The sequence below is a fragment of the Clavelina lepadiformis genome, chromosome 2 (assembly GCF_947623445.1).
Source record: "Clavelina lepadiformis chromosome 2, kaClaLepa1.1, whole genome shotgun sequence".
NCBI lineage: Eukaryota > Metazoa > Chordata > Ascidiacea > Aplousobranchia > Clavelinidae > Clavelina > Clavelina lepadiformis.
This window is the reverse complement of record NC_135241.1, coordinates 13,168,467-13,426,117: the sequence shown is the minus strand read 5'-3', so window position 1 is coordinate 13,426,117 and position 257,651 is coordinate 13,168,467. Positions and strand designations below refer to the sequence as shown.

Sequence of the window (257,651 nt, the reverse complement as noted above, 5' to 3'; positions counted from 1 at the left end):
AAAATCTACTAAAAAATGAATCAATCTTGGATTGTTTGCGGGAAGATTGACGTTTTTGGCTGGTCTAACTTCACACTACTTACGAAGGATATGCTGCTGGACCCATAGAGACATATTCTAGAATTAGTCGGTTAGTTTGTTACGTCATAATCGAATGTCTCGGCCGGATAATTGAATGCCGGTTAAACGAGGTACGGATAATCGAGGAAGTACTGTACCATGAAATGATGTCATTGTTATCTGAAGAAAATATATTCAACTTTTAATTTGATTAACTGTCGCTTCACCATTGGAAAATAAATATAGCTTCGATTGGACATCTATTCAACTTGATTGGCTGTGTGAAGCCTGGAGGATAGATCTACGGAGTCTGACTCAAGCAGTCAAAATCAGATAGCGCGACCATATTACATAAATAGCAACACTGCTCATGAGTACTTTCTTGTAGAAGCCCATTCAAGAAACAATGTTAGCAGACACAATTAAATGTATCGCCTGTCGGAACTAGTCCATGAGAAAGCAAAGACTAGGTCGGGCGGAAGAGGTGTGCGAGGTATACGCAAATTCTACATTTTACAAAACAACAATCTCAGCAAGTTTTTGACCGAATGAACGGCGGGTGTTGTACTTTTTCTTGTATTTTATCATGCAGTATTTTCGCTGCTATGTCTAAGGGGATTGCTTATCGCCCAATGCAGTTTACTATTTTGCGGTTAAAATTTTTTTCTTCAAGGCAAAAACTTAGCTATATATTTAACAAGTAGGCTACACACTATATGGCCATTCGATAATGTAACCTCTCAATTGCCTAACCTGATCTCATCGAGCTGTAGGCTATAGCCTGCGTGGTAACTTACTTTAAACGCACCTTGACCTTCACTTAACTTCCAAGTCAAGTTCCGCTTACCCAAGCTCATACTTGTGCCAGCAGCTACTATTATCAACCACCTTTTTATTCACGGTTTGCCAAATCAGCGCTCTATTCTACCTTCACGCATCTTCTACCAGATCCCTACTCCAGGACCGGACTCGTCGTTTGCCTCCCCCCAACTACGACCTACTACGGTTTGGCCCAGCGAATTACATTTTTATTGCCTTTGGAGTTATTTCCTCTACAGTTAGAAATTACTCCGTCATCGAGGCATTATACCGATCGTTCCTACAAACTTGCCTTCATCTGCTCGGCTCTAACTATCATCCTTATCAATTCGACCGTTGCCACAACTTCGTCCGATTTGTCCTCATGGTCACGAATTAAAGACACTTCATCTACAAACCTATATGCTCACTACATTAACATCGACCCGACTACTTGCACGACTACCTCTTAAATTCCTACCTCCGTGTAGGCTACTTACCTCATCCCGGATTTATCAAGACTTTAATTGGACATTGGTATTTTAAGCACTTTTCAAGACAATATTACACCAAGCTTGCATCTGTAATCAATGTTATTTATCTTCAATTACTTTATTGTTTTACCTGTGTTCACTTAGCAATCTTTCTACTACCCAGAGAATTTTCTCTTGAAAGGCGGAAAAGGATGTTACCAACTGTTTGTCGCTACTAACTTGTCACATGATTAACATCATAAATTCTCATTACATAATGCATCTGTCTTCCGTTATTATGAACCTCGGTAGAATCTTATTACCCAATTTTTGCAAACATATTGGGCAAAACTAGTTGCCTTCTTTTTTTCTCCGTACTGGGTATGTCATTATTTAATTTGCTCATCCTCTATCTTAATTATAAATCAATGCAACGCTTTCTGCTAATTGCAGAAGTAGTGTTAATTATAAGCAATGTTATCGTGAATAAACGCAAATCTTGCTAATAGCCTTTTTCCACCCTAGAATGTGAGGTTGATGAATTTTGCAAACAATTGTGTAATATCGTTTGACCTTCCCGCTATTAAGCTATAATTCCATCTATTATATCCTCTCGTGATTTCATAATCTTGTGACCAGATATTAATTACCTGTCCTACTTTGGATTACCTAACTTAAACGGTGTTACGTACTCGTTATTGCAACATGTTTCGCATCAAGGTACACCAGTTATCGCGTTTCCTTTATTTCTCATATTGGTCACGATTTACCTTCTTCTAACGACGCACTACGTTACGAGATTATTAATTTTTTGCTAGCAATTTATTCTGTATATGGTGCAATATAACATCATGTATTGCATTCTGAGTGGTATTAATTATTAATTAACTGGAACTTTAGAGGTTTTCTAAACTGGACACTCACTTAGAAATCTAGGAATCTGATATAACAGACAGGCAAGTTATCTCAGGAGTCAGAAAACTTATGCAAATATATGTTGAGACTAACAGTACGAAATTGCCAACAAACAGTCTCTAACAAAACCAAAATATTTAAAATCAATTTTTGTATGCCCATTTTCCTTACCTTAACCTTATTTTTGATAAAGGGTCCCGTGACCTATACTTATAGTGAAACAATCACTTTTTTTAAAATATTCATGATATACTCACTTTTGAAAGCGTAACTGCAAGGTCTGCAGAGGTTGTTGCACTTGTTTGTCAGTCTTAACTTATGTTATTCGGACTTAATTTACCTGCCGAATTAATGATCTGACTCCGTGGTTGCGTGCGGTCAGAATTCTCTAACCTAACGTGTACTAGCCGAAAGCTCTTACGATTAACAGATACAGTTTATCAGAAACAATCCTTTATTGTAGGAACTGTACAGGTTTCGATTATTACACAATCACAACTTAGCATTCACCATTTAAAACAAGTCTAGCAGATTACAATTAACACGACTAACGTAATACGTTCGTACGATTCAGTATCTCTGCGTCTGCGCGCTTATTCGCGCATCAGCTCGAGTTTATAAAGCGGAGCGATGTGAACGGAAACACAATATACACAAATATTTCAGAATGCGCGAACGATAAAATAAGCGTTGGGCAATGGGGATTATTTACAGTTAAAACTCGGATGTTATGAAATCACCTGGTAACGTACTAAACGGCGCTTTCACATAAAGTTATTTAGCGAAAGTTTCCAAATATTAAGCGACAACTGCAGTTTCATCAACAAACAACATTTCAATAAACAACTGGCGAATACTTTCCCACGAATGATATATTGGTATTGGAAGTGGCTCCCAGGCCACTACAGGTCAAACTTCAGGTATTCACAGCGTATCGCACAGTAGGTAAATGAGTTAACAGTAACAAAAGCAGGACAGTATGTAGCCCGATAAGTGTATAATGCTTGGATTTTACGACATGTGTAATTAGAATAACTGGAGAAATAATGGAAAATGGCAACCGTTCACAAAGCAGAAAAATTGCGAAGCCAGTGCTCGAGCTATGCATCCTCCGGGCCGACAACTTCAGGCCGAGCCCACCTTACTTGAAATTTTCCATACGACTCTACACGTGCAGCTTGAGTTTGAAAATCCTGCTGTATAAAAAGTAAAAGAAGAAGTTTTGCCAGCTGTATTACGTGTATTCGAAGATAATGAAGCCCAATCTGCAATTGCTTGAAAGTGCATGAAAAATGTTTTAATTCTAAAAAATACAAAGATGCATCACGGGAAGAAGCAACCAGCAATCGCGAGCTATAATTAAGGAGTCAAAAACAACATGGCAGGAGAGATCGGTAACGCAATACGCACCACTATACAGCTTGCTCAACGTAGGGTTGCATTTGAACGCATGCAAACATGTTTGTTTTAATGAATGGAAAAACGTTTTGTGTTTAAGTTCAGTTAATTTTAGAGTAAACAGATGTTCCCTTGTATAAACGGCCCTAAGTTATAATTACTAGCACGGAAACTCAGAAACAACAACAAACATTTGTGCTCAAAATTTGATAAAATATGAGGGATACAAGAAAATAAAACAAACAATAGCATCATGTAGAAGTCGCAAAAAAACATTGTTTCAAATTTGCAGAGAAGTGTTTGTACTCTCGTAGGCAATCATTGCATTCCTACAAATTCCATTTTCCACTCGATTGAAAACCGTTGTATGAGATAGACAGACATATACGAGTTTAACATTTAACCCCTAAACCTTGTTAAGTTTTTAAGATTTTTAAATCTTAATTTAGGGCTATTTTTGAGGTTTAGGTTTACATAGCTCTGGTAAGTCTGGGTCGTATCTCACCTGTTATTGTGCGCTTATTTCCGCGGCTAACTTAACTAGATAGAGCCGTTGACTCCGCGTAACTGCATGACTCTCCAAAACTGGCTGTTCCCCAGCATCACATGCGAGATAAAACATTTGCACGCCATAAAAAGTACGCCTTGCACAAAGCTTGATTGAACGCGAACAAATCTAGAACCCAAATTTACCATAAACATAAGGAACCAAACAAGTCTGCGAACCAGGTGCGGCACTGTAGCCTACGAATCACCGCAAATGAAAAGGTGACTTAACACGGTCAGACATGAAATCTTTTTTGTGATGTTAAATAAAAATCAAAAAAACACAAATAAAATACAAAATATGCGAAGCGCGGCCGTCACACCACTACCCGACCAGATGAGGCTTGCAGCGAAACGTAGGCTGAAATTGAAGAAGTGTTGATTTGGCGTGTATATATGATTCCTTGGAGGAGGGTTCTTAAGATGCGGTTTGTCGCTCACACGAAGGATAGTCTCTCTTGCAAGTCCATCGCCAAAGTACGCCTCATGGTACCAGTAGAGGAGCGTGGCTCATGCTTATATCCGATCTGCAGTTACAAGGAGTTAAAAACATCCGGAGCATGACATGAAACAAAAACAAAAGGCAGCGCTGGGTTTGCCGGTGTCTATGGAACGTCAACGCCGTAAAAATAGCAAAGTGTAAAATTGTATCGCAACTTTGCAAATTATCTTTTGTTTTCATAATTTGATTGGAGGGTTATCAAACGTAATTTGATAGATTCCAATCAGGAAACAACAAGCCAAACGTCAAAACCGGCATTCAAACGGGCTTTTCTGTGATTGCCGTTGCACGATTCATATGCCAATTTTTAAAATGGTTTTGCAACATTTGCAGTTACACCACAGTTTTATAAACTTGATTTTTTTAAATCAAACCACAACATTTTAGGTCTGATATAACAATTGCAAAGCAAACTGGCTGTTGGCAAGTTACAATGCCTAACGGCAAATGGTGTTTTCTTTAATCGGGTTGCAGTTTTGTTAATCAAATGTGCGTTTTTTTAATCATGTGACTTATGCCATGAATTATAAAATGGCCAAATGATTGGAAATTAGTCTTCGTAAATTAAAATTGGGCAAACCAATTTGCAAAATATATGCGTGATTAGACAAACATGTAACAATTGTTATATTTAACTTTAAATGTTGTGGTTTGATTATAAAAAATCAAGTTTATAAAACTGTGGTGTAATTGTAAATGTTGCAAAACCATTTTAAAAATTGGCATATGAATCGTGCAACGGCAATCACAGAAAAGCCCGTTTGAATGCCGGTTTTGACGTTTGGCTTGTTGTTTCTGATTGGAATCTATCAAATTACGTTTGATAACCCTCCAATCAAATTATGAAAACAAAAGATAATTTGCAAAGTTGCGATACAATTTAACACTTTGCTATTTTTGCGGCGTTGGCGTTCCATAGGTGTCCCCAGTGTAGCGTACCTCATGTGTGGTGTCATTCGCTTATTCCTGTAGCTAACTTGACCTGATTGAACCGTTAGCTCTGTATGACTGTTTTAACTCTTCAGAGGGGGCTGTTCTTTAGCATTATATGCGGGGTATTTACATTTGTAACTTCTTCAAGTAAAATGTACGCCTTGCACAAAACTTGAATAATAAACATGAGGAACCAAAAACGTCTACTCACCAGATGAAGCACAGTACGTAATGATCGCTATTGGAAAGATGGCTTAACACAGTCAAACACGAAACGCTTTGACGACGTTAAATGGAAATCCACGAAATAGAAAAAAAATACAAAGCATGTGACCTGCAGCGCCACAGGCTTCATTGCGAGCAATTGCTACGCCTACGAAGAAATGACCAAGATACTTAAGCTGACGATTTTCTGGCCAGATCATTAATCATCCGTTTCTTATACTAAAAAAACTAAATTTTTCACATAATACTTAAAAGTTTGAAAAAATATCGCTAATGAACAAAACCGCTAATCTAAAAAATAACATTCAATACCATTCTCTCATAATGAAATATCTTAGTCTTCAAGTTCCAGAATTACTGGATAAAAACAGCCAAAACTGCAACAATTTGTGTGAAGTTAGCTATGAAATCGAAAATCTGTTTGCTTTGAGTAACAAAGTATAAGAGGTGAATGTAACCAGCGACGAATTAAAGGGTTCGCTGACTGAGCTGCAGCCAGAGGCCCACTAATGCGTTGGAAAACAAAAAAGCAGCCTCTTATGACAACAGATGTAATTTTATTCCGGTGTTAAATTGTTGTTATTAAACAGTACGTTTTGCATTTTCTTTTATTTCTCCGCAAAGGGACCTCAGAATCAATTTAAGCCAGGGAACCATCCAGGTACCATCCAGGAACCATCCAAGTAATATTCTGCCCCTGGATGCAACTGCTGATATATTGCAATTGTAGAAGATGATTTCTTGCATCTTTGAAATATTAATATAAGTAGATACTTGGAGGTTGCTTGCAGTTAACAACATTGAAAGGGACTGCCGCTCTTTAAAGGGCAAAAATTTCTTTCGAGTAACACAACGTGTCACGGTTTGATAAGCTACTTCTAATGCTATCAGCTAATATTTTATAACATATAACATTAGCCGAAACCTTCGTCCGTGGGAGTTCAATTATCGGACCAACACACGGTAACTGATTTACAGTTACTCGCTTTATCAGAAGTAGCCCTGTAGTCTTATTAAGATAGAAAAAATAAAATTCTTGCGGCCTGGTTGCGATAATAAATTTTCCAAGCAAAGGAGTAAAGAAGGAACCTTTACAGTAAACATTACGACCTCAGAATGGGAGTTGGTTAAATTTAGAAATTTATGTATGAAGAAAATGATGAATACGCAATATTTGTATAGCGAAAGCAAATTAGATTTTAGCAAATTAGAGTATTCAAACAAAAGTAAGTTATTGCAGTTTCTATTCATTGTTGTTGTTACAATAGTCATTTCCGAAAATTCCTATAACCGCAACTTTTAACAGACTTGTGAATTGCTATAGCGTTAAGATGCCTCCTCCCACTTTAACTCTTCCTGGATTGGATTCTGAAGTATCAAACAGCTGCCCGCAAAACAGGAGTCTGAGTGACAAGACCGATACTGGTAACACTGGCGAAAAAGAGGCTACTAAGGAACTGAAGAGTAAGACAGCTTCTGTATCACACCAAAGGCAAGCTAGTTTCATTTCAGAAGATAAACCGAAGATTTTTGGCGCAACTGGAAGTGACGTCAACGAAGCTTGCAGTGAAAATACAGTTTTGTATAAATTCACAAACGGCAGCTGCGAAAACTTAAGTAAAGTGACTGGAGAGGAAAATATCCTAAAGTCTAATATATGGCCTTTAGAATGCTGTGAAGAACACTGTGATTTAGCTTGGTCAAGCCAAGCCGAATCTGTTGCCTATAGACAAGGCCAATCTAATTGTCCATCCAATTACAATACTCCGAACAGTAATTCACCAGAATATAACACGTTGGAAACGAGAAATGGATTATACTATGAGGAAGTCATAAAAGGAGAATCGGACATCTTGCCCAGTTACCCTCCACCTCTATCGAAAACTGACAGCAATGACAAACGCAAGTTATTTGATTGTGCCATTGCAACATCAAATGAAATAAATTACTCCCAAGGGTACCGATTTGCCTATCCCAGTACAGATAACGATATCAGCAGTTTTACCGAAGCGGATTCAGGTGCAATAGCGAAGCCAGATTATTCTGACGTTTCGCAACCAATTCTACAGACCAGTTGTGAATATTACCCGCTATCTAAAGTCAATAATAATCATAATTCAGCTGGCATCAAAAGTGAAGAGGAATTTCTCCTGCCTTCTTCGATGGCTTGTGCCTCAACTCTCACCGAAGGACGGATGCATAACACACCCCTTGTTGTATCGAAACCTCATTACATCACATCTACGGACAACGTACATTTAGCAACAAGACGTAAAGTATGTGACCATTTTCCTGATTCTGTTTCCGTTCCATTTCCACGTTTTGCATCAAGGGTTCAACCAAGCCTGCAGGATAAAACTCAAAATCTTCCAAACAATTTGAGAGAAAGTCAAAGCTTTAAGCTCTATATACAGACCTTTACGCAGTGTGAGCTAGAATGCCCAACACCGGGTGCCTTTAAATTTATGAACGCACCATCGTCGCATACTACATCCAGTTTACCAGACTTTTATACACAGGATCCTGAACAGAATAATTACTATGATCCCCATGGCTCAAACAATTCGTTTTCTAGAGTTGCACATCAAAATCAAGCCTATTTTGATGAGAATGATCATGCAAATAATTTTCGATGTAACGCTCGCGCTTGCGACAATAAGTTTTGCTCAACAGGAAACATGGAAGAAAAAACAACTGCAGAAAGCAGTATAAATCAGAACGAAAGCAAACTGGAAGGGATTGATTTGTACGAGGAAAACAATAGTAATACCACTATCGGTGATAATTTTGGCCAATCGAGTTCCCAATCGAACGTCATCAACCCCTCGCAGTGTTTTTCTGCACATTCTCCTGTCATAAATCCTTATCATACGGGTACAGTATATTTTTAATTGTGGTTTTGTTATGAAATAATTTCTGGTAATGTAATGTATATTTTAGTTTTGTTTGGTAATTTGTTTATATATAACGGTTGCACTTTAAAAGGTAGCACAGCAACATGAATGTATTTTATTTGAAACATTTCATAAAAGTGTATAACTTTTTTAGATGTAGCTTAACTTTTATTGCTAAAATTAAAACATGCTAATGTAAGGTATTATGGCGAACTAGTTATCACTGTTTCAAAGTGATACATTTATTTTTTGTCAAAACATAGGCCATACAGTTTTCAACTGATGAAAAAGCCAACAGATGTGAAATAACTAGTAGATTAACTCCATGATTCATGAAAATTCCCAAGACATGATTTATCATTCACTTTGTAATTGCTTTTCGTCATAATAAGTCGTCCATTTTGTGTCCGACTCAGCTATAGGCTGCGTTATCGTTTCTTGTTGAAACTCGATTGCACCAGAACAATTGTTTTACAAGTAACATCAAATTTTAAAGGAACCTTATTTAATTAAATGAATCGCCATTCTACCTACACTTGTATTTTATACTTTTTGCAGAGCATCGCCCATACTTTGTCCGGGAACAATCGCAAACTTCTATTTTTATTGACTGTCCATATAAATCTGGAGGTAAAGTTTGCAAGAAAGATTCAGTTTTCATGGCCATCATTTTTCTTTATGAGTTGTACAAAATAGTATAGTGTAGTCACAAACTAATAAACAAGCAAATATATATCTAAAGGGTATTGACAAAGACGACTGTATACACTTAAGATTCTAGTAATATATTTTAGCTGTAGCCTAACTGTAAATCAGCAATGTGCAGTACAAACAAATGCAATACAAAAATAAAACAACAAAACGAACTTTTTATCAGTCTTACATCACAACAGGTTTAGACGTTAACTCCAGGGGGTCTTTAAACAATGAGCATGATTGGAATTTCTCTTCTAAGTCTTGTACGTCAGATGTGCGACATGCGGATGAGATGAATTTACATCCAATGCAATTTACCAACAGCAGTATAGATCAGGTAAATAAAAATCTGTTGTATAACTAATATGTAAATATTCATGTTATGAATCTACTAGCTATATACTTTTCTAACATACCGTTCTAGCTAAAAGCAATATTTTGATGTTGTAGGCCGTATAGGTTAATTACTAAGCAAAATAAGAAACAAGATAAAGTTTCGCACTCTTAAGGTTAACTTTATATTTTTCGACACGAGCTTTCGCAAGCATACGCTTGCTTCTTCAGGTGTACTGTGAAATGGTAAAAAATATTTCAAAATTGGAAGGTAAAAGTCTTCTTGGAAACAACAATCGCAATTGTGACGTTACATGCATCTAAGCAATCAAAAAATACTTGATGGCGTAACAACATAACAGAAATAAATTGGTAAATGAAAGGAAAACAGGAATAAAGCCGTATTAAAGTCAAATAATGAATATTTATTTATGAAGTTCCATAAAACAGTCATCTCTGTTAACGCCGTCATTAATACAATTAAAGAAGTGAATTGTGCGCTGTTCCACAATTCTGCGATCAAGGCGGTTATTAGAAATTAATTTTCGTATGCCCACAAAATTGTCACTTTAAAACAATGCTTGACACATATTTCCAGGGGGGGCGCCCCCGTAGTTATGGACCTGGTAGCCTATCGTTGTTCTATGTTATAGATAATATAGAATATAGATGAAGCAATGCATAATATTTTTGATCGCGTTTTGGACGTGAAACGGTTTGAGTCTCTGTTAGTATACTCTACCGCACTGCTACCAAAAGTTAAACCTACACCAGATAGAAGCCAAATTATGTCTCATCATTCAGACCTCCTTTTCAAATTTGGCCATTTTAAAGCTTACCACCTTGCGACGAACTGGAATTATTTCGCGTGCCACTTTCGAAAGAGTCAAGCGGACAGAGCGTTAGAAAACATCGCTTTACACATACAGACCACTATTGGAGAGGCAGATTTTCATACTAGTCGATCACAAAATTATGAAGATTAATACGATATAATTCATAGACATACCTTATCTCATTGTAATTTTTCTGAAAAAAGGCCCTGAATTCCGGCGGAGTGCATCATGTTGTTTTATTTTACCTATATGTATCAAAAAGTGGCTTGTAACTTTTCCGCTATATCCAGTAGGATAAACGCATGTATTGTACAGTACAACGTGGCGTTTATACTCTCTCTATAAAAGAAATGGAATCATTGGTTACAGTCATTGTCCATTCATTTCCATTATTGTCGTCTTTCAGGGCAATTACTGTCGATGTCTATTATCGCCGTTAGGCATTACAGCCAATGACGTTACAGCCATTTCTTAGCGACTCTTGTCTATTCGGCAATGCAAATATCTTACGCGTGTATGTCGTCTTGTTGACGGATTGCTGAGCGTGTTTGGTTCGTAAATGCATTCGCTTCCCAGTAAATGGGTAAATTCCGAAAAGAAATGGATTCGATTTCCCGTCGTGCCTCCTATGTAACACCCTTGGACAAGGTATGAATTCTGTCCAGTGTTCCCAATAAGACGTTCCAAATTAAAAAGTTTTCAGCAATACTACAAAGAAAAAACATTTGTAGCCATTGGATAAGCACAATATAAACAAAATCGGTAACCGGGGCTCGAGCGGTGAGGAATCACTGCCGAGTTTAAGTTATGTATCAACTTTCTCAGTCCGAGGATAAAGGTTGCAATACCATACCATATATATACACGGAATTTAAGTGTATGACCGGTCTCAGGCCTGTTGGTTTGATTTTCATTACGCCAACAGTTTTCACAATAACAATATTGTTATTTCTAAGCAATTTTGTAAGCATATTTCCACTAGTTTGAAACTTAGAAATGTGCAGTATTTGCTTTTTTTTTTATCGAAAAATTTTTCCAAAAATAACATTTTTTCTAGCTGCAGTGTGTGAAAGGTTCTTCTGATATTACCGTGCTCTAAAAACACTTTGTATAATTGAGCAATTATAACAGTGATAATATTTTCGTAAAGTATTTTTTCCATATACAGTATATACAGCTGATTATTTAAAAAGTAATTGATTTTAACACTGGTGATGGTCTTATTCAGGTAATGTTTAGTTTGTTCACTTGTTGATTTTTTCCTTCGATGAAAATAATATTTGAACGCCCATTACAGTGACTATCCACAAAGCGGGATTTAAGTTTTCAATGAAAATGAATGGAAGAATACTTGCAGAAAACCATTGAAATTAAGATTGCACTGATTAAAATCTGACTAAAAACTTGACCCAAGATTAAAAGAGAAATTTCCATATACCATAGCACCAGAATGTTATCCTTTACTGACCCCCTCATGTAAGTATAATTAAGGTGTCACCACGCACCGATATAGCGCGCACACCGAAGTGATGACCTTCTTACATGTGCACGACAATAGGCTATTTACTGCAGTGCTTTGTAACCTAATACTACACACAGACCAGTGGAATATGGATACATGAACCTCCATGTTCATAGTGATAAGTGTTATGTTATAACAACCAATAAGTTTTAAGTATAGAAAAGTTTAGTTGTACATGATATTATGTATATTTGTTGTGAGTGCTTTCTGTGTTCATTTCTTATTTGGGTTGGACATGTAAATGTTAATTTATAAATAATAAGGCCTATTACTATAACAGCCTTTTTCTTTCAGAAGAGCACTGACATCATAAGACACGGTGAAATGAATAAGTTGCAGGCTGGAAATTATTTGGATGTCTGGTAAGTTAACACAGATTAGAATCTAATATTTCTTTATTATTGTAATCTGCCCTGACGTAATCTGCCTCAGTTTAACACCTTTTGTTGTTGACAGATTAGAATCTTTTTAGGTCTGTTTACTGTAGGCCTACGATATATATCTAATGATAAAAACCACATAACTTAAAAAAACTAACAAACTATATGTTTCCTATATATAAAATGGAAAAGTTCATCAATAAATGCATTCTGTGTATATTTTTTATTGTAAGTTATATTCCATTTTTTTATATCAACCTTTTACGTAGGGTATAGCAAATTTAGATGTTTCAAAGTAGGTCTAATATACGAGAACGTAATAATAATTATAAGTTAGGTAATAAAATAATGCATTACAGGATTAATGTCAATAAACAAAAAATATATCAATCATAGAATACAGCTGTTGCATTTTGATAAAATAGATCTTCGGCCGCATATCTATGTCTTACTTGTAATAAATGTTTTGGTTTTGCTAAACGCAAATTCCACTAGGTGAAGGCTGAGACTGTCGTTTATAGAGTGAACTGGTCATTCCACATAGATCTTAGCATGTAACGTTTTACAAAACATTGAGAAACTAAATACAATATTAGTCTACAAAACTCTTATTCTGCGGCACGTTATCGCACAATAACGAACAAATCGAAGAAAAATGGAGGTTAATAAAGCAAAAAGTTTAGGGAAATCATTAGCACAAAAACTATACCTTTTTGTTAAAGAAACCAAAGTGGTAAGGGTCATTTCAAACAAAGCTTTTTATATTTTATTACGTATCGAAATTGTATTGAAAAAGTTGGCGGGCCAACTACTAGTTATGGATCGAAATCAAAAATTTCGATACGTATTGTTTTAAGCACTATTATGGATCCCTCCTCATCTCAAGTGTTTCGTGCGAGAACTCGCGTTGATAACGTTGAACGTTCTTGGAATTTGGTATGTGGTTGGGGTTTAATAAAATTTCGGACAAGTTCGTATTTGGGCGTGATCAGATGACTGCTTTTTTGAGAAATCCCCGAAAACTTTCAAATTTTGCTACTTTTTGACGGTTAATATCTCCTTTATCTTTTGTTGCCTTGCTTTCAAACTTTACTGGTTTGAAGTTATTTGATCCGTTAACATACCACTTTTATGACGATTACGTCCGGTCACGTGATATAGAGATATAGGGCATCTTATGGTTCTCATCTTGGGTTAGGCCGAAAATTTCACGTTTTATAACTTTTTGTGTGGTCAAGATAATTTCTTAAACTTCGTAGAAGTATTTATCGTGGTCATAGAATGTGTTGAAAACGTGCTTCATCACGCGACCATAACTATAGGAAATCGTCTTTATATTCCAGGCTTTTACTTAAACGTTACCCGAGAAGCATTTGCTATACAAAAATGAATCTTTGTTCGATTGTCAATCTATTTACTCCCCATCCAAGAAAGGACAGATACTTACATTAGATCATGTCATCTGACCATAACAGCTCAAACTCTGGGTTAAACGTAAATTTTCAGATTTTGAATGTTTGAATTTTTGTTAATAATTTTGTAATTTGAAGCAAAGCTATACTACCAGCAGACGCAAATCCTTTAAATGTGTAAAATTTAACACGCTTACTTTTGCTTTTAGGTAAAGTTTAAACGGGATTTCCCGCTTTTTTAAACATTAATATTTTAGCAGTTTTTGCATCAATTTTCTTGAAATTAAATGGGTTTGTGGTATGTTTAAGGGCAAATCAGAAAATTGTGTTTGACTAAAAATTTTTAACCTAAAGCATTTGACAGAAATTACCACGAAATTTTTAAGACCATATAACAATTTTACTGCAGAGATTTATCAGTCTGGGCGTAGGAACATATTTATTTACTTTCAGATCAATCACTTGACTAATACTTCAACCGGAACTTGCCAAAATATTTTGAAAATAACCATTTTTCGGCATTCAGTAACTCCTTTATGCGTTGAGTTTTTCGTTAAGAACTTTCAACAATTGGTGGCAATAATCAAGGCCAGTATTCTTGTAAAAAATTATAAAAAAGTATACATTGAGAAACTTGCTAAGAAGTTATGACTAGGGTTAGTTCGGATATCAATAATTTTTACTATCCGGATAACGGATATATCCGTATATTTGGAATTTATCTAACCGGTTAACCGGTTAGATAACTGCTAAGTGAAACAATCGATTTCACGAGGTTTGCATGAAAAATGGATTGTAAAATCATTACACAGTTTTATTGCAGATCTACGCACACGCGCAGTACGAGCGAATACGAGAAAAATCACGCAAATTTAATGTTCACTGCTTCTGCAACGCCCTCCTTATAAAGCACAATGCATCATTCAATCATTCATTATGCTTTCTTTGTGACGTGATACTAAATTTCACTCGTGCATTTTACGAGTACCGTAGTTGAAAGTATAAGACAGGGGTGGACAAACTGCGGCTCTCCGGCATGTTTTTTGTGGCTCTTCTAGTCGAATCGTAAAATTTCAAAGAAATTGTATAGGCTACCAAGACTACCGTTTATGAACGTTTCTCTCTTTTTCTTTTCCTTATTTAGGCCAGCATTCATGACAAGTTGTTAATTATTCAAATTTAATGATATTTTTCGATTGAGGAATGCAGATATGGAAAAATTAAACGATATAACTATTTATGACGTCATAAGTTCTTATGACTTGGCTCGTCAGTAAAAATTTAACAACCAAAGCGGCTCTCGGGTTCAAAAAGGTTGCGCACCCCTGGTATAAGACAATAGAAGTGTGAAAAAAGGTTTAATTGCGCTCAGCGGGAGTCAGCCTCTACGTAACAAAGAATGTTCAAACTTATTAAAAAGTGTAAAACGCATTAGCAACGATACTCTTTTAACCGGTTAACCGGCAGATTTATATCCAGATATCAGATAGAAAAAAACCCTGCGGTTAACCGGTTAACCGGTTAACCGCTATCCGGATAATCCAACCCTAGTTATGACTCTAAATGCGATGGCTACTTTGACGATTTTCGGCATTTCGGCCCAAGCGCGTCATATGACGCTATTCAGTATTTACAGCCCTACACAATTCATTGGTATATGGAAAAAGTCTTCTTCAGTATTTAGCGAAATCGACAACTTCATTTAAGCCCGCACTACGGAGTTGTTAGCAGAAAAGTTAGGGTTACTTTCAAGATTTTTGGCATAGTGCTTAAAACGTATTTGGTGCGTAACTCTATACTCGCCATCAGAATATTAGCCAAAACGCATTACTCATCTCTACTGGCCATTACACGTTAAATATCAACACATATGATACCTCAGCCTTCATTTAATAGTAAATTTACTTTGAACGGCTTACCTTAAAAGGTAAAAAAAATAAACTTTTTAATTATGTTATTATGTTTCTATAAATGAATACCAAAACATTGTATTTTGCAACGTTTTTCTAAATGCTTTGAAAACCTTATAATGAAACAATGTTAACACATCTTTGGATGCGTAAATTTTTTTAAAGATGTTTTTAAGTCCTATTCTTTTCCTTGCTCTCACATCCACAGCAAAACGGATTTTTCAAAAATGCTATGATCGACGTAGGACTAGAACAATCTTGATTTTTGGGAATCTTTATTGAAATTTACTCATCTTCTAAGATTTAAACTTGCAACGTAATTACCTATTTACCTCTTTTTGTATCTCGTAATGAAGGAAGATTAACTAAATTCACGATTTGCGTTTTACGGTTTTAACAGCTTTTCAAGCTTTAAGTGATTGCTTTGAATTTCTGTCAATTCAAATGATTACAACTGCCGAATGACTTGTCTGGCGACTATTTGTGAATGTACGTTCTACTGCGTATTGCGGCTGGACCTGGGAAGGAAGATTTATCACCTCTACAACATCCGCTTTAATATTTCTATCCGTATTGAAATTGGCTGGCCAACTACTAGTTATGTTTTTGTTACATTACCAAAATTTGTTGAGGAGACGTGTGAATACAAATACATGGATCCGCACTAATGTCTTTATTTCCCTGCTTTTTTCAATCAATGGTTAATGTTTGGTGTTCAAAACAACGCTTGTCCCGCTTTTTATATGAAATTTACGATAATTGTTTTTTACTAAATGCTTGATTTTCCTTGGTTTCAACGTCGAATTTTTCTTAGATTCATGCTTGCAGTGAAACAAAAGAAACAAAAACCATGTTATTCACATTACATGGGCTAAACAGAAAATGTTCTTTGTTTTCTTTCTTTGTGATTCAAAGCTCCATTTTTATTAATGGTTTGGTATAGTAGGTCTAATTTTTATTCTCAAACTGAGGAAAGTCTTTGCACGACTTAAACTCGGCGATGATTCCTAATCGTTCGAACCTTGGTTACCAAGAAAAAGTCTTTGTGCAACTTTCAATAGACAAACACTTTTTAGGTATGGTTTTTGACTTCTATATCGTTTTTCTCGAATTTAGGACCGTTCACCGGGACCACTGAACAAGAACAAGTGTGGTTAATGCCCTGGCCAAAGACATTGCAATGGTAGTACCATTGGGTATCGAACACGGGCCGCATTATTACGTTCCCAACGTTCTAAATCTTACCTATCGGCTACTGAACCAACAAATTATGTGATGATGATGTCAGTTTGTATTTGCAACAGGAGGCAAAAAAAGCAGCAGATATGTTTTGAAAAAGAACAATGCGGAAGCTATTCAGCCACGAGAAAAGATAACTCAGATGAGATCATGGCAAAAAACTCAACTGCAAATGGGGTTCAAGTCACAAGTTCGAACATGTCGCTGTATTACGATCTGCACGGTACCATGCTATTCACATCCATTAAAACAAAAATAGTAGTTTAGATTTATATTTATTAGACCCAAGTTGTTAAATATGTAATGTATTTCACTTTCTGCTTTAGCTACTCACCCTGTAATTGGTGGACACAATCACACTTTATCTACTGTTCAACGAGTTGCAGACCCAAATCCTCAGAACTTACCAACTAATGCACCTTTATTTGATGGCATGGCATGTTCGGTGGCTGCAACATTGCGTAAGTAATAAACACGAGTCACAACATCGTAATACTTGAAAATAGTTTCCAATGTAAAACGGTTTTGTACTTGATATGGCATCAAACGTTTATCGTTGGACTAAACAGAGTATTTTCGTGGCTTACAATGCAAGCCTATAGAGTAAAATGATGTAACCAAATTACAAATTTATCTATTGCAAGCAGCCGAAAATACTGAAAAACCAACGCGAAAAAAGCAAAGGTACGTGAAAATGCATGGAAAAACGGTGGATTCTAAAAGGTTTAGTTGCCCAACTTCAGCATGTACCAAACGATTCAGCACCGAAAAGGAGCTTCAAATACATATCAACAAACACCATATAGGTGAGGCACGGCATTCGTTAGTAACGATCTAGATTTTACATCTTAAAACAGTGATTTTCAAGCTTTTTATGCTTGCTGATGGTAAAAAAATGCTTTACGGACTAGCAACCTAAAAATGTACTGTATGTAAAGTATCGTTTACAACGACAACGAATAAAACCAAATATTTATCCTACAACAAATATATAAAGGTGTGAGTTACAAAGTATAGTAGGTTACTGGTAGTTACAACCCACGATAAAGTGCGGGGCAAGTCCAAAACAAGTTAGCGATAAATCGATGAGTAGTTGTTCATAAATAGACTAGGGAAAGGATTTGTAAGTTACTAATATGTAGTCAGTAGTGTTTAAGCATGTACTGTATTGCTAGAAACAATAAAAAAATATGCAAATTCATCAGTTAATTGTGACCAGGATACCGGTTCTTATTACGTCAACATAACAGAAACGATAGGGACGACTCACGTTTTTGAAAAGAATGTTTCCTGCGATAGACAAGTAAAGAGTACTGTAATACGTATAATTAGAGCATACTTAAATGTATTACAGGGACATTTTGCGTTAAATAACTGAAATTAGCTTGCCGTTGGTGTATTTGCTCCGGTAAATGTAAATGTTAACCTACAGTACAGTTTAGTCTTGGTTGTTTGCTCTAGCCTCGTCTGACACCGGTAACTGCGGTAAAAACAAGATTTTTTTTTATTTGTTTTTTTTTCGCTATTTACTGTGGGGAGCGACAAAAGGTGCTAACCTTGTTGTTAAAAAAACAACAAGAAAATGTGCTCTCAGACAATCAATATACGGAAAATAATGGCAAAGCCCAGAAGCTTAAAATGTGTAAGTTGTTCATTGTACAGTGGTGCTATAACGATGGAAGGTTATCACGGCCAGCAAACATGTACTGTCATCTGTAACATTCCTATGCTGAAAGTAAACATTACCTGCTACCAATCACTTATACCTTTGGAAACCTGTTCCATCCAAAACGCGTTAGATACTATACGTAATACACACACCAGTCATATTGTTTTTACATCGTGACGTCATCACGACAGCACCTCCTCGTCATAAGAGGAGGCCAAATTTACAATACAATTTTAGCAATAACTGCTTAACCACTACATGTTAGTAAAAAATCCTTTCATCACTAGGTTTACCGACAACTACTCTTTGATTTAAGGCCACTTGTTTTAGAATTTGCCCCTCACTGTAATTCTCACACCTAAACAATACAAACCACGAAATAACTATCTCATAACTACAACAGGGGGAAGACAATTCTTGCATTTCGTCTAATATTTACAAACAAACCCACAAAGCTATGTAAAAGTGTCCGAATTATTGATGCCAAACTTGAATTTTGATTGCGATGCTATTTCTCTTGTACAAGTTCAATGTATGCGCTCGGGTGTCGAACACGAACCCAGCACTCACGATTATTGCGAGCCCAGCACTCACGACGACAATATTCCGTTGTTGGTATAATTACGTGTTTTCACCATTGCATTGCAAAGCTCTGTGCAAAAAATAGAATTTTAATACTCATGATAGTATTGCGTCATAACGTAACAGATGCGTAGAATAGTTAAAGTGAAGAAGTCCAAAAACAAGCTGGCTTCAAACTTTTTTAAGGTTGGTGGCCGTGCTAACCTTCCATCGTTGTACCACCACTGTACAATTAATACCTTGCACGTTTCCGGACTTTACCATTTTTACCCTTTCGTTGATTGTCTGTGAGCACATTTTCGTGTTGTTTTGCTATAAAAAGGGTAGCATTTTTTCGCTCCCCCTGTCAATGACGAAAAATAGAATAAATAGTTGCCAGTAGCAATACTGGAGACAGGATTTTTAATAATATGTAATGGTAAAGCAGTTATTGCCAAAATTGTATCACAAATTTTGGCTCTTTTAAGACGGAGTTTCAGTCATGAACGGCCATAATGACGTTGACGACTGAAATTTTAAGTAGGTATTATAGTAGCAGAAGTCTAGCTCAGGTCTCTTCAAACGTTTTTGTTCTGCGACCCCATTTTAGAAAAGAAGTTTTAATGCGACCCCTTGATGGGTAGCCCTAGCGGCCTAGCCTATACACGTTGACGATGTTAAAACAATAAACGTTCCGTCACAAATCTCAAGTGGTATCTTTGTCTGTGGCGAAATCATTCAAAAACACATAGTTGATTTAAGCAATTTAGGATTTAACTGAAGTTGGATTTAGACAAGAAGGAAGATTTACTTTAGGTTTTAGTTACTACGTTACATTTATTTTACATTTATACAAATAACCTTGAAAAATAGCTTTGAACGTAAAACTTTATTCGGTGACACCCACAAAAAAAAATTATCAAAAAAGGCAACTCAATTTATAAAAGTTGAATTAGTTTCACCGATCCATAGTTTGAAAAACCCTGGTCTAGCTAACGCGTTTTAGATGGAATACATCTCCATAGGTAGGTGACTAGAAGTAGGTAATACATATTTTAGCACAGAAATGTCACAAAAGATAGTAGGCTACATGAACTGGTAAAACACTCTTGTTTTTATGGCAGTTACCCATACTCAGAGCCCAGAGGTGGGCAGCACCGCGGTACTATTGTAGGCTATATATATAATAGCGCCGAATTACTGTGCCGTCGGTACTTTTGGACAAAAAGCATCACTTTTCAAGTGATTATTTCAAGGTTTTGAGATGTACATATTTCAAAAGTTCATTTTACTTATAAATTAATGCCAATTTTAGCGTTCGTTGTTGTTCGTTCGTTAAGCTGCAACCTTTATACAAAAAATACCGATACTGAGTACCGACAAAGTAGCCTACAGCAATACTTTTTTTTGAAACAGTACCAAATACGCTTGCCTTCGGTACATTTTTGCCAAGTACCGGTACCAATAGTGTACTCTCAAAGTACCGACTGCCCAGCTCTGCCGGTACCGGACTATAGGCTAGCGCCAACAGCCAAAAATGAGCTTGGTGAGCTGTAGCTTAGCCGCTACATTCACCAGTATAACTGCGCTAAAGGTTAGTTAGCTTAAGCTTATTTAACGCAAAATGTTTCTGTTGTACACTTAAGTACGCATTAATTGTACCTATCCCTTGTCGGCCATACGAAACATTCTATTTAAATTTGATCTAAATACTTCAATCATGCACACTGTTTTTATATGGTGACGTAATAAAGGTGGCGATCTCCGGCATAACTAACAATAAATTTGTGTTTTTTCCACTTATATGGCTATAAACGATTTATCACTACATATTAGTAAAAATCCTTTCTATAATATACTGCCTGACAACTACTCATTCATAGTCAACTCGTTTTTGGACCCTCAACTCACTTTTAAATTACCTCCTGCTGGCCAGCAATAAATAATTAACAGAACGTCGAAAAAATGGGAGTTATGGAACATCTGCTTTTTCAAGGTTTTATTTTAAGTTAATGATTTTGGGACAGTTCGCATAAATTTGTTTGCTTACAACTTTATCTCAAAACTTAAAAAGGTTTTATTCATTTTTTGAAAGACTTTTTTGTTTGGACATATTTTGGAAATAATTTTTTTGCCAATACAATCCTTTTCTCCACGAACACATAGGCTTTTTTTTCACTTCGGACTACCGTTTATATGTTGTTCTCTGATTTTTGATATGTTTCGGTATGGGTATCTCTTTGGAAAAAAAGTTTCCTCCAGCTTAGCTCTAAAGGTCATCGTGGCACTCAGATATGCTTGCCACGACAAAGTAGTGCAGTCCAGGAAAGAGTATATGGCATTGCCCCTTCTGGTAAACGTAATGCATTACATGAGCAGTTATGAAGTGCCTATATGATAAACTAGCGGCCTCTTCCAAAGGTACAGAGAAATATGTTGTCAAACCGAATTAGTTACAAAGAAAGGTGCAATTTTTTAATGCAACTCGACGGAAGACCGTCCAACAAATCTATGTTATCTTGGCTTCGGGTCATATTGATTTCAATCCCGTATAAGGTGTTTTAACTGGTATTCCTTTGCACCTGGGAAAATCAGTAAGAAAAGGTATTTCAGTTTTATTTTACAGTGTGTATCATTTTCCCCGCCTATTTAATGTAGATTGATTGAAACTTCATAAACAACGAACGACACTTACGTTTGTTTTCAATCCCCTCCATTTCGTTGGTTTGCACTTTCGTACATCAGAAATCAAAAACGTTGGATTCAATTGACAAAACTATTTTTTATAACAAAAAGATAAAAAATACTATTATGGCAGACTGGTCAAAAGGCCATGCGGCCGGCGGTTGTAAAACACTGATTATTTTTGTAAATCTGTGCTTCCAAACGTCTTTCCATGTGGTCATGAGTAAACCACTTAAAAAATTGTCGCCTTGGCTTAAGCAATGCACGAATCTATTTAATTTTTTAATTTAATATATATTTTCTGCAAATTGTAGGCAAAATCAAAGCAGTAAATTGAATCTTGCACTAATCCTTTATAAAATGATAATATGTCGCCTAATATCAATGCTACGTAAAGAGGCTTATGTTCACTACCTTCCCGTGGTGAGACCCAGTAACAGGCATCACACCTGGCTAAAGTTAACAACCTAAGAATCAACTATGTTTTTAGCAAACCAACAAAGATTTATGCCCTCTCAACCTCAACATACTGGCACCATTTTTTTGCTACACGACTATTCATTTTAAAAAATTTTCCCAGAATAAAACAGTTTGTGTACAATGTATAAATATATGTAATGTAGTTTCAACACTGTTTTCACAGAACATGTATAGCTCAGTCTCAGAGATTCCAAATGCAAAAAGCGCCAAATTTGTAGCTATTGCCTCAAGTTAAGTTTTATTTGAAAGAGCGAAGCTTTGTTTCCATCGTTGCGCAATATAATTCGTTCTAAAGTTGTTCGGGTTTGCAGCAACCCAGTTATTTTTTCCCCAGGTTTTCTGGATCTTGCTGATAGTTGTCACTTTTTTTTTCCGAAAATACTCGTAGCTAGTTTTTGTTGTTTTCCCTTTAAATGGAATGCATTCCTTTAGCGTTTGCAATGTGTTTATTATACCGTTATTTTGTGTGATACTACTTTCCAATTCAACCGGAATGGCGGATTTCAGTTCAACATAGTCTATGCAGAGCTGGTTATTAGCTTCAATGTTATTTTCGAACACAAGCTTATCAAAATCGATGATATCACCATTTGCGTCAATCAATTGATTGTATTCTGTGATGCCATTATTAGCTAAGAGGGAAATGTAGCAAAACTTTTTTATATCTGACGAGCTTATTAAAGTATAGTGGTTCAGTTCGATGTTTAAGCAGCTGAATCTCATTTGAAGCCAATGAATGCCATACATGTACCCCAGCTGCTCTTAAGGAGCACAGCAGCATAATAGATTTTTGTAACTTTGTTTCGAAATTGACTGTAGATCGTATAAGGCACGAAAGCGTTAGTTCATTAGGTTTGGATGTTTGTAGTTCTTTCCACGCGGATTAATAATGGATATCAATTAGCTTTTTAATCCTTTTAACTTTTAATACGAATATGTATCATTCTATTTCGATCATATTTGCTCCGCTTTCGCTATAGCCCAAACACAGAGTTTCACGTGTAATTCTTTCCCATTTAGATCCCCATACATATTATCAACATATATAAACCACCACAAGCAATGCTACATGAAGATTCTATTCCCATATTCCAAAGCCCAAACATGCAATATATGCTGGCCACTTTAATTGCACCAGCACCACATGGAGATATGGCACATCAAACCTAAACGGGCATACGTTGGAAGACTGGCTTCCGCTGCTGACGTCCACCTCCTCGTTGACCTCGAGCAACCTGATAGCTTTCGCTCCTGTAGATGTAAAACCACTTCCAACCCGGACCTGGAATTTGTTAGCCTGCCGGGTTCACGGTTCACATAGGCCATCGTCCATAGTACTGCTTAATTTACCCAATTGCGTCTATTCTATTCGATCAAAGCCCATGAAGAAGTGAAACTTTTGCAAAGGTAGCTGCGGTGAATTTACAAACCTGGTTGAACTTGGATGCGTTAATTTGCCAGCCCCCACCTTGCCTGACTCAAATAAGGCCTTCGGCTACCGGCTAAACACCTCAGCTACCTGCCAAACACCTCAGCTAAGAAAACCATCCCCTAAGACTGATAAAAAAAAACAAACAAGAAAACTGATTTTTGAAGGCTCAGGAAGGGGTTTATCGATATAGTTTTGGCTACATACAAAGCCAATGATTTAGTTTTGTAAACGTGTCTTACTTTCATTTGTATAATCGGTTGATATTTGCTTAACTGCACTACCGTTGGCCTATTAACAACAAACAAAATTTTACCCTACTCCCCTACTAATTCCAATACTTTAAAAACAATCAAGTACACCCAACCCAAATATTGCTATGTTAATACTTGGGTATTTTGGAGTGTCAAAAACCTTGAAATTCAAACCAAATACTTCACACGAGGAATGCAGCTTTGCCTAATCCTGCTTCACATCACCACTAAGGCTAATTAATTAGTCATGCTACAGCAATTTACAACAGGTGTAGTTATTTTGATTTTTGGTACTACTGTAAGTGATGTCGCAACTGAGGTTTCTGGTTATTTACTCAGCCCTTACCATTATGTGATCAAGACATTGTGATTATACAGACAAAAGTCTTACACGTATAGCTTACTATTGTAATATTAGAAAGTTACGATTACTGGTTGCTCATATACATCTTAGTTAATGACGCACAATGAATAACACTAACATTAGCGCAATCAATGTAATTTTAATTATGTTTTAATATTTTACGTTATATTTGTCACAATACGACACAAGTTGTAAATTATTTCAAACTTTAATAATCGATATTCACCGAATTGAAACATCAGAATAAGCAAGGAAAGGATCACGGAAAAGAACAAATAAGCACTAAACTTACTATATGTTATATTGTATGTTTATACTATTTACTTCGCCTACTAACGATTTAACACATTTATGTGAGCTTGTTTCTATAGATTTGCTCTAGGACATTTTATAATGTTGTCAGGTTTCGACTACGATGCGCTAAAATGTATGACTACAATTTCGTGGTCAAAGTACATCGCGCTGCAAGTCTACAGCAACAATATCACATCAGTGCAAATGTTGAACTGCAATTTACAACACAGTGTAGTCAACCACTTAACAAAGACAAAGATAAACAGAGATTTCATTCTACACTGAATGAATCAGGGCTATCGCCACAGTAGCTATTAATTTACCATGTCAAAACGTATAGTTTGTTTTGTTGAAACCTGGCGCGTTTCATTTTCTCTCTCCAGCAAGTAATAATTTTCACTTTTTTCTACTATAATGATCTTCCGTAACGGCCTATTATGTACCTATCCCTAACAATGCAATCTGTTGGTGAAACCACATTTAAGTTAAAGCTTTTTTCTTAGATGGAATATGTATCATAAACTATGACATTAATATGACTATCAACTAATTGAGTAGTCGGTTCACCATCTTTACTCATGACCTGGTATAGTTTTCGTGAAAATATGAAGTAATTCATACGCTTTTCAGTTATTTAAGAGGAGAAAACTCACCAACGCATTTGCAGAATCTTGGAAATATTTTCACGGCCCCTTCGTTTGGAAATCCTGATCTAGTATACAATATACGGTATATACCGATGAATCTTAATAAAGACTGTATGGACAGATTTACTACATACCTGGAGTACAGAAAAAAGCGATCCATAAAGTTTTTGCAAAAGGTGTTGCCATAATTTTTCTCGTCTTTCTTTCCACAGTTATTTTTTTCTGATACGCATTCTTACGAACGTAAGCCAGTAAGTAGTACCTTAGGCAACAATTTGTATACTGTATGCTACATGTATTGATTAATTTTTCACCTGTATACTTGGAAACCTTAAGTCGAGTAAGAAATAAACTGCTTTGCTTTTGCTAAAATGTGTTATCTTTTTATAGGCATGGCAAAGCCATATTTTTGTGGATATTGCAGCAAAAGTTTTAAAAGGCCAGATCAACTAAAACGGCATGAAAAGATCCATACTGGGGAAAAGCCACATAAGTGTACTATCTGTGGTCGACCATTTGCCCGCACAGATCATCGAAACACACACTACAAAAAACACAACAGCTTGGAGAAAAATAATGCAAAATTTTTGCAAGATACTTCTGCTAACAATATTCCGCAATCATACACAAATGGCGATACAGCAAGCAGTCAGTATGATGCATTTCAAAGGTGGGTTTGAATTGATCTGTGTATCTTGAGTTACTTGGGAAGGTCTAAGACCTTCCATGGTCCAAGCCTTCACGGGTAAGCCTAAGTGTATTGATTTCTTAAAATTTATGACAGTCACATATATCAACTCAATTACAAGCAGGCTCTAAAGACAAATGAGCAATAAAACCAGGGTCTACCTGAAATAAAACATCTTTTTACAAAGGAATAAACATTTGTGTTTTAGTAAACAATTACGAATCGTTAGATCTCAGGACTCAGATTGACCGCGCTTATAAAGTAATTTGATATAGTATACTGTATAAATGATGGATGTACTTGTTATGCTTGCCAGTTATTATTGATCAAATTGATTGTATAGTTGTGACAATAAAATGGAAACATTTTATACGTTAGCTAATTAACTTAACCACGATGAAGCAGAGCAAATTTAGTAAGACGTTTGAGGTAAAAAGTTTGAGCTTTTAAATAGTAAACTTGATGCGCGATAAACTACCCAATGTGACATTTGTAATCTTTCAACAAGGTTTCCAGTTATTAGATACAGGTTCATTACATACAAGAAAAATACAAAAGCAGAATATGTCAAACTGAAAGATATTTGCCGAAACGGAAAATACCAAAAAGAAATAACCAAAGTGAGATTTATTCATCGCGCATGCATGCATAGACACTTATTGGTGACTATAGTTTTTTTTTATAAAAATGAACGTCATTGAAGGTTACGTAAAGACTTGATGATTACATAACGTTATGGCTATTTCTATTTCTGTAAATTCCGTTTGGGTATTTCAATTTTAGTATGTTTATTATGATGATATTTTTCTCTTTGATGAAAAATTTAGCGAGCTTTTAAGTTTTATGTACGTTTTTGAATATCGCAATATTGCATATCGCCAATGCTGTAAAAACAATTTACTGCTAGTACGTTTTGACATGTTGAGCGTAATTACTTTGCGGGCCAGAAAGGGATATAGCCTCTAATTATCTGGTATATATTCAGGTTCACAAGTAGGTCCAATCATATTTGTATTTGATTTAAATCTTTGATGACCCAAGCAAATGGTTTGTATTCAACTGAAACCCAAAGCAAAATGACTAAGTTATATAGGTGAGATAAACAATAAAATTTTAAATCTGGTCAATCCATTACGTTATTTTTGTCAGAACATTTCGAGCCAGCTCCAAACATGATTCTGAATTAGTTTCTACGTTTGATGTGTTTAATTTATAGATTGAATACAAACTTTACCAAAAGGGGCCGTTGGAAAAGTCATAGCCAAAAGTCAAGCATCATCTTTAAGAAATACTATGTGAGAAAAAGTAAAGGCTCTTCGGGAATGCAATAAGCATACAGTCCAAGACGGCAAACCCCAAGTGCTTTATTTAGGAGTACATTGCTCGAGTTAGCTCTAAAGTCTAAGCGATACACAAATTGCTTTTATATACACCATATAGACAGCATAAACCACATGCGGTATAGCTATATAGGCAAAGCTATTTCCACCACAGCCTATATGCGCCTAAGTTCTGTACGCAAAAGATAGCCTCATAAACAGGGTTGCCATACCGTCCTTATTTCTAAGATTTGTCCTTATTTTACAGGTCCGTGTCTTAGAAAATATTTTTGTCCCTTTTTCTAAGAAATGTCCTTATTTTCGTCTTATTTTTAGGGCAGAGGTTCGTATTTTGGGCATTTTGACACCTTTATTAAACCATTTTGTACCAAAGCGATACAAAAATTGAGAACACGCAAATCGTATCTCGTTTTTTCATTTTTGGAACATTGATTGCCTTCTCCTGTTTTACACTGTTTAAGGTAGTATTCTTCTTTTACTTCCTGTTCGTCCTTATTTTTGAGTCCAGACCGATGGCAACCCTGCTCATAAACTTAAAATATGCCTACGAAGAAATGTAGCTGGTTTCCATTATTTCGACAATGGTATAATACAAGCCGAAATTTTATTTACTGCATTACCGTATGTAAAATGATTACAATTGCTGCATTTAGTGATCAGGTACATATGTTCTTTTATATGTTAGTTAGGTAGGTTATTTTGGTCATATTTTATGTTAATTATAACATATAGTGGTGATCATCTTTGTTACGTACGTAATTACAGTGCATTAGTTGTAACGTTGTATTAATTACATTAAATGCAGCTGTACAGTAGTGTGAGGAAATGTTTGTTTTGAGTTCTTGTACTTTTATATGTTTTATTATGTTAACGTTTTATATTAAACGTAACTTGTTTGCAAGCACACGTATGCTTGTTACGTATATGTTTGTCGCATTATCCACTCAACATATTGGATATAAGTTTATACAGACTTTTCACTTCTGTACTTTTTTGTATATACCGATTTAATTTGGACATCGCTTCCAAATTTGAAATTATATGATGATTGCTTATTTTTAATATAAATTAAAGTTCCAGCACACTACATGTTAAAACATAACCAAATACAAGGCCGAAACTATTGAAGCCCTCAGTTAAATTACAACATATTTTCTTTCCATCAAGAGTTTTATGCTTTAAATTTTGCGTACAAGCCGTCAAATAATTTTTGCCAGCTTGTTACTTCCAAAGGTATAACGACAAGCTGGCTGATCTTCAGAAAACAATAGGAATGAGGAACAAAAGTTTGTTCATTATTCTAAGTTCGTCATAAGGGAGTATTTTGATAACGAGTTATAGAACAGTGATTAAATCCACGTCGGTCAGATGTTAAAGCATAAAACCATTTTTGAATGAAGTAAATTAATGGTGTTTGTAATAATAGGATGAAAGCAAATGGTGTATCAAGTTTCTTTTCAAGGTTTTTGAGCCTTTGTTGGTCATTCAGTTGTACACATAGTTGACATGACAACAGACACATCAGATAATGTGAGCGTCTATTGAGGTATGTGATAAATAGCGTTTTGTAGGCTGACAACGTGCATCGTATTAGCTGTATAGTCTTTAAAAGACTAAATAATTTTTTAAACGTTTTCGTTTACCCGAGAAGAGTGAACTTAATTCTCAAAGTTAGCAAAGTGCCACTGAAATGCCTTCCATGAACTTTGATTACACCAACTTTCTAAAGAGGCAAAATGCTTTGTATCTGTTGAAGTACCAGAACGATCCGATTATAGTTGCCGAAAATCCGACTCCAATTCCTGGTTACAGCGGACATGTGCCAAATTACAGAAGTAGTCTACATGAGCATAGATTGGTGCGATCTTTAGTTAGATGCTTAGATAGTCCGATGAAACCAACTACAGCTGCAGGCTTCATAAAAAGGCAGCCCCTTCCTGAGTTAAGCAACTCACCCAATAAAGCCTGGGATAAAGAGGGAACGGAAAGTCACAAAAGAAGATCTAAATCTGCACCACCAACAACAGCGCATGCAAAAACAGATCAAAAAGAACAAGTTTTTCCTGAAAGTCAACAGGAAAGTGGATTCAAAGAAAGCAATCTCACTTTGTCACGCATTGCGCTAATGTCTGCTGGTAGCTCTGACAAAGTGCGATCTGGTCAAAATGAACTACCAACAAAAACTAACCAGGATTCTAGGCATTTAAACTCAAATTCTTTAAAAAATGCATCAAACAATTCTTGTGGCGCGGCCTTTAAAGTTTTTAAGCCCAACCGTCCTGCTGGATATTCAGAAACTGTGTACGGTTCAAGTTTTTGGTTCGCCTGGCCAGAAATGACTGAAAACAATAAATCCGAAAGATCGGAGCGCCATGTACGTGATCGTAAACTAAACCGCAACGATCATGTCATCTACCACAAACATGAAGGCGTTGTGCCAAAATACATGGGTTACGTTCCTGGATACAAGTTTCGGCATGGATCAACATATGGCGTCTTGACATGCCATGCAACAAGTCTCGGAAAGGTTCACAAACTTTGAACCGGAAGTCATTGTTTTTTTTGTCCAGTGAAAATGTTTATAGGCTTAAGTAAATCAATCAATTCGTGCAATAATTACTGTAACGTAGCACATATCTGCATTTATTCAACATAAATTGTCTCTACCTGGTTAGCTAAAATATGTTATTTCCATGTCGAATAAAACTTCAGTACATTTATAGGCATTTAATAAACTTGTATCATAAATGGTTTGCGATACATTTGTTTTAAATTATTGAATAAAATAATTTTTGGAGGTGGACATGGAGGTCCAGAAATGCTTTCGAGTCCATTTAAACTGAGTTAAAAATTTTCTAATAAGCTAGTGCCCTATTTACAACGCTTTTGGCAATCTTTATTTCTTTTTTGAATTTGTGGGGGAAAATGTTGAGGTTGTGAAAATATAGCAACCTCACTGCAAAAGAAATAATAGCATTTAACTCAATACTTTTGATACTTTAGGATAATATTAATGGTTTGGATTAGGTTACTATAGTTTGCTCAATGAAATTGAACTAAGTTGACGAAATTGTTTAAATTGTAAATTGTTGCTTCAACTGCATGTCGGTTAATGACTTTAGGAAAATACGGTAGACGTTACACTACCAAGATTACAACTTGTTGATTTTGCTGTATAAGTTACAAGATAATAGTTAGTCTCTAGCGACTAGTTTGCCGCAAACCAAATATTTTGCCGTCTTTTTCAATGATTTAAAGCCGTTCAACCAGCCAATAACTATTTCGACATCACGAAAGAGGGTGGTAGTTTATCTTTCTAAGGGCTGGAAGCAGTGGCACTGGCTTAAATTTTTGATGAATTGCTATTTTCGTTTCATCTTATTCATTATATTTTTCTTCTTCAAGGTGGGGGATGAAAAATTGTGCTGACGCAGGTGGTCGCAAACATATTAGCAGTTCTGATAATAATTTTCACAAATTAGACGGGCAAATTTGACAAGGGCTCAACCACAAAAACGTGTATTACGGACTGATATGAGAACGTAAAAAAGTTATTAGCCCCAGCACGGCCACAAACCCAAATTTCAAAACACATAATTTATACACATTAATATAAAACAAAGGTTAAGCTGATAATATGGCAGGACTGATCTTCTGCATTTTAACCGTTGTTATGAAAAATGTTAATTCTTAAACCTATCTTGCTTTGCTGCTTTCGAAGTGTTGTTTGCTGCTCCCTGCAACACACAGTTGCAGAACAAAATTACAGAGAGATGTGAGTGACGTTCAGCTGGTTGTCACACACATTCGGCTTTGCCTGTACACTGAATGTGTCAAGAAACGAATACGCAGGTGGCATCAACTACGTAATACTATAACTATAGCCTACGTTTAGCTGGTCGTGCGATTGAAATATTCAGGTCTACAAGTCTAAGTTATAACTTTGTCAACTTTTAAATTTTCCAATTAGGTTATATCTCAAACCTAGGCCAATGCAATTATTCTTCATCAAGCACCAGATCAACGTAGCCTTAACCCGGATTCGTTTAATTCGGTACAATTTTTCATTGTCTTCAGAACTATCATGCATGCGCACCATTTTTCAAATGTACACAAGGTACATAACCATAATCACACGACCATCTTGAAGATCGACAGGCGATGCAGAAAACAAAGATTCTTTTATTTATTTATTGTGAGAAAGGCGATAAACATTCATACAAAAATATTATAAACGTAAAAACAAAATATAATACATAGTTGAATACTTCTGAAAATTTACTACGATATTGGAATGTACATGTTTAAGTGATTGATACAAAATCTTCGCTGAGAACCGTTTCATATGGTGACGCCCATGGGTGAGGTCTGCAACCGCCAAGGTCAGAAGAGCAGAAAACATGACATGTTAGCTCTGCTCAAAAAGCGGTCATGAACAAAGGTTTAAACCACACACAGGCCTCCAGCAGCCACAAAGACTCTACAGAAAGCTTATTGCGAAGACCAAACTGCCTGGCTTTCAGTGTTGCCGAAATGGAAGGAAATAATGTGGATGTAACTTGTAAAACACACGTCGATGTGTTAGATGTCTACTACTTGCTGCTGAGCGACCTGGTGTAGATCAAAAGCTTATAAAAATATATGAATCTGCCAAGGCCAATGTCGCGCTCGGGTGAGTTCCAAATCCAAAAATGACTCATAGAAAATGCTAAATAAGCTTGTTTACAGGGATGAGAATAGTCACTATGAACAGGTGAGACTTAGTGGCCAATAGCAAACCCAGTTATAGCTTAAATTAACAGAGTGTGAAGAATTATGAAGTTGTAAAACTATAAAAATTATTTTAAGATGAAATATCTTATAATAGTAAAAGATGAATAAAATAAATCAATCAATTATTTTAGATACCCCAGTTCCAACATCTTATAATTAGTCTCCGTTACAAATAAAGATTATAAGACTTTTTGAGTAAAAAATATTTTCAATAGAAGATTCAAACTCTGTTATTGAATTATCAATTAAATTGCTTTCTTTAATTTTCAAATATTGACTTGCGTAAGTTTTTTCTTCCGATAACCAATTAAAACCACCTGCAGCTAAAACTTGACTCATTGACCAACTATATAAATTGTTTGCATCTAAGTATGTAATGTAATTTGATGATTTATTTCAATCATAGTCTTTTAAGTATTTGTTATTTGCTTTAACATATCTATTAGCGATATACGAAACACCACTTCTCATACTTTTTTTTCTATGAAATAATATTGGTCAATGTCAGACATTAATTCTAAACTGATATCAGTCATTTTAAGCATTGCTTCCCATGATAAACCAAGCGCTGTAAAATAATTACAAGGGTCTAATTCACAATATTGAAGAGGAGTTTTTCAAAATTTTTCAAACATATCTGCTAATAACAAAACGTCTGATTTAAGATACAAGTCATCATATTACCACATAGACTTTAAATTAAAAGTTTTACATGCATTGTTTGCGTGTTCATATTCTTCGTCTGATATATCTTCATTATCTATTTCACTGAAAAATTTTTGTTTTGGTTTTGGTAGGAGATTTGTGTCATTAAATTTATCAAAACTATCCATGTGTCTATCCATCCAATTTATCAAAACTATTTGTCACTATCATAGTGATAAATACCTTTTCTTTTCATTATTGTTATGTTATCACCAATTTTCTGTGATGTATACTTCATATAATCTTTTGTTATATTTTTAACTAAACTCTCTAATGAAGTATTCATAAACTGAAAGCTATCAATAAATTTCAAATGTTTCCCTAACAAAAAAGCCAGGTATTTTTCTAGATTTTGTTTGGAATTACACTGATATCCTCCCCAATTTTTCCTATTTCTTTCATGATAAAATGTGAACCATAACCTCTTAAATTATGGAAAAATACAGGTATTTTATCAGCCATTCTAAAATTCAGATTACATTTGTTATATGCTGCACCTCTGTATTTTCATGTAACAGTACAGTGGTCTATAACTTTTTCACCCGAAGGGTATTTCACATCATCAGTTTCTTTGAATTTTCTATTACAAATATGACAATTTATTGCTGCTTTAAAGTTTTCTTTATCATCATCTGTTACATTCATAGGTAGATTGAAATGCTCTTTTTTATTTTTTGACAGTATTTAACCTCTTTATATAGTTTCCAAAAATTTATTAACAGAATTTTAACCCGAAGAGCGCTCTGTGTTATCCCTATATATTTGAATTGGTTTACTAAATTAACCATCATAACAACAAACTGTAGTTTATAAGCGTATCCACAATCGATATGCTTTTGATATTTTTCTGTATAAGGTTTTTTATCATCTGGGTTACAATGAGTAATGTTTTTAGTTATTACTTCAAAATCAGCATGTATAACAAATGGAACTTGTAATTGTTCGTGAAAATTTTGAAATTTATACCTTTTTGGGCATAGCTTGCTTCCTGTTAATAGCAATGCTATTTGGTGAATGTTCTTGAAGAATATGGTCAGTGCTAAAACATTTCAAACAGGATTTGCAAAAGTGTTTTCTTTTTTTATACTTGCTTTGATTGTACCTAAATCGATCAAAGTCTTTTATCCAAACATAATTTTGCTTTTGAGCTTCATTTATCAATAATTAATCAAGGGTTGTTTCAACTACTTTTTTAAAAACATACAAAGGATAGGGTTCTTTATTTTCATAACCAAATACATTAATATTGATGTTATTTTGTTCTTTGTATGTTTCAAAGTTAAGATAATGCGCATCAACAGACTTAATTATCAACACTGAATCTTTACGAAGCCATTTACCAATTTCTTACATTAATTATTTGATATGCTGCTTTTTCTATCATGTCATCAATTTCATTCTCGTTATATATTTCAATAGCTTTACTATTAATAATGCTTCTTTGAATATCCAATGATCCACATCCTCATCATCTCCTTCTTCGTTTATTATTGCCATCAACAATTCTTTTAGTATTTTATTCTTCTTCTTCTTCTGGTTTTGTTCTTTTAAAAGTGATTTTGAAAGTGATTAATGATATCACACCTTTCATTTTCCTTGGGTTTAACCGTATTTCATTTCCTATAGCAGAACTTAACTAAGCTCGCTTAACTAAGAACAATAGAAAGCAAAACGCTTTGAAAGAATTACTACGGTTGATGCCAGTACTGAAACGCAGCATGTCAAAGACTTGACTTATAACGTCTTCCACAATATTTATGAAAGAAAGGTTATACGGGGACATGTTTTCGGCAAGACAAGACTTGTATGATTGAACTTATTGCACAATCTTTATAAATTAAACGTTATCCGGGGACATTGTTTGCGGGGTATATGATCGCTTGATTTGGAATCACGAACCATCGTATTAGTCTAAACGAAACAACTTTACAGCCAAGCCAAGGCCCCAGCATTCAATGACACGCCATAATAAACTAAGCTATTTAGAAGCCTATAAATCAAATTCATTCAAATCGGTTATAAACCATAACAAGATTCAAAAATCTGATTTTCGATGTTTCAATATAGATCAACGAATTTCACTAACCAATTAAACATGACATTTAAGGTAACCAATAAAGTGGCTTTCGCTTTGAACAAATCCAGTGGTGTATATTTGACTGTAATTGCATTGAAAGAGTTGGCTGAAATATGTGAAATTATACATTAGATTACAACGTAGAAACGGATGTGTCTTGGAAACGACACATTTGGCTTGTCTTGATTCATTGAAAATTTGGAAATGCTTTTACCTGTTTGTCTGCTTCTTTGGCACGTTCCCAAATCTCGTCAGTTAAATCCAATTTATTGATGCGGGCCAGAAGCTTTGAAACCTTTATTCCTTGTTTACCTTTTTTCTTGATAAAAGGCCTTTTCGGCGATTCTGGGATAATCAACGCGATTAAAAGGAAGAGAAGACCCAAAAGAGTAGAGACAAATTGAAACATAAAACAATGGAGTTATTATGAAAAGCATTTTAACAAAGTCCTTATTTTTAGCCTACGGTTATTTCATACCAATCTTTCCAGTTGTAAGCAACTCCACCGATAATCATGTATCCAAGTGCAAAGAACGTTTGATAAAACATGTCAAAAAATGTCTTCCATTTCTTTCCCACTATCTCCATGACTATATTATTAAAAAAAAGACAAATGTTCCTATGGTCCCATAGTCGAACGCTGCTATGGCCGTTCTCAAAACAATATAAAGTCCGACGTATCCGCTGAAAGCGAGCCCAGAAAACAGCACAGCAGCATCGAAAACCAACGCAAGTTAGCAAACTGCAAAATTTGCGTCCGAAACTATACAAGAAACAACAGGACAATATTTCATCAATATATGTTATGTTCATTTGTGGTACGACCGAAAAAATACCTCCAAACGGAGTACAAGCCTACATGCAAAATACGTTTATTTTTGTAATCAGAAAATAAAGAAAATACAACATAAAAGCTAGTCTAGGAGTTAGAAAATCTCCAGTAGTTGAGAAATAGATATTAGAAGTGAACTTACGCATCCGCAAAATTCCCGAAAACAATTGATCCGATTAAGAAGCCAACGTAGTATACATTTACGTTGAAACCGTGTTTAAATATTTATCGTCGCAAATTTAGTCAAACTGAAATAAAAAGCAAACATCCTGCATTTTTTTAGCCCTAAACAAATTAACCATTAACGCATATACAGTAGAGATTACCTCTGTTACTACAGTTTCCGTGAAGATTGATCTATAATAGTAGTATCCATTGTCACAGTTAATGGTCGAAGCTGATTGATTCACGCAACTTAGTGTCCTATCACACGTGTTAAGGTCGTAATTGTATCTTGAAGCAGAAGTCAAAGTTTTCTGCATACTGACAAACTGCTGTAAGCCGGCATTATAACACCGACTTCACACGAACGCCAGTGGACAAGCCCGGTGGCCATGGACAAAAAGGAAATTGGTTCATATAGAACGGCTTGCGACTACCGTAAAATTAATCTACAGCTTCCAAAGGACGCAGCATTTTGCCCTTGCCTCATCTGCAAGCATTCCCCTATGAACTCAACGGTAGTACTATATTTTCGGTTTGTGATCTAAAGGCTGCATTTCACCAGATTCCCTTGAACCCTGCGGATGTCTGTAAAACAACAATAGCGAAAAGTTTATGGAAATTATGTCAATCAATTTCTGTCTTTTGGAATTAAAAACGCTAGCCAAACATGTCAACGTTTAATGAATCATGTTTTTCATGGTGTTTCCAACGTGGCAACCATCATAGACGATATTTTGAATTACTCCAAGTCACCGGAGGAACATATGGCGATTGTAATATTTGTAAATTGCCGTTTTAACAAGCGATTGTGTGTTCTCCAGCTAGATAAAATGTATTATTACGAAAGCTGTAATGTCCTTGGTTAATCATGTCATTCAAACATTTAATTTCTAAACCGACATATTTGACCCAGTATATATTTCTTTTAAGGGAAGTCATATATTCAGAGTATACGAAGTTAGATGGTGCTTGTGGTAAAGAATCTCGGTGATTTAGAATATGTTAGATTTTTAGTCATTAGTCATTACTATGACATAGGCTACTTTGGACACGTAGCTTGACGTAAATAACTGCGTCTGTCGCTGATTGGCTAAGCATAGCGATATAAAAACTGAGCCTTGGTTCAAAGCGCCACCTTTTACCTTTTCTGTTTTATTCATCATTCAATTCAAGTCATCAGCTCTATTCGGATTTTAAAATGGGTATGAAATTCCTTCTGATGTAATTACGACTATATTGTGAAATGTAAGAATTTGGCTTTATGAATGTTGTGCTGACTTAAAGTTAAAAATAAAATAGACAAGGAGTTCTAAAAGAACGACTAAAGTCTTTGGCTTTTGGCCAACCTAAAACAATTAACCTCACCATCCCCATAATGACAGCCTCTTGGTGGACCGCTAACATGCTTTTATGATCAGCGCCAGAGGGATAAACAGGAACAATAGATGATTGCGTCCGTTTATAAGCATCAGGTTCCACCATCGGATGAAGTGTTTGTTCGAGTAGCAGCTAGGTTTATGTAAATTTTGTTTAAATTGCAAAGTTAATCGTTTTCTTTTTGTGTGGTAGGCCTACAGGCCTACCGGTTATATGTTGTATATTTTACTTTACTTTGCTGTAGTTCACGCTTTACCGCCTGGTATGGATGCTTAAATCACGCATGTTGCTTTGCTACAATATTTGTGTGCGGCTATGTCACGTCGCATTGCTCTTTTGTTGTTTTTCGTTTTATGATCTTGCTAGGATTCTGCCAGAATGACGGTGGTTTTGTAATGGAAGGTCGTAAAAAGCTTAATTTGATGCCAAGAGATGTGGAAATACAACGTTTCTATCTGTTTCAAGAGAACGTTTTGCTCACTAGACTGACAGAGGCCCACGTCGGTATCGTAGGCTATGTTATAGGCTAACACCGGCTTTTAATGTAAAGCTTTTTTACCTACTGTCTCCAAAGTACCGGTACTAACCTAACTAGGCTACCTATCGTAAACGCTTGTTCCGCTCAACTGCATTAATGTTTCAGTAGACGATTATATGTTTACTGGAATTTCTCAGCGGCAGTAGGTCAGCCGTTATCCTCTTTGTAAAGTCTGGTCTGTGCATGACGTTCTATGCTGGAAAAGCGCCAATCTTTGACGAATCGGGTGATATCCCCTGTTTTGTACCGTTGTATTGTCTACAGTTCTACACCAATGGCCTTTAACCTTTTTTGTGAAATCACCCCTTTTTCGAAGTTCTGGGACAAAATCGCCCTATGATTATTTTTCTAGGAATATATTTGCTTCTTGCTATGTACAATATGCTTTGAAATTATCCCAAAAAAGAAATAACAATCAGAAACAAAGCAAGTATGACCTAATGCAATAATAGCGCGGTAAATAACAGATACATAGTTATAAAATCACAACTTAAAAGGCAACGATTACAGCGTCTTCCACACCCTTAAAGACTAAAATCGCTCCCCAACTTCAAAAATTGTCACAATTGCCCTCTTGGTGGAAGATATTGCTCTCTGGGGGGCGATATCGCCCCTATTGAATAACACTGGTCTACGCTGTAAATCTTGTCCACCAGCAGACCTGTCAGGCGTGGTTGCACAAAATGACTGACGTAAGTGTGAAGTTTTTAAAGTTAAATGTAGGATGTCTATGGACCACACCCGTCCACCACTAAATCATAACAATAATCTCCTGCCCCATGCAGATAGTTAGGTAGTATCAAGTTATCAAGTAGGCTACCAGGAGCTTAGGATATGTGATTTCGATATGGAAAGCTTACATTTCAGTACATAGAGCTTTACGCCCAAAAGTGTGGTTCTACATTTTACGCCAATATTAAAGCTCTATAATTACTTTCCGTCTCAACTAGCCTAGACCTGACCTAATTCTTTGTTTATTGAAGAGAGTCGATTGGAAAGCAGTCGCATTGTTGTTGTATGCTTGATTTTTGTGACGCCATGCCAGAAAGACTAAAGCTAATGTTTGCGCCAGTAGCCTAACGTTATTTGATTATTACCACGTAACTTTCTATACAGCAGTATGAGACAGCAATCACCGCCCTCCAAGAGGTCGATGAATGTCAAATGTGCATTCTCGTGGAACTTTTAATCTTAACGTTGATTTATAATAATAAACAAAGAAAAACTGGTTGTTTAAACACCAATTTATTATAAATAAACAAAGAATTGAGGCTGACCAGTGCACGCCATCACACCAAAATTTGCGTCTTTGCACTCACGATTTCTCATTGAAAACTTCTTAACTTTTGAGTTGGAATAATGTATAGCCTAGATCTACATTAGATTTAGAAATTAAATTTAAGCTTATTATCGAAAGATAATCAATGGCCAGACTGCAGAGTATTGCAGTTTTTGCCAAGATTGCGGGTGTACAGAAGCAAAATTCCGATGTGCACTGCGACTCTTGCCCCAAGGCTGCCTGGCGTTTGTGCAGGCAAGTTACGCCCCTATACGAAAGAAACGCAAATGAAAATCATGGTTGTCCCGTTATTTTTTTCGAGACATTGTTTGTAAATACTAATTTTGCAGTACAAATTGGAGGAAAAGTTAGTGTCTGCTTTTTTTGGAAACTCTGGTTTGTTCTGTGTGCAATGCCGTTTTGGAAAAAATCTCAGTTGTGCTTTTGCCGTACCCAGTAATCAGGTCTAACAGTCAAGGCAGTTCTCTACTTATTTTTACAATGAGTTTGCAATGTGTTCTATTAATTTCTACTTTGCTGTTTTTGGGTAAGAAATCGCAATGAAGATGAAACAAATGCAATCGAATTCACAATTAACTTTTATCCCCAGCGCATTTAACAAACTTTCAACGTTTAAACTGAGAAAAAATAAACGATACATATAAAATAAGGTTCAAACTGCAAAGGCCTGGATTTGATTTAACCGTTTTTCTCTCAAAGTGCCTTTTGCAGAGAAAATAACGCTCATCAAGCAGTTGAAAGAGAAAAACGAGCTCGAGGAGAAAGAGACGAAGAGAACAAATTACTGGGGATGGGCCGATAAAAACCCGAATAGATTCGCCGAATATCGCCTTTATGGAAGATTCGGGCGAACACAAATACCAACAATGGCGAATCCTAATACAATATTGCTTATAACATTACTGACTTTTGTTAAAAAGGATGATCTAGTTTACCGACAAAGCTAATCTAGAGTCAATAGTACTTACAATGAAGGTCGTATTACTAACGATTTTGATTTTTCAATCGTTTTTAAACAAATTTTTCGAAACAAAGCGATTTGTTTATCGATTACAACATTTTAGAAGCAAGACTTGACAGCTTTTGGATTAAATTTTATTTTTTGGTTTTAAAACGAATAGATTCGAGATTCGTTCGTTTCGATCTTCATGATATTAGGGTTCGCACGAACCGAAATAATCTTTTTCGCGACACATCCCTACAATTTACGCTCCTCACACAGTATGTTGCAAAGCAGGCATACCATACCAAAGTGCGTTTAGATACAGTTGTAATATAGTCAAGTCGGTTATAATAAGCTCAATTGAGTTTGGGAGAAAACAAGGCTAATTATAACAGAAACAAAAAAAATTTAAATTTTGTCCACCCCAATTTTACGCGCTACCATTCTTGGTATTTTATACAGATAAGCTAACTGTGTGTACTCTCGCTGTATGAGATAACCTCATTTTTCCAGGTCACTGATTTTTGCTTAATAACATGTTTTGGGACAGCTGGGCTAACTTTGGTATCGTTCTCGATACGCTTGAACGACCATTTGAAGTGTGATGCCATTTTGTCAAGGTAAGCCTTACAGTCTATAGTCACTTGAAAAATTTCCCAAATTAGGAAGTGTGGGCCATGGGTCGTAAGGTGCACACTGGCAGCTTCCTTTCACACCTGCACCCAGTGGTGGATCTGGCCTAGGTGTTCAGCTGATAATAATTCATCTGCACACTATTGCTTCTTACAATGCACATTGCACAAGATTTATAAATTTTTTCCATGTGACCGAATACTAACTCCCTTATTGATTGACAGTTGGCCAGCATGGAATGTGCCACAACAAAGTTCAGAAGGTCAACACAACACATAGCCCCACAAAATACCTTCTGAGAACATGAGACTGCGTGCAATGAGCATATCTTTTTTGTGTGGTTAGGTGAAGTACAGGACAACAAAACGACATGGGAAGCAATTAATTCTTTTTTTGTTGGTTTTCTTAATGATGGTTGTGGATTTTTACAATCAAACTTGTGTGCAGGAAAAATATCCTGTTTGACTATAATTACAATCAGAATAATATTGCTTCCAAAAATAAGAACGAAATACGCATCGCTCATAATACAGTAGTCGTAGAGTGGTACTAATTTTGAAAAAAAAAGCAGCTAAACTTCCTCAAAATATATTTATTATTTAAGCTACATTTGTTATATTTCAAATGAGCTATATAAAACCAAAACATCAGTAAGGACAATTTAAAAATTACATTACACAAATACTCAAGCAATTAACGCAATTTCGCATATAATCTGTGGAATGTATACCTATTTTACTATCTTTTTTATCTTATTGGTTTTATTCAAAAAGTTCATGTGAAAATGCATTTAATTATTGGGACTCACACAAGTTTGGCCAAGATTGCCATGAAGAAATATTTTGTTTATTAATTAACATTTTCAATTCTGGGTTACAAAATTTGCCCACCACAGGTGTCATTCACTTGGGACGATGGAAAATAGCGGTACTGGAAAATGGTGCGGCAATCAGTATTTCCTTTCCAAACTATATAAATATAAAATATATGACTTTTGAGATTAAAGAATAGTTTGCTGGCTATAACCTTTATAACGCTGTCTGTTACTAATCTGTAAGTGTAGAAACAGGCTGAAAGCAGCAAATGTTATGACTCAACTAGGAGAATCGTGTAACGTCTATGTATAGCGTATGTGAAATGCGTTTTTGGTACAATTGAAAATCGCACAAGACTGATGTATATATTTGTATCACCACACTTATGCACATAATTCTTACAATTAGATTGTACATTTTTGTACGTAATTATGCATTTAAAATCTCACTGTGGATACCGCCTTAAATTGCTTTTAAATAAAGTTGCATGATAACCATTTTGACATCTGTTGCAAATGCACTATCTCTATTTAAAATTTACTGTCCAATTTGTGACATTGTACTTTACAAACAAAGCAAACCAGAACGCAAAAAACTTTGAACATAAAATAAAAGTAAGTGTCCGCTTAAAATATTTTGTTTAGGCTTGCAGTGATGCAATTTTGAATTTTTTAATTGTTGCTACTTGCTATCTGTCAGACATCACGTGTCAATAATAATGACTGTTTATGAAGAATAAACTAATCAGTTTCGAGAATCGATAACAACAGAAGCACAAAAAAAGAAACAGTTTGACTTTATGATAATATGTTGAAGAAGATTATTGAATTTATAATATATAATATCACATACATATATTGTAAATAATTAATTATGATTATTGTACATAGATTATAATTTTTCAAATACTACTTATGGCTATATATATTTCGCAATTTAAAAGGAAACATTGATTGCCGTCATTTTTCAGTACCGCCATTTTCTAGTACGACAGTACTAGTACTATCGATGATACTTTTCTAGTAGGATAGTACTTAGTTTCTAGTAGTATATTTTCCAGTACCGTCATTTTCTGCGTCTTCGTTCACTGGCCTTTACGACAAAGAAAATGTGATGATTTTGCAACCAACCATTCGATGCGCGGGTGTTTTTCATTTAGCCCTGCTGTTTTGCTCTTAGGCATGCCTTGAGTGCAAGTCGCTGTGAAGGTTATTTGCAGTCATTATGTCGATTATCCAAAAAGAAATGTTTAAATTATGTGCAGCAGATATTATTGCCAACGACAGTTATGTTAATATGCATTAGTGCATAAATGTGTGTTCGTTGGTTTGTCACGTTCAAATTTGGAAAAATTTAGTTTTGTTTCAATTTTTTCTGCCAAAAAAAACAGAGAGAGACCAATACACAGCTGTGTAATCTATTACCTACCAGTATACATGAAATTTTATGGCAAATTAAAGTCTATTGTTTACGAAATAGATAAGTAGGATTTTAACCTAGCAAAGTTCATATTTCGGGAAAAACTTGTTTACCAATGCTGACCTGTTTTTGAAGTATGTTCACTTAAATAACCATAAAAAAGGGCATGGTCATGCTCAGGTTGCACACCCTACAATTATAAGTGTTTGTTGCCTATGTTTGACTTGACCTATAATATGTAGGTAACAGTTAATAGTTTTTATGGTCTGGATTAAGTGGAATTTATGAAAACTTTTTGTGTACTTTTTTACCAGTTGTACCTTTGTGCGAGTGCAACAAGTAATATATTTTGATATTGTAGGGTTGGTTAGGAAAATATTTTGTATTAGTTGTACAAAAGTGTTTTCTATATTGTCTGTGTTACAAGAATCTTGAACGATTCAATTTTCTTCCGAAGATAATGTCAGGCAAGTATTGATATCACTTTATTTGGAATTGTCACTGCATTGCATGTTATTTACTGGTAATGTTGTTGTATTAGCGTTGTTTTTTGGCAAAACGTTTTCATACAACAACTAAACAGCAAGTATATACTTATGTTTAGTAATTGTTATTGCAAAGTTTTCGTTTTTTTTCAATAACGCTGACAAGAATTTAATAAGAAAAATTGTCCTTTTTAACAAATAATTTTTTTGATTGCGTTTATTTCTTGGGCTGTGACAATGCTCGTAGTCAGGTACGTGTCTTGTAACACTGTGGAGTAATACTGAGTAACTGTAACACTGAAGAGTAGACTATTTTAAATGCATCGGCATCGCGCTGTGTGCAAACTAGTTTGCTGTCTTTGGCTTGTTGCTATTTATTAGCAAAATTTAGATTTAGTCTCCATCTGAGATACCTGAGCTACCAAGGGACAAAGATTCTTGTTTTGGAGTGTCATAGTTAATAGTGTTGGTTTGCTCATTTGTTTCTGATGTTTGGCTATATTCTGGTGACGTCTTTTCGAACTAGCCAACAGCTGCCACTCTGCGACTGCCGCGATAACTTGAAGGAACACATTGGTTTCATGCCCACAAGAGAACTTGACTTGCGCTTAACTTGGTGTAGCGTGTACCAGATCCACTTTGTCCATGAGAGGTTTGTGTATACTTTCCCTAACATGGCATTTAAGCAGGTCCCGGATTATTAAGCCATGTGGAAATTGAACGGCCTGCAGACGACCGACGTTGGTAATTAAACAACTGTTTATGAGCAGTTATATTTGTAGATGAGCTGCTTGTGGACATTCCTCGGTTGTTTAAATATTTAAAAACACCTTAGACATAAATGACTTTCCACGATCAGAATGTACATAGCATGGCAATTCAAAAATTGCAAACAATTGACTTGGAGACCGGATAACTGTTTTGGATTCCATGTTTGCGCATTGAAATCTCTACACTGGAATGGCGTATTCCAGTCTTGTTTGGTGTTCTAGCATAAAAGGCTGCTGGTCAGTTGTTTTGATTGATTGGTGCTGACAACACCACTTCTGAGGCGTCGGTTTCAACTGTGAATGGTGCCTCTTGATTAATGGTTGCCAGTGATACCTTGGCAGTTCTTTAATATATTTCATCACTTTCTGGTTTATAGGAAACGACTTGGTATCAACCAAATGTCGTATTTGGTCCGAGTTCATGGAAATCCATTATGCATAGCATGGAAACTTATCTAGTACTCTTTGCAAGGCTTTCAGATAATCACGGCACGGATAAATTTGATAATAGTTTTATACAATCTGGATCTGGCATGACTATATCGTTAGATATACGATAGCCAAGTAATTCTATTGGGTTTGAAGAATAAACACACTTACTTTCGATAAACGTCAGGTTTCAATCTGCTGCCACTGCCAGGAATTCACTCAATTTCTCATCTTGTTCCTAGGTTTATCCTCCCGTGGTAATATTGTCAAGGTAAACCACCGTCCCTTTACAATCATTCTCTTCCATTATGTTGTTTATGATTCGCTGGAAACAGAGAACTACATTTTTCAGCCCAAATGGCATCCTTGTTAATTGGAATCAGTTTCAAAAGCAGTAAAAACTTTCTGGAATTTCGACTTGCTGATAGGTGCTTTTCAGGTTAAAAGTTGAATACTTGGTTACTTTAGATACCTTGTTGACCAAATCTTACATGTTTGGGAGAGAATAACCATCGAGTCGCGTAAACTGGTTTCCTATATTCAATACACATGCGCTTCCTGTGGTTTTCGTTCTTGGTCAATACCATCTAAGCGCGCCAAGGGGAATTGCTGGGCTCAGCGATGGTGCTGCCACAAGTAAAACAATAGGCTCACTCAATGTTGCTCCAATTCTGTCTAGAGAAAACTGTTGGTAAAGAAAGCATGACCACGTTGTTAAATTGCTGAAAAATTTTTATGATTTTCGTCATATGGTCCTATATGTTGGATGATTATTTGGCGAAGTTGTTCGTTTGTGTTCAAAGTTTGAGGTGCCAAAGATCTATCGATAGCAGCTCATTTCCATGAATTTTCTTCTGCAGTTCTGCTGTGTGTCTATTTCTCGCAAACATGCAAAACAACATTCAACAACGTTTTAAACGATAATTTAGCATCATTTTTGATTTTGTTTTTTAACCTGAAGGAGCAAGCTTAAAGCCTACAAAAGATCATGTTAATGAATTATAATTAACTTTTGAGATGGTATTGTATTCTGCTTTTTTATACCATTGAGGACAATTATTTTAACATTATTATATTATTATAATAACGCAATTCTGCCATCTCTAACTTTTCATATTGTGTTTAATGTGACTCAAAGACTGTGAGCACACGTGGCTATGAGAAATGGTTTTTATGCGTTGTTTATATTTTGTTAAACTTTACTGTTAACTTTCAGCGCACACTGTTCTTTTACTATGTTCAAATCACTAATGAAGTAAAACACAGATGTTTCAATAAAATAACTTTTACTGCAACCAACCAACCAACCAACTGGGACTGTTCCACCTCAGTTGCATATGCTTATGTCGCACCAATATAAAACGTTAGATATTAGCAATGTTATGACCTATCCCAGCGTAATTAAATTTAAATGCTTATGCAGCGGCAAAAGATGTATACTCATTACTTCACTGCCCATGTATGTAGCTACTACAATAGAAGAGTGTACTAAAAAGCAAAGACTATCTCTGAATTAATAAAAGCAAGGAAGCAATGGATCAGTTAAACGATTTACACTTACATTGTTTTGAGAACTTTACCTGATGGAGCAGATATAACGTGATATAATCATTCATAAATCATATCTGTGTACAAATAGTGCACATTATTTGTATAAGCACAAATATCACTAATTTTCTAATATTCACCGAATATATTCGGGTTCGTGGGGGTTCATCGCTAGATTTTTATTATTTTGCATTTAATACTGCCTTTTCTGCTTGGTGCAATGGTGTAAAAATGCAGATATCAATATCTGTATTTAAACAGGCAAGTTTCACTTGCTTGCGTTTCATTTTAATTGGAACGTAATCACTCATAGCTTGTCTGCCCATTGCTTTTTAGTTATTTATAAATTCCCATACAATGGAGAGCAACTATCTGACGAGGTTTATAATCAGTACAGTTGGAGATAGTAACCTGCAAAAACTATTTGAAAAAAGGTGGGACTGGTTGCAAAGGTTACAGCCTGCTGAACGGTTGAATATGCTTATCATTGTTGCAAGTAGAATGGATGCCATGTTATGTCAAGCTGGCATCGTCAAGCTCAAGTTTTTGTTCAGGCGTGAAGACGAGAAAAAAGACAAAAAGCTTCATATTGCAGAACAGGCAGTTGTCGCACCGACAAAAACGTCTATAGGTGGGATAAGATAAATTTCATTAACTCCAGGCCGCGCATACAAACAAAAAAGACATGGTCAGTGTCACTTCAAACAATTGATTGAGGATTTAGGTATTAATTTCCTTGAAAAGGGAAATATAGCAAAACGTTTATGCCATTATAAAAAAGGGTTATAGAACGATATATCTTAAATTCTTTAGGCATTAGTTCTGTTTTCACAAAAGGTGCCGTTCTTTTTGCTTTAAAAATTAAGAGCACTGCACAACCTCGCACCTTCACTGTGAGTGTTTACAAGCTAGATACCAACATTGGTTTATTTGGTGTTTTACATGTTGATGTTCAAATAATACATCAATAGTAAACAATCTGCCATTATTTTGTAATGATTGTTATCATTGCTAACTATTTGTATGACTATGCGTTTGTTCTGACACTTTGTTCACATTTTTTTTCATGTCATTCTCTGGTTTTTTCTCATGAACAGACATAAAGGTAAGACTAAATCTTTTACTGTTTTAATGTGAATTGTGTAGTGTTTTAAAAAGATCATATTTAAGTGTTCTAGCTTGTATTAATACAAGTGTTCACATAGATCATGATTAACATAGATTACTAACAAGTTTAATACTAACTATTTTTATAACTACATGGTGATAGACAGTGGTGGATACAGGTGTCGAGATACCCCATTTATCAGCTAATTGTATTTTTCCATTTGCACTATAATCAAACATATCATAAGATATACTGATATATGCAACTTGCAAAAGAAAGCATAGCAAGACATAAGCACTTTGTGTGCCAAAACAAGTATCTGAGAAACCTCATGCTTGTCTCCATTTTTACTGCCCAAATTATGTTTTTAAGATAACTGACATATAGGAGCCTTTAGATTTCACTCTTCCAAGTAATGAACCAAACGAGACAATCCAAAACATCAGTGGTTAAGTATAAAATTATAAATTAATCTTTTCGTAAAGAAATATTGATGTCAAATCATGGTGTAGTTGCAATGGCTTTTATCAGTATTCACAACAGAGTAAACATAACAATATGTTATGAATGCAACAATGTTATTAACAAAAGTGGATTTGTCAGCTAAAAAACATCTCGTTTGCCAGTGTCCTGATGGTCAGTGATTTTCAACAACATATCTAACAAACTTAAAGTTAAATTTGCGTGTAAATTTGCTCAATTTTGTTATTATGAAGATAATCTCATGTGCACTGTTTATCACATGAACAGAATTTCCGCCAATGGGACTTAAAATTTTTGGGAAGATTTTAGGTCAGGCATCCTCATCCTCGTGTTTTAGCCCAATATTTCTGTTTTTTTCACAAATCATCAACAAATGGCAAAAAACAGCAAAGCTCTGAAGGCTAAAATCCTGAAACCAGTAATGTGTTGACTATTGTGTGCCACTTCTCGGTAATTTGTGTTACCAAACAATCAAGGGCCTATTGCATTTTGGCCAAAATTGCTACTGCACAGCATGCAAAAAAATGTTTGACAGCAACTCTTCTTCCATGAAATTGTATAAAGAATACATCAAATATCAATTTCATATAAGACACCACAGACAATGCTGTTAAACCTAGCTCAAGAACTAATGCAAAGCTTAATTTGTTTCATGTAAAATGATTATTTCAACTGAAGTACAATGATTCAAGGACAAATTACAATATTATTAATTCTACCTCATTATAGTTCAAATAATGACAAGTACCAGTATCGTAGTCGACCAAAATAATCTTTTTGTTTAATGACACTAGGTGTTCACTGTGGTGTGTAAAAATTCATTACCTGTAAGTCAACTGTCAGTCATGTATGGGGACTAAATTGAGTTCAAGTTTGAATTCAAAAAGCTTTTAGAAGTCCGAGTTCCAGTTCTACATGTTGAATTGTTTGAGTTCGGCAAGTTTATTAAGTTCTTGTTCACCTAAATGTTAAAATTTTCTTATAAATATTGGTTCAATGCAAGCATGTTCCTGGCCTATTTGGCCAAATGGAAACAGTTTAGGCCCAAATCAGCTTGTTGCAATTCGCTTACAAACAATTTACTTTAAACCTAGTTACTAATTTGATATTTACACTCGCAAAGATATTTTAAATAAGTATGGGCCTTTGGTTTAATGTATTTTTATTTAAAACACAATTAAATTACGCTACATTTATGCTTATTAGAGTTGAGCATCTGTAAAAATATTCATCAACCACCTGTTTGTGATTCACGGTCACTTCACTATGCAACGTCATCATTGCAATTCTAGTTAGAAATGTTTTCAGTCTTTTTAAATTAGAAAAAGCTTCTCTCCACAGAAGCAGTTGGTCCAAAGTATAGAGAGAAAAAATCTGTAGTCAAAAAATGACTAATTTATATCCTTTTTTTACGGCGTTAGTTGTGCCAAGAAGATAAAGCAAACAGCAAATAACACAAAAAAGGAGCACACGCTTGTGCCCACATCTGCCAATGATTAAAAAAAGAACGTAATGCTTGCCAGTAACTTTTTACATAACAGACTTTCTTGTACTTTTTTTGAAAGCTAGGTTCTCTTATTTTGTTTCCTATTCTTTTTTGGTTTTTGCTATCTGTGATGCTGGTCACATTAGCATCCACGTTGTGCGATGGAGGACATGGAAAAAACAATAGATGCTTATTGGGCATCTAGTCAGCTCAACTTTTAATGCCAAATACAAAATTTGGTTGCAATGTCACTGAGAATCCGACCCTGATAAATCTTACTTTGATCTCTCCTACCACAAAAGATGTTACGCCGAGTGGAAAAGGTGTATTTCCAACATACAGCCTGCATATATTATATTTGCATCACATATTCCGTGAATTACTCTGTATCATTAAGTAATTATTGTAGTGTTAAAAAGGCTGAGCACTACAATTTTCTTTACATAGCCATACAAGGGTTACCATGACAACAATATAATACCATACTATTTCTCCATTTAGGATATCATGTAATATGTCAATAAAACTGAAACTACTTCTTAAAAATCAGTTAAGTAACAGCGATTTGAAAACAATGCAGTTGCAGTTATTCTCCACACTACCTTTTTGATTGTATGATGTTATTTATCTGCATTGCTTTTATTAAAATAAGTGTAGTGCATGGAAGTATTGAACATAAGTTGTTCATTTTTTTGCATGGTAAATCGGTGCAAATTTGTTTTGTGTAAGTGCGAATGTAACTATCCATTTATGCACTATCACATATCACAACTTCTCTCTTTGGAAAAAGAATAAGTTCAATGTAAATGAAGCATTTCCATTCAAGCCCAACATATTGACCCTTAAGCAATTTTGAATCAGCTCTGCAGATACATTTTTACATGCAATGCTCAGAAAATTTATAGCACCTAATATGAAGGTCACAAGCGCCAAGTCTTTCGCTGTAGCATTGACATCGGGATCGAAGGTAAGAACAACTTGCTGGAGCATTCTCAATCGATAACAATTTTTGAAATTTGTGATGATTCCTTAATCTAAGAATTAAACAGATGAAGTCTGTTTACATGCAAAAAGACAAGCTCAACACATTTCAGATAAGGTTTTTTCTCTCTTATGATCGGAGTAGTTGTATAGCAATAAGCAAACTTTTCCTGCTTTTGTTTGCATACATATATCAAAATCATTGACCCAATCTCGGAAATTTGCTGCTGCCATCCATGCATGCTTGTTAACCTGAACTGAAAATCAATCAATCAATTGTTAATCCTCAACTGAAACTCAACTATACTACCCCAAGCACCGAAAATTTGGCTGTTCCGACCTGATGCAATCAGAGTGAAAATTTTTAGGTGGCATTTTATACTCTGCAAATAAGCCCACTGCTAATTTTTCAGATGATTTGGACACGTTTAAAAGTGGACCTAAATGTTGGCATATAAAAAAAGTTTTCTATACTCTCTTCAGCTTTTAGATTTCATTATGTGAAAAATGTTTTCAAATGTATGTACAGTATTTCAAGATCTGAAGATTTTCGTTTAAAACCTTTGCAGTTGGCTGCATCACTACCTTTATCTTGCCAAAAACAACTCATTTTTTTTGTTGTAAACTTTGATTTCAAGCAACCATGATTTTAATAGAAGATATAACACTTGTAACAAAGCCCTAAAGAGGCTTAAACTGTGCAAAGTGTTGTAAAAGTAGTACACAGTGATTCAAAAAAATTCAGCCTATTTACCACATGTGGCACATCTAATTTATTTGTTATTTGTTTGTCTATTTCATCTGAAGGCAAACTGACATCTCTTAGATCGTTAAAACAGTTTTTACATCTGTATCAAAACTTGACGTCTTAAGTTTCTGTAGTTAAGGATATGCGTTTTAAAATATCAAATCCTCGAGAACCAAATCCAAAAATATTCGGCTCTTATTTTTGGAACCGATATTATTCTGATTACAATCATTGACCACAAAAGTTTTGATTTACTTCATTAATTATTTTGAATGCGAACATAACGGTCATTTGTTAAAAAAGGCAATGAAAGACAATACTTCTTGAATACTTCTAAATACTTTGAATACTTCTAAACGTTTTATTTTTAAAAAACCCATTTGTAGAGAATGGCGAGAAAGTCATTTTTCTATTTAACCTTGCTTTCATGAATTTTTTGTCATGTTAGGTTTATTCACATTTGCACAGTAATGCACGATTCACTGCAATGTTTTGATAAGAAGTCTGTGTAGCTCGGCTTTCATTTATGAAAGTACTCAAATTAATATCACAAACTTGTAAGAAATTCCGCCTTAGTAGACAAAACAAAACTAGTCACCAATACTACAAAGCTGTCTTTGTATCACATTGAGCGAAATTGGAATGCAGGCAGTTGAAATTTCTGGAATTTGCCTAAAAAGATTGTGGACAAAGACCCACGAGAAAAAATAAAAACGTACGATGTTGACCGGTCGTTACAAAGAAAGATTTAGTCTACAATGTTTATGCTCATGATTTTTTGTTTTTTAAATTATTGTTACTGTTAAAGATTGCATGTAGTTTTGAAAGATCCTGTGTAATAAGATGTAAATAAAAATATTGATTAAAAATGATAGATGGCATAAAAATATATTCCTTAACTCTTTCAAAACGTAAGTTTTGTCAAATTTCTTTAAGAAAAAGGCACTGGACCTTTAAAATGGAGATAGCGCAGATTTTTGAAAAGTTGAGTTGGGCAAATTGGCAGTCCTAAAATTCCTAAAAGAACACAGGTTAACATTTCTTAAATGAACTTCTCAAAATTAATTGTCGTTGTCCGTTAGCCTGTGATTGCATTGATCGCATTCCGTGATTGCATTGAAATTTTCTGCAGAAATGCTGTAAAACCTTCCAGTAATAGTACTGGAAGGTTTGCAAAAAACATTACATGGAAAGTGAGATAAATAACTAACTCTTTCGTCTCTGCCATTGATCGTATTTATAGTGCTCTCTTACACCTGACCCAGATTATGGGTCAGTTGTATAAGCCCTATCTCGTTTTTTGACCTGATATTTTTGTCAATAAAGGAGCTCCTATACACCATCATATACAGCATTTTCCTGTTTTATGTTTCAGATACATATATGTATTAGTGTTTCAGTTGCACTACAACATACTAATTGCACACTACACACATTGTGCTAATTGTGCATTGAACTTGTTTAGCATGTAGAATGCTAATATGTTGTAGATATCTTCTACTGTAGATATAAATATTGCTGGTGGAATTAACTACTCATTCACATCAAATCATAAGCATGTTTCAACAGCATGATTCTGATTTCAGTTGATTTCCGTTTTTGTACTGATTTTATAAACAGCCTTGCATGAAAGTTTCTTACTGTATGAATATACTTTTGGCCTACGTAACAAACTTTTGAGTTACAAAAGATTGATTTGTTTGAACATTTATACTGTATAATAAGTGATAGCAAACCACAAGAATATGATTAAGCACATTTATTAATATATTTTTTATTTATTGTGTATTTCTCGCTGTAGTGTCGTGTGTCATGAAACAAGGCTTAGCTTAGTTAGTTTAAGCAAGCTTAGTCAATTTACCATCCAGTAAACAGTTAAGATGTGTTTAATGGCAAAAATTTTGCAGTAGTCCTTTATACAGTACTACTGTAAGTTGGTCATTGATCATGCACTGTAAAATCTTTTGGAATGTATATTGTATGCACATGGTGTAATTGTGTTTTTTATTTCTATTTTGGAAATGCTAGGTTTTGTACATTTCCGGAAGATATGCTGCCTGCATTGACATGTGTAAAATATTTCTGTATGATGTTGTTCGATTTTCTTTAACTCACGTTTTATTTATCTGCATACATGTTACAAGGTACATCAGTGGTAATCAAGTGGGGTGTTTTGTTTGTTTTTTTGAAAAGGAGGATTCCTGAAGAAACGGAAATTTTGCTTTCATATTCTCATTCATAGTGCATTAGTGCTAAAAGTATCTGCGCTTTTTGTAGGAAAGACTTAAATCATATTTAGCCCAGCTCACTCTATTGCTTGCTTTCCCTGTGGTATCTGGGACGCAACTAGAGCGGTTGATTAGACGGTATGCCATCCCCCTTTTTGTAGGCTAGCCAGGCTGATTAGTAACCCAAGGTTTGCAGGTTATCTATCCAGTAAAGGTTAATAGACTCGCTAAAACTGGCGGCGCTCCTAAAAAAATTTAAGAACCACTAGCATAAAGTGAATATATTTTCATTTTTTAAAAATGTGAATGAATTTTTTTTTTAGAACGGCAGACCCCGTTACCACATACTGTGTGTATTTACTTTGAATCCTGCAACTCGCAATGCATTCTGCGTGAGAAGCGTGGTTTGCTCTCTTCGATTTTCGAGCTTGTTTTTCGATTCTTGTTAACCTAACATACATGTTATAACATGGTAACCTAAACCTAACTTAAATCTTCCTTCCAATCTAAATCTAACTCCAAAAATATCTTAAGTACTTAAAATCAAGTGGTATAATATGCTTATCTAAACCTAACCTAACTAAACTTTCTAATCTAAATCTAAATCCAATAAAACCCTAAATAGCTTAAATAACTCTGAGCTTTTTGCATACCCATTCTTCTAACCTAACCGCCTATCTTTAACCATACTTTAACTATGGGCTGCATGACCTACATCTGGTAAAATAGTCATTCTCCAAATTAAATGTGAGCACTTACGGTTTGCATCCTATTTCGTGTCTATCTTTTATTTCTTTTCATTTTTAACAAGGTACTGGTGTTTCAAAGTAATAAAAATTATTATTTTGTTCATAACCATTCTCCTTATATAATCGCCTATCTTTAACAACAGGATGCTTGATTTACTTACGAAGAAGTAGTCACTCCCTTCGATTACATAGAGCGATTTTAATCGTCAACAATTGGCATCCTAATAAGTGTTAATGCATAACCACTTTGATTTAACTAGACCTTTGTCTGGTCGTATTCATAATTAAAAAATATTGTTGTACTAATTCTCCAAACTAAAAACAGTACGACTTATATATCCTCGAAATTGTCTATCGTAGCAATAGTTTTGAGTGAAAACTTGACCCAAAAAATTCAACTTATACATGAATAAAAACGGTAGTATCTCTTAGTCCGTTGTCAACCCCCTTTGATTATTTCTGGTTGCGCCACTGGTAACACGTTTCGTTGGCCACATTAATACACAGTAAAAATGGAATGCATTCGTCAAAAATGCCTGGATACATTATCCGAAAAGCAATTGTTACATCAACACTGAAAGAGTGCAAGTGCGAAGCTATATTTGTATTGCACCATAGCATTTGATACAACATGTTCGATAAAACCAGGAAATCAGATCAAAAAGCAAAGAAGAAAGAGGTCTATATATATGAGGTATGTCAAAAAATTTCCAAGACTGCTGTCACAAAAGATCTTTTTCAAACTCAAACTACACCTTATCCCCTTAAAGTAATCCCCATGGAGTCTAGTGCCCTTTCCCATCCTTCTGTGCCACGTTTGCATGCACTCCTAGAAGGATTCAGTCGGGATTCCCCATAGTTCTGTCTTCAAAGCATTTGTGATGCCTTACACATCTTCAAAACGAGTTCCCTAGATCAGGGGTCCGCAAATAGTGGGTTGCGACCCAACTTTGAGTCACGAGGCCTTCCAGTCTGGGTCGCGAAATATTTCAAACATACTATAAATATAAGCATCGCATCCATGTAATAATGAACTTCAGCTTTTTTTAAACCTCTAATTAATTATTATTGCCTTTTTACTTAGTTACTACATAACATAATAGTCGAGCACACTTGTGCAACCAGTTATGCTTTTTTTGTTGCAATTATATGCTCACAAAATGCTTGGGTCATGGGAGTTTAGAACTATTTTTTAAGGGTGGCGCCAAAAAGTATTTGCAGACCCCTGCCCTAGATGACCCCTTGAACTTGGGGAATAGGAAAAAATTACATGGAGCTTGGTCGTTCGAGTGGCCAGGGACTCTTGGATCCTCAAGGCAGTGTGGGCAGGTGCGTTGTCATGGTGAAACACCCACGAGTTGTCCTGCCACAATTCTTAAGCACTGCACAAATGAAACGCCACAGTATCTCTTCGTAGACGTGCCTGTTGGTCATCTGACGTTAGAACTCGCAGTGTACAATGCCCCTCACATTGAAGAATGCGAAAAACATGAGAAGTGGATTTATTGCCCTGATAAAGTTAACCCAAATGGGTTAATGAAACGTCGACAGATAACAAAGTTATGTTTTCAATCAGTTGAGTCTTGTGTACTATGGAAGTTTCAATTTGCTTGCAACAGTCAAAATCATTGCACAACAAAAATAAAACAACATGTACACGCTCTCGCTCTTTATGGTTGCCTGTGAGTTCTTTTTCTACTTTTTATTTTTTTTACTCTTTCTTCAATTTTATTTCCCTGTAGTATCACTGTTTGTATGTATCACCGGGTCTTGCTGTATGAATATAACAATAACCAGACTAACATTAAAGTGTAATAACCTATTCTTTGAACAGTAAGAGTGGTGATATACAGGGTGATAATTTTGCTTCCTCCTGTTATGCAGTAATCCAGAAGTTAAGTGTGAGTACACTGAGGAAAGCAGTGAAACTATGCTGATTAATTATTCAAGAAATATGTTTATTAAAAAGCTTTATTTCCGAAAGTACACCACGGTACTACAATGCAGTGGCAATCTAAATACTCCATTTCAATGCTAATTGCTGATAATATAGTTTAATCTCTGTGTAAACACAACTACTTAGCTACTTAGATTAAGTATAGATTTCTATATTTTAATCTGCATGTTTTCAAGTTATATACGTATTGATTTTAATAAGCAGTACAACTCAGCTGAAATTCGAAAGAAATATGAGGGCTTTGCTAGCCCAGGTTCCAAAGAACGTGAAGAACGGGATGTAAAATTTAAGGTTGGTTTGTCATCCAGAATGTCAATGAATAGATAGTAAAGTATTTTTAAATTAATTGTTCACAATTCTATGCCCGTACTGTTGAACAGTTTACTCAACGAGTTAATGAAAAGCTTTTGTTATAGTAGGTATTTTGCTTGTATGCTCAAAGATATTATTTAAGGTTGCATCGATGTTAAAGTCGGTTTGTGAAACGCTTCATTCAAGGTGTATTCTGATAATGTATTTTGTGTACTTCTAGAAGCTTTTCCTTGTTTTAATTTTGCATGGTACTGTAGTACTGCTGAAGTTTGTACAATGCAACTTCAATGTGTGTGTGTGTGTTTTTATCTTGTGTGCTTGTTTAAAAGTTTGGCTTAAATTCTGTGCTTGTGATGTGAAATATTTTGCCAGTAGTGTAAACATTAGCTTCTAGTAATGTTATTCAAAGAGTGTTTAACTAACCGGCAGGTGTGGGCACATGCTAATGCTTCTAACAATTCATATGTAATTGTTGACACATTACTATGCTTAACTTTCATGAAATTTATAAATGCATTCATATAACATTTGCTCAATCATGTACACCTTTTGAAGTTTAATTGACTTATTTTATTTCATATAGTTTGCAAACCCTGAAACCCCAGGATATGTTGGCTTTGCTAACTTACCTAACCAAGTGCATCGAAAATCAGTAAAAAAAGGCTTTGAATTCACACTTATGGTGGCTGGTAAGCATTGTTTAAAGTTGTGAAATTTTTGAAGTTATAAGCACTGTCTTTTATTTTTGCACCTGATGGCGGTGGCATGGCAACCTATTTTCATTAATGCAAAAATTCTTTTAAGCCGAGTTTAAGCATGATTGTTCACATGCTCAAGTTAAAGTGTGTAATTGACATATTTTTTCAGGCCTGGTTGTTGGCCTGTTTTAAGCGGGCAATCACACAAACGCAACTCGTTGGTTTGAGAATTGCTCGAATTTAGGGTGCAACATAAACAGTATTTTTACACCTTGCAAATGTTGATGACCGAATATTCAGAAAACTTCAAGATGAATGCATTCTCATTTAGTTTTCAGTTCAGCCTATTTTCTGCGTTATGAGATCCTTTGACGGTCTTGAAGTTTAAGTATGTTTTTAAAGTTACCTGGCGTATTAGCTAGGTTACGAATTTCTCTTGCAACGAAGGTTTTGCATTTTATACGTTAAAAAAGATGTTTTTAACTACTTAAATGTCATCCAAATTTGTACTTCAAGTTATCGCTGATAAAACATTCCATGTAGTAGATATTTAATACGAAATAACAAAATAAAACGCACAAGATATGTCTAACTTTTCGAAAAAATTTTTCAGTTTCTTTAATACCTTATGAAACTAAAGAGACCGCAGCTTTAGGTTGCAGGTGATACTGGTAGACGTTAGCACTGACAACCTCGAGTGAAGTATGTGGTCAACGAAGGAAAATTAACTTGTTTCCACTGCCTGTCAATTAGCTGTAGGAAGTAAGCCAAAGTTGCAAGTAAACTAATTTCACTGTCGTTCGCAATACCATATCTGACCGCTTGATCGTATGGCGAAATACGACTTTTAGTATCACATATATTTACTTCACTTTTAGTGACGTATTAATTTGGGGCAGTTGCAAATTGCTATGCTGCACAGAGATCAAGTGATGTCACCCAAGTCTGATAGATTTCTACACGTATGGGTCACAAGTATTTGGTCTTTCATTACCTTTATGCATTGCTTTGTGTTTATCTTTTTTCGAAATTCTTTAACAAGAAGACAATACACCGCTTAGGAGTGTTGTGTGGGGAAATTCAACCGCATCTCGTTGAGACACTGTTTATATTAAAACGATTATTTATAGAGGTCCAAAACTCAGCCAAGGGAGACAATTCAAATCGTCATGATCAATAGAAACGATAACTTAACATTCTATTGTAATCTTTATAAATGATATTATTAAAACAGGGTAATGCAATGGCTTTCATTAGTATGAAAAATGTCCAAATCTAAACACGTATACACTACAAATGCTACGATGTAAATACCTGAATTTGAATGTTCACTTATAACATTTCAATCATGTCGATAGTCCATGACTTTCAATAACATGTTAAATAGACTTTAACATTGAATTCGCGTACAGATTTCTTTAATTTGTTGCATTAAAGATTTGACCAGAGCAGTGAGCATTGTATATCGTACGCATTGAATTTGGGTTACTTCTGGTCAAGCTCACATGAAACGTCATTTCAGACGACTCCGTATGCTTTACGGCTTGAAACTTTGCAGAAAGTGTCTTAGCAGTCTTTGGAAATCTATTCTTTAAAAGACAATAGTAACTATTTTTGTTTTGTGTTTTTGTATGTTGTAATTACTGCTGTTCTTTACTTTGTAGTGAATTTTAAACAGCAAATCATAAAATTTCTATATGAAATTTTTGTCATGAGCACAAAAACAGTATAAAAAAGCAATGTTGTATGTGAAACGGATTCCAGGAAACAGTGCATAATTGACTCAATCGCCCCCTTGATACAAAAGAAGAGTTCACACATTCACAGTTCACCTGCCAAAAATTATGTGGCCACGCTTGAATAAAATAAGGCCTCATGACAATCAGTTTATCTGATGGTAGGCGTGATGTGTTTGTTACAAATTGTTGCACCGTCATGACAAACTGGACACTTTATGTTGTCCTGTGGCAATGAGTATTTTTATTCCTTAAGCAACAAGTCGGCCACCACTGTGTAGCACTGCTCATGACGGTGGCCACCCAGTAACCTTGTGTCGGCATCTATGTGGCCTTGTGCTCAGAGGAAGAAAATTGATATTTTTGTCACAAGACAACTTAGAGCCAGAGAATAGGCTACAAGTTAAAAACTAAATAAAAATGCCATCATCATATGTTTTTTTGAAAGAAAAAAGCAAGCAGAAAGCAAGAAAATCACACTTAAACTGAGCTGAATATTGCTTAAACTGAGCTTGCATTGATGACAATAGGTTACCATGCCATTGCTACCCCAAGCAAAAAAAACTTGGCACCTATAATTAAAGTTCACGCTTATCATATATTTAATTTAACTTTATTGTAAAATTTTACCAACATTTTATTCAAAGTTTAATGGAAAAAATATTATAAGAAAAATTTTGTTCCAAGATTTACAATTTCTGAATGTTATTCATAAATATAAGCAGGTGCATGATTAATGACAACTTGTTTTATTTTGAAAAGTTATCGTAGTAGAAAAGATAAATACCTATCGGGCATTTTTTTAAATCTATATGAATCCACAGCAATAAAATACCTTTGAGGGACATTAAACTTCATTGTTTCTTGCGCATATTTACATATAAGTTTGTCATCAGGAATGAACCATTTAAAGGGTCATTCTATATGAACTCAACCAAAGTTGAGAGATCTTTGCAAGTAACCAATTCCGATTTTTATCAAATTTATTTTGGACATTCCTTTGTATGAATAACAAACACATGCAAAATCTTAGCCTTCTAATTCTAATAATTTTTGAGATATGGCCCTCTGAAAATTGGGCCCTTGCTTTTTTTTCATCCTTGTTAAGTATGAATATTAATTTTTCGGGTTTTTCAAGATAAATATTTCACTCACACATCGGCTATGTGCTGACAACATTTTTTCTGTAAATTACTAAGTTTGTATAGTATTTAGTTCCCCATTGCCGATATCTCGTTACTGGATCCCATGCATTCCCTGAAGATGAATGAATTAAATCACTTATTGTATTCATATGTCCTAATGAATTTCCACCATAATGCCCGATTGTACAACAAACTTATCTAAACAATTCCTCGTACTGCAGTTAACGTCTTGCCAAGGAATATATGGATGCAAACCCAAAAAGATATATATCGCTTGTGTAGATACGGTCAAACATGAATACTAATAATGGTGTACCCAAATATAAAAGTACTTATAAATTGATCGATTCTGATAAGAAATGATAATCTAAAGTGAGGTCAACATTCCTTGCAATAAAAGTCTTGTCTATGATTTTCTTTTTAAATGCTTCTTTGACAGCTTATATTTTGGAACATAACTGTTTTTAGCAGTTACATCATGTTATTAGTAAAATACGAGTAACCTTGGGATGAAATTTTATTGTTTAGTGCCGATACGAATAGATTTGGGATTTGTTTATGTCGAACCTCAATAATGATCTTTCTTGCAACGCATCCTTAATCTTTTCGTCTACTGCATTTTTTGTGGTGTCATCGTTCTATCCAAAGTTAATATCAAATGTTATTGTCTCTGACTGACTGGGTTCTTCTTCATTATAATCATTTTTTCTGTCTCAATTGAACACTTTTGTGATATCTGTCTGCTTAATGAGTTTTGATAAAATTGTTTAGTAGTTTTGTGAATATTTCATTGCATTTGTTACATTGTAGCAAAGCGGTGCACTTACTTACTATAATTAAAATTTAATGATGAAGCACAACTTCTTTCAGTGCCAGTCCTTCTAGTTCTTTAGCAATGTTTTTCCTTTCTACGTTTAATGTTTGTTTCAATTATATGCAGGTGAATCTGGACTTGGAAAGTCAACTTTGGTAAATAGTTTGTTTCTGACTGATCTTTATCCAGACAGACATGTTCCAAACGCGGCAGAAAAAATTGAACAAACAGTCAAGATTGATGCAAGTACTGTTGAAATAGAAGAAAGAGGTGTTAAGCTTCGCCTAACTGTTGTGGATACTCCTGGCTATGGAGATGCTATTAATTGCTCTGACTGGTATTTTACCGTTTGGGTTCTACTGTTTAATTTTTACAATTTTTTTTGTGGTAATTTTTGTGTGGCTAATTTTTAACTAAAAATCAAAATGGTTAACAGTAAAATCTTTAAAGGAAAATTTGAAGAAAAACAAAATATATCAGCAGCTGTGTCGGTTGTTAAACTTTTTCTTTTGATTTGAAGCTGGAATATTTCTTAAATTTATTAAGGTATTTTTTAGTTATTACCATTCATTCAGTGATTTAACTGATACTTTTGTATTTAGTTACAAACCCATTATTCAGTACATCGATGATCAGTTTGAAAGATATCTACATGATGAAAGTGGCCTTAACCGACGACATATTGTAGACAATCGTGTGCATTGCTGTTTCTATTTTATTTCTTCGTCAGGGCATGGGTAATGTTGCTATTTGTTATGTTTATGGTGATTCATTTAAACTTTTTTAGTCATAGCAAAGATAGCCTTGTAAAATTTGAACAGTTGAGTTAAAATGAATCTTTCTCTTGACTGTTAGATAATAATGATGCAGCAAAGTTGTTGCTTTGAGCAAACAAAGTTGTTGCTTTGAGCTGGTGTTGGTGCTGGTGACTTGCGTTTGTATGAGATATGGTAGTGATAGGCTGGCTAAAATGTTTTGGATGGAATACGTCTCCATAGGTAGGTGATTAATAGTAGGTAATTTTCAGCATAGGATAGATGACAATATATAAACTGGTAAAGCATTCTTCTTTTAACGGCAGTTACCGGTACCAGACTAGTCTAGAGCTAAGATTGAACTGTACTACAGGTTAGCATTATATTAACTAGTACAAATACACCAATGGCAAGCTAGTTTAGGCTTATTTAAAGCAAAATGTTACTGTTGTACACTTTAGTATGCTATTACTCTTTACTTGTCATTCACAAGCCGTATACTATTCATACTTGGTCCAAATACCTGAGTCATTTTTATTGTTTCTTTTATAGTGACCCAATAAGAACTGCCATCCTCGTCATAATTAAGCGATTAATTTGCTTTTTTGCCACTTATTTATGGCAATAACTGCTTAACCACTACATACTAGTACAAATCTTTTCTACCAGTGTATTTACTGACAATTACTCCTTGGTTTAATGCCAACTTGTTTATGGACTTGCCCCTCACTTAACGATAAGGTTTATAGACTTCAAAATTATTTGATTTAAATAGAGATCCCCATATTGCAGCCCATGAAAGCTTTTTCCATGCTATATTGACTTTATTTAACAATGCAGCCTGCGAAACAACTAATTTTGTCAGCTTTAACAATTAAGGCATTTTTTGATGTCTTTTTTATGACTTTGATTTCTGTTAGTATCACAAAAGTAACTCCTGTGTAACATCGCAATCAGGCCACCTTTTTATAAAAATTGTACATTTATTGTTGTGGTCTTAATTGACAATTGGTGCAGTGCAGTGATTCTTGGTAAAGTAGGCTAAGTTTTAATCAGGCTTGATTTTTAGATCTTCCAGGGATCATTTTAGTACCCTAACACGGAGTTTTTTTAAATTTTGCTGTGTCGATTTGGAAACTAGCAGAACTTGTTTATCTAAAATTGTACTCACTCCTTTTTAGTAACGTATTCTAGTTTAGAGAGAAGGTTAGCAAATAGCAAGGTGGCAGTACCACGGTACTATAGTACCGAATTACTGTGCAGCGATAATTTTTCAGTACTGAGACTGGTACCGTCGGTACTTTTGAAAAAATACTGAATCTCTGTACCGAATAACTTTTTTCTCGAAATTTCAGTCAGTCCCAGTACTCAGTGCTTTTCACATGATTATTTCAAAATTTTAAGAAGTGTGTTTTTAAAAATACATGTTAATTAATACACTGATTGAATGCAAATCCATCCTCTGTGTTTTAATAGAACATAAAAAATGCTCGATGTTCCCATGCTACTAAGTGTTTTAATGTTATGAATCAATGTTACCATATAGTTTTCTAACGTTTCAGTAAAGCTCAATGAAATTTGCAATTTTTGTTACATTCCATTTTCTAAGCTGATGTTCATGTCATAGACATACAATGTGAATATGCACAGAATGTCTTTATAGCGCGACTGTAATGTTTGCTAATTATGGCAATATTTTGGGGTAAAATCTTTTTAGTTTCCTTGATTTTCTTCCGGCTGTTTTTTGAATAATATGCCAGCAACCAAAACTTCTTGTACTACGACGTATATTGCAAAAATTTTTATGGTATCTTTTTCTTTTCAAACAATACACTGGTCAACAGCCAGTTTTAAACGGAGATGCGATTAGTTGGATCATGAAGGGTTTTTGACGCTGATTCCGAAAATTTGATGAAGAATTTTGTTAAAGCAATGGAAAGTGCAATTCTAATTGGTTCGCATTTCTCGCAAGTTTCCTAGCATAAGCCAAGCAAAACTAAAAGAAGGAATCTTCGTGAGCCCTCAAATTAGAGAAGTGCTAAAGGATCCACATTTTGAAAAACCATTGTCGAAGTTGGAATTGTGTGCTTGGCAGGCATTAAAGTGGTTGTGTGCTAACTCTTACGAAATACGAAATCGCCTTCTTTTTAGGCAGGAGTTGATGATTTGCTTGAGGATTACAGAAAAAAGGTTTGCCGCATGTCCCTCAAAATGCATTTTCTGCACTCCCACTTGAACTTCTTTCCAGAAAAGCTTGATGCAGTTAGCGACGAACAAGGTGGACGATTTCACTAGGACATTCAAGCAATGGAAGCTTGTTACCAATAAGGTTTTTGGAATGAGGGAATGATGGGACTACTGCTCGATGTTACATCGTGATGACCCCAGTCATGTGTTTAAAAGAAAGTGATATGCCAAATTTTTTAAGTGCCATGTATCATAGCTGTGTAATGTTTTTAACGCTTTTTTCTGAAAACACGGATTCAACCATATCTTGAAAATGTGATGAGCTAAAAAAAACTAAAGGCAGATTCGGAATAAAAGCAAAAAATACATCTCAAATAATATACTTGCGTTCTCGTTTAAAAAAAAGTGAAATTTTGTTGACCTGTGATGTAATTTCAATAACTTTTATTTTATAACACAGTGAACATTTTAATCTCATCTGACGATTGTTACTATCGATATGTAGCATTTTTCTCAATGTATCATACTTCATTAAAATTCAATCACTTCAATAATTTTTGCAAATGTATCATATACTATTTCAACATTTCAATAAAAAGTGTTCACAATAATTTAGCATTGCATGGGCAGCTGGTATTATTCCACACAGGTGCTGTAATTAAGCGGTAACATACATCGATTTTAGATGAAGTCTAGTAGCTCGGTACATACAGAACTGGCAAAGCATTAAAGACGCTTGCTCCTGTTCAGTGGACCTGATAAACAGTTCCAAGTTGGGTTAATACAATAAAGAAATCTGAATCAGTTCGAACTTGCGCCATGGCTAGTTCGGTAACCAGGGCTCGAGCGATGAGAAATCCTCGCCAAGTTTAGTTTGGCAAAGACTTTTCTCTGTTTGAGGGTAAATTTGTGATACCGTACCATCAATATTTCAATGCTTGTTATATGATCACTGTAACTTCTTCACGTTTGGATATATATAGATACATAGCAAGTTGCGTAACAGGTTAGGGAACGAAAAAGCAGAAAAACTAGCTAAAAAAGTTATTAACGTTTGCAATAACATCCTGAAGACAGTTGCGGAAAAACTTGCGATTTTTGTAGTAATCTATGAGTTTCATTCAAACACTAACATTTCTGAACCTCTGCAAAAGAGTCAAATTATACACGACTTTTATAAAAATATTTGCCCCAGAAGGCAAATTTTTCTTAGAATTTAAAAGTAATTAATAATGTAAAGCTTTTAACAAGTGTATTCTTTCATTAAAAATCATATTATAAGTATGACTTTTAGTTTGAGCTTATCGGTGAGTCAGTTTGTGAGGACATGTATTTTGTGTATACGTGCTGTCATTACAACTTACAAGCATTCAACTATGGTAATGTACATGCATGAACACGGCATATTGCCTCTCCATTTTTTTAATTTGTGGTTGTGGTTTTTTTGTTTTAAAGTTAAATAAAGCAATTATATCTAAAAATCCCAATGTTTTTCTATTAAAACTAGTTTTTTTGTTGAAAAAAAACGCTCCGGCTTGGTAAGTGGGTACATACCTGGGTAACTACCCACTACAACCCTGGTCAATGGTAAACCATAACATTCATCTTACTCTTTTCATATAAACATATTAATGTCAAATGGTGTAGTTGCAATGACTTTCATCCGAACTCACAAAGTAATAAAAGTAGGTTACAAAGGCTACAACGTTAATAACGGAAGTTAAATATCAGCAAAAAAGTATTTCAAATACTGGTACGTTGACCTCATGATTTTCAACGACAAGTCTACAGGCTTGAACAATTACTTCATATGTAAAATTACTTAATTTCATTTTGTTGTTTAAAGATGATCATGTGTGGTCTATTTATTTTTTCGAGCGTATTAGCCCCCTTTCATTTTTTGGCCGAATGTTTTCGTCAAATAAAGAGGGCTTATACACCAGTATATACCTTATTTACTTTTTGTATCGTAGTTTAAGCCTCAATCTTAAAACCATATTATTGGATCAAAAATGGGAGGGGCTCGACCTAAAATATTGCCTTAAGATTTTATGTTAACATTCACCATCTTTAATTTGATAAAATTGAGGTAATTGACACCCAAATTAGTACTCACTCAAACACTAATGTTGTTTTTAAATGCAATTTCAAGTAAAGACTTGAAAGTGTAAAACCGTATTACTTGAGCTACAAATATCTGGTTCCGGGTCCATTAAACTAGAACAATCCAAGCAACTGTGCTGGGTTTTTTACTCGTAATGGGTTGAAATGACCGACCACCCAAACATAGGTATGAATTTAATTCACAAACAAACAAAAAACACTTATACATACCGACTTATGTTTACAGTAGGTATATGATAAAAATATTGAATTTGGTTTTTCTGCTGCAAGTTAACTCCAAAGTAAATTTTACCTTCAGACCAATATGAAGGACGGCTTGTATATTTTGAAGTCAGGATCATCAGCTAATACTGTCTCTGCACTGATAGCAGTTTACATATTTTTGCAGAATCTTTTACATGTTGAAGGCTCCGTATATTAAATTTATGAAAGTGTTGCATGATTATTTCAGGTTAAAGCCACTTGATGTGGAATTTATGAAAGCATTACATAGCAAAGTGAATATCGTTCCTGTCATATCAAAAGCTGATACTTTAACAATCTCAGAAGTAAAGAGATTAAAGAAACGTATACTGGAAGAAATTGCTGGAAATGAGATACAGATTTATCATCTTCCAGATGCTGATGATGATGAAGATGAAGATTTTAAAGAACAAACTAGATCTTTGAAAGTAAGAAATGTTAACTGCTGTGTTCTATATGCATAGGCATTTAGTAATATTACTAAAGGATTTAAGCTTCTATTTGTGCCAGTACATTTTTAAAAGTACACCTTATTTATAATTTAGTTTCCTGTAGAACTATGTCTATTAACTTATTTTTTACTCATATAATTTTAAAAGATTTTTACCGAAGTGTCTGCTTTCGTGAAAGACCTTTGTCAATATAAGCTGTCCAATTTACCAAAATGCAAATAACTAAAACAGATACCGTGTTTATTGGGATATAGCCCACACTGTTGTCTAGCACACACCCATTGCTTTGCTAACAATTTTAGACAAAAAGTTTTGTTTCATGTATAGCCTGCAGCCGCTTTTTGACGTTCCCTCATGGTCTATTCTACATCTCTTTTTCTTTTCTGTTGCCTTTTCGTCTCACGTAGTTTTTCTTTTATGTTACTTTTATGTCTTGACCAAACACAGCATGTGATAATTAGTTGAAAATTGCAACAGATACTGATACAAAGTAACAATGTCGCTGCCAAAACCAAGTCTTCCTAGCACATATTTTTGTTAATAGCTTCATCTACTTGCCACAAAATAAGATAATACTGCCCACAAATGTGCTATTAAAACAATATACGTTAGCCCAAAAGTATAACATTATCACAACTTCATTCATCTGCATGGAAACACTTATCAGTTTATCACATAGAGCAGGGGCGGGCAACTTTTTTGGTCGGCGGGCCTGATATGAGAAAATAAACTACTTGGCGGGCCGGATTCCTGAATCGATACATTAATCGTGTATTCATCCACCTATGCAAGGAATAAATCGTATTTAATGTAAACTTTAAGTTTTAAGCATAGAGACCAAAAACAGTATTTAATGAATTTATTAACAAATAATGTACTTCAATAGCTGCTGAAGTCAAAACTGAACTGCTGAACTGTCTGCGGGCCGCTCAAAATCCCGTCGCGGGCCGTATGTTGCCCACCCCTGACATAGAGACTGCAAAAAAGCTAATGTCAATTTCTGGTAGTTTTATTAACTGTTCCTACAAATTTACATTGCATCATTTCATCAAAGAGAGTATTGTTTACTGCTGCAGAAAAGGGTTATGTTTGCTGAAAAGCATGGCAATAGTACTGTCGGTCATACTTTGGTATGTTTGACCCCAACATAAGAACGTGGCGAAAACACAAAGCTGACTCAGAAACATTACTGAAGTCGAAGAAGCAAGTGAGGTGCATCTGCAACTTTCCCACGATTAGAAACCAAACCTTGAAGGTGGGTCAAAGAATGAAGGAGTGCTGGATTTAGGATCGGATTGCAAATTGCGAGACAATTTGAAAGTGCTGTCAGCAACTTTGAAAGAAACGTTGGTTAGAGTCAGGGCTTTCTAAAACGCCATTCTCAATACGTCAACGCACCTATATAGCCCAGAAAGTACCATTCGATTTTAAACATAAGCTGAAACAATTCCAGTTCTTCATAAGGAAACGATATGCCGAGAAGAAATACAATATATGTCAAATTGAAAACACTGATAAGACTCCAGTGACCTTTGATATTCTGTTTCAGCTAACACTCGATTTGAAGGGTGGAAAATTTGTCGACATAAGAACGACTGGCAACTGAAATAATGATCATTTTGCTGTGATGCTTTCAAAAACTGGTAATGGCAAAAAACTGCCACCATATGTGGTTTTCAAGCAGAAAAATTTGCCAAAGGAGCTACTGGAGGAGTGGACAAAAAAGGTGGTTCAATGCCAATGTAGCGCGTGATTTTATTCAAACTGCTTGGGGCAAACGAGCAGGTGGGCTACTCAAGCAACAATCGTTGCTTGTTATTGTTATGGATGTTTTCTGATGCCACCGAAAAAGCAGGGTCAAAGATCAGTTATAGGGGACGAACATCAACCTTGGGATTATTCCTGGTGGAAGGAAAAGCATGCTACAACCAGTGGGTGTTAGTTCAAACATACTTTTTGAAGGCGAAAACTGTATTACTAAGACTGGTCGAATTCGTCGGCCTACAATCACAGAAGTGTGTCATTGGATTAATATACATGGCAATGCATACCAGAAGATATGGTGGCATGATCATATGAAAAATGTTGCATAATACGTGCTTTATATGACACCAAAGACCACTTAATCTATCAAAACAGTGACTGCATTGATAATTGCGCTGACATCGAAAATGAATCAGACATCACATTGTGCATGCGGACAATGCAAACAAACAGATTGTAGAATTTATTTTTAAAGCAAGCGATGACCATTGGCAAATTTGACGCTTTTTGAGTCTGAGTTATTTTTTTTTTTTCGTAATTGTAATTGTTTGTTGTTTGAATTGATGAAATAACCTACAGTTTCTGACTACAACTGCTACTGACATTATATGACATTGATAGAGCCCAGTGCCAAGTGAACCAACTTCAACTCAAGGAAAGTTTTTTTCTCTGCAACATGAATGAAGTCCTGTACCATCGTCCACGTCTACTTTCGGCTACTAAACTCTATTTAAGAAAATGTAGCTTACTTCTGTTTTATTGTGTAGTGAAATTACTAAAACAGCAATTACCCTACAATTTCCTCATAGGGTTTGTGTCATGCTTTGAAATGCCACAGAAGGACAATAAGCAATTTTACCATGTTGAACTTTTTGTACTACTACTTTTGAACTAACATTTTTACTGTTGCTTTCCTGAAGAGTGTAAACCAAATGAGCAGCGTAGCCAAAGTACGATTAAGACATGTATTCCTGGAATAGGTTGATGGACTCAAATCTTGTTCCTACATTGACTTTATTGCAAACCTGTGTCTTGATATTAGACAGTTTTTATCTTTTATGTTGGTGGTTGGAAATGTTTGCATCATGGCCCAAAGTATAATATTCTGTGTTTTTGAGAGAATATACTTTTTATTTATTATTATCACTTGCATATGTTTCATATAGGAAAGCATACCTTTTGCTGTTGTTGGATCTACTCAAATGATTGAGGTGAAGGGAAAAAAAGTGAGAGGTCGTTTGTATCCATGGGGTGTGGTTGAAGTCGAAAATCCAGATCACTGTGATTTTCTTAAACTGAGGACAATGCTGATGTGGGTTACACTAAAAAATTAATAGCTAATTAAAACAACAACTAGTAAGTTTTCATATTGAGTTATATTTTGTGTTTTCAGAACACATATGCAAGATCTGCAGGAGGTTACTCATGATCTTCATTATGAAAACTTCAGAGCCTGCAAATTGCAGTACAAAGATGGCAGTGACTCATCGTAAGTGGCAAAATTAATTGAAATGTTACTTACGCTTTTTGTGTTTACTTTATTGTTATAATATGAACAAAAGTAGCTCATGTATGATTAACTAAATGCAAAACATATATGTTTAGCGTTGAAGCTTCGATGTCTGGGGCGGACAGGGCTTTGCAAGAGAAAGAAGCGGAGGTATTATTATTGGTTTAACCATTTGTTTTCTAAAAATAAAGATATTAAGCCGTTTAATACAATAAAAATTTCTACATACAGCTTCGCCGTATGCAACAAATGGTGCAGCAAATGCAAGCACAAATGAAGGCTCAGAGCAAAGCTACTACAAGTTCGCAGCCTAAAGTCGTTTCTCATCAAATTTGATTTTACCCCAACTTATCACACTTATATGATGTATTAATGTTCATCTTGAGATCTTCATTTCGGTACCCTACTCTGTAGTTCGTACTCGACACTAAAATGTATTTTGTTTTCTTTTACAAGTACAGTACACATTGCATGTACGAGGTCTGCCCAAAAAGTATCCGACCTTTGGGCATTACAAACAGAACACAATAAATTTCACAAATTTTCATTTATCTCCCTCACAATACTCTCCTTGGAAACACACACTTTTCCCAGCGCTTCTTCCACTTTTAAAAACACTTCTGGAATATTCCTGAGCTCCCCCGTTGATTTTTCCATAATCTCTTCTCGTGTCTGAAATAGCGACCTATTTAGCGTGGTTTTGAACTTGGGGAAACGGGGAAACAGCTAAAAGTCGCATGATGTCAAATCAGGGGCGTAAGAACGCTGCCCCACAAGTGCTGTATTGATGTTTGTCAAAAACCGTTAGATCACATTGGCGGAAAGAACAGGAACATTGTTATGGTGTAGCTGCCACTTTTTCTTTGTTATTGTTTCCTCCTACGCATCTGGCTGCTTTCTTTTTGCAGCATCATGAAGGCGATGTAAAACTTACTTGTAAAACACTCTTTATTAAACACTCTTCATTCATTGTTTGACCTTCTTCTGCGTATTCGTGATGCACAATGCTGCGAAAATCGAAGAAACAGGTCAGCTTCACTTTCACCTCTCTGCGAACTACTCTTGCTTTTTTGGGCTTTGGTGATTCCAGATGCTTCCATTGTGAAGATTGAAACTTGGTTTGGTTTGGTTGATTTGAGTTTGGCTTACGGCCTCCTTTCCGAAATCTCGTTGAATCTTTTGATTATTCCAAACTTTGGGCAGAACTTGGTGCAATATCTTTGTACAAGACGCTCTGTGATTTTGCTGGCGAGTAAAAAGCGACGACCTTGCATTGTAAGACCTGAAGACCTGAATGCTTCATAAAAAGAAAACGACACCACTTATGGGCTTGACATTGTTTGAGTGCGCATTGATAATGATATTACCTCATGCCACAACAGTTTCCTTGGTGTAACATTATCTTTGGGGGGGGAGACTTTTTGGACAGACCATGTATTAATGGCAACATTGTTGGTCTTTATAATCGTTCACCATTCCCAGTATTCTTTTATTATATGAATGCTTAACATCTGTACATATTGCATTTACAATATAGTCATGTGTGTAATAAATTATCTGGAAAGACTACATTTCTGCATGTTATGTCTGAGTTAGCTGCTTCGTTTGTGAAACAAGATATTTCTAAACACATTTTTCTGCAATGTGTTTGTGCGTTTTTGCTTATCACGTCTCACAATTAATATGGTACTGTATAGTGTATAAAAAAAATAACGCTGGCAAGGCACCTTTAAGTGGCGATATGAATTCTGACGATAGTTTTAATCTAGTTAGTTTTGCGAATATTCCTGTGGTTTAGTTTATTTTTTGATTTTTCTACTAAAGACCAAGTGTTGGACCTTATGATTCATACACATATAAAACAGTGTAGCCAGGACAGTAGAAAACACTATTGTTTAGACATTTACGTCGATAATACTAAAGCCGGATTCAGACCATGATGGGCCTGGGACTGAGAGGTAAAACGATGGCCTACAATAAATTTTGCCGCTGCCATTTAAAATAAAACAACGCGTACACACAGTTCTCAATATCCTCTCAAATACATAATGAAACTGAATAAGTCAACATAATCTCGATAATTAAAAAAGTTACGATCGTTGATAATAGGTTTTAAATAACAGCGACTAGTTGGCGTTTTGTCAGAAAATTGCATTGCGGATTATTTGCTTAAAAATCAAGGTCAGCAAACTCGATTCATTTCCCAAAGCACGTGCATAATAAACAGCATACACAGTGCAGAAGTAAATACTTTTAAACAATCTCGGTTTAGATTTAGAAGTAGTTTGCGGTCGTAGTAGGTTAATAAAAACTGAAGCCATGTGAAGCAGCTATTTAGTTTTGCCCAAATGTTGAGTTGTCTGGCACAAATTTCTCGCTTGGGAGGTAAATAAGGCCTTAGATTAGTTTATATCATCTCCAATCAAGCTTCGAAGGACTTCCTTCATCTATGGGTCTACTTGAATATAAACCAGAAGAATGGAGGTTATTCATTGACAGCTCCAAAAAAAGTTTGAAATGTGTGCTACTTTACAACGAAAATAAGTTTGCCTGTGTTTCAATTGGCCACTCAGTCGTTTTAAACACTAAACTAAACATTACCAAAGTGTAAAGATGGTCCTGAAGAAACTTTCTTATATTGAGCATAACTGGGAGATATGCGTTGATTTGAAAATGGTCAACTTTCTCCAAGGATAACAAGGCGGCTACACCAAGTATCCCTGCTTCATTTGTTACTGGGATAGTCGGGCCACTAATCAACACTGGATTAAAAAGGAATGGCCCGTACGTGAACAGCTTGGGCACGGAGATAAAAACATTGTAAATGAACCTTCGGTCAGTCGTGATCGCATCATTTTACCCCCATTGCCCATCAGATTGGGTTTGATAAAACAATTTGTCAAGCCCTTAGATAAAGATGGTGCTTGTTTTGGTTACCTGTGCAAAGTATTTCCTTGTCTTAGTATTGAAAAGCTGAAAGCAGGAATTTTTGATGGGCCACAAATACGAAAATTAATTAAAGATCAAGTTTTTCCGTCACATATGACTGAAGTTGGGAAGGCAGCCTGGCACTCTTTCGTTGCAGTTGTAAAGGGATATCTTGGAAACACAAAAGCAAGCAACTATGTTCTATCTCGTAGAAGTGATGCTAATGAACGTTCAAGCTCTTGGATGAAGGATGAGCATAAAAGTTCACTATCTATTCAGTCACTAGGATCGCTTCCCTGAAAACCTCGGAAATAGGAGTGAGGAACAAGGTGAAAGGTTTCACCAAAATATCAAATTAATGGAAAAGAGATATCAAGGTAGATGGGATACTCACATGATGGCAGATTACTGCTGGTGCCTAATTCGAAGCTGTCCACAACAAGACTACAGGCGAAAGTCGTACAAGAGGACTTTCCTGCAGATGACTTCAAGCTAAATTGAGTAAATAACTAGTGTGCATCTAGGAACTTCATTAATGCACATCCTGATTCCTGAGATAGATATATTTCTTCGTAAAGTGTTTTGCTTTGAATACTCTGATGATGAAAATGAAAAAAATTGATTGCTTGTTCATTTTGTATGTTTTTAAAAATTGTCGTCTTTCTTGTGTAGGCTTAGGCATACTTGGTTTGTTATTACCAAATTACTGCTATTTATTGTTCACTTCAAGTTTTAATGTGGTATTGGCAGCTTAGTCTCACAATTTGCAATATGTTAGGAGAATCTGATGTAAATACGAATAAATGGGGCATTTTTTGTGTTGAATATATGGAAAAGAATAGATTTATGCAGCTCTTCTTCACTTAGCAAATCGCATTGTGTCTCAGCTTTTGCTCATTCTTGTGGTTTTAGTGCAGATAGACTTAGTAAAACATTTAATGTAGGCTGTTCCTTAAGATAAAATGCAACGTAGCTTCAAATTTAAAAGGTACCAAAAATATCGAAATTCGTTAATATCTTACAAACTAATGGCATTTTCGAGCTCAGCGCCCCTGATATACTCTAAAATCGTTCTTACCTTCCATGCCAAAATTTTTTTGTTGGCCAGTGTAATAACTTATAACCTTTTTCTTGTGAGCTATGTCTGTTGTAATATTAAAACCTTTCGGCCGACTAAAATTTAGAGTATTCTAACCGCACGCAAAAATAGAGTCAGATAATTCAATAAGTAAATTAATTTAAAATACCCTAATAAGTAAAAAGTAGTTGTTCATTTTGGTGAGAGATCCCGACGTGCTTCCCTCCATGTGGCTGTTATTGCCAGTTATTTATTTCTGGTGAAAGTACCCGACCTATTTCAATGTGGCTGATACTGCTAACTCTGTTCTTGTAAAGTTGTAAACAAGTCAATTTAACAACAACTACAGCAATGACTCCAGCTCAAAGTAGTTTAGTTTCTGACGGCGATGACGGCGATGACGACGATGACAACGCCGCAACCTCTTCTGTCGCTGTCAAGACTTCTTGTACTGGTCGCAAAAGCATTCCACCGAAACGGTTCTCTGATTAGAATTCAGCATGTTCTATTGTTCGCTACTTACGTGCTTCCTTGAGTTTAAATCAGCCGCTCCAGTGAATCTTTACCTGGACTCGCAACTGTTTCTATTTTGTCAACGTTGGCATTCTTTTGGATTATATACCTTTGATGACTACATTCATCGCTAAAAGAAAACACCCTTCTCTATACACAACTGCACTGCTACCGCGTTTGCTCCAGATCTTCATCTCCAGAATATTCCTGCAACAAGTTGCACCTCACAGATGACGCCCTGAAAAACTAATTTCTTTTTATTGGAAGTTATCAAAAATCGGCCGGTATCTTCTACGTACACTCACCTTACAAACAAGAATGTTCATCTTAGAATGAAACTAAAGTTACGTCACATGTCTAACCCTGTTGCGTACTCCACTCGCAATGCTGTCCATTATAAGTTCGTTTGGTTGACTTCAGCTTTTGGGAAAGTAAGCAACAACTTTCTGTTTCACACTACCATCTACTATAATTACGTCACCGACACAATGAGGCCTTCTCTTGGATCTTTTGCATCGTGCTCAATCAAGCGTGGTTACTGGTTAACGGGCAATCGTATGTTTATATGGCGACTACCTTCGCATGTTGACTGCCCTCCCACCAAGCCTCTTCGGTCGCATTAGATGCTACTCCATTACAACTTTACGTCTTTATATAGAGTTTCCTTACCTGACCAAGGGATCTCGGTGCTTCGTTGGAGGAAATATTCCACACGTACGAAAAACTGCTATGGCAATCATATTCACTTCAATAACAACTTCGTCTTTCGTTATCACCAATGTTCAAAGCTGGAAAAACTTTTTTTCGTTCCAGCCTGCCAAGGCCTGTATCTCCTCAAACGCCACACACTCAATTTTCGCGACTTCTTGCAACCTTTGACACGCAACAGGACGATCTTATTTCCAAAGTTCTCACTACTTTCAACGAAGAGAACAAGTTCTTACATTGCCAACTGGCAATGTACACTTTACACATCGGCACACTTTACAAAGCAGTTTGGAAGATCTTCACTACTGAGATATTCACTACCACTCTTGGACATCAAATCATGGATTTCAGCCTTGGAGATTTGGCATCCAGCACTACCCAAGAGCTGCATGCCATACTATCAACGGTACCGTCTTACCGTCACTTGCATACAAAAACGCATTTAGCCAACATCCTCTCATCAAGTATCGCGATGAAAATGGCCACAATCAAATTTGTCTTACCGGGAGTACATTTGCTGGAATCGTTTCGACCAGCAAGATGTTTTGTCTTCCGAGTTCTGGGATACACTGTTCTTTATCAGAACTATGCTTTATCGCACGGGGGCATGAGCAGGTGCATCAACCCAACTTACTTTTATCGCCTATACCCACCAACTACAACGTACCTGACTACGAGAAAATCCTCAACGAACTCCCTGACTATTGACTCTTTTATTGATCTTCAGTCGATGTTCAACTCTGTCTGATGCCAACTTTCTTAAGAAGCAAATGCGACAAGCCTCACTAAGACAAAGAAACTATGGTCAACAGCTCCTACGTCGCAGACACATTTGCGCACGCCAAAAAACGCACCTTACTCCTTGCACTGTCGCACATTACGAATCCATTCCTCTTAGCCCTTATATTCATCCTGCAACACCTTGTAGTGATTTTAATCTTGTTTTAATCTTGTGTTAATTAAAATGCAAGTTAGAATTACATAAGATTCATAAATCTTTCTGATTTAATAAAACAAATAAACTTACAATTGAATTATTTTAACATTATGCATGATAAGAAGTTGGTTTTTTTGTAAAATCTTTAAAACTTCATTCAATTTGCTTATGATATGAATTCATTTGACCACATATTGACCGCTATAACATTACTGACAGTAATAGGCTAATAATAATAAATGGAATACCAGTAGATGTTAACAATGATGATGGCCGTGGCCATTGCCTTCCCATTCCAAGCAGTATATATATATATATATATATATAGTGTGACCTTTTTCACCAATTGATCACCACCAGCAAGTGCCGTTTATTGCATGGCAATTTTAACCAATCGGTGTGCCAGTCTGCTTTTCCAGATGGAAAAGGTTTGCTGTTTTAGGTGAGAAACCTCCTCGCAACAAGACGAAACAATAGCCGTCTTGCGTACATTTAATTTTAACATCCGAACACTTGGCAAACTTTCCCATCTGGAAGCTGTTTTGCACCAAAACAAATTGTCCAATGCATAAATTCAAAAAATTTATAGGCTTACTCCACCATGACATTTTTGCAAATTGCCGGTAGTCTAGCAATCTTTCACGAACATTTAAAATTTCAAGCAAGTAGGTCAAACAAAAAATTACTTTCCACAATTTATCGCCAGAAACGTCCTACCATTCGCACAAACTGTTCGCTAATGATACCGGTACGGTACGGGCGATTCCAGTATCTAGGCTGTTCATTCATTCATTTTATTTTTCGTCTTCAATGAAGAGGACGAAAAAATTGTGCTGACGCATGTGGTCGCAAACTTATTAGTAGTTATCAACAATCATTTCCACAAATTGAACAGGAAAAATGTGACAAGGCATCGAGGGCAAAAACGTGCATTACGGACCACTCAGAGGATGTAAAAAAGATATTGGCGTCAGCAGGGCCACCAAACCGAAATTATAAACACATTATTAAAACATAATTTAACACAAAAAACACATAATTTAATCACATTTAATATAGAAACAAAAGTTACGCTGGTAGTTTGGCAGGACATAAGCGTTCTGTCACCGTCAAGATGGAACCGACCTGTGTGTCTGGATGGAAGAAGAAAAACCCCACTAAAATTAACTCCATCCATGGGAATAGTTTCCCGTTCAGGTGACCTGTTTACGCGGTAAGAATCTTTTAAACCTATATGTATTCAGCCTGTGTTTAAACGTCAAACACCGTTTGAACTACGCAATTGAGCTTCAGGAATAATGCTTAGCATCGTCTGCATCAAAAAACCATCTTTCAAATTTATAAATATTTGCCAATCTCACATAGTCCTTTCATATGTTGCATTCCACACATATGCGCCAAAGCGTTTCTGGACGCACATGTTGACAAAATGGCGGACCCATACTGGCTTCACTTCTTAAAGCACAAGTGCAAGGTAGTTGGATATCTCGTAGTTATATATAAGATATCTATGCTTTGTCCCGGCTTGTATCTTTCTATGACGTGCTGCATTCGTGTGGATTAGTACTAGGTTATGACACATATAAAGTATGTACTATTTATCGACTGAACAAGACAAAATAAACTTTTGGGTTAGGGAAAGGTTTCTGGTTTGGAAAACATTTGCAAATAAGTTGGAGTGAAATTCTTCTAATATGTAATTAATACGATTATATTTTTGGGAAGATAAGAATTGGAATTTTATCAATGTTTCCCTGGCTAGAAGAAGCATTGGAGCGATAGCATAAACAAAGAAGTTAAAAGTTCAAAGACAAAAAAGAGTTTTTAATGGACAATTAAAGTCTTTGGCTTTAGATAATTCCAGGACAGTAACATACCATTACCATTCCAACTTCTATAAACCCAAGGTCGAAAACTCAGACACGACAGATCTGTAATACACTATGGTTAATGTATTACAAAATATTTTATTATATTGCGATCTGACTCTTAAGAACAATCAGAATGCCGCGAATACTGTCTGGAATTCATACACTTCAGTCGAATAATTTATGCACCTTAAACACTGAGAATCTGATTAATGACACCTTTAATACTTTTCATTATTACTTTAGACAAATACAAGAAAGTACAACATTTTCACCGACTATAGGAAAAAGGGTTTTAAGTACCTAATTATCGACAAGTGCATCTCTTTACATTACTTAATCTCTCAAGGAGATTGATCTCAGAACAGATATGAACTTCCTCTTCAAAATTGTTATTACTGTCTCAAAATGATAGCATGCAATGGTACATACAGTATATACATTATACACTGAATGAAGCAATAAAGATACAAGTTCTATGTTGGGGCGCGATACTCTTAATAAACAGGAAATATTTTGGCCTGGAAGATTTATAGTAAGTGTTAACTCAAACAATGGAATCTTAAATGAAGGTAAAGGAGTTGTCAATCAACACTATCTATTTTTAAAACAACAATGCGATTATTTATTAATCGTGCAGAAGACATGTTAACTGATTAAGTCGTTAATCACACAGAGGGTATTTTGAAATCGCAAATCTCATAATGCAATGGAGAAACATGTGGACGAAACTAGTTGTCAATCAACTATTGTTCAGTTGGATAATAATTATGTTGTGAGCTGAGAATGATTTATAGGAAATATAACGTTGTGCAATAACAGAACGATAAATAACAGATACGTAATTACGACATCACAAGTTCCAAGACAATGGAAACAGCGTCTTCCAGATCCAGGAAACACACTGCTGGTCAGAACTAGATAGGCTTACCATACGTCCCGTTTTAGCCGGGACAGTCCCGCTTTTTAAGGCTTTGTCCCGGCGTCCCGGTTAGTCAACCAAAAGTCCCGCTTTGGCATTTAGTGAGCCAGCATTGCCCCACACTACACGAATATTAGCACACTGTGATAGGTCTGTTTAGCCAACTTGCTGAAGAACAATGCTCGATGCGTGTTCTTGTTTCTTTGTGTTAAATGTGAAAGTTATTGTTACGTCATTCTAGCGGGTAATTGGTCCAGTAGTGAGTTGATTGTTAGCGCATTTGCTAGTTCAGTAATAATAGGCTAGAAGGAGAAGGTGATCTTTTTACAGTTAGGTTATTGAAAGAACTTATTTCGTACCGGTACTTGTTTGCATTTCCTTCTGTAAAAAAACATTTGAATTTGTAAGCCCTTATCACCTGCGAAATTAACACGGACGTTTCCTGCTGTGATTTTTATGAGAAATTAAAGTCGAATAAAGACTTCTTGAAGAAAGTATTGTCTACAGAAAAGTATGATTGGACGATTATGTAAATTTACAAATGCTTGAACATTGTTTTGTTTCCAAGTAAAATGCATTATTTTAGTTATTCTTGGTGTCTTACTACTTTAGTTGTCCCTGACGATAGGAATCCAAAATAGTTTCATACTCCTAGTAAAATATGAACCACATTTGTCTGATAAGGCTCGTTGCTCTGAAGCTTCCCGTTCTTTAAGCACAAAAATATAGTATGCCTGACCAGAGGTCAAATCAGAGATGGCCCAAAAGCCTAGTGAATGACGACACTATGTTCAAAATCCACTCCGGTATACAATGGATAGGCAAAGCATTGCTAGTGTGACGTCATATTGACAGACAATGTGTTCATTTTAAAAACCGCTAGTGGGCACTAAAGAGTGTCCGGATTTTAGGCCACGAAAATATGGTAACCCTATCAACTAGAGCAGCGGTTCTTAAACTTTTTTGAGCGCGACCCAAATCTGAGTTTCATGATCACCTCACGACCCAAACCTATGTCGCGACCCATTTTAATGTCCTATAGACCTATATTATATTATATTAACCTATGTCGCGACCCACCTATGTCACTATGTCGCGACCCATTTTCTGACCCTCCGCGACCCATGTTTGGGTCGCGACCCATACTTTAAGAACCCCTGAACTAGAGCCTGTCTAACTTTAGGTAACAAGTGAATACGCGAGGTTCACTCTCCAGAATAACCTATTATTTGTAGCAATTACCCAAATAAATATCGCATACGCTTACTGAACGTTTTTCGCACCACCCACGATTAAAATTTAACAATGACCAATGTTCTTCGATGACTACATACACAAATGTGAAAATGAACACGTGTAGGATGAATACTGACCGTTAAGAAATTAACAAATACTCAAAAAAGGTGATAATCATCACCAAATATACAGTATATACAAAAGCTGACCAAAATACAATCTGATAACAGCATATAAATACAATAAATGTAAAACGTAATCTTCAATCCAATATTATCGTATAATAGCTAAACATTTTCTACATTGTTTGTATAAGATAAGATGTGCATATAAATGATAAAATGCACTAACTACCAGGTCGTTGTTAGTTAACGGATAAACTTAAAAAATCTGACAAAATACCGGCTTGGTATGATCTTTATATAGCTTAAATGAGCGCTCAATAAAGGATTTTCAACAGACCACAGTACGTTTCACAGCACGATTCTAACTACGAACGTAACCAAGCGATAACAAACCAGTCCAACCTGGTGAAATATAATGGCGATTTACGATGTAACACTAGGTCAACTACTAACCAGCAATTATATATTCACGTCCTCAGATGAGATTCGTCAGTATGGAAGTTTAGCCGCGAAACAACATCAAATTCACCATTCATGTCGCTCGACTAGGAAATGATAAAAGCTGCAAAGCTGGCATGTAACATTGACAGATGTTACTGTTATACGTCCAGTAGCGCAGTACACATTCAAAATTACTTACAGCACATATGCTTACAAAATTTATCAGCTTCATATTCTAGGAAGGAAAAAGGAAATTAGCAAAATTTGCATTTGCTAATGATAATATCGCTTATAATTAACACTACTTCTGCAATTAGCAGAAGGTGTGGTATTGATTTATATTTAAGATAAAACACAAGCAAATTCAGTAACGTCATACCTAATATAGAAAAAAAAGAACGCAACAAGTTTTTCGCAATATGTTTGCAAGAAGGTAATAAGATTCTACAGAGGTTCACTGTAGAGGTTGGCACAATGCAGGCTTTAACTTTAGGGCTTTGTTTTATAACCAACTTTATAATAATGGAATTTGAACGCGTTATCTTATTTAACACAGGCGATAACGTAGATTTGGAGAATGTGGAGATTTTAAGGATATTATTGTTTTGGAACGACATTCGTTATTAAGTTGTTGTCTGAAAAACATCTAAAATTATGTGAAGTAATTTCTTTTGAAGTTTGTATAAAATTGGACATTTGAAAGACTTGATTTTACATTGTTTCGAGCAAACATCCAAATATTATCTGGGAACAGGCTATGGGGAAATGATGGTGTGATGTTAGGATTTACTTATAGGCTGGCCCAAGGCCAAGCCAAGTCTTACTGTTAGACTCCGAGATAATTGTTTTTGACTCCGTTGCGTTTACTGTCTCTATATTGCTTCTTAAATCAACACCAACTTCATAAAGTCTAATTGTTATATTGTCCGAATAAGTTGTATCGAAATAGCAATATTTACACCATGCTTCCAATTCCCAATATCTTAGTAATAACTTCAATTCAAAGGAAATAACTCAGAAGGAAGAGAATGTCTAAAAGAGCGATTTAAACCAAACATTTGCTTTTATATTCAGTATTGACCAATGAGCGCTTGCCAATTAGCCATACAGTCAAAACGTATCTACTTGTCAAATGTTCCAATTTAAGCTTTTATCACAAAGAATTCAATCGATTTACATCGTGTACAGAAAACCACTTGACACACTTAACTACGTCACATGTCAATTTGGAACTACGCTTTGAATACAGATTACTAGGAAACAATACATTGCTACGTACAAGCTATGTTACATCTTCTATTATACCGAAACCCTGACCAAGTACCTTCAAACATTACACGGTAAAATACAATGCTACTTGAAATACTTCAATCTGCGTCCAATATGTCGGTTTAGAATTCCTTGTTTGAATAAGAGCTTAGCAAGACTACGCAGCTTTGCAAACATTGCATTATCTAAACTGGAGAAAATACAAAAACTCATGCAAATGCCAATTTGTATAAATTATTGCAATTATTAATTTATCACGAACGCCACAAGGCAATCTTCTGTAGACGCAAGTGTTGCGGACCATAAAATTGCGAGTCAGTAAACGATCGAGAAACAAATTGTAGTTGGCGGTCTATTGCTAAAGAAATTACGGCAGAGTTTTAAAAAGTCTCAAAGCACCCAGTTTGAAGAAATTCTCGAAGCAGAACAATGAATGAATAATTCACTATAATTCTACGGGCGCTATGGATTTTGGGTGTGGACAATACCGTTTAGGTCTGGCAAGCAACGCAAACAAGTCGCCGTTATAGCCCGAAAGGAAAATGAAAGAAAAACCACCAAAAAGAACGAAGCCTTAGGTCTCTTTGGACACCACTACATCGTTTTAGTCAGAGGTAGGCAGTACCGCGGTTCCATAGTACCGAATTACTGTACCAATATAGGTCGGTCCCAGTACATTTAAAATAATTACTTCAAAGTTTTGAAAGGTATGTTTTTAAAACTTCATTTTAATTAACACTTAGTGCCAGTGTAAAAATGTCCAATACAGCCGAAAAGAGTGAGTTTAGATATGTTTTGACTTACAGTATTAATTACCTTGGTCAAAATATCGGCAAAAAAAGCACTTGCAACACGATTCGCTGTACGAAACGTACCGGTACCGAACACAGGCAAAACTGTCTATTTTTAGAATGACAATCCGGTTACTGCGGGGTCAATCGTGCAGATAAACATGCTTAGCAATTAGGTTGTCAATGACATTGGGGTTATTACGAATTCGGCGAGTTCAAAATGCAATGTAGATAACATGTTTACAAAATAAAATGACACTTATGAGGTTATCTTAGTCACTTAGTGTAATGAGTGCAAGGTGGATAACATGTTTACGGAACAGGTTGTCCGAATGACAACCTGTTCCGCAAACATGAAATATGTTAAACCGTATACTGTACATGATGCGAAATGTGGTGTAACAAGTGATTATAAGTTATAACACTACACGAGACTATTGCATGGGCGGGAAACAAGTACTGTAATTATACTCGTTTTGCAAGTTTATGCACCACGGAAAGGCGGTATAAAAGTTAATATACAACGTCAATTAATGTTACGAATTCTTACATCAACGTTGCAACTTTTTGGTGTTTGTAAAAACGAGAAAAGATAACTTATCGAATAGAAAATTATGAACACTCCTTCTGGTTAGTTGCAGTGAATCTTATTAAGATAGACGAGCAGATTGGAGCAAATCCATACCTTATTTGAAAAAGGCAGTAAGTCTGCGCGGGTTACATAGCATAGTTCAAGGCTACTTCAAAATCCATAAGACTGTACAACGATGCACAAAAATGAAAGTGGGTTGCATTACGCAACCAGATGCTATGATCTTAATCACATGGCAAATTGGTAATAATTTACAGTTGCTAAACATTTTTTAAAGTAGTTAATTAGTTGTTCTCTGTTGGTTGATTTTCAATTCAAAATTGTTATGCAGTTCTTCAATTGTATGTAACTTGTTAAACTAATTTATTTGGTTGTACTTCAGTTATTCTAAAATGTAAATAAATTGTTTTTCAGTGGTTCTTCAATTGATCAATTGTTAGCCAGTTAGTAACTTGTTTGTTATATATGTATCTTCCATTCAATTGTTTTAAACTTTTTGGACATTGGTCAGTTGAATACAGATTACATTAAACGCAAGTCATCGTATCCCTGCAATCAATCCATGTAAAGTATTCGTCACTTTGGTAGTAAAGTTTGTAATAAAAATTATTTAGATGCCGAATTATTTGAATTTTGGGCGTTTAAGTTCAGAGGTATTATTGTGATAGAAAAAATTCTCTCCTGGAACATCTCACGTCTGATTGCGTATCACCACCAACTGGAACTTAAATGAACTACTCTGGAGCACTAGAGCATAAAACATGCACCCAACATTTTATTTCTACGATTACATCAACGAAAAATATGTACAATTTTACTACATTAATCGCTCACAATTATACTTAAATTACAGCTATAGCAGTTTGTCTGAATGGTGCCATGTTTAAATGAACCATCCGCAAACTTTCAGCAGAAATGATCCTATTCTCCACTCAGAAGTGCGACACCTCGTTCATAAAAACTCATTCTATCTCCAACCACGGCAAACTCGAGAGTAAAAAGAAGATCAGATCTCATACCATTGCGATAAACAGGAAGAGAGATCTAAAAACAAATTTATTTGATATCACTTCTACAAAGTAGTCATCAATATTGTAACGTTTCTTTAAAGTTATGAACAGAATACTGCAAATGAAAGCTATTGTCAAACACAGTGATATTATGATATTACAATAACCTTCTATAATTACAGGGACAATTGTTTTACCGAGATTTTTGTTTCAATTCATTTTTAGTCGATATTCAATTTTTCTCTAAAAATATGCATTGATAAATGGGTAATAGTCCATGCAAGCTGTTTGTGTTCACAAACGCATTAAAGCACCTGACAAAAATTTCAAAGTGACAATAAGGTGATTTCAAATAGTGTAAGCACCAATTGAACAAGTTGAACTCATACGGGTGCTCAGAGGGCAATGTCTTGCTACAGGGCTTCACAAGTGCAGTGAAGGTAAGTGAGGGGTAGGTAAGTGAAAGGTAAGTGCAAAAGCAAGCTGAATTTGAATCCAAGAAAAGTTGTCACTTAGTATACCCGAAAAAGATTTTTTCAATACAACACGTAGTGGTTAAACAGTAACTGTATTGCCAAAAACATTTCGGAAAAAAATGCAAATTGGGCGCTATAACAAGCCATTTGACAGAGTGTGACGTCACATTGTGCATGGTGCCGCTGCTTAGACTCAATATGAATAAATTGTCCGGGCAACCGGAAATAAATATGGTTAAAGCGTACTGCAGTGCGTAACAGGAATATACTGTGTTACTTAAGCCTAACTTAACAAGTTTAGATTAGTGATGCTAGCACTAGTATTTGCCTTAAAGACACGCAAGTATGACTGTCATTTTTGGTATATTATATCATCTTGTTTAAAACTACTTAAAACGAAAGTTATCGGTAATGACATATAGGAAAACATATAAAAGAGGATAATAGGGGATTGTATGGCGTTTAAAATTATGTACAAAAATTTTCAATTACATATAAATATGAAAATACATTTTATTTATTATTTCAAGGAGTTTAAAGCGGGTTTTAGCATAATAACATACAACGTCTGCACTCTGCGCATTCTGGGCGGTGAAAATTGGTGTATCATTTCATATGCCCGTTCAACACGGGCATTGCTTACATTGGTGAAACAACATGACTTTTTGAGACAATAACAACAGAGCACATGCATTTACGTTTAATGAGTACACCAAATTTGCCTTAAAAGATAACACTAAAAATTGCCCAAGATATAAAAAAACAACATTCACTACAGATAACTTTAAAGGACTGAAATTGTGCAAATATCATTATGAAAACAAAATTTATGAAGATTTTTTAATTGAGAAACTCTCCCATGCTCAATAAACAAGCATTTGAAAACGATTAATCTTTCTTGTTAAAGATTTTTGTAACAATTTAATGGGTATTGATCATTATTCGTTTTCCGCCATTATATCTTTGCCATTGCATTCACTGTTAAAAATCTTTGCATGAATTCAATGTTTGCTATTTACTCGTTTTCAGCCATTATGAATTGGTGTATTGTTTTATTTTCTGTATCGCAACTACATCCAACAACTCTCTTATTATCACTAGATCTTTGGATCGTCACTGGGTATCGAACACCAAACACAAACACTTATTGTGAGGCCACTCGAACCACTCAGTTATCAGCCGACTTATGATCCTTACTTATAATACTGCGTATGCCACATCAACTTACTTAACTTGTGAGTTTGACCCACTGCAAACAATTGATTTGCCAGTGGTGGACTCACGTAAAAAAAGTTCAATTGTCTTTGTCAACCACAAACTATGTGCCATGGTGTGCAATTTAAAGCTGTCGTTCGTCTCTTGGTAACAAAACAATTACAATTTGTATTGCAATTACTATTGAAATGAAATAGTTCTGATTAATGGCAGCAAAACAAAAAGCTCCAGAAAAAAATCAACTGAAATATGGATTAGTTAAAACCACTAATGATGCAAAATGAAAATGCACAAGAAAATCTTAAGATGATGATCTTAAGTTCATTCTAACTCTAAAATATGAGAAAAGGAATATTTATTCTCATGCTAACCTTGTCATTGGTTGCTCCTGATTTTTCCCAAGATAAGAGTGTTAGTGGAAGTTTTGTAGATATGTCAGAACAAAGATGCAAACGATTGTTCTGGCAATTTGCACCTTGTAAAATTAAACCTAGAAATCAAATAACAAAAAATACTGCTTATAACATGTTTTAACGAAAATGTATTTTACCAACAAGAGCGTTGCTCTACTTTTACACGGGAACTGTAACCAAGGTCGAAATGATGCATTATTTGAACCTTTATGATAAAGAAAAGCGTTTAACAGATAGTTTGTAACGATCAATTAATTTCTTTCATCATTCACTCATTCACCCATTTTATTAATTTTTTATTAATCACCTTGCATCTTATGATTATCTATCAGGATCAGTCTATTGATGATCTGTGCGACTATAGGCCGATATCGAAACTTCTGTTTGGAGCGAGTAGTTGCTGGCTGTGTTTGTTTACACCTCGAGGGCCACGTCATTCTGCAAACCTACCAATCTGCTTACAGCAGAGCTTACCTGGATAGGTGAGATCCTATCCAGGTCAATGACCAAACAAACTGACAACATTGTAAATCGTCTTATTTCCACATCAGAAACATCTAAAGAATTCGTCGGCACCTGTTGGCGAAATCCTGCTTAACTCTTGTTGCAACGCTCTACTCTATGGCTTAACGCATCAGATGCTGGCCCGTCTGCAATGTGTACAAAATATTGCTGCACAGCTGATTTTCCACTTGATAGAATCTGAGCACATTAATCCGGCCTCAAGTAACTGCATTGGGTACCTGTTGAATTCAGGCCGCGATTCAAGATACTATCCATTGCTTTTAAAGCTTTAAGCAGTGTGGCAGCCGACTGTATCAGCAGACATTTGCGACGCTATCGCCCAACGACAGTTTTGCAGTCCCAAGCTAAGAACGTCTGGCTAGTCCTTCCTTATCGGACCGTGATGTCCGGGGACAGAATGTTTTCCGCAGCTTCTTCCAGAGTGTGGAACAATCTATCGCAGGATGTGTGTAACGTGGACAGCCTCAACGCTTTCCAGAAATCAGTAAACCCTTTCGGTGTGCCCTAAGCTTTTTACTTATAACAACTATTATTGCTGTTTTTAATGAACTATACTTATATAATTATACTGATTTACTCTGAGAAATATTATCTAGAATTCTAGACCACATCTGCTAAGCGCCTTTGAGCAGCTATTTTTTATCGAAACATGGTGCTATACAGATATTATTATTATTTATTATTAATTAATTGCGTAGAGGGTGACATCCACGAGGGTGGAGGGTTGTGTAGTTTGATGATGTTACAATCTCAAAAAGTTATCATCTCTTCTGTGTGCCCCTTCAAAATCCAGATTCATGCCGTGTCAAACCCAGAATTGCTACCCGCAATAGGATTGGCTGATCTTTGATGGGAGCAGTGAACGGTAGATCAAAATACTCTCACAACCAAAGATATTGAGGACAGATTTGAGGAAAGAAAAAGGCCGACGGTATTTCTAAGATCATAAGCTGCCTACATTACAGTATGGCAAGGTTGTGTATTGCATGGCCTGCAATATCATGAGTTCGAAAGCATTGATGCCAAACTCTCAAAAAATAAAAGCGTTTTGGTTTCTGTTATAGACTCTTTTCTTAAAAACCCATTGCTCTTCAATACAGTTCTTGTTTGAAAGCCTTCTACACATATTGCAAAAATCGTAACTACACCTGAGTAAAACTGACTGTTGTTTTCGAAGAGTGATGTGGTAAATATCTCATTTTCAGTCTTTTAGCATTGCAAAAATTTTTTTCGCAACAAATCTCTCAAATTTGTTCATTATTACCTTGTTTTGTTGTATAAAATTTATCAAAATTCAAGCATTTGTTACGTCACATTGCCTAATATTTTTTCGATATGGAGGAGACAAATTGAACAACTGAGGCCTAGGCATGGTACACACAAAGATTCTGACCCAGAAAATGATGTAATCTTAAACGGTGATGCCAACAGTAATGGATAAATTCATGATGAAGTGATACCATTAAATCCACAGTATGGTACAGTTAAACCACAACAAAAGCATATAAATCCAAAATTGCCCACTGGAACTTAATATGGACCTCAAAACCCCAGGAGATCGGAAATATTGAGAAAACGATACGCGATGGACTGTGTCTAATGAATTTAAATTATCATTAAGTTATACTTAAGTGTATTTAAGGTTTATTATTAACTTAATACTGAGCGCTTTGAGCTTGTTGATCAGTATTACTCTTAGCTGAATATCATTTCTGTGAAATAATTTGTGGTTTTCCATGATCAATTACTAATTACTTATTGTCCGAAGCAGTTGGCGCTTCTCTGCTCAGTGCAGGACGTTCCTTAGTGCAGTGAGGCCTGCAGCACTGCAGTATGTTGTGCATTTGGTTGCCTTGCTTGTTGTGGCAGGGCCTTTTACTTGTTTATATATTTATTTCTTGGTTGATTCAGCATTTGCTTTATATGTGTAGATACTAGAATTGTAAGTTTAATAAAGCCTATATTAAGGTTAAAAGTGGTTGATGTGCTTGTTGTGGCGGGGCTTTTTACTTATTTACTTATCGCTTGGTTGGTTTGTTATTTGTTTTATATGTGTACATACTGGAATTCTAAGTTTAATAAAGCATATGTTGAGGTTAATGGTGATTTGGTTCATCACTATTACTAATATTTTTGAAAATAAATTGAAGCATAGACTGCAAGGGTTCACTTTTGATTTTTGTGGGTAGGTGTTGAGTGCATATTGTCTCTTAAATGATTGTGCGCTGGGTGTCATGGTCTTGATTCCTAAAAGTATGTGTTTGTGTCCACAAGCAGTCGCGAGTCCCACGCGTCCGAAGTTACAAGATGTACATTTCCTTACAATGGTTCTTTTTGATATAAATGCATTTCAATTCAGTCAGAATGTTCTTAATCACAAACTGGAGTTTATTTTTTTGTCAAGACTAAAATGCAAATTCATTTTGTTAATACCTTCTCTTTGAGTTAGTTGATGGTAAAATTAAAAATTGATTGCAGTGCACTGAGCTAATCTGTGAACCTAATGTTATATTTAATATAACATCATAAAACTAATCATAATAAACTAATATCACGATAGTTACTTGACTTATATATAAACTACTATATTACTATACTTAATTATTATTTAAATTCCTCAATATCTATCACAAATCAAGAGAGTTGGCATTTATTTAACAGAGAAATAGCTATATTAGATCAAACGAAACTTAACAAAACAAGCAAAAATTACCTGTAATGGCAAACGTTTTTTCATCGAAATCTGATATATTTTCATTGGTAACATTGACATGAAGCTGTAATTCTTCCAAAGAATAATTGTGAACTTGAGCAACATACTGCCTTGTGGCTGTTAAGAATGCCTCAGGGACAAAAAGTCCACCCATCCAAATTGAATGGCTCTATAAAAAAATCAACAATGTGCAATCTAAAATTCATCTGACAATGCCAAAGAGTTTACCAAACTGTAAACACTTGCATCATGTGGTGCTCACCAAATATAAATAACAAAATTATCTTGTTGACTGGCGAAGGTTTTTTTGCACATTGCATGGCCATCACAACACTGTCATTAGCACTGAGGCATTTTCCACTAACAATTTTGATTCAAATATTTTTGTTACACTATCTGTGATATGGTACAACATTATCATTTGCGGTGTCCGTTGGTGTGTCACACAGCCCCACATAAATGCAAAATTACTCAGGTGTTGAGTGAGCAGCCATCATGTCATGCAGTTTAACTGTATTTTTATCATAAGAATGTTATGCTTTATAATTTCCATTAGTAATGATTAAGCTATATATGATGTTGCTGTGCAATCATTAGTACAAATAGGCTTTGATGACAAATGAAAAAAATCTGTAAATTCTAGCAGAAATTCCGAGGATGACAAAAACAATTTAAATAAAATTTTTATTTTTGACCCCACAATATGCTTGAAATCATTTGCCAGAACTAAGATGACAAATAGTAGAGAACCAAGTCATGTCTGAAAACATAAAAGTGAGGGGCAAGGCAAGTTAAAAAACAAGTTGACCTTAAATCAAAGCACTTTTGTCAACAAATATACTGGTGAAAGGATTTGTACTAAGATATAGCAAAAAATGCATATTTCTCGCTTAACTATTTTGAGGATGGAACGTCGTATTACGTCACAACAAAAGAAACAATAGGGATGACAAAGCTATTCGATTCAAGTATGAATAGAAGGTTTCCGGTGACAGAAACGTAAAGAGTAATAGATATAATTATACGAGACCTACGAACGCTTGCGTTAAATAAGCCAAAACTAGCTTGCTGTTGGTGTATTTGTACTGGTTAATGTATATGCTAACCTACAATACAGTTCAGTTTTGGCTGTTGACTCTAACCTAGACCGGTACCGGTAACTGCAGTGAAGACAAGAATTGCTTTGGTAGATTATTATGTACTGTCATCTGTGACATTTCTATGCTGAAAATTACCACAACTAATCATCTACGTATGGAGAGTTATTCCATCCAAAACGTTTTAGCTAGTCTACTATACCTAATACAAACCCTAGTCATCAGAAATATTGTTTTTACATTGTGGTAATGGCCCTCCTTGTCATAATAGGAGGATAAATTTGCAATAAATTTTTGGCTATCACCGCTTAACCTCTACATATTCTTAAAAATCCTTTCACCAGTATCTTTACCGACAATCACTCTTTAATTTAAGACCAACTTGTTTTTGGACTTGCCCTTTACTTCAAACTCATAATTAAACAGTTGGAAACAAAATGCAGTGACTTGCAGCACCTAGCTAAAAATGCAGCATGACATGCCGCTGACACACCGGTATGTCATGTGGCAGTAAATGTATTAAATAGCAAAATCACAAACATTTGGATCATTCACATTAAACAAGGATCAGGTTTTTTTAAAAAATATAGAAATACTGGAAAGGGAGATGTTGTATCTGCCTTCAAAAAGGTACAATAAAGCTGGTACCTGAAGTAGATAAATTTTTGAACTTTCCCTGTGCTATACATTGAAAATTAAATTACATTCTGAAAAAAAATAAACATAAAATTACAAATAATGAGTAAAAATCGACTTGCATTATTCTGTATTTTGAATGTAATCTAATGCTATGATCACTTCTGTCATCTGGCACATAGCATAGAAAAGACATCGCTTGTGAGGCAATTTCACAAAACAAAGCATGATTTGTTTAAAATATAGCTACTGTACATAAGCTATTAGAATGAACCTGTTTAAAATTTGAATGACTAACGCAGCATTACTACGTAATCATACAAGCATAAATGACAACAACGACAATCATGGGCATAATGAGCAGTATTCGCTTTGCAATAAAATCCGCAAAGTTGTTTCACAGTGCTAGGCCTGCAAATAGTTATGTTTGAAGAGTTTTTTACAACCCGGTATCTTTAAGCGCTCTGATATACCTTTATTGGCATGCGTCTAATACCTTGTTTAATATTAGAAAAAAATATCACTAATAATAAAGTAACTGCTGCGTTTGTAATAGTTATAATTTGTAACTTCATTACCAAGAAACAGGATTGAGAAAAACTGGTTTCCTTTTTAACAAGATGCAATCTCTCAGAGAAAAATGTGTTTATACATTTTTACTACTATTATAATTATAATTCACTACTATTATTTATAATTTACTACTATTATTTTTACTACTTTTATAATTAAAATTTGTTGAAAAAATTTTTGTACCATTTTTTTGAGCCAGTGTTACTTATACAGATGCTGCACGCGAATTACACCTGGATAAATACAGATCTCCTACGATGGTTTGTCCAAAATAAAACATGTAAAAGGATAAAGTGTGACTACTGCAATCCTGTGCTTAGTAACACAGATGAACTAAAGTGATCAAGTTTTTGCAATCTAAGTAGGCCGAGTTGTGTGTTAATCAGATGAAGATTCATTGTACCTGGGGTACAATGCTTTAAGTAAGACCTTTGTCTAATAATTTTATATCCCAATTTTTTTTACCTGGTGTAGTTCTACAACATTTGAAGCTTGGTTGAACTTTGCCGGAACTAATAACCTAATGCAGCGGACTGCTGACTTTAATGCAAATCACATAATGTTTAAACAGATACATTGGGCTACTTACCTTTAGTGCCTTTGCATTTCTGGCTGTGGATATCTTGTGTAGTTGTTGAACTCTCTCTCCAAAATCAGAAATCCATTGCGTAACAGTCCAACCAGCTGGGACTTTGTATCTGGTAGTAATATTATAAATTTATACAATTGGTACATTTTGAAAAAGTACAAAAACACTGTCGTACTTGTTCCACAAATTAGGAAGTATGCCTTTGGTGAGCATTGATATGAGTGTTCGATGGTAGTTAGTTTGCTTTTTTCTTCCACTGCAGATTGCAATAATTTCATCCAAATCCAAACAAACAACTTTTAGAAGACCAATACCAAGATTAACCTCTCTTTCAAAAAATCTGCCAAAATAGTCAATATTAAACACAAAAAATTAGGAAAAAATGCCAACAATTTCAAGATAGTGCAATCATTTTTAAAACTACTAGTTTACTTGAACTCTAATAAGCAAGTAATATTTGAAGAGGTGAATTGGCAGCTTTATTGAAGACGTTTTTTAATTAAAACTTGGATATCAGTATTTTTAAACATTTAACCGTCTTTATAATCATTCCATCATAATAAACTGTGGAAAAGAAACATTAAATAGTAAATTATCCACAATATTAACTACACCATGAACTAAATACTTTGACAAAACTATACCTGTACAAAGGATTTTTGATATTTTCTGACGTCCTTTGCAAGGCATTTAAATGTGCAGGAATAAGTGATTTCCAGTTCTGTGCAGATAGCAACAATGTTTTCATCCACTGGGGAGTACCAGTAGTGGCAAACGTTTGAGTTTGGTCATTTGTTTGATCTTTAACCTAAAAAAAGTAAACAACCTTGAGTTTAGTGTAAATGCAAGGGATGTTCCGCGAGGAAGATTATTCGAGTTAACGCGAACCAGAATATCACTTAGGTCGGCATGAACTTATTCGTAATAGAACCAAACAATAAAATTTTATATAAAAGTTGCCAAGTCTTGTTTGTATCATGATTTAACCATTAAACATATTGCTTTGTTTCAAAAAATAATGTTTAAAAAACGATTGCAAAAGCAAAATCGTTAGGAAAATAACTTTCATTATAAGTACTGCTGACTCTATTTTAGCTTTGTCGGGAAACTACATCACCACTCTCTCCCAAAGTCAGTAAATTTATAAGTAATACTGTATTCGGTTTCGCCATTGTTATTATTCGTGTACGCCAAAATCTTTCACAAAGATGATATTCGGCAAATCTGTTTGGGTTTGTGTCAGCCCATCCCTAGTAAATTCGAGAATCTCCAAAGTCAGTAAAATTGAAAACTAACTAAAGCAAAGAAAGTATGTGCCAAACGAAAACAATAGGCATGAATATTATAATTTTGGACTGTTCTCACGTATAAAACACAGGTTTTACCTGGATATTTGCTTTTTTCTTAAAAGAAAGAGTATTAATCATTGCCATTAATCAAAGGCAATCAACACATTCATATTGCGTTATGAAATTAGTTATGAATAGCTCGGTTAAGCTTACTTATGCATAAAATTTACCCGCTTGTTTAGTTCCAACATTTAATCTTTACCTCGATATAGAAAAACTAGCATTATCGAAAGACGGACATTTCTGTTTAACTTTAAAGGTTATTGATGACTGGCAGCTATAATGTGGTAATAAAGATTTCTCTAGAAACTAAGAAAGTTTATTCTTTGGGCTTCATTTACAAAACTAAGCAGTTAACATTGCCTTATATAATTTTTATCAGAATGCTGCTTAATATTTTATCCTTACTGACATCAAACAATAACTAAATGCAAAACTAAAGTTCTATATTTTCAAGCCTATTCTATAACACATTTTTTAATGCTTTCATGTTGAAAGCCTTTTTTCTCTGTTAACAACAAAGAGGCTGTGGTGGCTAATGCCAACAAAAATATGTGATTATATTAAGCGATTTAGAGCAATTCTTCAGATCGGTCAAGGTCGCTATACAAATGTTATTATTATTATTAATAACTCTTTTCCCTAGCTTTTCATGCCTGACCAATTCCAAAATTGAACCTGGAAACGCAAGCCATACTAGGCTTCAATGTACATGTTAGGCTTGTTGAGCGCGTACTAAGCTATTTCTTGGATATGGAAATGGGTTACTGCTAGAAATAACTTTAAATTTAATATAACAATCACACAATTCCTCACATGCAACCTGAAAGGTGGCTGAAAACCAAAACAAAAATCAGTCAAACTAAGGAATATTCTAATGCATATGCATTCACAGTCTTTAATCATAATCCAGACTTTTGGTACAGGTAAAATAAAATTCAAACAACAGTATGGTTATGACACTGCAGACTAATAACTGCTTTTGTGCAACGTGTATCACATACTAGATCATCATGGTGTAAGTCATCATCTTCATCCAGTGCTTGAGTTTGTAGTAATTTTCTAATAATTTCTGATCCTGCAATAGTTTATGAAAGCAAATTCAACAAAAAAAAAGGTATATGATACAAATATTTGCACACACACAGCTCTATGCTTTACGTAAACTATATTGCAAAAACTTGTTGAATGAGCTAAAATGATGTAAACAATTTTCTTATGGCAACACAGTGAATATTTTAAGGGTTGCATGCATAATGTCATCATATACATAATGTAACAAAGTAGAAATCGTCTTAGTCAATGTTGCATGTGATCCTGTTAAGAGTTAAGTGATGTTTTGATTTCGTTATGGCACTTGCTAACTGTCGACTACAAAAAACACAAATACTAGAAACTTAGACAGCCCAAAGAAGAGGCTTGCAAGTAAATGCTAGTTGCAAAAACCCAGTCTCATATTGTCTTTCAGCCACTAAGAGGAAACTCCTAAGTAGAAAACTTTCGGTTACAATGCTTGTAGTGCAATATTAGATTTCTCTCTCTCTCTCTCTGCCTCTCTTGTATTTTCACACTTGGCTAACCACAATACAGAGAAAAATCTTAAACAAGGGTAAAAACCAACAATTGAGATATGAAAATGTGATGTTGCCATCTTTTACATGAATCTGTCAAATGCTTCTAGCTAAAATCTAGATTAAGCCTTGAAAAATTACAGCCTTTAAAGAAAAGTGGCATGATTTATGTTGGCTGATTTTTTATGCTTTTTAACCACCATTTATGGTTTACTTGTTCAATGTCAATTAATTACTTCGTCAAAACACAATTTTGTTACTAAGGAATCAGGAATGAAAAAAATATAACTGGAAAAAATTGGGTTGTTGGAAAATGACAGCAGTGCAAGAACTAAGCTTTCTTAAAAAACAAAACTTTTAGGTATTGCAGGAAAAGCTTTTTGTTAGAAAGGCTGTAAATTTAGTCAACATCATCTGAACTAGATGGTCTGTTGGTCACCCAGATTGTATGTCGAGACAGGAATCCAGCAACCTCTGCTGATGATGTCATCCAGATCATGCAGACTGCGTACTTAATATTGGGCAGATAGACCGGTCAGATGTGATATGGTTTAATCCACAGTGTGCTCTTTGGCGCAACAGGCTTAAAAAGTGCCACTTTTTATTTGTGATCAGTCGAGGGGAAATGGCTGAGCCAGTACGAAGACGACCAAGTCACAACTAAGCTTTTCTTGGCAGCAAAAGAAACAGGTCGTGAGTGGTTAAGCCCAGGCAACAATAGTCTGGCATTGAGAGTGGAGTTACAAAGTCCAATAATGCATTCTTAACACTCCGAGTTGTAGAGCTCTTGACAGGTTGGACAAATGCCTAAGTTCTTGGTATTATCTGAAAATGGCAGTGCGGGGACAAAAAATGGGTATCTCAATTACAATGAGTTAGCTTGTAGTTGGAATGGGGTAAAAGCTTGTAGTGGAGTATATGGCATGATCTCATAAACCAACAAGTGCGAGAAAGCACGGAGCAGAAAAAGAGTTCTTTGCAGTATAGTTCAGCAGGTTTGATGGAAGATAAGATGGGAGGTTATCCAGTGGCGTTAGATCCATAAATCCAATACGACTGTATCTATGCGGTGGATGGGTGTACTAAAACACCAGACAGGTGCACAGTACTCAGCAGTAGAGTAGACCCACGCCAGGGCTGCTGTACATAAAGTGGCAACCGCAATGCCTTAGTCTGAACCCCTTCATCAATCAATCATTTTATTTTATTTTTCATGAAAAGTGCGGTGGGGAAGAAAAATTAAGCCAGTTGTTACTAACATGTGCTAATGAAAAGGAAAAAGTGACAAAACTGAAAAGACTTAAAACGTGCTCAAGAGAAGTAACGTTAATATCAACTACCACAGCCACTAAACATATAATTAGTTAAATCAATAAGACATTAATAGAAAAAGCGAAAATTAAGTAGACGAGCAGGTGGTGTGTTCAAGCAATCGATGATGAAATTTGCTTCAATGCTGTACATTACTGGACGTACAGCATTGTCAGAGCAGTTTATCCATAATTTATGGTAAAACAATAGTCATGTCCTGGCAAAAGGTTTCCTCATCTTTTTTTTCTATCTTTGCTGGTTACGCAATGGTGAGGTCGTCCATATCAGCATAGTTGTATGACATGTGTATAGCACCGGTCATGGGTGTAAATATTGAAAAAGTGGGACCTAGGATCCATCCTTGGGCTTGCCGCTTTCAACGCTTTAGTCTGTTTCATGACAGATTTAATGGTCATGAAGCAGAAGTAGATTAAGCCTTTCAGGATTTTGAAAAGAACACACAGAATAGATATGGGAGCATAGCTATTGGGTACAGTACTGACTTAGAATTTGGAATTACAACTTCAAGGATTTTTCCCTAGCTTTTATAAATTTTGTGTTTTCCCAAGCAGGAAGACAGGACACTATACAGACAAAACTCATACCGCACCTAGGATATCCATGGGCAGAAGTTGACTAGGCCCAGAGCCTTAGTTGGTTTATGTTTGCTAGAAGGCTATGACAAACTGTTGTGGTTATTTTCAGTTGGCTGCAGGAAAAGCTAATCAGAAACTGTATAGTAATAGGACATACCATGACTGATAAGCAACAATTTTTCAGCATTATTTGGAAGTCCCAACCAAGCTGGTGTTTGCTTCTCAGGCAATCTTTCAGTCCATTCAACAAAATCTTGCTGACGTAAAGCTGATTCTGGCACATTGATGTTTAGAAGGCATTCTTGGTTATGGACTAGACCATATCCTTGTTCAAAACTAGTGCAAAAAAAAAACAGATAAATTTAGCATAAAAATCACACAAAAGTGGATTAAAATATCAAATTTACCACAACAAACCTGGATGAGGTAAATATCCGCTCGAGAAAGGAGTTTAACAATCTTTGATCAAAGTCATTATCTATGCGGCCGCCATACACAGCTTGTGAAAACAATGTGCATAGTGCTTTCCAAGGCATTTTTGCGGGAGGAATGTTGTCCCTTCCCATGCCAACAGCGTCAACCCAGGTGTCAATCGTGTCACAGGCGAAACGCAAGTCGGAATCATTGAATTCATATCTAAATTCAAAAAATAGCGTTTTGAGCATACTTGTAATGCAGTATGGTTATTGTACTGAATTTACAGTAATTAGTAATTACATATGGCAAGCACCTTCGCGGAGAAATCTACAAAAAACTTGGTTAAAGTCTCACCTACATGCAAGTGCTGTTATAACTTAATGATTGACATCTATTTTATTACTTTATTAACTTATTATTGGCTCTATTGCTTAACTACACTGTGTTGTATACACTGTGTTGTATACTAACGCAAGTCAAGCTTTTTGTTCAACAAAGCTTGTTCATTATTATTACGATTATGTATTCCCATAGCGGCCAGTACAACCCAGGCCCATTATTACCCAGTAAAAATACAACAAAAAATTAATTTATAAGAAGGCATTTGAGTCAAAAATTAATATTTCTCACAATAGGTCTTAGAAAAGCAGCATGTTTCTGTTGTTTTTTAATCAATCAATCATTTTACTTTTCGTCAAAAGTGCGGTGGGGTCGACAAATCAAGTCAGTTATTACTAACATGCACCAATGAACAGGAAAAAGCCAAAAAGGCTTAAGACGTGCACAAAAATAATTATGTCAATATTTGCTAGTAACAACTACCACGGCCACTAAACCCATAATTACTTGAATCCATAAAACATTAGTTGAAAAAAGGGAAATCAAGCAGGTGGTGTGTTCAAACAGCATGAATGAACAGATGATCGCTTCAATGCTGTACATATCATTACTATACCATAGCCTGAAACCCATCCCATAACCATAGCCTTAAAATCATCCTAGCAGTTGGCATGTTTCAAAGTTTTGGGTGGTATGCAGGATGTGGATTTTAGCAAAAAAATTCCACCTCCAACTTTGGGTTTATGCGTATGTATCCCAAGCTGCAATTGTGTCATTTTAGTCATGCGTAGTTTACATCCCAAATTTCAGTAAGACCAATGCAGTTTGTTTTTGAGTAACCTAATTGAATTTTGGTAAGTAAACTGCACATAAAAAAAATTTAAGTGATTGGCCCTACTATAAAACCCAGTTGTTTCCTTAAACAAATTGGTTTTCTCTTTACACTTTTTGCGGTTCAAACAACCTTATTGTTGCATGGTTATGGTGACCTACCAAAATCGATCTGTGATACACAATAATCTTGAGTTGAATCAACTTTGTAAACATAATTACAATAATAACTTACATCTTTGTCCAGCCAAGTGGTACATAACAAAGCCTTTCTTGTACGACAGCATGAAACCAAGCCAACAGAAAATATAAACGACTGCGTTCAGCAGGCATTCTCTGCATGCGTTCAGCAGTTGCTATTCTACTGAAAGTTGACAGCATATTTGCTTTTATGCCAGGTGGTGGCTCAAAAACAAAGACACGTCCTGATCGTAACAAATTGACCGGTATCTGCAATAAATCTAACTCTGTAGGGACATACAGTATGTAAAACACCACAAATCAAGAAGAAACAGGTGTATTAGACAAAAATAGCTATTCTTTATTCCATATGTAAGACAGTATCAAAAATCTGTGAAACAATACTTCACAAACAGTACCTTGGGGGAGATTTCCATTGTCAAAAAAAGTCGAAATGAGGGATGTGGCTGCAAATTGTGTAGCTTTTTTTCTAACTGTGTTAGCCATCTTGGTGCAAGATGTACATTCTTCAACATAACCCACCGCCCTGTACGTGAAGCGGTGTTGATGGCCTTTTCAGCCTAAAATAATATATTTGTGATAATATGCAAGAACAGCCACCATAACACAGTGTTTAGAATGATAAAAGTAAACAAAAAAAAGGCAATCCATTACTCTGTAGCCTACATAGTAAAGAAAAAAATACCAGAAGGATAACAAAATTATTCTATCTGCATTTATCAAAAATTCTTCATTTGTAAGATAACAGCAAAAAATAGAAAACCTGTTGGAATCCTTCCGAAGACCCTATAGCAATTGATGAAATTTGGGTGTTGCTATTTGTTGCCAAATCATCAACACGATTGCTGGCGTCATATCCGGGAAGAGAGCACATAAGAATTGGTTCCGATGCCTGTAAAATCATAAGTGTCAACTTTATAATAGTTGCTGTTAAAATCGTATTTCTATTGAGCAGAGTACGCGTCTGAACTGTTGTTATTTTTGTTGTTTGGGCTCACACTATCTGAAAAAACAATTAGCAAGAAAGACTGATGACTTGGCTTTATTGTGTAACAATCACATGTCATTTCAAATTACAATAGTGGTATTTCTAATTAAAGCAAACATTGGCACGCCTGTTTGTTTATTAAGTGTAACATAATTTAATACTGACTGGAACTTAGCTCATTACCTAACTTAGTTTAACGTTTAAACACATTGGGATTTGTTGTAAATTCCTGCAAAGCCTGCATGCTGTTTGGTCATAAGCATTTTCATTGTTAGCAAATTTTTTGTATGAATGCTTAATAACCTAACATTACAATCTACCTGGGTTGCGTAGTGCTGAGCTTGCAAAAAGTTGTACAGAAAATGCTTCTAACTACCACTGGCCAACAGAAAATATATCTATAAACAATCTTCACGTTGAAATTAAATGTACTATGCATACATTTCAGCTACTTTTAATGTTGCAGCTTTTATAATAAAAATATTCAATTACCTACTTGATTAGAATTGACAAAACTGCTTGTTTACTTTAAATTTTTTTGGTCACTGAGGCCTTCGTTTTGCATGAGCTCTATTGCCCACTGATTAAGAAACACAGTCATTAAAGATCTGAACATAAAATATATCACTCTTTTTAATATGTAAGGTTAATACTTTTTAAAAGTGAGGGGAATTGCTAAAACAAATTTGCCTGAATTGTACATATGTATAATTGTATACCCAACTAAAAACTTTTACAGTGAGATCCTGATTAAGTTTGGACCCATTTAACTTGATATAAATTATCACAAAATCTAGGTTCAACATTTTCAGAAATTAATTGGAATCTACAGTAAATCAAAAATTTCATTAAAAAAAACAAACAAAACAAGTAGCTTCACTAAAGTTCACGATGTAAACATATCATGAATCACCAGGTGATGCATATTTTGTACATATTATTTTCAAATTGAGATGTAAGTTGGCCGGTAACTATGACATAGGTAAAGATAATTGTGACGTTACAGTGTAATCCATGTGCGCGAACAGGGTTTTGGATGAACTTATCAATAAGATGCTTGATGTAGGTTATAATAAATAGGTGTAGACAATACATGCTAAAGCAAATAACAGTAACTTGTGGTAGTTAGGCCCAAGGTAACTAACATGTACAATCAGTGTCTATACTGTAGAGTTACAGCTTACGTGCTATGACTTAGCTGTTGGCAATTTTTAGGGACATGAAAGCTACTACAAGACATGTACTGTGACCTATCATCTTTCTGTGCCGAAAATATAGGTCAGCGCAGTCATATTCAACCAAAGCACCTTAGCTATATCCATACATGGTTTGAAAGCCAGGAATCACTTGTGTTGATTTCACATTCTGGCGTCACAACCACTTTCACCTCCATCATAATTAACCCCAAATTAGCTATGTATTTTTGGCAATAATTGCTCAACTATTAAATATTTTGCGAAAAATGTCTTCTTACTAACAACTCTTCTTTGGTTTAAGAATAACTTGCACCAGCATATGCCTATCACTTTAAGGATTACATGGCCCATTGTTTTTTTCATGGACGTTTAACATTTCAAATGCCATTTTTGGTGACGAAGAAAGTTACATGTTATTAGCCAAAACACTGCAATATCTGCACTGCACACTTATTAGCCAAAACACTGCAAATCTCTAATCTAACTTCACTAACTAAAATTAAAAATTTTGAATAAGTCAAAAAGCATTTTAAAAGGACTCTGTATAATGAAAAGCACACCTTGTTTCAAATTAGGTTCGAAAGCCACTCATCATGTTATAAAAACGATCTACACTCAAACAGTTGTCTGTTTTGTGCAGATGCAGTAAATACAGTGTGAAGCTTAATTGGTAATCTCCAATAACAGAAACTAGAAGCAAATTGATAGGCCCTTTAGCTTCAAGTCAATGAGTTTCTACTGCACTTTAAAAGTTGTCACGGTCTGTTGCTGTCTGTATTCGTGACTTTTAAAATAAACATCAAAAAATAGAAGTGCTTATGTTTTTACCAGTAAGGGTGGATAGTCAAGTGGTTTGAATGCTAATGTCGCAAAAAAGCAGCTTGTGTTGCATGTCCCATACCCAGTTGCGCTATACTGTTGTAAGGCCTTTAGGCAAAGCATTAATGACACTTGCTTCTGGTCACTGGACTTGGTGTACAATTATAGGGCAATGCTACAGTATGTAAAAAAAAAGTCAGACAATCAGAACTTGCAAAAAGGCTAGCTCAGTAACTGGGGTACGAGCGATGAGCAATCAACAACAGCTTTAAGTTGTACAAAGCTTTTATCAGTCCGAGGATAAAGATTACCATAGCACACAATATCAAGGTTGTAACAAAATACTTTCACAAAATAATACAAATTAAAGAAGATTTTGAATTTTTTCAACCAGCTTTGTAAGCTCTACCCAAGAATAAAAACAAAAAATTACCTTTATATGCTTTTCTACAATCACACCCAAATCCATCTCCTGTTCAGGTTCTGCCATAAACTTTTCGCCAAATACTGACTTAACATACTCAAAAACTGCTGATGTTATTCGATCAGGGCGAAAACATTGAACAATAAGTAATGTGTGAAGAGCGTTTCTGACCGAGTTTGATGCCTAAAAATATGTTAGTACATATTAATTCAAAGCAAACATACTAATTTTTCTCCAATGATCCATTTAAGAACACTATTTGCAAGATATCTTGGCATTTGGTGTAAAACAGCCATCAGTTTTTAACTGAAAAACATTATTTTGATTTAAATATAGCAGAAAAATGAGTTTGTTTTTTCTGGTTAAATAATATAGCCAGTAAATAAAACTTCATCTACTCAAGTTCCATTTATGCAAATTAATGATCATCACATGTAAAACTAATAGCGCAAAACCTCAAACAACCACAATTTTCATTCAATTCAAATGAATTTACTTGCTACTTTCAGATTTAGTTTATCTCGATCACTGCCTCATTTAAACAGAATCACCACATCTTTTATATATAATGGCTTTTGGTATAAATGAATCTATACTTGTTAACCCACCAGTAATGCCGGGGAACAGCCCTTTCTGAGGAGTCAGATGAACGGAGTTTTACAGCTCAACCGAGCTCTATAACGGCAGAAAACAGAATATCACAATGTGAGATACGTCACATACTTAAGGGTAAATATCAGGGGTGCCCAATGTTTTAAGAGTATGAGCCACATTTTACTTTTCTTGTGCCTTGGCAAACAAAATTACGCAAACAACTATGCTTAAATTTTTTATCCTAAAATTTCTGTGTAAAAGCTTTGAATTATCAAAACTTATTTCTTTCCATGCTTTTTGAAAGTTCAAATTTGGAAATCAGGTTAAACTAACCACCAACCAATTCCCACAAAATTAGGTTCAATCACATCAACCTTAATTGCGAGACTGGTGGAGGGTGGCAAACTACATTTTGTGTAATTTTAAAACAAAGGATTGTTGGGATTAAACTTAGATTGATCATGTTGACATCTTAGAAAGACCATAAAGCGAATGATTATACAAGAGACGAAATCACAACACTTGTGAGAACTCAAGAGTCCTTATTCGCTGTTGTCACACACCAAAAACTTATGTAGTTGGATCAAATCTAACATCACGAAGGTCTCAGACAAGCAGTCTGTCACTCAGAGGAAGCAAGCTGATCAAAGATTTGTGAATGGTGCTAAGGATAACAAAGGCAATGCTGTGCAGGCCAGAGTTAATCTTAGGTCTGCACCAAATGACGAGTAAAATGGTCATATCAGAAAGACAATTGTTAAGATATCAATACAAACTATGTAAGCACTTACATGTTCCACTTTTGAAACCACAGAAAATAATTAACTTTTTAAAAGAAATCAGCAAAGTTTTTAAATATTCCTGCAAATACACTGTGCTAACCATCAAAGTGAATCATCTGTGCAATTTATTCAACGAGTTACGCTATCCCAAAAATTGAGCTATTTTGGGCAAATTGTAATGCAAAATAAGGGCTGTAAAAATGGACTAATTTGTTTCAATAAATTGTTGATGAATTTTAACTTAAATTTTTGAAATCATGAAATCGGAATCTGGAAAGGAAATTTGAAAAACATTTCTATTTAGAAATCGAAGCAATAGGATTACAAAGATTATGACGACAGACTAGCTTATTTAATGTTATGTCCAATAAATGTATCTATAGACAAAATGTTATATCTTACATCCTTTGTTAGAGTTTTTTGTTTTTTCTTTTAAATCGATTTGTTGTGACAGGCATAATTAACAAAGAAAGGGCTTGAAAAACTGTTAACATAGATTTGCTGATTGATTGTGGATTGAAATGGTTGATTGGGCACTTTTTTCATTTGCTGCCTAAAAAGACGATCAAACATTTGCTGCTTTCTTTTTCATTTTCTGTACCAATAATTTAGGCCATTACGATTTTAACCATTGTTGGACCTTGATGATATTTCTCCAAACACACTGTCAACTCGTTAGTTGAGTGGTTCGAGCACTAGCCTTGCAAGAAATGCGGCTTGTGGTCTGTGTTTCAAACCACGTGGTCTTACATCGCTGTAATGGCCTTGGGTGAGGCAGCGACGTGCTATTGTTCTGTAGACCTGGTGGAAAGTTCTATTTTCGGGCAATACCATATAAAAATTTAAAAACCCAAAATAAAAACCTGTGAAAAGCAAAACTTGCACAAAAGCTAGCTCGGTAACTAGCGATCGAGCAATGAGGAATCATCGCCAGGTTTAAGTGGTGCAAAAACTTTCCTCAGTCCAAGAATAAAGATTTTCGTACCATACTAATATACCTATTGTACCCCATTCGGCAACATTGTGCTGTAAATGTCCTTTTTTAAATTGTTCAACTTTAATAAACTCTTTGGCGTTGTTTTATGTGGTTATATTTTTGATGTTGATTGAACTTCATTTAATGCGTCATGTTGATTAAATTTCATGTTTTGTTTGTATTTACATCCTTTTCTTTACAATAAAAAAATCAAAAGAAAAATTGTGTGTGTCAATCAGAACTTTCACAACGACTAGTTTGGTAAACAAGGCTCGAACCATTAGGAATCACAAAGTTTAAGTTTTGAAAAGACTTTCATTAGTCTGAGGATAAAGACTATGATACCATACCGTTTTGCTTTCCATTTGTCTCTTAATTTTGGCCTTTCATATAAAATCCACTAATATAACACACATCTAACGACACTTACTTTGCAGGACAGGTCACCACTCCCACTAGCATTCCAAATCATTGAAACCTGTGTCTCAGGTGCATCAGTTTTTATCCACATAGAAAATTCATGAAGTGATCCCTAAAAATGTAACAAACCCAGAATTTTAATTTATTTTATCTGACTTCAAAACTTTATTTAACTATAATTAATAAATAACACATACTATCAACTTGCTAGGCAGACTTTTAAATTCTTCCAAACAAACAAGTCTTTGAAGTCCATCTTTTTGCTCAATAGACAAGGACAGATTTCTTGTTATAGCACTATCCAAAGGTCTAAAAATAATTTGATCACCATTGACTAGTTTTATGTGTTGTAACATAACAAACTGTAAACATAAGAACTATTATTTCATTTAATGTGATTTTTTCTTGTACAATCTTTTAGCTTTCCATCTCTTACTTTGCTCTTGTTGCTAGTTCTTGTCCATGTAAAAAAAAGTTGTACTCAACAGCCATTTCATCAGAAGACTGAAATATCTTCAAATATATTTGACAAAGCAAAACCAAGAAAATGACACGATCACAGTGAAGAAGCGAGCGGGCAATCCGAATGTATGTGGTCTGGTAAAGTAAATATTGCCCATTTACATCAACACTAAATTTGAGGTATACATGAAAAAATTGCAGACATTTGTCCATAATTTTAGTATCTTAACACCTAAAATTTTCTTCGTTTCAACCTTTTCAGTGAGATCTAATTACTTTGAGCAGTATTTAGGGTAGAGACCCTTCTTAATACATAGCTAGAACTTGACATAAACAGCAAAACTCACTTGAAAAAGAGACATCACTATCACTTTTAATCTTTTCATGTGATCTCTGGTGTGTTCGAGCTCAGGATTTCCATAAAGCACATTGTGGTAAATAGCAAGAAAAAATTGCAGCGAATACTGGAATTACAACCAAAAAGTCCATTTAAACATCAAAGTAAACAGAAGCAATTACCTAAAACACTAATTGTGTATGTTCATACCGACAATTTAAATTCACTAAATTGCTAATTTGAAAGTTAGACAATTTGTACGACTGGTCATTAACGGTTAATGTCCTATATCATTACTAGTTCAGCTTTCATGATTATGAAACTTCTAAAGTCAAATGATGTTTTGCAACCACAGAACAATACTTTGTTTTAAACGTTATATGAAAACTATGCATATAAATACAGTGTTATAATACACACCCCTTTTATAATTAATTAATTAATTACGCAATTGCCAGAATGCATTCTACTGTAAAAAAATGGAAGGTAAAGTTAAGATTGAGAAAACAGAACACTGATAAAACATTTCCATAACTGTTTAATAATTACACGCTCACATGAATTTTAAGGGTGCTGTTAAAATATTGTTACTTGTGAAACCCCACCTATATGAAAAAGTGGTGATATTTCTAATAAGTCGTTGCGGTACTTACTCGCAAAGGTATGTATTTTCGAATCAATCATAGCAAGTAAGTACTGCAGCAAACTTATACGAGAATCTTTCATTAACATGGTGAGCTCTTTGTTCATACGACAACACCTGTTGAAGATAGACCTACAACGACCGGCCGATTTAGCCGACATCTTAAAGCAAGATCAATTGCAATTGTGTTTATTGGGCGTTAGTAGCAGTGGCCCTTATCTGGTGGCTTCGGCCCAATTAGCGATTCCCAAGTGACACCAAAAGGAACTACACTATAAACTGGAAGATTACTAGCTTCCGCTCCAAAAGTGTGTAAAATAATCACTCAGAAGACTTGTTTCTACACTCGGTTCTAATCAAAGGAAGATTTCGTTGCCATAAAAACCGAAATTAAAAAATTAATTTCTGAAGACATCATTGAGCCTTCAAAACCTTCTTGGGAGCTTAAGTACTACTGGTACGAAACCAACAAAAAAATTGTTTAATGGTTGACTACTTGCAAATTGCAATCGCTTCACTTGGCTCAATGCTTACCCACTTCTGCGCATCAAGGACATTATCAACAAGGATGGAAGGGGTAAAATAATAGTTCACTCGATCTACAAACGGCCTACCATCGGGTGCCGATTTGAGTGGAAGAACTCTTATTCACTGCGTTTGACACCTTGGGCTGCCTTTACCAACACAAAAGACTTCCCTTTGGTGTTACAAATGGTGTGGACACTTTTGCAAGTGTGATTAGGGATTTCATTTGAGGCCATAAGCTAAAAAACATATTTGCTTATTTGGACAACTCAACAATTACTGACATGACAATTGAAGAACACAACCCCCATTTAGAAGATTTATTTGATGCCATGAAACTTACCACACTAAATTTCAACAAAAAAAAGTTGGAACTGCGTCAGCAAACCATAAACAAGCTTGGGTACCAGATATTTCACATTGAAATGAAGTTGGAACCCGAAAGACTCTGCCCACTACTTGTCATGCCTTCATCGAATTTCTTTTGAGAACTTAAAAGAATTTGTGGCATGCTTGCATACTACTCTAAACGGTTTGAAAATTTTTAGAATAAGCTGGCCCATTTTTAAAGCTACCGATTTGAGTGTTGAGGTTTCAAATGCTTTTGTAGTTTTAAAAAAACTTGTTAAAGCAAGTCTCGGTAGTATCTGTGAGGATCTTCCACCAGTTGAGTGTGACAAATCCAACCATGCCATCGCGGCTTCTTTGTCACATGGAGGGCGCCCAGTGGTGTTCATGCCTCGGACATTCAGTAAAAGTGAGTGGCATTATCCCTCTATTAAGAAGGAAGCCACTGTCATCGTATAAGCAGTCCATAAATGGGGCCACTACCTCAAAGGGAGAACTTTCACATTAGTAACGGATCAACGATCAGTTTCCTTTATGCTCAGCAAAACCAAAGAAGACAAATCAAAATCAACAAAATACTGATCTGGTGTCTACAACTTAGTCCTTTCCACGACAAAATTTGCCACAAGCCTGGGAAGGAAAATGTTGTCTCTGATGCCCTTTTAAGAGTTAGTGGCACGGTGGAATGCCTGAAAGATTTGTCATCACTTCATGATCACCTTAGACATCCAGGCTATGCTCCACTCCACCATTTCATCCGTGTTCAATACCTTTTATACACCAGTCAAGAAACAAGAACTGCTTGTAAGTCCTGTTGTATTTTTTCCAAGATTAAACTTCACTTTTATAAAAAACAGTCTGAAACACTAGTGAAAGCTACTCAACCATGGGGAACGTTTGGCAATGGACTTCAAAGGACCAGCTGAGGGAACGAAACCTTTTCTACTCGTAAGTGTTGATGAATGTAGTTGCAGTTGTTATGTTATATGTTTGTCCCTGCAAGAAGATTTCTTTAGACACCATTATTGATTGCCTCTGAGACCTTTTTACTTGTTTGGTTTTCCAGCGTATATTCATAGTGACCGAGAATCCAGCTTCCTAAGTCTGGAATTTAAAGATTTCCTAACGGTTCAAGGAATTGTGACCAGTTATTCTACCCCCTATATTCCTCAAGAAAAGTAGCAATGTGAAGGAGGAAATCAAATAATATTAAGAACCGTAAAAATTGCTGTTATCTCCCTGCAACATCTCAGAAGAACATAGGGAATGTGTTCTTTCTCAAACCATGGAACTAGGTCATTGTTGTGCACGGCCACTAACGAAACTCCGTAGGAAAGAATGTTTTCTTTTCCAAGACGGGCAACTCTTGAAACCTCAATGCCTACACATTTACTAAATCAAAGATTTGAACTGCACTGCTACGTCGATTTGTGCGAAACAAAGGCAATCCAGTCTGCGATCCTGATGAGTTAGTGATAGTGAACCCTATTCTCGTTCAAGTTAAATATCCAAATGAAAGGGAGAGTACGGACGGTATCAACTTCCGAACATGCCCCTTACCGCAAGTAACTCCCGCTGACGATCAAAGTGAGCGAGGCGCAACTTCAGACGTCACTGCCCAACTTTGTCAACCAGGAAAAAGTTTGTCAAATTGCACTATTTACAACTCGCAAAGAGGGACTGACATTCAAAGGGATGAACATCAGCAAGTGTTTTCTGGGAGGCTGAAGCTGATTTTCAGGTTATAAGGTGCTCAACGTGGTTGAGGAAACCACCACAAAGATTAAGCAACTAGACTTAGTAGTTTCTATTTAAAAGTTATCTCTCTTAAATAATTATTTAACCGAGGGAGAATATGGTAACATTACTTAGTCTTTATTTTCCTAAGTTGTTAATTGCCACAATGTTAGTATTTAGTTTTACACCATCCTGACCCGTGCATAATCACGTTGCATTAATTGATTCTTGTGTTTTACGTTGGGTTTTGTAGGTGCTACGTAATTCAGACTTTAGGAAGCATAGTGTTGGCTGATCGCTTGGGAGTTTTCCGAATATACTTAATGGCACTAATTTGTTTATTTAAGTGTTATACACAGTAGTTTACAGTAATGTGTTACATTACTAATTATGTATTTCATTTTAGGATTAGTGCAATTCAGTTTAATCAAGCCTTAGTTGCTTTAGTTTAAAGGTTATGACAGCAAATATATTTTAGTTTTTAATAAAAAAAATTGACCTGGTACAGAAAATGCAGTTGTGTCAAAGATTCCAATGTAAAGTAAATAGATGAACAGGCCACAGATAATGGAACATACTGCTGAGACACTATATCCACTTCCTTCATCACTACATCTGTCTCTTCAACCTTTTTCTCAACCTGTACATAAATATGAATTTAGTAAACATTGGTTTTGTTAATTACAGGTAAAATGTTGCACAGTAAAATGTACTTCTTGAGCTTCATTCTTTAAGTCTTCCAAAGCAGTAATAATTCGATCATCATCAAGAATGCGCCCTTTTACATCATTTAGTGTTTGCAATAGTGACTTTTCAAGTTGTCGTAAGCGTAGCTGATATTCACCCTGAAATTATGGAATTTTAAATTCACTAAGAGTAAAACAAATATGAAATCTGCATTTAAATCATTAAGAATATATTTTACTAAACCAAGTAAATAAAAGGCATGGCAGTTTTATCACAGGTAGTGTAGGAAGATTTATACTGTTCTTGCAAAAGGTTTTGAAAAATTAATATCTTATGGTTACAAGAAAAATATTACTATAAATTGGCTATTATTTAAATCTTTGAAAGCAAATTCTAATGAGTAGAGTTAATAAAAGTTTTCCAGGGCTTCAGTTAAATACCTGGAGCTTGAGAAGATCAGATCTTTTAGAATCAACATCAGGGCGTTCAGCTCTAAGGGCTTCATTTAAGCTCTGTGACTGAAGGGAACCTCTGGTAACTGTGAAGTTGATCAATGTTACACGAGAGCTTAGATCTGGAGGAAAGCTGGTTGTGGGATCACGAGTGGTCAAGAAAATTGTGAAAGCAGGTGATAAGTCAATATCTTGGTCTCCTATTGTGATTAAAACTCGTCCACCAGTACGCCGAAGTTCCCTAAAAGATTAAATGGTGGTCATAGAAGAGGTTTGTCATATATTTCACTCTACGAATGAAGAAAGGGCTGATAAAAGCATTCTATCTTGATTATTTGATAGTTCAAACAGTACGTAATAACATTCTACAACTTAAAAATTAAGCCCTATTTACAAACAATACCAAATACCTATTTAATACTGGGTTAAGTATTGGGTCATAACTTTCAACATCTTGCACTAATAGTGGATTGCCAAATCTTAAAGAACTTTCCAAGTTTTTACGAAAAGAATCATCTAAAAATGATGTCTTGCTGATTTTTCGACTTCCATATTGTTTAAGAACATATTCTGTTGCTTGTCCAGAAGGATCAATAATCAAAGGATAACGATTAAATCTCTACAAATAAATGCAAAAGACAATTCTAAAATCAGCATTAAAACTCTTATCTACGTTTAGTTTTCATAAGGAAAAAAAACTTTAAGTTTTTTAATATTGCACATATGTGCTTGGCTGAAATCACCACTTTTAATCAGCACATTATTTTGATGCTTCATAGTCAAAGCAGAAAAAAAGAGTAAGTAACAACCACTAAAATAAGTTTAAATGTTGTAGCAAGTTGTTTCAAAAGCACTAGTATTTGATGACGAATTTGCAGTCAGACCACGTTCATTTTAACCCTGCAAAACTGGAATCTCTGCTATCTGTTATAAAACTGCTTGGAACGGAGTTCTTACCATGCTTTTCACAAATATAGACCTCACTGTTCGACCCAAACATAGAAATTTACAAACGGCTATGACAAATCAATAGAAAAATAACAGCTAATCCACATTACGAAAAGTGTAACATAGTTGTAGGACAAGTGCAACATAGTTATACACGAAGTTGTCATACTTGTCTCACTTTAGTGTTCGTCTTAGGTGCTGTTATTGACGAATTTTCCAAATTCTTCTACCTATACCATCATTTTAGACGCAACTCGTTCAAACTGTTTTTGTAACTTTACAGTGTAGTCTCAAATGCATGCACTGTAAGACTCTACCAATTATTGTTATCTGTATACCTAGCTAAACAAAATTTTTTTGATAAAACAATGTGGTCTGGAACGAAGTGATCTGACTGTATATGAAAAACTAACTTATTTAAATATAATTGTTCATTGCAAAGTGGAAAGTATAGAAAAGTTCCCCAATAATAGTCTTTGCAAGAATTGCAGGATAGTGATAACCTTCATAGCATTGTTGTGTTGTTCTTTCTTAATTAAAAGAAACTGAAATAATTTTCTGCCTATTTTCTAAATAAAGATAAAAATACACTGATCCTAGATATGCAAATGAAGTTTTTTTATATTTTTTCGTGATTGAGTTGATGGCATAGGTGTTATCAAAAACCTGTGCGGGAAGCAGGTTTGACGTCACCGGGGTTGTTGCTGTTCGAGCATGGTTTAAATGCATATCAGATCGATGGAAAGTTGCTGTTGCAAGACTCAATTCAGAAAATTTTGTGGGTTTGCTTTTCTTATATTTCATGTTTTTTTCTTATATTTTTTCAGTAATGCATGATTGACAAATTATAAGAGGCATTTTTAACTGAACAAGTGTTAACTGTATGTGCATTGTGTGACCTTAGCTCTAAGTGGTCTAAACCTAGTCCTCAGAAACTATATACAATTATATTAGGCCTATTTGGCTTTCAGCTTTTCAATAATGTGCATAAATGCAAACTTTTACATTCTACCAAAACAAAGTAATGCGCAAATTAATAATTCCCAGCGTAATTTGCAAACTTTCCAACCTTGGCCAAGAAATCTACTTAAAAAAAAAAATCTTTAGCCTACAATTCAAAACACATTCTCATTCAACTGTTGGGTCCAGAGCTGAACAACTTGACATCAAAACTTTAGAAGAGGTATGCTTATTAACTAGTACAACATATGGTTCCGCACTTGACCAAGATTAATTCTACCAGTCCGTTGTTATATCTAGTGGCTAGCTTCTTTTTTCTCGCGGTACTGCTACCTGGCAATCAACACTTTTATAATTAGTCAATCACTAATATGGAAAAAACACTGTCTAACATGACCACTAAATCCGGCAAAACGATTCTTGCAATAGAAACTTTCCATTGACCTGATATACACTTGGATCATGATCGAACAACAAACAACAATCAACTTATTTTTATCGTTTTTTTTTTCAGAAAATAGGTTCAGTTCATATGACTTCAGTTCCCCTTTAAACAAACTAAATGAATAAGACAAAAGCTGGGTTATTTACAATAAAACAAGCTGTAAGACACGATAATAGGTGCCTAATGTATTTGAACCAAGGTAATTTCGCTTTCCAAAAAACTTATTTTTAAAACAAATAACAGTTTGAAAACCTACATACTCACCTTAAGCATAATAGCATTTTCAGTGCATAAATCATCCACAGGCAAAGAGTTTTGCTGCCATAAAAGACGTTCATCAACTGCTGAAAGATATTCAATTCTCGCTAGATCTGGGCGAAATTCAATGCCTGCCTGCTGCAAGTGTGATTTCCATGTTAGGAAAAGACTCTGGCGCATAGCTTGATCAAAAAAACCAGCATAAGCAATAAATGCCGCCGAAAGAAGACAGTCCCCGGGCATTGTTAAAACCTACAATGTAATTATGTTTTACTGATTAAAGCTGAGTTTTCACCTAAACAATTATTTAAAACTTTAAATTATTGTTTTATCGTTATATTATTTAATTACTAATTAAAATCCACTAACCTGGCTTTTGAAAGATTCACTAGTATGATACCATCTGTCTTGCTCCTGACCAAGACTCTGTAAAAGGCTAGTACTTCGTGTTACTTTTGCTTCGACAGCAAGAAGTTCCTGTTTTATGCCTTGTGCCTCACTAATGAGCAAAGCATATTCTTCTGTGTACCTGGGAAATAAAAAATAAATCCTCTTTTCAATTTGCGTCAATATATGTAAGTTTACACGCCTCAAACAATAGCGAAAATAATCTTGTCAGAAAGAACAGTCATTGAGAACTTACCTAGCAATTGAGAGTTCAAGATTTTTTATCCGCATTTCAACCTCATCAGCTTCACCCTGGTTGCTTTTTGCTCTTTCTTCAAGGGTTTTTAATTCATTACGAAGTGGTTCCACTCTTTGAAGCATATCAGCATACTGCAACTGAGCAATTGACCATTTCACAAGTGGACCACAAGCTTGACTTGCACGATTGATAGTTTCATATGTGTATGCAGGATTTGAAACATACCTAGGTAATAACAGTATAAAAATATTGTTTCTCCGAAGCTCAAATCTCTAGCTTAATTTACGTAAAGATTTTTACAATTGTTTTACTTAATGATATTGCAAAACGTTATATAACTCATCTTTGAATGTTTTGTATACAAAAACGCTACAATATAAAAAGTTCTTTCTGAGTAAGTGTACGTGTGTATTTGCAAAAAAATGTCTTTGGAATACCGATCGTTGCCAGTTCCTCGATGAGAAAGGTTTCACATCCTGGTTTTTCGGTTATTAAATGCGATAGGAAATGCAGTTAAAAACGTCTGCTGATGTCATATTTACAAAAATTACAAACAAAAATTATTCTAAATCTCTCACAGTGCTATGAATCAAACTTTTTCACCATTTTCGGCTTAGGGAATCTTAAAATTTAGTAATGTTTAAGTGAAAAGTTTGGGGAGTTATGTGCACGAGCATGAGCAGGTTAAAATTTTCAAAAATTTTTCTTTGCAAATTCAGTTTTGGGTGATATAGAATGGTAACAGTTGATACAGTCGATTTAACTTTCACTTCTTAAACATGACCAAAATATGGTCACAGCTCTAACCTATTAACACAATTGTTACTCAAAGAATGTGTTGTTGTTGTTGTTAAACAGCAATATATTAGTCACCATTACCTCACAACTGAATTGATCAGCCAGTTTTTAGTACTATTGGTATCACTGATAAGTTTAGCATCAACTTATTATTTCATAAAACTCAGTACAATTACGTTAGGGCCTTGTGGCATATGTTTCAAAATGATATTTTCAGAACATAGCATAGGGCAGAGAAAACAGTTTATCACTATAAAGACAGAATTTTGCATATACAGGAATATAAGCCTTGTATAAACCAAAAATAGCCTAACCAGGTAAAACTTTTCTTAGTTTCTATATAAACTTTTCTGCTTTAGGTGGCAAAACTGTTTCTCTAGTTTAGTGTGGTGACATTCCAATGTATTAACATTCCTTTGTTTACGCCTTGCCTCACGCCTTAATTGTTTACGCCTTGCCTCACACCCTAATTGCTTCGCCGCCTTAAATAGAACTGTAGAACGTCATTTCAGTAGCAAGCGCAGTGTCGGTGGGTCGGCTGCTTAATAGTACGAGTTCACATATATAAATGTTATATAGCTGTCACGTTTCGCCTAACTGATTCTATTTGTTTTAGGTCTGTTCAATTCTGTTTTTAATAAAGCCTAAGTTACTCGAATTTAGTGTTTGAGTTTCAAGGTTATAACAATTTATTAAAAACAGTATAAGACGAACAGGTGATGGACAAGCTCTTACTTCGACCGAAAGATCTCACGGTTAGCCCGGATACCGTCGACGCTCCTAAAGTTTTCAAGTATTGGTTACAGACGGTCGAAGACAACATTGCTACACTGGAAGAGCTACGCCCTACGCAATCGCCCGATATAAACAAAACAGGAGTTGTTCGAAGCTGTCTTTCGCCCGAAGTTTTCTCCTACGTAGAAGAAGGTGATAGCTACGAGAGTATTGTAACTCTTCTGAAAGAGTTGTACATCCGACCAAGAAATAATGTCTACGCACGACATCTACTGGTCAGTCGGCAGCAAAACCACGGGGAAAATGTCCTGGAGTACCTTCGTGCCCTTAAGATACTTGCTAAGGATTGTACTTTTGAAGCAGTCACAGCGAGTAAGTACCGCGACGAACTTATACGGGACTCTTTCATTAATGGGGTGAGTTCTTCGCTCGTACGTCAACGCCTGTTGGAGATAGATGATATCAACCTACAGCGAGCGGCCGATTTAGCCGATAACTTAGAGCGAGCTCAATTGCAATCGAGAGCAATGGGCTCTGTCAGTACCGGCCCTCGCCTGGTGGCTTCGGCCCAATCAACGTTGCCCGCTTTGACACCGAGAGAAAGCACATTACAAACTGGAGGATCACTGGCTGTCGCTCCGAAAGTGCGTGAATTGAGGACTCAAAAGACTTGCTTCTATTGTGGTGGTGCGCTACATAGTCGTAATTATTGTCCCGCCCGTGATCGAGAATGTCGCAATTGCGGAAAAAGAGGCCATTTCTCAAATGTCTGCCGCAGTAATCGCTCTTTTCTACAAACTGCTAAGCTATCCAAGGGATCAAGTGAACTATCAGAATGGTATTCTGCCATCGCCGCTAAAACATCTGGGACCTCATTTCTGGCAGGTGCTCCCGGCTGCCTCCAGCGTACAGTCGTCAACGCTGTCATTGAAGGCCGACTCGTTAAAGCCTTGTTAGATTCCGGCGCTTCAGAAAATTTTATCGATAGCTCTTTAGCTGAAAACATCAATTTAAAACCGGAAGGAAAAGTGAGTGATATAACCTTGGCTTCCACTGAACTGCAGTTGGAAACACAAGGTCATGTTAAAACAGCCATTCAACTGCTCGGCCGGAGCTACTCTAACGTTGTGCTGGACGTAATGCATAACTCTTGTGCCGATATTATCTTGGGGCAAAAGTTTCTACAAAGACATGAGGCTGTTACTTTCGAATTTGGTGGAGCTGAAAATCCTCTTGTAGTGTCTGTTGCTTCGGAAAAGGTTTTCGCGGTAGCGGCAGCCGATGTTGACCCACCCAACTTGTTCGAATTTATGCAAAAGGATTACTACCCTGTCGCTTCTCGCACTCGTTCCTACTCAAGGGAAGACTCCGCCTTCATAAAAGCCGAAATTAAAAGATTAATTTCCGAAGACATCATTGAGCCGTCGAAATCGCCTTGGAGAGCTCAATTACTAGTGGTGCGAAACCGAGAAAAATGTCGTTTGGTGGTCGACTACTCGCAAACTGTCAATCGCTTCACTTTGCTCGATGCTTATCCGCTTCCACGCATCGAGGACATTGTCAACAAGGTTGGAAAGGACAGATACTATAGCTCACTCGATCTACGGTCGGCCTACCACCAGGTACCGATTCGAGCGGAGGAACGCCATTCACTGCGTTTGAAGCTTTGGGTCGCCTGTATCAGTACAAAAGACTTCCCTTTGGTGTTACAAACGGTGTGGCCGCCTTTCAAAGAGTGATTGACGATTTCATCCGACGTCATAAGCTAAAAAAGGTATTTGCATATTTGGACGACGTAACAGTTACTGGCGCGACGATAGAAGAACACGATCAAAATTTAGAAGCTTTACTAAATGCCGCGAAGCTTACTGGATTAACTTTCAACGAAGAGAAGTCAAAACTGCGTCAGCAAACCATAAACCTGCTTGGGTACCAGATATCCCACAATCAAGTGAAGCCGGACCCCGAAAGACTCCGCCCGCTACTTGACATGCCTCCACCGAAATCCCCCCGGGAACTTAAAAGAATTTGTGGCATGTTTGCATACTATTCCAAATGGATCGAGAATTTTTCCGGAAAAGCTGGCCCCCTTTTTAAGGCTACCGATTTCCCTTTGAATGCTAAGGCGTCAAATGCTTTTGCCGAGTTAAAAGAAGGAATTGTTAAAGCTAGTCTCAGTAGTATCTCTGAAGATCTGCCGTTCGAGGTTGAGTGCGATGCATCCGACTACGCCGTTGCAGCCACTTTGTCACAAGGAGGGCGCCCAGTGGCGTTTATGTCTCGGACGCTCAGTAAATGTGAACGACGTTATCCTTCTATTGAGAAAGAAGCTACTGCTATCATAGAAGCAGTCCGTAAATGGGCCCATTACCTAAATGGGAGAACTTTTACATTGGTAACGGACCAACGATCGGTTTCCTTTATGTTCAGTAAAACCAACAAAGGAAAAATCAAAAACAACAAAATACTGATGTGGCGTCTAGAACTGAGTCCTTTCCACTATGAAATTCGCCACAGGCCAGGGAAGGAAAATGTTGTCCCCGACGCCCTTTCAAGAGTTTGTGCCACGGTGGATTGCCTAAAAGACTTGTCATCGCTTCATGATTCCCTCGGACATCCAGGCTACGCTCGACTCTATCATTTCATCCGTGTTCGAAACCTTCCATACACTAGCGAGGAAGCAAGAACCGCTTGTAAGTCCTGTCATGTTTGCGCCGAGGTTAAACCCCGCTTTTTTAAAAGACCGCCTGAGACACTCATCAAAGCTACTCACCCGTGGGAACGTTTGAGTATGGACTTCAAAGGACCTGTTAAAGGGACAAAGCCATATCTATTAGTAATTCTTGATGAATACAGTCGTTATCCTTTTGCTTATCCTTGCAAGAATATGTCTTCAGACACAGTTATCGATTGTCTCTCCGACCTCTTCTGCTTGTTTGGTTTTCCGGCATACATACATAGTGATCGAGGATCCAGCTTCATGAGTCGGGAACTTAAAGATTTCTTAATGGCTCGAGGAATTGCGACAAGTTATTCTACTCCGTATCATCCTCAAGGGAACTCGCAATGCGAAAGAGCAAATCAAACGATTTGGAGAACTATAAAACTCTTCTTGTCCTCCTACAAAACCTCAGAAGAACATTGGGAACGTGTTCTCCCTCAAGCTCTACACGGAATTAGGTCGTTGTTGTGTACGGCCACTAATGAAACCCCACATGAAAGAATGTTTTCTTTTCCAAGACGGGCGACTCTGGGAAGCTCGATGCCTACGTGGTTGCTGAATCAAGGAACCGTGCTGCTGCATCGATTTGTGCGAAACAAAGGCGATCCCGTCTGCGATCCTGTCGAATTAATGATGGTGAACCCCACCTTCGCACGAGTTAAATATCCAAATGGAAGGGAGAGTACGGTGTCGACTTCCGACCTTGCACCTTGCCCACAAGCAAACCCGGCTGACGATGACATTGAGGAAGCCACAACGTCGGATGTCACTCCACCGTTACGTCAACCGGAATTACGTTTGCCTACAGGCACTGGTGACGGTGTGCGGACAGAAACTGACATTCGAAACGATGGAGACCAGGAAACGTCTTCCGTGGAGACTGATTCACAAACCCCGCGACGCTCCACGAGAGAGAGAAGACCTCCACAAGGATATGGCGAATGGACTTTGTAGTTTTTTCAAACATTATAATTACTTATTATTATTAATACTTAATAATTATTTAACCGGGGGAGAATGTGGTGACATTCCAATGTATTAACATTCCTTTGTTTACGCCTTGCCTCACGCCTTAATTGTTTACGCCTTGCCTCACACCTTAATTGCTTCGCCGCCTTAAATAGAACTGTAGAACGTCATTTCAGTAGCAAGCGCAGTGTCGGTGGGTCGGCTGCTTAATAGTACGAGTTCACATATATAAATGTTATATAGCTGTCACGTTTCGCCTAACTGATTCTATTTGTTTTAGGTCTGTTCAATTCTGTTTTTAATAAAGCCTAAGTTGCTTGAATTTAGTGTTTGAGTTTCAAGGTTATAACATTTAGCAATTTCATTTTGGTTCTTTATTATCAGTTAAACCGATTCAATTTAATAAGCAATACTAAGATAATATTTAAAATTAATAAAATTCACTTTTCTACCACATAAAAAGTTTCAATAGTAATAGGTGATTGGCAGAGTAAAATTACAAGGTTACCAAAAATACAGCAAAGCAAGTCCGAGAAAATAATGAAACTGTAGTCAATGGAACATATTTCGCCACTTCATTATGTAATTTTTCTTTTTATGATGATCTATGTGAGTGAGCACAAATATTTTAATTGATTGGCGAGGTTAGGCCTGTGAGTGACCGACAGGTGAAATTCCATGGTAAAATGCCTAGGTATAAAATGCTTGAAAACGTTCACAGCTGACAGTACAGTGTAGGGCAAAATTTGATCTGTTACTTGTCTGGCTTGAGATGTTATAAACTGGTGTTAGACCAACTTTTACTTGAAAAATAGTCCAAGTGTAGTTTCAAAAACAATAAGGTTAGTATTAATTTCAACTAATATGAACACACTACAAATACCATGGTATCAACCACCAAGTATTACACACAACAACATTAACAAGAGATCAAGAAAGGCTTAATTGTTAGAATATATCATACTTGTCCATCATGATCTTTCTTGTATTGTCACTGATATCGTCGGTTTGAAAATTGAGTATTGTTGATATAAAATTATCTCTGATAATGATTTGACGAATTGATTTCCAATCTGTTGCTTGTTCACCCAGTAAATAGCAAATAGATTCCAAACACAACTTTACACCTAAAAATGAAATTGAAAACAATCAATTTCGTTGCAAACATAAAACAATATATTGTTATAAAGATTTATTGCGATTTTCAGTTTTAGATTTGTTTCAAGTTGGCAGTTTGATTTATTGAAAAACATTAAACTCTATTTGACAGTCAATAAAATAGTTAGATAACGTTCTCACAAAGACAATAATTCTAATCTATGTTACAAGTAAATTCCTTAATCACAGAAATGTGGATAAAGGCAATCAAGCTGAGAAAGTAAAAAATGTGGTATACGGAATATGTATTGTAAATATGAGACACATAGATACTGGGACAAAAACCTATGTGTAAGTTGATAATTTCTCAGCGAATATAAACCAACTATCAAGCTTATCTCAATTATCTGCATGTGTTTTATGAATGACGCACTTTTTCTTTTTAAATTTATGACAACTCAGCAACGGCAATTGAATTGACAAATTGTTATTAAAAACTTGGTCCATAACAATTGCAGTGTATCATCACCATCATTAGGTCTTTGTGTAGTCTTTTTGGACACATAGGGCAGTAAAAGATTCCCATGCAGTTCAATTCAATGTGATATCTTTCACTTTTCACTAGGTGGTGTTGAGCTCCTGTAAACCGTTACAGAAAGTGATGTGCCAGGTCTTTTTCGTTTGTATTTTCCACCTGATGGGACCCAGTCTAGTGTAATTTTTGGGTGCCAGTAGTCTGGCATTCTGAGCACGTGACCCACAAAGGTTGGTCAAGGCAATTCGTTCGTTTTATTTTTCGTCTTCAGTGAAGAGGACGAAAAAATTGTGCTGACTCAGGTTGTCGCAAACATATTAGTAGTTATTAACAATAATTTCCAAAATTTGAACGGGAAAATGTGACAAGGCTTCGAGAGAAAAAAAGTGAATTATGAACCAATATGAGAATTTAAAAGACATTATTTATTGCCTTGTGCATTACAAAGTCTACTGATAGTAAGAATAAAAGTGGTGTAGAAGAAGAAGAGTATACATCTTTGACGAACACATGTGTTGACATGGAAAAAATCGAATTTTGGTAGATACTTTTAAAGATATTGATTTAGTGTTTTGGGATGCCATATGTTTGTACAATGTTCCACAGAGTGTCCCTGTTAATTACATAAAATGCTTTTTTGAAGTCGACAAAAATTACCAATACTTCCTTTTGGAATTCAGTACTTTCTTTTGGACTTTGTTGAATTATGTTATGCAAGACAAAGATCTGTTTGCTACATGAGAGGCCGATTGGGAATCTCGCTTGTTTTTGTCTAATGAGTTTGTCTATCTCATCTTCAATTTGATGAAGTAAAACAGCACAGTATGCATTCCAATGTATTGATAGAACTGTGATGCTCCTCCAGTTATTGCAATTTGTGATAATTCCTTTTGTGGGTATCGTGATAATTGCTGCATTTCTCCAATCTTGTGTGGTTTTTTTGATATTCCAACAGGTATTCAGTAGGTATGTTAGTTTTTTAACCATATCAATGCCCCAATGTTTCAGATGTTCTGCTGAAATATTATCTAGAGCGGCTTTGTTTTTTTTTTCATTCATTTTATTGTAGTTGCCGCTTCATCTATTGCTATATCATCCAGCCTAACATTTAGTCGTTTTCAAATTTGAAGGTGGATGTGGACATGGGTAGGTTGAGAGTTTCACTGAAATGTTCTACCCAATGTACATTATTTTTCTTCAGTCAGCAAGAGTGTTTCCAATGTTTCCATTATTTTCCTTGATTAGGATGCTTTTGTTGGATTTGGATCCGGTTAGTTGTTTGATAAATTTATATAACATTTTATTTTATAATAATATTTCTGTATTATTTCTATAAGATGTGTGCTTCAGCGTTTTTCTTCTGCAAGTATATTTTTATCTCTGCATTTTCGTTTGACTTGTTGATGGAGTGACATATATACAAATTCAGATTATTCCTTTTGTTGTACAGTTTATGCTTAATCACGTTGAAATTTTGCTTCTTTTCTTTCGTCAATAAATTTCCATGTTCTAGTTTGTAACCAACATTTCCTTTGAGTATTCCTTTGTTTCCCAATAGTGTTGGCTGCACAGTATGTTATTGCTTCCTTGAAGAGCGCCCACTGTTCTTCTGTGTCATCTGAGTGAGTTCAAACTGCAAAACTGTGCAAAGCAGACTAGATTTCCAGATTGGAAACTGTTAACTCATGTTAATCTGTTTAATAAATACACTTCTTATGCTGGTAAATTTTTAAAAGATTCATGAAAGGACCTGTTGTGTACATACTTTTCTGAATGAACAACAGCTAAGAAATACACCAGGGTTGTTTGAAACATTAAAATGTCTGTTAAGAATGCTTTTCTATTGACCCATTAAACTGTATTTCTGTAGTACGGTAAGTATTACAGTAGTGAGAGAAAAAAAAAAATTTATACCAGCAGGTGGGTTAGCCATGGCACGAATTTCTACCAGATGTTGCTTTTTAATGGAGCGAACAGCTGCTTTAGCATCTTGGACGGCTGGCTCAACTTTAGCAAGCTCCCCCATTACTTTTGTTGTCTCTTCTTGAATATGGACATTAAGCTCCTCCAGTTGAGACCTACATAAGCAAAAATTATTAAATAAAATTTCTAGTATTGCTGAATATTTGGAAATAGTAATGTTAAGTAATTACAAGTTAAGTACATAATTTTTTAAACAAAGTATATGATACTTAAACAACAGAAATGGCTTGACATATTTATTAAACACAATTATACTTAATTAATACACTATATATACCTAGACATAAACCTCTTTCCAGTTTGAAAACCTTAATTTATGTTTCCACATATACCCAGGATTCAAAACCCTTAAACAGTACTTTTTGTTTTTATGTGACAAAACATCTTACAGAAGGTTTTAACATTTCTAAGTAATTGCTACTTTTAGAAAAATTCCAAATAGTAGTTAAAAAATCAACCTCAACATATCTAAAGTTAGAAGTCGTAACTTACAGTGAAAAAAACTTAAAAATTAAAGAATCCTTTTTTGAAACCAAATCAGTTAATCATTAAGTTAGGGTAATTTAAAACTGCAGGAATCAAATTAAATGATTTTTAAACAAAAGCAATATTAAAAAAATTCCCTAAAACACAAATTACATGACCATAATCAACTTATTAGGTGTTGTCACACTACATTGCTGCAAATTCCAAAATGATTGAAATAAAATATGAAGAAATATAACTTAAAATGTCATTGTATCACATTTTTATCTTAGGAATTATTAGGTCGTCTTAGCCATGTATATTATGCAGAATTCCAAAAGGTGCAAAACAAGGTGTGTAACTTGATAACTTCAAAACCTTAAAATTTCAAAGACTGAAAAAAATTTTTCGTACCTAATTTTACGGGATGTTTTTTTCTTGTTTTCCGCTTCCTGCTGGTCATTTACAACCTGCTTCAGCTTTTCATTTGCAAGATTGTTCTTGTACTGTAATTCAGTATTTTTTTGTGACAATTCACGCCTTAGCTCTTCCACTTGCTCAACTGTTTCTGATATCTTCCGTAGACCAACATTGAGGTGAACCTTTGAAGAATGACAACTTGCAACAGCTACTTCATTTGTTTATGAATTTTTTATTGACATTGCTATTGTAGCAGATTAAATTTTGGTTACGGAATAAATTCTAAAACTATTGAGTAACAATCACACATACAGGTAAAATAGTATGTTTCGAAGAAAAATGTGAATGCAAGAAAAAATAATCAGCTTTTATACCAAAATTTAATAAACAACACTCCACAGCTTTCAAACAACAATACCTGCTGTTCTTCAAGGTCAGCTTTCTTTTCATTCATCAGCTTAGAATAATGATGAATAAAGTCCAAATATGAACGAGGAGAAATCAACATCATATGAGATCCCTTTTTACTGAGTTTCAAATTAGCTTGGTGGAGAGTTTGATGAATGAAAACACAAGCATTTACAATTGTATCCCTGCAAATATAAATACATTTGACCATAGCAGTAGTCATAATCTATAGCCCAAACAAAACATTAACACTAAAATGACCAAGTGTGTCAATGGGGTGTTTAAGGTTGATACTGAAACACAGAATGTCATTGTTCCACAATTACTGTTGGTGCACTGGTGTTGTACATGGGGTGCCGCACCCTTAATATTCAGATTAAATATGTGGCACCCCCTGTTAAAATGGAAGCAGTTCCAAAGATAAAACGAACATGACCTTTTTTATTATCATATACATGTCTTTCTATGTTTTCCCTTTTACGAAAATTAAGGCGCACGTCACAAAAATGTTGTGTGATGTATATTCATGTACACAACATTTTTTTGTTTGTATGCATGACTTAAAGTTTTGTGAATGACAACTGATTTTTTTTAAACAATGCATTGGCGGGAATGAAGTTAATCTTTTACTGCAAATGGATTATGGATTCGGTTGTCTGTACGACAACTACCGGTATCTATTCTCATACAGCGCATGAGTTTTTTCCTGTTGTCCTTGTGTCAGGACAAAACAAGATTGACACAAGATGTCACCCTAGCATTATTAGTTGTAACTGGTAAAGTTACTGAAATGTTTAAAGCAAAACCGGTGAGCCTGCCAAAAAAACATTAGACAAAGTTGATGATGCTGTGAACATTGTAGTGGGGTGCACTGAACATTTCTGTTGTGTAATTGTATTTCAAGTGATGTCAATGACCGCCCAACACAAGTCAAGCAGTGTTACCTTTTTGGCCATTCTAGACTTGAATGCCAGGTTGGCACAATTAAAGAAACAAGACAAACATTGTTCAATGGACAATCCTACTGTTAATTGGCAAAACATATTTGAATAATAATTAATTTTTGAAAATGTCGATTTCAAAATTATTTTTTTTAGTTGATTACTGTATCATATTATCATATTTTTATTTGTTAGACTGTCGCCAATATCTATACGGAAGTTGCTTTCAAATTTTTTTCTTTTTGGTTTCTCGAGCGCTTCCGTAGAGTCCCTATATAACGAGAAAAAAATACGTTGTTTTTTGCGCCCACTAGCGGCAAACAATTTTTTTGCGTTTCGATTGGAGATTCTGCTCTTTAGGATATCGATGACGGCAATCGCACTCATAATGCCTATTTACTGTCCTTAAAGCGAAAAAGAGTTGCACGTGATAGCCAAGTCAACTTGACAATTTTCCTTTGAAGGGCCTGTAATACCATTTTGAGCAGTTTTAAAACGGCAACACAGCGATTGTGACGAAGGTCGCATGCAAGACGTCACTATAGAAAAAGTATCAATGGTTCCGGTCCAGTGCGCACGTGACCTTAATTTGTGAAGGTTTGCTTATCAGTTGCCTTATCAGTGCGCTACAAAGGTTATGTTAGTGCTTGATGGGAGATGATATAAACTAATCTAATGCCTTACTTACCTCCCAAGCGAGAAATGTGTGCCAGACAACTCAACATTTGGGCGAAACTAAATAGCTGCTTAACATGGCTTCAGTTTTAATTAACCTATGTTACTCACTAGCATACATTTCTAACTTTTCGTGGAATAAGTAGGAAGAAGCAATATCTCAAAAACTAGAGCCAATTCAGGAAAAGTAATGGCATTTTCGGACTCAGCGCCCCTGATATACCCCTAAATTGATCTAACATATCACACTCGTGGAACAAATTTTTTTTGTTGGCCTGTGAATACTAGGACAGTAATTCTTTATAACAAGCAGCTAACGTCAGCATGACTATTTTACCTGAAGTTATCCATTTAGCAAGATGCTTTTTATTATATAATTGCAAGCATTAGGTGGGTGATTTACATCCTCGTTCTTTCCTGTTTTTTTCTTTATTTAGTATTATTTCTCTGTGTATAATCAATCTCGTAATCTGTTATATGATTATAAGCGTAGGGTAAAGGCAAGTAATCGAGAAAAAGTTGAAAAAAAGAGTTACGGTATCAATCTACTAACAGCAAAAAACAAAAATTTCTCCTTATTTTGAAAAATATACATACGGCAGCCAATTTTGCTCCTACATAAACAGCCTCTAAACAACAAAACAAAACTCTAAATTAGGGGTCCGCAAATACTTTTTGGCACAGCCCTTAAAAAATAGTTCTAAATTCCCGCGACCCAAGCATTTTGTGAGCATACAACTGTAACAAAAAAAACATACATGGTTGCACAAGTGTGCTCGACTATTATTGCATTGTTATGTAGTAACTACATAAAAATGCAACAATAATTAGAGGTTTAAAAAGCTGAAGTTCATTATTACACAGATGTGATGCTTATATTTTTGGTAAATCGAAAATATTTCGGGACCCAGACTGGAATGACAGGAAAATTTGGGTCGCAACCCACTATTTGCAGACCCCTGCTCTAAACAACCCTCTAGTTAATGCCCCTGTGCATAACAAACGTGTTTACCTGTGAGTTGGTTGGCTAGCAATGTTTTCAATTACCCATGGCATGTACTCTGGTATTGTATACTTTGAATTTTCCAAATCCATTTTAGCAGTAAACTCTTTGCCAACTTGAAATAGTGCCTTTATTGACCAATCTCCAAACCAATTTAAAACACACCTGAAATTTTCAAAATATGAAACAGTAAAATATGTCAACAGGTCTATCTGGTCCTAGATGGCAAGCAATGTTTGCCTCATTTGTAAGTTCTACATTTTCAATACATTTCTTCGAAAAAACGTTTGTTTCTGTTGTCAGTTTTTTTGTTCTTGTTCCAGATGCCACGCGCGGCTTCAGTGCGTGCAAAAGGATGAGAAAACATGTGTTTTCAACTTCTCTGCATATCTGTTTTGTGTGTCCAAACTCACATGTTGACTGCCAACAACGAGGTAACTGATGGTTGAAAGTTCCAACCACGAGTTATCTTGTGTCTATTGTTTTGCGACAAAACTGCTTAACCACTGCATCTTAACAAACCTTTCTCCAGTATACTTGCTGACACCTACTTTTATAATTTAAGGCCAACTTGCATTTGGAATTGCCCGTCACTTGAAGCCCTGGATGAATCAAAATATGCTCGCGCTGAACTCAAGTTGAGCTGACAAAGCTTATTTTTTTTCCACCCCAAGTGCTGGTCTGGACTAAGATTTTTATCACCACCAACCAGAACTTTGCTAAATCTAAGAAATCAACAAAATCCATCAGCAAAATCTTGCGAGATGTTTGTTCTAGAGTTGGTTACTCATGATTTGAGTACTTCAACGCTTAATGCACCACGTGTTGACACGATAACTGTCGCCAGGCTAATTTGCTACTTGCCACTTCATTGGCTACCTGTTATGTTATGTTTTAAGCTCGATTAAACATGTAACATCCTTTAAGCAAATGTATAGGTAAAGAATTAAAATTTCTACGATTACCCTAGCAGTTGTCATGTTTCAAAGTTACAGGTTGTGTTCTTAGGCAAATCTTAGGCATAACTAGTTTATGTAAATGAAAATGGATAGATCCCGGTGTAGTGTTTAGGGAATAATAGCATTTTTGGTAATTTTCCTAATCAAAGAAAGAAAATAATTAATTAGGTATTTTTTCAAACACACACACCTTCTTTAATCACAAGAAATTTTCAAATAGTGTTGAAACAATTGTCTGTTTTCCTTGTTAAGCACTGAGAAATGGCAACTGCTAACATAAAACTATCCAATCAAAATTTATTTTATTGAAAATTTATGTTGGAATGATTCAAAAGTTTTGAATTGTGAAAGAATGTTCAGCACTGATTTAAGCAAGTCCTATTTAATCCAAAGGTTTCCAGCAGAGTTGTAACTATGTCCACTTTCTAACTCAAATCAAGTCGGGTCAAATAGCTATTTGTTTTGCTATTATCTTATTTCTCGCTGCATGAAGACAGTCAGTTGGTAACTTGAATCAAGTCAGAAGTTGAAGTCTGAAGAAGTCAATGAATTGAGTCATCGCAACATTAAAAATAAAACAACCTTTGTAGCCAGTAAACAACGGAGGACGCAAAACTTTCTTTCAGTCACTGATGACATCATAGCTAGAATTAATTCTAACAAAAACAAGAGAATACACTCATTTCTTTTAAAGGAAACTTTGGATTGGAGCTGCTTCAAGGTTAGCCTTTAGTTCTTCAAGCTTGCGCACAGATTTAGGAGGCATATAGGTCAAAAAATAATATTTCTCTGATTCTGTCAGACTTTTACGTAGGGCATTGAAAAACCAGTTTAGACCAATCAGAAGGCAGCATGGTTGGTGTTGTTTTCTAGGCTGGTAATTCCCCTAGCAGTTGTCGCATTTTAAACTTCCAGGTTGTATGGAAAATTTGGAGAGAAACTGGCATGAAAAAGTGAGGAAATGTGAAAATCCACTTTTGACTTCACTTGTATGTAACGGGATACGGTAATATGTGAGTTTGGCCATATTTCAGTATGACATAGTATCAGGCAAGACTAGTTTACATGCAAAATTTCAAGGATCTCCATAGAGCGATTTCCGAGTAATTGCATTTTCATTAATTTTACTACATAATTGAATAAACCAAGAAATTGACCTTTTTTTTTGAAACCCTTACGTCGCCTTTATAGTGAAAGTAAATATGGCATAGACAAAATCTTGTTTTAAACTTCCGTGAACAAAGACGTAAGTGACTGTTTTCAGATAAACACTATGTTACGATCAAGTTGACTCTTGAGTGTGGGTTGGGGCACGCTCAGTCTTTCTGTAATACATTTTATTCAGCTTGCAGGTTTACACACCCCTAGGAGAAATGCAACTTTTATAAAATGACTTTATTTCCATTCAGCCTATGACATAAAGTGGTATTAAGCTTTGGCTGCACCCAGCTGAAATGATGAACAAAGTGAAGCAAAGCAACAGTGCGAGGTTTATAAATATTATACATAACGGAACGAAAAACATGTGAGTTGAGCAAAGAAGGGTGGGGGAGCAGAAATAAGGTAATTTTAAAGTGAATTTCCCAAAACCAGGTGAAATAAAATTCGAATTGATTTACCAAATACAATTGATAATTAATAATTAATAACGAAATTTTGTTTTAACCTTCATCTTTTATCACGAAGTAAGAACTTGAACACGGAACTACCATCTGGAGAATATATATCAGGAAAGGAAGCTAAAAGCAAGGGCTGACAGTTGCTGAGAACGTAAGCTGTGGAGAATGCACAGGAACAGAAACACAAAACGGACCATCCCCAGGACCATAAGCCAGTGCACAGCATAACCCAAGTGAAAGGAATAGGAACACAAAACCGACCGTCGCCGAGAACGTAATCTAGGTCACAGCATGTAATAAGGCACAGAAACAGAAAACTGAGCATCGTCGGAAAAATAAGCCAGGGAACAGAGTAAGCCTAGCTTTGGCTGAGCTCAGCCGTAATGATGAGCAGAATGCAGCAAAGCAAAAGGACGGGAAGCAGAAATAAGGTAATTTAAAATGGAATTTCCCAAGAAGAGGTGAAATAAAATTCTACCAACTACAACAACAAAACTGGAGTGTACTACGACTTTATAGATGGCAAATTCAAAACCAATGGTGTAATACCACTGTAATGCCCTAAGGTAAGGCATTAACCACACTTTATCCTGTTCAGTGGACTTGGTGGACAGTCCTAAGTTTGGGTAATACTATACAAAAAATTATCAAAGCTGGGTGTTTCTTTCTTGATACTTGATTAAACTGTTGTACCATCCAGATCTGCCGCCTTTTACATATCAAAGCTATTTCTTTAACATTATAGCTACAGTATACAACCATTCTTGCTCAACTACTTTAATGTAGTTTGTATATGGACTTAAAAACGTTCTGTTCTATCAGGTATCTATTGACCTATTCTAAGTTTGCTCTGTACCTATTCAGATTGATGTTGCCATTGACTGGTACAACATCATTATTATGAAAATGCATATTTAAAACAAACCTGTTAAAAAGTGCTGGGGATGTTGCTGCTCGATCTTGCAAGCCCTCCTGAGAAGGATTCATAGTAAAAACTACATGCAAGTTTCTCATTACTTCACCAGAAAACCAGCGATAAAGTTCTTCTTGACTGTCAAGCATTAATCCTTCTCTGTAAACAGGTAGAACCATTACATACTAGCTATAGTAGAAGTTTTACAGTCATTGAAATAATTAATAAAAAATTAAAATAAAAACACAGCATTGCATAATGAGTCAGCAAATTTAATTAAAATTAAAAATGCTTAGTGAGAAATCACAACAAAAACGACAAGTGCGGTAATTTCACCAGGAAAGTTTATTTCAGAAAAGCAGGAATACCCCTTTCACTATTTTCACTACCAAACCTTCACAAAAATACTCAGAATGCATAATACTTGAATTTATGTCACTAGTTTGTATTGACCCACTTTTTACCATTCATGACCCTTGTTTGGGTCTTGACACCTACTTGGGAACCACTGGCGTACACTTTGTGTTTGTAATACTTTTTAAAATAGTGGTGGTAACGGTTCGAGTGTTACATAGCATAAAGTAAAAAAATTTAGTGGTCTGCAAAGGCCAAAAAGTTGGAAACCGTTGATATAACACCGCACAGGTACAGCCTTAACCAAGGCTCATGTGTTGTGGTATGATGCCCAAGACAAAGAGGCAATAAGATAAACACCTGAAAAAACATATTAAAAGTTAGGAAGGATTCCTTTTAGATCAGGACCATGATTGCAAAACCGTGTGCGAGAGAGAAACCATGTTTTTCAAGGGGGAAAAAGTTATAAAGTTATAGTTATCCCTTAAAATTATTCATATTTTACCAAGCAAATACTTTAAATTGTCTTTTTAGGGTGACTTCCAAAAAAATTGACCGCTAGTATCGTAACTGCACTTTAATACCACCCGATGTGATACAAAGTAGAATTTGAGAGAGGGATTGCTTTTGTATGATCAGGCAACAGTTTGTGATATTAATTCAAATGTTTTGCAAATGAATGCGAAGCAATATGTTTTCTTGAATGACATCACAAATTGGCAGATAGCAAAATCTTTAAGAGTTACACTTTTTAAAAAGTTAGCAGTTTACACACTAGCCAAAACTGAAAGTCTGCTAGGAAATTATATAAATGTTAGTGACATGTAAACACTTGCGTTAGTGGATTACAAATATCTAGCACATGAGATGCTGTTTGCTGCAAAAAACAGTGTATAATAGATCAGTAATTACTCTGCTTTCATCTCTATTTCTGAAAGAAAGAAAATAGGATAATCATGTCCTGGTGCTCTGCCCTCTGTTTACCATTTGCATGCCTAATAAACAATCGTCAGTTGGTCCATACAGACATGTTCGGAAGGTCATGAAGAGGGGGCAATATTGATTTATTTGGGATGCCCAGCTTGAAGCGTAGTAACTTGCTGTTTGTGATTAGTGGTTAGTGGTACTGCCTAGTTTTGCCTAGGTCTACACTTGACTTCTAATGTCAAAGTTTAGTCAGTTCAGGTTGGTGGAGGGGATCTACTATCATTTTTTCATGAAAAATGGATCCATAATAATTCATGTACTTTGCGTTATAATAATGGACTAAAAAACGTATTTCTTGTATGCAATAACGGATCCATTATAATGCAAGAGCAAAAATGAAAGAGTAGAAAACAATTTGGACCAGACCTTTCACTAGTTTTATGCATTTATTCATTATATGCAATATGCATCCATCACATGTGAATTGCACGAAAAATGTCGGGACCAAGGTTATGCCGTCATGCCATTATTGGAATGCTATCATAGTGGAGTGCTACTACATTGGGCAAAATGCACTGATCCCACACCTAAAAAAACTAGGCCTTTTTGCTATATAGAATGTAGTGCTGAAATCAACATTAACAATTAAAGTTGAGTGAACTACCATATATACTCGAGTATAGGTCAAGCCCTACTTTTTCGCTGAAAATCGGAGATATTTTTATTCTCTCTTGTATAAGTCAACTAGCTTTTCCTTAGCCTAGCTTGTCACTACTTGTGTAGCAATTGCATAACTGTAAACTTCAACAGCACTTCTTTGAGACAAGCCTACAAATAACTTGTGTGAGGCAAGTTATATTCGTCTCGTGCAAGCGTGCTAGTTGTTGTAAAGTTATTCGTAAGAAATGGCCAGTAAGCGCAATAAATTCATGGCAAAGTTTAGCATTGCTGAATTTGCCGAAAAAACTAACAATTCTGACGCTGCCCGGGAGTTTAACACGTCAAAAAAAAACAACGATAACAGCGATAGCAATATGATGACAGCGTTAATAGTGAAGAAGAGTTTGATGGATTTTAAAACTGATTACCACAATAAATCTTATGGCTTTATTACGTATTGTTGGTTGCGTTTACTTTTTGGCATTTTTGTGATTAAACTTTTTCTTTTATCAGAGAGCTTTCCGTACTTTGTATGCCTCAGTCACCGTACTGTCAGCTGGACTTTGAGGTTTTGCTCTGGCTTGTCCTGTGTGTAGGTCGACCTCTGCTTTTTGAGGTGAAAATCAGTTGCGAAAATCTCGATCTATACTCGAGTATATACGCTAATACATATTTCATGAACATTTTATACAGAAATATACTTTGAACACATGGTACAACTTGCCAAATTAAACAAAAACTACAAAGTGCAAGTTATTTATTTGATATCAGATTCATTTTAACGGCCTAAACAAACTTGCGTATCAATATATTTGCTAGCAACAATAGGAAATTCTTACCTTTGGGCACCTTCTTTGCACTGCGTCATTAAAGCTGCATAATCGTCTCCTTCAAACAAGCCTGGAACTTCACCATTTGCTAAAAGTGTGTTCATTCTTTCAAGAAAAGATGAATCAAGGACATTGGACTCATCCATGATGAAAACAATTTTTTCACCTTTGCAACCTGATCTTCTGAGCACAGTACGTAAATCTTCATCAAAGTCAGTTGCTGTATATTTGCGATGAACCTTTCAAAAAATGCAAACGTAAAAAATCTGACACGAAATGTAAGTAAAAATGTTTCTTTTAAAAGTTTTATAAACGTGTCGTACATGCCTGACACGGTGTGTAAACGAAATAATTTGCAACCACTGGTAATGCCATGGGGAAAAGGGTTTTCGGATGAGTTGACCTCACCCTTTGTGTCTGCAGCTGCTAATTTAGGAGTATTCTATGTAGCAGGTGGTATCTTTTACATCCTTTGGTTTCAAACATGTAGTGCACCTGATTTTTGTTTTAATGCAAAATACCAGAACACGACAAAATAAAGACAATGACATGTCCTACTCAAAGCTTAATACAGTCAAGCTGAAATAATCAGGACGATTAAGCATAGCCTGTATAAAAACTGCTATAATTGGTGTTGAGAGATGGTTCCAACCAAGCAAGCAAGTTTCATTAGAAGCATTTTGCATTGACAAAACTGGAATCACTTATGGCATGGAAATCACTTAGCAATGTAAAAGCAATACCGATTTTTATTAGTTTGATTCTTGTGGTTTGCTGTGTCTTAATTATGCATCACCATGCCAAATAGTTAAACATCAATACTATCTAAGCAGCTGCATGTGAATGACAAAAAAAGGCTTCACTTCTACCACCTAAATAATCAATACTTTTCTGTTCGGTTTTTTTATTCTCTTATCTAAGACACAATGTACAGGTTCAAAATTTCAACAACAAAGATTTTAATACTATGTTTGCTACCTGGCATAATTTCAATAACAAAAGGTGCTCAGCTGGTGAAGTAATTTTTTATGAACCAATATTTCGTAAACCTATGCGAGTGGAGCTTCATCAGGGCAGATTACAAATTCTCTTATTGTTATCTGCCCTGAAAAAGCTCACCTGCATAGATAACCGGTAGCAGATGCTAGGATAGTAGATTTAAACTCGATCAGTCACAACAAATGAAAAAAGTAGGCTGAAACGAAAAAAAAATCTAGTAACAACAGCTGTTGAGCACTATCCATGTACCAGGGGTACTAGTGAACATTTCTGTGTTGGAGAAAGGTGTTAATAATGCTAATACTGCTGTTCCAACATAGCTGTAAAGTACACCTTTCATTCTTGTTAAGGTCTGCACCACCATGCTTTCAAATCACACCATTCGATGTACGCTCATCAGTTCCAACATATGCAATTGTACATTGAAGTCTCCCCATAGAAGCGTGGATTCGTTGGTTGCAACCCTCTACAACAGGGGTCAGCAAATCCTTTTTGGCGCAACCAATAGTTCTAAATTCCCGCGACCCAAGCATTTTGTGAGCATATAATTGTAACAAAAAAAGCATAACTGGTTGCACATGTGTGCTCGACTATTATTGCATTGTTACGTAGTAACAAAGTCAAAATTAGGGATGGGCCGATACAAACCCAAACCTGAATAGATTCGCCGAATATCGCCTTTATGAAAGATTCCGGCGAACATGAATACCAACAATGGCGAACCCGAATACAATATTACTCACAAATTTACTGACTTTTGTTAAAAATGATAATCTAGTTTCCCGACAAAGCTAAACTAGAATCAGCAGTACTTACAATGAAGGTCGTTTTTCTAACGAATTTGCTTTTTCAATCGTTTTTTAAGCACTATATTTCGAAAGAAAGCGACTTGTTTATCGATTACGTCATTTTACAAGCAAGACTTGACAACTTTTGGGTGAAATTTTATTGTTTGTTCTAATACGAATAGATTCGGGACTCGTTCGTGACGACCTTCCTGATATTCGGGTTCGCATGAACCCGAATAACCTTCCTTACGGCACATCCCTAGTCAAAATGCAATAATCTAATTAGAGGTTTAAAAAAGATGAAGTTCATTATTACACAGATGTGATGCTTATATTTATGGCAAGTTTGAAATATTTCGGGATCCAGACTGGAAGAAGAAACCCAAATTTGGGTCGCAACCCACTGTTTGCGGATCCCTGCTCTACAGGACAGCCTACACTTCATCAACACACTCAAGATGTAGTGGCGTTGAATTTGGGGCATTACCTGTATCTTAAACAGGCTTTGTCCCTCTAACTTTAGATTACACATGCACAATCAATCGTCTAAAATCTAAATGAATCCATTCACCCACATCTGCTAGCTGGGAACCTGTGAATATCTCATGGGCAGAAACTGTTGGATTTAAGCCAGAGTAGAAAAGTTTCCACGCATCAGCAAACCGAAGAGTTGCAGTGTCACGTCGCTTTGTTAAACAAATCCCTACAATACTTACACGGTACCGATTGGCTTCTTTAACTAGTTTCTAGCTACTTTAACTGACTCGGAGAAAGAACATTCCAGTTTTGAACTGTTAGCCTTCGACAAACTTTTGAGCAAATCTCCAAGGAAACAAGTACTCTGTAAAGCCCTGAGTCGCCTCCCTAAACGCTTAGACAGCAAGTTGATGGGTTTCCGTTTCCAGGCGGCTGGTGGGGGACAATGTCACTTACTTTTCAAACAAGTCCTCTCCCTAAAACTCTAACACATTCCTTGTTAACCCGATTGATGTGGTATGAATGACAGTTTCATGCGTTTTCATATTTTGAATCAGTTTTAGTCTGACTTCTTACTTTCAACTTCATTTAGTATGGGTTTGAAACAAAGTTTCCTACAGTATAACTAGAAAGTTCATTCGAGGCACTTAAGCTCACATGCACCGTAAGGCATTAGTCCAAAGGGGAGTTGTTCATCATACTTTATATGGAAATATCACTACATATTAAAATCATTGTACCTTAACTTGAAAAACAGTCAATCCATTCATCCAAGCAACGAATCGAGACAGAGTTGTTTTTCCAGATCCTGACACACCAATAAGTAAAAGATGCCCTTGAGGTTGCCGGAAGATCCGATCAATGCGCAAGGCATTGTCCAAAACTTCATTAAAAAGGACAAGTGGTACATCTAGCTCTTCCTCATAGAACACCTATTTGTATAAAATGAACACATTATTTACAACCTTTAAGATTGTTTTCTAAACTATAGATTCACAAAAAATTAATTAATTGAAACCACTTGTAAATATTACAACCACATGGAGATTTGCAATAAAAAAGAAAAGTAAAACAGATACATCAATGAAGAATCAATAAATTACACCTAAAACAGTTCAACGTAACATTAGCTGTTTCTATTAAATGCCTTTAATTAATTTCATAACATATTAAACATACACCGACAAATAGACATGAAAGTAGTGAAGCGATGATATTAACTAAATTGTGCGCCAATACATCAATCACAAATGGCAGGACAGTGAGATGGTATACAATACAAAATTGTTAGGATGTTAGCACATTATTAACATCAAAAATGATACATAACAGCTACTTTACTTGTAAGAAAAATCATTGAGAACTGCACAAAAACAACAATGTAGTTCCAGAAATATTCTTAGAACTAACAAGGCATTTGCTAACAACTGTGCAGTAAACGAGGACCAGCATTTGATTGGTTTAAAAGCTATTTATTTAATTGGAAACAAGTGGTTGAATTTGTTGAGCAATTATCATCAGAAAGGTGTGTTATAAATTTTGATGTCCAAAAAGTATTTCTAAGATACTTATTTATAGTACTGTTCTTTCGAGTATGTAATTCTAGCAAGATATTTCATTTTACTGGAAGTTTTAGATCGAGGTCAGATTTCAAACATTTGTTAGCATCAACTATGCGAGAGATCCAAAAACTGTTCATTATAATTACAGTATTTGTAATTCTGGTGCCTAATGACTTTATACAGATTTCTGTCCAAAATCTGTGCATGCTGTAGGATGTGGCTTTACGGACAAAAAAAAAAATTTTTGCAAGAAAATTTTTGCACGCTGAACAGTAAGCTGTTTCTCCAAATAGGTGCACAATTATATCTGTGTGCTTGATAGCTTGAGTGCTGACTCTGCTCAGTACTTTGCAAATTCAAGAATTGTTTATAGTAAGTGCTTGCTATCAGCAGTAATATGCTATTGTTAACATTTTTGGATGTTACCACTTCGGATAGGTCTTAATAGCACCATCTATTGGCTAACTCTTTTAGAGTTAACTGTTTCTTCAAAAAAAAAAAAAAATGCCTCACTCAAAAGGCAAATATTCTTTCACAAATACTACTCCAAACATTCGAAGTTTTACTGCAAAATGTGTTGTGTTCCACGTTATCAATCACCTTGTTTTGCAACAAACCACTCTTTAAAACAGATCTTGGAGTAATGTTAAATATATATGAAAAACATTTTTTTAAGTTTTATTGCTGTAATTTTTGGAGTTGTATAAAACTATAATTTTTACATTTTGCGTACAGGTACTTAGTTTATTAAAACATTAAAAAATGAGAGGTGGGAAGCTGCTATTTTAAAAAGACCGTTGCTCATGCTCTCGCTCATCAACGAAAAACATAACATATATTGTCTAGACACGCGTACGATTCAAACCTCTATAAAACAAAAACTAGGAAACATATTTTTTCTTTATCATGTAAAAAATTCATATGCCAATTACCTAAGTGAAATTGTTGTTGGCAATCGAAAAAATTTTTCCACCCAGACAGTAACTTGGAAAGGGCCTATATTCTTCACTTTCAAAGAATATTGGTAAAGTAATAAAAATAATCGTACTGTGATGCAAATTATGATAACAGATTAAAAAAACTAAGGGCAACAAAAAAGGAGTATGCTTGTGGTTTCGTTCCTCAGTTAAAAAGGGCGTTGTTTACGAGATCGTTCTAAACAAATGAGCCCAAACGCAGTTGTGCCCAGCTCTAGGGTATGAGAACAAGTACTAGGCCAGTTGACAAGTATCAAGTACTCACCATAGTTACTTGAGTACTTCATTGTAATATAGAAATTATGGAAATTTTTTTTAATTCCTCTGTAAACGTTTGCAGTTCTCCATGGTGACCATCACATTTCTACTTTTTCACTCGAGTACATTTGTACCACAAAAAAGATACTCAACAGTACTTGAGTCAAGTACTTCCCGCAAGTAAAGCAGTTCTGATATAATTTTTATGAAACAGAATTTTACTCTGTTGTATCATGGCTGATTCAGCCCTGCAGCACACTGCGCACGTCTTGCGGAAATTCTTCCGCTTGCCGCAACACATAATTCACCTAGATGAATTTGAAGACTGACCACAAAAAACATGTTACTACACCCAGTGAACAATCACATGATAAAGGTCAGCACCTAAAGCATCAAGCATCCCGAAAAGAAAATGAAGCAATATATTTCAGCTTATGCTTGAGTAAAAACCTAAACATGTTTAGAAACAATTATCTGGTGAAACATATTCGAGAAAATGAGAATTAACACTAGAACGGCCAGAAATCAAGTTTACCTCCAACAGCCGGTGGTGTCGAAAACGACACCATCCTAAAAACTGTACTTTTTGATTAAAGTTAGTGAAAAACTCAAAACTAAATACTTTCGTAATGAATTTACGATGTGTTTTGCTTGTTCAATTGAAACAAAAATTAATATAGCTACAGCAATTCGATCTTTTATGACGTTGCACAGAATTGTAAGGAACGAAAAAAAACTACATTTATGATTTGAAAAAAAAAAAAACAAACGCTATTCCGATAGTAGGTATCTTAACAAAGCGTTAACTATTGTAGATAAAGGTGGTTTAGTATGTGTTTTGCTTGTTCAGTTGAAACAAAAACTAACATAGCTACAGCAAGTCGATCTTTTATGACGTTGCACAGAATTGTAAGGAACGAAAAAAAACTACATTTATGATTTGAAAAAAAAAACAAACGCTATTCTGATGGTAGGTATCTTAACAAAACGTTAACTATTGTAGATAACGGTGATATGATTCCTACACACAATATGATAAGTCTTTTGAGTTTACAGCAGGACCCATGTTTATCAATTTACGTCGTGCAGTTTTTGCATTCTGTATGCTTCCAGTCGCCGTTACCACGCACTCCGCAAGTTGGCAGATTGCTGCAGTGATTGCAAACTGTAACTTTATTATTTTTGCAACCTTCTCCCGCACATTTCCTTCGCTTTCCAAATGGTCTTTTCTGTGCTGGATTAACTTCTCTCTGGACCACTTGCTTCCGCTTCACCACGTAAGCATCCCTCAAGCCCTCAATAAGCTGGAGTATGAAGCTTCGTCGGCTGATGATGCTAACGGAACTTTTTCTGTACAGAATCCAGGAGTTTAGTGCTGTTATGTCCAGTAGGTTTGTTCAAACAGCCAAAGGCCATCGTCTACTTGCTGCATGGGTTGTGTATTTTCTTACCATTTGGTCGAAAACGTCCACGCCTACCTTGTTTTGGTTGTAGAATTGTATAACAGTAGGTTTATTTTTTCTGTTGCATCAGTGCTTGGGCTGCTGTGCATTGTCGATAAAAAGTTAACATTTTTCTTTTGTTTGCACTGGTAATTCACAAGCATACAGTTTTTCGGTAAATTGTAGAAGAACTTGCTAGAAAACTTTTCTTCCTCTAATCTGGTTATCTCTTTTGGAAGCTCTTTGTTGTTAGGTCGAACCGTTCCTACAATTTTCATATTTCTTCGGCTTAGTCTTAGCTTAGCTTAGCTCTTAGTCTTACTGCTGTAACATACAATCCATACGTTGCAAAAAAACTGCCGTGTGAATTTCACAGTTAGTCTTCACTGCAATACAAAGCAATCATGAATTTTGCAAATCTATACGGACAAAGTACCTGTATGACTTCATAATATCAACATAAAACTTGTATCTAAATGAGACAAACAATCAATTGAAAAGATACAAACCAGGGTAATCTCACGTATATGATAGTTGCAAGTGCAAACGTGCGAAGTAAAAATATGTTGTAGTTTTATGTACCTATAAAATCATATTGGTGTCGATTTCGACACCTCGGCCGTTAAAGGTATAACAGGTTGTAAAAAATTAATCGAAAGTCAGATTTCGGTAAATGTTACATATCCATACTCTTTTAAGAAAGTTAGGAAGCTACTGAAAATTTTATACCGTTGCAACTTCATTTGCTAAAAAAAAAGTAGATCAAAATTCAAAAAGTGTCGATTTCGACACCTCGGCCGTTCTAGTGTTAAAGTAAAGAGAAAAGGTGTGAGTTGGACTATACTGACATTCGAAGAGAAAAAATTAAAAGATCTGAAAATTCATGAAACGTTCTGTCTATCTTCCAGTCTCGTTCAGGTAGAATTTTTGAAAATTTATACTGGAAATCAAGAACAATTGTTTCAAAATCCAACTGAGCGACGTTTTGTTCAGGTTTTCCTAGTTTTTCAACTTTAATCAAGCGGATCAGCTTACTAAACAGAACACAACTGACCTGTGTTGGACAAATATCGTTCGTTACGTTGACCCAACCTCAGGTAACCTGACTGTGGTAAACATATAAAATTCTGCCTATATTCTTGCATAACTTTGGTTATAATTTAATATTTCTAAATTGTATACTTATTTGTATCTGGGTTGGGTGGTCCTGGTAAGTCTATAAACTTGACTTTCTTTGACTTATATTGCCATAACTCACGTTTTTACCATCAAGGCACCGAAACATTCGCTGCCTTTGTTGCAGTGTTTAAACATCGTTTTTAACAGTTTTCTGGTCATCAGCGTCAGCTCAATTTTTCGTCCACCACAATTATGGCAAAAAGAAAGGAAAACAAAATAACAGAATAAATAAGTGAGTAATCTTCATTAATAACTTTATAAAACATTTCTTTACAAGCCAGTTTGCAAACACAATGATATACAAAAAGTTGCAATTTCTGGATGCGAGCATTTGACTAGTAATTAACTAATGTCCAGGTTTCAAAGCATAAAACAGGGTAAAACTTTAACTGTTGTTGACAAATAGAACAATTCCTGGAGAATCCAGGATAATAATTCTAAATAGTTATTGTTCTTTGACAATAAATTGAAACCTAAAAAAACCACAATTTTAGTACAAACAACCAATTAAGTTTAAAAACGAAAGCATGAAATATGTTCATGTTCATTTCATTAATAACCAATCCAGTATACAAAACATACCTTAAGTCTGGCTTTGACAAAATCTCTTAATTCTTCTTGAGCAACCGGTACATAGTTTTTGCTAAGCCACTTGCTGTACAGAATTGGCCTATTTGACAAACAAAGAAATCTGAATTACATTTTTAAATGAGCATTATTGGTAAACATAAAATTGCACTCATATATGAAACAGCGAGAGATGACAAATGTGCATTATCTTCTACATTCTTCATTAAAGATGTGCATTATCTCCTACAAAGCCTCGAATTAAACGTTTGATTTCCCAAACACAACTACATCCGTCACATTAATGAAAGTTAATTGAAAATAAATTGTTGTTTTCTTTAATGCTTTTTTATTTTGCAATGAGGTAGGGCGCGGATCCTTTAAGTACCGTCAAGGGGGGGGGGAGATTCAAGAGATTCTTATCCAGACTAAGCAGGTCCATTAAGACACATTATTACCATACCGAGGTAAGATTGTTCACATTATTATCCTTGCCAGCGCACAAAAGCGTCACCGGAAAACTGGGTAAATCGCGGCGTTTCAGTTTATGATGCAGTAGTGAAGACAATATGACGTAAATGAATTAAACAACAATATAAAACCATATGAAAAATGTTCTTTTGGTGTGGCTATATAGCACAGGAAGTTTCATTTGATAATTGATAGGACAGGACACGCAAACCACAATTGAGAGCTTTTTAATAAAAAATGATTTCCGTTTTTTTTGGTGTGATTGTATCAAAAAGCAGAAACTTACTTATTGCTTCGTTTCTTCAAAACTACCAACTACTTAGGTTATTAGGTCACAATGCCTTTTTGTATTGCAACTAACTCACCGTGTACGTTGCTTAGTGGATACGCTACTTTTTTTTAAAGATGTAGGGACATCTACAAGAAACGTGTGATATTAATTTTATCAATACAAAATATCTTTTTTCTATTTCTATTTCCCCCAAACATTTGAAAATTTCAAATCCTATTTCAAGAAGGTCAAAAATGATCTCATAAAAAATTGTGCCACTTGTAATATAACAAACACTAAAATAAATTTGTTATTTTTTGACTTAAATACCTTTTTAATGCATCTTTTGATACATTTGGAAAGTGCTTAACGGCAACCCGATTAATCTGAGTTTCAGTCCAGATACGTTCTTCTTCGTACACAAGACGATCCTAAAATGCATATCGGCGTCATATACTATTCACATTGAAAAACAGATCAATCCTCTACCATAACAAATAATTGTGGATAAAGCAAATTATGTTTCCAATATATTTCCGTACATTAAATTAAAAGACATTTAGCAGCACAATATGCACACATACAGTACAACATTCATTTTGCACTCAATCCTACTCATCAATTTCCCATGAAAAATAACATTGTACAAATTGCAGAATTAATTTATGACTAAAGCAAGTTTTTTCAACAAATTCGATTTCTTGAGTAAAAGAGAATGTCAACAAAACCATAGTTATGAAGTTTCATGGTGGCAGGGCCAAAATCAACAGTATTAATAAAAAGTCAAGTACTGTTACTGTTAGGTAATAAAGTAATTTTTTTTGTATTGAAGAAGATTAGTCAAAATACTGGTGGAAAAATTGTTTTGCTTGTCTTCGAAGTGTCACCATTAACCGATTGCGGGTCTGTGGTACAATAATTAATCAAACTAAGTGAATAAGTGATAAACTAATGAAATTGCGTTTGACTGTGTTGTGGTCAAACAGTTGCAACAAGGAGGCTAAACATTTTAACTTATTTAGAAGAAAATTTTGCAAGTAGAAAACTTTTGAAGTACAGCACAATAACATCTTATATGCTAGTTAAAAATGATGTTTGGTTGATTTATACGTCTTTTATTAAATTAAAAGCACACAAAAACATTAAAAAACAACCTGAAACAAGCGAAGGGCCTCATGAGCCCAAATTCTGACCAAGCCTTCAACAGCCAGGCTTTCCAAATGTCTCAGAGCTTCACAGATACCTCGCACCCATCTTGACATTTCACGAGGCGAGTATATGTAATGCGGCTGCATATCCTGTAATACGTAAAGCAAGACTTAATAATAATGACAAACTTTAAATATAATTATCTTTTATAAATAAAATTTTCTTTTTACTATTTTGTATGTTATTGTGTCCTAGTTGGTACACCAGATTCATCTCTCCCATACTCACACACATCATTTTCCCTTGCTTTAAACTTTAGTCGAATGCTATTGAACTGACTGGCAAATTTTGTGTTTTCTGCATTGTAATTAATACGGCTTGTTTCTACTTGTTGCAACAATACTACCATAAATACTGTTGTGCAAGTACTCTTTTTTTTTGAAAAAAGGATAGGGCTAAAAAATGAGAGAAAGGATTACACACGTGACTAAGTGACACAAAACGTTTGTCGTAGGTTAAAAATGCAAGGGGCTATACACCTAGGTATACATGTTGATCATAAATGAAATAATTGCAATGAACAAATATTTATTGTAATGCATTAAACTGTGCACAACTACACGTTTGTTGAAGCTTTTTATGGTAATGATGAAACTTTTCAAGATATCAGTGATTCCGGCGACAACTGAAAGCACTGTACAGTGCACAACAATGAAACGAGGATTCTGCAACTAAACAGCAATCGACATTGAAACAATCCTTGCGACAAAACTAGATACTAAGCATTAACCACTACATCAATGACACTCGTCTAATTTGACGATTTGGCACACAATGTCTCCCGAAAAACTACGACAAGTTTTGCACAATGAAGTCCTAGTTCATAGCAACATGTTTGGTTGGTTTGCCGAAGTACTGAACTAAAAGGAACTTGTACTTCTTTAACTCATTGAAACCTGAAGCTTTAGTCATCAACATTTTTGTGTTTTGCTAACGCTGTAACTTAATGAACTGAAATCACAGATATATCCACATATGTTACAAAACTGTAATAAGAAGTGTAGCGTACACTGCCACCTGTGTTGTGACATTTCTACAATAAGTAGTGATTGTTTGGTATGTGCATTTTCCCGTTTTTTTTTCGTACTAGAGCAACATTTAAAATGTTCTGCATTTAGATCAAAACACAATGTCTTGAATATCGAATAAAGTATCATTGGTTTTAAATGTATTCCTGAACCGCATCTTTTCAGTTCAGGATTTCAGCCATTTGTGACCCTGGGGTGAAAACGCCAGGAGTCAGACACATTAATGGAGTGGTTGCAGACGATAAATGGGTGGCCACATGAATATCAACCTGCTTCGGATACGTTACGCTTGTAATACCTGAAAACCCAGTCAACTCAGCATGAATTGTCTGCCATTTTCTGATTTTGCCAGCATGACAAGCGTAGCAGGATCACTCGTGCCAACTCTTCTGCAAATTCAAGTTATACCGGTACAGGAACAAATTTCAAAACAGTAGGCACAAGTTGAAATTTTAAACCAACCATTTGCTTGGAACATCGTGCAATCAAGGATGCCACAGAAAAGACAACAACCAAGGTCGTAGTCAACCGTCTATGACCTATTCACTTTGTTTGGTAGTGCAGTCAAGTTCAAGATACATTACACACATTTGGCTTACCCTGGCTTGATCCAAGGTGACACAAAGGTGGGCACGAGCGTGCAGCTTCATTTTAGGAGAGATGCTGTTGGCATCGAAACAAAACCAGTTGATTTTCAAGAGTTATCCGTTTGTCTCTCTTTTTTTGGATTGAAACAATTTTCATGTTTTTGGATTGCCATAAATTGTTTGATGTAAACACTCAATTGTTTGTTTATTAAGCATCAACAACAATGGTTCGAGTTGTCATCATGGAGTTGTAATTTGCTTAACGTTTCCAGATCGATTGAACTTAGTGTAATTAAACCCAGGACGACCCAAACAACGTCTGTGGGTTGAATATTCTTTGGGTTATATTGTCCTGAACATAGTCGTCCGTTGGTTGAAGTGGCCTACCACCATAGACGGTATTTTTATAACTTAATCGATATGTGTTTTAAAACAACTGCAAGTGAAAAATATTAAATTGTTGAATGTCAGCATCTCCAGTTCTATAAGATTCTTGATACTCTACTGGTCTATTAATCATTTGTGGCAGGCGTGACCAAAACAAAACCCTTCGTCATAAGATTTCATAAATTTTTTTAAAGGAGCTGTTGCCCAGCTCTGGTACTATGGGCCAGCTTTTAATACAAGAGCTGCTAACATGACTGATATCCGCCAGTCAGTACTATAAACCTGGATTAATATTCTAAAGTTTTCTCGTACATAAAATTTGCTTGCAGTTGATATATTTACCTGATTCAAATAATCTTTGGCAATGTTCTGCAAACTATCCGAAGCTATTTTGCTTCTAAGAATTACTTTAAAAATATACGATGTTACAGTAGTAACGGTAGTGACAGTAGTAACTCCCAAAATTCAAACACTACTTAGCATAGTATAACGTTAACAACTGTTATGTGGTTTGCTTAAGTATAACATTGAACCCAGTCTTGAAATAGTTAACCACATGAGAAAAAATGACAAAACCTAAATAGTTGGCATAAAGCTACACTCTCAAAATAAAAGTTTAAGGTTTAAATGAAAATCCAAACAATATTTTCTTTTCAAGACAAATGTCTTGTTATTTTTGGTAAACCTAATTACGAAATTAGACAAAATAACATACATTGCGCCATGCAAAAAACTAATCCATCAAACAAAATAACAAATTTTACAAAAAACTTAAGAATACACACAACTTATTAATCTCTATATACACATATCTTATTGTTTTCCTGCATTGCCGCATGACCTTGTATGCTTCACATCGCAAGTAACCGAATCTGTTGTAACCGAATCTAAATTAACTGTTGTTTCTGAACAACACGAGTAAAACAGCAATACATAAAAAGTCAATCAAATGCTGCAATCCTATAATTTTATTATAATTTTAATTTTATTATTATAATTTTAACATCAAACATTCTCAAAAAACAGTGAGCTTCTGCGCTCATTGAGTTTGCGTTCATGGGTAATCTCAGTGAGTTCAGAAGAAAATGAACTGCAAAAGTTTAAAATTGAAATACTGCTATGTTGATTTAGTATAGTGGACATTAAGGTGATTAAACTATTAACTTTGCCACAACAAGCATGTTACCTGAGTAAATTTTTCTTGTGAAAGAACATAAAACTCAACCATGGCATTAGTAAGGGGGTCAGCGTAAGGTCTTAAGCAAGGAACCATTCTAAGCATTGCCCTGTTGAAAGTTCCATAAATCTGCTTGAGTGAAGCTGCACCAGGGTGATCAACATATACGACAGGCACATGACGCAAAAACCTAGGAGTGAGATGGAAAATATCAATCATCACGCAACTATAACAATGCCAAGGTAATGGTATGTCATTTTGTGATGAGTAAACACTTTATTTTAAGGTAACAAGTAACTGATGCATGTGTGGGTTTGCTGCTATCATACATTCAAATATTTATTGTTTTGAGAACTGTTTTACTTTACAGTAATACATAATCTTGGTTGCACTGCCACAATCAATCACACTTTCGTTCCTACAAACTATAGTGATTTGGCAACTGTTTACTATGGCAAAAAAATTTTTCTTCTTCTTAGCATTTACTGTTCAACCAAGAACCAGAATTCAAACAAAGTCAACCAGAAGACTATAATGGTTATAGTACTGATTGGTAATTTTTAAGTTCATGTCAAACTAAGTCAAAATAACACGAAACACTATTCCGATATTGTACAAAGAATATTTTATAAAATCCATCTCACCTATGATTTAGCGGCTTTCTGCCAGGGTCAGTTGGTGGATTGCAAGCACCAACAAACTGTACTCGCTCGAGTTTAATCCATGTGCGATCAGTATCACGATAAAAACCACCATGCTCAACAATTTGACGAATAAAAGAAATAACCCGTTGAGTTCCATATTGATCATTATCCGGAAGATTTATTTCATCACAAAAAAGCACAAGCCACTTGTTTAGTTGTATTGGTGCTAATACTGTTCCTTTTGGCGTCCACCTTTCATTACAATATAAATATAATACCATTCCTTAACTAATAAAAAGCAACAATTTAGTTTTGGTACCAGTATACAAGTTTCCTGTTTACAGTGATCACATCACATAAAATTTCTACAAGGCACTTCATGTACCGACATAGTGTGACATTTAATTTTTATTTAAAATCACTACTCATTACATACCAAAAGCTTTTATTACCCAGAGCAAAATCGATCAAGGTATATATTTTTTCAGGGGTATTTTTTTTCAGAGTTTTCCAGGGGCTTTCACCCATATTTCTACTTAAATGATTTTCGGTGGGAATTTATTACTTGTTCAAATCATTTTTATTTTTTAAACCAGGGACCATATCTACAGCAATTTTGTCAAGATAAACATAGATTCAACAGTACAACCGCATAAAAACAATTGAGCAATAAAAGTAACCATGACCCAAATAAACATAATAAAGTTAATTTCTAGCGATAACAAATCATGCCACAGGTTTTGTGGAAGTTTATGAGATGTACTGACACCAATTGTTAATAGACTGAACATATAGCCGCACTTACTTATATTCACAATAGTGATCAAATGTTTTTAACAGCAGTTCAGGAGTTGTAGCACTGGAAAAGTTCAAACCAACCACTTCCATGTCTGGTAATGATCTTAGAGCAGAGAATAATGTCATGGTCTTACCAGACCCTATAAAATAGTTAATTGATTGATGATTGAATTTGGTTACCGCAATGTGTACTTAGAATACAAAAACTAAAGTTAATTTGTGAACATATACGACCATGAAACATTTCAGTATTTTGCAACTTGACATACCTGGCGGGCCACAGAGTACCATAGGTTTGTGAGCAGCCAACCAGGTATAAAGTAAAGCTTCATGCCGCACGGTATCCAAAGTTGGAACTACAACATCAGGAGCAGCCACTTTATGTGTTTCTATTTCAATTTGGGGAACCTTTTTAATCCAAGGCATCCATTCACCATTCATTGACACCTACACAGTGATATTGCAAATAATGCATAATATGAACAAATACATTTTACACACTGCAATTTTTTTTGTCACTTCTAACGTAATTATTATGTGATATTAGCAAGAGTGATATATTATCACACAGCATTAAGCAACCTTGTGTTCAGTAGTTGTTGTGACATGTCTAATGATACTTTCTGTAACTAAATTATAAAATTGCTTGCAAGTGCTTCAAACGCACCTGGTCAATACAGATTAACACGTTTTAGAAAAATATGAGAAAACCCTGCAATCTTTTCATATGATCCTTTTTACATTTGAAGTTTTGCACTTTGTAGAACTAGTGTAGCATCACAAAATGCTGAGATAACATATTACCTCATAGTCAATAATAGTTGAATAATCTGGAAAATCAATATTGGAAGCCCGTTTGATAAAACTTCCTAATTCCTCACGGATTTTAAGTTTTCCATCACCAGCAAAAGACCACATGATTGAGTACAATAAATATTTGTGCATGTACTTCTCCAAAATTGATGTCTTAAAATGGTAAGTAAATAACAGAATGTTGCAATGAGTAAGTAAGTAAGTAAGTAAATAACTAATACGTAAGTAAATAATAAGGTAAGTAAATAACAGAATGTTGCAATGAGACTATCACAGCAAAGAGTGAAGTTTATATTATGCGTTACAGATTTGTAGAGCAAACACGAAAGCTTGTTTTGCAACTTCATCATGCTTGGTGACTAAATCTCACAAAATCATTACCTGCATAGGAAAGTCTGGATGATTTGAGTTGTAATGCTGAACGTTCCATATGCCTTGAGTGAGCATAGCAAATAAAGAGGTCAATGCTCTTAAATGGGTAAAATCCATAACATGTTCCTGGAAAATTTAGATATTTAGAACCTGTGTTTGATAAAGCTGCATTATTCAACTAATAGCAAGTGTTGAATGCTCATGGCTTGCTATCGAGTTTGCAGCAACCTAAATCATCTTAAAATTGTAACATACATGTTCAACAATATATAGTAAGAGGATTATGCATGTATAATAATTTAGTAAATCAAAGCGAATTTCAATATTATGGCAAGTTTAATCAATAAGAAACAAAGTAAAATTTCACCAGCTCTCGAGAAAATTCCAGTGCTGCCATAACAATACCATCAGGTTTAAAGTAGCGAAAAAGAACGTCACAACAGTCATGCTGCACTTGTATACGCGGTGATAAAACATCATCTGAAACAGAAAATGTGCAAGTAAAGCTTATTACATAAATACACAGCGAAAGTTTCTGTATTCGAAGTCGAATAGGCCAATTAAGTTTTCTTAAATTATCCAAACTAGGCCAAATGGTAGGAAATATCAGTAAAAACAAAACTGGCCCATAAAAAGTCATTTTGTTAACATCACTGCACCAATCTCAAGCTATTAGCTATTTACACACACGACAAGACTAATTTTGAAGTTCTGCTCATGATTTGGGACGAACAATAACACTAACAAATATCAACTAAGGTACATCCAATATGCTGTTCCTAAGTCTTTCAGACTCTTGCATCTGATGTACTTTCATACCAAGAGTAAAAAGTTGAACAATAGCCTACTTCTTTGCTCTTTTTAAGACATTTAAAAATTTTATCCACATGATTGTATATTAGGCCTTTCCTTAAAGAGATGACCTCACAACTTGTTTCATTTTGAAACTTTACCACCCATGATTTGGCAAGGTTTGGCCAGTCACCATAGAACCTTTTATTGATACAATGATACATCTTTACCGACTGATGTGTCTATATCTTTATGTTCCAGTTAGGGTGAGGATTTATTCCTTATTACAGCAATGAGATATGCACCAAATTCACTAGAAACCTTCCCAACTTGGCCACATATATATATCTACATTACGCACATGGGCTATGTATAACCCACTGATAAATGCGAGTTTATAATTTATTTACAAAACGTGATGATAGTAATAGCTAATTCTTTAATTTAAACTTAAACAAACAGTAATCACCTGCTTGTTTTTTTTGAGTTTGAAATATATCCGATGTAAAAGACTTGCGATCTTCTCCATCATCGAGCGGAAAGGAACGTAAACTAGCCAGATAATTGTTCACAAGCATATTAACAGTAACTACATCCTCAGAAAACCACACCATTCCACACCGTGAAACAGTAGCTAATGTTGCATACTTCAGATCCTAAACAGGATTTAAATAAAAAAGTCAAGTTTTAACGTGGTATGCTGGAATGGTATGATAATTATTATCTTTCTTCTCAGACTGAGGTAAGTCTTTGCACATTTAAATCCGGAAATGATTCCTCATCACTCGAGCCCCGGTTCCCAAGTCTCTGTGAAAGCTCTGGTCGACATAGGCTACACATTTTGGTTGGTTTTTTCAATTTTTTTTTATTGTACTTACTATGAACCACTAAACAGAGCAGGCATCTTTAATGCCTGAAGAGCATTATAACAGTAGTGCTACTGGGTATAGAACATAGGCAGCAATATTAGTAAGTAGTCTTTGCAAACAATCGCCGAAGAATATGAATTCCTTAAATTAGCTTTATTAAAGTGGATTTCATTGACACGATTAATATCTCTAAATGATACTTATTTATGCATAATGCCAACGGATTTCTTGTAATATAGCAACAAAAAATAAGTTGTAACAGTAAAAAATTGTATTCGGTCAAAAGAATTCGTTAAATGGCAATTCAACCTCAATCAATCCCCAGTTAACACACCAACAAGGCCCAGCTTGTCATACTGAATCTTACTCAAGGTGGCATGCTGCGACGCTCCAATAAAGTTTCATCACCTATCAGGGTGTGAGTTGGATACATTTCTTTAGTGATATAAGCTAAGTAGGGAGCGAGCTCAATCGCTACAGTGGTATAGAGACTGTTCATTTCTTTACCTGGCTCATTTGTTGCTCTGGCTCCGGGCTCTTGCTATCTCTCTACGCTGTTTACATACTTTGACTGTGTCTTGCTATTGCTTTGTAACTATGCTCACTTGTAAGAAGTGCCGTGTTTAAATCATCTGGATATAAATGTTCCATACACTGTTTTAATTTGTTTTTCTTTCTTTATATAACTGAAAGCATTGGCAAAATAAAATGGTTGCCGGCTTTTTACTATTTGAAAGGCCCTGCACAATTTGCATTTGCTAAAGCGACACTAAATATGTTATGTAAAATTTAGCACAGTATCCCCATTAGTATATATGGAGCACATGGCAAGCTCCACCTGTACAGTATTTATTACAAATTTGTATTTAACATACTGACAATGAGTAAGCCAATTATGGTAATAATGGGATTAAATGTATTTATGCCTTTGACATCAAAAAATTGGAATACAAAATTTACTGATAGTTGGAGTAACGCATACATAAAAATTTAAAATAGCGACGCCCATACTTTGAGCTTGTGACGTACTGTTGTAAAAGCACATCAAAATGATTGGCTGGTAAAGAAACTACTGTAGCAAATGCTAATTATATTATTTACATTTATATGTGTTCAGCAAGTTTAGCACATATAATATTCAACAATTTTGACTAAACAAAACTTAAAAAAAACATAGGAACGGTTTCCTTGTTTGAAAAATAAATTAAATGTGGTTATGAGCAAATATCTATATAAGTTTGAATGAAGTGCGATTGACGTTTTGGGGGCCTCTGATTAAACATATTGTTCTTAACTTATAATAAATGATACTTAATGAACGATGAATATATTTACCTGCACTTCAAACATAATTCGAACACATGATGGTAATGCAAGTCTTTCACCGTTAGGTAAAGTTAGCAACCGGTTGTCATCCAACACTGAATTAAGGTTTTCAACCCAGTCTGGATCAACATCACCATCAAAAACAATCCAATGGCGACGAGATAGCTCCCCTCTTACATTGTCAATAATATGGCGAAGTATTGAAGTGAAAAGACCATCTGTCCATTCACGAGTGTTTGGGTCAAGTGTACCATATAGATGCTCCTGTTAATGCATATTGCAAGTTTTTAAGATCAATGTGGGGGTCATTTAAGTTATGTATATACAGTAAGTTGAATCTATAAATCTAGGAGGAATCTAGAATTAACCATGACTGTGTATTTCAAATCACTGGAAAAACAATGTGTTGCAATTCCCATAGCAAATTATTCTAGTACCTAGAGTCCTAGACGATGGTTATTGGTTATATGCTGCTACATAGTTGTAATGGTATGACCGAAGTTGACAAAATAAAATTATGAAAGCATATAAATTAGACAATTTATCAGATTCTTTTATGATAGTTCTTCAAGTTTATACACAATGCCTATCCTACTCAGTCATGTAAAAATCTGGTGGTGGAACCAATGTATTACTTTACAATCACTAAAATCCAACCAAAGACTAAGATTTATAATCGATCAAAAGTCTGATTCGAATGGTTTCCTATTTTTTTAATGCATTCAACTTTGCTGGTAACGGTGGCACAAACGTGCATACTGATTTCATTACTTATACTTGTTTGTTTATTCTAATTTTTTATTATTGAAGTTTTGGCAGAATATATTTTTGCTACTGTGGTTAAGAATAAATCATTGTTTTAGTTACGTTTGGCATTTTCACTGTTTTATTTATCAAAACAACAAGAAATAAATGAAATATGGTGATTATGATGTCATAGCAAATTTGTCGTCATTTTGAAAAACAGGGAGTTATACTTAACTAAACAAATAATAATTAACAGATTGTGTTGTTAACTGTTAAAACGTCAGAGTCAATTGAAATCTGAAACCCAAACTGACTAAAAATCCCATTGCACTGGGTGATTGGAATTGTATGCAAACCACATGGCATTTAACTGGTTAATATAAAATATCAAGTATGATGATAACTGATGGTGATCAGGAATTACGTTCTGTGTTCATGCTTTATGAGAATGGTTTTCAAAAAAGTGCTGAAGAAGCAATAATTTGGTTTTCCATAAAGTGGGGTAACAACAAAAAGTGAACCTTTATACAGAAGAAAGAGCAGCATTCTTTTTGAACTAACAGTTGGTCAGCTATGGCTGCAACAATGTATGTGTGTGCTATTTGAAACAAATTCAAAAATTCTAATTTAGAACCACATCAATAACAAATTTTCATACTAACTACAAATTGATCTTTTTCTATTCCAATATTAAACTACTCCAGATACTAAACATGCAAACATGAGTGATAAAATTACTTTTGTTTAATGGACATATTTTGTCACAACAGACAAAAAAATCAATAAAAAATTGATTGAAACAATTACTTTTTTCAGAGCTTTTGGATCTATGATGTAAGAAATTCCCTCTTTGTGTTCAAGATTTTCAAGTGCTTTCAGCAGAACTTTCCAAGCTGTTGACTTTCCTGAACCACTTGGACCAACCATCATTAAGCCATGATTGATCAATGACACTTGGTATAGTTGAATTACTTTTTCAACCCAAGTATTACCTATCACAAAAACACAGAAATTGTAAAATGAGGGAAGTATTGGTATAGAGATTATCGTCAATCATGGCATTGTACAAATCAGAATAATTAGTTTAGTTGTATTTACTACCTTATAAAGCTACTTATTAGTTGTTACCAAAATTGAAATTTTTATAACTGAGTGTGGATGTAAATTTTGTACGAGTTTCAAGGGAACTAAAATTATTAAAAAACTTACTGTAACATAATTTAGTATCCACTTAAATATTTATACCACATTAATAGCCACAATAACTCTGAGAAAACCACAATTATAATTTGCCTGCTAGCTGTCAACTAACTGCTAACTAATCTGCTAACTCGATTTCGCTAATCTGACTCCATTGATAGCGCCTCTTTCATTAACTCCCTGATAGCCAGTTATGCATCACAGTACCAGAACTAAACTGTCAATATCTTGAATAATTATTTATTATAGGTTTTCAATGAAACGGTAACTGTTTTCAGAGCACAGAATAAAGCTCCGGGACGTGAATACTAAACACAGCCAAATCATAGTACAGCGCTTGTTGGTAAACACACGAAATAAACCACCAATAACATTATAATATCATCAGATCTGCACAAGAATTCTGTAGGAATAAGGGCTAATTATGACAATTAGCACACTATCTCGCCCCTCGGGCACTTCAAAAAATATATGCTCGCGGTAGAACCCCCTGTGACATAACTTTAGACATAAAAATAAAAATGGTATGATTGGGTAAATCGATTTCTAATATTCAGTGTGATAGTGAAGCTACTAGGTTATATATTAAAGTTAGAAGTAACACATCTCCAAAAGATCTATATATCATCAAGAACGCATTAAGAGTAACAAAAGGAATTGAATGTTTTGCAAAGGAGTGAGGTGTTGCTTGTTCCCGAATCGTTGTCACTGATAGCGAATGTGACCTAGTTAGGTTATGGTGAGGATTGTTTGATGAACAACGTCTTTTAACATAATTAGGTGGCTTCATGGTCGGCCGACGCTTGTTCGCGAAGGCTTTGCTGTACACCCGCTAATAAGGTGTGTTCTATAGAGAGAAGTATAGTGTCTCGTAAATGTGGTTTGTAGATTCTGCAAGCGAAGTTTGTCAACAGACGAATGGCCAATTCCTCCGTGATTGTGCTTTGCAGAGTTGGTGGAGAGTTTGTTGCATCGATGTACTTTGACTACAAGTTGCATCACACAGTGACAGTTTGTGAAAGCAGTCCGACAAAAAGCTTAAGGTGTAGAGGGTGAAAGAAATTCTACTAGGTGGTAGATCTGTACTACATCATTTAAAAACTGGAGCATAATATCCTTGCGTGTCAGCACGACGTATGGGCATATATTTTCTTCAATGAACGAGAAAACGAGTACTTTAACGATAATTCGGCAAAATCATCTGGATAGAGGTAGTGCACAACTTGTCGAATATCAGGTTGACGCGTTTGCAGTGTATGTTCAACATCTGTCTTTCCATTCCCATGTTAAACTCCAGGTTGGTTCGTGAAACTACGGTAAGCTCAAAATACGGTTCCAGTTGGTGTATAAAGACAACTTTCAGTGACACATTAGGCATTTTAATTACAAATCTTGGGTCGACATTGTCATCATCGTCATCGCTATCTCCTTCAGAATCTGAACCAGTCTGAGTTGTAGCACTGCTGTCACTGAATTAAACAGTGTGCTAACTTTGCGTGTACTGGTTGACAGAACTCATAACAGAGACGCTTTCGCATCAATGCCAAATGCAAATGCTCAATTTTTTCGAATAATGATATATTTTGACTCTTGACGAAACGGTTACTATTTTCAGAGAACAAAATAAAGCTCCATGAGTGACTTATCCTGTGCCTTAGCTACATAACACTTCTCAGTAATAAGTGGGAAAAAGAAGAAAAGCATGAAGAACCTCAAGAGATCATGTAAATTGCAATAATTTAACTAAACTACTTTTAATAAACGAAGATATTCTTCTTCCAATTAATACTTATATTACAAATATAATATATATACGAAGGCAGAGCAAGAACTTAAAAAATAGGTAAAAAAGTAAAGTAGCTAACAAACAATGATGTGCGATTTCAGAAGTCATATGAAACAAATACAATAACAACAGCACACCAGTTGCACATGCAGCACAAAAACAACAAGTATTGCTGATTGTTAAGTTTGTTTCACAGGTTATGGTTTCAGAGTATTTTTGTTTCTAATATACAGTAAACTATTTGCAGCAGTGACATGTACATCAAAACGTTTGTTAAATCCTATATAAACAGCCAATTTATGTTTTCTGTCAACGAGTTCTAGTGAACAAAATATTACACGTTTATAGCAATGCAGGAAATTGAAATTTGTATTGCAATATAAACGTTTTTTCTGTCAAGGGACCGTCACAAAAATATTGCAAATTGTACCAGTGACGTTGAAACTGATAATAATATTTGAGCTGAAAGTGACATTTTTTTGTGCAGAGCAAACAGCAACACAATATTCAAGCAATTTTATGAAGATGACACAAACAATTAATGAGGAGATTTCAGAAAAATTGGATCTCATCATTAATTGTTTGTGTAATGGTACCTGCCGTTATTATTTATGATAAAGATTTTAGTTCATGAAGTTCCAAAGCATATGCAAATTCAGAAATGGACCTCCTACAATTAAAGGTGGTGTCTCAAAAGTCACATAATTAACACAACATAGAGCTTTCAACTTGTAAAAACATCTGGTTGAATTGCTGGCTACTATTGAAAATATACTTTATTTATTGCTGCCTGCATGTGAAAATATGGACTAGTGTGTGGGAAGCCCGATGAAACCACTGTGCACTGTGTAGTCCTTTTACTAGCAATGGTCACATAGTATTCCACTTCCAAAAACATTTTTGAAACTTAGAATATTTCTCAGACTATCTTCTCCTGGCTCTACTAGTTGCATACTCAGATCTACGAAAGTAACTGGCTCACAGCACAATGTCACTGAAATAATTCCAATCATTGGAACGATTCCTTGTATCTTCACTTTGTTTGATGACTGCAAGTTCACAGAGTTGAATAGAATTTATTTATAGAATCGTCTTTGACATCCCTAATTGTGACAAATTAATAATTATTGATGCGTTTCATAGAATCTCTTATGGAGATAATCTTTCAATTTTTTTGGTTTTTGGATTGAACTTAACATGTTATATACCATCACATACAAAGATTTCCAACACTCTTTTCTTCTGAGCTGTTCATGTCTAAGTTTCGTATCCCCTCAAGTGTTATTGCTGCAAGCAACCCTGGTTAAGAATCCCTGTATTAATATTTAAATACCCAGCACGTACCTGTTGTGACATTATCAGTACAAACTAAGTTCATTTCTCTGCATATTTTTGAAATTTCTGCCCTTAAAGAATGCATTTCATCTTGTTTATACAGTAAACCTGGAAAGACATCACTCAAAAGGCTATGCAAAAGTGGAATATCATCAGCCACCAACTTTGGTAATATTGTTTCCATAATGCTCTACACAAGAAACAAACTGAATGGTTAACTGTTTCCATAATTTGTGAGTAACAATAGCAGTATTTTGGGGCACATGGCAACTACAAGTAATTTTATGCCTCATACTTGTATTAAAATTTCTTGTTCAGATGTCCTTTCATTTTCAAAGTTCTCTTTTGAGGAATGATTTTGAGTTTTTATTTCTTTGACTGATTGAATATGTTCTCTTTTAACATTGCCCGCTGAAATAAGAACATATTTAAGTGCCCGTAATCCAAAATCATAATGTGGCTGATTGCTAAGTTGTTCATCGCACAGCTTGAAGAAGGGAACAACTTTCCGAGCCAGCTTTTCAGCCATACGAAATCCCTACAACAAAAGCAACAGAATAAAACAAATACATTTTGACAAAAAAAAACATACAATGAAAAAAATTATTTACAACATACAATTGTACACACCTGCGAATACAACATGACCTCAGCAATAAGCTGTCTATCAGGCCTGGTCATAGCTAAACTTCTAAAAAGTTTCTTCAAATTGTCAGGAAGATTTGACCTTCCAGCATAGCCAGGATTCATTGTAATAAAAATAGCCATTTCAGGGCTTACCTTTACCTATATAAGTTAAAAACTGTAAATGCCAAGAATGCAGGTGTAGAAAATTTTCAATGAACGTTTAAAAAAACACGAAAGCTTAAATGTGGTCACCTGTTTTCCAAGAAGTTCTATTTTGATGGCAGCAGATAAATTATTCTTATTAAGTGCTTGAGAACGAAGAGCTTCCTGAATCAACTGTATTTGTTGTGACACAGCAGACAACATTCTTTCTTCTAATCTGTTAAACTCATCAAAACATCCCCATGCTCCAACTTGACACAAGCCAACAAAAATACGACCCATGGCCTAAAAAAAGTGTTAGATACTTTCTAGAACAATTACAATCAAAACAAAAGATACCATGTGATATGCAAAGACCACAAAATCGCATTGCATCATTGCTGCTTAAAAACACCTGAAAATCAAACGTTTCATCGCAGTTGAAAACTAGCACAAAACGTCCAAGTTGATTTCCAAGTGATTTAACTGTCTCAGTTTTTCCAGTTCCGGCTGGTCCAAAAGGAGATCCTCCCAAGCGTGCATCAAGGGCTTGAGTCATAGTTAAGTAGCATCTAAAAGCCAAAACAATAGCAAGCACTTTACATCAGTCCAATCAATTTGCCAATAAGTATAATCTGCAAGCAAACAGTTGTTTTCAAGGTAAATGCGAAAGAAGTACCTATAGGAAACAAATGAATTGCTGTACAATGTACAACTGTATAGGCACTAGTTTCATTTCATATACACTCTCATATTAGATATTTCAATATTAAAACATTTCTACTTTTAATAGGAAGAAAATTTCCCACAGAAAAATTATTATGGAAAAATTTAAATAAATAATTTTTTTTGAGCCTATGCAAAACGAAAATGAGTTATGTTTAATGCAACATACATATAACAGACAATGTTTACAAAAAATAATTATATAGCTGTGAACATTTCACAAAACCAATTACGCTAGTGAGGACCTCATTTCTGGTACATATTTCCATAAGCGACAACACTACCTACTGCTTTCAACCTTTAGCAAGGGTAGTTTAAGCCTGATCTGCATTCACCTCTTGGGTCATATTCTTCTTATTATGTGATATAATGAATAGGTCATTCTCTGATGTACTAAGGTTAATCAACTGTTATTGATCGCCCAGGACCTTCCACCTCCGGATACGGGCCTTGCAGATGAGGCTTACCAGGACTTCTGTTCTGCCATCGCTAAAGCAGCCAAGCGATCAATCCCACGCGGTCGTAGAAATAACTATAGACCGTGCTGGGATGCGGAGTGTGAGAGCCTCTACTAGGCCTTTCTGAAGGCCCAGCAGGGCGAGGCATTAAAATCAGCCGCCTCTGCATTGCACGCTCGACTCGATGAAAAGTGAAGAGAGCGCTGGACAGAGGCTGTCAACACCATCGACTTTACGCACTCCAGTCGACTGGCATGGAACACAATCAACAACCTGACTGGCAGGTCCAGACAAACGCATCGCCCATGCCCCATCTCTGCCAACTGTATTGCTTCACAGTTGGTAAAGAATGGGGTCTATGAAGCGAAAGATCGCAAATCAGCCTACCTTGTTAACAATGAGGTGGCTGAGCTCTGGAGGATCCCTACACCTCCTGGTGAAACAATCTCTGGAGATTTTACTCCAGAAGAGTTTGCCAGCGCCCTCCAGCTGCTAAAGTCTGGGAAAGCTCCATGCCCTGATTCAATTTGCCCGGAGCTGATTATCCATGCCGGGGCTGCTTTTAAGTCCTGGCTAAACAAGTTCTTGTCTTCCTGTTTACACAGTACACACACTCAAGCTTCCGAAAATCTGGAGAAAAGCACTTGTGGTTGCCATCCCCAAGCCGATGAAGCCGATAGAGGATCCAAAGAGCTATCGATCAATTTCCCTCTTGTGTATCCCTTTCAAGATCCTGGAGAGACTGATTTACGCCCCCGTGTCGAACCTATTATAGACCCACTGCTCCCTCAAGAGCAAGCTGGATTTCGACACGGAAGATCAACCGTGGACCAAGTTACTCTCTTGACTCAAGAAATCGAGGACAGCTTTTCGGCTAAGAAAAAAGCAGGTGCTGTGTTTGTCGATCTCACAGCTGCCTATGATACCGTTTGGCATCGCGGGCTCACCTGCAAGCTTTTGCGCCTACTGCCAGACAGGCACATGGTTTCTCTAATCATGGAACTTGTCCGAAATCGGTTTCACCCTCACCACCAGTGATGGCACAAAAAGCAGATTGCGGCGCCTGCGAAATGGTGTCCCACAGGGATCAGTCCTGGCTTCCCTCCTTTTCAACATCTATACGCACAACCTGCCAGAAACAATTGCCAAAACGTTTGCTTACGCTGATGATTTGGCAATTATGCATAGAGCAGAAAACTGGCAGGAGTTGGAGGGGTCCCTAACCCAGGACATGGCAACCATATCCACTTATATCCAGAAATGGAAGCTGAAGCTCAGTGTAACGAAAACGGTGACGGCTGCCTTCCACCTGTACAACAAGGAGGCACAACGTGAGGTCAACATCACTGTTGATGGACGTCCTCTCCCTTTCACTGCCGAACCAACATACCTCGGCATAAAGCTGGATACCTCGCCACCTGGAGTCACTTCGCAAAAAACTAACAACACGCGTTGGGCTTTTGAGACGACTGGCAGGATCTAGCTGGGGTGCTGGATGCACAACACTTCGCACAGCTACCATGGCTTTGGTCCACTCTGCCGCCGAGTACTGCACACCAGCTTGGTGTCGTAGTGCTCACACTCGTCTCATAGATAAGCCGATTAATGACGCTCTGTGCTTAGTGACTGGATGCCTGCGCCCCACACCAATAGACAACCTGTTTGTCCTAGCAGGTATCCACCCATCTGAGCTTCGCTGCAAGAGAGCCACACTGTCTCTAGCACGCCGAGCCCTGGAGCCTGGGCATCTTCTGCATAACCGGCTCTGTCTCCTCCACTTAGAGGACACCGGCAGCTTAAGTCGAGTCACCCATTTGTCCCTGCTGCATTGGATTTACTGGATGACTTTAACCAGTCAAGCACCAATGTGGCAAGCTGGGCGGATTACAAATGGAGCATGGAATGGCAAGAAAACTCTTCCAGACTCCATGGCTACATTTCGAAGGCCAGTACATCACCACCGGGAATGCATTTTCCCAGGTGTGCTTGGACCAAGCTCAATCGCCTTAGAACCGGCGTTGGCCTCTTCCGCTCAACTATGCACAAATGGGGTATGGCTCCATCTGCGGCCTGTGAGTGTGGTGAAGAAGAACAGACTGCAGACCACGTCATAACATCTTGTACCACATACCGCCATCCTTGTGGAAACCATTGTCTGACAACAATGGATGAAAACCTGGTCAGCTGGCTAACAAACACCTGCCCTACAATATGAGGTTTTTGTTCCCTCTCTGAAGAAAACTTAAAGAACCATCTACTCCACACGAAGAAGATATAATATACTTGATGACATGCATTTGACTGCTCTATGGACTACTGCCTATTCGTGGTAGAAGGGTATGAGTGCCTCGATGGACTTTCGAGCTATATTAAAATGGTCTAAATTAGAAAAAAAAAACATGAATACGTACAACAAAGTTAGGCATACCACATATTTCTTCACAAGGGTTAACAAGGAACGCGTTTGAGTTTTGGGCAGAGGGACTCATTCGAAAAGTGAAATTCTCCTCCACAAGCCACCAACGTGAAATTCTATCTTGGAAGCCACATATGAATTATTTACTTCGTAAACTAAGAACTAACTTAGCAATGACCAGAAAAATTAAACCTTATTTAAATAAAGCTGCACTGATGTCTTTTTATCACACTCTCATAGAAGGTCATTTACGTTATTGTATCCCGGTTTCGAAGCATGGCCACCAATCTGTTTTGAAACATATATAGAAAATATGCAAGAAGTATGCCGAGCTAATATGTGGTTATAATACCAATGTTTATTCAAATCACTTGAAGGATTGTTATTTTTTTATCTATGAATAGCTTATTTGAAAATGAAATATGTACCACCATGTTCAAAGCCAAGCATCAATTGCTTGCTCCAATATATTCAGATTTTTTTCAAATAAATTCAACGAGATATGCTAATTCGATAAAAATTTAAAAAAATTTTCGCCTTCCTTTCTACAGTAAATCCTTAACCCAACAAACTATTCGATATATGCAACAAAAAATTTGAAATTCTCTGGTTAATGATTTGAAACTTTTGGAAAATAAGACAATTTTTTATAAAAAATGAAAAACTAATTTTCTTCATCATCACACTTGCATAATGCTATGTGACAATCGTAATTATGCACTGTGTAGACCTGCCCTCCAACACCAAGCAGTTTCATTCATTTTAATGCACTATACACTTGTTTTTCTCTTTATTTTGTATATATTTTCAACTGCATTTCACTAATGGATGTTTACAAGCTTTAAGTGACATTCTGCTATTGAGTGTAGGCGACATTTAGTAATACTAGAACTGTAATTATATTGAGGAGGTTTCAATGAATTTTTAAAAACATGTTCACTTGCTGTATCGTTCTTTTAACTTCAAAATAACTAAAGCTTTCCTCAACCACATGCCACCAAATTTGTTGTTGCCAAACTGTAGACATAGGCAGTAAGTATCCAGCATGCGCACGTTAATTACCTTTTGATAAAGCACTTTGATAAGATGATGGCATTGGAAATTTCGAAAGAAAATTATACGTCAGTCTGTTTATGTATTGTAACTTGCAAATTTTCAAAACTCATTACAGAACTACTTCGGATATTTATAACAAATACTGCAGATCGTTTTTACATATTTTCAAGATAAAAGACTGGCACCAGTTATTGGATTGAAACGCCACCACCAGAGCCACTCAAATCTTCGGCTTCGGACAAAGAGGGGTTACCTTTCAGCACCACCATCTATTGGACAGCATTGGTGTGCATTCTTGCTGTACAAACTTGGGCTAATCTACAACGCCCTTTCATAGTGCTATGGCCACCAGAAACTGGGCTCTTGCCCAGGATGGGGTTTCCTTTATGGTGGGTTTCTTTTTCCATTCTCTGATGTACAGAACTGCAGCAATTTTCATTCATCTGTTGCTTGAACACATCACCTGCTCTTCTGCTTAGTTTTCGCTTTTTGAACTTATGTTTTATGGATTTAACTAATTATAGTCTGTATTGCATACAGGCTCCAAATTTAACATCGCAAAATGTCAAGCATGTTGATGAATTGGAAGTTGCCCTGCAAAGGGTGACATCCAATTAATCCACACTCCTATTGGGAGACTTCAATGCACCTGTTGGAACTAATGACCGTATGGCTTACTTACAAGGGTGTGATTTGAAAGCATGGTTATGTAGACCATCACAAGAATGGAAGGTGTCCCTTACAGCTATGTTGTAATAATGGCCTTAGCATTTTGAACAGCTATTTCCAACACAGAGATGTACACAAGCATATCTGGTACAGGGGTAGTGCACAACAGTGGTCTTTGATAAATTTTTGTTTCGTTTGGTTAATGTTTTCTTCTTCTGTGGTGGACGTTGGAGTTAACAGGGTGCTAAGCTACCTACCGATAATCAGCCTGTTGTCTGCGAACTACATCTCCTGAAACCTCTGGCAGTCCAAATATTTTATAGAAGAATGAAGTGGGAAGCAGGGTAGGATGTATGAAAAAATTTGCTGAACCAAGTTAAAGAAACTTTTGTAATGCACGGAGGACATTGAACTGGAATGGACGCTGTTTATCAATGCGATCCTAGCATCTGCTACTAGTGTTTGTGGGCAGAAACAGCTCGGTGTGGAGAAGGAATAGTGAGAAAAGAACCTGATTGTGGTACCAAAGGGTTAAAAAAGCTATTCAAGCGAAGAAGGTGGCCTAAAAAGCCCAACTTCATGACAGGTCTACTTCTGCTTTGCAAGCTCTGTACACTGAGGTGCATAAAGCTGCGGCACAGACAGTAAAATAGTCCAAAGAGCAAACCTGGAAGGAATTTGGTCAAAACTTGGAACTATAAACTATAAAATGGTTAATAAAATATTCTGGGAAACCACCCACAAGTTGTGTAGCTAAAGATCATCTGCTGCGAAGTCTGTTAAAAACCAACAGGGTGGCCTCCCAACCAAAGAGGGTGATATCCTTGATGGATGGAGGGAATATTAAAGATCTACTGTACCCTGTTGTAGAAACACCTACTGACATACCAACAATGTGTTTGTGAAGAAAGTGATCTTATTAAGGCCGAAGTTACATAAGCTGTAAAATATCTGAAAGCTAGTAAGGTGGCTGGGTGTGATAAAGTCCGCAATAATGATTTGGCATGACAATTATGGTATCATAATTTGCGACTTGTTTTCGATAACCAGTGGTGTCACCATTGTAATACCCCTGGGCAAGGTAGAATTGACACTGGCTCTCGTTCAGTGTTCCCGGTGAACAGTTTCAAATTTGAGCAATGCGATTATAAAAACAAAAAAGCAAAGTGTGTGTTTATCAAAACTTGTACAAAAATTTGCTCGGTAACTGGGGCTCAGTAATGAAAAATCATTGCTGAGTTTAAGTTGCGCAAAGGCTTTCCTCAGTCCATAGATAAAAACTACTTTTATTTCAGTAATTGCTTAACCATTAAATGTATGTTATTGAACTATGTCACTATTTTCTGGAATATTGCTGACGATTCCTATTCCTTAAATTCAATTTTAAGCACCTTGCATGAATTTTTACTAGTTACGTTAATAGCAAGTATCCATACAACTAGTAAATATTATTTATAATCTGAATTTGTTTAGTAGAAAAATAACAATGGTAAACAGTAATAGACACAGTCTACAAATAATTACACAGCAACTTAAGGTAGTATGGAGAATAAATTGTGCAGATTTTGCCTAATTACAACTCAAGTTATGTCTTGAACTGAATCTCACTCCAGTACCAAACCTGCAATGCGAAACTCAGTACTAAAACATGATATTGTACAAACAAATAGTTAATTTGATCATTACATATCTTATCAAAATATGGTTTAGATAAAGTATACAATCATTACCTATCAGTCAAGGGTGTGTGTACAAGCCTATCTTGAACACCAAGATATTCAAATCCATACTGAAATTTAGCATTTGCCATGTGAACGGAAAGCTGCTGGAGTTCATCGGACAGATGTGGGTTATAATAAAATCTCATTTGTTTCAGCCATGAAAAATCATGTACGGTAATAATATTTTCCTATACAACATCACAAAAAGATTACTCTCAATTACAGTAGCAATAGGTAAAACTTTGGCAACCTTGGGTAGATTGAAAAACCTATAATCAATTTAACAATCAATGGAAACACCTTAATGCATTCAGAAAGAGGTTTTGTACGAATTAAACTTCTATTGATACATGTAACTCTTTGTGGCAGTAAAACTTTAATCTGTCCAGAATACAATAGGTACAACAGCAATGATAACCTCAACAATATATCTAGTGGAGTCCCTCAGATGAACTAATTCAGTAATTAGGTGTTCCATTTTCTTTCTGCGAATAGGCGGTTGTTCATGAAGCACAGAATCAGCTAACATATTTAAAGAGTTTTCGACGTCTGATGAAATGCCTGCGAGAAAACATTAAAAAATGTGTAATGCATGTTACATTTCCGTAAACAAACTTTTTAATTTTTAATCGTATTACATCATAACTTTGATTAACTGGCCGTAATTGGCCCTGAAATAGTCTTAGTATTGTTACGCTGAGTGTTAGTTGCGATGAGAGTACTAATTGTAATAATTAACCCTTATTACTACGGAATTCTTGTGCAGATCTGATGATATTATAATCTTACTAGTGTTATAGTTAGTTATACTGAATGCATCTCTATTTTGTGCTCTGAAACCAATAACCGTTTCATTGTGAATCAATAATACAATTATATTCAAGAACATTGTTAGCTTGGTTATTGTAATGTGATGCTCAACTAGTTATCAGTGTTTAATGAACACGCATATCAATGGATTCAGAATGAATGGATCAATGGACTAACAAACAATCGATCAAGCAATAAGTAATTACAACAAAAACAATCAATAGCAAGTTAAAAAAAAAATTTTTGCTTTTCTACAATAGTGAATGCTACATCAATGAATCAATGAAAATAATACACTTGGGCGTATCTGGTTAACATGTGATGTTTGCCAAATGTGTAGTCAAATAATGAAACTTAATAACTGATGCATTCTGAACAAAATGTCTTTTGCAATAGTAATCCATAAAACACTGTTAAAATACTTACTAGACAAAGCACCTTTGTTTTCGCGACTGGTCTGAAGCATTTTGTCAGTATTTTCTGACCAAGCAATTTGAGTAGAAAGGATAATTATCTGGGCTTGGTATCTATCAATCCAGTTCATGTATGCTGCCTTCTCCGTTTCTGTTTTTCTGTATATACAGATAACTCATATAAGCCATCTTAAATATAGCAAAAGATTTAACATTACAATGACCAATTACAATAAAATTTACTTCAAACATTTCATGTCATCAACAGCAGTTGAAAGCAATTTGGTCAAGGTTCGTTTCATTTCTTTTTCTACCATAGTAAGCCATTCATTTATCTTTGGATGTTTGTGAATTGCAATTGGTGACTTGTAGATTACCTGATAAACAAAAGTCAGATAATGAATAGCACCCTATATAACTTAACCATTTAATGTCAATAAAAGAGCAAATTTAAATAATAAGCAAAAGATAAATTACAACAAATTTAGCATTAGCGCTGAAAAATTTTATTTGGCAAAGAAAGCTCTGAGTCATTAACAGAAAATATTCATATACCATAAAGTTTTGGAAAAACTATTAAAATACAGTAAGGCTTTATATTTCAGTACAACTTTAGCACTTAAACACGCCTTTACACATCTTCCATGATGATGTTTGTAAATACAACAAATTTCATACATTTTTTTCAACGAAAACTTTAGGTGAATGTTGAATATGCAGTTTTATGACAATAGTTTTTATTTTTGTGGCGCAAGAAAAATTTTTTGATCTTACTTAAAAATTGCTTGTGTTTAATGAGCAAAATCAAAAAGCTTTTGCTTAAAGTATGAAAATAAATTTAAACAAAGCCCCTATCACATATTCAAAAAAACGCTACCCATTTTACATTTACGACTCAGCTTATCTAAGGTTTGTTTACTACAATCGCCCGTCATAACATACCGTCCATCGCCACTCGTCATAACATTCTATGACAGGGGTGGCCAAACTGTGGTTCTTGGGGTTTTCTTTTAGTCCATGATTATAAATGTTAACGTTTGTGAATAAATGAACGTTAACTATTTTTTATGTTGCAGCTATCAAAAATATCGGTTTTATATAATGTGGCTCAAACGTGAAGTAGGTTTGACCAAACCTGTTCTATAATATATTTGCATTTACTTGTAATAAAAAGTACACTGTACGTAATGTCATAATGAAAAATGGATTAAAATGGGGCTTAAAGGTTGGGGTTCAAGTCGAGCAAAACCTCTCCTCTGTTCCAGGATAAAGATTATGATGCCATACCACAAATTAAAATGACTTTTTAAATATTAATACAAGCAATAAAATAGTTAACCTCTTCTGCCTCTTTTGAAAATATTCCATTGACCAGTGTTTCATCGGCATCTAAAGCAAGAGCAGTGATTCCAGCAAACATCTTTTTGAAATGCTTTTGGAGCTTTGAAATGCTTTTACTATTTCCGATTATTTCCAACAAATCTTCATCACCAACAAAGTAAAACCTGCAGAATACATAGATATTGATTAGACTTCTAAAGTACAAACAAAATACAATGGCCAATTTTAAAGAAATTTGACACACACATAGATTTATAAATTAGGTTATACATAAGGGCTATTCAAATGGTAGAACACAGTCCAGACTTTTTGAGTGTTTAAACTGGAACTCAGAATATTTTGCAAAATGTAATGTTGTGTAACTTTATGTTTCCACAGTGGTAACATGTGGACTGCCCATCAAAAAATGTTTCGGCTAATGTATCACAAAACTCTTCCCAAGAAGTTTTACACTCGGCTTGCATTTTTGATTCATTTTAAAAATGGATTATTCGTAAGTTTTTGTACAACACATGTTCATGCGTTTAGATCAGCGTGGTCCAACTACAGGCCCAAGAGGATAAAATCTTTGCGGCCCACGAGCTTTCACAGTATTGATTTAATTTATTTCAATTACCGGTAGAACAAATATAGCATTTGGATAAAAAGTGTAAAAAATTTAATTCAAAGTTGTAAACAGCAGGGCCTATACTGTTTCAACCTATCAGGTCCTATACCAGTCGTACTGACATGTACCTAGTGTTCTGGACGTTTTTGTTTCCTTTAAATATTCCACAGTTTTCATGTTATGTATCTTCTAAACTGGAGCCCTAATACTGGATATTGCGCAAAAGTCAGAAATTTGGCATAATCCAAGAAATGTGACAGCATCATTGCATTGCATCATCCATTTGTGTGTTACGTCATAATAGTTATAATAGTGGTAATAGTATTGGAAATGGCCCGCAATTTGTCACGTTTTTGTAAAGTGGTCCGTAAGTCAAAAGTAGTTGGACCACGCTGCTTTAGATCATACTTTGTAAATCTCGAGAAAAGCCAGGGTTGCCTGAAATGCCAGAAAAAAATTGTTTCTGGTATTTAAAATTTGATCTTGAAATTTCAACACCGGTAAGAAACGAAATATAACTGCATGGAAGTACGTTTTGGTTAATCTTAGCGACCTTTTTCTTGCATGTTTGAGTGAGACGTGAATGCTCACTGGTCAGTGCACTTTTTAAACTAGTGTTACGTTCAACCCATTGGTGCACATGTTTCATTGACAGAGTTCCATGAAAACATATGGTTAACATAGCTAGCCTGGCACTAGCCAGATGCACTCAAAGACTGTGATCATCTTACATCCTTTGAAAGCTTTGTCACTTATATATTATTAAAGGAAAAAGACTTAGCGTTTGAGGTTTCCTATCAACATTGATGCAGTAAGCGAGTTGCTACAATAAATTTCAATTTTGCATATTGAAGTGATTGGAAATGAAGCAAATATGAAGGTCCAGTTCTAGTTTAACTAAAATATTTTACTAAAAAAATTAACCTGCATACTCATTGGGTACTAACCCATGTGGCTGTTAATACTTAGTGGCATCAAAATTTCATTTCACCGCTTCTATTATTGAGGTGACCTTATTGGACCTTTGTTAACACTCTCTGTATCAAGGAATGTAAAACTGTATACCCGTATTTGCGGTCTGATTCTTATGTACACAAAATTACATCACTTCGAATTCTTTTTCAGTTCATCACCAGAGTTTGTGAACTAGCATACGTATCTGCCACACTTGGTGAGCCTTTCCTGATCAGCGTGTGATATGATGTAGCTCAAGTTGCACGGAAGTTGCCATTTTTGGTTTGGTTTTTAAGTTGGAAGCAGGAGGAGTGGAAGTGATGATGGGGAATAAGTGATAAGGTTTTTCAGGTTGATATTGTTTTGATCCCTTACATGGGAGTTCTTGCTTCGTTTCTGTATGTGTAGATTAGCCTAGTTACTGTATTTCGTATTCAAACACGATATCCTAATCCTCAGACCCAGTTCCGAGACTGTTGTTGTTCATTCATAAAATCAATTTGTTACTGCAACTGGCAAACCATTTCATGCTTGGCAAACTGTTTCACAAAATACAAACACAGAAAATCTTCCTTCAATACAAACACAGAAAATCTTCCTATTTTCGGTTTAATGCTAAAACTAAATCAAAACAAATTGGGTAATCCCAGACTGTGTGCTTGAAAAATTGGCTAAAGTATGACACCTGTCATTATGATTGCACATGCGTATTCTGTGTCTAGCAAGTTTTACATTGTGAAATAACTTTAAGATTATTGTAGCAAAAATGGAAAACTTTCAATCCTAGTTTTATTGGTCCAAAATTTAAAAATTAACAATTTACTTCAAATTAACATAGTGTTGACTCGGTAGGTAAGTGGTTTGAGCGCTGGCATCATAATAAACGCTGGTCATATTCCATGTTACATACCCAGTGGCGTTAAACTGTTGTAATGCCCAGGGGCAAGCTATTAACGACACTTTTTCCTGTTCAGTGGACCTGGTGGAAATTCTAATTTGGGCAAAAATATATGTTATGTGCAAAACTCAAAAAACCAACATAAAAAAAAGTGTGACACTCAGGAGCTGCACAATGGCTGGCTCTGTACGTGGGGTTCGAGCGATGACGGATCATCACCATGTTTAAATCAAGCATAGATTTTCCAAATTCCGAGGATAAATATTACCATATCGTACTACACTTCACTATGTTGAATTCCCAATAACTGGAGAACTGTCTGTTAACATATCTTGGCAGAACACCTCTTCAAAAGTTTGTAGATAAACATTTAAACGAAAAAAAATTACTGCCCCTGTTGTGCAATTATACCTAGGAAATGATCCACGTTCCCTCTCAAGATATTCACCAAGAGCTTTTTGCACTTTGCCCAACAAGTCCGCCAAGCGCTCGAGTGAACGTTGACTTCCAGGAATATTCATAACATCCAATACATGCGGAGCTCGTGCAACCTAGTGCAAAATCAACAATGTGGTAATGCTAACAAACCTAAACCACTGTTTAAAAATGCTATTTGAAATGAGTTATGTAACTGTCAAAATAGAAAACAAAAAGATGGAAATTTCTTTAATGAACTTTCGTAAACAATAGAAACCTTTTTCATAAGTTGCAAGAATTCGGATGAAATTGAGGCAAAACGCTGCGATTCTATTGGAAGGAGGTGAGGTATGTCAGCACTACCAGTAAAAATTCCTTCAAGGTAAACCCACCTGTATAGTTTTAAAACAATTCAGTATTTTAAAGATACCTGCAAAGTGATTTAATCATCATATGTTCCAATAATTTTATCATCAAAATGCGTTAATTTAAACGTGACTACTGGGCAACCGATCTCAAGGCTCAAGGATAGCTGACTAGAGGCAAAGTATATGTAAACATAACAGATTTTTCGAGTACTAACTGAACTCAGTATTAATAAACGGAAGAACCAACTGTATATCACGGATACTTATACGGAAATATTATAAAAAAGTGTAACAATGACTGATAAAAAGTGTTTAAGAAGAGCTGATTGTGAGAGTTAAATGATAATGGCATTGAGAGTATAGACATTGTTACAAAACACATTAAATAAAAACAAGGATAACCAATGAAAACCGATGCTAAAATTATAGCTTTGTGGTTGTGAATTTGATTGAGGTCTAGAGATGACCAATGTAGAATCGTAGTGATTTCTGGAATAGAGTTTACAAATATAGAATTTCAAATCTAAAAGTTTTGTATTTTGTAAGTTGCAACAATGTTAACAAAATGTAATTTAAATCAGGTAAACGAAGAGTTGTTTTCTGTCAGACAACCATCAAGCAGGTTATGATTGTAGCAACCTGGGGCTGTTAGATATGAGGTAGTGCCTGTTAAGTAGACGTCTAACCAGTTGCTACTAGCTCATGCAATGAACACGGAAAATTGACCAATTTGAAAAGGCTTAAAACATGCTTAATAATAGTTAAGGTAATAACTGCTGGTTACAACTAGCACGGTCACTAAATCTACAAACCCATTTTGGCTGGAAGGATATTCTATGTACAAAATTAAAATGTTAATATGTCTACAAACATTAAAATTTAACCAAAAACAAATTACAGAGTTTTTAATCTACATGTAATACCTCAAAAAAAAAGAAATAGCAAATTCGATTTATTATTGTTTGCCTAAGTCGTCAGTTCTTCTGTTCCCCTTGATGTGGCGACTTAATCAAATTCTACTGCATAAGTAGTAGAGGAACAGTGACAGAAGTTGCCAAAGTTTTCAAAAGCAAACTTGAGTACACCATTCCCACTAAAAAAAAACACTACTTTGTGTAGTCGCACTAAGTTTGAGGAGAATATAGAATTTTTCAGTATTATGAAAGCAAGAAATTGAGATTTAGAACCGTACATTGATGATCAATCAACTCCAAAATCTACGATTCTGGCTATAAAGTGTGCAGTTATTCTTTGAAATACAGTCCTGTTTTTTCAAATAAATACGACAGAAAGTGCTGTTAAAAATGCCTGGTGATGTCAAATTTATTAGAATATGAAAAACCCTAGAGTAATGTATATATGTCCAGGCTAATTGATTAAAAGTATCTTAAAAAAGCATAAAAAATTAAATATCAAATCTCTGACAAACAAATCATTTTAATGTGTAGTACAACCGTGAAATTCCACAAAACTTGTGCCTGCCACAACATTTTTAAAATAACGGATGATATATTCAAAGAGTGGGGCAGATGCAGGCATGCATCTAGCAAGATTAATGATGTGCACGACGATAATTAAAGTAAAGCAAATTTATTTCGTCAAACACCAGTGTATACGTAAAACAAATAACCAAGGAGTTGAGTCTCCAGTGCAAAAGCTGTATTTCAGTATTAATGATTTCTCGTCAAAAACTGCCATAGTCTACTAAAGCTACTCACATGATTATGAAAATTTACCGTAAAACATAGTTTAATCTAGCATTTAAATTACGACCTGACAAATAATCTGCTGTAAGGTACAAATAAAACAGTTAAACGTTAATTCCCAGCCAAACTACAGGATCAAAACAGATATCAACATGAACTGCCAAGAAATGAAAAAACATTTATCAGCCAAGCGTGATCTTGACGAAGAAAATAGGCAATAATGAGAGGGCTATCAGTCTAAGTATAGATGGTCTATGATCAATCATAATGTGAAGGCCATAATTTTTCAGAAAATAAAAAAGCTTACCGCCGCTGCACATCAATCCACACATCAAAAAGTGCCAATATTCTGTTTAACTTCTCTTCCCATGCAGATGCCTCTTCTTCAAATACCTTGAAATAAATATTGTACTGTATTGTACTTTTCATATTAATGTAATCCAGAGAATAAATACTAAGGGTACAAAAAACAAATAGATCAGGAACAGTTCAGATTAAAACCTCAGTAATAATAAAAAACCAATGAAAGCATCTACATTCTTGAACTTCAAAACTAATACAGAACTAATCGATTGGAAAAAAATAATACTTAAAAACCATTATTTCTCTTGCTATTTACTGCAGTTATTAGGGAAGTAAGCAGAAACGATCAAAGATAGACAGGTGTCACAAGTTAATAACAAATACCTTGTAGTAGGGGCTTAGCTTCATTGCAGACACAGCATTAATATGGTCCTTAACTTTTGTGAAAAGTTCATCCCATCCTCGAATTAGTCTGCACTTGTTTTGGTAATTAACCATATCCAGCTCATATGATTGCCACTGTTCACGAACCTGATACACAAAGCAAAGAAGATAGTTTATAATACCCCCCTTTGTCTGCTGTGTTTTATTCTAAATAACAATAAAAGTTTACCTGTGAAATATACTGTTCCAGTGCCATTTCACCTTGTGCTATGGTTAGAAGTTCTCGTACCATGTTTTCATTTTTCAACAAATTTACATCCCAAACCTATTTTTTCACAAGAATAATAATTTAAATGTGATCCAAGTAAGTAAACTGTTTAAATCCATTTTATGACAAGTGTGGAGATTAAAAAACCCAACTTCTGTGCTGAGTGTAATAAAAGTTCAATCTGTCACAAATTTGGGGCTAAGGGATGCTGGCTCATGGGTAGCAGGAACAACAGCTGTCATTCATTTAACAAAAATATATCATTTATTGAACGACCTGAACTCAGATAAGCCCACCAAAATTAAGTAATTGACCTAACACTTTTCCCAATGGTTCTATCATTGTTAGTAACACATTTGAAATGCTTTATATGAAATAGCTCTGCCGTTGCCTTTCTCTTAACTTCTGCTTGTGCATTTCAACATGGTTTTCAACTTTGGCAATAACCAAAGGTAAAGTTGGGAAAACAAAGATGAAGAGCTTGACCTGCAAAATTTGGATTATGTAGGCAGCATGAATGGGTGCAATGTTGTTAGCAATTCTTAGCTATTCATATACTGAACTTGCGAAACGCATGTTACTTCCACAAAGGTCATGTAGAACATTCAAGTAATACGTTTGTTTTATTGGTTGTGCTGCGAATACGCATTCTGTCTAGAGCAGCTATGTCTAAGCCGCAGTGCTTTTGAAGGTTTTGTGCGGCCCTCGTGTTGGTATCGTTTTATTATATGTGGAGCATATGTGTATGAAATATGCATGAAAGTGTGCCGCTGTGCAAATTGTTTGAGTGTCATATTGTCGTTATTGTGCATGTTGTTGGTACTGTGTTTGTGTAGTTAGTAGTTATTCATGGTGGCAATGTGCTGCCCGAATTCAACTAGTGACGTAATTTTTGGTCCACGAAGATACTTCGGTTGGACATAGCTGGTGTAGAGTGAAGTCACCTACTATTAATAGAAATGCATTTCTCTTAGTGCTTCAAACTACGCATCAATGTGCTGCATAACATGATGATAAGGAAAACATTAATTTTCTATGAGTTACATTTTCTTGACTACTATAGATAGTATCGAATCTGACATTATGATTACGAATTCTGTCTGCTCCAGATGAACGGTATTTGCCTTCCACTAGTGTGGTGGGTTGTTATCTGCAAAAGTACTAAAGTGTTTCTAATTTTATTGTGTGTGTAAAATGAAAATGCCAATTGAAGCCAAAAAGGGCATAAAATTTGGTTTTATTAGTTCTTAAAGTTGGTTTTAGTGAAAACAGTCTAACGTGGGTAAGTATTAGGGATGAGGCGCGAGGAAGATTATTCCGGTTTGTAAAAATACCGAATATATTCGTATCAGCACCAAATGTTAAAACATTGCCGAATCTTGCTTGTAACGTGACATAATTGTTAAAATGGAATGATCAAAATCTGATATGAAAATCCTTAAGCAGTTGACCTTCAGTAAGAAACGTTGAATCTAATTTAGCTTAGTTAGAAAAATATATCATCTTTTTTAACAAAGTTGAGAAATTTGTAAGTATTATTTATATTTGAGTAAGCCATTGTTAGTATTTGTGTTCCATTCGGGCTTAGGTATGTATCAGCCCTTGCTTAGTAAGCATAACTGACATGAATTCAATTTCTGATTCCAACTTTAGTTCGATGTCATCATTTACATTACAAATGACACAAAACCTGGCCAAATAAAAACATTCTAGCTTGTTGCAAGTAATAAACCTGTTCTTATTTTAGCTTACACAGTTTTTACTAAAACTTCCATAAACTTTCCATGCAGTATCAAGCAAGCTCAACTACCAAGAGGTATATACTGTAAATCCAGTTTGTCAACCAAAAGATAAGAAATAGTATTTTAAAGGGAACCTGAATTATCAAATTTGCATTATTGCATAGGAATACTTACATGTCATGGTAAGAATTGCTAACTGAAGGTCAGTTTAATAAATGTTGTATTTAATGCCTTATCAATATAATTAACATTAAGATGATGTTATAGGTTGGAAAGGATATGTTTGCTCAGTTGCATTTTTTTTATGGTTGGGATTAAGAAAACTTACGCTAAGCAATTTTAAAAAGTTAAACAAATATTTGTTTACTTTTAATGCTGCTGCCACAGTCATGCGCATCTTTATTCCTATCTTCTCTGGCACGATTGCCTGGAAAGACCCTGAGGTCATTTTTTGGCATTAGTGTGGTCCTAAGCGCGTGGGCTAATAACATTACAAGTTACAACCACTGATATAATTAATCTACAGACTTTAAAAACCTGCCGTTAACAGCCTTCCCAGCTTGTGACTAGCATGCATGGGAACACTAAAAAATTCCCCACACTTTAAGCAAATAGTCAATAAATATCCTTTAAGCAGTGTGCATGTAACAAACTAAGGTTAAATCTTTAACCAAAAACATAAAACTGCCACCTGATTGTCATTTGACAACGGTGAATCTACATCCCATAAAGATAAATTATTTCGTTTCAGTCATAAATCAAATAACAGTTGAAAGCTCTTGATTTATAAAAAGGACAAAATGTTAAGGTCATGATGTCACCAAAAATGACAATATCTTGATATATTTTTCAAAAAAGAAACAAATTACCTGCCCAAGTGTGAGATCGCTCATCACCCAGAGTACTTTGAGCTGTTTCATTAATTGCTTCCAATGTCTTTCTTTTACAGAACTGCTTTTTAATTCGACAATCATCCAGTTTGCCTACATAGGAAAATAAATTTTTTAAGCGGAACCAAATCCAACTGCTCTTATCATTGTAATAATACGTCAGCTATGTTCAATTCACTGCTGTTTTCCTGTACCCAACCGTTTTTTTATGATAGCAAAGTGGTATTGTGTTTATATCTTGGTGTGTGTATATTCACAAGCACATTTTACACAAATTCGGGTTTGATAGCCATGCTATTGGTTGTCATGCTAACGTTCCATCATTGTGGCATCACCATAATCAACACCTTGCTTGTTCTAAGCCCTCAAGGTTCTGCCAATATTTCCCATTATTGATTGTTTGTAAACTGATTTCTTGTTTGCCCAGTCTACAGCGAGGATAGCATTATACTTTTCGTTCTCCAAAGACAAAAAACATACAATACGAAATACAAAACTTTAATGAAAACCTAACAACTAAGCTTGAAAGAAGAAGTGTTTTGTACTTGGGCTAAAAGTTTAGTGAGATAAATTTATTTAGAGACAAAACCAGTTTTAACAAAATTTTTCGTGATTCGGTCAAATCTAATTTAATTCAAGTGATTGCTTTTTTACTTTTCTTGCTTAACAAAATGAAAATGCTGACCATAAATTAAGAGCATGATAAAAAGTTTTCACCATAAATTTTGGCAGGGCGTATAAGCCCCCTATAGTATTTTGGCCCAATATTTTCATCAAAAAAGGAGGATTATATGCCAACCACATATGGTATATACCACATAGGGCTTATACAGTATACACAGTGTGCTGTTTAGTAAAGAGATATATCATGTGTGTGGTTCATTTTCAATTGTTTGAGACAATTAATTTTTTTTTCATTTTAAACATAAAACACTATTTTTTATGAACATGTACAAATGTTCCGAAAACATATTTACTTTCATGAATTTTTGAAGAGTCTGAAGGGTCTGTAGTACCACTTGAGCAGTTTTGAAACGACAACACGGCAATTGTGACGAAGGTCGCATGCAAGACGTCATTATAGAAAAAGTATAAATGGTTTCGGTCCAGTGCGCAGGTGACATTAATTTGTGATGGTTTGTTGTTGTTATGGCGTTTGCTCAGTGTAGGTTCAGGCTAAAGTTGACATTTTGTGTTGGTTCAAAATTAAGGCTTTTTGTCTGCTTTTTTTGGAAAACATGTAAGGAAAAAAGTTGTTTATAAGTTGAAGCATTTGGTGTGAGAATTCCAGATACGAGAATTTGCTCAAAATACTGCCTTAGAACTATCAGAGGGGTCAATTGACCTTTTTGCAATTTTTTTTTAAATTTTACAAGAAGTGTTTTTTGCTGGCAACATCAAACTGTTTTACTTTTATTCTTTCTGGGTATTTGACACATCATCAACTCGACATAGGAAATTTTTTTTCAAAACAAGTGTTTCGGAATAGAAAATGGTGAATTACCACAGGGGTCAATTGACCCTAAGCCGAGAATATTGGTTTGTTCAATTGAATTTTGAAACAACTTTTACACACAGGTACACTACACTTTCCAGAAACAAACTTTGAACAGTTACAACATTGTACCCTTGTTTTGTTTGACTGGCATATTTTGTTTCTTTTTTTTATTGAGTGGTAAATCTTCATCAGCACGTTCTCTTGCGTTTCGGATGAAAAACTTGGGGGACTGTACGTCTTCTGTTTTTCTCTGCTAAACACAGTTTTTCAGCCAGTTCGATAATAAACTCTTTTTAGTTGTTATTCGAACATCTTTGCATATGACGTATGCATCCAGTGCCACAATTTGCAACAAGTTGAAAAATGCAGCAAGTGGCCATTTTCGTGATGCTGCCTTAGTAGAGTAAGCGCGGAGCGTTGTAGTCCAGAAAAGCCCTTGGTTTCTTGGCTTTATCATCTAACTTCATAACATTGTGAAGTGAAGAAAGTAGTGTAACATTGTGAGGGAGAATTCGCTATCCCCTTGTCGCCGAGCTTCGGCTATTGTGAATTCCATAATGTGATGAATGCTTCTATGACCCCAAAACTCTTGAAACACCTCTTTTGCATTGTGTACCCAGGCAAGAACAAACTGTTTAGTACCTGACCTTGTTTTAATTATATTTTGTTTACTTGCACATCCATTTTGAGGTGGAAACTCAGGTGCCCAAACGGTACCATCTCTACTGACTATCTGTTCTTTGTTTGGCAAAGTAGGGACAGCATTTTCCGAACTACTTTCTTCTTGCACAACATTTGTTTGACAACTCTATATCAAACTCGTTGTCAAACAAATGTCATGTATGCTTGGATCTGGCTCATCAAAGTCTTCTTCATCAACTCAAAGAACTTCTTCTGAATTGTATCTTCTAGCTGCTGTAAACCTAGACATGGTAGATAACTGCACACTACTAATTACACTATAGCTTCTGTCCTAGCAGTAGCAATAGCACTAAAATCTGAAACAAAAACCTGTGTCTTAGACAAATAGCTGCAGAATGTCTGTGGAACATAGTAAAGACCGCAATCTAACGCTTAACTATGAAATTACATATACTCGCTGGCTAGGCCTGCTGTAAAATTATTGGTAGTCTTCAAGTAACTTCCTAAACACTGCAATCAACTAGATTAATTTCTTGCTGCGTCGTAACAATAACAAATTTTTTTGTCTTCCGCAAAATTTGCAGTGTCAAAAAGTGATGATATTGTTACAAAGCGAAACGATACAAGCACTGTGACGTGACTATAGACAAAGGTCACACTGTACAAATTAATTTCCATGAAAAAAATATGAGAAAAATGGTGTTGTTTCCGAAAAATGCAGTCATATTAAACGGAAGGGTCAATTGACCCTCTTGGTAATTCTCGTAGAAAAAAATTCTGGTAGTTCTAGGGTTAAGTCCTTTTATCTTACATCTCGGTGGATGCAAAAATTCAGCTAGGTGACCGGGCTTTTTATAGCAGCAAATGCAAATTGAAAAATGTTACTTTGCATTGTTTAAGATAGGCCTTCAGATGGACCTACAGTGCCTGAAGAAAAAAAGCACTTTTTTAAAACTAACAGTGGCACAAATTACAATTAATACAATCATTTTTTGGCCCAATATCAATACCTTTAAAATAATACGACCTGTCCTATGATACTATATGTCATAAATCAATATTCTAAAAATACCTCCATTTTCTCAAATAGCGGCTATAAAACACTTCAAAAGCTTCATTTACACTATCATTGAAACAAAAATAGTTTGATTGCAGAATTGAATATTGTAACCAAATAATTTTTGATTTCTCATTGCTTACCTTTAGAAAGCTCTTAATAGCTTTGTTTATGTAATCATAAGATGGATATTGACGCAAACGTGAAGGAAATCCTTTTAGGTCATCAATATATTTTTCCATTGCTTGTCTCAATTTTCTTGGATTGACAGATAACCAAGGTTGTTCTTTAACTTGTTCAACACCTTCCCAAACTTTTGATAGTTCAGTCCATACTTCTTTTAAGTCTGACAACTCTTCCACAGATACCTGTCACAATAATAACTAGCAAATTCAGTTAAGTATACTCCAAACTAAGGTTAGGAACTGGAGAAATCCAGGGATTTTAATCGTTTTTTATCAATCCTATTTAATAAATAGTTTTTGTTATAAATAATCTTGGGAATTCAAAAATGTTTCTATGGATGCCAATGCAGTGGGATTTTGCTTGATTATATGGTTTGTTTTTATTTTAGAGCATGTTTACAATGTGAATAAGGGCTTGTCACAATGACATTACTTGGCAGGTCTGGCCAGTTGGAGCGGGCGATCGCCGGAATCTGCCCAAATTCCTCAAGGCAGAAGTTCCAGAGACTTTTGCCAGTGTTGAGCGGTGACTCTTAGTATGGAGTAGTTATCATTGAGCAAATCGCATTTTGTAATAAAATGAAGTAGTTCTTTGAAAAAGACTCTCGATAAAAAAGAGCCAAAGAAGGTTATGTCTAACAGAAATCAGCAAAAAATAACACAGTCTTCTGATATCAAGTTATGACACATTGCAGATTATTCTCGTTGCTTTCCTTATAAATAACAGCAGTCAAGTGCTTTGTCCAGCGCTAAATAGAAGGCTATGCGCTTTTCTTGTAAAGGTGAAAAGCGAGTAGAATTGGGCGCGGTCACTGATACTGCGCAGTGCAAACAGCACTAATTTTTTGAAATCGCTATAAATAGTTCAAACAAAATAAGACCAGACACAACTTGCATCGTGCTGTCCTAAATGTCATAATTAGCACTTATTCCTACGGAATTCTCGTGCAGACCCGATGATATTATGTTATTTTTGTTCTATTTCGTGTGCTTATCAACCAGCGCTGTACTGTATTTTGGCCAGGTTTACAATACTGGCCACGTGACAATACCGCCTGGCAACGTCTGGCCACGCAGTGAAATGCTAAAATATAGTAAAAAACCTAGTAAACTGTGTTGCTCCAGCGGTTTTAATGTTTTTTTCACCTTGTCGGCTCTGACAAGTGAGCCGTTGTGGTGTAATACACACTATAGTTTGCATGAGTATGCTTTGAAAACATGCATTGGCTATCCAGTGAGACTTGAAGAACTTTAACTATTTCCGACTTTCATACACATTACATGATTAACAGCCATGCACACTGAGCTTGTTTGAGTCATATGGAGACCTAGTGGATCTGCTGTTTATAGGATCCATTTCTCCTCGATAGGAGGTGGACCTTATAAGCACTGACTAGTGATATTTGGGCATAAGTCACAATTTTTTGTACCAAATATATTCCGAAAATTTGGAGTGTGACTAATAGAGCAATAAATGTCAAAATACAATTTCATTAAAGTTAAAAATAAAAATAAAAAAAATAAATAATATGCATTAAAATGAAATAACTTTTTTAAAGACTTTCCTGAATTGAAAATCACATGACTGTAACCTACTCATCAAATGTGCAATCGTGCATACTTGTGATGTTGTTGTGATGTGTGATGATATTTTTTACTTCTTACTTTACGTAAGTTGCTACAACACACTGAATTTGTTTTGCACCTTACTGCCCCGTGCATAATCTTTGCGACAAAAACTCGGTAGTTGATTCATGTCCTTTTTGTTATGTTGTTTGTACGACGTCAGTTAGTTTACTGCCAGATCAATTTTCGAAACTCCTTGATATGTAAATCCTTCATGTTATGAGCTGGTAAACTGAACTTTTCGTTTTCAAGTTCGTGGTTCATGATAAATGTCACTTCTATGGCAAATAAATTGTTTCCTTAAACTTGATCCTGTATCCCCCATGTTAATTGCTTTGGTAGCATTGATAGCAACTGGTATGGAAGATACTAGCACTAATGCATTGAAAGGCAAAAAGCATTTAGGGTCAACGTCTTAGGCCGGGTAATTTACTTAATGTGAAAAGATTTCTGTTGCGAGGTTGTCAATAACCTGTCAGAGGTGAGCTTGAAAAAAAACATGGAACACAAAATGAGAAATGTTTACAAGTCTCAATTGTGGAAAAACTATTATGTGAGCAGTGTACTGTTCGACACTTGGGGATTACATGTCTTGAACCATTACCATCAGAACACAGCAAAACTTAGTTTGTTAATTACTCAAAAATTTTTAAATAATTTTGTAAGTTTGAGTTCAAACCAACTTGCATGAGTAATTAGGGTTCTTATAGAAAAGCATCACAATTGTTATTCTCGGGATGAGGGAAGTTTTTGGTTCTTTGCCAGCCTTAAATTCTTAAACTAAGCTGGCTTTTGTCTAAGCTCTAATTGACTGACAATCACGGGCGCCGAACTTGGGTGGACAGGGTGGATTTTTCCGCCCTGGATTTTATAATCCGCTTAATTGAATAAAAATGAAGTTTTTAAAAGATAAAATTGAAAACAACGCGCACTGGGAGCGCACACGCAATGCGTAAGCTTTGTGACTTGTAGTGCGCTTTGTTACGAAACAATGAAACCAACAATGCTCAAAATAAGCATTAACACGTGACTGTCAATACGCTCACATTAACATTCGCACTGTTTTAGTTTCATTTAAGCGTTGCGTTAAGATGATGCCGTAATATGTGAAGAAGTTTTACGAAACAAACAAGTTGAAAAAGACGACAACAATAAAGAAAGCTCTGCTGACGCAATCGTTGTGACAACACCAAAAAATAAACAAGTTCTGCATGTACTTCATATAATTCGCCAACGACTACAGTTTGAAGGGGCGGACATGGCCACATTTGTTCGCTTAAAAACACAAATGCAAGAAAGCATGTTTTCATCTTTTGCGTGTTTGAATGAATGGATGATCGCAATACACAATAAACGTTAGTGTTTTGCGTGTTGACGCCTTTACACGTGACCAGCGTCGCACGTCAAGTAAGAAAATAAGTGGAATTTGCACTTTTGCATAAACGCATAATTCGTTTAATCGCATAAAATGGCTTGGCAAATTGACTATGCAATTAATCGGATTCGACTGATCTGCTTTTGTTGGAAGTGTTTTCCCATCTCTGGTGTAACGTCTGTACAGACAAACATAATGACCAAAAATAACCTTGGGACGACGCATGCGAAGAGTTTAAAGAGAATAGGGAGAGCAAAACTAGAAGAGGTGCAGAAAATCACGGACGATAAATACAATTCAGCTATAAGTGTTAGGTTAGCATAACCGACAAGTCTAGAATTTTTATAAAAAGCAAAAACTTGTAGCATGGCTGTTGTCGCAAATAACGTTGATTAGAAGTATATTTTATCTTATTTTGTGTTTTTACAACAATCCTTGACACGGGGAATTCCCAAACATATGAACCCATTAACTTTTCCGCCCTACATTTTGTAAACTTCGGCGCCTATGCTGACAATATTCATTTATTTTTTTCGTTTTATATACCGCCCAAGTTCAGAATGGTATATCAGGCCCACCGACATCAGGTCCACTAAACAGCAGCAAGTGTTATTTATACCTTGCTTAAGGGTATTACAACAGCAACAGAATGAGAAATCCAATGTTTGTCGCATTACAAGTCAAGCACACTAACCGCTGAGCCATCGACTCGAGCCATGATATAACTACTAAATATGCAGTTTCGATAACTTTTAAAATAAGAGAAGTACCCATTTTCAACATACCAAGAATTTCAAAAAATTATACACCAGCAACAATAGCAGACTGGTTTCTCTCAACAAAAACATACAAGCAAGCAAAAAAATAATCAATCAAAATTTAAGGTTAAAAAAAGGTTATCGTGCACAAAACAACGAATAAAAAAGTAGAATCAAAACAAGAGGAACAAAATGCAAGTGTAATTTAAACTACTTTCAGTATGCCTGTCTAAGGACCGTACCTGAACTCTCTCAGCCGATGGACTTGCAGCGGTATTATCTGATAATTCTAGAGCTTCTTTTGCTTTTGCCAAGTTTTGCCTATCATCTTGCAAACGTTGAAATTTGCCATCAAATATAGCTAATGACTTCAGTGCATCTTCAGGTCGCAAATGACCAGCCACAGGCTTTCCACGATCCCAATCCGATAATAATTCACTTGTTCTGAATCATTCCAAATTAAATTAGTTTATTTTATTTTACACTTCATAGTAATTAAAAAGTTTCTCTATAATAAATGTGCTTTTGTCAAAATTTAAAAAAACTGAAATGTTGAGTTAAATTGTAACTTGTTAAGGTGACTGAAATGCAGTTAACTGTCTTGCCATTAAAAGGGGTGGATTGTCAAACCAAAACTAACTACTATATATTTTATAACGAAGTCACATTTTAATTATACTATTTGCATAAAGAACTATTGTTGAATGGAACAATAATAATTTAATCTGTATCCTAAGATTGAGGAATTTTCACACAACTGAAAGTTGGGAATCATTCCTCATCTTCCGAGCCTCGGCTATCGAGCTAGTCGTTATACTAAAGACAAAATTGGTTATCATAATCTAGTTTGTCCAAAATTTTTATGCGATTATCGTCAATTGCAATATAAAATTTGAAATAAACGTTATGATTTACCGATGACGATTTAAATGTTGGATTAATTATCAACTTTGTTTTAAAATGCTCACTTTGATAAAAACAATGCCTTGGCGGGAATGCGGTTAAATTTTTCTATGCATAAAGCGTCTCTGTTGCTACTAAGCAATAAGCAATGCATTGTCGTTTTGCTAAAAACTTTAGTAAAAATACAGACACATTGTAATGTATATCGGTAACAGTAATTAAAACTTTACTCTTTAGCATGTACATACAGAAATCTATCAGGCTTGGTCAAAAACACTGAGCACTGTGCAACATTAAGATTTACAATGGTGCTAAATTATCATGTCATTCAAAACGAAGTAAAAAAAGATGAAGCAAAATCAGATGTGATATCACAGATTATGATGATGTTTATGACGACTTAATGAGCACTACAATTAATTTGAAAACCAGGATCCTCGGTCGCTGTGGATATAGCCTGGAAGTCTAAAAATGGTGAACAGTTAAGTTGAACTAAACAGTTGATAATTGAGCTGGCTGAAGTGTTCTTGCATGGAAAGGCAAAGGGAAATCGGCTTAAATCATCGATGGCTTCAAACATATTAAGGAACTTGCAGCAAGCGCAAAGGTCCTTTGAAATCTACGCTGATGCACTCCCAAGATCTCATATACTGTAGGCTTGTTTTACATTATCGACAGAAAAGGGGAGGTTCTTGCTTCTGACAAAGTGATTAAAGCTTTGTCACTCAAAGATGATCAGGATTGGCATGGATGTTATCGGACTAGTGGGAGAGTCCAGCATTAACATGTGACGAAGGACCAGGAATAACAGTTTGACTAATAAGTTTATGGATGATATTATAGGAAACCTGTCCCCGTTCAATACTACAGACTTGGATTTTGGCGCTTTTAATTTTTCCTTTCTGTTGTTGATTAAACATAAATAAAATTGATTTCTGGTTGGCGATCTGAGTAAATGGTTTGCCGTGGAGATAACTGGACCACTTGCAAACTGCTTCTATAACAGAAGCTTCTTTTTCAATATATTAATACTTGGCTTCTGCGTTAGTAACTGTGCGTGACATAAATGCGACAGCACAATCTTTCTGGTGTAGAATAGCAGCAATCACAAAATCAGAAGGGTCACCTTCCACAGTTAAAGTCTTCATCGATGGTGGCTAAACAGACTTTTTGTATAGTTTCTTTTAGCATGTTGAAAGAGGCAACTTTTTGAACACTTAGTGGGAATTCGGAAGCCTTGTTAAGAGGACGGATTTTCTCAGAGAAGTTAGTAATTCACTTTGCGTAAACTGCAAAGAGACCATTGGTTCTCATCAGCTCTTTCAGTACTGAAGATGAGGGCTAGTTGACAAGCGGCTGCAACTTTTTGAGGTCATGTTGAATGTTTTTGTGAGAAACCTAGTACTTTAAACCTATCAGCAGTAAGCGGAGATTGTGCATCATTGAGAGTTAAGTTCTCATTTTTAGTGGCTTCCAGAAAGTTTCGGTCATGATCTTCTATTGAGTGACCGGGAAAAGTTATGTTGTATTTAATAATACTATCGATAATGCATTGAAAAGCCGAGAAGCCGTTTGTGACACCAAAGGGTAGGTGGCAGTATTGGTCCTATCGCTTCGAACGGAGTAACATTTATTACAAGGTTTATTGCCTTATGTTAAAGGAATTTGATAAGTACATTTTAAGTCTAATGTGCTAAATACCTTAAACTTTGAAACAGAATTGGTCTGTTCGTCGATTCGAGGCAGGGATACGCGTCAAGTAATGTAAACCTGTTTATAGTCTGAGAATAATCGTCTACTATCCGCTTCTTGTGTCTCTAATCCTTTGTTACGACAACCTGGGCATGCCAGGGCTAAATCGATGGTATAATCGTATCATCCTGCAATAACCTGGCAGTTTCTTCTTTATTGTACTCCCAATATGCTTGGCCATAGAAACATGACGTCGTTGCAATTGATTTGAGTTGGAGCAACAAATGCCGAAACAGAGGAAGTAGTTCTATGTCAGCTTGAGCAACTTCACAGATGGCTGCGAAACCTAATAGTAAAGGTTTCTTTTGTTTCTCTATTTTGAAAACGACACCGTCATGCAGATTCATAACATTGTCACCGAGTATAATATCAGCAAAGAGATTGTGTGAAATTCGTAGCTTAAAACCTTTATACTAACGGTTTTCTAGGCGGAAAGAAATTCTCACACCCCAGGACTCTTGCTTGGACTTTTAGAGGCCATGGCGACTTGGTTATAGCGACTTGTATGCTTCAAGCACAGTTTTCTTGCAAAGCTTTCATCTATAAAGATGGTAGAAGCTTTTCCTGACTCACCAGGATGTTGCCGTTGAGTAGCCAATACTTGAACTTTCGTTCTGCCAAAGGAACACTGGAATCGAAATCGAGATCTTTTAGATGAAAGAATTTCTCCATGAGTGAATGAGCTAACTCAGTTGCACTCTGGCAAGATCATGTGGCCCACTGTGAACAGTGCAATGTGTTGTGTAACTATGGTGTGATTATTAGTCAATCATCATAGTGGATTGAATCTAAAGAAAAAGGCTACATATAATTACATAATAACTCATTGTATAGAAGTTAATAAGCTTGATATTATCTCATTTCTTGGATTGTGCTCAATCTATGTGCTGATGCACCAACTTGGTGTGTCAATCACTCGATTAATCTTCAAGCATTCGAGTTCAAGTCAAGTTGTTTGTGTGATAATATAAGGTATATTATGTTTGTTTTATGTTTAATATAGTTTGTTACTCAGATATTGTTCCGGTGCTACATCATTAGCTACTTGCAATCAGGGCCATTCTCAGACACAGATGTTTGTGCAGCCGCCAACAGTTAAATCTTTATTAGCATATACTAGATTCTTCTTATGATGTAACCGTAACCGTCAGATGATATTGCACCGTTACCAACATGCTAACATTAGCCACCCTTCTGGGGCCAAGGTGACAAGCATACCCTAACCTTTAACTTGACGTACTTTTAACTTGAGTTAAACTAAACACAACTTGGAGTGAGTACACAATTCGGAGTTGGTACACACTTACTTGTTACTCTAACATTCATAGCACCTCAACTAGATCTAGAAAAACACTAAGAGGGGCAAGTCCAAAAACAAGCTAATCAAGTACGCCAGCTAAAACGTTTTGGACGTAATACATCTCGATCATTAGGTGATTAGGTGCAGGTAATGTATATTTTCAGCAGAGGAATGTCACAAATAACAGCACAAGTTTTTGTTTTACCGCAGTTAACATTACAAGACTAGGTTAGAGCTATTAGCCAAGACTGAACTGTACTGTAGGTTGCCATCTACATTAACCAGTAAAAATATCCCAATGGTAAGGTAGTTAAGGATTATATAACACAAATGTTCCTGTTATACATTTAAGTATGCTCTAATTATACGTATTACAGTACTCTTTACTTGTCTGTCACAGGAAACGTTCTTTTCAAATATGTGAGTGGTCCCTATTGTTTCTGTTATTGTGACATAATAAGAACTGCCACACAAGTCATAATTAGGTAATGATTTGTGTTTTTTACCCCTTATTCATTTATGACACTGGTTGATCACTACATATTAGTACAAATCCTTTTTCCGGCATAGTTACTGACAACTAATCCTTGATTTAAAGTCAACTTCTTTTAGGACTTGCTCCTCACTTAAGCTATGTCACCCTGTACAAGTGATAACAAAGGCTTTTTGGTATCACCGTTGCACCGAGTTCAAAACCATTAAAAAGAATAACACCAGTTCAAAATTCAAATAACTAAAATCTATTCAGACAAATAAAGTAATATTACTGTCAAAAAAGCTTGGTATTTTAATCGAATGCAATTCACCCAAAAACTATATTTTTCAAAATCCAGGTTTTCAGTCAAAATTACAAAACTAAACCATATAAAAACTACATGTAGCGTCAAAATACTCAACCTTTGTTCAACAACACTGTCTTCCGAAACAACTTTCATTTGCAAGCTGGCAACTTGATTTTGTATTGAAATCTCTTTCCGCTTAATGATATCTTGAAAAGCAGTCCATTCTCCTTCAATGTTATCAATATAAAGCCAAGATGGAGGAAATTGATATCGATGTTTTTCTAGTAAGCGCTGCCCTTCCCTGTAGGTCTCAACCTGAACATAACATTCAAGAAATAAAAAAAACTCTATTGCATTTTTATTTCTAGAAATAATAGTAGAATTTTAGAGTCATGGACAGTACAACAATACAAGGAAAGCAAACAAACCTGTTTTTTCCATTGTTTTATGTTGCGCTTTAAACCTTGCACATTAGTAATCATCGCCACAGCATCAGACGTGTTTGTAGTATCAAGAGATGACTGTTCAAGTTCTGTGCGTGAACGCCCAATATGTGCATGAAATGCTGTCATTTCCTGGTTTGTAGATAAAGTAATTTTCAGAATTAGGGGGATTTACACAACAACAACCTTTTATCTGTAATGTACAGTGCACAATTATTACTAAGCCTATCCAGTTTTGTCAATAAACTCTATTATAATGATATCTCATCATGAAAAGGTGATGGCTTGGCTCCTTTTAGTTTAAACACAGTCTCATAGTGTTGTAGACACAAAGCTGCGTGTTTTTCTCGAAAAAACATAGAACTGGGAATTGTGAGTGATTTAGGGTTAATGAATGAAATAAAAAAATTTAAAATATCTTTTCATTGGTTTTGTGTGATCCGACCAGTCACTAACACTGTGGTGCCTTGAAAGAGATTCTTGAAATGTTTATTACCTAGACAGTTTATTAGAGACATATTGTTACTTGTAATACTGTATATTAGACACATATTGTTACTTGTGAGATCGCTTTAACCTGAAGAAAACTGTACACTTGCATACTCATGCAATTGTGAAGCGCTGTGAGAGAAACTTTTCATTAATATTTCTAACTATAGTAACACTCAATTCGCTTTTACTAAAAGTTGTTTTGTATTGTCTGAATTTGGAACTTTTCATCAGTACCGCTGCTAAGAAGTAAGAGACATTCATACCTTGCTTAAGAACATTACAATGATAGCTCAACTGGAAATCAAATCTGGCTCGCATTTGGCTTTAGTAGTTAAATTTTGACTATTATACACTTCAAGGGTAAGGCATGCAAAGCAAAACTTTCAAGTAACATTGGAAGACTGTTAAACTGGTTGTGATTTCGTTTTACACCAAACAAACCAGAATTACAAATGAGGACACATGATATCATTTCAGATGGTCTTGTGGACTTGGTGGACATATATAGAAACTAATTATGAAAAAATCAACAGCCGCTTTCAGTTATCTTAATTTCCTCATATGGGGATGTCTAAAATGGAATTATGTTTATAAATTGTTTAATCTAAATAAGTAATATGTCTAGACAGAGTGAACGAGTGTAGATCAAATCACCAGCCTGCCAAAGGTTTTACAGCTTGAACTATGTATATCATACATGGATGAGATTTTCGTGACACGAAAAAGTGCAAGTCAACTTCAAAAAGATAATGAAAAGTGACCAGAAAAGTGTAAGTATAAGCCACTGGAAAAGTCCAATATCAACATAAAAGGTTTTGAATTAACAGTGCTCAATTGGATACAAACTCAGGTCAATTGTACAGGAATTTCATAGCTACTAATACGCTGTCACCCATAAATGTCAAACTTTACAAAATGTGGAAAATGTTTCAAAAAGGGAAATGTGACCTTCTGCAAATGATAGTTATAAGTTGAATGTTAAAAAGTTGTTCGTACCAAATTTTGCGAACGAAACGTGGGACAAATTGAAGAGTGGTACAAATTTTTCCAATGCAGACGATCTTCCTCAAAATGTATCTATCACCTTATCAGTTAGACTACCATAAGCAGACAGATGATCTGATAATTAATTAGAAGTGTTACTCTTGTCACCCTTAGAGTGCAGTGTGCAATGAGATAGTAACATCCATTTGCTGCTATATTATTGTTATTTTTGGTCCTCTTGTCACTTGGCAAGCAGAAGTCACCTCGAGACTTTCTGCTCAGTCCATGGCCTTCAGCGTTTCAGATGAAATGTCTGCAAAACCAGCTGCCATACAGGGTTTCAGAAATTTTACTACACTTCAAATACCTTATTTGGCAATCTATTGGAGAATCAAACAAAAACATCGGTAAAAACATGGTTACCCTGAGAAGACTGTTATCATGACAACCTGAAGTTACACGTTTTGAACTAGTTGCACATCTGCCTCACCAGCTAACACAAAACCCAATGGCGCAGCATTGAGACAGACATACTTTTGTAGTCATTTTATCAGTATTTTCCTAAAATATTCAGTTATAAGAGTGGTTTTGTAACATCCAGATCAGTGTGAAGGAAACTAGAGCTAAATAAGTGTGAATTCAGTATGAATTGAGAAAAATACACAAAAAATGTACAGCAAATATGATTTCACGTAAAATATCGGTTACAAAAGTATCACAAAATTAACAATAAGTAACTGGGCTTAATATCTTGTGTATGCTACTCCGTAATGTGAACACATATGGCAAATGCATGTCGTCCATGCTCAAAATAGATTTAAATCTGGCATATTTAACACTTTCTACACATTCTTATGCCAAACAATTTATACGATGAAATTTTATTTGAAATTTATATTTGATAAAGTTTTAAGGTTGACTTGAAGTTACTGTACAAATAACGTTTAGAAAATATTTACATTCAAATTAAAACACCAATAAAGATATACCTGCCCAATAAGTTGGCCAAATCTTGACAACACCTCTTTGTGCCATGAATCATACTTCAAACTAACTTTTGCTTGTACTTTCCCATACTCCACAACAACTGGACCAAATGTTTTGCAATTTTCCAAGGTATCAAAAGTTGTTCGTCGTCTACGAATTTCCACCAAAAGTTCCTTAAACATTACACAAAAGCAAGAAAAACAACATCAAGTATAGTTTGCAATATGTACAGCACTTAGAAATGATCTTATAATTGGATGGTGATTGGTACTATTTGCAATTACATTGCTTTTGTCTGGATTAGATAAAATTACCTGCCATGTCTGGACATTGTTGCCCAATTTCTCGTACAATCTCTCAGCTTGCATATCCCACAGATTTTGATATTGTAGCCAGTCTCTAATGTATTGTGATACCTAAACATTAGTTTTTTAAAATCGATTACAACTACTGCGACGGGCCGGTATTTATCAAACAGCTGCTAAAATATGGCAATTAAACATGAGATAATAAAAAATGCCCTAAAATTAAACCTCATTGTAAAGCTTGATGATAGACTCATAACATCTCTGTAAGGCAATAGGGCCAGATGGCATTCTTGTAAGACATTCACGATAAAACAAATCCTTGTCAGTCATGCACTGATCTGCTCCAACCTGTAGATTGACACTTCCATAAAAGATCACGCAGCAAACTTTTTACTACTTTTGAAGCCAACTACTATTAACATATTCGCTTACTCTATGTTTTCACAGAACTTTTTGTCATTAGTGGAGTAAATACCGGTAAGTAACATGTTACATGTTACTTATACCATAGTTATTTCAAAAGTATAGTTATATATATAGTTTATTTCAAAAGCCAAATAGAAAAAAATTCCTGCCCATACAAAACACTAAATTCCCACTTAGGTACATATTCGTTTATCTTCAGTGATACCGTGGTACCATTTAAGCACACCAGAATCAATAAAGTTAGGCAGAATAAGAAAAAAAATCATTATTTATTTCTTTAACATTAAACAGTAACATTGAAATTGCTGCCAGTAGGTGAATTGAAAATACACATAGCACATTTGTCACTAGCATATTTCATAACTGACATCAAAAATGGAGAAAAAATTTACTAAAATGAAAAGTGGTCATAATATTCGAAGACTGGTCAATGGTCATAGTAAACGAAGCATTTTATATCAAAAAATTCGGGATCGTCCCAAAATGGCCATATCAAGTGGGTGGTGATATTATCCGTAATCCTAATAAACAGATTTCACTGTAGCACAAAAATAAAGCAACAAACCAACTTGGAGTTTTTGTTGAAACTGGGTGTTTGAAACGTCTTTAAGAGGGTTATGATGAATATGTGATCTTGCAAACTTAACTTGCACAGGTCCTTTAAGAGTCGCCGCTAGGAAGTGGAGGATGTTAATTTTAATGTTGATCAGTTAGGTCTGGTCCACCATGAATTTGTACATGCTACATGAAGGGGGAAATGAACCTGAAACTGTTCTACCAGCAAGTTTTCAATTGCCTACATGCCTGAGTTTGATGCAGTAGGTAGACACAGAAGAAACAACATATGGCTTCTCCGCCATGACAACAGTCCTACACACATCGCAATTAGCGTGAGGCAGTTCTTGGTAAAAAAAAAAACAGATCACAGCTCTCAACCACACTCCGTACTATTCAGATCTAGCATCTTGTGGCTTGATTGGTTTTTGATTTTCTATATCATATTGCTCGAATTTAAAACAGTCCACCAGGTCTACCGAACAGAAACAAGCGTCGCCTTATGCCTTGTCCAAGGGTATTACAATTGTAGCACCACTGGGTACCGAACACGGAACTTCGGTTTCTCAATTAATGCAAAAAACAAAGAAGCTGCACAGCTAATAATACAAACCTAGGCCTATTTGGTTTTAGTAGCAACTGCGTTGGATTTTGATTTTATGCTATGGATTTTTGTGGGTTATTACTATTGGTGATAGGCCGCAAAAATGAGCTTTGGTACAATTTTAGCAGAAGTCAACCTTAAGTTCGTGAACAATTTTAAAGTCAATCCCAATTGTAGCGAGATATGCCAGTTCTGGGGTAAAGACTTGCATCAAGCTCATATTCTTGATATACAACAATAACTACATACTTTACAACTTAGCTATATGAGTTATTACCTGGTATCTCGTACTTAAAATTCTTGGGAGTCGTAGTATGTGGTTTTCCCAAGCATGCAGTTCATGAAGGAGTTCCTAGTACAAATACATATATTATATTTAAAACCAAAAGCATACATGTATACCAAAGTAAATTTGCACCAGAAAAAATATCTAAACTGCAATTAGAGAAACTATAGTACATATTTCACATTAATAAATAACAGAAAGCAAAAAAAATTCTACATGTATGAACAAATAGGTGTGGAGAGCTTAGAGAATCTTCAAAAGCATATACACTACTAGATATAACTGCTGCGTATCTAGACATATCTGTAAATACAGTCAAATCCGCTTAATTCGGACACCGGATAACCCGGACAACCGCTTTATTCGGCCAAAATGCTCAGGAACGGAACAAAACTAAAAATTGAATGTAAAAAACTCCTGTTAATTCGGACAATTCTCCGCTTAATTCGGACACAGGTTCGCAATTCCTATCGTTAGGTTATGACACAATAAACAGTACTTTGTTCGTTTTACCACAAGATGCAATTGCATTATGAGTGATTATGGTGAAACAATCACGATTCATGCGGTAACAATCGACAATGAACTCATATTAGGCCGTGCGGGCTTCATAGTCGCTTTTACTTCGGTACAGTTGCGTAGAATGGTAATAACAGAATGGTACAGAAAAGTTTAGCAGAAAAAGTGAGATTGTTCACTAAAGTAAACGAAGAAAAAAATAAAGACGCTTCCTTGACAGTTCGGCAGTTAGCTGCGTTGGTGGGGATATCAAAAAGTACTTTGCAAGATTGGCAGAAAAATGAGGCAAAACTGCGTGAACAACATGAGGAGGCTATGCTTCATGGACGAGGTTTAAAGAGGAAGCGGCTTAGAATGGGCAAAGAAGCGAACGTAGAGTCAGCTGTTAATGAGTGGTTTGATGCAATGCGATTGAAAGGTCAGCCACTTACTGGAACGCTAATTCGAGCAAAGGCGGAGGAGTTTGCAAACATGCTTGGAATTGAAGGCTACAGTGCTAGCAAAGGTTGGCTTTCCAGGTGTAAAAAAAGAAGGGGGATTGTTTGGAAGAAAACTCATGGTGAGGCAGCAAGTGCAGATAAGCAAGGTGCTGGAGAATGGGGGCAAACTGAGATGAGAAGGATTTTAGAAGAGTACACCACCGATCGTGTGTACAATGCTGATGAAACAGGTTTATTCTATCGTGCTGTTCCTGATTGCTCGTTGTGCTATGCCAAAGAAAAGCTGCAAGGTTCCAAGAAAGCAATGGAACGTCTAACCATTATGGTGTGCGCTAACATGGACGGCAGTGACAAAAAAAAGCTCCTGGTGCTGGGAAAATCCCAACGTCCAAGATGTTTCAAAGGCTTGGATATAACAAAGCTGCCTGTCACCTACAAAGCAAATTCAAAGGCTTGGATGACTTCCATTTTGTTTGAAGACTGGTTGAAGGAGTGGGACCGTCAGCTTGACGGCAAGCCAAAAATTTGCTTGTTAGTAGACAATTGCCCTGCGCACCCAAACCCGCCAAAATTTGTTCCAAAAAATATTGAACTTGTTTTTTTTTGCCACCCAACACTACATCAGTGTTGCAGCCAATGGATCAAGGCATCATGAAAAACCTGAAGACACGCTACCGCGCAGAGTTGGTAAAGTTAATGTTGTCTTTAATCGATGATGACAATCTGTCTTCAAGCTCATCAGCAATTGACTTCAGTCGCAAAATTTCTGTATTAGATGCTATACAGTTTGTTGCAAAGAGCTGGCGTGGTGTGACACAACAGATAGTGGCGAACTGCTGGCGCCATGCTGGCTTTGTAAAAGACAATGCGCCTGATCACAATGAAGCTACGTCTTTGTCAAACGATGACTTGTGTGTAGAGCAGGCATGCACAACATGCGGCCCACGAAACCTTTTCATGCGGCCCGCGAGATATTCCGTGATTTCGCTCATTCAGGCATTTTCTCCACGGTTACAGTTACATAATCAACGAATCCGATGCTTTACCGCCGCTAAGCGTTAAAAACAACTAGATACTGTAGTGCGAGAGGCAACCGTCTCTTGACAGTAACCATCTTCTCAACGATATCTCTTATTCAACGGTTAATCGGTCACATTATATAAAGTAGGTTACACGTTAGTTACAACAACGTTAGCACGCGGCCCGCGAAAAATATTTTTTCGCTAAAACGGCCCGTGTACTGTTTTGAGTTGTGCATGCCTGGTGTAGAGAGCGTCCTAGCAGCTGTTACAGGCAGAGCCGATTTTGAGGCTTGTGATGATGATGTCATTTCTGCGGAGGAACAGAACGATTTAGAATTAACCGAGGCAATTGTAACGAAGCAGCGGCAAACAGATGAAGCTAGTAAAGCAGAGGAAGACTTGGATGACTTGGATGAGCTTCCTCCACCCCTAGTTAAGCACAAGGAAGCAAGGAACGCTATCAACATGCTGCAGAGTTTTGTGCTCCAACAAGGAATGAAAGAAAGAACTTGGGAGCATGTAGACTTTTTGGCTACTGCTGTTGAAGCAAATGCGGCATTGTCAGTTATTCAAACTTCACTTGACGCCTTCTTTCAGCCACAGCCGTAGCGCAAATGTACGGGCCCACCGAAGCATTGTGTTTTGTGGATTTAGCCTTCAGTTAGCGTGGTTAGCTTTTCCATAAATGATTTTCTGCCCGGCTAAAAGCTTTTTGCTTTTAATTCCAACTGTTTTGTGGTGTACTTTTATCAAGTAAAAATACCGTTTCAGCCTTTGCTGTATGGCTTAGTACTGTATTTGAAGAATTACTGTACTATTGTAACCCTATATGTGTGTGTTACACAGTAATATACAGTATTTGTTGAATCGTTTGGTATCGAAATACTGTAAGCAATACAACTAACCTGAAGGTATAACTCTTGTGCGTTTTATGCGATCAGTGCCAATTACTGCAGTATAGCGCAGCTGCAATTCATTTATTACACAACATTACAGTATTTTAAATGCGTTGTTTGCCTTTACGCATGACCATGAAACGAACAATTGATTTTCCGCTTAATTCGGACAAAGCCGTTTCTCCGCTTAATTCGGCCAAAAGTGAGCGGAACCAAAGTGTCCGAATTAAGCGGAGTCGACTGTACTGAAATTTTCCATGGAACATATTAGTATTATCAAAAATATTTTAAACTAGGGTTTTTCCTTTGACAAATTATCATCAAGCTCCAATGACAGTTTGCAAAGCATGCTGATTACTACACAAATGAGTACAAAACTATTGGTCTCAAAGTAGGCAACAAGACCATTTTAGTAAGCGTAAAAACAAAGGGAGCATCAGGGAGAAACATGACACTAACCAATAATCTTTTTTGTAAGCTATATTAAAAAAATCCACAAAAAAACTCTTTTTCAGAAATTTGGGGTGGCTGTGTTGTAAGACTGTTCGATTTTGTCTGTATGCTGATAACGATTTTTTGATTGCTACAGGTCAGGCTACTGATCTGATTACTGAACAAGGATCAAGAACCTAAGAGTATAGAACGCATTATAGAAAAGGTATCAATCAATACCTGCAAGTTGTGGTTAAAAATGTATATTTGTGCAATGATAGAATGGGAAGCAGTTCAGCTATTTCAGTAGGACATAAGTACAATATTTCATAAGTACAGTAGGATTAATCACACCAAGTTGGATGCTATGAAACTACACTTCACCGTAAAGGTCGTTAAGTTGCTAACACTCGTACTTTACCGACAACAAAAACAATTCCAGCTTTAAACTTCCACAAAGGTGATGGTGGCTGAACCATGTTAACCCAATATAATCCGTATGTAGTGAAATAAAAAGAAAAATAAAGGGATGGCACTCTGGGGTTAACTCTTTTTAATTACTCTACACAAGCTTTTGCAAGCATAAGTTTGCTTCCTCAGGTGTACTGGGAGCAGAAATAGTTGTTGTTGTTTAAATTTCCATTCAGAGGACAGATAAGTTTGATTGCTACTACAAACATACTCATACCTGTAATAAAGGTCAGAAACAATTACAGTGAAAGTGAGCTGTTTGCAAATGCGCAAGATTTGTTAATTGTAATAATTAGCTATTAATACCACGTAATTCTTATGCATTTTCTATAATTATATATTTTCTATTATTATTGTTGTATTCCGTATGTTTACCAACAAACGCTGTGTTATATTTTAACTTTGTTTTTAGTACACATGCCGGTTTCTATTACTCACCACAACACATAATGCATTGGTTCAATGTTCAGTTTAGTTTTGGAGTTACAGTTCGCAATTTTCAGTTCAGCTAATGGGATACCTAGTCATAACCAGGCCAGGTCAGTATCATGTAATTTTACCGACTGGTACTTGGTTGACCTATTGGTATTTTACTGTTTGGTGTGGGGATCATGACTTTGTTAGCTTTCCAGTTCACTCAGTTCACCATAGTAGAAGCTCAACCTTCAGAGATTTACAGATTTCTGTTCATAATTCATAATGCTAATGCCATTGCTACAACATAACTGTAAGAAACGTCTTCCATTCTAGTTACAGTCTGCATCAACATGTTTACCAATCACACCCTTCTATGTATGCCATACGGTCAGCAGTTCCAACAGGTGCATTGAAGTTTCCCAATAGAAGTGTGGATTAATTGGATGTCACCCTTTGCAGGGCAACTTCCAATTCATCAACATGCTTGACATATTGCGATGTTAAATTTGGAGCCTGTAAACAAAACAGAATTTGTCCCTCTAACTTTTGCTTCAATATGCACACTCGATCTCCTACCAGAAACCATTCATCTACACATTCCGCCAGCCTAGGACTTGTGAGTATCCTCAAACCTTCATGGGCAACCCTGTTGGATTTATCCCAAAGTACAAGAGTTTCCACTCATTAACCAGCTGAACAGTTCCGGAGCCATGACACTTTGTTGAAGAAATCCCTATAATATCTAAACGACATGGCTTGGCTACTTCAAGTAATCCTTGCTCCATTCCTGTCAGAGACAGGACATTCCAGTTTCCAACTATTAACCTTTGACATATTTGTGAGTGAATATGCGTAACATGTCCTAGAGTACAAGTACTCTGCCCCGTCCCAGTCACCTTCCCAGACACATAGCCAAGGTTGCCAGGTGGCCCAAAATTCGAACAAAAAACGACAAATTGTCTTAATTTTAACTATCGTGCTGGCAAACCATTCGGAAAACTTTATTTTTGTCCTATTTTGGCCGAATTTTACTGGTCTGTTTCAGATTTTGATTTCAAAGCAAAAGTGTTTGTTTGATCTTTCAGTCAGTATCCCAGCGGCACTGTCAGCCGTGAACCGTTTATCTAGTTCCTGATTAACAATTGTTATGTTACTGCTGTCTGTGAAATAACCAATACAGCGTTACTGAAATATTGAAAAAGATCAACAGTTCAGCCTTTATATTCGTCGATTCGTTGTTTCTGCTGGGCACAGTACCTCCAATAAAAACTTAGCTACGATAAATCTAACTTTTGACTAGCACTAAAGTGCAGCCATATCGTGTGTACCGATAATTACTTTTTGCTTGATATGTGTTTTCAGTGTCCATTTGCTCTTTTTCTTGTTTCATAATATTCATAACTTTGTATGTTAACTGTGCTGTGCCAACGGTTATTTTTTACAACATGTAAAGTCCAGAACCATAAAAAAAACATTTAAAAAAAATTATCATAAAACGTCTGAAATTCAGATGAATATCGTCCAAGATCTTTCCAAACAACCTGGAAACCCTGCACAGAGCAAACGCATTGGTGTGAGTATCCAAGATTTCCAAAATTCTTAGATTTTAACTGTTTTTTTTTCTTGTTAAGCCGAGATTAAGTCTGTGAAAAACCCCAAGAATTCAAGAATGTAGCTGTAAATGTCAAAGCAGTGCAATATTAAGATGTGTTTTTATTTTGGACTAATTTTACAGAGGTTTAATAAAAAACTAATTTGTTAAAGAACCCGTATATCTTTCAGTTGTCGTTTTCGCGGCAGTCGCTATTGTTGTTTACCTCATAGTTAAGTGTGAATATTGACAAATAACGAAGATCAATTAATAAACTGTTTGACATAACATCAGTATCAATACAAAACCAAGCTTTATGTGCAGTCATACTAAGAAACGTGTGTAAAAGTTTATTCAGAAACTGCCCCGATTTTGATGCTTTCCTGTATTTGCAGCAATATTATTGGTTTACAATGCTCACTTTGCACTACTTTGTCTGATTTTGTAAATCCCAACAATTTTTAAGAGAGAGGAGATAAATCCTGGAATTTTTTTAATTTGGTACCCAATTCTCTACCCTATTATTCATAACCTCTTCAAGAAAAAAAGTTGACCACTTTTGGTTTTTATACCAGGAGCCTTTAAATCATATGCATAAACTTGCAATAATGCTCAAAACTTCCCATTTTTTTGGAATCATGATTCAGAAATAATCCAATTAATCAATTCATAGTTCACAGTCAAGTCCAGTAAATACCAACATACAAAAAATCATATTATACCATAAATACCTTGAGAGCATTACCTTCATTATTAGGTTAACATTTGGAAATGCATAAATCACTTGGTTCTTTACTCTCATTTCATACACCAGCTGTTTTATCACCAGATCTTCTTGCATTTGGTGATCTTTGGGCGTAGCAGTAGAGTCAACACGTTCCTCGGTAAAGTTTAATTGCTCCCCGTCTTCTTTTCTATCATTAACTTTTCCAACTAGTATCTGCAAACAAACATGGTATATCAGTAATCAAGCTGCTAGTCTTCTTAAAACGTAAATAAATTAAAACACTCGAAAAATGGACTTCGAGTAGCTGGCACTTCAATTAAAACAAATTTGGAAAAAGTAGTTGAGAAAAGAATATAGCAGCAAATCTCTGACTGAATTCGATTAATATCTATGTGACAATCAATATGAATGGCAATTTTCTTTGGAATATCGCAATCTTCAGAAATTTACACGTCATAATTTCTTACTTCAGTAAGCAAGTAACCCCTAATTATGCCATAAAACAAAAATAAAAATTACTTTTTATGCCAGCTACTAGTGAAACGGGTATGTTAAATAAAAGTGCAGCCCAGCGGTTTTACCCAGTTATCTTCATTTGGCCATACTATAATTAAGGTTGCTCACTCCTGCTCTAAATCTATGACAAAAATCAGACTAAAATGGTCAGTTCCTTTTATTCTATAGACTTTTCACTTTGGCATTAAGCCTATGTATGCTATTTCATCTTGGGTCGGAGATTCGAAACTGGATCATTTAATTACCAGGAAAGCACCTTAACCACTCGACCATGGGCTCCATGGTACTGTAATAAGCAAATCAATTAATTAAAAATTTTTTTGTCAGTTTAGATTTACACTCTAAAAAAATACTACCCAATTATCAAGCAATTATTCTCCTTTTTGTGGGCATTATGCTTATTCTTTACACTTAGTATTAAGAATATTGTTGATATCTATCCTATAGTTGGTAAAATTAATTAAACTTACTCCATTCCATGATAATAACCCTGCTTCAAGTCGGGCAGACAATTTTTTCTCCACTCTTTGGTCAAGTCTCTTCACCCAAAATGATAAGTTAGAATAAGAACGAAGATTTAGGTCATCTACACATTTTTGAATTCTTGCTGCAAAGGAAACAAGAGTACATATCGAATCCCGCAGGAAACTTATAAATATAAGAGCATTGGATGCTAATCAAAAAATACTGAAATGCAATGCTATTCAAAAAAGCGTCAAGGATTTTGTCATAGAACTGTTGTAGATACTTAAATACGCTCAAACATATGTATTAAGTTTATGTCTCTTCTTGTGAAAAACTTTATCAGTTAAGCATATTCTAAAGGTATGGTTGTGGACCACCATGGTCCAACTGCAGACACAAAAGTCAAGGGCTACTCTTGGCCCGCAAAGATAATTGCTTTGGAATTAGCATGATATCATAATCATAAAAATAGCTCCAAATTAAAAAACTCAACAACATTAACAAGGAAAGGTTTGAGGTTGCCATAAAACGTCTTAAACAACAATACTAAGACACACTTACCAAGTATTTCTGAAAATGAATGAAAGCCGTATTGACAGCTATCAAGACTTTGCACTTCTGCAGTAATTATTGCATCTATTTCAAGTAAATCATCAACCTTTTCTCCAAAGTTATACACCTGCTCAGCAAACTTTTGCACATAAGGATCTAATTTGTATGATTCCCACACCAACTGCACACCTTCAAACAGAAGCAACTAATATTAAATTGAAATTGCTTGTGATAAAATTTGGAAACACAAGAAAAAAATATTTGCAACCAATGAAAAACAAAAAGGGTACTGTAGGGTAAGGTTTCAGCAATAATGCCAAATTTGAAAATGGAAATGTCGGAAATGTCGGAGTTGATGGAAACAGTTTAATTGCAGACGTTTCGGGTAATAACTATACTCATGTTCAATACAAAATGTAACTTATCCTGAATAATGCAATTATATTGTTCATACAGGGACAGAGCTTGATAACCATGCGGGAGTAGAACTGTTAATTAAGATTAGAAATCTTAAAAAATAGAGCCAAGAAATAAGGTTTTTGAAAAGATATAAGATCGTTAAATATTGAATAAAACCAATGGTGATGGTGGTTGAACAATGGTATTGAACAAAAACAATGGTGGTATCGATGTGTGCACATCGATATTGAGAGTTGATTGACGGTTGTGGACTTGGATGCCTTGTTTTATAATGATTTTCGGTGCTAGTTAGCATCGGATAAAATCACACGACTGGAAAAATCAGTAGATTGTGGTGGATGATCCAAGATATTGTTTAAAACGTTTGCAATTTAAGTATTTGCATTAACTCTGGCTCTAGTATTTTTTCTTTGAATTACTCTTATCTTCCAAACATTTTGCTCCTCAATGAAAAATTTAAATATTTTTAGAGTAACTTTGATTTAATTTCCATAAAATTGAGAACATAAAAATTCACATGTAAGTGAAAAATAGACATGGATATTAAATGCAACTTGGTACATATTACAAATAATGTGTGCTATCCGTTCATGCAGTTATATATTATAAAAGCCTTGGGAATTATTGTTTCCTAATAACTGGATGATTTCAATACAAAGATTATCAAGAATACCACGGTAAAAAAACGGTAAACGGCAAAAAATAGAACAAATTACAAGTGAATTCTTCGATTTGAGTCAGTTTGAGTTGGGACTCGAGTCATGTAGAGTTAATTAAGACAGTAACCCATGTCAAGTCAATGCATGAAACTTCAAAACTTTTCTGAAATCACATTACATGTTGCATTAATTTGGATACTATAATATCATAGCTGTTTCCTAATTAGGATGATTGACACTAGGGATGGGACAAAACCAAAGTTACTCGGACTCGTCGTCATTACTTAAAATTACTTGTTGAGTCCGAGTAATCAGATAAATTACTCGATACCAGAACTAAAGTCTGTTTGTCAGAAAATGCTTAAGGCACCTAGATTACTGTTTTCTGTTGTACAAACGTAAAGCACAAATGGCGCACTTAGGTCTTCACATGTTTTTATTGCTCCTAAAGTAGTGAGGAACCATGAATGCAAGAGATTGTAACTGCTGCATGTCTTTTGTTCATTTTATTGGCACTAAGCTATTACTATTTCCGCCGCTACGCTTTACAAATGTGATGTATGGCCAAAACATATGTAAGCTAAGTTTTTTTAATGTACAATATTTCTTAAGTTTAAGCCAAAATATTATCATAAACGCTATTTACTATGTAATTCTAGCTTAAAAAAGTTGAGTTAAACCTATCACAAAAGAACATTTATGTTTTTCGCTACCATTATTTCCTTCCAATCTAAATCTAACTTCATTCAAACACTAAATTACTAGAATTAACTTTTTCCATAGTCATTCTCCTAACTGCCTAGCTTTAACAACGAGCAGAAAAATTGTAAAGAGAAAATCTAGCAGCACATATCTATGTTACGTAAAAAACCAAAATCGTAACAATGCTGTCTACACCCAACCATTTTAGAGAGCCAATTCAAGTCTTTTGTTTGGCAATTAACCGGGAATGCTTTTGTACAAACACTTCGTTTGCAGAAATATTTTATCAAAACTCTGCATTTGATAACTTGCTGTGGTATGCCACTTACTGAATTCATTGTTGCCGTTATTATCAACTAATTACTAAATTTGTGGTACTGATTCAACTCTGTCAAACAAATGCCAGTAGCTTTTTTGTATTCACAGAAGCAAACAACAATGCACTGACAAATTGTAAAGAAAAATTCTCTGCAACAACGAGTGTGAGCATTACGTCTTTTAGAGAAAGTAGCCTACTGACATAAACTTACTAATGTTGTTAGTATTTAAAGATGGCTGAAAGATGTTTAAACGTGAAGACCGACATATATAACATCATCGAGTATTGCTCGAGTCCGAGAATTAAAAACATGCCAACACTCGACCGAGTAATTGGACTCAAATTTAATTTGGCCCATTCCTAATTGATATTAATTACAGAGGTGTGAATTTTTAGAAAAATTTGTTACCCAAAGCTCATTTTTCATTTTCATAACATAACTCATCCTTTTGATCTCTGACTGCAGTCAAATCGAGTCATTTAGGAACTGTGACTCGAGTCAAGTCAAGTCATGGAAAAATGTGACTCATGTGACATGTTTTCTTGAAATCTTGCAAGAATTGGTAACCAAACACTCACGAATATTATAAAACAATTTTGGAAATAAAAATGTCATCACAATTTTGAAAAAAATCCTTGTACTTTTTTGATTTCAATATAACTTCATACTGTTTATCTTGGCACAACCAAACCTTTGGTCAATTATTTCTATACTGACTCTCAATGTACGCAACAAAAATTAAGGACATGCAATGACATGATCCAAGGATAAACCAAAGCCGTTTAACAGTAAATCCACGCATTTTTTGGAATTCAGACATGGTCTCTTCTACTTGCTTTGTTAACCCTGATAAAATTTTATGTTAGAAGACACACAATTATAATATAAAAATTTAAAAAATGGTGCGATCCTCAAATTTCCAAATCATAATATTTTGGGGGTTTTAACATTATTTTCTAGAAATTTGTTGGAATTGTGGAATGCGTAAGGTCAAATATGGAAAAAAAATTTGAACTGAAATCTTTAACTTTTAGTCTCAAAAATCAGAATAATTGATTTCATTCGGATTTTTTAAAATTTTAATGCAAATAATTTAATAAGCGTGTATACTTCAACAAGCTAATTTCGGACTAATCATGTGAGAAGAGTAGAATGGTTTTCGAATCTCAAATTTAACCTTCTTGATGTTTCTGTCAGATCTTAAAAATGTGAATGCATGCGTAGTGGACTGGTTTATAACCGCAACCGATTGGTGTTAAGTCGTTTATAGTCACTAACAAATAAATAGGCAGCAAACTTGCTTACAAATAAATATAAAATAATCACTGCAGTGGTCATTTAAATATTGTTTGAAGTAATTTTTTCCTTCCTAAAAAGGCACATAGTGTGCACATTAATGACATGAACACAAAAATAAGAATATCTTTTTTGTTTTCATAATTACATTCTATCGAAAATGAAGTATAACCATCACTTTTTATTTATAGTACACAAACATTGGCATAAAAACGCATTCAGTATTTATGTTGGGACAAAGGAGTTATGGTAAAATGCACATATCCAAATTAGATTTTGATCCGTATTGTAGTGCTTATACCAACTACTAGTTGTCTCAGTCACATAAATAAACAAATAAAAAATGATTACTTCTGCTTCTTCATGCATTGTTAAAAATTTCTAATAAGTTTTAAAAGGAACAAAGTAGTTGTCAGAAAAGATAACACACTGCAAGTTCTTTTCATGTATAACTGGGGTCATAAATGTAGTGATGATACTTGGAAAGGAAAAAGGAAAGAAACCGTCTGTTTACGCAATAAGAGTAAAAACATAGTTGAATTTGATGGTACCAAAAGTTTCAAATTGTAGGCCTGGGGCCTAAAATGTTGGACCGATTGCAAATGATAGCTTCTTGTTTTTAGGTATTTCCAATTTTAAAAATTATTATGGGAAGCAATATTCTTCCAGCAATAACCTGCAGAGTTGGACTTTTATATGAATGCCCGAGGTGAGCGTATTTTGCAATAAACAATTATTTGAAAACCATTTGATAGACGAAGAGGCTATTTCTTAAATACATTTTCGAGCAGCAAATTCGAGGTGTAACATATACAATTATACATTATATACGCAACTGAGTCAAAGAGTTGTACAAATCTCGAAATCAGGTAAACTTTTGAAAGTATATTAATAATTAAATTATTCCAACATTTGAGAGCTATGTTTCAATGTTAGTAAACAAAGAGGTTAATTAGGTTAACAGTAATTTTTTAATACAACCTTCCATAAAAGTTCCATGCAAATCTTTTTTCAGTTGAGCGATAAGAGGAATAATATTCGGATGGCTTTCAATTTTTCGAAGCACGCTTTCATACGTACGAACAGATTCCATCAGGGATATAGCAAATGGATACAGTTGATTAGCCTAACCAAGAACATCAACATGAGCAAGAATAACAAATGAAACAAAACGTCAAACATAAACATTTAACATTTATTACCTGATGCGCTTTGTTAACTATGGCTAGAGGTACTCTAAACCCAAGCCATTTTAAGTTCCTCACTTCTTTTGCCAAAGTGATCACCTCCGGCTACATAAAAATGATAATTTAAACCTAAACACCCAGAAATTAAAAGATGAACATGAAACATTTCCTATAACAAAAAGCTATTCCTTGTTATTATACAATCCTATGTTACACTGAAACAGAATTACCTGGAAATTCACTTTAGGGCGTAACAATTTTTGAATTTCTGAAGTACCCTTTGAAATGCGACCAACTCGGACATAGTCAATTGCATAAATCCGCCCACTTACGGCAATATTACGTTGCTGTACCTGTCAAGCAAACATAACGTTACAAAACATTTTTAACATGATTTGCATTATATTAACTAAACAAATCATGCCTTTTGTGCCCAGTCTTCAAAGATACTCTTTGTGTCCACTTTACTTCTAAAACTATCACCATCTTGCTTCAGCTTCTGGCCCTCAACATGATTTTCCCAACCTAAAACATGGTGGAAACACTGGAAACATGATTTGCATAAATTGTACATTTGAATTAGAGACTGTATATACGAGTATCAATTTTGTGCCTATGTCCATTATATAATAAGCTCTCTGAAACACTCAGCTTCACACTGCTTTTGGCGTATACAAATATGTTAACTAAGGGTACAATAAAAAAAATAACCGATCTGTGAAAAAATAGTGTTTAATAAATTACCATCATGATTTCTAGTAGCTTTCTATGGAAATCTTTATTTTCAAATGGTCAAGACTGGATCACTTTACTTTTACGTAACATTTTATTACTTTATCTGCATTACAAATGTTTCAAGATTGATATAAAACGTATGCTAAAAATTTTCAAAATTATTTGGCTGTTTTATTCATCCTTTACAAAGCCAATCCAAACATTAGGCATCTACGACTGGTAGTAAATTTTTTGTCCTAAATTTCACAGATGTTCTACAATTAATTAGGGTGGGTATTTGAGGCATGGGCCTCAAAATAATTCTAGGCATAGGCCAGGCCAGGCCATGAGTTGGAACTAGATAGTAACCATGCTGCTGAAGATTAAGCAGACGAGCAGGCGATGTGTTCAAGCAATTGATGAATGAAAATTGCTTCAATGCTGCACATCAGTGGATGGGAAAAGAAACCCCATCCTGGGCAAGAGCCCAGTTTATGGAGACCATAGCACTAAGGAAGGTCGTTGTTTTTAGTCTGAGTTTGTACAGCAAGAATGCAAACCAATGCTGTCCAATAGACACCAACAATAATCTTTGGAAGATGTAATGAAAATACAGCTCGTTGCAAAATGGAAACTTTTCTGGTATATCGACAGTGATGTAAAGAAAAAGATGCCAATGCTGTCAAATAAAAGATAGTGCTGACCCTTCTTGATCCGAAGCTGAAGACTTCAGTGGCACTGGTGGTAACGTTTCAATCCAGTAACTGGTTCAAGTCTTTTATCTTGAAAATATGTAAAAGCAATCTGCAGCAATTGGAGCAAATATCCAAAATAGTTGTGTAATGAGTGTTGAAAATTTAAAAGTTAATGAAAAAACAGACTAACGTATAATTTCCCTAATCTGATTCAAAATTTCCAATACCATCATCTTACCTAAGCGCATTATCAAAAGGTATTTGTCATGCGCATGCTGGATGCTTGCTGATACTTACTTATATATGTTTTTAGTGTTCTACTCTTTTATGATCCTTAAAAGGATAATATTATCGTGTTATTGTGCAGAGTTTGGTTATTACTAATAAAGTATGTAAGCCTACTATAAAAAACAATTTTCAAATACTGTTTTTAATAGACTTAGAATGGTGTTAAAAAAATCGCTCATAAGATTTTAAAACTTGTAAAATCAGACTCAGTGCTCCTACAATCGTTGTAAAGCCAAGTAACATCCTGCTTCACAAACAATACTTTGCTGTTATACCATAAACTTGACGGTACAATAAATCAAAAAAAAATTTTCAACACTGTATTTTAGGTGTTTTCCACAATGGTCCATTCTTCACATCACCTTTGCCCATACCTCAATTTTTTATTCTTAAAATTTTATCGATGATGAAAAAAGGTAAATGAATTGATTATTCGTAAATGCAACAGAAAGGAAAGTATACAAGTGATAAGTTAGTGCTATGTAATAACATGAGTAGGAGCTAATTTTCAAGAATAAAAATATGCATTGGACATAAGAGTTGGAGCTAATTTTAAAGAGGTGGCACTGCCATACCTGACACCTTTCCCAAGCTAGTTTGCATGTTTACCTGTACCAGGATAAGCACACAATGGACACATTGCTACGGTAATAACAAACAGTAATAAAACTTAACATTCCATTTTCCTTGGGTAAATTTTCCCTACTAATTACAAAATAGATTCGAAAAACGAAAAATAAACTTACTCATGTCTTACTAATCTTACTAATCAAGCCTACCTTTGCCAAGTACATCTTCCACGCGCCTCATATATGCCGAAAGTTGTTTTTCTATCTGTCGTACCCAAATAATTGAACCAGCTACTGGAGGAAGGTCACGCTTTCTTGTAAGAAGCTCTTCTTTGCTTCCAGCATGTTGACGCTTAAATTTTTCATGAAGAGTTTCTATATCATCTTTGACCTGAATAAAGATGGTAAAGAAATAGCCACTCAAAACACTTCACCGAGCCACATATCCTCTTCATTTAGGAATATGTACAATAATGCAAGGTGTTGGATAGTAGATCAGTGTCACACCGATAATACTTGGAAAATATTATGTTTCCGTTGCTGACAACCTTATAGGTGTAATACGTGATAGACATGGCCTTGCATTTCTATCGTATGCGTTAAACCTTGTTTGTGGTCAATATGACCATAACAGCCAAATAGCAATCATATCAGTACTAACATGTGCCCAGTCGAAATGGACAACCTGTATTACACACTACCAATTCTCACCCTCTGAATTAACTGGGTCTGGTACTCCCGAATAGCTCCTCTGATGTGAGGTCGTACAAACAGAGCATTAAATCTAACAAATAAAGACTTTCAGTTAATATTTAACATTGAAAATAAGAAAAATGAAATGTAATCTAGTACCAGAGGCGGATATAGCTGGGGTGTTAAGATGTTGCAATACCACGCCAGCAGTAAAAATAATTTTGGGGTTTACTGCTTAAAATTTATTTTGCTGGTTAAAAACAACCATGCAACACCATGCATTCCCTAAATCGCTTTAATGACAAGAGGAAAGCATTTGTTACTTTTCCCTGTTGCTATCCCTTTTCTCTGACCTTTGCCCAATTTTCTTCTCTTATTCTCTTTTAAATAATCACATCTGGTTTGAGTACAGTAAATATTTTTGAGAAAAAATAATAAACACAATGCAATGCAATAAACATAATGCATTGCGGTACTGAAAGCATCTACACTTTTGTAACATGGCATCTATCAGACTTGGGCGACAAAACTGTGCTGCATGACAGTTTGCAGCTGCACTGAATTACCATGACATTAAAAGGGAAGCAAAACAAACGAAATATAACCGAATACGATAGTCGATAAATCACAATTTGCTGTGCGATTATCTGGTTAATAGTAACCATTGTGGTTTATCCCTTGTCATTCTTATTAAATAATACGGTTGTATATCATCTGAGTGACAGTTTATTTGAGTGACAGTTCATTTGAAAGACATAATTATAGTTCATTTGAGTGACACATTGATAAGGACTGTGTAATTCATTTGAGTGACAGATTGACATTTGATGTTAAAGTTGCAGTTGTTGTTAATTAGTAAGTACACAGATGACAACACACACAAGACAAAGTTTAGAATACTATCCACAAAAAAACAACTAAGAATCCTCAACCATCTCGTCCAATTCTTCTGTTAGTTCCGCAGTTGGTCCGATCTTCAAATTACGCGCAATTCGGCGGAGGAATACTTCCTGTGGAAAGTCTTCTTGCTGGGAAAACAAATTTCCAATGCGCGTTTCTTTTTGCCTTGTCATACGCGATCGGCGCAATGGTGTCGATGCACCAAATTCAAGGCGAAAGAGTTCTTGGGAAACTCTATGATGCTCGCTTTGAAACTCTTCAATTATTTTAAAAATGCTTTGGTGGTATCTGTTGACAATTGCATTGAAGCGGTGATGCCCGGCCTCCTGGATGTTATTTGTACGACCGATTGTTGCATTACTGTAGTTTGAACAGTACTCACCAATGTGTCACTCAAATGAACTGTCACTCAGTTGAGCATGAATTATTTGTCACTCAAATGAACGTTAAAAGAATGTGTCACTCAAATGAGCTGTCACTCAAATGAAGTGTCACTCAGTTGATCAACTACCAAATAATACATCTATTTAATTATTGCACTCGTTGTATATACTGATTACAATTACATCATTTTGGTACCATCATGTTAATTATGATATTATGTGTGCCCGTGTAATTAACTTAACCTGTATATCTGGCTCGCTGCCCACGATTGATTATTGTTTATTTGTTTTTCTTTAATGAAAACTTCGTTCGATGGTACCAAAAGTGGTCATTTTTTTGTTTTTATTAACCATAGCAAAAAAACAAAGACATGTCTAGAGCGTGTATTTTTATTGGCACAAGGAGCGATCTAATTAACATACAATAGTGGCAACGTATACAGTTCGAGTCATTGTTAAGCTAAAAAATGACAAACACAGAGAAAAACTGTTGAAATCGCAACATTACATACAAAAGTGTATGAGGCCTTTTTTATTCCTTGCATTTTATTTTCTGTAAATACTTTTTTTTACAAAGTTTTGTGATGTTACCTGATCTTCTGGTTATGTTAAATACCTCGTATCAAAAGCTATGGCGCAATTAAGGATGCACTTTCTAGAATAACGAATCCTAAAGAACTGAATTTCAAAAGATTCAAATCTAATTTCCGTATTTTTCCCAGTCTTATGAAGTGGTTTTATTTTATGATTGAGGGTGTTCATTGGCATGTGCAGGAGATATTGTGGTCGGTTGTTATTTCACATTTCCATACAATGCGCTGGGTGTGTTGATCGTCATCAACTGAACCATGTGTCATGTCAATTTGAAAATTATCAACTTGGTTGAACTATAATATTTTTGTGAGCCTATTGCAAAGGCAAAACAAAAGCACCGCAGGTGTTTAATTTTTTATACTTGTATTCTATTCTAGAATAAGATTTAATTTTGGATCCAAAATAAACTATTCTAGATTATTCTAGAATAGTGAACTATTCTGTATTGTACATCCCTAGGCACAATACATATATAGCCTTGCACTAGTATATGTCCGTGTGCACTAAAGCATTGTGTTAGTTATGATGAAACAATCGCTTTTCGGATAACATTATCCAGGCATTGTTTACAAACTCACTTCATTTTTTTGCAAAAGTATTTATGACCAACGAGCACCGTATTTGACGAATCGGATTATCCCCGGTAACAAACAACCCTTACAGATTTGCATGTAGTATTATACTTTGAATAATTTAATATGGAAAGCAAGCAGTGGAATGAGCTTGGCTCAGAACACTTTGGTCTTTTAAAAAAAAAGGCAAATATTTTGAGCAAAACCTTGGCAAAAGTCAAAACTTGTTTTTTGGGGAATCCCCATTTTCAAAAATTGCTACGAACAGAACACCTCCTTAGAGATTTCCTACATCCGCCCCGGTATAGTACGCATCATAACAGCAATAACACAAACATAAGATTAGATACCTCGAGAAAATATGAAACATTTCATTAGCATTTTTTGCAGTTCCAAGTTGATCACGCAGATGAGCAGTAATTCGAGTTTCTACTCTATCAATTCTTTCATTATACCGATGTATAGCTTGCTCCCAGACATCTGTACCTACAGTTTTGCATTTCAAGATGTTATGCCTTGATTAATATAGTATTTAAATCATGTATCCACAGACTGTATTTATTTAAATCAGTGGTGTCCAACTTAAGTACAACAGCAGGCTTGGTGCTGCTTTTGCCTGTCACATTTACAATCCTAACACAAAACACTACACACAAAGAATTAGCCATAATATCAAAATAAATGAGTAAATATGACACCTAACAGTAACATACTAATGTTGTTACATGAGACACTAAAGCAAGCATACATTTAAAAAAAATGTGAAATGCAACGTAAATTGCTGATTGTCAGTTGGTCAACAATGATTCCAGAAAGAAATATCGCACAGATCTCATAATATTGTATTACTGGTGACATGCTTGTATGTTCAATTCGCTGACACTGTATTCTTACTTGGACTCGCTTAGCGTGATTTAAGTGTTTTCTGTTGTTTCATACAAAGCAGTCTCGGTTACCATTGCTACTGGTTGCAACCCTTTAAATTTTCAATTCATTCATTTGAAGGACATATCTTGACTCATCAAAGAAAATGCAAAACTTCATAAAAAAATGTATAAAGTGAAAAATGGATCCATTCCCTGAGAAAATAAAATCTGCCAAAAGAAAATAGTGGCATGGTCTCTCATTCACAAACTTGGTGGCAACAAAACATCCAAATGTAACTGCCAACTAGGGTTAGTTCGGATATCAATAATTTTTACTATCCGGATAACGGATATATCCGTATATTTGGAATTTATCTAACCGGTTAACCGGATAATAACTGCTAAGTGAGACAATCGATTTCACGAGGTTTGCATGAAAAATGGATTGTAAAATCATTACACAGTTTTATTATAGATCTACGTACACGGCTACTACACGCGCAGTACGAGCGAATACGAGAAAAATCAAATTTAAAACGAACGAACACGGCTACTACACGCGCAGTACGAGAAAAATCAAATTTAAAACGAACGAACACGGCTACTACACGCGCAGTACGAGAAAAATCAAATTTAAAACGAACGAACACGGCTACTACACGCGCAGTACGAGCGAATACGAGAAAAATCAAATTTAAAACGAACGAACACGGCTACTACACGCGCAGTACGAGAAAAATCAAATTTAAAACGAACGAACAAACGAATTTCAAACGCAAATTTAATGTTCACATTGTTCACTGCTTCTGCAACGCCCTCCTTATAAAGCACAATGCATCAATTGTGGAATCCTGTAGACGGGACCGGAGTTTTGTAACAAAGAGTCCACATGCACTGAATGCTCTTTCTGCTTCCACAGAAGTGGGCTGAATAGTAAGCAGCGCTTCATAGAGAGTCTGAAGGTTGGCAGGTCGTTTCCCAGAAGCTTCAAAGACTTCACATTCCTTTTGGACCATTCTTCTGTTTAGGTTTGGACTTGGAGTACTGGAAGGACGAGTAGCTGATACTGGAATTGATGCCGACATGATAGCTCGCTCTAATTCTTCCTTGAGAGATTCGCGTGATGATCCTCTACATACCGTTGCAGAAGCGAGTGATATCAACTGGCTGTCTTCTCCAGGACCAGGCTTTGCTGCTGCAATCAATTTTTGCATTAGGGTTGCTGCAAGAGCATACATCTTGTTTCTGTTTCCGTATTCGCCAAATGTATCAAGCTTGTTCTCTATCAGAAAATTGGGATCATACAAATATTCAACTAGATGAACAAGACATGCATTTCTCCTTTCCTTGATTCTTACCTCAAGATGAGACTTAAGAGATGCCGAGTACGCAGAATTAGAATTAGAAAGAGTTTTAAGCACAAATTCGTGAATCCGCTCAGAAGTTAGAAGTGTAGCGTCCCTTCTGCAAAGTCCATCTACAGCATGTTTAACTGGTTCAAGGACATCAATCAGATCACGGAGAATTTTAATTTCTGCGTCCGTAATGGTGATAGAAGTTCCGATCTCAACAAGAGCCATTCTGATACATTTTTCTGCTCTTACAAATGTTTTAATCATCTCTAAAAGACTGTTCCATCTGGTCTTTGAATCCAGAATTAACTTCAGCTCTGTATTCAATTGTGCTTGGATATGCCTTTGCAGAATTTCGTTCTTCAGAGGACTTTTGCGAAACATCTTCGCCACTGTTCTTACCTTCCTTATCACTTGTGACGTGATGTGAAGAACCACTGATGTGATACATCCTAAAACATGGCCTATACATGCTTTTTGATTGATACTTATGATAAACACTTCCAATTAAGATATAATGCTATAATACCTAAACCATATAAGTTAATTGAACTATTGTTAACTATTAGTTAAATTTTGTTGAATCTATCAATAACAGACACAACAGCAAGTTACTAGATAAAACTAGGTATCTAATTTTTTATCCATTTTAATGAATCTAAATGATGAGATGATTTTTGACCTTCCTTAGAAATATCCAAAACATCAACTTCCTTAACATTCTTGTAAGCCAAGTTAACCTCTTCTATAGCATTTTCATCAGCTGCGTCCAATTGATAGTCCACCTGGAAAATAAGTCAGTTTGCGAATACTAGAGATTTACAAGAATCCATTAATAAGCATTTTTAATAGGTAATAAAATAAGTAATAACAGGTATTTTTTTAAAACTATAAAATAGTTAAGTATGTGATTTACTGGCTAAAGTAAAATTATAGCAGGGTAAACAAAACTTTAGAAGTCATATAGCAATGCTTCAAATATATATTATTATCAATACAGACCTATATATATAATCAATGCATTCCTATGATTTTAAAAAACAATTTTATTATGGCTATTTCAATTTAAAGGATTTTCCAAGTATCATGTCAATCATGGCAAAATACTATCTAAACATTGACTAACTTGGCTTATAAAACAATGTAGTCGCTAAACATATTTCTCTTAAACCAGTTTTGAAAAAAATGTACTACACCGTGTCTGGTAATGACCGATATTTTAAAAAACAAGATCATAATTTCTTGCCGAAGCTCATAATTTCATACATATTTAAATTTTCCTGAGGTATTATTCGTGTTATCAAAATCTTTCATTCAGGTGATATACGTCAAATCCATTTAAGTGTTTTCATATTGGCCATCTCTAATAAATAAGGTGTGGGTTTTTAAGTTTACAAATTGTCTACTAGAAATTTTTTCACCAATTGCAATGTGCTGCTTGGCTTGGTGCTTTCTCATTTTAGAAACCATCCCCACCCCTAAATAGTCCACATAAAAATTAATCGATTTTGGTACATTTAAAAAGCCTGCTTTCAACAATTTTGCACCAAGATCACACTTAGGAATATCAATTTAATCGGCTTTCTTTTGCAGTTAACTAAATGCCATACACTTGTCGAGTCATATAAAGTGCAAGAAATCCATTGTATATTTTAAAAGAATGGAGATCTAGATTCAATAGGCTATAGTGGAAAAATATTACATTAAGCAACAATATAAAATTCATTGCAAGTATCAAAAACAAGAAACAATAACAATAAGAAAAAGAATGACCTTATTCTCATCTAATCCCAGAGACAAACTTGGCTGGAGTTGTGATCTACCAACAAATGAACCTTGTGGCTTAAGGACCCGAATAATCACATTTCTAAGTTGTTCGTGCTGCCTTCTAAATTTTCTCATTTGGTCGAGCCTGTAATAATTAAAAGCAAAATACTTTACTTTGAAGAGTAAATAACTATAACAACCTAACACTACTAACAATAAACACTTTTTTGCAGAAGTATTTTAAAGAATGAGAATCTATAGGATGCTGTTAATCCAGTGCTTTTTCAATTAATTACTCATAATTCTTTTAACAGGCATTCGGTTATATCAGAAGTCAATAAACTAAGGACCGCGGCCAAATGTGAGCCTTCAAGCAATTATAACCTGTAACCAAGTCAATGTGGGCTGAGTGATAGCTATTAGAAAGAGTTAACTTGGAGCACTAGCAATCCACTTCTTGATAATTTTTTTCCATCTTAAGTAAAGGTTAACTACAGCTATAACGACAAACATCTGGAAAACACAACCAGCAACCTCCCACTCACATAGCGTTAATTCTTACATCACATTGAGAATGCAAACCTATTTTTATTTATACAGTAACGTTAATCCTTCACTACCCTACCACTTATTTTCAGCAATTGTGGTTTGGACAGTAGTTGATTAATTCACATTGAGTGTTCAAAAGACATCCAAGTCAGCGAACAGTTATATATAGAGGTTTAGGGTTTATTTTATCAGTAACGATGTAATTATATTTTCCAACAAAATGTGAAAGCTGAATCTAAATTTCATAATCAACATGTTAAATTTAGGGTAGTGAGAACTGACCGCTATAGTTTGCTAGTAGATTCCAACCCATGTTCACACAAACCAAAGCGTGTTTTAGTTTGAAGACTGGAATACAACTCAACATTAGTGATGAGAGTGTAATTAGTTTTGCTAACTGTCTGTTAATCGCAGGTTACCGTGGATTGCTAAAACCTGTGCAAAGCACGTAACTAGATTAAAAGTTAATTGAAGTTATCCTATAAGTTTCATAAAATAATGTCTGCTGCGCAAAAGAGAAAAGCACATGGAAATTATTAATATTTACTGCCTTAAGTATATTTTGCATGTAATGTTGGGCCTTCATTTGCTAATAATGAGAAAATTTGGGCTATCGTAATAAAAGTTTCCCAACCACTGGGTTATACGGTCGCCAGATAAAGCAGCTTTGTGACGTAACAATACAATAAAACTGAATTGTGAAGCATCATGCAGCTTTAGTTATGCAGTGTGTTTGATATAGCCTATTCCCGTTAATGTTATTATACTTGCAGTTCATCGTTAAAAACTAGATCTTATACGGTATCAAAATGTTTTGAGATGGATTCATATTCGAAAAATAAAATGAAGCGTAAAAAAATTGTTTAAGTATACTTGCTTAAATATAAAAATTCAATAATCCGTTTTTTTTTTCTGTGTGTATTCATTCAAATGTCTAAAAAATCGTTCCCACCTCAATTAATCAATCATTTTATTTTTCGCCAAAAGCGTAGTGGGGACGAAAAATAAAGCCAGTTGTTACTAACACGCGCCAATGAACAAGAAAAAGTGACAAAGCTGAAAATGCTTAAAACATGCTCAAGAGAAAGAACATTGTTATTTGCTTGTAACAACTAGCACGGCCACTAAACCTATAATTAAATTAGTTAAATCCATAAAACATAAGTTGAAAAAGCGAGAATTAAGCAGACGAGCAGGTGATGTGTTCAAGCAACTGATGAATGAAAATTGCTTCAGTTCTGTACATCAGAGGATGGAAAAAGAAACCCACCATAAAGGAAACCCCATCCTTGGCAAGAGCCCAGTTTCTGGTGGCCATAGCACTATGGAAGGGCGTTGTAGATTAGCCCAAGTTTGTACAGCAAGAATGCACACCAATGACAATCATTGGAAGATGTGAAACAACACTGCTCGTTGCAATATTGAAATTTCTCTGGTACATGGACAATGATGTACTTGGCTGGATAACATAGATAGCACGGAATACAGTAAAACATACAATAATTCTATTCATGGATTACATTGGGCCTTGAACAATATATTTAACTAACCAAGAAAATTATATCTGAAGCAATAAAATTCAAAAAAATAGAGGTTGATGTAGACTGGTATTGTAATTTTAATCCTCAGGCTGAGGAAAAGAAAGCTTATTTTTAATAACAATATTTAGGTTGGTTGAATTACAATACTTTGTAAAATGTAAGTAAATATTGATATCAAATATCAAATATCCAGTTGATAAATATTTTTTTATTAGTTCATCATTTTGACGTTTATTTGCAAAAGTAGATTGCAAGCTTGAAATGTTTGGGTACCTCTTCATTGGATCATCCTGTTCACCAGGGGTGTCAAACTTAATTAGCACCAAGCACCGCATTCGGTATTTCGAGTAAGATAGCCTCACTGACAAACCTGATTTTGACCATGAATCATTTCCCACACCCCATTGACTATGCCAAGATAGTCGCAGCACAACAAGCTGATGCTGCCATTCAAGCCATTTTGGCTCATCGGAAGAAAAGCTCATTGCAGATTAAGAAACTTATCACTTCATGAAATTGGAAGTTGTACTGCGATGTGAGTCAAGGCATCATATGCCCAATCATCCTAGACATCTTTCGTAAGCAAATTTTTGATATGTATCATTCTCTCAGTTATGGTGGTACTGCAACTACTAACTATGCCCCTTATGTGCCTGAAGGCTGTTTGGCCTTTCATGAAACGCGACATCACAAATTTTTTTAAGACGTGTGATAGCTGCCAGCTGAACAAGGTATACCGCCAACAAATGCCACCATTGCATCGTTTACTGTTACCACAGTAACGGCTGCGTTACCAGTATTTATTTATTTTATCTACTCAGTCAACTCACCCTACTTTTGCTTATATTACTTGTATAGGTTTACCAATAACTTATGTATCATCTATTTTTCGTTCAATAAACAGCCGTAATGTTACTTTATCAGTGCTTAATTCTTAGTGTATTGCTATTCCCTTTATGGGGCAGCACCATAACAAAAATCTGTTGAATCCTTACAGGAACAACCTTATGGGACGTGCAAACACCCTCGTAACCCTAGCGTCACAAGCAGGGCACCATGGCATTGTGTTGACCATTCTGTCGGCCATTGATAGTATGACATAATCACATTAGCATGGCCATTGACATGACCAGTGCCCACATGCCAGTAATATTTCTGAAAACGGGAAAATAAAGCGACGTCAAAGAAAAAATACAGATGTGTACATTGTACAAGAAAAATTTTTAAAAGCTAGAAAGCAGCAAGATAATCGTTTCAAAATCATTTGGTATTTGTCCCAGACCAAATTTTTTCAAATAAGAGTCTTTTTCAAATAAGCAACTTATGTTTAATACAGTGTGCTTTGTTGATGTTATCAAAAAAGAAAAATTTGCTCAGCTTAATGGTTGTGGTTGTTGTGTAGGCTGTTAGTTGATCAACTGAGTGACACTTCATTTGAGTGACACATTCTTTTAACGTTCATTTAGGTGACAAATAATTCATGCTCAACTGAGTGACAGTTCATTTGAGTGACACATCGGTGAGTACTGTTCAAACTACAGTAATGGTTGAGAAATGCATCAGCATCAGAGAGTTTCCCAAGAACTCTTTCGCATTAAATTTGGTGCATCGACACCATTGCGCCGATCGCGTATGACAAGGCAAAAAGAAACCCGCATTGGAAATTTGTTTTCCCAGCAAGAAGACCTTCCACAGAAAGTATTACTCCGCTGAATTGCGCGTAATTTGAAGATCGAACCAACTGCGGAACTATCAGAAGAATTGGACGAGATGGTTGAGAATTCTTAGTTGATTTTTTTGTAGATAGTACTCTAAACTTTGTCTTGTGTGTGTTGTCATCTGTGCACTTACTAATTAACAGCAACTGCAACTTAAACAACAAATGTCAATCTGTCACTCAAATGAATTACACAGTCCTTATCAATGTGTCACTCAAATGAACTATAATTATGTCACTCAAATAAACTGTCACTCAGATGATATACAACCGTGTAGGCTATATGGTAAAATTATCCTAAACTTTACACGATCGTAATCAGTTACTAACAATGGCCAATAGAAGCAACAACGCAATTCTGTGGCACCGCACTTTTTTCATGATTTTAAACATTTTCTAGGTTAAGGAAAACTTGATTCAATACTACACTAGCTTCATAGGTATGTCATAGTATATCAAGCAACTAAGAATAAACAAGTCATAGCAGAATCATTCAAGACAAACCTCGCATGAAGCTTCTTATGAGCAGGATTTAAGCGCCACATCATCTTTTTTTGTTCATCACGCTTTTTTTTAAGAAGATCTCTCATAAGACCCTAATAATTGAAGCACCGTTTTACTCACTGGAAGCAGTGTAACTATAATTTTAATGACACACTAGGTACACTAAATAAAATAAGAGCTGGCAACAATAAAAAGCAACTTGTATAAAAATATGTCAAATGCTAATAAAAAGCTCCTTTCTTAGAAGAAAAGCATTTGTTAGTGCAGAATTTGGTAAACCTTAACATCAACTTCCAATTGGGTGAGATTTCTGCCAAAGCTGAGGTGGAGCTGTATAACTTGTTAGAACACTCTAATGACAATACCGGCATTGTATATCTCAACAGTGTGTGACTTTGTGCAGTTAGTCTTAGCTTAGCATTTTCCATTGCATTGTTGGCGGTTCATTGATATAGCCAACAATTCCTGCTAAGAGATTTTCAATTGTCTAATTGCTGAATATCCATCATAATTTGTATTTTTTGTTCTTCTTGTACTTGTCGATTGTCTTTGTTTTTTCAGATTTAGTTTTATATCATATTTTTGCTAACTTTGTAATTCCTCAGTGCCTGCCAAAATTGCTATATAGATTGAATATAATGGGTGAAAGAACACATCCCTGCCTTACGCCTTTCTCTATTTTAAAGCATACACTTAACATTTAAGATTGCTAACACTACGTAGTTACACAGTTAATACTAAATCTAACAATTTAGTGATAACATGGTTTAAGTGAGAAAAGCAGTTTGAATCTGACTTTTTGCTGGCGTAATAAACACTGACTATCGAAATGAAGATTGCTGATTCAACAGGCTTGTACAATTGCGTTTTCTAGACTGAGTTTTCCCATTTGATGACATACTTTCTCGCTCATTCGTTGAATTCGGCCATGTCGGCTGTGGAACACGATTCTTTCAATATAGGGCGTGTTAAATGGTATTTCATTATGTCCTCATTGGTCCACACTTGGTTCAGGCAACACCTTGTCATAAGAGGTTTAGTCAAACTCCAAGTCTTCCATTTTGGTTTGTCTCCAACAGGGAGGCACTCTTCTGGTTTGATGAGCAGTTCCGGTATTGGAGAAGGGGATTCAAGTCTTTCCTGCTTAGCTTGAAACCTCCACGATTTGGCATGTTTCTCCAGTGGTTAAGTGCACTGGAGGAAACTCTTTCTTGATTATAGCCACACAGTAAAAATAGTGAGAGTCAAGAGATTGTCTCAGGTGTTTCCTTCTGCTTCCAGCTTCCCTTTAAATATCTCGAGGGGCAATATCGGCAAGGTGGTGGTTGCTGGTGTTGGTTAGGCTGAGGCATCCAAACCAAACGACAACTATAATTTATTACAGAAGCCAATATTTTAGTGTGTGCAGATCTTCCCCACAACAGACAGGCACATTTTGAAGCTGAATAAGGAAAAGCAAGTGCAATGGTTCGCAGCACTTGTGGTGTAGCCCCCACAGTAAGTGAGTCAAAGTCCACAAGATGCTTTTATAAGTTAACACTTTGCCTATGGTCAGGCTGCTGCCCAGTATCACCAAAAGATAGACAATGGGAATAGACAATGTTGCAGAGATTGTTCGTCCAACTGTATTTTAAGAGCGTGACTTGCTTGGTAGTTTGTGACATGGAAAACACAGACCTGAGTCCTAGTAGGATTAGCCTTCAGGTTGTTGGCATCATAATACCATTGGAGCTGTTCGAGAGTACAAATCGTTTGGTGCTCTCTTCTTCTCTTGGCTGGTCATTGGTATGGATGTTATAGAGGAGGGGTGCAAGGATGCTCCCTTGTGGTAAGCCATTCCGTTGTAAGTGAACACGACTTCTATTTTCTTCGAAATCCACAAAAAACTGGAGGCTTTTGAGTGGAACATTCATAAACTGGGTAAGCAATGGGTCTTCTGTGATAAGTTACATCTTAGTCAGCAATGGATGATATTTACAGTGGCGTATGCTGCTGTCAAGTTCACAAATACGATTCCATTGATGCATTTCTGGTTGAGTCTGTCTTCGATACATTGGATGATGTTCAACAGCTGTCCAGTTGTAGATTTGCTATGAAGGAAGCCTGCTGCCTCTATATGAAATACTTCACCCATAAAATATTAATGATTCAGACTTTACATAGGTTTAAGAATTAGTGGAAAGGCTTACGAGCAGGTAAAACATAAAAATATGATAATTGGTAAATTTCAAAAACAAATTTGTATTAGTTTGCAATCGAGTCATAGCTAGTAGGCCTAATTTTGTAATCGACACATTGAGCATCCCTGTATAATGCCATGCAACTGAGATTCATTAATGCTTCTAGAATAGCATTAAACTGGTTTTGTCACAGGTAGGATTACACCATACCCCTAGTATTGATAGACATTTTATCTCATTTTATAGAAACTCTAGATGTAGACTTTCAATTATTATTTATTAACTCAATAAGAAACTATTATTCTATGTTTCAACACGGTTTCAATATTCATTAAAATTTTCATTTTCTTTTTCCTATAAGTTTTTGCCAAAGCACACCATACAAGCCTGACCAATGGCATTGTGTGGATATGTTGCAAATGACAAAATAAATGTGTATGTATTAATATGATTATTAAACAATTGAAAAATCAAGTTCAATGCACAGACAAAATCAGAAATATTCTACTGCAAAGTGTAGCAGATAAAACATTTCATACAAATCCCATCCAGCATACAGCAGCCACCAAATTTTTGGTTAGCCAAGTTTATTGCAAACAAGAGAAAAACACTGGTATTAAGCAATAATTGTCAACATTTTTCAATTGCACCAAAATTAGGAGACAAAAAGCGTTAGGGATTCACCAGCCCGTGGCTAAAACAATTGTTTTTGAAATATTTCTGAAAATGTCTCATATTTTCATCTTGAAGTATTTGCTTTACTTGTGCTGAATGTTTCAGATGTCTGGAGACCTACTTTTTAAATTACATCTCATAACTAAGGAAACATATTCCTCTCATGAATTTTCAGTTGGGATAGAATCCTAGAAAGCAGTACATCTATCCATGAATATAACAAAATAACTAGAAGAAAATAGAAAAAAAACAGTTGGACTAATTTTGCCCAATGCCAGAAACTTGTGGAAATTCTCTACATAAAAGGCTGATGCATACATTAATCAGTAACTAAATATTAATGCAAAAACTTTCTACTCTTATGGTCATATCCACCGTCGTCGTTAAGCTTGCAGGTTTTTTTTTTGGACTAGCAAGATTAAATTTCACAAAAAAATCAAGCAGCCACTGTGTTATTTTGTCTATCAGAACATGCACACACTGATGCCTGAGCTGTCAATGTGTACAAATAGTAGCAATATAGCTGGAACAAAGGAATGTGTTGATTTTAGTAGCCAAGCTTCCTTATTGGCAAAGGCAGGTGGGATGGCTTCTTTGCCAAATGAACATGAGGAAAAAATTGTAGTTTCTTTACCGTGAAACCCAATAGGTAATGGTGGCAAACTGTGTTGTAAGCGGCAGTAGAGTTTAAAAATAGAACGCGAATATTTTTCTGTAGCGTTGAAGCAATTCTGAATAACTTCAATTATAAGAATGACCCGATCTACAGTGGAATTCTCACATTGAAATAAAGTCTGGATCAATGTTACGTTCATGGCAGGCGTAGATAAAGTGCTCGTGGATTTTGAAGAGATCGCAAAGAACAGATATAGAGCACTTCTCATGTGATGCCACTTTTGAATAATCATTGTAACTATTTGATTCGGACATTGGAGGAAAAAATACCAACAAACAACAATTAGTATCTTGTTAATTAATTAAAGTTTCCATTGCATGGACATTGGGAAAATTGGGTTCATTGAAATAATGAGCAAGAATATTCATTAAAAAAAATACAGCATTTCAATCACTCTCTTTCCTATAATACTGTGTAATTGGCATATACCTGCAGTTTTTCATACTCATCGTCCCATGTTGTGAAAACTTCAAACGCCGAAACCATTACATTTTCAAACTCTTCATATGAAATATACATCAATCTTCTTGTACTGAGAACCTTCAAAAATATATTTCTGTCAAAGTTCATAATGTATATACTATAGATATCAATCTCAAAACGAAGAATAAATACAAAACATCACAAACAAAAATAATTTTACAACCTGCGATTTAACTTACAGTTACTTAATTCATTCTAACAGCTTCAAATTTGCTTACCTTAAACAGTTGGCCCATTAAATCTCGAGATATGGCTTCAATAAGACTAAGAGCTCGTTGTATTGGATAATGCTGACAATTCCTTATTTTTCTCAAGTGGGAAAATATGACAATCAAAGCCTTCAAAAAAGTTTCAGAGTTTAATGTTAGTGTATATATGTAAGATACGTATGTGTATTTCAAAACAATTGTTTTGGAAGACTTTTGCTAAACGCATAACAATGCTAATATGTGCTAAAAGGAATATCATTCCAAAATTTAGCTTTTTTCAAAATCAATGGCCAGGGCAAACCTATGTAACTGATCATAACTGGCACACTTTCAAAAAAGTCTTATCAAACTGTTACAAATATTTCAAACTAACTCCACCATACCATAAGGAGCAAGATTTGCTCAATATTGATACTAGGATACATAACAAAGCAAATGCCATTCCATTACCCTTTGTAACAATAAAATATATATCACTCTCAATTCAAATTGCCTTTTTCTGCTATGCCTTGGTTATTAAGTTTGAGAATTAGTGTTACAGTTAAAAATTCAGTAGTTTGCTGTTTCAGTTATTATGTAGTAAAAGTTATTAATTAGATACTGATCTACTTACCATTCAATTAGTTTGAGTTAACCAAACTTCCTAACTTGGTAATGAATATACAGGCACTTTATTGGGACTGCTGAAATTACTGAGTTACTGAAACCTTAAACAAATTTCACTTACCCTAACAGGCTTTCATTATAGTCTGTTACTTAGTGTTTTGTCAAGAAAATTTGACCCTAGTTTTAAGTTATAGAGTTTGCCAGAAAAATTATTAACTTAGCAACATCTAAAAAGTTAGGAGTTGATCCGAAGCAAGTTCACACATGGATTACAAAACAGCGTACGCTTAGAGCGAAGCCCAAATCGAAATCTGCTCAAAGGTTTGGGCTACCACAATGGTCGGCTCTAAAAAATCTTGTTGAGTAATGGATCCTTGAGAACCGACAAAACAATAAGCCTTGTTGCTTAGTACAGTTTGAACGTAAAATACAAAAATTAATCTTGGCACTCTGGCTGCCATGATTGACACAATCTTTGCCATACTTTTATTGCTAACAGCAAGCGTAGTATTGTATTCAGGATATATTGTTACCAGAACAGCAAAGCAGGTTTATACGCTGCCATGGGTGAAAAAACATCTTGCAAAAAGCAAAGACATCAAGGCAACTTCAAGTTGGTATAGCTGTTTTATGGAAAAGGCCTTGGTGTTATGACAAAAAACAAAAGTTGCTCAATCGTTTCCAGAAAAGCCAGTTGAAAAAATTGCAAACTTCCATCGCTTCATTATTTGTCAGTATAATGAACAGAACTATATGGCGACTTAAATTTGAAATATGGATGAAACACCTGTTTGGTTCGACGTACTTTCTACCAAAGCTGTGGAGAGTTGTGGGGCTAAAGCAATCTTTGTAAAGATGTCAGGTCATAAGAAAACTAGGTTACAGTTATCCTAAGTTGCATGGCTGATGTGACAAAACTAAGTAAATGGTAATCTTTAAACGAAAACTATGCCTTCTGGTTTTCTAGTGATGTTTTTGTACACTGACATGTGAAGGATTAGATGGATGAAGCTCGTGAAAAACTCTGGTTAAACCAAGTTTGGAAAAATCAGCCAGATGCACTGCATAATCCACACTGTCTATTAGGGTAGGTCATGTTTTAGGCACATACTACAGACTTTACAAAGCAATGTCTGCTCCAAAGCAACCCCAATGTGGCAGTCATCCCCAAAAATTTACTTCAACCTTAACAAACCGGCAACCAACCCAACCTCCACAGTTCGGTACAATATCAGAATATTTATACTTTGATAGGTAGAAAGTCTCATATATATTTATTAAACTTGGTGATGATTTATCACCACAAGAGCCTATGGTATTCCTATGGTCTCGCCATGTGAAACTGTTCACAAAGACCGATGAATAGGAACAATCGAACACATCGTTAGTGCCTTTATCCAAGGGCACTGCCACATTAGAACAGTTTTCTTACAACTTGAGCGCACATCAATATAAATACCTTTATTTTATCCTATTTTCTGTTCTAACTAGTTATTACTATTATTAACTACTCTTTGGATGACAAGACATTGTTATGTGACAAGAGAATGTATTGTGATTCAAAAGCATTCTATTATGAATATTTGAATAATTTAAAAATACTTTTTCAATAACTTTCATTATAATATTTTATGCAGTTATGCACCTACCTGACGAATTTTACCAATTTCTGTAGCAGAGAGCAATTCATTCAATGGAAAATCTTTCATTAATGGATTATAGTCATTCACTTTATCAAGCGCTTGCTTGAGACCTGAAAGTTAAATTTATAAATGGATTATAGTCATTTACTGTCCATGTTAAGGTCATGTTCCTGCTAATTTCACAACTGATTTTCACTAAATCAGCGTCACAAACCAGCTACCATGCCTGTGGCCCACCACCCCTCACTGCTATGGTATGGTATGTGACCCTCCACCCAAAAATACTGGAGACCTCTGACTTCAAAAACAATTAGACAATATAATAAAGCTGGTATTCACACGTTTATAGCAAACCTCTTGAGAGGTAATGTAGAGCCTTCTACAATAAAATATCAAAACTTAACCTACAATAGAAATGAAAGTACATGTGCATTTAAAATACATGCACATCACTGACACAACAGTTTTACATATACCTGTGTCTGTGTCAAAGCTAACTGTAGCATGAAAACGCTTTCCATGTTTCAGGATTTCCAAAGATAATGTTATTTCAGATGATTCACGCATCTCCTGAATACGTAGCAAAGCTCTTTCCAAATTCAACCAAAAACTAATTTCTTGAAGTGCTGTACCAGAAGAAGGATCTCTATCCAATTTAGTTACCTAAAAATAATAATGTCGTTAAATTACATCACCTACTGGTATAGAGTGCGTTTTTCACTAATGTAGTTAATAACAGAGAGCTCTAGAGAATTTGAGTGATTTAATTTTTTCAATTTATTTGATAATTTATATAATTATTCCAAAAATTTGTACTTCTAGCTATTAAGCTCTTTTTTCCTTTTTCTGTTTTGTTTTGGGGCAAAAATAGGTTGCCGTGTGATGATCTGCTAATTTATGTAGGAATATATATTACAAAAATAATTGTCGAATATATGGGGAAGAGAATTGGTATAGTAGTAATGCATGAAATTAACTGTCTGTAACTGATAGATTTGGGATATATTTGGGACATTTTGACCATAAAGAGTATTTAATTTGGAATATTTGTTAGTAAAGGTAATTAGTTTTAACATATCTAGAGGTTTTAAAATACTATCTGGTGCAGATACCCAGGCTATTATAACAGATTGTAAGATACTATAAACTATATAGTACATAACCATAGTATAACATGATTATTATATTTTATTTGTATATTGTCAAATTTCATATACAACACTACAGGTTTTTGACAGCTTTTTGCAAAGTTCTTCATCATCAATTTGCCACTTAAACTGTTCATCTAGAACAGTGGTTCCCAAACTTTTTCAGCTTGTGGCACAGTAGAAAAATTATAAAACGCTCGCGGCACACTTACAAGAGAAGAAAAGTTGCTTTAAAAAATTTTATTTTCACGTTTTAATGCGATGGATGTGCTTGTTTATACGAACATATACGACTGAAACGAGGTTGCATTGTTGACAAACATACCCGCATTTCGTCGTCAATGCCAAGCAGCCTCTCTCGTTTACAGCATTTAATTTCAGTCAAAGCAGAAAAGCCATGTTCACATAGCCATGAAGATGCAAATGGCAAAATAATTTTGATTGCTTTTGCACCGATCATGGAATAGGATTTGGAAGCAGACAGCCAAAACTCATCCAAGTTCTTTTGTGGAAACAGCGTTTGAAAAAACGGGTCGTTTCGTAAATCAATGAGCTGTTCTTCTTCTTCTGCAGAAAGATTGCTTGATTCATTACTTCCAAATGGATTAACTACCCATCTAAAGTTGTTAACAGCAAATTCTGGGAAGTAATGTTGCAGTGCAAGCTGAATTCCAGACAATGTGCTCAGGATTTGCGGAATAATTTCTTGTTTATGAGTTGATTCATTAAGAGCGGGAAACGAATCAAAGACTTTCTTCGAGACCTTGGTTTTCCACAACGTCAACTTTTCGTCTAATGATCGTAGTTTTGATGTTGCTGTAATAATATTTTCAGATGGACCTTGGAGACTAGAATTCAAACTGTTCAGTTTATCAAACAAGTCAGAAAGAAACAGAACTTTCACCCACCAACTTTCATCTAAAAGAGAAAATGCAAAGTCTTTTCTTTGAGCTTCCATGAACGAAATAACTTGAGTTTTCAAATGCACCATGCGCTTTAACACCTTTCCTTTAGAAAGCCATCGTACCTCTGTGTGATGCAGCAGGCACTCGTACTCTGAATCCATGGCTTTACAAAGCTGAGAAAAGAGTCGATTTTGTAGCGGCCGAGAATAAATGTAGTTTACCACATGGCTTACTTGATCCATAACTTCTTTTAAATCTGCAAGCAAAGATTTAGCTACAAGAGCTTCTCTATGGATCATGCAATGTACAACTATCACGTTCGGATTTTTATGAAGCACGTATGCCACAAATCCTTTATTTTTCCCTCGCATTGAAGGACAACCATCAGTGCAAACGCTCACGCAGTTACTCCACTTCAACTCAGAAAGCAAGATATTTTCATCTACCAATTTAAATATGTCTTCTCCTTTGGTTGTGCCCTTCAATTCTTTGCAAAACAAACATTCATTTACCAATGTTTCATTGTTAATGAAGCGAATAAAAGCCAGCAGATGAGATTTCCCAGTTCTGTCAGTAGATTCGTCAACTTGTAAAGACCATAGTACAGACAGCTCGTTGTCTGTAGCAACAAAGTGTTCGCGAACTTGATCCTTTAAATCTGAGGATAGCTCTTGTAGGCTATCCTTCGTGAAATTGTGTTATCTGACAACGGAACTCCTCTAACTTTTTCAGCGGCAGCAGTACCAAGCATTTCTTCAACAACAATGACTAATGCTGGTCCAATTATTCTGCATCTGTGTGTGCTTTTTTATGTTTCGCCAACAAGTGAGCCACTTTGTCACTTGCAATCAATCCTTTTTCCGGCAGCTTGACGTAGCTATTCATGATCTTTGACTGCTTGTTTGTTTGGGACTTCAGGTTCGCAAAATATTCTTTTGGTTTATCCTGCAATGTTGGATGATTTTTTCTTCAAATGTCTGCTAAGCTTACTGGGAACAAGCGACTCATTAGATAAGGCTGTATTGCAGATAATGCAGATAGGTTGTTGATTATCTTCGGGTCCTGAAGCAATAAACCCGTACTGAACGTATTCTTCTTTATATTTACTTCTTTATCTTTATTCTTATATTTATATATTCTTCTTTATATTCTCCTACTAGACTACTATTACTGAACTAGGGAGTGCGCTAACAATCAACTCACTACTGGACCAATTACCCGCTACAGTGACGTAACAATTACTTTCATATATAACACAAGGAAACAAGAACATGCAGCAGGCATCACTCTTCAGCAAGTTGGCTAAACAAACTAATCACAGCATGCTAATATTCGTGTAGTGTAGGGCAATGCTGGCTGACTAAATGCCAAAGCGGGACTTTTTGGTTGACTGACCGGTACAAAGACTTAAAAACCGGAACTGTCCCGGCTAAAACGGGACGTATGGTAAGCCTAGCTTTATACCCTTGCAGGTATAACGAGTGGTCCGCAGAGCTCATTTAATTCTAACGTAGCAGCCCAATTATGACGTGACAATTACCCTACTCTATCGGCAATGCGATAATTTGTTTCATCGTAACATGTGCTTATTTATCAGCTATTGAAGCAGTTAGAAAGCTTTTAAGTCGCATATGCTTGTCTGCATGCTTTATTTTAATTATTTATACAGTTCTTTTCCAAAATCCCAAAAAAATTCGCGGCACACCTGAGAATCTGTGGCGGCACACAGTTTGGGAATCACTGATCTAGAAGTATACCTAAATATTTAATTTTGGAAAACCTTTCTATTTTCTTGCCAATTACAACCAAGTTTGTTTTTTTGCCATTTGGAATAATTCTAAAATGTTGTTGACATAAAAGAAGTTCTACTGCAATTTAAAGAAAGTTTATCTGTTTACAATCAACTATTTACCTTCTCAACCTCAATTGGCATTTGTTTTTCTAATACTGTAATATTTGAATATGAATTAAATAATAGTGTGTCACAAAAATAACAATGGACCTAATACTGACCTTTGTGGCACATCTATTGAGACGTACTTTTAAAGTGTAGATATAATTTATTATTAATAATAACTAGTGTAGGTTAAATTTTATCAAAATTGCAAAACATTAGTAGTGAAATTTACTTTCTGTATCTCTCTGATCCACCGATTAACTCCATTTTGAAGTATATTTAAAAAGGTGGAATCCTCAACTTTATTCCCAAAGTCTTGAACGCTTGGTTTCCTTCCTTCTTTTGAGCACGATTTGACAACAGCTGCAACAGAAGGATGTACAACCAAAGATATTTCTGGAATATCAATATTTTGCTGAAGATGGAGCAATCCCATTTCCAGTTCTGCCATCTTTTTTTCAACTGATGGAGCCATTTTGTCCCCTTCTCTAAACAAATCAATAGGCCAATTAGTAACAGAGCAGGTACAATGATACAAATATTCAAACAGACATGCAAACATTTTAACAAAAAAAATATTTATGAGAAGACTGCATTTCTGTCTTTTTCCATGGGTTTAAGTTGTTTAAAGCATTGAAAACCTGATCATTAAAACGTTAGTTTTCATAGCTTTTTACGTTTGTTTAGTGCAAGGTCCATAGATATAAATGATAACTAAATGTACAACATGCAGTATATAAATGACAAAGTGTGATTAACTGGAATGTGAGTCATTCACAAGGATAATGATAAGCTTAGCTAGCATCAGACAAACTGCTTTCATAGAAAGATTAGGCAAAACATTGCGTATTTTATTTGTATTTTATTTCATAATTATTTTCTTTGAGCCTGACCATCTAATTTTTGGTAGCCAAGTCCTCTCCTCGTAACTATCAGGAGAGCAATTGTGTCAAATGTGTACTGTTTCTTGGAAACACTTTACAAATAGCATTTCTTCATATTTACCCAAAAGGTTATGCAAAGAAATTGTTATGATTCAATCTTCACAAATCATCACAAAATAACCAACAAAAACAACCGTAAGCAAATATACATGAAGTTTCAATAAGGCATCCGAATTTCTTACAACACTGAACGGTCTCCAGTTTCCCAAAAAGAAAAAGGCCATACGAACTTGAAGTCTCAATTCTTTGATTCATTTAAATGTGGTTGAGTAAATGCGTTTAAGCGAATCGAACCAAGGAACAGTATTTCTTTATGCAGTAAGCCTAGCGTAGAAGTTTTTAGACGGGCAACGTTAAGCCATATAGCAACATGATAGGAAGTCACAAATTTGGCCGTTAACACAAACAGCAATGTCAATCCTGAAATTATATTAATTTTGAGCTTAAACCAAATATAGTGCTAATTTGAAATCACTACATGGTGAGCTATAGTTTTTACTCAGATTTTCTATTACAATGGTTTACACACCAACCCGTTTTAGTAAGTTTTGGTTAGCCTCGGTCCAGTAGGCCTTAATAAAGTACGATATTTTATTCAGAAGTGCTGTAATCACAAGTATCTCTATGAAGCTCAAAGTTATGATTAACATATTACGATTGATATGCTGCTCAGCATTAGGCCTGTTTCATATCACAAAACAAGATTTTTTGCAACCAGTCATGGTAAGTCACCTTGTGACGGAACTGGAGGTACTGTTATATGTTTGGCAAAAACAGCAAGTCTACAAAGACCTGTATCTGATCAGATCACAACAACACAATCATTTTTTTGACACTGATCTTCTTAAATAAGTGGAAATGCATTTGAATTCGTGTATTCAAATGATTTACAAAAACATAGACTCGAGATGGCATCCAGGTTTTTGTTAGGAAACACCATACCAGGAACACGGTCATTCCATTACTTTTCACACTACAGCAGGGATAACATGCAAGTTGCTGTGAATGATTATATAGCTTGCAAGTATGATGGAAAGTGGTGGGTGGGATTGATAGTAGAAGTAGACAGTGCTCAGCTGAATGCACAACTGCATTTCATCCACCAGGCCCTTCACATACATTTTTTTGGCTCTTAATGGATGATATGTGCTGAGTTTCATTCCAGGAAATTCTCTGTAAAGTTCCTGGAAGGTCTTACAGCATTTCTGCAGAAGGTTTCAATGCAATCACGAATGTATGTGCTAATGGGCATATGTGTTCTCTATTAAGGTTTTTAGGACTGCATATGTGCGCAACTCAACTTTTCAAAAATCTGCCCAATCTCCATTATAAAGGTCCTATGCCTTAAATTTGCATTTCTCTTATAGAAAATTGACAAAACTTACCTTTTTGCAACAGTTAAGAAATTAATGTTAATGCCTTCTATCGCGTTTAATCAAAACGTTTTTTGCATTTCAGTCAAAATATCCACATAAATGTATTATGACAACCATAAGTCTGTAAATATTCTATAACTAGCAATTAAATCACCTGGGAGTAACAACAATACAAGAATTTGCCTGCGAAGCATTGCTTATGTGCAGGGAGTTGAGATTATACATGTATGTCTTGGATCAATTTCTACTTTTGACTTGCATACGAAATCAAATTTCTAGTTTTATGAAGTGTCTCTGTCTTTAGCCCCACTGGATCAATTAGGTCCAAGTGCGACAGTATCACAAATAGTGCAGTTGTTCAAACTCTGTTTTCTGTTTAAGGTCAAAAAACAAGTTCACAATTTTTAGATATAGGAAATACTTTAACCATACTACAAAAAAATTTGTTTCAGACATAATTGCTATTTTTGTAGTTGCGTCATCAACTTTCTCTTTTTATCTGCTTAAATGAATTCCTTGACCTCAAAATGGTAAAAATGACATGTTGAAGAAAATCACTATGCATGACCAGTGCTCACCAACCTAATATCCCTCAAGTGGTGGAAATTTCAAAACGCAATAACTCGAAAAAGGCTTGAGATATTTAAAAAAAAAATTTTAAATTTCAAATTTTTTGAAGCACTACAGCTTATATCCAAAACCATAAAAATCTATTACTAGTGGTTACAAAATTAAACAAAAAAATTGTTTGACTATACATGGAATGACTCCAATGTTAGTTTTTCACACAACCTAGTTATTGGTAAAAAAATTAGATGGTTTTCAAATAAAACTTATAATTGTAGTAGTGCTTCTAAGCAGAATATGAATATGTACTAGTAACGCTAGTTTTCGTTAAATAAATACGAGTTGACTGTGTCTTATGCCACGACTAACAGTGCATGTTTGTATTGGATTCCATTGAGTAAGCACAAATTTGGTATCCAAGGCGTATTATTATCAATTTTAGATAGTTTGACGCAGATGAGTGTTTCATTGAATCGGATGCAGTCTTATCCCTTTGTAGCCCAAATCATATTGTTATTTGCTGAGAGGCGTTAATCACCATATATCCTTAGTCTTTTCTTTCATTATTTGTGTGTACTTTCTGTGTAACAACAATGCCTGTTGCGGCTAAGTTTAGTTATCTGCAATAACAAACTTGCATCCTACAATGAATCCAAAATAAATTTAATTTTGTAGACATTTTCTAGCGTACCAACCTGACATGGGTATCTCATGTGTGGTGGGCAAATTTTGTCCCATTACCCATAGTTCATTTTTACATACGTACCATCCAGTTTGGTTTCTACTAGACAGAGCACGATGAAAATTAATAATTAATATTTGCCGATCCCAATTAAAGTATTTATAACAATCGCCTTTCTTTTAACTAAAGTGATAAACAAAGAAATCGAACTTTTAAAAATCTAACTCCTCAAAAAAAAAAGACGTAGCCAGTATTGTTAAACCATTAAACATTGAAACGCAACAAAGCAATAGCGATGTCATAAACACGAGTCTCACTTAATATACCCAAAAGTTCACTGCTGGTACGCCTGGTAGCTTATTAAAGGGCTAAGGTAATGCCAATTTTAGTTTAGATAGAGACAAAGTTGATTTTAATTACTAAGTCGCAAATTGCAACTATTTATGATAAATATTAGTTGTGAAATTATTTTCGCTGCTGCTTTACGGTTGCTCTTATACAAAAATTCAAAAATTTCTTTTTAACATGCAGAGTTAATATTTTTAGTGTTTGTTTAAAAAACAGGTAAAATACAAATGCTTTGATGTGGTTATTAAGTTATTTCAATCCCCAGGTTGCATGAAATCAATGCATCACTATTGAAAGGTGCACGAGAGAAAAAAAGGTTGAAAAGCCTTGCTCTAAACCCAGACCAAGATTACTAACATCCCTCACAATCACTGCACCAACTACTCGCCAAGCTGGAATTTTAATTATAGGCAATTCTACGGTAACGAATGCTAAGATAAGACAGTTACCATACTTAACTGCCTCATTTTTAGCAAATAAGCTGATTTAGTGGAAACAAACTAGATTGTTTTTTGATAAACAAGAGTGAGCATAAAATGTTTGTAACTTCTACAACGCAATTTTTTCTGCCAGACTTAAACTTTATGGTAATGATAGGATGGATAGGACATTAGCCTGGCACAAAACTATTTACGTAAGTTTTTCTGCTCAGTCACGCCCTCAACATGCCTTATAACCAGTGGCGGATCTACGGGTGGTCTCGAGGTGTCTAGACACAACCCTTTGTATGGTTATTTTTTTGTTTACGTTGAGTCGGACAAATGGTGATCTGCAGCTCACTTAACAACGCTTTAAAAAAAGACTAAAATCACTAGTACTGTAATATTCGCGTGCCAAAGTATCACCAAAGTCACGTTTAGAAATTTTGTCCAAAATGCATATCGAAAAGTATCACTCCATTCACATGGTGAACCCGATTACCAGCGCTTCTGTTAGAGAATGTACTTATTTTTCAACCACCAAATAACGCCTAGGTCCCTGTTTCTACCTAGTTTTTCTCATAACTCCTTTCCATTACGTGCGCTAGTTCCTCACTCTTTCAAGCGAACTTATTTACAGTCATGATCAGGGCTTTGGAGCAGGCATAAATGTTAAATTGCTCCGGCTCCAGCTCCGGAGCCCTCTTTTATTATAAATTAGCTCCAGCTCCAGCTCCGGAGCTCATTAATACCACTGCTCCGGCTCCAGCTCCAGCTCCGGCTCCATTACGTTAAAACTGAGTTTTAAGGATGAACGTTCAATTAGGAATAGGGCCTATCTAGCGTTTCAAAATAATCACAAACAAAACAACACAAAACATTTATTTCTGCACAAAGAAGCTCAAAAACCATTCGTACGAAGAAATAATATTGCCTCTGTCAAGTCTTCTTACATCGAGCATCTTAAATCAGAGCGAATGATGCGCAATGCGGAGAAAAGTTTCTCCACACTCACTTGTGTTGGTGGCAAAGCTGTAACTGAGTACGCCACTTTTTGCAGAATATCTGGGTACATGGAAATTGCATCCATGACAGCAACTTTTGAGGACCTATCAATATTTTCCATATTGGATAATGCATTGGTAAAGTCCATTTTATACCTTTGAAGTGCACTTCCATCTGTAGCTTCTGCTGCAATTATGCGACGTTTTGCCTGCCGATCTATAATTTTTTCAAAGTCCTCATCTTCTGAGGTGGGTGAGAAGTTTGCTGATTCTCCCATGTTGATTTGATTTCCACCTTGTGACAGATCTTTACCTAATCTCATTTCTTCATGATCCTTCATAGACAGCGCAATTTCGAGTAAAGTAGCTTTCCCTTTTGAATGTTGCTCATCATTTAATATTAACCTGTACATCAGGTCAACATATACTGCTGCAGCAGCACATCATTGGGGAAAAACGCCTGTTCACGACGCTCCATGGATGTTCTTATGGCATCAGCCAAATTGCCACCAATTTGAGAAAACTGGAAAAATAGTTTTTTCCATTCTTTGAAAAATTACCCTGGTGTCAAATCGGAAGCCTGCAGTTTTTTGGTTGTGACGAAAGGATGGCGAAGCAACTCTTCCAGCTGTTTTACTTCGTTCCATTGACCATCAGACTGTGATACATTTGGATGTGCAATGTCTACCAAGACAGGTTTCAGTTCAAAAGGGCGTTCAAGCATAAGGTATGTACTACCCCACCTTGTAGCTTGGTCATTAATAGCCCCTTTATTGGTCTTTCTCTTCAAAATTGCATCAATTTATGGAGTTCTTGCAGCTATCACAACCTGGCGAATTTTGCTGATCAGTGAAGCAACATGTCTCACTTTTAACCCATCACGGATTGCAAACTGCAATGTATGGGCAGCACATCGCATATGCGACATGTTTTTAAACTCTGAATGGTACGCAAAAGCCAACGTACTTATTTCATCCAAAGTTGGGATGTCCTCTACTTCAACATCATCTTCATTTTCATCAACAATACAGTCTTCAGCCAATTTCTTAACTGCCAGAGTCATGTTGGAAGCATTGTCGGTTACTATTGCCAGTAATTGTTGCTTGGATATGTCAAAGTCATTGAGAACATCTTCAACCATCCTTTTGATAAAATCGCTGGAGTGTTGGTTCTCTGTGTCTTTTACTGCCAATGTAAAAATGCTCACTTCATTTTTAGAGTTAACAAACTGAGCATTTACTGCAAAATAGTTTATTCTGTGTTTTGTGCATGCATCTAGTTTCAAAAACAAAAGTTTATCTCTTAAATCCTCTTTTAATTCAGTCAGTAGTCAGTACAATCGGTAGCAGCTACGAACGTGTGACTGCTCTGCTGTGAAATCCCCAGCAACCTGAGTTAGTTAGAAAAGGTGACGCTAAAGAGGCAACAATTCTTAATTTTGTGAAAGGTTGCTTTTAAATTATGTGAATTCAACCTATAATAGTAGGCTAGTAGCCTAGCATCTTATAAAATACATCGGAGCCGGAGCTATGTTTCAAACAACTGGCTCCAGCTCCTGCTCCGGCTCCATTTAAATTTCAAGTAGAGCTCCGGCTCCGGCTCCAGCTCCGTTGAAATTGCACGGCTCCGGGGCTCCGGCTCCGGGCTCCGGCTCCGGGCTCCAAAGCCCTGGTCATGATACATAGAAATGTTTACCGTATGGTGATTGCAGTAATCTTCCCGGTCTAACTCCACCTGCAGTAGCTGGAGGAAACAACACACAAGACCCACAGAACAACCCTCTTTTCGAAGGACTATACACAACACAAGTGAATTTTGAAAACTATGCAGGCTTAATGCTTTCCGTCTTCACCTTGTCGTTTACGTAACGTTCATAGGAAGGATATTTTTTAAATCTCCGTTGCCTTCCACAAATTTTCCAGCAGTGAAATCTTCTTTCCCTATTGAAGTGTATGTGTCTTACCCACGCAATCGTCAATATCTAACTGGTTTGCAGACACTAAAGATAAGCAAGATGAATTTTTCGTCGTCGAGGAAAATGTTGAAGGTCTATTTCACCGGAAAACGTCGTGGGTCTAAAGCGATTATTTACAGTTTCTTGTTACCTAACCTAAATCTACCCTTTAATCTAAATCTGATTACAATTAAATCCCAAATAACTAAAATCAACTTTTCCATACCCAACTCTTTTCGTAACCTAAGCCCTATCTTTAAGAGAGAACTGCGTGATATACATACGGTGAGTTAGTCGCTCTCAACATTTTACTGTCATTGTTATACTCAAATATATGACATACTGATTCATCATTTGTATAAAAACACCGTATAAAAATCTGTGAGGTTTAACAAATGAAAATGAAACAAATGCGCAATTGGCGGCTTCATTTTAAGAGTGTGCAGCATACACATTGCGTGTTCAAAATTTAAAATCGTTTCTGTAACTTGAATCTAGCGATTGAGGTTTCGGTAAATGGAAGAAATAGCTTTTATTTCTATTCAATAAACCGGATTATACAATAAACCAGTATGCGATCAACCAAAGCATTTTCTTAACAAATCGTCGGCTATGGTTTGAGACTTACAATCATGCGATAAAACGGATTATGCGATTAACCGAATTCGTCTGTGCTGTTGACATAACGATATGACATCATAATCGTAATTCACGATATCACTGTGAAGTATTGGCAAGTTAAAAACCTCTAGTTCGGCATAAGCCATTGTAACCACCCACAAATGTAGTACTGTATTGAATGTTTGCAGAAATGAAATACAGTAAGCGAAGTTCTGGGTCATTCCATGTCAAATCACCCAAAAAAAGTAAAATCTTAACCCCTACCTCTTCGATTTTGCTAAAACTTTCTTTTAACAAGATGAAACCGACGAAACGAGTGCAATGCACATGGATGTCGACAATAGTTCAACTGAAAATGTGAATAGCTCGTTTCTCAATCTCAATACAACATTAGTTGATCTTGATGAAACCCCAAGTAAAACCGTGCACATGCCAACCTCCACTAAAATAACTAAAGGTAAACAAAAACTTGCATCTGCAACCCGGACATTGAAGAGGAAGCTAGAACTTTCGTACGAAGTTTCGTTATACAGTTCAGATTCTGATGATGAACAATGCGCAAAGGATTACCAACGTTACCATTTAAAGCGTAATGACACAGTTAAAAGAAAAGTTTGTACAGTCTCAGAGCTACCAAGAACATGTACAGATACGAACATCTTGTTTTGATTGAACCTTTTGCCTTTGAAGAATCATTAAACACTCGAAACACACTTTAACACCAGGTACTACAACACACGGAGGATCACTTAGTTTCTCAAACATATCCAAACTAACGACACGTAATGATTTAGTCCTAGATTTCCCCGGATGTTTATTCGTCGGATCGCAACGTTTTTTCTTGAGTGAAGAAAACTTTGTTAAGAGTTCCTGCTCATGATGAGAACATATCGTCTTGATGTCGTTCGTTTTACGCCCAGTTCGGAGTCTCAGCAACCTGATTTCCTCGTATTTGGTTGTGCTACGTATGAAACTGGTTCGTGTGTATTGAAATTGGTGGCAGGAACTTTCTTCTGAGTAAAAGCTACAGTTGTCCATGTCCCTGAAAATAAGTCATCAACACACCATCTCTTACACTTTCCACTTGGATGTACAGCATCATCAAGCCTGACAATGTTAAAATAACTGGACTATGTAAAAAATGGAAATGTTAACTTCAGGAGTATTATCATATTGTTAATAGCCTACTTTTACATTGATTTGTGTAGCCTATGTAAATTTGCAATATTTTAATGAAAAGCATTGTGAAGGCCTGATTAATTAATTAAAATGTCAATTAATATGAGCAAAGCCTGTTATAGTGTTAATACAATATGACATCATACTTTGAATAAGGATTATAAGTTTTGGATTTGTACTAAACTATGACATATCTCCTGTAGTGTATTTGTGTACATTAATGCATAACCAGTTTCAAAATAGTCATTTTATGGTCAGGTATGCCCACTGAAGTGTATTTTATTAATAAACCAAAAATATTACATCTCTGGATTTTTTATATGTTGTAGGTAACATCTTGGGGTATAATTTGGACTTAATTTAATTTCAAGGTCACGTGGGCCACAAGGTGAAATTCAAGGTCAAACAATAGGTCAAAAGGTCACAGACATTTAACTTGCTTCTATCAAGAAAAGAAAGACAGATTTGGATTCCTTGTGAAATTACCTTTCCAATGACACCAGTTTCATCAAAATCGGTCCACCGGTTACCAAAATATCCGGGCCTAAAATTTGCCGACCGCATCCGTTTTTGCCAAAATTCGAAAATTCGAGGGCCTATATCTCTAAAACCACTGGTCCGATTGAGATAATATTTTGGATTTGTGCTAATTATGCTAAGACCTCCCTATATACTAAATTTAAGCAAAATCGAAGAGGTAGGGGTTAAACCCATTGGGTGATTTGACATGGAATGACCCTTCTATCACTACCTATTAAAATCTGTGAATATGCGATACTTCTGTAGTTACATTTAGTAGACGACCCGTCGCAATTGGCAAAGCCCATTTGGTTTTAGGCTAACGATATTGAGCGTATACGGTGCTGGTTTACCAATTACATTATCGTGGTCTTATTGAACAAAATTGAAAAAGAACTTCAACGCAGAATAAGAGCTTTAAACAGACGCAATTACCATTCTTGATTTGACACAATCGAGCCGTATCCAATGCTCATGTTGTTAAGTTTGTAATTATGTTTCTGTCAACAAAAAAGCCCTCTGGGTTTGGTAAAGTTTGGTGGTTGGCATCGTGCTAACCACCCATATTCAAATAGCAACACTGGAATTAACCACTTTCGAGTTTGTCGGTTGGTTACATCGGGGAATTCCCAAAATGAAACCATTAAAAGTGTGCACAATAGATATGTCATCACTCATCAGTAATAATGCACTTAGACAACAGCATGGCCATGGCAACTTGGGCCTGATGTTTTTAGGTGAAATTTTGATGACAGTGAGTTTGGTCAAAGTTATGCTTTTCAGGATCGGGTGCAGTATTGTTGGACAATGGCAGACTGGTAGTTATAGCATATTAGCATCAATGATGCTTTGGTCTAATAAGGGCAGTTCCTTTGCCACCTGCCGCCAGAATATTACTAAAGGAGGCTCAGAAGTAGCAACCTTGCTTTGCATATTTGTAATGAGTCATATAAATGGCCATAAAACCAGGAAAGATAAATAAATACCACTTAGATTTACACAAACTTGGCTTACCTGTCAAGTTTTCCACTTTTTTGAACGTATGACTTGAAAAATGGAGCAAATGCACAGCTTACAAGAGAATGCAATGTTTCATACGGAGAATCTTCAATGAGTGTAATAGCATGCACTTGTGATCCCACTGATTTATTTGCAATCACCAATGGCCCACGTTTAATAAGCACCAACCTGAAAAATCAATAAGCCAGTAAACAGCAGGATGAACTTCACTTTTAGTTTTGATTTTACAGCCACTCTATATGATACAAGATGATCCAGTTTCTATATTCAAGTATCAGATGTTATAAAACAAAAAACAAAAAATAACCCGAGTTGCATAAGTTTGCGTTTAAGTTTAATTCAAAATTGCTAAAAAAATCTAATTGTATATGATTGATATATACAGTACATATATCAAAGTTTAATAAATATCCATATATATCCGCTACATATTACTACCGAATACAAGACAGTACTTAGCAAACCATATATATACAATTCAAAAAATCAACATATTTTCTAGTGCTATCAAATTTTGGATCATAATATATTATATAAGCAAATATTTTATTCACATTTATAAACATCAAAAGTACCCTAGAAATTGAATCTTTATACCCTTATACATATAAACAAAATTGACATACCCAGAGGCTTTACCACTGGTGTAATGGACATCAAGTGAAACGCAGTATCTCACTTCTTTCTCTTCAGAATCATCATTGTCATCTAGAAGGTTTCAACAAAAGAGCAGAATATCAAAACTGTTGCAAATGTCAAAGGATGTTCAAGAAAATACAAAGATAATTCATTAATTCAGTGCTTTTTAACCTTTGAGGACAGTTCTCACTTTATACTGTCACAAAATCTCATCCGCACGTGATACAGTCCAAGATATAAACTGGCAACTCGAGATTTAAACGTTTCAATTTTTCTTGCTACTATTTATTGAAACTATACGTTTTATGAAACAAACTATATGTGTATCCGTATACATACATTTATCAGGCTATCTGCATTTGTAACCCCAATTCCAATTTAACCCATACGAAAACAAAATCACAACATGCTTAACAGTCTTCAACCGTTACATGAGAGTTTTTGAACACTATGTTCTAGCTATGACTCATACACTAAGTCACAGTTATATTAATAAAGGCCAAATGCAAACCGGTTTGACTCCCAGTTGTGCTACCAATGTACCTGTAATACCCAGTATATACGAACGATAAACAAATGAACAATGTCCAAACAACGAACAAACAAACAATACTTGTTTCTGTGCAGTGGTCGTGATGAACACTTTTAAATTCAGGCAATACAAAAATATTAAAAAAGAGCAATACATGTGTGTCCTTCAGAATTTGCATGAAGACAAGCTCAATAAATGGGGCTTGGAGCAATGTAGATTCATCGCCAACTTTATATTGCGGAAAAATTTCCTCAGCATGAGAAAAAAGACTGTGATACCATACCATACAAGTTTGTGGACTTTATCCATTCACATAGTCGTAGTTAAACTTAGCGTAATTAAGGCTTCCTTGCTGATTTTACTGTAATGCTGGAAATACGCAAAAGATGTCTATGAGCAAGTTCTTCGATCAGCTATGGTCTCTGGAGAGTATTGCAGGAGTACAATATTGATTGTAGCTTACTAGTAACCATTAAATCAATGTATAATTGCCCTAAAGTTTGTGTCCGTTCGAATAGATTTTGCCAAGTGAAAATCTTTCACTGTGGATGTTGGACTCAGCCAGAGGTGTGTGCTGTCACATCTCCTTTCATAGTTTACAGGAACTGGATAGACAGGCACCGCCATGGCGAAGAGTGTGTCATGGTTGGAAGCAATAAGAGCAGTCATTTGCTGTTTGCAGATAACCTAGCTCTTCTGGCTTCTACCGAACGTGACCTTCAGCATGCACTCGATCGTTTTGCAACTGTTCACAATGAGTCCGAGATGAAAATAAGCATAAAGAACACTGAGGTACTCTGCTTCTTAAGAAACCCTGATCAATGCTCACTGCAAGTGTGCGGAGAAACACTGAAACAGGTGCGGTTGTTCAAGTGTCTGGGAGTGCAATTCATGAGTGATGAAAGGCAGAACACTGAATTAAACAACTGAATTGGTAAGCAAGTGCAGTCATGCGTGAGCTTCAACGGTCGATTGTCATGAAGCGATAGCTTTCTAAGACCACAAAGCTCTCAATTTATAAGTCAGTTTTCCTTCCAATTGTCACCTATGGTCATGAATCTTGGATAATGACTGAAAGATGGCACTCACGCAGGTTTCAGAAATGAGATATTACTGGAGGGTTTATGGTATAACGCTACTAGATCAAATGTGTAGCACCAAAATCTGAAAACCTCTAAATTTTCAGCCCCTAATTCTTTGAATTGAGAGGTGCCAACTACGATGGTTTGGTCATCTCAAATGCCTCATGAAAGACTTGCAAACCAAGTTATGCTTGCCACTCCAACCGGTAAAGACCAACAAGTCGACCAAGAACCAGGTAGTGCAGTTACATTACTGGTCACGATGAGGTATTCTTTTAGCCAAACTGACAGACGTGGCGAAAGATCGCGAACTGTTTCATCAGCTACTAGAGCTGTAGACCCTACGACCCTCCTAAGAGGCAAAAGTTGGTTTCGAAAAGAGAGAGAAAATAATAAAGCAAGCACTCTGAATTAGCTGTTTGTATTCATAAGTATGCTACGATTTAGACTACTTATACATCACTCTAAACACGTGTTATCATCCGAGCATATAGGGTTTTTGTTACTGATCGAAATCAATTTCAATACGCATTGTTTTACGCATTATTCTTTTCTTCTCATTTTGGGTTTTTCGTGCGAGAACTCGCATAAATAACATCAGATGTTCTTGAAATTTGGTATGTGGATGGGGTTTAATAAAATCTCGGTCAGGTTCTCTCGGTCGTATATGAACGTGATCACATGGCTGCTTTTTTGGGAAATCTCCAAAAAACTTCAAATTTTGTCGCTTTTCCAACGTGAATATCTCCTTTATTATTTATGGCCTTGCTTTCAAACTTTATTGCTTTAAAGGTACTTACTTGATCCCCCAACCTACAGCTTTAATGAAAATTACATCCAGTCCAGATAAGGAAATATAGAGTAACGTATGATGGGTATTTGGCTTACACCAAAAAATTCATGTTTTCTTTCATAACTTTTTGTGGCATAAAAATAATATTTTTTAACTTCATTGAAATAATTATCGTGGTCATAGAATGTGTTGAAAAAAAACTGTACAAAGTTTTAAAGTTTTTTACCGACAAGTAAAAATCAATAGTAAGAGGTATGATTATAGCGTACTTAAGTGTATAACAGGAACATTTTATGTTAAATTAGCCTAAATTATCAAATGGTTGGTACAGTTCGGTCTTGGATGTTTGCTTTAGCCTTGTCCGGTACTGGTTAATGTGGTAAAAAAGAACATTATTAACAGTTCATGTATACAAACCCAAGTCGTCAAGCGTATTGTTTTGACATTGTAACGTCATAATAATCACTACATATTATTAAAAATTCTTTCGCTGGTATATTTACTGACAACCACTATGTGATTTAAGGCCAGCTTGTTTTTGGACTTGCCTGTTTTGGTTTTCGTAATACAGGAAGTTTAGCTAAATTTATGCTTGGCATTTTATACGGTAATAACAGCTTTTATAGCTTTAAGTGTTTGTTTTGAAAATACTAACAAGGCAGCTCGCATCGATGTCACATGTGCACCAGTCCAGAACTCGGTCTACTTGTTGTATAGTGACATCTTGCGTGCAACCTTCGTCACAATTGCCGTGTTGCAGCTTCAAAAATTCAGTAAACTTTTGTGACAGCTTTTTCAGCATCAAGTGATGTTTGTTTTGAAACTGTGAATTCGGCTATTTGCCTGTGAGCTGGCTGAGAAGATTTATTACCTCTATAACATCCGCATTAATATTTCAATCCGTATTGAAGTGGTGGCCAATTATTAGTTAAGTTTTCCTTTGGCGAACACTAAGAAATTTCAAAAGAATGCAACCTATTAAAAATTAACCGGTAACAGCTAATGGTTTGCTGTAGTTGCAGAAGTGTAAACTTAAAAGACCATTTTAGTCTCAAAAAACACCTTAAGAAAAGACTATGCACATACATATAAACACGGGTTCACAACTGCAAAAGTGGCAAGTTACCTGTCAAGGTTATATATTATATGGTGCAGTGCGTAAGAAAAACACCATGTTGCATAAAATTTTGCTTCTGTGAAATGTCAAAAACAATGTTGAGAAGGGCTGATACATTGGCATCGGTACATCACTAACAGCAAAAATAAGACTTTGTGAATTGTTCGTTTGACCACATTCTGTTATCTTTTATTTTGCATGGGCTAATCATTTATAGTCCTACAGTTAAAAGAGCTTAAGTTATGATCAATATTAAGTTTAAAAAGTTTGTTATTTTCAAGAGTTCAATACATATATATAAGACAAAACTAAAATTGTTCTTTCATAAATCCATGTATCAACAAACCTTTTGAAGATAGCCTCTCCACCATAAGTGTTTTAATTTGTCCATCTCCAACAAACTTGTTTAACAAGTCCTTTACAGACTGTTCCTGAAGCTTTTTTTCAAGGGAATTAGATGACTCAAGACCACCTTCAAGCAATATTGGAACTATATTTACGATGTAACAACGCAATAATGCAACATCTATCACAGCTTGAGCTGTTTCAGTAGAGTCTAGGTTATCCGTACCACTAGAAGCCATGTTATAGACTTAATAAGTCACAACAAAACCTGTAATAAACCCAATTAATTAAAATTAAATTTAACACATATATTAAAATCACAATTAAAATAATTATAGATTGGTACACATAGTAAGGAGGGATATAGTATTAAAAGTATATATATATATATATAATAATACAAGTATAGTATCCATTAAAAAAGGGTCTAGTGCAGAAGTCAGAAACGCAACCGAATGTAGCATAAAAGTATCCTACATATAGCCTAAATGAAAGGTTAGGCTATATATATATATTGGTCAAGGTCACCCCTGTCTTTGGAGCCAAGCTATAGGTTAGCCTTAAACTAATCATGTGTTCATCGTGCAAACCCGGTAACTTCATGTATTACTATTAATTTGCTTGTGCCATAAAATACTACTATGTGTCAAGTATGCTAGACACTATCAGTTGCTTATTACCTACTTGTGATTTTAATACATTGTTTTGTCCACCCTTTTCCGGTCTTATATAATTCTGACATATGACATGTTTCTTTTAATTTTAACTTTGTGCAAAAGCTATATTAAACGTTTGTTATATGATGAGGTCGTATCGGTATTCAAAATAATCAAAACAAGGAATTGAACAGACTGCAAGGGGAAAAGAATGAGAACATTCCCATCGTTGAACTTTTTAAAACCAAAGCTTTATTAAAATAGGCGCAAAGTCAATCGTAGACGTTGCAAACATGCCAATAATTAAAAGATATTCCTTTGCGTGTTGGTCAAAGTTGTGTTAATGTCCAGTTGATATCCTGTCAATTGATATTATCTGTAATTTTTGTTATGGGATTCAGTCTATTCAGATCAACATGACAAAACAATAGAGGTGTTTTTCTCGCATTTTAAGCAGCCTGGCTTGCCTTTTTCATTATTTATATAATTGCAATACAAATTATCAGCATGACAATAAAAACAAGTCAATTCTCTGAGGGACCTGTTGCAACAATGGAACACTTCCATTTAAATCCGCCACTGCGCACTTATAAAACTAATTTCATAAGTTTGAATACATATCAATTAATTTAAAGTTGAATTAGGTGGGTTAAGACATACATACACAATCAAGATCATGACAGATGTATGTCTATTTTACTAGTACAGAAGAAGTGGGCTTGCATTGTGAATTAAGTTCTCAGCTTCTGCCCATTCCGGCTATCTACCTGTAGTAAGTCGGAAGAGCACTTTGACTTATGAAGGTGTCTTAACTTATCTTAATTTACCTCTTGAATTATATGACTCTATTGTTGCGTGTGGTTAGAATACTCTAGCCTTTTAGGTTTTAATTTTACAACAGAAATAGTTTACAAGAAAAGGTTTTTATTATAGGTGCTATACACTTTCTCAACATTACAAAATGACCAAGAACATAAGTAATACTACTGCTTATAACAGTGGTTCTTAAACTGGGGGGCGTGTAACATTCACAAGGGGGGCGCGAGAGATGACAAACTGTCTATTATATGAGCTATGTCTAAACATGCTTTCTTGACTTTCACTATAGGTTCATTTTTACTAAAATTTTAAAATGTGTCACGATGGCAATTGTATTTTTGAAATTTGATTCTGAAATACGTCAATTGTTACGTCATAATATCTGTTGTCTCTCCGCGTTGAAGCGTATTATTTTCCTTTACTCATTCATGCAATCCTAGCTTGACTAACTGTTCTCTTTTAGCGTGACCTGTTTTTCTCACAACGGAGGGCGGCGTAACAAGAAAAACTTTTACAAATGTATCACTTGTAGAAATACTAAATTTACACTAATTTCACTTTCTTTAGTTTTACAATTATGCTGTATACAGGAAACCAGATGTTTTTGCTACTAACCTGTAAATATCCGATCAGTTTACGACGTATAATTTTGGAGTCATTAACGATTCAAAATTTGTGTGCAGTGTCGGCCACACATAATAAAAATAGTAATGTCGCATACCTGGTTTAAATAGGGTAAAACCAACGTCAGCCAATATTAAAACCGTAAAATGAAGTAAAACGTAAATTTAGTATTGATTTAATAACCAGATATTTTAGTAATTAAACTAATTGTATTGAGTGGACAAAAGAGAAAGTATGACCAAAATTATCTGACGTATGGCTTTATAGATACCACAGTGAACGAAAAAGTCGTACCGCAATGCGAGATATGCTTAGAAAAGCTAAGCAACGACGTTTTGAGATCAAGTCGTTTGCAGCGTCATGTTCATGAATATAAAGACAAAACCTAGGAACAAACTTGACTGTGCAGCCGACCTAAGATGTGCATTATCTTCTACAAAGCCTCGAATTAATCGTTTGGTTTCCAAAAAACAACTACATCCTTCTCATTAATGAAAGTTAATTGATATTAAATTGTTGTTTTTTTTAATGCTTTTTTATTTTGTGATGAGGGGGGCGCGAAATTTTTAGGTACCGTCAAGGGGGGCGTGTGCCAAAAAGTTTAAGAACCCCTGGCTTATAAGATGTCTATTAATTAAGTTGCAATCACTATGACTAACTCAGACAGCTCATCTCTTGATTTCGCTGATTCATGTCGTTAACGCTCTCTATCTCGATGATTCACTCGACTATCTCTGCTCGCTGGCAGAAGTGCGAGCTAATATAACGTGAAAGCGATGGAAGGTAAAATTTTTGACAAGAAAAACACTGCGAGTCATTGCAGCTGCAGCAGGAAAGACAATATTTTGTCAATGTTACATACATGTAGTTAAAGATGACACATTCAGATATAGATAAACAACCAGTGTTAAAGTTAAGAAGCGGGCATTTCCAATAAAGGCTTCTTATCAGCAAAGATGCTGGAAAACAACCAGGAAATGTACTAAAAGGAGTGTTCACACGAAGTTATTCCGAGCAATTTTCCAAACATCAAACGACATTTATGTGTTTGCCAAAAAACAAACTCATAAACTTCAATGAATAAATCTAGAAAACACATTTGCAGGAAAAGATGTAATGGTATTAAAAATACCACCCAGGCTGCTACATATCATTCCATGAAATCGAGACAAGTATGCTGAAAACTAAATATTTATTATGCCCTTCAAAATTAAGTTAGGTCAATTACGTGAAGCATTAACCTTGCGAAAAATTCAAAGCTTAATTTTGAGTGATGTTATGCATTTTATGACCAGACTATCATTTTGATACAAGAACATCTTTGAAAACACAAAACATTAGTTTATACAAAGTGACTTCGCTATTTCATGGTATGTACCGTCAACCGGGGTTACTATGATAAGATTCAGGACATTTCTTTGCCTCCTCTCTCACATGTTGCTCAAAAAGGGTCTGTTTCTTGATTGAGTAACACTTTGGTCCTAAGCTTCTCAAAAAAATAGAAAAAATTCATTTTTATGTTTTCACACTTTTTTTATTCAACTTTAAAAAATTATCGTAGTAGCCCCTGGGTTGGGGCTACTACGATAATACATTGTAAATACCTAAAATGTTCATTGTAGCCCTCCCTTGGGGCTTTTCTAATAGTTTTTTGCATTAAACAAAACATCACAGCAATAAAAAACATAAGTGTCAAAAAAACATTGTTAAGCACAGCTGCAATAATCGGAGGCACTCAATCCATCATTGTCGTTGAGGCAGATTTTGGAGTTTGGAACGATTCTCTTTCCTCCATTCTGCTAAAATTCGACGCCACATTCGTTTACCTGGCCCAAAGACACTGACGTCCAATGGTTGAAGGAGATGCGTCGCATTCGGAAGCAGGCTAACAAACTTAATGTCATTTTCCTCACAAGCCTTCAAGACTTTTTCACTAAAATGAGAGGCCAAGTTGTCACCCAGCATAATCTTGGTACCTGGAGTGTCGTTGACATCTTCCAGAAACAAACCAAAAAAACATTTTTCAAACAAAGAAGCGTCAAACCAACCACTCACGGAATGGTCGTATAAAGCATTTTGGGGTCCATTTCGAGTCCACTCTGCATAAAGATTCTTTGACTTATAAACAGTCATTGGTGGCAAAAACTGCCCTGCACCATTTCCGCAAAACATTACGCTTATAGCCTGTTTGGACGAGGCTATTTTCCTTTCTACACGTCTCAGTCCGCCATAGTAGTATTACCATAGTTATTACCATAGTAGCCCCCAAAATCAAAGTAGCCCCGGTTGATGGTAGGTCACGGAGCCTGTTGTTAAAGATAGGTCGTTAGGTTAGAAGAATGGGTATCTAAAGTATATTTCAGCTAGTTTAGGTTTTATTGGAGTTAAAGTTAAAAGGTAGATATAAGTTAAGCTTAGGTTACCATGGTATAGCATAAATTAAGTTAAGAAGAAACTGTGAAAACTAGCTTTGAACAATTTTGAAATAGTGGCAGCCATGATTATAACAACAGAGTAAGCTATATGGCCTGCTTATGATACTTTCCTACTTTCTTATTCTTCCTTTCTTCATATGCAGCATAATTTTTACATATCTACCGATACCCTCACGCTATGTAAAGTTAGCATAGATTTACATAAACTTCGTGCAGAATTAAAACTAAGGCTGCCACTATTTCAAAAACTGTATCGTAAATAAAGCTTTATAACTTCTCTTCAGAACATTCTCAATGGAGACAATATAGAATTGAACATTTTATCGAATATTTATGAAGAAGCTTGTGAAGTAGACTATAGTTGGCGAAAAAAAGCTGACAATACCAAGAGTAGTTGAGTCGCACGTATATCTTAATAACGACCGCACTGAATCAAAGTAAGTAGCCTATATTCTAAGTATTTCCAACGTTTGATAGGCTATACATCCCATACGTTGGCGGTCTGAGCAGCTCTCTGCATGTTTTGTATTAATATATTTATCAAAAAGTGGATTTTATATCTATAAAAAATTTGAGGCTTAAGTTTTACTACCTAAAATATTTAGGCTAATTCCCTACAAAACGCATCTTGGCGCTTCCTACGTCGAGAGGTGGTGCCTTAAACCATACAATTGCTGACCTAGAATCATCAAACTTTACCACACCTCAGAATTTTGGGCTGGCTACGACCTTTTAACATAGCAACCTATTCTTAACGTACATCTACCTTCTAATCTGAATTTATAACATGAAGCATATATATCAGGGGTGGGCAAATTTGTTCAATGAAAGAGTCACTTGCGGAAAAATATAAACACCAGCGAGCCGCAAAATCAGTAATGATTGTCAATTTGGTTATTATACTTTTAGTAGTCATTTTGGGATATTACTCTTTAACTAAAAGACCCATAAAAACATGTTGGTGAGGTGCATTTTGACAACCTTTGCCATAGAGTATAGAATCTATACCTGAAAACAATGTCGGAATCGATGTCTAGTGTTACGTCATAAACGAAATCCTGGCCTAAATAAACAAAAACTACACAGAAACTTTCATAAACGGTACTCTTGGTAGCCTTTACATTTTTTGGAATTTTACGATTCGACTAGAAGAGCCACAAAAAACATGCCGGAGAGCCGCAGTTTGCCCACGTCTGATATATATCATAGCCTGAATAACAAAAATATACTTTTTGCGTAACGATTCTACTAACCATACGCAGTGTTGCCAGATGATTAAAATTATCCGGCCCAATTAGTTAAAAAACTAGTAGCCCAGAACAAGTCAAATTTAAAACTTTCAATTTCTTTTATCACATCAACCATCATTAGATTGGTGTTGTTACCTCTGTAGATCGGTATTAGTCCGTAGCCCTAATAATAATAAAACAAAAAGAAATCATTGCGTTATGTTCTACTTTTTCAACCAAAAACGGCAGCTCTTTTGCCATCCTGGCCACACCTCCAGGATCTCAACGAAAACTGTATAAATTATTCATCGGTCATAACTTGGTTACTATTGAATGTTTTTCTTAATTTAAAAACTATAAAGTTAACTTTAAAATAAAAAAGTGATTTTATTGACTTGAAAAAACGTTTATTAAATATTTTGATGTTTTTCTAGCTTTCTCTTTATTAAAATGAACTTTTATCTAACCAAAGAGATTTAAACACAACTCTTTGATCTAACAAAAACACAAAAATCCTTAACCCTAGGTGGGCAGTACCACGGTACTATAGTACCGATTTACTGTATCGCGATACTTTTTTAGTACCAATACTGGTACCGTCGATACTTTTGAAAAAAAGTACCGAATTACTGTTATCAAGAAATTTCAGTCGGTCCCGTTACTCAGTACTTTTGATGTGATAATATCAAAAATTTTACAAATATGTTTTCAAAAATACATGTTAATTAATCCTCAATACTAATTTTAGCAACTGCTGATGTTTTTAATTAAGAAATGTCAAGAAAAATTGCAAGCTATTAACGACACGTATGTTTTGACCTGGAGTAACCTTTACGGGGCATAATAGCGGCAAATTCGATAGCGACTAATAGCGACAGACTCCCATTAATGTACGGTTTGTAAACATCGGGTAAGTACCTGTAAGTAGTTTTTTCCAAGAGATTTGTGTTCGTAGTCTGTCATCCCGCCATAAGTAAGCTAATGCGATACTGATGAAATATGTAGGCCTATTCTTTGGGTAGTTTACTGCAGTCTGATATTTTTCGTTAGACTATATCGGATACCGGTAGTCCAGGCTAGGTCAGTAAGATATTCGTTTAAATTGTTAGAGTGAGTAGTTAATAGCCAGTTTTATAGGCTAACCCAGGTCTTGCCACGTGTATAGAATCAGGCATTAAAGTGATAAACGGTAGTTTAGCTACGACCGACCGTAGCCTAGCGTTAGTAAATTTACATAAGCAGATCAATCAATTATTTTTGTCATCGTTTGGTAACAAAATATCAAGTACCGGTACGGTACCGGTGCTAGGGTCTGTAATGAAATGGTTGTATAGCCTATTGTACCTTATCCTGTAAGGTTGAACCACTTCACTACAATGTTTGCTAGTTGAATTGTTTATTGCGGTCAATGGTATATGAGTCTAATAAGGTCGTTGTCTGCTTTTCTCAACCTTGGATGTAATTGTTCACCTTAATGAATTATTGTCCTATGAAGGTGACAAGAAAGTTGTCTAACTTGACACTGAACTTCTTCAAATTGAAATCAACAGTAGTTTTCACAAGAATGACAACTGTATAAACTGATTATATTGAAGCTTCTTTGAACAAATACATTTAGACAAAACATTGGCAAAGCAGCAACAGCAAAAAGCTGCTGCTGCAACCTTAGTACACAAAGGAATGAATGAATGAATAACTCATAATGCACGTACGATAGGCAGGAAGCAATCAATAGACAATGCAATATTCAATCATGAACTAAAACAATGAGCAGGAAACAGGATGACACACAATGCTTATAAGCTTTGCTAAGCAGATTTGCAACACCAGGAACTGGTTGGCATGATATTTATGTCACGTTTTGTAAAGCCGATTTCCGTAAACAAAACTCTATGCAGTATTCCATATGTATATTTTAATCTCTCCTTATCATCACAGGTCTATCAGCGGTATTGTGGTCACATTTTTTCTTTGCGATTTAAAGCTCATGTTAAATCCGTTTACCTAGGGTTAGAGAAAAAATTTTTAACCATATTGTGCAGAATTCAATTTCCTTTTTTGTTATAATTTTATATTAATTTCAACTGATGCAAAAACGGAGCAAAGCGATTTTTTTCAAGCCTATTTTTCCGGGATATTGCGGACACTCCTTTCAAATGTGGCTACACATCCCCATAAATGCATCCGCATGTCCCTGCTTTTGCTGACAGATTTTTATGAAGTATTTAGCCTTTTACAGTATTGCAGTATTTTTTGTGCAGAGGAAGAACACTGGAGATAAAAGCAATGCAAAATAAATTGTTTATTTTTCATTGGTTTGCGAATAATTGCATAATAAGGGACGTGTATGTATAAATATTTTAATAATAAGGGAGAATAATATTCAGGTAACTTGGTTTGTGTAAATGTGGTTTTCATTTCGTTTTTACTTTTGCATTTATACAACGGTCGGGCCAAGTTTTAAAACGTTTCTAGTATACCTCGCCTATCCTATAAGCGTAACTTAACCGTAACGATTATCATATTTTTACTGTGTAATGCAAAATAAAAAGTGAGTCATTATGCTTTGAGTATTGAAAGCCACTTAGGCCCTTCCCATAGACATTTTGCCGTTTTTAATAGCTGAAAGAGCTGGGTTTAGCGTTACTTGATCATAAGACTTCCTTGATTTCTTATTTGTTAACTCCATATTGCTCAAATAGACCGAAGTATGCAAATAATCGCGTGCAAACAACGCACTTGATAAACGAAAATGACCATGCTTTGCTGTCTGCATTTTGGGGGTTGTTTTGTAATTGTGATACCACACAGAATAATAGAACATAAAAATAAAACATTGAAAAAAAACACATAGAAATATAAAATTTTGTACATACACGGTAGAAGAATACAGCTACTCGTATATGAAAGAAGAATGAAAAAAGAGCAACATTTGTTGAAGAAACAGCAGTTTAGTTTACAGAGTGAAAAAACTTTTTTTGCTGTCTTTCATATCGTTCTGGTCTTTACTTAAGATAGCCACATTCTAAGGGTAATAACAAACATTTTACTTGGAGTAGCTCCCTGAAATTTGTTAGAGTTGTTTTTAAGGAATATTAGATAAGGTTAATTAAAAAAAAATTTTACCGGCCGCAAAAGCGCCGATTGACCCTAGTGTATTGCATAGCCAAGAAGAAATATCAAGTAGCCTATTTTCAGTATCAATTCTTTGATTTAAGGATCACAATTTAGTTAGTCCTGGGCTACACTTTCTGTGTATACCACAATTGTTTCATTATTTTGCAATCTGATTCTTAAGAAAAATTAGAAGGTTGCAAATTCTGTATGGAAATTCATAAATTTCAGTTGAATACATTATATAATTTTAAACACTGAAAATGTGATTAATTTCACTTGTAATACTTTTCATTATTACTTCAAGCAAACATAAAAAACTACAACAATATTACTGTTCATAAAAAAAGATTTTAAGAACCCATTAGCAATCAAGCGCATCACTCAACATTTCACAATCACTTAAGGAAATTGTTCACTGAGTTATCACGATCTATCTCTTCTCATTCATCAAACTTTTAAAAACTCTATACTGGATACTGAATAATGATATCATAGCATGCAACGGTACGTATATACACTGAAGGAAAGAATTAAAGAAACAGAATTCCAACTTGAGGCGCAATGCGTTTATCAATTACAAGAAATGATTTGAACTTTTAGACTCGAAGGTTTACAGATTAGGGGATAATTCTAACAAAAGAATTTTCAATAAAGCGAAATAAATGTCAATCAACATTGTCTATTTTTAGAATGACAATGCGCTTATTACGTGGTCAATCGTGCCGATAAACATGTTTACCAAATAAGTTGTCAATCACATAGGGGTTATTTCGAATTCGGCGAGTTAAGATTGCAATGTGAATTTTAATCCCTGCCTGCTTTACAATAAAACTTAGCCCGCGTAGTTATTTCAAACATGGAACTATTTCCGGCCCGCGAGATCATTGTACAGTATAATTTACTTTTTTCAAGCAAAAAACAAGATTATAACAAATCGCACAATACAGTTGCACAGCATTTGCCCGAACAATAGAGTAAATAGATTTATTCTATCGCTTGTAACCTGAGCTGCAGCAGAAGAATAATTAAAAAAGCCCAGTCAAAACTGCTCTTAATCAGCAGCCTCAGTTTAATTTTGGCAAGTCTAATAGTACGGCACCTTTCAATATAGCCAAACTTTCTAATGCAATTTTTAATTTTAACTTTCAGCGGCTTTAAACACCGAACAATGCAGCACATACTTAATAAAATATTTTTTAATTCATGTTGTTCAAACTGAGTGCGCGGCCCAATTACCGTAAAATACACTGGTTTTTCCAAAGCATTGTGTTCAATAATAAACCTACTTCGTGGTAGGTAAGCTTTTATTCTACATCTTGGTAGGGTATATTATCGAGTGCGATGTATTTCTACTTTTTTTCGTCAATATTTGTTGGACTTGTATTCGAAGAAGAATAAAAAACCGAGCTTAAAACATCAAAAACTTGGTGCTGTTTTGCTGCCTGTTCCAATTCATATACTCGTGTCGCGAAACGTTCAATCAGTTATCATCTTTAAGGCCTGCGGCATTAAATAACTTTTAAAACTTGGCCCCTGGTGTGATTGAGTTTGACACCCCTGTCTTAGTACAGTAAGTTCAAAAGTGCAAGGTAGATAACATGTTTTCGAAACAGATTGTCAATCAACTATTCTTCGATAGGTTAATAATTAAGTCGTAAATTGAGAATGAACTTATGGCAAGTATGACGTTATGTAATAGCGTGGTAAATAGCAGAAATATAATCATAACATCACAACTTGACAATGGAAACAGCATCCTCCAGTCCTGTATTGGTTTTTTCTAACATAAAGAGCAGAATTTTAGATAGCACTTTAAGGTAAACTTTACCTATACAAGAATTAGGCCACAAAAAGCTTAAATGCAAACAAAAAAGTGGTGAAATTCAAAATTTAATGTTGTATACGTTGTTGCTTAACTTGAGTCCATTTATTTCGAAAACCGGGGCGTATATGCCGTTTTATTTGGTATTTTTATTGTGCTGTAATGGTTAGCATTTTGTTGTTCGTTCCCTCACTGACAATAACAAAAAAATAAATAATACTAGTTCAGGTTAGTCATATAAGTGCCTTTCTTCATACTTGAAACTACGAGACAAGCAAAACATTTTTTTTCACCCATTCAATATAATAACACCTGCGTAATGCCTATTTTGGCCCAAAGTCACTGCTCGCACCACGAAAATCCTTTTGTATGAACAGCGTTTGCAATGACAAATCCTAGTTATGTAGGATCTAGTTATCCTAGATGTATGCAGAATTTCGTGGAACAATGCCAACGCACTTGTCATCTGATTCATTACACGCACCTTTAATTGAAACAGCCATTTTGGAGCCTGTTTTATAAAAATTTAGTACTAAAATTCAATGGAAGGCATTAGGTACACTAGCCATTTGCCAAATGTTTTTCCGACTGGAATGATGCGATTTCTTGGAGTTTATTTTGCAAGTGATTTATGCTATTTTTACTATAACTAAGTTCAAAGAATATTGCATTAATCGATAAAATTGGAACATTGTCAAATCCAGTTTCAGCTTGATTGGGTTGCAGAAATCGAAAATAAATATGTATAGGCTTATATGCAACAATTAGAAAAAGAACTTTTATCTATATCACAAGGAAAAGCATTGTCAATAACTCGCCATATCATGTCTTCAACAGAAATTCCTTTTATGAAGCTATTTAACAATTTTTTTTGTATTTTTTGTTTTTGCTAAGTTACGATCACAAAACCGGGGATTAACCAAAAGTGCATGTGAAAAGTGGTTCACAAATGGTTAACATCATCCTTTTCGCTCCTGACAGCGAATATCTATGACAGCGAATAAGTAAACCATATGATATGAACTAGAACCAAAGGACGCAAACATAGCAAAAAGTAAACTGTTAGGTTCCCTTGCATTGCAGAAATTCATTAGGAGAAAATACTTGTGTAGCACCAGATCTCGTCCCCTTATTGTGGCATCATAAATTTCATTCTGACTACTTTTTTTAATCAGCATAAGTTGGGTTCCTGCGCAGTTAGAAAATTAAACTCTAGCATTATGAGCATTAAACCACATTGAAAATTGAAATTAAAAGTTTGGATAACGTCTTTGTAATACAGGAGTCGCCGCTTATAAGATCCACCTCCATTCCAGCAGAAATGGATCCTTTGAACGACAGATCTACTTTAGGTCTCTATATGAGTCAAACAAACTCAGTGTGCATGGTTGTTAATCATGTAATGTATATGAACGTCAGAAATAATTCAAAGAACAAAAAAAAGCACATAAATCACTCAAAATACACAAAGAAAGCATTTAAAAAAATCTATCTAAAGTTGCTTGAGCCGATACAACAACTGGGGAAAAGCATTTTATTCGTTTTTTTTACTACATTTTACCATGTGGCCAGACATACTAACCGGAGTCGTGGATCCAATAAGCGAAGTATTTTGCACTACGTTAGTATGTAAAAATTCCGTTCCACAAGATTTGGCTCCAATAAATGTCTGGATCCAATATGCATGGATCCTATAAGCAGTGACTACTGTAATTTTGTAAGCAAATAACAAACAGCTATAAATAAACAAACTACAAACAAGCATATATATATTTCATTTAGCAATCAGCCATTTATATGCCCATCACAGCTCTTAAGTTGAAAAGAACTGCCGAGAACTCATCCCTTAGAATCTAAGTTAATTAAATCAAAATCTTAGAATAAAAGTTAAGGCTTAGATGAAGTGCATAACAATGTGTTCAATATTCCATCTCAACCAACTGGGTTAGCTGCTATCCGCCAGTCAGGCTGCTGCTCAGTTAACACTATAATTAGATTTGAATATATGTCATAATAATACTGGGACTGGTTTTGGCACTACACCGGTTATCTGGGCAATCTACTTGTGCAGAAGAATTTATACAAACACATGGACACACATAAACTTCGCTGAATTTTTGGGAAACGAACTGATCAACCCCTTGAAAATTTTCTAGATCCACTCTGACTGAGATAACAGCTGCGAGAGCAAAAAAGTGCTACAGGTGATGTACGACACAACTTAGTTGCCATCAAAAACAGGAACACGTAAAATTGCTGGCTTGGAAAAACTTCATCTTAATGAAATGAAACATTTTTTTTTTTGTTTGTTTATAAACTGTATTGAAGCAATTTCTACAAGATAGCTTGCGTTTTGGATTATTATAAATTTAAAAGTGAAAAAAGCAGTTCTGTGTGGACAGTGAGGT

The 257,651-nt window shown here is 35.4% G+C and overlaps 4 protein-coding genes and 2 long non-coding RNA genes across 11 annotated transcripts; 4 read left to right on the top strand and 2 right to left on the bottom strand.

Annotated features, from left to right (window-relative positions):
• The first annotated feature begins 7,180 nt into the window (after window positions 1-7,180).
• LOC143444898 (uncharacterized) lies at window positions 7,181-17,910 on the top strand. Its single transcript, XM_076943691.1, has 7 exons — window positions 7,181-8,724; window positions 9,303-9,374; window positions 9,638-9,777; window positions 12,426-12,493; window positions 17,138-17,295; window positions 17,399-17,533; window positions 17,717-17,910. The coding sequence occupies exons 1-7, from the start codon at window positions 7,182-7,184 to the stop codon at window positions 17,908-17,910; spliced, it is 2,310 nt and encodes a 769-aa protein (XP_076799806.1). The 5' UTR covers window position 7,181.
• Window positions 17,911-19,909: 1,999 nt separating this feature from the next.
• LOC143445271 (uncharacterized) lies at window positions 19,910-30,286 on the top strand. 4 transcript variants are annotated; one of them, XM_076944238.1, is made up of 2 exons: window positions 19,910-20,327; window positions 25,846-30,286. In XM_076944238.1, exon 2 carries the CDS (start codon window positions 29,174-29,176, stop codon window positions 30,023-30,025), a length of 852 nt encoding a protein of 283 aa, XP_076800353.1. In that variant the 5' UTR covers window positions 19,910-20,327; window positions 25,846-29,173; the 3' UTR covers window positions 30,026-30,286. The 4 variants fall into 4 exon arrangements, with proteins under 4 accessions (XP_076800353.1, XP_076800350.1, XP_076800352.1 ...); XM_076944235.1 differs by lacking the exon at window positions 19,910-20,327 and adding an exon at window positions 20,343-25,631; XM_076944237.1 differs by lacking the exon at window positions 19,910-20,327 and adding an exon at window positions 20,343-25,698.
• Window positions 30,287-47,392: 17,106 nt separating this feature from the next.
• Window positions 47,393-71,341, top strand: LOC143446172 (septin-2B-like). 3 transcript variants are annotated; one of them, XM_076945695.1, is made up of 10 exons: window positions 47,801-47,848; window positions 56,237-56,323; window positions 56,928-57,033; window positions 60,864-61,074; window positions 61,340-61,474; window positions 66,255-66,474; window positions 69,429-69,574; window positions 69,656-69,751; window positions 69,868-69,922; window positions 70,004-71,341. In XM_076945695.1, exons 1-10 carry the CDS (start codon window positions 47,816-47,818, stop codon window positions 70,106-70,108), a joined length of 1,194 nt encoding a protein of 397 aa, XP_076801810.1. In that variant the 5' UTR covers window positions 47,801-47,815; the 3' UTR covers window positions 70,109-71,341. The 3 variants fall into 3 exon arrangements, with proteins under 3 accessions (XP_076801811.1, XP_076801810.1, XP_076801809.1); XM_076945694.1 differs by lacking the exon at window positions 47,801-47,848 and adding an exon at window positions 50,268-50,336; XM_076945696.1 differs by lacking the exons at window positions 47,801-47,848; window positions 56,237-56,323 and adding an exon at window positions 47,393-47,397.
• A 12,596-nt stretch (window positions 71,342-83,937) lies between these two features.
• LOC143445123 (cytoplasmic dynein 1 heavy chain 1-like) lies at window positions 83,938-244,805 on the bottom strand. The gene is made up of 90 exons (XM_076944003.1): window positions 244,543-244,805; window positions 240,660-240,741; window positions 240,028-240,201; window positions 229,633-229,888; window positions 225,927-226,113; window positions 225,457-225,560; window positions 223,211-223,330; window positions 222,939-223,049; window positions 218,979-219,070; window positions 214,674-214,812; window positions 213,583-213,685; window positions 211,033-211,168; window positions 208,252-208,324; window positions 207,751-207,931; window positions 205,699-205,799; window positions 205,505-205,627; window positions 205,290-205,379; window positions 205,069-205,213; window positions 200,700-200,879; window positions 200,144-200,280; window positions 199,176-199,370; window positions 192,634-192,708; window positions 190,997-191,119; window positions 190,778-190,879; window positions 190,466-190,636; window positions 187,986-188,132; window positions 187,673-187,872; window positions 183,063-183,264; window positions 179,020-179,244; window positions 175,659-175,772; window positions 173,009-173,104; window positions 172,780-172,926; window positions 172,400-172,485; window positions 170,296-170,410; window positions 170,013-170,152; window positions 167,141-167,306; window positions 166,045-166,178; window positions 165,815-165,960; window positions 164,997-165,139; window positions 164,588-164,766; window positions 157,948-158,104; window positions 157,644-157,838; window positions 157,395-157,550; window positions 157,060-157,302; window positions 156,774-156,954; window positions 153,251-153,435; window positions 151,706-151,960; window positions 149,971-150,157; window positions 149,077-149,189; window positions 148,719-148,835; window positions 148,329-148,490; window positions 147,794-147,971; window positions 147,532-147,664; window positions 146,727-146,978; window positions 146,092-146,272; window positions 142,849-142,992; window positions 142,025-142,125; window positions 140,968-141,055; window positions 135,708-135,899; window positions 132,713-132,942; window positions 129,945-130,091; window positions 126,451-126,606; window positions 123,833-124,007; window positions 123,409-123,596; window positions 122,461-122,624; window positions 119,878-120,040; window positions 113,687-113,914; window positions 113,413-113,572; window positions 113,050-113,295; window positions 110,843-111,051; window positions 110,421-110,673; window positions 110,007-110,138; window positions 109,793-109,933; window positions 106,051-106,167; window positions 105,678-105,838; window positions 105,439-105,550; window positions 105,252-105,353; window positions 102,479-102,652; window positions 99,806-99,934; window positions 99,441-99,602; window positions 99,077-99,291; window positions 97,672-97,890; window positions 97,412-97,590; window positions 94,781-94,854; window positions 93,072-93,235; window positions 92,603-92,767; window positions 92,428-92,536; window positions 89,533-89,701; window positions 86,253-86,371; window positions 83,938-84,224 (listed from the first exon to the last, which is right to left on the bottom strand). The coding sequence occupies exons 1-90, from the start codon at window positions 244,778-244,780 to the stop codon at window positions 84,102-84,104; spliced, it is 13,983 nt and encodes a 4,660-aa protein (XP_076800118.1). The 5' UTR covers window positions 244,781-244,805; the 3' UTR covers window positions 83,938-84,101.
• LOC143445124 (uncharacterized) lies at window positions 86,367-88,655 on the top strand. Its single transcript, XR_013113793.1, has 2 exons — window positions 86,367-87,316; window positions 87,518-88,655. It is a non-coding gene; the product is annotated as an uncharacterized LOC143445124 (long non-coding RNA).
• A 4-nt stretch (window positions 244,806-244,809) lies between the features above and the next one.
• On the bottom strand, window positions 244,810-250,370 carry LOC143445125 (uncharacterized). The gene is made up of 2 exons (XR_013113794.1): window positions 248,245-250,370; window positions 244,810-248,126 (listed from the first exon to the last, which is right to left on the bottom strand). It is a non-coding gene; the product is annotated as an uncharacterized LOC143445125 (long non-coding RNA).
• Window positions 250,371-257,651: the final 7,281 nt, after the last annotated feature.

What these genes read in the sequence shown, in the direction of transcription:
- LOC143445123 (XM_076944003.1), bottom strand. Translation starts at nt 244,780, where the DNA reads ATGGCTTCTAGTGGTACGGATAACCTAGACTCTACTGAAACAGCTCAA. An exon ending in GATGACATGAAATGTTTGAA is followed by an intron (nt 165,961 to 166,044) that starts GTAAATTTTATT and finishes CTGTATATACAG; the next exon opens with AAAAACAGAAACGGAGAAGG. An exon ending in AGAAAGATCATGATGGACAA is followed by an intron (nt 113,915 to 119,877) that starts GTATGATATATT and finishes GTTATTACCTAG; the next exon opens with GTATGTTTCAAATCCTGCAT.
- LOC143446172 (XM_076945694.1), top strand. Translation starts at nt 50,283, where the DNA reads ATGAAGGTCACAAGCGCCAAGTCTTTCGCTGTAGCATTGACATCGGGA. An exon ending in ATTCACACTTATGGTGGCTG is followed by an intron (nt 57,034 to 60,863) that starts GTAAGCATTGTT and finishes AATTATATGCAG; the next exon opens with GTGAATCTGGACTTGGAAAG. An exon ending in ATTTCTTCGTCAGGGCATGG is followed by an intron (nt 61,475 to 66,254) that starts GTAATGTTGCTA and finishes TGATTATTTCAG; the next exon opens with GTTAAAGCCACTTGATGTGG.
- LOC143444898 (XM_076943691.1), top strand. Translation starts at nt 7,182, where the DNA reads ATGCCTCCTCCCACTTTAACTCTTCCTGGATTGGATTCTGAAGTATCA. An exon ending in CCAACAGCAGTATAGATCAG is followed by an intron (nt 9,778 to 12,425) that starts GTAAATAAAAAT and finishes TTTTTCTTTCAG; the next exon opens with AAGAGCACTGACATCATAAG. An exon ending in GGAAATTATTTGGATGTCTG is followed by an intron (nt 12,494 to 17,137) that starts GTAAGTTAACAC and finishes TATTTGCAACAG; the next exon opens with GAGGCAAAAAAAGCAGCAGA.
- LOC143445271 (XM_076944238.1), top strand. Translation starts at nt 29,174, where the DNA reads ATGCCTTCCATGAACTTTGATTACACCAACTTTCTAAAGAGGCAAAAT.